This window comes from Sebastes fasciatus, chromosome 12 (assembly GCF_043250625.1).
Source record: "Sebastes fasciatus isolate fSebFas1 chromosome 12, fSebFas1.pri, whole genome shotgun sequence".
In the NCBI taxonomy this organism is placed as follows: Eukaryota; Metazoa; Chordata; class Actinopteri; order Perciformes; family Sebastidae; genus Sebastes; species Sebastes fasciatus.
The window spans coordinates 23,951,286-24,239,643 of NC_133806.1; the positions used below are offsets into that span (position 1 = coordinate 23,951,286).

At 40.2% G+C, this 288,358-nt stretch overlaps 3 protein-coding genes across 12 annotated transcripts in view; 2 read left to right on the top strand and 1 right to left on the bottom strand.

The window, feature by feature from the left end:
• The first annotated feature begins 19,519 nt into the window (after positions 1–19,519).
• On the top strand, positions 19,520–85,292 carry adcy2a (adenylate cyclase 2a). Of its 5 annotated transcripts, none has more exons than XM_074654226.1 (26): positions 19,523–19,931; positions 27,279–27,952; positions 31,089–31,286; positions 47,580–47,741; positions 60,622–60,771; positions 63,512–63,660; positions 63,882–63,993; positions 64,638–64,765; positions 65,532–65,690; positions 66,411–66,543; positions 66,635–66,811; positions 66,911–66,954; positions 67,149–67,229; positions 67,513–67,582; positions 67,842–67,939; positions 68,181–68,265; positions 71,594–71,731; positions 72,839–72,958; positions 73,053–73,237; positions 75,553–75,637; positions 77,919–78,077; positions 79,072–79,218; positions 79,557–79,667; positions 79,781–79,895; positions 82,004–82,128; positions 84,121–85,292. In XM_074654226.1, exons 2-26 carry the CDS (start codon positions 27,404–27,406, stop codon positions 84,271–84,273), a joined length of 3,633 nt encoding a protein of 1,210 aa, XP_074510327.1. In that variant the 5' UTR covers positions 19,523–19,931; positions 27,279–27,403; the 3' UTR covers positions 84,274–85,292. The 5 variants fall into 5 exon arrangements, with proteins under 5 accessions (XP_074510330.1, XP_074510327.1, XP_074510328.1 ...); XM_074654227.1 differs by having other exon boundaries at positions 27,337–27,952; XM_074654228.1 differs by lacking the exon at positions 75,553–75,637 and having other exon boundaries at positions 77,936–78,077.
• Positions 85,293–86,257: 965 nt separating this feature from the next.
• dnah5 (dynein, axonemal, heavy chain 5) lies at positions 86,258–188,016 on the bottom strand. The gene is given in 88 exon segments (XM_074654231.1): positions 86,258–86,807; positions 87,991–88,222; positions 90,514–90,666; positions 91,552–91,764; positions 93,187–93,402; positions 97,180–97,383; positions 99,021–99,226; positions 101,405–101,624; positions 101,862–102,107; positions 102,633–102,782; positions 105,495–105,616; positions 107,292–107,482; positions 109,224–109,338; positions 109,710–109,848; positions 110,176–110,280; positions 112,131–112,313; positions 114,560–114,715; positions 115,692–115,826; positions 116,301–116,482; positions 116,866–117,001; positions 119,804–119,941; positions 122,484–122,663; positions 124,104–124,307; positions 127,732–127,908; positions 128,071–128,185; positions 128,914–129,021; positions 129,425–129,548; positions 130,378–130,645; positions 135,051–135,204; positions 136,128–136,258; positions 137,166–137,278; positions 137,281–137,337; positions 137,437–137,635; positions 139,396–139,619; positions 139,891–140,104; positions 140,327–140,449; positions 140,793–140,927; positions 141,870–142,012; positions 142,276–142,480; positions 143,195–143,371; positions 143,872–144,113; positions 146,124–146,270; positions 146,555–146,708; positions 147,308–147,415; positions 147,674–147,808; positions 148,376–148,570; positions 150,193–150,380; positions 150,622–150,729; positions 151,556–151,626; positions 154,022–154,194; positions 155,094–155,318; positions 155,639–155,851; positions 156,063–156,219; positions 156,415–156,578; positions 156,727–156,880; positions 157,093–157,292; positions 158,014–158,106; positions 158,271–158,418; positions 159,736–159,974; positions 160,340–160,402; positions 160,847–161,065; positions 161,434–161,669; positions 161,791–161,915; positions 162,059–162,135; positions 162,460–162,602; positions 163,352–163,445; positions 163,618–163,814; positions 165,500–165,754; positions 166,105–166,282; positions 166,891–167,036; positions 167,349–167,439; positions 167,854–167,934; positions 168,208–168,414; positions 168,631–168,744; positions 168,855–169,062; positions 169,634–169,719; positions 169,904–170,011; positions 171,403–171,618; positions 171,977–172,099; positions 172,589–172,696; positions 172,868–172,981; positions 173,175–173,351; positions 174,356–174,493; positions 174,908–175,126; positions 176,937–177,118; positions 177,385–177,469; positions 177,668–177,802; positions 187,752–188,016. Coding segments are annotated over 88 exon segments (13,974 nt in total). The 5' UTR covers positions 187,842–188,016; the 3' UTR covers positions 86,258–86,655.
• Positions 188,017–199,128: 11,112 nt separating this feature from the next.
• The window catches only part of triob (trio Rho guanine nucleotide exchange factor b), a 128,765-nt gene continuing 39,535 nt past the window's right edge, over positions 199,129–288,358 (top strand). The window contains exons 1-22 of one of the 6 annotated variants that reach the window (XM_074654237.1): positions 199,129–199,437; positions 212,732–212,785; positions 248,025–248,099; positions 249,307–249,421; positions 252,201–252,393; positions 253,498–253,602; positions 254,860–255,330; positions 256,279–256,401; positions 266,024–266,215; positions 267,856–267,987; positions 268,495–268,725; positions 270,108–270,230; positions 270,539–270,730; positions 273,627–273,796; positions 274,196–274,370; positions 280,756–280,951; positions 282,120–282,286; positions 285,736–285,855; positions 286,907–287,005; positions 287,121–287,213; positions 287,333–287,482; positions 288,350–288,358. The exon at positions 288,350–288,358 is cut by the window's right edge and continues 106 nt beyond it. In XM_074654237.1, coding sequence (XP_074510338.1) covers positions 199,362–199,437; positions 212,732–212,785; positions 248,025–248,099; positions 249,307–249,421; positions 252,201–252,393; positions 253,498–253,602; positions 254,860–255,330; positions 256,279–256,401; positions 266,024–266,215; positions 267,856–267,987; positions 268,495–268,725; positions 270,108–270,230; positions 270,539–270,730; positions 273,627–273,796; positions 274,196–274,370; positions 280,756–280,951; positions 282,120–282,286; positions 285,736–285,855; positions 286,907–287,005; positions 287,121–287,213; positions 287,333–287,482; positions 288,350–288,358 — 3,261 coding nt within the window. In that variant the 5' untranslated portion in view covers positions 199,129–199,361. Of the gene's footprint in view, positions 199,438–212,731; positions 212,786–232,740; positions 232,823–248,024; positions 248,100–249,306; positions 249,422–251,711; positions 251,855–252,200; positions 252,394–253,497; positions 253,603–254,859; positions 255,331–256,278; positions 256,402–266,023; positions 266,216–267,855; positions 267,988–268,494; positions 268,726–270,107; positions 270,231–270,538; positions 270,731–273,626; positions 273,797–274,195; positions 274,371–280,755; positions 280,952–282,119; positions 282,287–285,735; positions 285,856–286,906; positions 287,006–287,120; positions 287,214–287,332; positions 287,483–288,349 lie in introns of those variants that run through there. The other 5 variants (XM_074654232.1, XM_074654233.1, XM_074654235.1 and 2 more) reach the window with 5 other exon arrangements.

Below are 288,358 nucleotides of genomic sequence, written 5' to 3' on the forward strand. Positions count from 1 at the left end.
TACTTTTTATTTTTTACTTTCTGTGTATATTGCATATTCTTTTTATTCTTGATACTGTGAACCTTTGCACCGGCTTGATACAAAACCACGGTTACATAACTTTAACGCGGTTTCCGTCAGATAGAGAGAAGTTCGTCCCAAAGCTTGCCACTGTATTTACCTACACCTTAAAGAAGGGTGCTTCATTCAGCTGTGAGTGTGACTACAAACGGAGTTCACTCTAGGAGTGGGCGATACATCGAATATAGTCGCTTGTCCTACGCGCGTTGTATAAAATGACTATCGCTAACGTAATGTTTTTAAGCCACCCCGCCGGCATTTCCTTCTCTCCCTCACGGCCTATGGAAAGGAGGCTAGAGCGAGAAAGCCCGGAGAAAGCGAAAGAACTGAAGCAGCAAAGCGAGTACGGTATCGAGAACACGACCAAAGCAACCAGAACCAGCCAGGAGGCAAATGACTCTGGCTTCCTGGCTTTCCAAAGCAATCCCATATGACAAAAAAAAGTGCAAAATGGAAAGAAATCACGGCTGCTGTAAACACTTACATCACAACGCCGGTAAGCGTAGTTGAAAAGCCCGGATTCAAAAGACTCATTAAGACACTTGATCCAAAATATGAACTGCCTGGTTGCAAATTTTTTGCAGAGAAAGCTCTACCAGAGTTATACATTTTGATTTCAGTGAGAGAAAAGTTGGCCAACCAGCAAACAGAGGTGACCCACTTCTCCACAACTACCGATCTGAACGTCCAGCTAACAGAACCAAAGCTGTGAGCCTGAATAAGTGGACAAGACTGCAGTTTTGGCCACAGGCTGCACCTCGCAATTGGTGAGTCTTTCTACACCGCTGGGAAAAATTATATTTTTTATTATCAGCAATGTTACAACTGATTACTGGTAAACATAACAATAAGTTACTTTACACCTATTACACGCCATTAAAAACTGTGTGTGTGTGTGTTATGTATTTATCAAAATATATAAAGCATTTATTGCCAGATAACTATTTGGTTAAAGTGAAAACTGTTGGATACTGTTTTGTTAAATTTAACTTGTGATTAAAATTGTTCCAACAGAAACCACTAATGAATATAAACAAGAAGGTTTTAATGCAGACATACAGTATGCTGCAGGGACTACAAGAATCATCATACTGGTGTGATTGTATGTATCAAAGGGTTAAATTGAGCATTTATGAAGTGCTTAGAGGATATTTGAAAATATCGCGATATATATCACAATATTATTTCTAGGCCATATCGCCAAGCCCTAGTTCACTCCATCATGGAGTGGGAGTGGGGAGGGTCTAGTTCAGGGGTCAGCAACCTGCGGCTCTGGAGCCACATGCGGCTCTTTAGCCCCTCTCTAGTGGCTCCCTGCGGATTTTTAAAAAGGGAAATGAATAACTGTTTTTTGTTTTCATTTTTATTTATCATTGTTGTAGGTCTATGGTACGACTATATTCTCGTAATATTGACTTTTTTCTTGTTAAGTTATGACTTTATTCTCATAATAATACGACTTTTTTCTCGTAAAATTATGACTTTTCTTGTAAAGTTATGACTTTATTCTCGTAATATTACGTATTTTTTTCTTGTAATATTACTTTATTCTCGTAATATTACAAAGTTTTTTCTCGTAAAGTTATGACTTTATTCTCGTAATATTACGTCTTTTTTCTTGTAATATTATGACTTTATTCTCGGAATATTACGTCTTTTTTCTTGTAATATTATGACTTTATTCTCGGAATATTACAATGTTTTTTCTCGTTAAGTTATGACTTTATTCTCATAATAATACGACTTTTTTCTCGTAAAATTATGACTTTTCTTGTAAAGTTATGACTTTATTCTCGTAATATTACGTATTTTTTTCTTGTAATATTATTACTTTATTCTCGTAATATTACAAAGTTTTTTCTCGTAAAGTTATGACTTTATTCTCGTAATATTACGTCTTTTTTCTTGTAATATTATGACTTTATTCTCGGAATATTACGTCTTTTTTCTTGTAATATTATGACTTTATTCTCGGAATATTACAATGTTTTTTCTCGTTAAGTTATGACTTTATTCTCGTAATATTACGACTTTTTTCCCTAAAGTTATTACTTTATTCTGGAAATCTCAGATGTTTTTTCCCTCAATGTGGCCCTAACACTCCGTAGTACATTTGCACTTGGGCCCTCACTGCATTAGACTTATATACTATATACTTAGACTATAAACTGTGTTACCTTCATCACAATGATCAAATGTTTTGCGGCTCCAGACAGATTTTTTTTTTTTGGCAAATGGCTCTTTTGATAGTAAAGGTTGCTGACCCTTGGTCTAGTTTGAGAAAGGCCCCTAGAGGGACACTGAGGAGCACCATCACTCATCTGGTGTGTTGTAATTCCTCCTGGCCTCTGATGGGGGCACTGGTGGATCATAGCTCGGTTTAGCCGCTTCCAATCCATCACCTTTCAGATTGTCATCAGGTTGCAGGGAAGTAGAACGTGACAGAGGAGGAGAGCTTCAACAAAATCACTCCTGAAAGTTCAATCATGGGAGGGTTAGTGGCTGGAACGGCTGTCATTTTATTCCAATTAAAACCGATGGAGGGGGGGTGGAAAGTGTCCCTATACCGAGACCCCTTTTAGCCTTTCTTGACTAAAACTAGCTGACTAAGGCTCTGGGAAATTAGATCCAGCCTCCATGTCGTCATCCACTTTTCTTGGATCTGTCTTCATTGATGATTAAATAGAAGTGATACTTTGGCACAGGCTATAGTTCATAATGTTGTTAAAAGATGGCTCTTTGTTCCTGAGGGATATATTAACCAGATTAGACTGGCAGGCAGGCATTGATCCTGGATTGAAAATCTGCAGACACAAATGCACACGTGACATGCGGAAACACACACAGTTGTCAACCTGAGGAGCAGTCAGGGTTCACATGAGAAATCCAGTTGCCACCACATGGTGTGTGTGTGTGTGTGTGTATACTTATATGCATGTCCATCTCCACTGGATGAAACACACACAGTCCTCAGGGAAACATGAAGCAGCCTGTTGCTGAGATCTGTAGTTATTAAAGAGGACACGCTCTCACGAGGGATTGTTTTGTAAGACACAAAATCACAATCAAGTGATACCAAGTGTTAAAAATCAGAACTTTATTGTGTAGTTCTATTGTTTTATTGTGTAATAAACTTTTCAGAACTTTCTCCTTCCCAATCAATACAGTATAAATGTGAGAAACCCAGACGAACTGAAGTAAACAGACTCAGCTCTTTAAAAGACCTTTCTTTCAAATCCCTCCGGCATGAAAAAAATAATGTTCTCCTTAGAAAAGGTCAGTAGTTATACCTTCAGGCTGTTTGTGTGGCTGTCAGTGTCTTGACAGTAGAACATTTACATCTGTACCTATTCAAAGTCCCACGTACGGGCTCTCCACAGCGCGATGTGAATCAGTTATGTGGATGTAATTAGTGTTTGCAAACAACATTGTTCAAATGACAGTCAGTGAATGCCAGGACAAAGGAGATGTCAGTTAAGTTTGAAGTGTTATGTTTGAGACTGACAGACACTTGTAAATACATGTCATGTCTCAGTGTCCTCGGTTTCTTCCTCAGGCCATGACGGAATTGAATGTTTTGGCACATAATTGTCATAATAACTTATGGATGAGAACTTAGAGTTCTGTATGAGTGGGGTATTATGGAAAGTGGGACACCTTATGATTTAAGATATTGCATCCAAATTACATTTTTTTTTTTTTTTGGAGACATTTCATCACCACATAGTGGTAAGTTGATATGGCAAACTTGTTGCTTATTTATACATCTAGCAGACGTGGAGCAGCGTCAGCATTCATAGATATGTGTTACAGGCCTCCTGGCGTATGTAAGTTCATTATTCACCTCTTATTTTAGCTATATTTCAGTCTTTAGTTTCTGAGTATGACTTTTTAGCAGCTAAATGTTCCACTGAAATATATATATATATATATATATATATATATATATATATATATATACTGTATATGAAGCCGCAAAGCGAGTATGGTAGTGAGAACATGACCATAGCAACCAGAACCAGCCAAGAAGCAAATGACTCTGACTTCCTCGCTTTCCAAAGCGATCCCATATGACAGAAAAAGTGCAAAATGGAAAGAAATCACAGCCGCTGTAAACACCTACATCACAATGCCGGTAAGCATAGTTGAAAAGCCCGGATTCAAAAGACTCATTAAGACACTTGATCCAAAATATGAACTGCTTGGTCGCAATGTTTTGCAGAAAAAGCTCTACCGGAGTTATACATTTCGATTTCAGTGAGAGAAAAGTTGGCCAACCAGCTAATAGAGGTGACCCACTTCACCAACTACTACGTCTTGTGGGATGTTCCCGGTCTGCAGTGGTCAGGACCTACCAAAGGTGGTCCAAGGAATGAAAACCGGTGAACCGGCGACAGGGTCAGACCCGAGGCTCATTGATGCACGTGGCGAGCGAAGGCTGGCCCGTGTTGTCCGATCCAATAAAAGAGCTACTGTAGCTCAAATTGCTGAAAAAGGTTAATGCTGCATCACAGTTTGTTGCGTATGGGGCTGCGTAGCCGCGGACCGGTCAGGGTGCCCATGCTGTCCTAATGTTATGGCTGATCGGTGTACATACTGTACATACTGCATACTCTGGGTTGATGAGAGCGGTGAAATGAATCAAAACAGACCATCTGACATCAGACTGTTGGAGGGTTATGCCACAATTTTGAAAGACTCTATTGATCAGAAGTCATTATGGATGAGTCCAAGTCATGTCTAATATTAACAGAAATGTGTTAAGTCTGAAGTCTATTTAGGTGCATGCCAAGTGCTCCTCAGGTAGCCTACTCCCAAGTGCACATCCCACTCTCTAAGACAATAATGTATGCAAGACAAGGCACATATAATATCCCTTTTCAAACCCCCAGAATCCAAAAATGTATTATTATGTGTTTTTGTTGTTGTTGTTGTTGTTGTTGTTTTACACGGCACATTTGTTATGCGGCCTTTATCATAAGTGGTATATGGTTCCTCTCAGCATTACCATAAAGCAGCTCAGACCGGATTTAGGAAAAAGTGTTGTTTTCTTGTTGATTCTTTTTCAAAATATAAAACTGACAAGCCTTAAATCTTTCTTTCTTTCTTCCAATTACTCTTCAGGTCGTCATGTCTCTCTTCCTCTCCCTTTGTATCTTTCTCAAATACACAGAGAGAGAGAAATGTGATCAAAGCCTCTGCCTTAAACTACTGTCAGGTTCAATGTGTTGTGCTCTCAGGATGTATGGAAGACATATTTCTACTATTATGCTATTTACAGCACAGAGCCACCCGAGATCACAAAGTGTACAAAATGGAGGTGGTAATGACAGGACAGATGTGCTTTTTTCCTTTTCAATAGACTGAAGAAGAAAGAAGAAATGTTATAAAAGAAATGGAAGTGGAAAAAAAGTCAATATATGGAAGAAAAATACCTCTTTCACACTGATCTCATGGACTCATGGATTTTTTCATCATCTTTTATTCGTACAATGCGTGGAGGAGTGTGTTCATTATTCTCATATAAAAGTAGATAGAAAAGCATGTCCTTCCAGTTCTCTGATCACCGGTAACTTCTAGCCCTGTCTGCAACATCTGTCACGCTTTACTCATTATTGTGTCTTTCTTGGTGACTGGTGACTCATAAGAACACGCCTGTCGCGCTAATGATGTGTGGTATCTGTCACATATCATATTCCCCCCTTATTTTGCGTGATAGGAGTAAATATCTGAGCTTATGCTGAGAATGTTATGCTGAGATATCAACATTATCTCTAATTTGCTATGTGTCCATCAGTCTATGAATAACACCTACAGGGGTGCACTCCTCAGAAGGCATGTCGACACATTATGCAACATCCATTCCTGACACAGATACTGTAAATAGGATATTTCACATAGGCCTATAACAAGGGTAATTTTTTAATAAACAGTGTTTTGATTGGCCTGTACGTGTCATTAGATTAGATTAGATTTTGTTCCACTTTAACTCTCCTGTTGTTTTTGGGTCAAATTTGACCCGTTTTCAAACTTCATTAAATCATAAATATGGATGTCTTTTACCTAATTGCCCCAAAATGACATGGATGGTTCCCTTATATGGTCTTTGCAACAACAAAAAAATGACTACGACTTTTGTTGCATTATGGGTATTTTATTCAAAATTATAGCACCTGTGGTGTTCCCGGGTCAATTTTGACCCCGGTGGTGCAATGTGTCACGCTGTCATTAAACATTTTTTTTTTACATTATAATATTTATAATATTCTGACTAAACTTTGACATATACCGGTCTGTGATAATCCATCAACATTATTCCTCAAATTTTGAGTATAGTCCAAAATAATTCATAATTTCTGCATTTTTACCTAAAAAAAATGAGGTTTAATTTCATATAAATTAGGTTTATTGACCATGAATTCCATAAAAAAAAAGTGTAAAACTTGTGGTAATGAGTTGGAATGAAGTTGACCAAAAAGGTGTAAGACAGAATTGGGTGATAATTTATAATGTATGCTTTAAAAACAGTCAAACCAGACCGGGTAAATTTTGACCCGGGAAGAAAAAGGTTGCATGGTTGACGGGAAGACAACAGGAGGGTTAATATACTTTTACATCTAAATTGCCTTGACATGTGGACAGTAGTGCAAGCCTGCGTTTTGATATTGGTGTAGTGCAGACCATCGATGTGTTTTTGGGACACCAGAGCGTAATACTGAGCCTCCTGGATATAAAATGTGTCTAAAACCAGAGCCCATTAAATACAGGCCTGTGTGTCCTAACCATGTTTTATTCATGTTTCATCCACGTTGCAATCATCATGAGGCTCGCCTCCCTTATTTGTTTCTGAAGTCAAAGCATATCACTCTGTTTGCTAAAATCCAAAGCCTCTTGGCCTAGATATCTTCACTTACCTTGATTTCATGCTCGTTCACAGTTCAATTCACAGCGTGTTCACTTGAGATGTCCTTTCTTCTCTGACTCAAAAAGGCCTGATGGATTCTGTGTCCTGTATTCTGCCTGGTAAAATAGCTCTATTCAGCCCTCTACATCTAGTGTAAAGATCACTAATGACCTGTACAATGCCAGTATTCAGGTACTTCACACAAAAACCTCTCTTTCTGTGAAAATGGACCCTCTTCTTTTCCGCGGCTTTAAGAAAGATGCTTTGCCTCTAAAGACCCTTACAGCAGAGTAGAGCGGACCCTAGTTACATCTCTATTTGCAGCTCATTACTTTTTTTTTATATTTCTTCCTGTAGCTTGGTGGTAAGCAGTGTTCACTTTTCATCTTTCACAGGGAAAACAGGGATGGCTTGAGTGTCAACAAACATTGCATTAACAGCAGGTTAGTATGAGAAATAGGCTACATGTATTTAATTCACAATTTGAGCCTCATTTCTATATTAGATGTCTTTTGGCTGGCACCGATCTGGTGGGATTTGATTTTAAAAAATATATTTGGTAGCATCGTGAGTTTAGCTGAGTTTTTTTTGTTGTTTTTTTTTGCTGAAAACAAGGCTGATGAGAGCCGTGAGACTCAACCAAAACAGTCTCTGGTCGGAAAACCAAAACAATTAGCCGAAGAGCTGAAGAAAAGTCTGATAATTCTTTGAAGTTCATCCCGATACAAGCGTCACCTATCACAATACACGCAGTCATTTTTATCTATTGTTAATTCAAAAAAAATTGATTGATGCAGTTTTAAAGATTTCATTTGTGAGTGGACTATATTATGAAAAATATAAACTGATATCAACAACTTTATCATACATAACATCATGAAGACAGCTGCAAGACAAATAAGGAAAAATATTTATTGAAGATTTTTCATTTTATTTCCAGCTCTCCTCGTGACGTTTTTTTCTTGATCTATTTAAAAGCACTACATTTGATGTTTCTATCATTGCTACGCATAACGTTAGCGCCTGATAAAGCCAACACATTACATGCCGCTATGCATGTGTGATGTATTTGTGTTCGTGGGCCATTCGTTTCAGAGAGTCCTTGTACACACACACAAACACACGCACACAATTCACATCTCACCAAGGCTCCGCAGCAGCAGTCTCCGGTGCCTGTCAGAACAAATAAACTGCAGGGAGCTCAGTTTGTATGAATAAAACTTTTAAATATATTGATCTTTTATTCACACAGAAAAAAAATATGTTTTCCCAAAGTGGGGTTCTTTAAAAGTTAATGCTAAAAATAAACATAGAGAGCAAGTGCATGTCTCAGGTAAGATTAAATGATGATAAGTGCATCCTTGGCGTATTCAGTACTTTAGTTTAAGGCTGTATTTAAACAGTAGTGCAGATTTACAAACCAAATCGCTATATTTCCATTGTAGCTTGTACGCTGCAGTAGCTTTGGACTGGAATTGTTCCTTTTTCAAATTCTTCAACATCACTCAGCCTGTTATTGCACTGTATGTATGTCTTCAAACGGCGGAACCTTGGTAGCTTGTCTATTCAGTTTCATACGGTGGAGCAGAATAGAATATAACTCTATTCACGCCCATTTCAATACTATTATATTAACTATATGTGTGAATAGGTCACAGAATAGTATGACGTCCAGCAAGACTCTTTCCTTGACTTTGACAATAGGCTGAGAGAGTAATGGAGAGCTCTCTTGTTTTGTCTGGTAATTAATGTCAAATGTGAAATAGTTTTTTGAATTGTGGGTTTGCACTTGTGTTTTTATAGCGCTTATACTTTTACATTTACGTTTACCTTTGCAGTCTTCCATAAACAATCAATCCCTCAGCTTTCCCATGAACTTTTGGTATCAGGAAGGATGAGTTTAAGTGCCCCAAAGATGCAAAAATCCACATGTATTAAGCCTACCATTTCACAGAGCTACAATCCTGCTGTCTCTTTCACTCGAATCCACCCAATTCAACAGTCTAATCAGCTGTCGAATCTCAGTACACAGCTCTCAGCTGTCTGGAGGTTACAGGTGTTACTTGGAATAAGACAACAGCATGAAGACCTTGATCATTAGACTGTGTGTGTGTGTGTGTGTGTGTGTGTGTGTGTGTGTGTGTGTGTGTGTGTGTGTGTGTGTGTGTGTGTGTGTGTGTGTGTGTGCGTGTGTGTGTGGGGAGGGGGGGGGGACTTGCACAGCTATCTTTCTGAGGAGCAACTTGAGTTGTAGACAGACTTTCAAGAATTAAGTCAGGGTAAGGGGCTTGGACTGCATTATGTCAATGAGTGTCCTCACAAAGACAGAAGTACAAGGTTGTGTGTATGCATATGTTTGTGTATCTGCTTATATCGCTCTCTGGTCCTCTTCGAAACACATTGTACGTTTGTTGGAATGAAAATGTGCTGCATAAATAAATCTGTCACAAGGCAGGAGTGAGAAAAAAACACATCCTAAAATCACACTATGGTGACTGTAGCAGCCTAGCAAGTGCAAGGATGCACAAACCCACGAAATTGAGCAAACATGGCAGACATGCTAACATTGGCTGGCATCTGCATCAAGTGACAGCTTTATACTGTCAACAAATGGAAAATGGCAGAGTGAATTAACAAGCCGCTCATTATTCATGATTAAAACAACAAAGCCATCAGATCAGCAGCTAAATGACAGACATGTGGCATCCATCAAGTCATGTATAGCAACAAACTGGTCATACCAGGTACTACAGGGAGTTGTCAACATTTATGAATTAAGCTGTGATCGATGCTCTGGAACGGACTTGCATTGACACGCCACTTGTCAATGTCCACTCGCAGTCGTAGTAACCAAGACTAAAGAGGTTTCTCTGGACAGCCACGCTGAAAGTCAACAGTTTGAACTTATGAAACAAATGAAAAGATTGAAAGGAATTAAATATAGTGGTTTCTTTGAGCAAGAATCAACATAAATATCATACTCTTATCTAATTGTGTCTATTGTGCTCATTTTCAGGTGCATACTTGTATTTTGGGTTTCCACCAGAACATGTTTACGTGCTTTAATGTTTAAAAAACACTTTATTTTTCTCATACTGGCTGTGCTACAGCACCTTTTTTCACCCTCTGTCTGAAATGCTGTTTGAGCTCCTAACCCCGCCCTCTCGAAAGCACAAAGCACAGATTGGTCAGCTGGCCCACTCTGTTTTGATTGGTCAACCGAACCAAACACTTCGGACTCCTCTCCAGCTCAGCTCTAACTAGCTTTGTTTGAAGGCATGCCAAACTAGCCGCTAGGCAGGTGTTGTGCAAATGTATTACTTGGTGACATCACCCCGTTACGGAAGAAAAGGTGGGACTTCAAGCGAAGCGTTTCAGGCAGTTCAGGAGCAGAGTTTCTGTGGGGGAGAGTAACTCCCTTTGGCGAGGACTTTGTACGAAGTAACTTTGCAGACCTTTAACATGCACAAAAAACTAAACACACACTAAAGGAAAGAGAAAAAGCACAAAAGCATAATAGGTCCCCTTTAAAGCTGCTTTAGTCAATATTTTTATATTAACAATGGATCAAATGACTTTGTGTATATGAAAGGGGTCGCTCATTGTAACAAGGCTACAGAGAAATATCACTCAACTTTGCAGCTCCCTCAGCTCTACAGAGGATTTCAGCATCTTTGGACTCATTTTTTTTGGTTTAACGGCACAGTTACTATTTGTATTCACTCTAATCAGCATCATTTCCAGCAGGAGCAGGCAGGTGTTTTAAAAATAAATAAATAAATAAATGCCCAGCATCAAATGGCTCACAAAATTAGCAAATAGCTGGTAAACACAGTGGAGCATTTAGCAGCTAAAGGGGCACAGATTTTCCTCAGGAATGATTGGAGACCAAAACAAACCTATTTTTGGACTTATATCCGTCAGGTGGGCAGAAACATGACTCTAAATGTATTCTAATGTTGCTCTGTAGCTGCTGGATGTGAACATAAATCCCTGTTTGCTAACACATTCAGAAAATCAACTCACTTACTATAAGGTAATAATATGCCAATGGTGTGTTTACAGCTTATTGACCTGCCTCCAAGTGGCCAATAAATCAATAAATTCAGATTTAAATGATGTCATAAAACTGGGATTTACATTATGCACCCTATAATGTGTCATGGAGTGCTGGTTCATTTTCATTTCTTCACACAGAAGCAATCTGGATTCCTACACTTAGTGGAGGATATATACAGCATACACAGTGTTATACCATTCTAACAGGATGTATTAGGACTTTAATGGTCTTGCGGGCCCATACCAGTGTTGTGCACATCAGCAGTAAAATATATAAACAGGTCTGGGGTTAGATTAAAGGCATCATAGTGTGAAATAGACGCAGTTCTGAGACGATATTTCAGTTTGACAACTGGGTTGAATATAGCCCGCAGGGTCGGGATACTGGAGAAGAGTGACAGGTAAATTGACTGTTGAATGATTAATTTTCCCCGGCAAAGATCCAGATCTTCCTCAAGTGTCACTGGAAAGGAGTTTTTATGACAGCAGTGGATGACTTTTAATTGCTTAATTTTCGTCTCCGCCTCACTCACTGCAAGGCAACAGATTAAAAGATAAAATGAGTATATGGAAACGCTCATCAAACTTCTGGCTGCGGAGGATAAGAGATGGCAGCTTTTAATATCTGGCGGATAGCAGGGAAACAGTCATTAGGACTTTGTATCTCTGCTACACATTTATGCACCAATATTATGGTACAATAGCTGCAATTTTGTTGAAGTGTGTCACGCAGACCGGGGGTAACTGCAAAATTATATGTATTTGTTATTACTTGTAAGGCAATAAATTAGACACAGATAGTGCTTACATTGAATGTGTTACATGAGCTAATGAACTGTTATGGATAATTAGTGTTCAGCTTTTGGCTCATTAAATACCTGTTTTTTAAAAAAGCAGATTCAGTTAACCCCAAAAAAAGAACAGATTGAAACAAAAGGTAAACATAGTTCTCTTATTCAATTAAAAAATTGTGTTATTTGACTTTTGAAAGTCTTTTGAAAAGTAGGATTAGATGGATGGATGCATGAAAAGTTGGACGAACAGATGACTCACCTAAACTGAACTTGTTCCCCCACTTCACCTACTGTTTAAGGCCGTGATGACGGCTCGAGGCTAATTCTGAACACTGCCTAACATCTCAGCCTGCGGTTGTCATGTCTATCACCATAACCCAAGCCTCTTCAATGACGACGAGGCTTTAATTACAGACCTCGTTCATTAACACATTCTGCTCCACATGCTAGACAGTCAGCTGTGTGCTGTGTATTTTAGGATATATCACACTGTGTGTGTGTGTGTGTGTGTGTGTGTGAGTGTGTCAGCGTTCGGTCACACTCTCTTTATTGCTGTGATCCACGTGGCATGGGCAGGTACACTGTTTGCAGTCATACCACTCACTGAGTTGAAGTTGAAGTGTGCCTTTCGTTATATTTAGGGCTATACCCCACTGTAACCGTACTATGAATCTATCCATATGATATATTATCTCATTCCTTTGTCTATTTAAATATGTTTCATTTCATTTCATTAAATTTTCATTTGGTATATTCCTATTCATTTATTTTTTAAGTTGCATTAATAGACTTTTATATCTTATTTTTCCTATGTTTAAAAAGAGTCATAAATAAACATGACCTTGCATGCCTATAGTATTATCATTGATCTGCTGCTGTGTGTTATAGAAGATCATTTCATATTAAGACTGTATTCAAGAGTCAATTTACATTAGACTCAATATTAATTGAGAAGTGCATAGGCCATGGTTGATTTTTCTGAAAGGCACTTCCAGTCCTCCTGACATCAGGTTTATACGGAAAAAATAATAACCTTTACTTCGGCATAGATGTTGCTTATTACCGGTTTCACAATTTGATGTTCTACAGTAAATATTTTCTATATATTTCAATTGGCTTGCACCATATACCACATTATAACTCACAAAGCCTGATTTTGATGAAACAATCTTGCGTCTGAATGCATTTAATGTCTGCACCCTTTCCTTGAAATGGTAACAATGGGCAACACAGTGTACTACATCTCATCGATTAATACTTGCACTGAACATCACTCAACTGTAAAAAGCAAAGAAAAAGCTTGCAGCATGGCACTAGTTCACGTATCTGAGCTTGGACTGGCAGAGTAATGGTTCATCTTGTTGAACAGTGCTTGTCTGAGCAGTGTCCTCCTACAGAGGGCTGATAAGAATGAAGGCTGGCACAAAAAGAAGTGAGCCTTATGCGACTGAACGGAGCCGAGCTCGCCCGCTAATATGTATCATTCAAGTTGATTCTCCTTGCAGAGGACATCTGGACAATGAAGCTCAGAGGCTTAGCGAGATTACTGTACCGAGTGTTTGCTCTTCTGTGGGTTAGTGCGTCATTTTCGAGGTTATTCTCTCTACTAATGTAAAAACGCCATGAAAAATGTTTCATAAATACCCTTGTTCAATGTTTTCTTTTCTACTGTAATACCCTTGTTGATGAACTGATCCGTGGCTGTCAGTTTATAGCAAATAAAAAAAATGTTTTTTGCTGCTGATACATTGGGTCCCAACTGTCAAACTAACATTGTGCTTTGAGCCGACGGTGGGAAAACAGTGATGTCAGATGTTGCCATAGTGCTGCCTGCACCAGTCCTCAGAAATGTCTTTCATTATCTATTGTCTTTTCTTTTCATTATGGGATACAATACAGCAATATGTAACTGTCACATTTCTGGGAAATGTGAGAAATAGGAATAAATCTTAGTGACAAGCAATTTATTGCCCTGTCTGTGAGACTTGGCATGCAGCCACAGCAGGTGGTTGTAATATTTATCACCCATTTAAAGCTGCTCTAATCAATATAGTTATATTAACAATGGATCAAATGGCTATGAGTAATGTGAAAGAGGTTGTTCGTAGTGAGGAACAGCTCCCCTCAGCTCTGCGGAGCACCTTAGCGTCTTTCAACTCATTGTTTTGTTTTTTTGAGTCCACATTACTGTTTTGATTCACTCTCATAGCTCTCATCGACCTTTAAAATGCCTCGATAAACCTATGCTACCTGCCCAGCACCAAACGATAGATAGACGAAGTTAGTAACTAGCTAAAGCTGGTGAATATAATAGAACATTTAGCAGATAAAGTGCCATTTATTTAACAGGTGTTGGTAGAGAACAAACACAGAAAGGAGAGTGAATATTGGACTTAGATTTGCCAGGTGACCAGAAACATGATACCATAAATAATTGATATTGTTGCTCCCTACCTGCTGGAAGTGTTAATGGCCAACTGTTCACCATGTGAACTTTATGAGATGATGAAATGTCAATATAGTATTCACAGCTTGTTGCACTTCCCCATAGTGGCCAAGAAATCTATCAGTACAGGTTTAGATATAACAAAAGGAAATGGTAGTTAGGGTACTGATGAGGGAGACATGAGGAATGTATTAATTAACACTCAATTTGTCTTGTGATTTTCAAACTAGACTTACTGAATGACGCTGAAGGCATTACACATGACATTTTTCTTCAACCTCCGGAGCAGATTTAATGTGGAAAATATTGCTAATGGAAGACTGTTTTGATTTACCGTTCCCTATTATCCACTCTAATGGTTTTGATGTTGAAACTGATTTACAATTCAAACAAGGCAGTAATGTAACTCAGTGAAAGAACATTGCGTGATTTCAGAATACTCTGTAGGGACGTGTAGTTCAGGTATACATTTAAATAGACCCTAAAATACAACATACTCTAATTGGTAGAGAAACGTAAAAAGCCTTTATTATTCCTGGCTAATTCTGCTATGTAAATGTCTAAAAGCACACATTGCGTTGGGGCCTTTCTCAGGCAAGGTGTGGGTGCAAATTGCATTGAACCGTGCAGATATTGCACAGACACGGGCCACTGTAGTCTCCAGTCTATAAGCAAGCTGTTAAGGCGGGTTCTGTCTAATTAGCTACTCAATTAAATCCATCTGCGTTCCTATCATGCAGGAAGCTCCTTTATCCATCCCTACATTTATCTTGCTCTAACAATAATATGTTTTTAAATGGTAAGTTTAAATGATTTTTTGTTTGTTTTTTATCTTTATTTGCTATTCAGACTTTTCAGTTCTACCTCCTTGTGTGCAGCATCTCACATGTGCAGTAACAAGCAGATATACTCAAGAGGATACATTTATGTGAGAAGATGGCTCCTTGAGAGGAGTATTTCCTCTCATGCCAGAGGGCACAAGAAGGATATTTTGATAACTTGATAACCTTTCTTTAATGGAAAACAGGCCCTTTTAACATAGCATTTCTGACCTAATGGGTCTGATTGGCCTTTGTTTAAAAAGAAATATGTGCTTTCTATGCTGATGGGACTCTCATGATGTTTGTCCACTCCACAAGTGTTACTTTGCTCAGATTTAAACACCTGACATTTGATTTCCTACAACAATTGTTTGACGTTTTTTTGCCATCCAAGATGGTCACGTTGCAACAACATCAAATACTATAAATACACGTTGCCAAGGTAACTAGCAGGGGTGAGAGGTATATTGTATGTGTGCACTGATAAGCATCTCCTATACAATGTCTTTAGAGAAAGAATCCAACCCTCTAACAACCATTACTAACTATGGGAAAAGCAGGCATTCACAGAAAATAACCTAATGACCCTCCGTCATTGAATAGGTGACGTAACTGTAGACACACCTACAGCACGTATATGCATGCAGAGTACATGGATGCATGTGTATACATTTTTTATGGCCACTGGCCTGAGCCTTGGCACCCAAAAGTAGAAACAATTAGTGCTATGTTATTGAAATCACTCAGTGGAAAGGAGGTGTGTGTGCAGTGTATATTTTTTTATAAAGAAGCTTTCTACTTTGAGTATTGTTCCCATTTTTAATTAAGCTTTGTTTAATTTAAAGATGATGAAAAACGTGTTGCCTGAACCTGAGCATTTGCTGTCCTTTCCACACAATGATTGGAAACAACCTACAAATAATTTGTGTCCAAAATATGCCATCTTGGAGTTGTTCCACACTGATCACCTGCATTTTACCTCATTGTGACCAGAAGGAATAATGCTAAGTAATCAATAATTATTCAATCTCAGTGTGTGTCAACAGTCTGCAGAGTCATTGATCCAATCCCAAAGTGTAGTGTGGATTTACGGAAAGTAAAGGGGTCAAAAGGTCTGCGAGAGAGCCCTCATGCACTTGACGATTTGACCTTGGGACAGCCCTAAACCCTCACAGACTTTGCGGGAACGCGCCCCAAAGTCTGTGAGTCTGTGAGTGTGGACATTATGTGGGCCATAATGTACTTTGGTTCTCATGTCCACAGACACAAGCAGACTATGCAGCTATGTGCAGCTCCACTGATAAACACATTCAAAATTGCTGCAAACAGAAATGTATTAACATGTTAAAAAAAGCGACTTCAACATTTTAGCATGCTCCAATCTGGTTTAATTAAAAATAGGCAGTATTACCAACCCAAAAATTATACAACACCGCCATTGGAGTTGCCCTCCCCCCTTGTGCATGGGACTCCTTTTCATGCAACAAGGTGGGTGGATCCACCTGCATTTCCCTGGCAGCCTGTGGCCAAAGGGGGTCACCTAAAATTAGAAGAGGAGAAGGACAGCGAGAGTTATGAAATTGAGAGGTAGTGACAGAAAAGCAAGAAGAGGGGGGTGTCAAGAGAAAGAGGACAGACACTAGAAGAGAAAGAAGAGTTGACAATGGAGGAGGAGAAGGAGAGAGATAATACTGTAAAGGGCATTAGCTGATTGCTTATCCCTTTGTGCAATGTAATGCAGGAAAAAGAAGATGGGAGTGAAAGAGAAAGATAAGTCCCATGACCACACTCCAGCTGTTCTCATTCTGTCAAGGCACACACACACATATGCATACACACACACACACAGTGGAGCAGGTACTTCAGGCTGTCATCCTCTTCCCCATTTCAAAGAGTGACAAAGACAATGAAGCGCGTCCATTCCCTCGCTCATTTATTTCAAATGTCACACATTTTACTCTTTATTTTTATTCATTAACATTTGATTTTGTGTTTTTATGATTAATGTCAATACTAAGGTTCATTTTCCCACAGGGTAGTTTAATCGAAAATTCACAGAGGGGACAGCATTGGAAGAAAATTGAGCCCCTGATTAGTCGTTAAGAGAATTAGAGAATAAAAGGTGCACCAGGGTTAAGGCAGAATGTGTCACACTTTCTCAATGAAGGTCATTTTCCTCCTTTGACGCCACGGAGAAGCTGTTAATAATTGAAGTCATTTTCAAAGAAAAGCAGTGTGAAAATTATGGCAGCAGGAAAAGAAATCTCCACCCCTAATGTGCCACTTCTTTGATTCTTTACTCCTCCTGCTCTATATTCAAATACTCACACCTCGCATATCATAGTAAATGTACTGTATATTATAATTGAGATGCAAATTGGAGCTCTTCTCTTCTCTTCTCTTCTCTTCTCTTCTCTTCTCTTCTCTTCTCTTCTCTTCTCTTCTCTTCTCTTCTCTTCTCCTCTCTTCTCTTCTCTTGTTCAGGGACCTTTCCCTGATGAGAGACAAATCAAGAAACCTAATTGGTTTGATTCTATCAGGATACCACCAGCTTGGTTGTCTAGAAGGTCAATGAGTCCCTTGTCAGGTTTACGGCTCCTGCCGCACAAATTCAGTGCTGCCTGTCACATCAAGGAAATAGGAAAGAAGAAGAATGCAGAACTGTATGTAAATAAAATATGTAAAGTTTAATCAAATAATAATATATAAGCCACCTTGCTAAAGTAAGCTATATAAATGAATAGTGAGAGAAAGCAGGACAAAATTTGCTAACTTTATTGCTTGTCTGTTTCTCTTCTCGACAGGGTGGATCCGTGTTGCAAATGTTGCATTTGAATGAAAATACCTTTAGACCTGGTGTGAGGATATTTTTTGGAAAGTAATGACATTTTGTCAGGTCTTCACTTCTTCAAATGTTAGTCAAGAGGTAAGTGTTAGGTTAAGATAATGGTATGGGTTAGGCATGTAGTTGTGATGGTTTGTGAAGTACATACTGTATGTGTGTGTGCAGAGCAACATGAGTTGGCCCTGTCTTTGAAGGAAGGATGCAGGGGCAGCCCTGTTGATATGGGTATATGTGTGCACAAATGTACAGTATGTGTTAGTGTTTGTGCATGTGAAAATACACTATGGGCTATAGTCACAACCTGAATCCAAAGGACCAGTAAAACGTTTTGATTAAAGGTCATTTGAATAATATCCATTGTAGCCTTTCACTCAATTCATCCTCGCAGATATTTGTAATTTTTCACTGATTATGGTGTTTTAAAGAGTTAATCATGCATCAAAAAATAATAGGTTTGAATACAGTAATCAATATAATTACTACCCAGAGACAAAGAAGGTTAAACAAACTGTGAAAATAGTTCTCAGTCAGAAACACTGACAGGTTAAAACGGTCCACTTCTATGCAAAGATAATGAGGGGTTAAAATGATATACTATAGTGACTGAAAATGGCCATGTCTATTTTAAGATCGAGGTTATAGACTACCAGATTAGATCGATGAGATGAGACGTCAGAAAAAAGAGAATTAAATAAGGCTCTGTAGACCATATGTGTTGTGGAACACAATGGAGATACATCAAATTGAGTGAATAAAATGATTATGACAACAAGTGAAATGATCCAAAATATATATTTTTTTCTCTTCAAAATACTATTTTATGGAATTTCTGCTTGTATAAGTTGTGTCAACGTGTGCAGGATAGAGGATAGGATGGCAAAATCTGCTTTACTGAATATTACAGGACAATGCACAATAGTTGATAAATCCCCCTTAACCTATAACTCCAGGTTTGTTCCACCAAAATCTGAGACTGCAGATGAGCCAGCAACATGAGGTCACCATTTCGGCTGTCGTCAGAAAATGTGACCCCACAGCACCTATATTTTGCTTTTCTTTTAGAGTTTTGTGAATATATAAAAAATAAATAATAATAATTGAAAAAAAATAAAATGATTTTGTGTGTTTTCTGTCACGTATATATATTCATTCATTTCATTTCAAAATGTATTTCGAACATGTAGAATACAAAAATAAAGAAAAGAAAAAATAAAGAAAAAGAATGATCATACCAGCAAGTGGGCAGTCAGAAACAAGTAGTATTTACATACAATGAAAAGCATAAGAAAAATAAATTATCAAACACTTGATGCCTTGATTAAAAGGAGTGAGAAGAAGTATAAACTTATTTAATCCCACCCCTTCTCCATAAATTAATTATTAATTATTAACCAGCTTCCTTATTGAGCCATACATATACTATAATTACATTGTCCTAAATTTGTCTAACTATAATTATTATTATTTATAATTATTCTAACTATATGACATATTACACAGGCAACAGTAGGGTCACTGCAGTAACAGATTTAGATGGTCACAGATTTGGGTGTAACACCTATTTATACTGTTTTACGTAGCCCTGTCACGTGCTTAGGCCAGCCAATCACAGCCTTTTGTTTGGGGTCACGCACCTGGCACGCATGCCGACCAGGAGAGAAAAATAAGATGATTTGTGTGCTGAAGGCGGATTTTACGCGTTCTAATGTACATTTACTTATTTTCCAAGTTGTCAAGACAATAGTTTAGTTTATCATATCCAAATGCATTCGCCAAAAAAAACCCGAATTGTTCAACAAAGTTTGTGTCGGTCATTGTTGTGGCACAGAGAAGCTAATTAACCCAACTAGCTAGCCAATTAACCCAATTAACTAGCTGCAGGAGTTTTAGCCGGTTTTAGCCCTTAGCATGTGTTGCACTGTGACTTTGGAGAGGGACCCCGCGGTACGGATGATGACGGGAAAGCTACACGGGGTTGGCTTTGGCATCTCCCTTTGTCGAGGTAAGACGGTTTACAATTTATGACATTTTTGACCTTAAGAAGAATTATCTTTCTTCACTGAACAGCCCAAGGTGTGGAGTTTTGTTTTGACATGGAGGAAATCGTTCCTGGTCTGGGGGTCTGCAACCTGCAGCTCTGGAGCCAAATGAGGCTCTTCAGCCCCTCTCCAGTGGCTCCCTGTGGATTTATAAAAATGGAAATGAATAACCATTTTTTTGTTTATATTTTCGTTTTTATTTATCATTGTTGTAGGTCTAATGTATGATGATAAGACAGAGTATTAGGGCCACATTGAGGAAAAAACATACAAACAAACAAGTCATAATATTATAAAGTAGTAATTTTACGTGTTATTTTCTTTTTTTCTCGTAAAGTTATGACTTTATTCTCATATTACGACTTTTCTCGTAATATTGCGATTTTTTTCTCATCGAGTTCTGACTTTATTCTCGTAATATTACAATTTTTTTCTCGTAAAGTTATGAATTTATTCTTGTAATATTACGACTTTTTTTCTCGTAATATTGTGATTTTTTTTCTCAAAAGGTTATGATTTTTTTCTCGTTATATTACAACTTTTTTTCTCGTAAAGTTATGACTATTCTCGTAATATTACGAGAAAAGTCATAACTTGTTTTTCGTTATATCACAACTTTTTTCTCGTAAAGCTATGACTTCATTCTTGAAATCTCAGATGTTTTCTCCCTCAATGTGGCTCTAATACTCCGTAATACATTTACACTTTGGCTCTCAATGCATTAGCCTTATATACTATATACTTAGACTATAAACTGTGTTACCAAATGTTTTGCAGCTCCAGACCGATTTATTTATTTTTCTTTGCCTAAAAAGGCTCTTTTGATAGTAAAGGTTGCTGACCCCTGCACTAAACGCTCACGAATATTGTATGTATTTATGTGTTCTTGTGATGGACCTGTGACTGTGAGAATATGCTCATAACTGTCTTGGCTGATAAAGTGAGTGGCTGTTGACATAACAATGCTAACGCTGGTTGTTAATTGAAATTGATTCAGAGCTTGAGGCTTGGAGAAGTCAGGGAGGTGAACACACAGAGTTTTTAATGTTGATCGAGTGTTGGACTCATTTGAATACTACAATACATATAATGAAATTTAGTCTTCTAAATTTGGACCCTCAAATGTCTCGCAGCTCCCAAGAGATATCTAGCTAACCTAGATAGCTTGACACAAGTTGTGAGTCTTAATTATTTAAAGATGTAACCTAGTTGGGTTTGTACTTTAAGCACTCCTTTCAGTCGGTACAAGGCTACCTCTGCAGTCATTCAGTGGAGTAACTGAATTTGGCAACATTTTTGCTAGGTGTACTTGGATAGTTAATTACAACGGTCTAAATAAAAGTGCTGAAGCTACAGTATGTCCATTCATCACTTTGAAAACTCTGTTGCAGTTGAAACACAAACGGCATTATTGCTGCACACTCCTTCATGAGCAAAGAAAAAACCCCAAGTAGACCAAATAAGACATTACAATTACAAGTCTTTGTAGCTTTCTCTTCATAACATACCTGAAAATGTGAATTTCAAATTTCAAATACATACTACTAATAATAAAAACAGTTCAATCTGTGTGTTTAACCATAGACTGCAACATGGGAAATACTGTGTGAATGAGATATACTTTAAATCTCTAGAGTTGTATATCTCCACTGTTATGGTTAGCTGAACTTATGAGCTGGCTCTGTAAACTTTAAGTCAGTTTGAGGCTCAATGCTGGATTCAGAATATTGGCATCAGTTTAAATCGTAAAATTGAATTGAGTCAAGCATCTGGATTCTTACAATTCTTCGAAACCTGTCCTGCTCTCAGGCGGCAATAGCATCAAAGAGATTTATTGATAAATAACAAAAGACATAAAAACCAACTGACTTAATTTGGTCCCTGATTGATTGCAAAAGCATGCAGTAAAGCAACTAGAAAACATGTTCAGCTGGCATGCTCAGAAAACACCAGGCTAACTGCCATAGCTTCAGGTGGTCTGTCTCCTTTCATGGTAGAAGCGGATCCTCACTAATTTGGTGACAGACTTTGTTTGTGATGTGCCTTTTGTTTTTAAGCAAAGGCTCCCCAAGGAACCAATGTTAGTTTAAACGACGGGTGTGTTTGACATCAGATAAGACAAGACTTGCGTTTGAACCCCTAGTCGGTTAATAAATTCCCTGTGATGCCTCAATTCATTCATTAATTTTCCCGGTGAAGGGGCTGACTATACAATAATGCTTTACAGGAAGAAATAACATGCAAATTGTTGGAAAATCGCAGTCATTTCTAACCTGATTCTTACTGATACAGTTTTGGCTAATCTAGTTTTGCATAACATTGCAATTATCTTTTGCAGAGACGGCTAACATTAATGCTGCACAATGGCTCTGTTCAGACCTGGTATTAACATGCGTCCTCAGTGATCCAATCATAAGCGGACATCTCTAAGTACAGGTGTGAACGCACTCAAGACGCATTAAGGATGCATTGAGATCCAATCACTTAGACCACATATGGTAGTGTGTAGTGTGTACGCAAATGTGTCCTATGCCACATTGAAGGACCGCCTACTCAACTGATGTCCCGCTGGGATCCGCGGGTCTCTGCGCTCCTCATGTGAATAGACAGGCAGACGCGAGCGCCTGTCTGCCTCACAGCATGGAAACGGCCTCTGTGCTGTATTCTGTCGGTAAAATTGTATTTTTACTAAAATATATCTTATCTATAGGCTACATAATCTACGGACTAGTCACGTGAAGTGCATTATTGTCATACTGTATGTGATGTCTTGGTGTTTTTTTCTCCGTTGCTTTGCACAAATTCACGAATATGTAGAATATAACTACTGACATTCATGTAATATTACGTCACAACGTCTGCTGTATTAGCCGTGTGTTTACTACGTGTTTATTTGCATATAGAGCGGGGAAGTGAGATCGGATCACAAGTGGCCACTCAAGACACATGTGGAGACGCATTCTAATGCCAGGTCTGAACAGGGCCAATGACAAGGTTGCCGTTTATTCATCAACAACACATGCCACTGTAAGCGTATAACTAGCAGTGCCAGAAAGTGTGTGTCCCAGGTAAAGGAGTTAAAGCAATGACTGAACAACCACCTCTACCAGCTCTTATTGTGGCTAGCACAACTAATTCAGGTAGAAAACTCCCCAATCATCTTGACTGCACCCCGTCCATAAACAACTGCTGACTTGGGAGGTCTTTCCTAGTAGGGGAAGTATCCCCCTCAGCTTCTTGGTAATGAGAGAACCATTAGAACTGTATCACATGTTGTTGCTGAAGGGGTTTCCTTGAAGTGGAGAGTCCCCTGCAGCGAAAGCAGACAAATTGTCCTGACAGTGAAGAAAACAACTGTTAAAGAGAGAAATACAGTGACCATGCTCACTATCCTGTCTCTAATCTGAATTTCTCTGCAATGCAAATACCACCATAGCATCTTCTTTTTCCCATTTTGAGAGCATGAAGTGAGGTGAACAAGCACTGCAAACAGGACCAAGTGGTACTTTAGTAATGGGCACATTTGTGATGATGGCAACTGAATGTTCTGCATCTTTGTATTCTCTCATTAGCTTACCTTACCTGCTGATTTCTTAGAAAGCAGAGGGATAGTGATCAGCTTTGGGGGATGTATTGACAGCTGCAAGCTGTTTGGCAATAAGTCAGGATTAATCACTGTCAGAGCTACTGGAATATGTGTGCTTGTGTATATGCATATGTGTGGGTGGTGCACATAGGCACACAGACTCTCTCTATAGGAAGAAAGAGTGTGTCTTTTCTTCTTGACCTTCTCTTAACCCTGAATAGGTCAATATCTGCCAGCTGCTTCACTTCCTCTTGTACTTGCAAATGTGTTTGCGTTCATTTCACTGGCTTCTGCTGCCCTCGCAGTCTATTTTGGACCCACTTGTCACCTTAGCACAGAAGTGAACAAACAACACCACATACTTTTATTTCAATATCACGCTCCACGAGTAATGAGTATTTAGTGATCATGAGAGACAAATGTGATGTCATAATTGTCAAAACCGTATATACATACAGTATTTATCAATGTATATTATATTTCATATTGTGTGTTAGCGGAATATCTCGATCCAATGTGATAAATCTCTTATACTGTAATATACTGAAGCCTCCCTTAAAAACAAAGAAACAAACATGCGCCAGTCTACAACAGTCCATGTGACAGTCTAACAGACATTGGCGTGCCTGTTTCTAGGGTTGAACACCTTGAGGAAAGCATATCATTTTGAGTTTTCTTAACAATATAGTGATTTTCATTTAAAATCTGATTATTTGTTTTTATAAATTAACCCTTATGGCTGTTTTTGTGGTCTAGTTTTAAAAAAAAAAATATCTGTGTAATAATTGTAATCACAAATCTAGCTTGTTTCAACATGAAAACAACCAGAAATAATTTGCTATTAGCTACAGAGTCAATTTGCTGGTGATGGTAGACCTTTTTCACAGAAGACGTTTTGATTTGGTGATAGTAGGAAAAGCACAGGTGTTACTAATAACATTAACGACGGCTCGAGGGACCGTGAGCCAGCCAGCATAATACCAAGATGCTTAAAAAGCACAGCGAAATGGAATTCAGTCATCGTTAATTTTATTGTTTACACCTGTGGTTTTCCTACTGTGACATGTCAAAGTGGCTTCTGTGAAAAAGGCTTCTTATTATACAAGTTCTAATTAAAACTGCAGCTCTCATGCGAATTGAAAATTGCTCTTCTTTCAAAATGTGATTTTTAAACAAGTAATCATTCAGCCCTACCTGTTTCTTTTATGTAAAGGTATATTCCACCCTATTAAATGGATACATAATAGCTCATGAAGTGTAATTTTCCAAACAAATTGCTGGATTTGACAATAAGAGCCGGTAGAATGAGTATACAAATGTATCGTGTCATATTTCCCCAATTTTGTTTAATGGCTAGGACATTAAATCAGTCACAGCAGCTTGCTTTATGTCTGACAAGAAAGCAGATTATGTTGGCTTCAAGAGACAGAAGAGAAAGAAGAAAGAAGAGAAGGGGCGTATAGAGAGAGCAAAGGTAGTAGGATGTAGGTCGAGATGGAATGAGCTTGCCAATATGGAGAATGAGAGGAGGAGGAGGGGGAGGAAGGGAAAATGAAAGGCATGTGAACATGTGAAAAAGGAACCTTAGGGCCTGAGGTGGAAAATATTGGATGAGTAAAGGAATAAAGTAGTTGAGGTTCAGGCAATGGAGGCAGATGTTGAAGGCCTGAGTGTAGAAGAGGACTGAAGGAGAGAAGGTTGAAGGTTGGATTTTAGAGAGGATGGACAGGAAGGACAGAGTGATGGGTGTAAGGATCAGAGGGAGGGAAGATGAGGATCGTAATGCAAGAGCAGAGGAAGGATACTGGTGGAAAATCACAAGGAAAATGTGTGAGGATAAAATAAGAGGTGAAGGTGGGGAGAAAGATGAGAGAAAGAAGGTGAAAGTAATGACACACTGATGCACAGGGAGAGATGAAGATAAGGAAAGAGAGAAAACAATGTGGTGCAGGAAAGCGTAGGTACATTTCCTTTCTTTTTATTCAACCGCTGCCCACTATTGCTTGTAATAAAACCATCACTACCACTCCCATTATTTCCAACATCGACTGCACTATAGGAGGGAATCAATCTAATGTTTTCAAAGATATTTGCTCTTTCATGCTATGGCATTTGCCTTCAGTTCTAAATTGGTAATACAATCTACAAAATAAATGCCCATACTAATTAAATCAGATTAGATGAAGCTGTAATGATCGCCGTGGGGAAATTGGGTCTTTGTAGGAGCAGAGAAAAGGATATAGATAAGACCAGAAACAATGCAGAGTATGAAAGATAACAAAATAATTACAGCAGGATGCATTGAGATAACAATGCATTGATTGAATGTGTGTTTGCTGCAGGCTAGTAGGGCTTTACAGATCTGCAGTGAACAGAATATGTTTCACTTCTCATACAAAAGGCTCTATTAGTCCTACTAACTGGTGGGTGTCCCAGTTTTCTCTGGAGTTTCTCTCTTGTTGCTGGACACGTGTTTTATTTGCAGAGGTTTTCAGGGCTCTGTCTGGTGGACTTCGGCTACTACTCAAATTAATTAATTTTAAATTCAATGAATCTGCACAAATTAAAACTGTGGAATTGTGAAAAAAGAGATGCAAGCTCTGTGAACATTTTTAAGTGACAATTGAAAACGTATTTATTCAGCATTACCTTTAACTAGCTGCCGCTCTTCCTTTTGTTTTATACTTATCTTTTACATGTTTTATTGTTCTTATGCCTTCCTTTGTTTTATTGCTTGAGTTAATCATGTAATATTTGCACGTTTTATTCTGTTTAAATTTATTTTCTTGTTTCTTCACCTTCTTGTGAAACACTATGAACTACTTCTCCTGTATGAAAAGTCCTATATAAATAAAGTTTATTATTATTATTAATTATGATTTATTGCTTTTTGCAGTAATAGTTAGGCAATTTAACCTCAAATTAGGTAGTTCATGTTGTTCACGTTTTAAGGGGATTAGCGGAATCTGGAAATCATCATTTATTAATTTTTTATAAAAGCCATATTTTGGCCGGCACCACTTTCATCATGTTTTGGCCGACCCCTGTGCGTGTAGAGTCTCTTCTCGTGCGTCACTGATTGTGTGGGCATGCAATATTTGAGCATATGTCTTCTGTGTGTGTGTTAGTCCATTTTTATTTTTATTTTTAGTACCCTGCTCTCTGAGCTGCTTATTCGATGACCGATGAAGTTAAGATTCATCTGTTAGAAACCACTCAGTTATGACACACAATTGAGCCAGCCAAATGAAATCAGATCAAGTAGTTTTGATCGGACTTCGTTGATTTTTTTTTTTCAAACTGACCTCGACTGGTGGATAATACCTTTTTCCTCTTTTTGTGCATCTGCCACACGTTCCCCTTTGACTAGTGAGAGCTGCTTCAACAAATCTGGCTGGCTGTATAGAGAGAGAGAGAGAGAGAGAGAGAGCAGGATAGAGGGAAAGGGATGAATGAAAAACAAAGGGTGTGATAGTGTGGGTTGAAAATCATCATCACCTCCGGGATTGAACTGTGAAATTGAGCTCTGGGATTGAGTTCAATTAGATTTTTTTAAATGGTTGTTTCCAAGTTTCTCTATTCAAATTATTACATTGCATATACTACACAATGCTTTCTGCATAAATGTCATGGGCGTAATCTCTCCTTTTCTTTTATTCTCTTTCACTCACTGACTTCTCCCTGCTGCTGCACCCTCTTTTTCTTCCTCTCCCCTCCCCCTTAGCCCTCTCTCCCTCCCCTTTCCCTTTACTTCCCTCCCACTTCTCTCTCTCACTCTAAAGAGCACTCAGTCTCTGCGCTCCCCTTCATTTCCCGCTCCAACATGTTGGCAGGAGGAGAAAGAGGAGGATGCTGCGCTCTACCCTCGGTGCGTTCTTGCCACCTCTCCGGCCAGCGCGCACTGCCTCTGACTCAGACTCAGCTTTCACTTGTCTCCGCCTGAGGGACTTAAGACAGGAGGTGGAGGTGGAGGAGGAACCGAAGGATACGCTGGAGATCAGGAACTCTCACACCAGGGTCCCCAACAGGAACAACAACAGCAGGAGAGCAGAACAGAGCAACTGCTCCTCATCCGTGGTGGAAACTATTAATACCTCAGCAGTGACCACCTCTTCTGCCTCCTCTAGTTTCCCTCCCTCCTCTTCCTCCTTCTCGGCTCCAAGATCCATGTGGCAAGAGGCAATAAGGAGGAAGCGGTATCTCCTGGACCGGGCACGGGAGTCTGGTGAAGGGGATAAAGGACGAGGAAGAGGTCAGAAGAAGAGGAACAGGTCTCCGGATTGGCTGTATGAGTCCTACCACTGTATGAGCCAGCAGCATCCTCTGATTGTGTTTCTGCTGCTCATAGTGATGGGAGCCTGCCTGGCTCTGCTGACTGTGTTCTTTGCTTCAGGACTGGTAAGCTTTTCTTTTGCAACATGAAGAAACATGCACACAGATGCATTTTTGCAAAATTAAAAAAGTACAAATAAACAAACAACCCAGGACCATACAAACATATGAATGGAATTATGTGCAGGAAATTCCTAGCTCTGTAAACAGTGTGGCCAGGTACATCTAGGCACATGTGGTGCACACACACACACATATTGTGAACTCTCACATTTTCTATTAGCATGCATAGAAATAGGGTCACACAAACTAGCTTGCCAATCATGTGCACACAAACACTCATGCTCACACGCACTCAGAACGTCTGCTGGCTTGTCAAACACATTACATGAGCCCCACTCCTTCATACACACACACACACACACAAGTGTGCACACACATACAAGTGTGCTTGTGCAACACCTACAGTACATGCACACACGCTCTCGCAGCATGCGGTCTTCATCGCAGCACTAATGTGAAGAGAAGGGTGAGATAAAACTGAGGGGCGAATAAAGGACTTTGTTATTGTCTGAGCTCATGGTTGACTGAACTACAGAAAGGAGCTCTGTTTCCCTCTGTCACTATTTTGACGGGGTTATCTGCTCTCTAAAACCCTGAAATATTCAATGCGGTGAAGGCAAGAAAATACATTCTGAACTGAAGTATGCATCAAAAAATAATGTTTAAAACATAATGATATACAACAACAACACAATCTAATGAATGATTTTAGAGGATGTACTTGTGTCATAACCTTATTATAGCTTATAAAATTTTTTTGCATTAGGAGAGTGCCTCTCCCATTCCCTGTCTCTGCTGAGTCTGCTATTAAGAAGGGATTAGTCTAAAACGCACTGAGAGAGAGACAGAGAGAGCACTGACACACATCACCCCACAAATCACGAAAATCTCCGGAACTGAAACTGAATGAAAACAGAATTAAAAGTTTTGCATGGTAAAGTTGTTTTCATGCACTGTAACATAACAACCAACAGATGGTGAGGTCAGTAATATCAGTGGTTGGATAGCCAGCCATTGGATTTACATGCAATCAAGACAATTAAAATTAGCGTTTAACCTCTTACACACTGCCGTAATTGTCATAATAGTGATTTTATTATGGTCTTTCACATGGTTAGATATAATCATCATTCATCAATATTTTGACTCGTTACCTTAGCCACAACTGGTGTTTGTGCCAGTGAATTACCTAATTGATAATCTCACTTTGGATTTATTATTTGATTCAGCTGGCAGTATTTGTGTTAAAGCTGTGGTAAAGTGTGACAGTACAAGCAGCTAAAGCATTAAACATTAATGTAGAGTTAGAAACATGGGTGCTCCAGTACTGTAAAGAAGGCTTTTGAAATCTCCAGTTTTAAGGAATATATATTATATATATATATATTTCCCTACAATCTGACACTAAGATTATATTCAGTTTTTTTGGGCTCAAAACAAACAAGCATCTCAGTAAATGCCTTTTCCTGTCAGGTCACCGCTCTGTCTATCTGTCCTACATCCTCTTTTCTGTTAGCTCTGTCCCTGTGCTGGATAGGCATGGCTTTTGCTACTCCCTTTGATTTTTTTTTCTTTCTTTTTTTCCACTCCATCATCCCATATTTCTCTACATTCTTGTGTCTGTGTCATCTCTCACCTCCTCATATTTCTGTCACTCTCTTTTATTTGTATCCTATCATCCCTCCATCCTGCTGGCTGGCTGACCTAAATCCTGTGCTGTTTTGGAGCTCTGCTCTGGGCGAGACAAACTCTCTGTGGCTCTCTGCAGCCACACATATCCCCTCCTGTCCCAGTGCATTGACTGTGAGCATGAGAAAGAGACAGAGGGAAGGTGGGGGCGGGGGGGCTAAAGAAGGAGAAAGAGAGAGAGATGGAGAGGAGGAGGACAAATGCAAAGAGCACTGTGAGATAGACTGGCCTAAAAACATTTTGATGGTTAGGTCGCTTCTGAAAACAATGATGGATTGAGTGACTGCACTGAATAAAAAACAACATATTATTCCATTTTAATATAACAGAATGCTTGTTAATATTTAAAACACTAGTTTAAAAGAAATTATTCCATTCATTAATTTGGATTATGCAGTGTAATTTACATGAATGGGAGACCAAACAAAGCTGTCTTCATGGATGGGGATACAGTGTCACTGAGCAGCTTTTTACTGACCCTGATGGTAAAGAGTTGGACTCAGCATTCACCCAATAACAATATGACACACAAGGCTACTTGGGGTTGAATATGAATTGAAGTTTGATTGATAGATATCAGTGAATTTCACAGATTTCCTTACCTACACAGCCTAACGTGCCAACCTACATATCCATATCCTGACCTTTTTCCATCCCCCGTCACAGTACTGGAAAAGCAATGATGGGATGAGACTTGTCAAAGGCAGGCAGCACAAACGACTCCCTTCACTGTGCTATTCCCCTACATCCACTTTTAAGAAACCCCTGAAATTTTTATTAGAACTTTCAGATCTAAGTGTGTTTCAGAAAAGCAGCCGCAAATCCATTATGGATGTGGCTTCAACTTTGCTACTGCGTAACACTGGCGGCTTTTTAGCGATTTTCTTCACTCCATAGGATGCTCTCTCAGTTTAAATGTTGTTTTACTTTTAGGGATGGGAATTTATAAGTTCTCTTATCGATCCAATTCTGCCCATTCATTTCTGAGTCTTGTCACAATTCCTTGTGGCTCAAACAGAAAGTTAAAGCTACTGAAGTTTCATCTCGTCACTGATTCCTTTCTCAGATTACTTCTAGCAAAGATGGTTGTTTTAGTAGTGATACCTTGTTGTGCTTAAAAAAGCAGAAAAAAGAGGTCTGTTTTATTGTTTTTATTGCTTCTCTGGGTGAATCACATGTCTGCCTTGGTTGTTTGTGTTTTCAGGACACTAAAGAGGAAAGACGGGGCTAGAGGAGTGGCTTTTTATATCACAGTTAGGCAGTTTCATGCCCCCTCGATAAGTCTTAATTTTTCGTTATCTCTCTCTGGCAAGCCTAGTTTTCCCTTTAATTAATTATTCCTCCTTTCTCTGATAAATTACACATCTCTTCCCCTCTCTATTAAATTGTGTCTACGTGTCTCACTGTCTCTCTCTTATGTTCCCTAATTTCTAATTTTGTCCTTTTTCAGAACATTGAGGACCACGTGGCCTTTGTAATCACTGTGCCCACGGCGCTGGCTATCTTCCTGGCTGTTTTTGTACTTGTCTGCATTGAGTCCATCTTCAAGAAGCTTCTACGTGTTTTCTCCCTGGTCATCTGGGCCTGCTTGGTTGCCATGGGTTACCTTTTTATGTTTTCTGGCGGGATCATCTGTCCGTGGGATCAGGTAAGACACAGAGATGTAATCTGTAGTGAATTTATTTGTTGTAGAGGAACATGTGGTACATTCTGTGATCTATTTGTTTTTCCTGTTTTATTTGGTACTTTTAGGAGAGATTTTGTGGCTTAAAGAAAAGCCAATACAACAGATTGTAAATGACAACTTTGAATTTAATATTCAGTACAGTACATGGTTCACTCCCAAGACTCCGAAGATCTTTTGAAAAGGAATTAATGCTTTATAGTATCTCAACAAACCGAACATGGGTCAAATGTAAGCGCATAAGGGATAAGATAGAAATCTAGGCCATTGGATTTTGGATGTTGCTAATGCATAATTTCTTTTCATTCCTCTTGCTCTTTTTTTCTTTTAAACTGAGTTCTCCTTTGGTGAATGACGAGCATCTGTGGAGATTTTGTTGGCTTTAGAAATACACATTTTGTGAAAGTTAACCCCAGCCATATGCATAGCTTGATCATTTCCACTTGACTGGACATATTTATCTACAAATATGACTTTTTGGCCAAAACGATTCCCCTGATTACCAGAAAACAGCATGGAATCTGGTAGCAAGAGGAGCTAGAGGTTTGACATGGATTTTATTCACTCATTTTCTGTTCTGCTTGAGTTGGCTTCTGCTTAATACCTAAATATATACAGTTGTTTTCCAGACCAGTCTATGATGTGAGCGTATGGAGTGTAGATTCTCTCATGTCTGCAGCGTAGAGTGTAGTTACAAACATGGATAAATGTGAAACAAGACTTAGGGATTCAGAAGCCTTGGGAAAAAAAACTCCTTAAAGGCATACTATGCAGGAATTGTAGCTTACTGTTTGCAAACACAACATTCAGCCGAGCGTACCACCTGAAGCATCAAAAACAGCAGCGAAAGTGAAAGCCAGCCAGATTACTCTCGTTTTGGAACGAGCTTTGTCCGCTATATTTGCATTTTTTCGGCGCTCTGTCCACCATTTTCGTAGCTTCCTCTTGGATACATACTTGAGCATGTGTGGGCTACACACCCAGTGCCCAAAGGCTGACACCCAAAAGCATCCCGAACACAGCAATATAAGAAGAAAGTAAGAAAATACTAGCAGAAGGCACAGCCACACACTTCTAGTGGGTTATAAGTGATGATTGAGAGGGATTATTTTTTGTATGAGTCTATACATTGTATTTAAGGAAAATCCTGCATAGTATACAGTACATTTTTTAAGCTTTTATTTAATCTCTTGTGATTTCTTTGAGGTTAGGTTATTTGCAAGATTTAGTGCGACGTTTCTCAATGGCTTACTGTTGAACTGCTTCTTTTGCTGCAATATGTTTTGTCACATTGCATGGATGTATACATTATGGTGGCTACTTTGGCATTTTATGCCCTTGGTCTCTGTTTGTGTAATGCCACATACTTTTTTTGTATTTTTGTACAGGAATACAACTGATGGTAGATAGCGAAGAAAAGAGAGTTTGACAAACTGTATGTCAAAGGTCATGAGTGTTGTGTTGCCACCACAGCACATTTCATACATTATTTTTTTTCACGCTTTCTGCTAGAAAAGCTGAATTGAAATTACAGAATTTGACTTGATTGCTACACACAGCATGTGACAGACAGCTGATTACATCAACATAATGCACACATGCAGCCACATGGAATATTATTACTGTTTGATTAGAAAGCCGATCATATATCGGAGTCCAACTGGTGGAAAAAAGTGCAGTCAGCTGGTATGAAGGAATCCTGACAGATGTGTTGTGTAAAACTGTTGTAAATCAACTCGTATAAATCAATACATATTTTTTGTCCATGCATTTATCAAGCTTTGAGGGCACCACTGCAGACTCGTTGAAATTATATATATATATTATATTATATATATATTATATATATATATATATATATAAAGGCCAGCTTTTTACACAGTATTATTATACTATATTACTTTTATGCTATGTATATTACATTCTGTAGCACATTACATCTGCAGGTAAATGTGGCGTGACAAACACACAGCAGCATCTTCATTGCCACAGCCATATGCGTCCTGCAACAGGGCTCATTGAAAGCAGCACAGTACATTAGGTCTTCATTGTTTGAAAGCTGTACTCATTCAACATTATTTGGTAAGAGAGTTGCCTAGCGTTGCCTTATCTATCACAAAGAGGTAGCTGAAGATGCACTGATTCACACCATTCATTTCTTTCTTCTGCTTACTAGAACATTTCAGGCCATTATGCCATTACTGCTCTCTGACTGCTGCGTCTTAGCCATGTTAGTTAACACTTATCTGAAGAGACATTATTGTTGATTGGCATTGCTCTATATGTGTTTTTAGGGGCTTGCTGACACATTATAGATTAAGGAAATGACTCATTATTGTTCTTACATTGCTCCACCTTAGTATAGTGTATATTCAGTATACTTTAATCTCATCAACAGAGAACCTGCTTCCGGTACCTGTGAAATGATATGATCTAGTTGAGTGTGAGTCACACCCTTTCATGCAGTCAGTAATGAAAAAGCATTGAATAATATATTATATATATGCTATTTGCCAATAACCCAGGATAAATGAAAAAGGGTATTAGCATTCTATTAGCATACATGGGGATTTTTAGGCCTAGACACACTAGTCACCATACTAAAATGAATATTTTAGAAAGGACAGGGCCCATCCACTGAATAATATCATATAATTACACTTTAATGTGACTTTCCTTTATTCAGTTATTTTGATGTTCAGCTTTATAGCCCCCAGGCACCAAATTATATTTGAATTGACAAATGCAGTGCTCAACCTATGAGGTGGACCTAATCGGTTTAAATATATTGACTGACCTGTAAACCATCAAAGCTCAATAAGAAGCCAACATACCAATGAGCTGCCAGTCACTTTAAACGCGTCGTTGTCACTTCAGATTTGAACTTTTTGAAACTGACAGAAAATGTCAGATGAGTTATTGATGATGAGGTTGACTACAAATATCAGGGACATGCCATTGGGTCAGCACTTTCATGCATAGAGTATTTTGATTGTTGGGCAGAGTGCCATGACTTTCAGATGATACAAATTGGCATTACAATATGATGCTGGATTTAATCTGTGAATCTGCAGGAGGGACAGCAAAGAATAATTTTAATCTACGATGAATTTGTAGAAATAAAATGCCATTGATTTCTCAGTCCATTACTGCAAGAGATACCATCGGTGTCAGTTAACAACAGTTTGCCCATGCCAATAACACTTAGTGCTGCAGCCCTCAAGCAAGAAGAAGTAAAGATTAGAACCCGTGTTGCGGTGCTCTTTAAATAATAATACAAATAAAACAAAGGAAACTGCAACAAGGTTTTTCCATTTTCTGTATCTTATTGTATTTGCAATATACCGTTCTATGTTTACTGTCTACCATTTTATTTGAGAGCCATCAAAAATTCCCACATTGTAACAGAATTAGTGTCCGTTCCATGTATAATATTGTTTGATAACAATGCCACAATGCAATGCTTCATACTCATTCTCTACACCTGTCAGTGGTGCTGCAAAATTATGATTTATAAAAATCTAAATTTACTGCATAGTATAGAGTAAACTATTGTTTCTATCATGTAGGGAATAGTGAATGAGGGGGTGATTTTTGGACACTGCTAGTCATCCCTCAGAAAACACGATTATCAAGCATCAGAAAATTCATTTTTTCAAGCAGAAATGCCAAACGTTTGCTCGTTCTGCTTCACAAATATAAGGATTTGCTGCTTTTCCTTGTCATATATGATAGTGAATACATATTTTGAGATTTTCTCTTTTGTTCAGACTAAACAATACATTTCCTTCAGCTCCGGGAAATTATGAAGGGCAATTTGTCACAATGTTGACATTTAGCAGACCAAACAATGAATCAGTTAATTGAGAAAATAATCTTAAAATGCGTTGATAATGAAAACCATAGTTAGTTGCAGCGCTACATTCAGTAAATGCTTTGATTTGCTTGGATCCTAATATTATTTTAAGATCACCATGATTATTTTTGCATATGTAGTCTGAGTAAGTCTTTAACATGTGGAGATTCAACAGAATTAAACCCATAAATCATTTTGGACCTGGGTTTTACAGTAAGATTTGAAGACATTACCCTCCTTGCTGCTTAGGTTCTTCCTCATGTAATCCCAGACTTGGAGCATGCTGAGCTTTGCTTATCAGCCAATTATATTAATAACCAAGTCTTTGAATCTGTGGTCACCCTGGTGTTACTGTGCAGTTGCTAAGTGGATGTCTGCTCCAGAAAAGAAACGGAGGGAGGCGAAGTAAAAGTCAGAGTTAATTAAATGCTCTCTGTGCTGTAGCGAGGAGGTAGCCATGAGAAGTAGGGGAATGAAAGAGTGATTAGAGGGAGGGCCTCATTCTCTCCCACCGCCTCACCTGCCATCTATAGCCCTAAGCTCATTAAGGATGATGGCTTTTGTCCCATGTCATTCACACAATGTTGCTGTTGCTAGTCAGTGGATGAAAATGCTGCTGCCCATAGTCGCAATTACAAATTCCATATTTAACAAGAGAAAAAAAGAAATCAAATTGGTGAAAACACTTGTAGTTAAGTTGCTAAGATACCAGCATGTACAGTAATGTGCTTTAAATAACTGACTTAAATGTCTGAATAATTAACAATGTTGCCATATGGTGATTGCAGATATGAATGCATACAGTATATACTGTATATATATATATATTTTTAAATCTAAAGATCTCTCTGTATCTGAGCAATCCTTTCTTAAAGGTTCTTTGCTGATATACAGTGGTGGGTTTGTGGTTAAGTTGTAGTGTACCATTTTGGGATACACTGTAAACATTATGTATGAATTTTCCTGCTCTCCCGTTCGTGGTTTTTGCCTCGTTTGACTTTTGTATTCTAACACACAAACATACACATTTACTAGATATAGTAAATAAGTGCCATAACACTTCAAGCCTCAAGCAGAGTTCTGTCTTGCTTGCCACCTGCTGAATAAAGTCAAAGTTAACGAGCTTTAAGGTGGACCATCTGTTCTCATTTTAGTGACAAACTGCTAGTCAGCAAAACATCCGCCTCTTCAAATGAACTATTTCTCCCAAACTGGCAGTAGTGTCTATGTAGGGTTTCTGCAGGACACAAAGAGCATGAAGAAATTATAAAAACATACTTACCAGAAGAAAATGAGCAGAGGAAAAATTATGAGATTCTTAAAATTTCTTAAAAGCTTCATCTTTAATTTATGATAGTGGTTTGTTATGCAGGATGTGATCACCATGCTTCTCCCACACTAAATCTACATATCTGTTATTTGAGGACATGCTCTCTTCCCTCACTGATTATCAAGCCTTTTAAGATAAGCTGACGCTTCTTCTGTGCAAGTCTAAGTCACCTGACGGTCCACAGAAAAGAGTTACATCAAACATTTGACAGACTTGCCTGTAGACTCTACACTGTATACAGTTTTGTTATTTGATTATCATAGAACAACAATTTTGCAATTACTGCACAAAGAAAATACAGCCAGCTAATGGAATTGAACAATTCAGTGTTACTTGTAAATCTCATTCAGTATTTGTGCAGTGATCATTTAAGATAGAAAATGTGGTAAAGGATGATTACTTTTCAGTTTCTCCATTTTGCATATCTGAAACATCTTTCTATTCATAGCATTGACGGCATTTTTTCATCTTTTAATTAGCCTTTGCTGTTAACAGGGACTTCTGACTGTCACTGTCAATTAATGCCATTTAATATGGTCCCCAAAAACACACAAAGCATGTATTTAGATACAGTCCCCTCCAAAACCATGGGAACAGCGAGGCCAATTCCTTTTATTTTTTCTCTACGCTGAAAACATTTGGGTTTGACATCAAAAGATGACTATGAGACAAGATATCAATATTTCAGCTTCTATTTCCAGGTATTTTCATCTAGATCTGTTACACAACTTAGAACATAACATCGATTGTAATGGAGCACCACATTTTTAGGTGAGCCAAAATATAGGAACAGATAAACTTAAAATAGATTAAAGTGAATAATACTTAATATTTAGTTGCAAATCCTTTGCTTGCAATAACTGCATCGAGCCTGCGACCCATTGACATCACCAAACTTTTTGCATTCTTCTTTTGTGATGCTTTTCCAGGCTTTCACCTGGAAAGCCTCTTTCAGTTGTTGTTTGTTTCGGGGGTTTCTCCCAGCAGTCTCCTCTTTAGCAGGTAAAATGCATGCTCAATAGGGTTTAAGTCTGGAGATTGACTTGGCCAGTCTAAAACCTTCCACTTCTTTCCCCTGATGAACTCTTTGGTTTGTTTTGGCAGTGTGTTTTTGGTCGTTGTCTTGGTGCATGATGAAGGATCTCCCGATCAGTTTGGTTGCATTTCTCTTTAAATTGGCAGACAAAATGTTTCTGTAGACTTCTGCGTTCATTTTTTGCTGCTGCCATCATGTGTTACATCATCAATGAAGATCAATGAGCCCGTGCCCACCGTGTTTCACAGATGAGCTTGTGTGTTTGGGATCATAAGAAGATCCTTTCTTTCTCCACACATTAGCCTTTCCATCACTTTGGTAAAGGTTAATCTTTGTCTCATCAGTCCATAAAACTTTGTCCCACAACTTTTGAGCCTCGTCTCTGTACTTTTTGGCAAATTCCAATCTGGCCTTCCTATTCTTATTGCTAATGAGTGGTTTGCATCTTCTGGTGTAGCCTCTGTACTTTTGTTCCTGAAGTCTTCCGCGAACGGTGGATTGTGATACCTTCACTCCTGCCCTCTGGAGGTTGTTGGTGATGTCACTGACAGTTGTTTTAGGGTTTTCCTTTACAGCTCTCACAATGTTTCTGTCATCAACTGCTGATGGTTTCTTTCTTTCTTCAGGACATTTCAAATGGTTGCACTGGCTATGCCCAATGTTTGTGCAATGGCTCTGATTGATTTTCCATCTTCTCTCAGCTTCAAAATTGCTTGCTTTTCCCCCATAAACAGCTGTCTGGTCTTCATGTTGGTTACACCTTTTGCACAGGCAAAACCCAAAGCTGAAACTGAGAGTAGACATTCAGCGCAATTAAATAGTTTGAGTAATCAATGTAATAGGACACACCTGGGCAACCAAAAACACCTGTCAGTCACATGTTCCAATAATTTTGCTCACTTGAAAAATGGGTGCGTTCAAGAAAAGGTGCTATCTTCTACGTTTTTTAACATATCTAGATGTAAATACCTGGAAATTGAAGCTGAAATACTGATCTCTTGTCTCATATTCATCTTTTGATGTCAAACCCAAATGTTTTCAGTGTACAGCAAAAATAAAAGAATTGGCCTTGCTGTTCCAATGGTTTTGGAGGGGACTGTATATTGCTTCCCTTCTTTGAAATGCAACACATCAGTATGCAGTAAAATATAACATGTGTTTAATAGTAAATGTGGAAATTATCCTGCAAAATATAACAACATATGTCTGTGATGTGTCAAGTGAAAGTTACCATATCATAAATCTGAGGAAGAGAATAGGCTGGAAGAGGAGCTGCGGCAGTGATATAGAAGAGGATTAACACTGAAGCACCGTGACAAGAGACAGTGCCACAGTTGGGAAAACAACTGTAGGAAATAACATGACTTATGTAGCTTAAACTACTTGAGTCTACTCACAATTTAATATTATTCGAGTTACATTTCTGCTATGCTTTAGACAAAACTAGTTGATTTTCCCTACTGTCCTCCTTATGTTTTTTTTTACTCCAGTGGCATGAAGTCAGCTGTCAAAATAACTATATTATTTGTGTTGACATCCTCACAGATAAACAACAAGACAGTAAGAGAACAAGAGATGGTTACATTACAAACTGTGCTGTACACTGTCAAGTAAAAGAAACAGCACCGAGGCTCCAAATATTCCCTCAGCTGTGTAGCGCTCACCATCCACACTCTCTCAGAGTTGTATACACTACACTTTCCGTTTTCAAACCTGAAATCAATTGGATGCTTATCCTCTCCCCACAAAGCCCTCTGTGTTTGCTGACGTTGGGGAGATGGGCTTATCTGTGTGGTCCAGCCTCTACCCCTCACTGAGAGATGTCTGGACCCTGCCTCGCCTCCTCCTTTCCTTCTCTCTGTGTCCCTCCCTGTCCATCACACACATGCACAGACGCACGCACACACACACTCCTTTGTGAGTATACAGCCAGCCTAATTAGGCTTTAGGACAGAGGAGGTGCGGAAAGCAGAGTCGGGGTGAGAGAAGAAGCCTGCCAGGTTGGCATAGTAAAGAAGAGGGTCGATGGTGAAACTAGGACAGGAAATACTGAAAGAAAAGACGAGGGGGTTATACAAGGGAGGGAGGCAAGAGAGAGACATGGAGAGATGCAAGATAACACGTAAAGAGGATGAGTAACTAAGCAATTTTCCTAGATCAGGTTTGAGTTTTGATTCTAGGACAATGGAAAAGAATATATTGTTTGTGCTTAACACTTTAATTTATCTCAGGCATGAAAGTCGACATGGCCAGACTGATTGTGTAAATTACAAACCAAGCACTTTGGCTTAATGTTTCTTATCTACTGCATTTATATCTGTATCTTAACTATAAATCAACCAGTCTGTCTTTTTTTGCTCAGATTTAGTGAAAATAGCTAGAAATAAAAGATAAATGTCTTTTTCTAGGGTTATATAGCAGACACACACACACAGCACATGCTCACACAGACACACACAATAAAAAAAACACATACACACACTCCACATTGTAAATCAAGCCTGTAAACTAATCTCTGCCACAGACTGTAGACTAAAAGCCTGATGTAATCTGACACTCCATCTCTATAATTTGTTTTATGAACCCTCCTCAGTGTCATTATCAAGGAATGATTCATGGGACAGAAGCAGAGTTGACTGAACCACAAAAAAAGCCTTGTCCACTTAATTGTCAGAGAGAGGGTCCTTATGTGCTTGCCTTAACCATACTGTAGGAAGCTCCTCACTGTTTTATTACTGCATCAAGTATCAATTATGCAGGGGAACTCAGCAGGTGTCTCTCCCCCTGCAGCCAGCCTCTCCATTATCCTCGGTACATTCACGATTCACTAGCTGCATTGGATTTCAGAGCGTTAATTCAGAAAAAAGGCTTGATGGACTCTAAGCAAATTATGTTGCTGTGCTTGATGATATTTGTCAGCAATTAGCAGCACTCTCTTGTAGTAGGAAGTAAGTTAATACTATGGAAGCAAATAAGAGACATATTTATTTTGTATTTATTTTTTTATTTAAGGTTAAAGGAATACATACACATACTTGTAAAGGGACATACAGGGACAGCAGCAACAACATATATAAACAAAAAAAAGACACATAAGAAAAAGAAAAAGAAAAGGTACTACCGTTGTAATGTCAAGAGATAAGTTCATATTCATATACATACAACCAACCTCATATATAGATATAGATATATGTATATACATATACATATGTCTATATATCTACACGCGCATTCATATACATATCCACTTAGACACATTCGCTTACACAATTATCTATTCCATTATACAGACAAAAAAAAGGACATATTTACATCTCTTTAGTTGACCTTTATTGACATTATTTATTTATTAATTTTGTTTAACTCCAATCCTCACCCTGACTCAAAGTATCCCACCCACGCTCAAAAATGATATACTGTTCTTTATTTCTATTAAAATCCTTCTCCAGAACCCACTGATGTTTCAAAAACATTTTGCAACGTTCAGTGTTTAATTGCTGTCTTTTTATAGCTTTAAATATAAATGCTTTCCCCATCACAATGATGATGTTGTTCAGGTCTTTTCCTTTTTCATCATCCCTTAAATCACCAAACATAATAGATAAAGGACCACTATAGAAATTTGATTTATATGACATATGTATTTGAATTCTAGCAGCCACTTAATACTACATATTGCAATTTAAACACCACTGAATTCATAGCATTGAAATATTTTACTTTGAAAACCATGTAGCTCAATGTATTTGTTCTGAATTCACCTCTTTGAATTTAAATGTGATTTCTTGCACTTGATTGTTTAGTTTTTCCTCAAACACATAGTGTTTCAATTAGTTCCACCTTGCCTATATTTAAACATACAAAGCACCCAAACATCTGTCATTCCAGTGGTCGGCACATCTGGGTGATGCTTTCGAATGTGTTTTAACATCTTGGATGTGCTTCCATTCACATCCCTTACAATGGTGGAGCAACGCTGACATACCTCCTTATCTTATACACAACTCTCTGTTGCTGTTGTAGCTGACCGGGAACCCACAGGCGAGTCTTCCAGCTCCGGTGTTTCATTCGTGCTCTCTTTAGTGTGACTGACTCGCACGCCAATCCGCTTGTTGGGCTAACCTCAGCATATGCAGCTAACGGTGTACAGCTAAAAGTTTTCGGATGGAACTCACGCTTGTGACATACCGTGTATTCTGTGTGCGGCTGCGTGCACCTGAACGTGACCCCCGGGCTGTGACAGGCCAACTAGCTATTCTTGTAGGTGCAAAGCTGGCAAGATGCACGAAGGCAAGAGCTGTGTAAATGTTGTTGGGCTCAAATATTTTGCACTATCCCTGCTTGGTTAAAAAACAAAAACAGAACAGACTCTTTTCTCTGGATACTCAACATGATATTTTGGGTCATGCAGAAGGGATTACAGGGAGCTATTGGTTTATGCAGTCATGTAAACAGCTTAAATAGTAGTGAAATGGAAATGCCAGACTGCAGATGAAAAAAAAGACAGTTGCTGCAAAGGTTGGTTGGGCTGAGGGGCTGTACAGTTTGGTGGCCATAGTTCTGCCATGATCCAATAAGAGAAATTGGTGGCACAATGCCAAAGCAGCAGTGACCCGTGCCAGCCCAGAGAGGCAAATCATTACAGACTTTCGTAAGAAATGGTCAGATATTCAGGTTGACACCAAGAAGCGGGATCCTGTGTGCTGGCTAATCATTGGGTGCTTTTGCACAGGGTTAGGACACTGATGGAAAGGTAAAGCAGCTGTGGATGGGAGCAGCAGCAAAATTTATTTTAACCACTTTAAATAGGTCCATCTAAAGATATCAGTTTAAGTGTATGCTATATTTAGAATATTTTCACCGCTCTAGCTTGCCATCAGACAGCACGTTCTGATGGGGAACTAAAACTGTTATATTGCTTTCTTCAAAGCCGCCAGCTTTCATTGACAAAAACAGTAATTTCACCTCGCAGAACACGGGAGTTGCTGCTCTACCTCTGCCTCGATCGGTTAGTTTGTGTTATTGTGTGACTTTCGGATCCGAACTAATGTGGCGTCCACAGCAGTACATTGCTTAGCTTCCGTGCTGGTACTCTTGTCTGCTTCTCCAAACTTGGAGCATGCTGATCGCCATCTAAGTTACTGTAACGTTCAGTAATACACTGACTATGGATAAGTATATATGTATATATATATGTAGCAATGTCATCATGCAGAAACCTACGTCAGGTCACGTTGGAAAACATTTTTAGAAGGGCTTGGGAAAATAGCAATTGGATGCTAAAACATCCATACGTACAAAATTTGAATGTTCAGATTTGTATACAGAAGGAACACCACTGGGAAGCTACAGAATGGTATAAAAACCTAAAAATAATCATAATAATGGACCCACCCTTTAAGTCAATTCAGCGGCATGTAGATATGTTTTGCTTATGTGGTCTGTTTTAGATGTACAATGTGCCTACTACACATAGTCCTAGATCATGCGTGATTGTATCTATCATGCAGTATAATAATACCTCCAAGCAAATCCCATTATGTATAGAAATATGTTTCTAGCGATTATTTGCAACCTTTTATGATTGACAGATAGAATTCTCACAAGAAATAGCAAAGAAAAAAAGAGGTCACTTCAGGGTGTTGCTGCTTGTCAGTTCTCGATAAGATAATAGACTGCAGACTATATATAGAATGTATTTCTATTATATTCATGAATCATATTAAAAAACCCGCACAGCAGCTTTAAACATGGACTGCCATGTGTGTTACCACAAGGTCTTAGTTTATAATAAGCCATTTGACATTGTTTCCTGCTCTGTAAAGACCACAGGAAATAAAAGCAGCAACCAGCAGTACACCTGCTGCTCATTTAGGCATGACAGTTTGTCACACAGGTAGGACATAATCATAAAAACCTTTCATTGTCAATGTGATGATGTGTCGAACAGCATTTTCAAGGCTCTTGACATTCAGTACAGTATTATTGTGTTGGTGTTTGGAATAGACTTGAGGGGCATGCTTTATTCGAAAATATGATGCACTACTGTGATAATCGGCTTCTTTTTTTTATAGCTGTTGACAAACACTAAGAAACGCTGCATCATTCCTGCAGAATAGCCTTCAGAATTTATGTTTGAGGAGACAGTCCAACACTTCAACAGTCATATAAAAAGAGGAAATATACTGGATGGATCATTAAACATGGTGTATACCGTATATGTTAATGTTTTCTAATATAAAAATCAATGTTACTTTATTTCAAATCTTTATTATTGACGCTGTGGAACAAAATATACACCAAACATGTACCCTCCACAGTAGATTCAGAGCCCTATGCTGTTGTTAATACAAGTGTCAAGTATTAATATATATATAGATTTTGCTCAACGTCTGTAACAATTGATATGGTGACAATTTCAAAGAAATGTCTGTTACCATCTTCTACATTTCAGCTAAACTACACTTTATGTAATCTTAAAAATAATGGCTTGTTTTGAGTGGCCTTCTGTTGTTTGTTCAGAAAAAAAGATGGACCAACTGAAGGTATGAGCGTAACATAATCTTTATTGAAAGTGATTCTTTTTGCTCTGATTCCTTCTTCATCCCCATAGTGTGGTAAATTACTGGCAAAGGATTGCAGCCGTCATGCAGGGAATTATGGTTAGAGTGATATATCAGGTTGTCAATAATATCAAGGTGCTACTGGTATTTTATGAAAAGATCCTACTACACTGGCCAGTGAGTGACATCCACCTTCAGCTTGAATGATGCCATATATAAAGTGTGTAGTGATCAATAAAACATTGAATGTACAGTATGTACAGTATTACTTCATTTAATTGTCTAAATTCACAATCAGTAGTTTTAAACCTTTTTATTTTTATATAATGAACACATTCATTTTGATGTGGCACAATTTTTAAAGCCAAGGTAAAATGTATACTTGTACTGTAGGTACGTAGGTGAACTTCTATAATTATCTGTTAAAACCCTTGAGCTCTGCAGCGAGACCCTCGCCTTAAAACAAGTTCTGTTGTATTGATAATTATTTATTTGGTTGGGGCTACAGGCCAGGCAGGGCTTCTGCTTACACACTAGCAATTTTGTTTTTCTAGCTTGATGCACTGAGCTTTGACTCTATAGAAGATTGTTACATTTACTCAACAGCTAAATCAGGGTTTCCGCCAGGGGTGCAGAGTAAACTCTGGACAACGGCTTGTCACTAAAATGAGAATAAGCTTGTCCACCTTAAAGGTCAGCCTGAGCCCATTTTAAAGATGGAGTCGACGATGTTGGAAAGCTAGCATCATTTGAATGTAGCATCGAGTTCAGGCTGGTGCGCGCCAAGGGTAGAGAACGAGCAGGGAGGCAGGGAGGCATCTGATTGGTTCTTTCCAAGCGGACCTCGAGGCAGTGATTGGTAGACGTTTTTTCCAAGATTACAGCAGCTACATATGACGGCTCTTCATTATGCTTGCTGACTAAGCTTTGTGGCTGGTGTGGGGTGTTGCAGGTGCGTCCTCTATTGACCGGCCGCTGGTACACGCACTGCTTTGGTATTTAAATAGCAAATCGTGCCTGTTTGCTAAAGGTTACTAAATAACATTTGTTTTACCTGAGAAAATGACTCGCGGAGTCAGCAGTTTTAACTTTCAGTTTGAAGTGTTAACTTTTCTGGTGCATCATGCTGACCTCCACGTGTTGCTTTCACTTGACTTCTTACCCTCTGTTTTTGGAAGATTAGCGGTCACAATCTCTTTCCTTGCTGATCACACTGTCATGTAGCAACCAAAAGCAGAACATGAGAAAGCTTTGAAATTTAATCAGCAAACACATTTTGCAGCAAATATCAGTTTTCCATTTTGGCCCACTTTGGCAATTGCCAGCAACTATCTATGCAGGAAAAACATTGATTTCCTTTTTTTTTTTTTAAATGGGCATTGTAAGTTGAATATCATCTATTATGTTTTGCACTAATACTACAGTTTGTTTTCAAATTGTTGCTGGTGAACAGAAAAACAGTGTGTCAACTGCACAGTAGATCTATAAGATGGTTGTAATATTACTGTAAAGCATTTTGTTTTATCATGTCTTCCATTATTATTTACAATTTGAGAAAAAAAAAGAATCCGCATTGAAGATTATGATTAGACTAATTAGTAAATATGTCCTACTTTTGTCTGCAGTGAAGCGACAGGAGGTCTACAAATGCAGAAGATATATCACTCATTTGAGCACAATTTTAACTTAAACATGAATAAAGCATTGTCTTAAAGGGAACAAATGATGCCTTGATATGTGCTACCATTTGCATTTACCACCATAGTTGGCCATTAAGAAAGTAGCAGTGTGGAACTGTGTTAGTCACCCAAGCCTAAACAGAGGAGGTTCTGTTTCTCAATTGCACTCCCTCTCTCTTGCTTCCTTTCCTCTTCCCATCTCACCACCCCCCCGCCCCCCCCGCCCCCATATCCTAACCTCGCTTTCCAACTGGCCCAGCAAATAACCCAAGAAAGGTTAACTGGCACCTGGCTGTGTGTCTGTGAGAACACTAGCCTCTTTCTATCCATTCACCACAGCAGATGAGCTGCTTTAACCCTGGAGCAGAAGTGTGTGTGTGTGTGGAGCTTGGGTGAAAAGGGAAGCACTCTACATGCTACTTTAGAGGTGTCAGGTTTGAAGTGTGAGAGCTGATTGTCCCATTTTCTGCTTCTTGCAATCAAGGAAGCTTAGGTAAGCCGAAGACACTAAGAATAGCCGCTTTTTCGACCGCAGGAACTTTCCCCCGATACTGGGGAACCTTTTGAGGAAAACATTGCATTTCGACCGCAGCGACCAGGGTCTTAATTAAGATCCGGGGACATTTTCCGGGTACTTCTTACCCCAAAAAAGGCCGTGGTTGGATGACCGTTGCTGATCGGTGAAACACACACAGCACCGCTGCTTCAATGGCTTCAACTTGTGTAGTATTTCATTCATAGACAAGGAAGTACTCTAGTGTCTATTAAGGACCATTTTAGGATGTAGGGAAATAATTTCTCTTTGTTTGATAACATTAAAAGTAAAGTTAGGCTTTGCTGTCGTCTTCCTCATTTAAAAAAAATAAAGACAGAAAAAGAGGACGAGCGGTAGAAGAAACAGACAGCGCGATGGTGCTGTGAATGAGAGAACAGTTATTTTCTGATAGTTTCACGGGGATTACATTCTAAAGCACAAATAAATAATTAAACACTCAACAGATCATTTACTGTGGAGACAGACGCTCTTAGTTTAATTTTCCTCCTCTGTATTTCATTCATTACATCCAGTGTGTATCAGTAAATACTATGCAGCAGTAAATGTCATCACAGGTTTATTTTTCTTTCTATTTTTTTTAATTGTTTTTAGAAGAAACAGGCGGTCACACTGAACTATAGGCTGTAGGAGTGTGTTTACCACTGCGACCGCTATCAGGCCTCGTCCCATGTCATTGCATTTTCATATGTCAGGGGATTAATTTGCCTAATCTTTGCTGGTCTTAAGACCAATATGGAAACACAGACAACAATGGGCTGAAGGAACCTTTTAGTTCCTTAAAAAGTAGTCCCAGGACTAAAATTACCAGGAACTTCTTGATGGAAACGGGGCTAATGTTACACTGGATTGACAGTTTAGTGCACAACACTGCAATAAGTTTAATGGCACAAATATATGTTCCTTCCTTTTCTCTTTTTTAATTTAGTCTCTAGCTTGACATCGAATACCTCCCCGAGCCGACCTGATTTTTATATTCTTTATTTATATATTTTTGATGCTTCCTGATGCAGCTGTACATAAATAAACTTCACTTTAGCAAGCAGTGTTGGCGGTGATCAGATTTGGGTCACGCTCTTTCATTCCCCACAGGACTGTCAACAGTGATATTTTATTCCTGTCTGTATTTTCTTTTCTTGTGCATCCATCTCTCTTGCTCTCTTTCTCATTCTCTCTTTTCCGCTTTCCTCTGCAGGTGTGTCATAAATGTGTCTCTCTCTCTCTCTCTCTCTCTCCGCAGGTGTCATTCTTCCTGTTCATTGTGTTTGTGGTTTACACCATGCTGCCGTTTTCTATGCGGGACGCCATCATCGCCAGCGTCCTGACCTCCGCCTCCCACACCATTGTGTTGAGTGTCTGCCTGTCCACCACAGCTGATCACATGGAACCAGTCGTGTGGCAGGTAAGCTGATCAAACACAAGTGTTTGTTAATTAGGAGCATGTATATGACAAATAAAGGTTTCTTCTTCTTCTTCTCTCACATTGATAGACAATAGAACAGAGACTATCCTCGAAATATGCACACACCACAATTTATTTATTCATTAATCTTTATTAATTAGTGTCTTGACTAGTGTATAATTGTGTGTCACAACAGAAATATTTACTTTCCTGCTGAGAGTTTTATGTGGGGCTTATGTGCTGGACTATTTCCTTGCCGGGACCAATAACTTCCTGGAGTTGGTAACTGGTCCCAGCCAAGAAAAGATAGGAATTGTTTTCTTTGATTCATTCACTAACATTCAGTGGACCTGTATTGTCATGTACTAGTCATTAACCTTTAACCATTAAGAAAACAACATATTGATAAAGAACGCTTGAAGACTCCTTTTGGATATTTTCAACCTGGGTTTAAGTTTTTGCTGTGTATTGTATTCCCTGTAGAGGTTTACGTACCTCCAGTTCCCAGGGAGCGCTGCTTTCTAATAGACACTGAAGGGGCTCCCTGTACTTGAAGCAAACAAACATACATGAAGTGGTTTACACTCTGCAAACAGGCATCCTGCTGCCAACAACAGAGATCCAAGTTTAGTTTTCTGTCAGGGGTCTTATGAAACATCATAAACATACACTGTACGGCACTGTAAATATTAAATATTGTCCGAGTTAGAAATAGCTGCACTATATTCTGCCTCATCTATACTTCATGAGAAGTGTAACTGCTCTTGTTGTTCATTTGTTTTGTTTTATTATCCAGATTGAATCTTAATGGGATTGTTTTTCCTTCCTTTCCCATTCTGCTCATTTCTGCTCATTTTAATCATGCAGTCTGTATTTTTAGCAAACAAACAAATGTGACCTTTAAACTAAAACGGATTTAGCACAGCAGGTGAGTGATGGAAATTCTAATGTGTTTTTTATACTTTATTAAAAGGTCACCCTATTTCCAGCAGTGTTACTGTTTCAAGCGCAAAATGTTCAGGCAGATGGCATATGCTGGAAGAAATAGCAATATCAGGAAACCAATTATCTGGCTAATGCCGACTTTTAATTAATTTGAGCTCAGTCAAACCAGATTCCAAAAGTCAATAATGCCAATACACCTATGGCTAAATCCATCTAATGCATAAAAGAAACATTAGTTTTAACAAACATGTGTCAGAATCCACACCTCACTGATCATCATAGATTTCAGTCCAGGATGCAATATAATGTTTCAGAGCCACAAAGGGCATTGTTTAGCATACAAAAAGGTTTAGTAATTATTATTATTATATCATGTTCTCATCTCAGCGACCTCCTACGTGTAAATTGCTCTTCTCTACGCCTTTTCTGTGTGAATTGCTGTTTGTCAGTCCGGTTGCTCAATCACAGTCTGACTAAATTGTTTCTATACATATAATTTATCATAAATTGTTATTCATCTTCATGGTACAATTTTCTATACTAAGATTATTTGCAGGCTTAAAGGATTGATAACCTGTATTCAGCAGTCCAGCTTTTGGGTAACAATTGCTGGTTGAGTGAGCTTTAAAAGCCTCTCCAAGCATGAGGACAACACTAACCTATCTCTCTTCAAGAATAAATCAAAAGTTCCATTTATAGTCTCGTATTCAAAAGACATACTGTCCTTCAGATAACAGGAAAACATCTCTTGTGTTACATAGACTTACAAAATGATGAACATAATGACAATAAATAGAGTGCTTGTGCAGCTAGAGCTCTATCCTGGTACTTGAATATGGTTCTCTTGTGCCTGTATCTTCATGTCTCTCTCTATTCTCTACTCTTAAACCTTCACAAACATTCTCTATTGCCTCTGTGAACTCGGCCGTGATGGCCTGTTATTTGGTCTATTTTTCTTTCATGTGTAACTGTAGCATGGGCATACTGGCATCTGGGCAGCCTGTGGCTGTATGCTACATGGTCACTATCTGCCAGCTCCTCTTGTGCATCAGGTCAGTTTGCCTGTCAGCATAATTCCAGTGGAAAATCTGCCAGAGAGGAGTGTCCTCTGAGAGAATCTCCCTTGTAGAAATATTGGATAGTATCAGTTAAGTGTGAAAGCATAAAAAAGGATGTTGGAAATATGAATTACTTATTACTTTAATTGTAGAGCAATTCATTATTTATGTTATTTCCATCATTACAATATGTTTTTAGCAAAACAAAATACCAGGATGCATGTTTTAGAATTTCTTCCCACTAAGGAAGTAAAAGTGAAACAGTCTGTTTTTTTCCCAATTAAAAGATCTTCACATATCAAAACTCCCCCTTGTTCATTTTTATGGGTTCAAATGGTTAATGGTAAAATGTGCTCCTCAAATAGTTTACTCTTGTATATAGTTTTTTTTATAGTTTGATTTATATGTGACATTTTATACTTTAATTATATATGTTTGCACTATACTGCATATACTAAAGAACGGTAGTCTTTAATTAGAAAATAACACGTGACAGCAGCTGAATTAAAATATAGTATTTAATTTCTGTGCCATGAATTTGAGAGAGGATAATGTTGACAATAAATAGACTACTTGGCCAGTGTTGTTGTCAATGTCAAGTGTGACAGACAAAGACACCGAAATCGAAGACAGAATTAAAGTCAAGACAATGGAAATGACATAAAACAAATGACAGTGATGACCAGCGTTAATGAACAGACAACATGCATGGTGAGAAGGGAAAAAGTATCTTATTCAGATCATTTTTGTAGAAGTATGCCAAAAAGTACATTGATAGAGCTGTTGTAGAGTTGTGCAAATGCTATGATAGGTAGTATTTACACTGTAATGTTTGAAGTGGGAATTGTTGATCAAGAATTTGGAGGACTTTGAATGAATGACAGGCAGAGAAGAGGAGAAAACAAAACACTTCAAATCGGACTGAATTAAAATAAAGGATGTGACTCCTTTTGAAGATATTTTATTGTTAGTGGCTATTTTATTTTACCTGATGATTGTGACAGACACATTAGGAAAGCATTTATAATATTTCGTACAGTCCGCGTGTGTCAAGTTACAAAGGCATTGTTGGAAGGAGACAGATTGCTGCTCAATCGGCAGTCAAGATGGCATGCTGGGCAAGACGTGACATTGCCAAGAAACGAAATGCCCACTAGTAAACACAGACGCCGCCAAATCCTGGCTGCTCTATGTTTCGTTATCCGCATTTTGTTTGTTGTCAATGACGGTCATGTTGTTTTTCATCAGTTTGTTGACTCTGCTTAGTGCCAAGTCTGTATTTGTGGTTATGACGATGACCGGGGATGAATAAGGCATGATGTATTGTGGTACAAATCCAGTATGTGTGTAGCTAGTATGTGGAGTCAAGAGCAACCCTGCCTTCACGTGTTCACATGTTCACATGTTATGTTTAAAATATATATAAAAGTGAAAAAAATCACCATGAAAAATACATTTTTATAAATGATTACATTTTTATTTGATTGTGTATATTTTGTAGGTGTCAATAGTTTAAGACCAGCTGGCACAGAGTTTCAAAAATGCCCCCTTTTTATAGGAAGAAAAAATGGGACCCCATACCGTTGTATATTTCTCAAAATAAAACTGAAAATAATAAACCCCATGAACTCAATAATAGTAGAGAGACATTGGAGGTCGGATGTGTTGTCCCTGCAATCCTGACTGTAGCTACACTGTGTTTTTTATTCCTGGTCTTAAAACAAGCCACTCACTTACAGCACCATGGGGAATTAAAAGCCCTCATTCTTTTTCTCCAGTAACCAGTATCTATGTTTGTATAGTAGTTTAAAACAGCTCCTGACCGGGCAGTGTTTCTACAACACATCGTAACACTGTGTTCATTTATATTATTGTAATAGATGCCAATTATTATGGCGTAAGAGCACTTCAGACAGATGCAGTAACATTTACAATTTTATTTAGCTCCAGCCAGATTGGCTTGTTACTTTGCCCATTAGAATTATTTATCAGTTAACTGTAATCTACTTACTGTAATGTATCTTTTATAAGTGTCTCTCGCCCATGCTAAACACTAGTAATATTAGACCAACTGAAATGCAATAGCCTGTGTGAGGTAACGATCCTTATGAAACAGCGATGTGTCTTGTAATTGGACAAATTTGCAATCTGTCTTTCTGAACAGCAAACACTAATAAATCAACTGTTATCTGAAAGCTTATCGCAGATATCCAAATGCATAATGGACTGTATGTTTTTGTGTGTTGACATGAAGTAGTGTCTCTCTATTGTGTGCAGCTTTGAGTGAGTGAGTGAGTGAGATACAGTGCATAGAAACAAAAATACATCGACACGTATCTGCGGTCCATACGTACCTCTTTCCATTATAACATTTTTTGGGTATCATTATGAATTCTTGTAGTAAGGCACAGCATGTACATTATGTGTGTTAGATGCCTGTGTACAGTAGCGCAGGGCAATATGACAACATATATAGTGACACTATCAATTTGTATAGTTTTTCTACCGTACCAACGATGTCTTTAATATCAGTGGTTGTATCGGGTCATTATGGGCAATGTTGAAAAACAAGGAGCAGGACTGCTTTATGGCAGTATTGGATTTTTATATTAATTTTGCATCAATGTGATGATGTACTTAAAATTGTTAATTATTTAATTTGCTGGATTAACAAATTGTTTTTGTCCATTAACAGCTACTTAGTTCCAGAAAATGAACTATATTGTGACACGTCTCAATGTTATTTGTCAGAGAGGATTTTATCCATATTTCCAACTCCTTTGTGTTCAGCATGTGTGTGTCTGTGTGTGCCTACTGTATATTTGTGCTTTTGTGTGCGTCAGACGGAGAGAGTGCATGCATGCATTTTCCTCTTCTGTGTGTCGCTGGCAAAACGCCAGTGTCTCTTCAACCCTTTGTGTCGGGACAGGCTCAGGCTTACATGCTCCTTTTTTAGATAAGAGCGGTCAGGTTGGGTGACAGGATGCTCTAAGGCGTATTTGTCAGAGGGTAACCACTGGACAGCAGCTATGAAAACCTCTCCAGCTTTCAGTGAAGCATTTGCCAAGGCGAGGCTGATGGATTTGTGGCACTACAACTTGCTGTTCAATCAGATGGCAAATTGGATAACACGCTTTTTGACTTTATTACATTATCTGACTGAATAATTACCTCTGGTTGGACATTGAATGGAAGACTTTTTCTGACACTGTAATTTGTCCAGAGATTAAATTGCTTTAGCCAGTAGCAATGTCAATTTAAATGACTATGCTAAAGATATGCAGTTAATTATGTTTTTTCTACAGCCAGATACTTATAGGAGCACTCCAAATTGGTCCCCTCCTTGATGTTTCTAAATCAAAAATCTAAATAATTTAGTCCACAAATGTCTATCCCATGTTACCAGAGCCCGAGCTGCCATCAAATTGCTTATTTTGTCTGACCAACAACTCAGAAACCCAAAGGCAAATCCTTACATGTGTTATTTTGAGTACACTCCAACTTGAATTGTGAACAAAATATCTCTCTGAATGCATTTTTCATTAGTTGCTTACAGAGTTGGGGATGTTAAGGTCACTGGTTCAGGTACTGTAATCTTTTGGGAAGAAGTTGGTGAAGTAGATTAATGAGAAATCCTGGGCTCTCCCTGAAACGGCTGCTGTTGTTAAGAGGCACTAACATCTTCAAGATCTTGCAGCCAGCTGGTTTTATCTTAATTCTTCTAGTTATCCTACAAACTGTTGTTGATGTGCTCCATTTAGCCCGTAACTGTTTCAGTGATGATTCCCTGTCTAACATTTTACAGCCTAAGACTTTATTTGTATCAGGCAGCTTTAGATTATCTTTAACCACGCCAATGGCAACAAAGAATGTTGTCTTTCTCTGCCTACTTGGCTAAAGACGGATAACAGCTGAATCCTGAAACCCCTTGTGGACATCAATTAGTATCTACTTTGTTGCTCAAGGCCCTTTTAAAGGAACAGTTTGACATTTCGGGAAATACGCTTCTTTGCTTTCTTGCCGAGAGTTAGATAAGGAAATCCACCGAAGCTAGCGCCAGCATCCATTGTCCACGCTGGTTGCCTGGCAACCTCACGGTGATGGCAAGACTCCAGGAGGTAACTGTGCCTGGCCAAGAAACACCCAAACTCTCCGTAAAAAACACAACATATCGTTTGTTACGCTTTGGGTGTTAAGCAGATGAGACTAGCTGTTTCCAGTGTTAAACTGAGCTCAGCTAACTGACTGCTGGCTACATATTTACCATGAAGGTGTGTGAGTGTTAATCTCATCTTTTCTCCGCAAGAAAGGGAATCGGCTTATTTCCCAAAATGTCAAACTATTCCCTTGAAAGCCCACACGTGCATGCAAACAGGCACATAGACTGACACACATTCAGTATGCATGCATTCGTGGTATGTTGGGAGTTTTAATTGACTTTAGTTCAGCTCAGCAATATGCAGAAAAAAAACCCACCAGTTTATCCTACCAAAGATTTGTAAATGTCACCCATTAAATGTCGACAGTCTTGCGCATTGCTCCAGTGTGCATACAAACTGCCCAGGGGGTATTAAGTGAGAGGGAACCATGCTGACATCTCCACTTTGTCAAGTCCATTAAACTTTACAGTGCTGGCTCATTGGAGTCTTAATGAACCGGCTCATTTGTTGAAGAGGTGAATGCTCCCTGTTGGGTCCAGATTTACTATGTGCATGTTGTCATATTTAGAAATATTTAATTACACTTTTTTTTTTGCATGGAGTGTGTACAACAGTGATGTTTTTTCCCAAAACTATATTCTTATCTTTTACTAAAATGTGGGAAGAACAATCTGGCTACTTGATGTAAATATATACTTAGTCTTTTAGTATTTTTTACAGAGCTCTGCTTTACAGCAGATGAATGCTCTTTATGGATAAAACATATCATGGTCTCATTTTCAATTCAATAACTTCTTTTAATGAATGTATGTCTAGAACTTTGGAATAATCAGATTTTATCCAAACTGAATTAAACTCAGAGCAGTGATTAGTTTCACAGAAGTAGAAATTCTTCCACCAGGTGTGTATATCACAACCTCCCCTCTCAGACCCAAAACAACCTTCATTCGCATTCTTTGTGATTAATTGCTGAGTGTTCACCAATAATTCATCACAGCACTCACACTCGATTTAAGCTTTATCTGATAGAATTTCACATCTGCACATTACTCTTATTACCTGCTTGAGGGGAAGTAGGGCTTCATTTGAATCCAAATGAAAGTTTTTGCTGACTTGATATTTAACTTTCATTGGTTTCTCATTTCTCCTCTTTTATTTGAAAATCAAGCTTCAAGCAATGAGAGACCACACATTTTCATAGTATAGTCACCCTGGATTTAGGTTTCCCACTATTCTTCTCTCTTGAGAATTGTTGAAGTTTATTTTCTGTTGAGTCATAGTCAGTTGTACTTGTCCTGTAATTTCTGTTGGAAGAGATCCTGAAAGCACATCTGCTGGATGTCTGTTGCCAACAGGTCATTAAAACAAGAACCTTCACAGTGATCTTAGATAGTTGTCTTGCTTTACACATGGTAGTATAATAACAGCCGTAATAGCCCACATAGGGGCTTAGCTCTCTGATTTAGATAATCCCAGAATCACCAGTGGGGCTCAAAGCCCTTTAGAGGCCATCCTCACCTAACCCCGCTGTTATCTGTAATTGGGTACCAGTGAGGTACGGATGATTCACACAGCCAGCCGATTCACACAGCTGACCTTTGAGATGGCCTGGATCGCTGTCAGTGTCTTGTCTAACAGATGTCAGCTAATAGAGCAGCACCACCTCCACCCCCACCAGCCACAAAGAAGTAATAATTTACATCTTGCATCACATGTAACTTATGAGGACTACAAAATTGTACTTCTTGCTGATGTTTTTGGGTTGTCTGGTGCAACTATTTTTTAATTGACAGACTCACAAAGAGAGCATGGATGGGTAGTTGAATGGATTTTCAATAAAATATGAGGATGCTTGAAGGTTATTTAAAGTGACATTATAAAATATTGCATACAATATATGTGCCGCTGAAAGCCCTTTTTATAATGCAGCGTACAAAGGGCCCCAGTCCATCTTCTTGTGCCTGCTTTCAGTCATTCAGTGTACGTGAACACTGTGCTCTGAACACTGTTCTGTATAGCACAAAGTTCAGACTGTTTTGTCAGACTTTCTATGGAAAATAAACAGTCATGAACTAAGCCAGGCTTGTAAATGTAATGCCTTTAATTTGGAGAAAATAACTTTCAGTGTTTGGAAATGTGCAGAGAGGAGATAATAAATCCAGTGGACAGCGAGAGCGACGTCTGTCCCAAATACAGTGAATAGATGTGAAAATAAACCCAGCCAGCAGACCTCCCATGCACGTAGCCTCTTTCCCTGATGTTTGCTTTTGTCAAATATAAAAGGAGAGACAGGCACATTCACAGTGATTAATACATTCATCTGGTATATATTTAGAAAAGCACGAGTGTTTGAACATACAAATCAGATTCTGTTTTCTCAGTAGGGGCATTGTATACATCTGTTATTGGTTATTCTTATTGGTTGTTCATTGTTTTATAGATGTTATGAAACGGTTATTGAACTGTGCTGATGAGTAATCATTGTCTTATTATTCAGGATGGAACAGCAGGAAGCGTCATGTTTTTACCGTTAGCAAAAGGAAACCGTGATAGCACTGACGCTGCTGGTAGAATTGGAAGACAAAGGCTCTGTTCAGACCTGGCATTAACATGCGTCTTGGTTGATATGACCTCAAGCCTCAAGTGGACAGCTCTAAGGATGTCTGTTTACACCTGGCATTAGAATGCGTCTCCACATGCGTCTTGAGTGACCACTTGTGATCCAATCTCACTTTCCTGCTCTATATGCAAATAAACTTGTAGTAAGCTTATGATACACCAGACCTTTCTAGCTAATATTACAGGAATGTCAGTAATGATATCCTACATATTCATGAATTCGGATCAATTTTATTTATGACAAATATAAGGTCATTGTCTACCGAAGGTCCCCGGGGACCTCCGTGCCACCGACACCACCGCCTTTGCAAGACAACAGTAGGGTACAGAGCTTCAGAGCCGGGGATGAGAGCGGGCGGGCGGGTGTCAGCTCTGTGCAGAGCACCGGAACAAAAACACCGACACATCACAGACAGTATGATAATAATGCACTTTGTGTGCCTAGGCTGATATATATATATATATATATATATGTAGTCAAGTACAGATAAAATGTATTTTAATGAAATACAGTTGTATCGACAGGATAGAGTAGTTCACAGAAGCCATTTCCATGCTGCGAGGCTGTGGAAGGTACTCGTAACTATACATGTATGTGTAGACTAAATAGATTTACAGTGTAAAAAAAAAGATTCACTGATATATAAATCGTTTAATGCAGTTTACACATACCCTGGTTGTCTACTGGCAGTTGACTGATAGGAGTACATAAACTACATAAACAATTCCCATAAACTATCGTGAGCTGAAAATATACGACGGGGGCAGTTTCATACTTGAGCTTTTTTTACGCTGAGTATTAGTACTGAAATAAACTGTTTGTTCTTTGTGCAAAAAGGTCACCGGCTTATTCTCCTGGTGCTGTAATGTAAATCTGTTGGGCACAGAGAGAGAGAGAGAGAGAGAGAGAGAGAATTGCCAGTGGTCAGTGTGACAAGAAGGTCACCATTATGCTGGAAAGAAAGACAGAGACTGCAAGTGAAAGGGAAAATTGGTGAGAATGAGACAAGGCAGGGAAACGAGAGAGAGCATGGGGCAGAGTATGAAAGACGCTGAAGGAGCAGGAGAAAATGTTCTTTTTTTAAGATAGGATGGGAGAGAACCATTAAATTGTCCATTTTGCTTTAAATTGCAAAATAATGTTCTCAAGGATATTAGGGCTCCTGGGTCTTTATACATTCACCTGTCATCACTGGGCCACCTCCTATCATAATAGTTTCTCTAAGGGAGCTTCCTGTGTAGTGCTGCCGTCAGAGATGCATGAAATGTGAATGAAAGTGAAGCACTGTTTTGAAATGAAAAACAGAATAGACCGCACTTCTCACAGATCACAATTTGCACTCTGTGGGTATAGTGAAGAGCTTTGTTTGGAGTAAGCATTTATCCTTTGTGTCATATTTAACACAACAATTTGTTGTTTTGTATTCTCTGCTGTAAGGGTGGGATATTGACTGAAAAAAGGGGACAGTGGAAGCGATGAGTTTCACACATGCAGGGGGCGATACGCTTGCTGTTATCTTTATAATTGTCCTTGGACGTCACAGCTCTTTCTATTTATCTGTTCCTGGTAAACCACTGAATACAATACAGCATGACTTATTTGTAAGCGTCACGTACAGTATGTGCCATGGATACATCATAGATTTCTCCTTTTATCTGTTGAATGAAGAGTTAGGCATCACAATTGTGTATGCAAGACTGAAAGCACAGTATACTGCAATGCCTGTGGCCCCGTGAGGCTGTAATGCTATGCACACAGCGGAAAGCAAAATTGTTGAATGGATGAAAAATGGAGACGTCTTTGCTAATATTCTAGTTCCTCAAAACTAGTGGGGGGGAAAAATGTTGGCCTGGGGATGATGTTGAAGAAAAAACCCAAGTCAGCAAAATGAGTGATCTCCCCCTGTTCAATTTTGGTCTCAGGACATATTGGGCTGAGCTAACCTATCCAATACATGGTGCACAAATGAGCGAGTGAGCAAGGAAATATGTATAAGAGAGTATGTTTATGTAATGTAGTTGTGTATAATTCTGTGTTGTGTGTAAACATAATAACATTAACAGGTTAGCATGTTATGTGAGTGTTGAGCTCAAATACAGCTGAGATAGTACCAAATGTGGAGATATCATTGTCTTGTTAATAGACAGTTGTTTAGTTACGGCTATCAATAATTAGAGAACTACAAATGTACCTTTGTTTCTATGGAGTGCCTTTTCATTCAATATCATATAAGTGGCTGTCAAAATTAATGCAATACTAATGCATTAAGCAAATTCATTTTAACGCCGCTTATTTCTTTCGGAGGTCGTAGCGGGCTTAGTTTTAAAGCTAGAGTGAAGATATGGCATCATATGAAACTACAAAACCTAAGGAATCCATGTCCATGTCATACGTGCGCTAAATTTTGGCAAGGAAAAACTGTCATGGCCATTTTCAAAGAGGTCCCTTGACCTCTGACCTCAAGATATGTGAATGAAAATGGGTTCTATGGGTACCCACGAGTCTCCCCTTTACAGACATGCCCACTTTCTGATAATCACATGCAATTTGGGGCAAGTCATAGTCAAGTCAGCACACTGACACACTGACAGCTGTTGTTACCTGTTGGGCTTGCGTTTGCCATGTTATGATTTGAGCACATTTTTTATGCTAATTGCAGTACCTGTGAGGGTTTCTGAACAATATTTGTCATTGTTTTGTGCCGTTAATTGATTTCCAATGATAATTCTATACATACATTTGCATAAAGCAAGCATATTTGCCCACTCCCATGTTCAGAAGAGTATTAAATACTTGATAAATATCCTTTTAAAGTACATTTTGAACAAATAAAAAAATGTGCGATTAATTTGTGATTAATCATGGACAATCATGCGATTAATTGTTGATGAAATATTTTTATCGATTGACAGCCCTAGAATGAATAAATATGACTATGAAATAAATAGATGTGGCTATAAAATAAATCCTGAAATAAATAAATAAATGAGGCAATAAATATATAAATAAATGTAAACATGAATATTTAAATGAGTCAGTATAGTTCAATAAATAAATATTTTTATTTAAAAAAAAGTTACTATTATTTTCAGTTTCAAGGGACTTTTATTTCATAAGTCCACATTTATTTATTTCAGGGGACATATATATCTATATCTATATCTATATAGATATAGATATATATCGTGACAGCCCTACTCTAAATACTCTTTACTAAACTGAGTTTGGATGTATTAACAAAGATGTAGTACAGTGGGTCAAGAAATGTTAGCTACTCATTAGGAAAACTACTTCTTACAATAAATACCGGGTGGGTATGTTTTTTTTTTTGTCGTAATAACACTGAGAAACAGACAGGCCTCTTTGTGTACGATGAACCTGAATGGAAAGTCTATTTATATATATAGACAAGAGGTGCCGACATCATTAGGCAGTGAAGCTGATGCGGAGAATACATGACACTATTTTTACACAATAAACAACTGAGCAGGGGTAGCATAGAGGTCACACACATCTAATTCCCCTATCTTACCATTGTACTGTATTTCTCTATCTCTGAGGTGCCATGGAAACGGTTTCCTTTAAATAACTGATTCACAAGAAAATGAATTGAGCTGTGTTATATATGAATTCCACATTGCCCTTAAATACAGTGTGCAGTGCTGGATGTTGACATCACAGCAGGATCTCAGTGGCCTAGTGGCCTTAAGGAAAAGCTTTTGTCCTATTTCTGACTTAAGAGGTTTTACTTAAGCCTTGGTTCCATGTCATACAATCTCATTGCCTCCCCAGGACTTGTAAGCATTGTACTGTTTTCATATTGAAACATGAGAAAAAGGCTATTTCATGACTTGATCCTTGATCCTAAGGTGTGTAATTGTCTTTTAACTGTGGCAACGGGATAAAATGGCTTTTCTGGTACTGCCATTATTCAATAATGTACAATAGGTAACACACCAACAGATGGTAATGTTGAATGTATGCTTTTTCAAATAAATGCCGGATTATTTGTCACCCATTAATATATTTTACTTGAAGATGATTTTTGTCTGATATTTATCTAACACCAGCTTTGTCTCTGCTCTCTTCCCGTACAGATTCTGGCCAATATTATCATTTTCCTGTGTGGCAACATGGCGGGGGCGTACCACAAGCATCTGATGGAGTTGGCACTTAAACAGACTTATCAGGACACCTGCAACTGCATCAAGTCCCCAATTAAACTGGAGTTTGAGAAGAGACAACAGGTAAAGTGGTCAATAAGTCTTAATGACCAGCGAGCCGGTGAAAGTCAGGCAGACAGTGAGTGATTGAGTACATGTAGTCGTGATGATGGCCTTGATTACAGTAATGATGGAAGTGATGGGGAATGAAAATGTATACAAATGAGGAATGGATTATGTCAGATGAATGAGAGTGTGGCAGTAATGATGATGATGATGATGATGATGATGATGGCAATGTCTGTGTAAGGCAACAAATGAGAGAGTAGATAAATTAAAACATTATGGCACACCCAGGACTTGAAAATGTATATTTAATCCAGAGCAAAATAACTGATTTTGGTTTTTCATGGAACAATCCTCACTGCAACTTCATTCATCTTAACGTTAATGTTTTTTTAGATGTGTGTCTCATCCACCTGCACTGTGTCCTAGAGGTGTTAAACATTCCCTCTGCAGGCATTTACCATTTATCTTCTTGCTGTGCTTGCAGAATTTTACCTAAAATTTGTGAGTCATCCGATCCATTAGTCTCTGCATATAGCTGTCAGTGCTCGATTGCTGTGTGGTTTAGGAAGAGAAGGACTCCACAGAGGTTTCTTGTCAGGACACAGGAGTTGTGTTTTACCGAATGTGGTAATTGTTAATGACCTCAGTTAGTGTGATGATTATGTTGAGTCCCTGGAGGCTCCTGCATGTGTTCAATTCTCTGTAGTAAAAGCTCTTTAGCGTCCTGTGGCTGCTGGCTGAAGTCTTTGCAGTTGATTAACAAGATATAAGAACATCTGCAACTACATTTTCAATTGCAGTAAATGAGTCTATGAACATCCAATCCTCGTAATTTTTTTTGGATGATAGTGATTGGATATTGATACAGCTTTAGGCAGTTATATGTGATGCATCCATTACATCGTTTTCAGAGCTACGTTGTTTAACGTAAGGGGACCCTACAGCATTTGTTAAATGTGCCGTTGGTCACATACAATATCTCAAATACCGGAGATATGATTTTCGTGAAACCTATGATAGTGAGTGACCTCATTCGTTACTTGACTATTTTCTTTTTCCTACTGCACACAATTGAGAGTAATTGTAATTCAGTAACATATTTTGTAGTTATTGTCTCACTGAATCTGTCTTTCTACATAAATATTTGTTGGATTGCTTTGTAAAAGAGATTTCTTTGCCACATCATTTTTAAACCCCTTTGAAATTCTAAAAGCTTGTTTGGATGCTGTTTGTGTGCAGATGCCATCATTTGCCAATAATACTTTCTTCTATTCGTGATATGTAGCCATCCAGCAACATTGTATGTACAGTATGCCTTTATGCTTTTCTCCACGTGCTGTGTGTAAAGTTGGAACCGGTTAGTACAATGAATGCAGGTGAACACAGGTGGTGGTGCTGCTGCTTACGAGCAGCATGGCTTCCTGCAAGAAACTAGCAAGGTGTTGATTAAAGCTTACTACTGTGCGAGCCTGGGATGTAGCCATCTCTTTACCACAGCTGCTATAGTTGAAGCTCTTAGGTTCAGTCAGATGAGGGTGAATCCAGCTGTTGTTGTGAAAGACCAGGCTTGGGGTGGAGCTGGTTGTCCCTATGGTGAATCCAGCTTGTGTTGCTACAACTGCCATGAGTGGCGCTGAAAATGCCTTCGGGTGGAGCATTTTGCAGTAGCCCTGGAGTGCTACTGCTGCCTGCGACAGATGGTAGTAACTGTGCATTTTCTCTCGGGTGCTCATCATATATGCTGTTTGCTGCATGCTTTTATCCAAAGTGCCCTGCAGTACAGTGAGTGCATACATTTTTGGTGTGAGTGGTCCAAGGGGGGACTATGTGAATTCATAAACCCGAAGCCCTGGCAGCGTTTGTTAGCAGCCACCATGGACCTCTCCTTCACGTACAGTAGAACCCTGTGAGCCTCAGCAGCGGTGCAGGGAGCTGATCAATGGTGCAGAAAACTTGTTGGAGTTGACTTTGGCTTAATTAAGTGTTTTCTCACCCTAAGAGGAGTTTTATTTGCTAATTACTGGGCAGATTGGCTTAAAGTAATACCAACAGTATAGCCTCAGAGGAAAAACAGAGAGAGATGGTTAAGCTACCACTAAATAAAACCAAAGTTGTGAGGTGAGTAACAGTTGAGCATGTCTTCAGGTGGCTGTCAGTAAAATAATGTGCACTGTAAGAGTTTTTTTTCTACGTTGATCATTAATTTGAGTTACAGGAAGTCAACCTGACACGATGAAGTGCCCAATTAACCTTCACACTTGAAGCTTTCATGGAGGCTGGCCACATAATGGTGTCAACTTTTTGTCTCCCGTCATCAAAGATTGATGCTTCAGAATTAAATTAGGACTGAATTTAATTAAATAACAATTTGCTGAAAATGTAAAAACCTTTTCAGTGACAAGTCAAGGTCCCTGGGGATTATACTTTGATTACATAAATATCCAAACTTTGGATCTTAAAGCTTTTTTGTTACAAAAGTTAAAGCTTAGTTCTTTGCATTTACATTACTTCTAATCACACTTATGTTGCGTCATGCCACTGACAAACAGTGAGTGATTCTTCGGGGCAATGAAGCAGTGAATCTCTGTGAGAAAATACTCTGAAGGTAAAACGAATGAGCTTTTGGGCGTCTTTTTGCATTGTTGGATTGTTATTACACTGTTGTGTGATTACAACACAGAGATGATTTCTTATATGAAACTTCCTGACCATCCCTGTACTACTTCTTCTTCTCTCTTTGTGTTGCTGCCATTAGGAGCGTCTCCTGTTGTCTCTGCTGCCGGCACACATTGCCCGTGTGATGAAAGCTGAGATCATCCAGAGACTGAAGGGCCCAAACTTTGGCCAGATTGAGAACACAAACAATTTTCACAACCTCTATGTCCAGAGACACACTAATGTCAGGCATGTATTATTTATTTGGATTACAACTTACATGACGAAGCAGTACTGTACTGAACTACTGTAGACACATATGTGACACATACTGTGTTTAAGAGTACACATTTACAAATAGTGCAGCCCAAATGTGGTTTTGTGGTTTTAAATAAAACTACAGGTTTTCCTGGAAAAAATACAAGACCATTAAATAATAGTGTATTGATTTTTTCCCCCCACATCTCTAGTATACTGTATGCTGATATAGTGGGATTCACACGGCTGGCCAGTGACTGCTCACCTGGAGAGCTGGTGCACATGCTGAATGAGCTGTTTGGCAAATTTGATCAAATTGCCAAGGTAAACATTTCATTATTGGACTTTGTCACTAATTAACACATCCAAACAACACTTTTGCTTCTTCACTGGGGGCTAAACGATACATCTCTAAAACATCCTACACCATGTGAAGGGTAAAATCCACCCTTTACACTGTCGTAAACCAGCGTTTGGTGATGTACCTTGCATTTATGGTCACGTTTTATTGCTTCATGATGAATTTGTCTTATTCCTGAAAATACCTGGTCAAGTACAGATGATGTAAGTCCACATTGATATATTTGCAGATTTGTATTTGTAATAATAATAATTCATTCTGCAAATATCTTGACAAAAAAACCTTTTTATTCAATCTTAACTATAACTGGTTAACATACTGTTATCAGGTTTTGATAGCAGCTTCTCCAAATATAAGAGCTTATTTCTGTTCAGTCATACATGGACAGACTGATCATAGACAATATAGAGACTTCTATTTTCCCCACTCACAAAACACAGTGTAGCTAATGTATAGGGCATGTTGGATGTAAAAAATCTGAGGGTGGATTTTCCCTCAAAGGGTTATTATGTGATTAAATTAAAAAGCTGCCTTTACTCTCCGTCAATGGGACCTTTATCTGACCCTGTGTGTCTGAGCCTGTGTTCCACCTTTTTTTTATATGCAGGAAAATGAATGTATGCGGATCAAAATCCTTGGCGACTGTTACTACTGTGTGTCTGGCCTGCCGGAGTCTCTGCCGAACCATGCTAAGAACTGTGTGAAAATGGGTCTGGACATGTGTGAGGCCATCAAGTAAGTGCTGGTTACATAACAGTGCTGCTAAAGAATGATTTCTGAAGATGCTTGCTTCTCTTTTACTGTACAGTATGTCTTAGTTAATCATACAAACATCTCCCAACTCTGAAGTACTAATGTTGGGTAGACCTTTGGTGTCAGTGATGTTAAAATAATATATAAAATATCTGACTAGAAATTAAAATGGATGTAAATAAATGACAAAAAAACAAAAAAAGCACAGCAGTGGCTGAAAACTGAATGCAGAAATGAAATACAAAAAAAAAATTGCCTCATGCTGATTCTTGTGTGTGTTAACTCAGCTACGGCCTGAAGACTCTCAAGAGTCTCATTACACTTCTGGAAATTTTAGGTACTACTTTTGACTACCTGCATTTTAAAGATTGTGCGGATATGCCTTCAAACACAGTGCTTTTTGAACTACATGTATTGAAACATTCCCACTCGTAATGATGATAAGTACTTGCTAACCATTAGCTCAGATGTAGAGACTTTTTCTTGATTGCCAATTTAGCTGCGTCAAATGTGTGGTGGTAAGTATGAGATTCTATCTCACCTCTAGGCATCAGTGTGAGACAATGGGGAGGGGGCTGCGACAGAATTAATGGAGAGAGAAAGACCTCAAATGACAGAGATTAAGTGAGAAAAAAAGTCGGCTCCATAAAGGTCACAGAGAGAGGCATTTCTTCTCTTAGGTATATGGTATGGGTGATGATCTTCTGGTACTCACCATTAGTAACACTTTGTTTTTGGTGCATGACAGGAAAGTGCGAGATGCCACTGGGGTTGACATCAACATGCGTGTCGGCGTGCATTCTGGGAATGTCCTGTGTGGTGTGATTGGACTTCAGAAATGGCAATATGATGTTTGGTCACATGATGTCACGCTGGCCAATCATATGGAAGCAGGAGGTGTACCAGGGTGAGTGAACTGGAAGTAAGACAGAAGCACTTGTTCACATTTGCATTAGGGGCTGCACGGTTAATCAAATAGCGATCAAAATGTTGGCTTCCCACAATTAAATGAAGATGATCGACTGCGATATTGACATTTAAAATGTGTGCTCCACTCATAGAAAACTCAGCTGCATATCAAATTCAAATCAATTGCTTCCCAAACTAACAGCCAGCTACCAGTGGGCGATCGAGGTGTTTTGGCTTCACTTTTGGGGAGCTGTGATGCCGTTGTGCACGCACCGTACATTGGCAGCCTATGAAAAAAACGTTTCTGAATGTTGCGGCTGCAGTCCAAAGTAGAAGAGTAATAACAGAGAGCAGACGGGCAAAACAAAGATGCTCTGAATTCAGGTGAAGAAGAACCTTATTTTAAGTCTTATGTTGATGTAAAAGTTTGTTTATTTAAATGTGAAATTACAAAAAATATTTTTTCCCATCTCAATATTGATTAAATTAGTAGTGATTAGCATTTTGACTATGATCGTGCAGCCCTAATTTGCATAAGGTAACATTGCGGTGCAATTTTCAGATATTCTTTGTGATACCTTTCCTTTATTACACTTTATCTGCATCAGTTGTGTCTGGTTGGTTACTGTCGATGTTTGCTGAAAGATCCTAGAAGAATACCAGATCCACTCTTAATATTCATAAAAAGCCATTAATTGATAGATCTCTTCATTTCCAGGCGAGTCCACATCACCTCAGAGACACTGGAGCACCTGAATGATTCCTATAAGGTGGAAGATGGTGATGGGCAAGAAAGAGACCCATACCTGAAGTTACATGGAGTCATCACTCATCTGGTCATCAACCCAAAGGTGCCGTATCACATCCATCACATTCGGTGAAATGAATATCGGACATTGAATAAAATGCAATAAAATGACAGTATTTCCATGTTTGTTTCAGGTGGAGCGTCGGAGCCCACAGCATCATTACCGCTCCAGACACACTGTAGATGGAGCGAAGATGAGAGCCTCCGTCAGGATGACCCGCTACCTGGAGTCCTGGGGAGCAGCCAAGCCCTTCGCCAACCTGCACCACAGAGACAGCATGACTAACGAGAACGGGAAGATCAACACTGCCGTGTGTAATTTTTTTTGCTACACCTATGTTGAGATTTAGTTGATGAGGAAGTTCAGCTGTAGCTTGTAACCCATCTCTCTCCTCTTGTTCCGTGTCTAGGATGTGCCAATGGGGCAGTATCACTTCCAGAGGAGATCAGAAAGGCAAGCTGCTCATTTTACAGCTCCGGCACAATTTTCTTTGGCAGGATTATCCTCATCCCTTAACAGTACAGAGACAGACGACAAGATGTTTAATAAGACTAGACTTCTGCTAGAGGCTTTGATGTGTGTGACTAATATTATGTGAACCTTAAGAAGATATCCTGTCTCTGTTTTCTTCTTGTTATCCATTAAAGAACGAAGTCTCAGAAGAAACGGTTTGAGGAGGAACTTAACGAGAGAATGATCAGGACCTTTGATGGGATAAATTCCCAAAAGTAAGCACTCATTTAAAAAAAGCAAACTAATATTGACAAAAAAGCTAAGTATATGCAACAAGTCTTCTAAACTGTAACTGATGAAACATGGCAAGATGGCACATTAAAGCAAACTATGTGATGTAGTGTATTGAATACCTGCCTCTCCATATCCCTGTTGAACATTCTGAACAAATACATCTTCATGTTTTTATTGTATAAACACATCTAATTTACTTTTAACAGTGCCTGTATTCTCATTTTTTTTATCTGGTCTATAATAATTATGTCTTTATGCTTCTAGACAGTGGCTCAAGTCCGAGGACATCCAAAGGATATCGTTATTCTTTCACAACAAATCCTTGGAGAAGGAGGTACAGTAAGAGGCAGTACAACTAAATTGTCATCATCCACCCCTCTCTGGTTTTATCGGAGTTGTTGTTTCAAAGATAATTGCAACACATACAGTTACTGCTTGTTCCTTTACCTACACTTAACTTGAAAGCCTGAAATCTTGTAAATTACAGGGAGACTTGAGGTATCTGAGTGCACAGTTGAGACGCTTTTGAAGTAGCGTTGAGATCAGCTTTAAAAGCCTTTTGTTGAATCTTGACCTTCTTTCTATCCTTTTAGTACAGAGCAACAACTTTGCCGGCCTTCAAATACTACGTCACCTGCGCCTGTTTGATCTTCTTCTGCATTTTTATTGTGCAGATTCTCGTCCTTCCAAAGTACGTGTGCTTTATTTCAAAGTATTAAAGAAAGTAAAATTACTGTTCACACAATGTTTCACTCTGTCAGTGTGGAAAAGAGTATATTTATCATTATGCAATATATTTAACTTCTAAACTACACTTTGCTTATGTTTCTGTGCCTTGATAAGTCATTTGGAGCTAAGGGAAGTGCTAATGACATTTTACATAATGACATTAAACTTTCAGTGAACTAATCTTGATGACGTTTTTATTTTAGGACACCTGTCTTGGGGATATCCTTTGGAATGGCTTTTCTTATCCTTTCCTTGATCCTCTTCATATGTTTTATTGGACACTTCCTGGTGAGTAAATCTGTTTACTGCCACCAACATTGTTTTAGTAGTGCCCTTTTTTGTTAGTGTTCTTTACTGTAAGTGCCCTTTTATATTAAAAGCTGTATTTAACCAGTATATGCCTGCTCTCTAATGGTACACTTCTGTGCTTAATGTTTGTCCTAATGTCATACCAAAGGCACATGAGTGGTCCGAGTGGTCCAAGTGCCCCCTCTGGTCAGCTTAACGGTCCATTAAGTGCCTTTGTTGTTGTTGGCCTAAGTACCCCTCAGGTTAACACAAATGCCACTCTGCTGTGACCTTGGGGCAAAAATTAATCCTGACCCTGTGCATGAAACAGGTGCTCTTCATCTTTGTGGCGGAGTCATTTGTTTCCCCACGTAGTAAACACACCAGTCTCAACTGGATCTTGTAATTCTTGGATTTACAGCATACTTAATGTGTTTGCATTGTAAATAATTTAGCAAAGGCTGAATTAATTTTTAGGTGGTCTATGATACATTTAATGAGGGTTGAATAGTTCTGACAAAGGAATTGCTAACGATTCTCTTACACCTTTTGAAATAGAAGTCTGTAGATATTGCAACTGTGGCTGTATCTAGTAGCCACTGGGGCTTCAAATGCTACTTCATCTCTCTTCTGTAATACTCGCTGTCTAAAAATAAATAAAAGACCAGAAAAAGGAAAGAGAATAAGGGGGGAAAAGAAAGAACAAACATGCCTGTTAAAACATTAAAGGTGCAATACAATTCCACAAGCCACAGGGAGGCCTATATAACCCATTGCACCCAATGCTTGATCTTTAGTTCTTTACAAGTGAGAATCTGCTGCTTGGCTCTGAACTGTGCTCCCCGTGGATGTTGCCCAAGGCTAAAAAACAACACACAACACGCGATAGCTGATGTTGAGAAGCCTCCCGCTGGCTTTTTTTTAACTTTATTTGGCATTGCTGAGTCTTTGCTTTAGTTCATGCCGTCATTGTCGACTATTACTACTACTACTACTGTGGAATATGCAGACACCCATCACAGCTTGTTCTAGGGCTCCTTTGTAATAAACCAGAGTCAGCCTGCGGTTCATGGATCCTTTGTGAATAGGAACATTAGACAACATAATCAATATGCATGTATTTTCCTTGGCACAGTGTTGCAGCAGAGTGTCTTTCAGTTTCAGGAGCACATTCAGTTCCTTTGTCCCAGCCTCATGTCACAACAGATCAACAATGAAATGATTCCTTAATGTCCAATATGGCAGTTTAAAACATTGAAAAATGTCTCTTTTTTTTATTAAATTTCAAAATCAGTCATAGGGTCCTGTTGGATTTGATGATTATAGGCTGAAGATGGTACGATTTAAAATCCAAATGATTCTTATTCATACATGTTTTTCTCTCCTCATATAACTTTGGATGGCATTTGAAAATCAGTCCGTGTGACCAGCCAGTCAGCCTAATTTTCACAGTTGCAGCAAAACGACACCAACGTGCTTCACTATGAATGTACTTTACTTAGTTTTTCCATTAACAATCACAAAGCGAGGTATTGACCTACATAGCATTTCTTCGAGAAACCTTGTTACTGTTTAGCAGGGAATGATTACGGGTACTTTAGAAAGGTCAAAATGTGCCTATTTGATGAACTGACTTGCATATTCTGCTGGTTCTGTGTAACTTGAAATGTTCTACTTAAATCAACCCAAGCAGATTCTCTTACTTTGTCTTTTAATTCCCATTCACATGTTTTATTTAAGTTATTATGATTTGAACTGCTGGACCAGTGGTGAAAATTGTGTGCAAATGCACATGTAATTAGCTCTATATGTCCAGTAATCCTGCTGGTACATAATACAGTCTGCCATTCGTACTTTATTGTATTGTAATGCATATCCCTGAGCTATTCAAATGTCACATCCACTCAGCCCCAGCGATGCACAGATATTGCTCTGAGATGACCGAGCAAATGATTTGGGCTTCCACTGTCATTGTCTCGCAATGAAACACATTCAGCTGAAGGCAGCGCTGCAAAGAGGAAAAGTAATTGACTGTAACAGGGCCTATAGCCAGCATTTGCTGAAGCATGGGAAGATTTCATTTATGCACCAATGATAACTCAGTAATAAACATTGTATAAATATATTAAAATCATAATGCTATATAGTGTGTTGCCTGGCAGGTAATATTGCTGGGTTCAAATGAAAAGCATGATTGCACAGTGTGTACTGCTCTTAAATACATACACACTTTGCCCTCAGTTATAATGATTTGATTAGTGAAGCAGGAGGTGGAAGTTAGTTAACAACCCTTCAGCTTTGCTTTGGTTCTAATGAGAGTTAGAAAAGTATTGTTGCAGTCAAACTGAATGATTTGTTGGAAGCTGCACATACTAGGGTTGGGTGATATATTCAAATATGTCAACCGGCTATGGTCAACCAGCAATTGCTGATATATTCAAGCAGGTGTGCCTTTGCGCGTCGCATACTCCCCCTCCACCGCCGCCGTAGTTTCAGCTGGGAGATCAGCCCCTCTAGCAACGGAGCATCGTAAAATCCACTTCATTCAAACCCGACAGAAACAAAATAAAACTCACCAAAACCGTCTAGGTTAGTCTTTCCAACAATCACAAACTCTGGTTTGGTTGAAATAAACCCTTATTTCACCGATATGAAATATGCCGTATCTACACGTTGATTTCCCCGGCTGTATCGCTCTGCCCGCTGAGCAGCGGAAGAGCGGCTCTCGTTCTTTGGAGGCAGACCATTAAATTATCAAAATAAAATGACAAACATGACCCAAACAATTACCAAAAAAAAAAACAGCTGGCATAGTACTCGGCCAATCACCGATGGCCAATATATTAGTCCAATAGCCCAACCCTAATCTATACGGTTTGCTTACATCATTTAATACATGATGGAATCACTTGTAGTGATCATTTTGTTGAGCTGTTGTTGCATGTGGTTTGACATAAATTGTAGCGTGCACCATTAAGTTGATAGGACCCCTCTTTTCATAATTGTGTGCCTCATGAACTTGTACATTGGCACTGCTGAGGCAATTTAGAGTTAATCACTGTGTGAACTTGTTACAGCATCGTGTGTTTCATTTATTTCCCAGTAATTATCCTGACTCAACAGAAATAATTAATTTCTTATTGCACATGTCTGCTCATACGCCACATTTATTTTAATTAGTCCGCTTGTGCCTGTGTTCCTTGGTGCATCTTCTGTGTGTGTTTGAATGTGTCCGCGACCTTTAATATCTCATCTCCCGAGTCCTCTTTTGTACTTGGACTCATACATTCTTGTGTTTGTGTGCTGTTGTGTGTACGTGTCCCTTCAGCACTGCAGTAAAAGCGCCTCCAGTTCTTGGATGTGGCTGCTGAGGTCATCCGTTATTATAGCCAACAAGCCATGGCCCCGCATCACTCTCACCATGACAACCACAGCTCTAATACTCATAATGGCAGTCTTCAACATGGTAAGCTTTTATATGAAGGTACTGCAGTAAGGGAGGGGTAACACCAATTAGGCTTCACTGAGGAATAAAGTATCACAACCTCTCAGATGACACCCCCTTATTAGTAACTGCAGGGTAATGAGAAGGAATGCAATGCAACATGTTGTCACACATGTAAAATAAATAAATTGGCCTCTAGTAAACAAATAGGAACCAGGGATGTTTCGATTTTTTTGCAAAATCATATTCATCAAACAAATTTAAATTAATACTGCTGTCTTACTGAGAACTAAAAACAACTCAAATCTTTTTTGCAACAGTAAAAAATAATGCGGTGCCACAGCAGTAAATATGTCTGTCATGATGGTTGGAGGCTGCGGATGCACTAGCATTTTAATGTAGTACTTATCTCTATGCTTTGCATTTCTTTTGTTTATTATGCCTCGAAACTAACTGGATATTTCACCACATAATCAACTACAGAAAAATATCTTCTTTGTTTTCTTTTGCCAAGCAATATATCATTTGGCTTTTTCAAATATAAACATTATGGTTCCTCTGCATAATAGTGCCATTTGCATGCAGTGATAAGGGAATATTGCATATAAAAAAATGTATTGTTATTTTACTCTTCTCCATCACTTTATCCGATTCAGGTTTTTAGTTCAAAATAAAAGGGCTCGGATAAAGGTGAAATAGTAGCCTGAGGCTTGTGGGAAAGGTGCGTGATAAAGCACGGTGTCAGGACCCTGGTTTAGACCTTCACACAAATCGATTCCAGAGATTATAATCTTGTTTTGCGCCTGACGTGGGTCAGTAGCTCAGGGCGGATGAGCCAAATTAACTTGGCTTTGCTCAGTGTGGCAGCCAATCCTCATCTTATCCTGCAGGTTCACTTTAGAGGACCTTATTGAATGGTTGTCACTATTGGCCTCTTATCTAACAAGACTCTATTTTCCTGCTGCAAGTACAATGTAGACGAGTGCAAGGAAAGCAGACAGGGAAAGTGTGTTTGTAATTTGCATGTGAATTGTGTCGTTTTTTTTAGATAGAAAGCCTTTTCTTTTCAGCACAGACTAAAAATATAATAAACCCTTAATTTCTGTTGACCTTGTGTTCTCTTTCTAGTTCTTTCTGGAGGACAATTTGTTACCTCCTGTTCCTGTTTACAATTCATCCAATGAAACACTGTTTTACCCTAATGGACAACTAATCGCCTTCACAGGCAAAAACAATTTCTACCTTCCCGTAAGTGAAGATCGTCATTCTCTATAAATTCATTATTATCTTTGATAACTTGACTAAACCAACCAGTCTGACTCTCTTCTGTCTGTCTGTCCAGTATTTAATCTACAGTTGCATACTGGGCCTCATCTCTTGCTCTGTGTTCCTGAGGATAAACTACGAGCTGAAGATGATTATCATGTTGACAGCTGTGGTGGTTTACAACGTCATTATTCTACAAACACATGCCTCTCTGCTGGATGAATATAGCAGATTTTTGTACAAGACTGAAAGCCTGGACAGGTAGGTGCACCGTGACAAACCGATACTGTTCAAGAGAGCGTCAGAGAAGGTAGAGTGGAGAGAGTGGGTGAAGAGAGAGTGTTGAGGTAGTAGAGAAACTGAAGTCATGTTGAGACAATGGCCATCTGCTATTAAACCTGTGGGATTCTGAGTAAATGGAAAGCCATGATATGAAGAGAAAGAAGGTCCACCACAAGGTCCTATTCCGGTTAGTCAGGTCAAGAATAGCTCTAAATGGAGGCACCTCGGGGGGATCCTTTGCAGGTGCCAGAACCACTTAAACTGGCTTCTCTCAATGCCAATAGTTTCTCCACAACCTTATTTCTTTTTCTTTCTACCACTTTTACTCAAAGCCTCTATGGATGGGGGTGGAAACTAGAGAAAGCCTGCAGCATACATCAGCAACCTATTGATCACTTGGTGCATCTGAATGCTTACTAGCTTCGGGTGCTTTTAACTTCTGTATTCAAGCTTTTTCCTGTAGTATTGATCTAGAGTGGGCAGTGTATTGAAGGTGTTGTGCTACAGTACAACAAGTAGGTGTTAATGTTCAGGGTTCTGGATTGTGGCATGTGAACAAACATGAAAGGAGATAAAGATAAGTAACATTTACCATCATAAATGGAAGACTATTGATTTACACCAAAGCATATTATACATCACACTTCTGTTTAACTGTTGCTCTTCTATTGTATTTGATAAGTGAGGAGACTCCCAATCTGACTACTATCTGAATTTACATCCATCAGTTATATTAAAGGTGCTAAACATTGCACCCTTAAATATTAGTGGTGTTGCTTTTAGTAACAGCACATCATGACAATATCTAGTAACACCTGATTAGACTGATTTAAACCAAAAAGCAAACCATTCATAATTACATAAATGCAACTAGTCTGATCTCTCTCTGCGCTGAGGTCCAATCACGCTGCATCAAGTCAGTGTTTTCCCTACAGCTTTGGTGGAAAGCGAGAGCACTTGTTTTCTATAAGGTCAATGTGAAATGTCAGTGTCATGTCAGTCTGCACTGAATGATGATAAGGTTTGTGTAGCTGAAATAATTGAGTTACAAAATGCAAGTCATGTACAAGTCTCCATTAGGATTCACATTTAACAATAGTATGGCTGTTTCTAGGAAATTGCACTGCAGATTTATTATAACGTTGGTAAGTAGCTATTTCGGGTAAAGAGAAACCACAGTACTCCTTGGTGAATGAACAGAAATCAACAACCTTCATATTTTAAAGTCAAATTGAAATGAAATTGCATATTTTTGTCTGCTACAGCATACATATTTGTTCTGTGTTCTCTTTTGACAAAAAAAAAAACAGAAACCAAAAAGGGAGAAATTCATATTTTTTGGTTTTATTATGGCGCCCCCTAGTTTTACATTAATTTGACGGAATACCGCTCTGCTATCCGTCTAGATGGATACCTTATTTTGATACAGCCAATCAACTCTTGCATAAAGCAGTGACGTCAAGGTTCTGTCATAGGCAGAGCAATAGACTATATAAAGATGGACGACGCGTCTCTACGTCCTCCCTATGTACACAAAGGAAGACAAAATATCCTGGATACGGGTGCTGCCATCATGCGCTGGTGACGTCATTTAGAGCCAGAGTCTGTGCGGTAGTGAGTCTGCTATAAAGAAAAAAAAAAGTTTAGTTGTAGATTTAAATGATATATGTGCTTTGTTAATCTCTTTTTAACATCACCTCTGATATTGTGTTTAGGGCTTTGAGTGTGTGCAACTCATGTACAGATTAGTACGTTTGCATGCACAGGACAATTCATTGACACAATAGCTTTAGCTTGGTCGGTAGCCCTATTCTGCCTTGGACAGGTGTCCTATTTTTATGGTTATAATGGTCGAAACTCGAGAGCTTGAAGTGTATTCATAGTGCCGTATCTTCGCAGATGGTGAACTCTATTTCGTTGATTATTGCCTCTTGAAATCTGTTTCTCGTGAACGCCCCCCGTCCAGGAGGCTCAGTCACTGGAATGCAAATAGTAAACAAGCTCTTGTCACAGCAAAGCAGAAGTGACAGTCTTAACCGAGTGACAGCTTGGAATAAAACGGTCTGCTAACCAATCATGTGACACATGTCACAGGCTACTGATTGTAATCTGAATTTTTAATGAACTGTTCTTACTCTCATCTCCCTGTCTTTTAATGTTGCACCCATCACTTTTTGGCTTTTATCTTTTGTCACTTTTCACTTTTTAATCTCTGTCTTTATCTTCTTGCCTTCACTCTCTTTCTCCACGCACAAACACATCTTCTCTTTTTTTTTTTTTTTCTGCCCTTCAAGACCAGGAGTTCTCAAAGACCTGAAGACTATGGGCTCTATCTCCCTCTTTATCTTCTTCATCACTCTGCTTGTGCTCGCCAGACAGGTAAGTCCACATTTGAATAGTTTGAATGATGTTATCGTATTTTCACCTTCACAGCTCTGAAAGAATGTTTTAGTTTTCAGCATTGCTCTTACATCACCATTGCTACTCTTTATTTTTGTCACTGTGTATTTGCTGTTTTTTATTACCTACTGTACCTTTCAAAGGTTTTTATTTTCTCCCATTTTCTCACTATTTCCCCATGTACTATGGTCTTTATCGCCACACTTGTGAGAAGCTCATGCTATAACTTTTACATACCGGTCACATACCTCCTGTTGAGGGATTCCACAATATCATGATCTCTTTAACCCTTTAATAGTCTCCCACGCGTGAACATAATTGAGTTTGATGTACGGCTCGGCTACGCGAGAAGCAGTGCAGCTGGAGATCGCACCCGGGTCAGTGGGGTCATTGGCGAGTGCTCTGTGTTACTAGAGCTAGCTGATGAAACTACTGTTTATAACGCTCTCTCTCTATACTGTATGCACCTTTATTACCTCGGAGCTTGGGGGAAAAATAGCTACTCTGCACAGCTGATAAACTGAATAAAGTAAAGACGATAAAGCTTTCCGGCTGCTGTGCCGCACTGTACAAGAGAGGCATCATGAGACCAGTTTGTCTAGCCTCCCTTCAGCCACTCTGGGTTAATGATGAATGAAGTTACACAGGTGGACTTTGAGATTTACTAGCCAGGAGATGCAGGGAACAGAGACAGGTCATTTTGTGTAGTGTGCTTTGTAGTCCAGCTATTTTGGGGTTGTGCTACACTGCAGGGTTATTACTGCACTTGACTGTGATCCAGGACTCGGGCACTGCTGTTCTCTTGAGCTACAGTCCGATCTTGGCTACTAACATCGGCTGCATGTATTTAAAGTAACAGTAATGAACCCACTGTAAGACTCTTTACATTTTGATTGCTCCAAGCTAGTGGTGACATACAGTAAATAACACAGTACATGTAGGCAGCGTGTGACTCTGTGCACATGTGAATGTGTATACTTTATTTGTATGGTTTGGAATAGACTTGAATGCAGGCTGAAATCCCAGCACTGTGTCAGTGTGAGAGAAAACACGGGCAGAGTAATATTTCTGTTTCGTATCACAGCTTATCATTGAATGGGATGCGGCTGACCCCCTGGGCTCTACAGTGGACTGAAATAACAGCACGGCTGCTACACTTTTTCAATCCCCGTGGGGTCTGAACTGTGTCCCCAAAAAGCATACTGACTAAATGAGCGGATATACAGGTGTAAGCAAAAGCACCACCTTTTGCTAGATGCATCCTGTGCCACTGCTAAACTGAAACCCACGAATAAATTGGATATTTCAAGTGTGCCAACATCACAGGGACACTTGTTTGGCATCACACATTCAACGTATCGCTACTATGTATGCATCATTTAGTGTGATTTAAATTGGTTGCGTTCCACAACTGTTGACACATCTTGAATTCACATCGGGAACTTCTGTTTCTGCGAGCGCTTAAGGCTTCTGTCTCACAAAATGGGATGATAGTGCTGCTTGATTTTGATATAGAGCCACGCATCTAAACATGAATATTAGGCAGATTGAGTTTGAGCAGACAAAACACTGATGTCCTCAGCTCAATGAAAAGGCGCCAGAGCAACCGTCTGTACAGCAAAAATAACAGATGCCATTTATTAATATCTGCTCAGTCTCGCACACATTGCTCTGATGCATACACACACTCCGTCTTTGTACTTCCGCCCTTTCCTTTTCTCTGCGACTGTAACAAGTTATTGTATTTCTAATATCGTTGGTTGACGCATCCTCTTAATGAAATCAGATGAAACCGTGTACTGCTCAGGAACAGTCTTAAATAGAGTCATCACCATAGAGCACCTGAGCTGTGAGCACTTCATCCAATATGGAAGAAAATTAAATGTCACGTTACAAATTGTACCGACAATATTCTCACTAGAGGAAGTCATTCCTTACCTGTGCTGAAACATTTTACCCCGTCTTTCCTCTTAAACTTCATTGAAACATCTTGTTGATGTAGTGCTCATCTCTAATCATGTAGCTTTTTCATTTGTGATTTCACCAAAACCACATAAATCGCCGTGTTTCTGTCTGTCTTGGCGGAAGTTGTGAGTTTTTTTGCAAATGTGACAAATTTGTAGCCCGTTCTTTTCAGTGTTACATTTTTCTTTTCTGTCTTTAAGCCTTGTAGCTGTTTCTATTTTTCTCTGTGACTTGATGGAAGCAAGCTGTACAGCTGTACCTTCAGTCTCTTCACCTCTGTGTCCTCTTGTAACAGAATGAATATTACTGTAGGTTAGACTTTCTGTGGAAGAACAAGTTCAAGAAGGAGTGCGAGGAGATTGAAACGATGGAGAACCTCAACCGGGTTTTGTTGGAGAACGTCCTGCCCGCACACGTCGCAGAACATTTCCTGGCACGTAACTGGAAGAATGAGGTAGGCCGTTGTTATGTTTCCATTTCATCATGTAAATCGTGTTTGGACAAACGGCTGCAGGACAGATGTATTGTGGTCTTGCAGTAAAAGTGGCTGTATGCCAAGATCCATTATATTCATTCACTGCATTGCAAAAACCGCTTACCAATAGATCTGAAATATGTACATATTTTTATTTCTTTGTTGCTAATTATGTTGATTTTTTTAATCCACTCAAAAACCAGTATGGGTATTATAAGACATGCATTTTTTATATTTAGGCAATGAGATTTATAATTCAAGAGTTTATGCAGAAAATGGGAGGCATTCAGAACCAGAGTGTGCAATAGAGAATTGAAGTTGTAAAAAGTTAAAGTAAATTAAGTCATTGGTTGTTTTCCAGGTAGTAATTAGTTCATTATTTAAACTTTTTAAATGGAACTGGCACTTACAATGTAGTATTAGAATGATTCATTACCTATAACGATGACAAAACATTTGGGGAGACGGAGGTGGATTTGCTGACTTGCTTCTGAAAACTGTCTCATTCATCATTTCTGAATCCTGTTCTATCCCCTGAGTGCTTCTCACAGAGTGAACTGTGAAAAGTAAAGTTTTACATCTCAGGAAGTTTAGAGGACGTGATACCCTGGAGGTCATGGGAGTTTTAATAGGAATGATGATTCTGCTGCAGAAATTCTGAATGAAGAGTCAGCAAATGACTCTACTGAACAGGATCCAGGAGCAAGTCTGTTATTTGAGTGATTTGCCTTCTTTCATTTGTCTGATTTGTCACTTGTGTTGTGTCTGCCTCTCCGGTCCCACTGATGTTTTAATTTTAAGAATACTGTCAATGTACACAGAAAAATTGCACGTGATCCGAATCTGACATTCATTGAAAAACATCAGAATCTTGTCATCTGTTTTTCATCCATGTTAAGAAGTCTGTGGCTTATCAATTTTTATAACATGGTTTTACAGCTGTCCGAGCTAACGTCTGTATTTTGTCGTGCAGGATCTGTACCACCAGTCCTATGACCTGGTGTGTGTCATGTTCGCCTCCATCCCAGACTTTAAAGAGTTCTACACCGAGTCTGACGTCAACAAAGAAGGATTAGAGTGCCTCAGGCTCCTCAATGAAATCATTGCTGATTTTGACGAGGTAAATAACCCTCACTCATCTCTTGCAACCGTCACAACATCCTACACGTGCACCACGAATGCTAGAAACAAACCTGGATACCCTTTCCAGTAGGTTTCCGTGATTTTCTAGTAGTATGTGATTGGAAACTATGAACTATGTACAAACTACAGCATCCTGTAATGGTGTCTTTTTTGAGAGGCTTTCACCAACAGGAAGGAAAAAAAGCTGCTTTTTACAAATTCATACACTGCATAAATAATGAAATCTATATATGCATATGGATGCAGATGCATCCTCTAAAAATATCTCATTTGTTTTAGCTGTTGTGTGGCTTGTGTTTGTATTTGTGTGTGTAGCTGCTGTCCAAACCTAAATTCAGTGGTGTGGAAAAGATCAAGACTATTGGCAGTACTTACATGGCCGCTACTGGGCTGAACGCATCACCTGGGCCCGAGTACACATCACAGGTAGGCTCATCACACAAACATTCATATCATGCTCAACCGTTTTTGTCTTCACCTCTCAACTTTTTATAACTAGAAGTGAATGTTTTACTGGTTGTTTCCTCACTGTTTCCCAGGAGCATGACAGGCAGTACATGCACTTAGGGACCATGTTAGAGTTTGCGTTTGCTTTGGTGGGGAAGCTGGATGTTATCAACAAACACTCCTTCAATGACTTCAAGCTCAGAGTTGGTGAGTTACACACGAAAGCTACATTTCAATATTATTTTAGAAAAAGTGAACAACTGTGAATTCACCATCAGTTAACCTGTCAATGATAATGACCACACAGTGAGAATGGAAAATATTACGTGCTCTAAATATTCTTTGTTGTAGTCCGTCTCAAAATTGACTCAAAATGCAGCAGATATAACAGTCCAACAATATTCCTGCTGTTGCAACCAGTGGGCAACATCTGGGTCTGAAAAGTGAAGCCAGTGCCTTAAACTTGCATTCTTTCTAATAGCCAGAAGGGGGCGACTCCTCTGGTTGCAAAAAACAGAAATGAGCCTACCTATCACATGGTTTATTACCTCAGTAAACATTGTAAACATACGAGTTTATGGTCTCAATCGCTAGTTTCAAGTCTTCAATACAGCATGATGTTCATTCAGTAAATTATGGTCCCATTTAGAGTCAAATAGACCATGAAGCAGGGATGCTTTAGGACGTGGCTACATTGTGATCGACAGGTCGCTGCCACGGCGTTACCCGGTCTGGGAGTTGTCCGTGTTTTTGTCTTACAACTTTAACCCTTTCACAGTGTGTTTTCAGTTCATGAAAGTTAATTATAACCTTTTTGGTCACCTTAAAATGCCTCATTCAGCATTTGGTTGTACTTACAGTAGCTTCACCCTCTCTGGTTGCAAAAAAACTAAATGGTGACGGCCGGAATGCCAAACTCGAGGCTTCAAAACGGTTGCAACCATTTAAATAAAATAATTGTATTTCTATGGTTACAACCCTTACTGGCTTATTCTTCTAATGGCAGAAATCATATCTTATCATTATTCTGTTTAAAAACACACAACTGGAGTTTTGGTACATAGAATAGGGTTTACTTAAAACAATGAGCTTGAATGTAGACTAACTGTATGCTCCATTGATATCTTATACACTGACATGGACATGTAGGCTTTGTGCATCCATTTCTCTATTTTTAGAGCCCCGGTACGCTGTGGGGGTCATTTCATGACCTTGATAGACAGAGAGAGAGAGAGATGGGTAGATGTCTAAATAACAAGAAAATAACATGTTAGCAGCAAGACATGGGTATAGCCATGGCAACATAACAGCAGAGTGAGAGAGGCAGAGTGACGAAAGCATAGAGGGAGAATTGAAGAGGAAAGCATTGCGGGCAGGTCCCTGCTCCCTGCATGCGGTAATAGTCGAGTTCGATACCTTCAACCTGTCCGCAAAGATCGCAGCATGGGACGCTCCATTAACTCAGCAGTGTGCGTGTGTGTGACTGCACATCCCCGCTGCTTCCAGGCCGGGCATAAAACGCATCCGAGAGAGATAGAAGTCCTCACCCACTGGGACTGGACAAAACCACTGGCCGTGTGCCTGTGTGTGCTGCATGCGCACTTGTGCAGATGGCAATTTCCAGCAATCTGGAAATTGACTCAGAAGCCGGAGTGAAGAGGGGCCCAGTGTCATCTGAGTGCTGTGAAAAGCTCCGGCGTCTGCTTAGCAGAGGTGCTGGGAGTGTTGGGGGGAGAAAGCTGCATTTAGCTTCCACTTCATCTCATGTTCTGATGAAATCTTGTGAAAAGCTTTTGTTGTTTTTTCTGATTCTCGCTGAAGGCCATTTGGAGCTGCACTCTGGCTGCACTCAATAATTAATCAGTAATATCAAAAATACATCTTAATATTGTTCTTGTATGACATCAGAAATAGAAACAAAGTAATTATAATGTGCATGGTGTTTTCTGGATGGATGTCCAGTCAGTGCTGATGGAAATAAATTTGACGATGTACCAGGATGCATTGCGCGAGTCTGAGTTTGCTTCGTCTGATAAACAAAATAAACTCACAAAATGCCAATGAAGGATATATTCTTACACCTAAACAGAAAAATACAGCGGTATACCTTCTGAGTTTCTCTCTTACATCGAACTAAAGCCTCGGTTAAGGACGTCACACGACCGTAGCTTTAGATGTGCCCCAACTACTACTATGTCCTATGAGCTGTAATTTCCCATTCAGATCGGAAAAAACAAGAATCTGAAAATGTAACTGAGTAAATATGGTACAGATACATCTGAAATGTTGACTGATTGCTTGGTTTCCTCCGTCAGGTATCAACCACGGTCCAGTGATAGCTGGAGTCATTGGAGCCCAGAAACCACAGTATGATATCTGGGGGAATACGGTGAATGTAGCCAGTAGAATGGACAGCACTGGAGTCCTGGGAAAAATACAGGTAACTAATGGATATGTCTGGTGATATTCTCTATTTTTCTTCTCGTCAACACAACCCATGAAAAGCCCAAAAACCAACAATTGAATTGAACCTAACAAGTATCGTCTGTGTAGCCAAAGCCTGATGTAGCGTTTTGCTCTGTGCCAAAGAGCATATTGCAAACATCAACTACTTTAGCCACACTGCAGCGCTCGGTGACATGTTCATTACCATTGGGCCATATACACATACACTGTCCTGATGCTGTTTACACTCAATAGTATCTATTAATCCACAGCTGAAAATAGTTTCCAACAATAATACAAATTAATAATATTTGCTAAATAATAGGAAATTAATTAAAACCACAACTATACATTTGTGACCCATTTCTTAAGATTCACATCTTCATAAGGAATGAATGGACTTGAGGCTGAGAGCCACAGACAGGGCAGGAAAGTCGGCCGTATTAGACTAACACTTGTTGGTTTGGTTTCATGGGACTTGTTGAAAATGACAACACTTTCTGTGACGCATTGAAGAACAAACCGGTTTCTAGAAGTCTCTGCATCTGTCAGACATCACATTGTGTTTGAAGTTGACGGTTCCTTTCAAAGCTGTAACGCTGCTCCATTTCCATATAAAGACACTTTAAATGTCAGTACAGATGTTTTAACAGATAAAACTCTTCTTCACTCTGCTCGTGCTATTTATAGCAGCAAGGACATCACATCATCGCAACATCACGTGACATCTTCAAATGTTACATTTTCACCCAGTCTGGGGCACTGATAAGATATAATGGGTTTTCACCTGCAAGGCTTGTGGCTGAGGGAATCATTCAGTCTTCAGAGGGCTGTATTACACTTCACAGCCTGCACACATTTGACGGAGCCATCTGCTGTGCAGTGTAGCGCAACTGCAGTGCTTTCGATTGCATTCCTAGATTGCCTGTTGATATTTTAAGATGTGCAGAGGCAACAATAACACATGATGAGTTATTCCAGGTAGCACATAGATATTTCCCTTCCTGTGTGATGGGACTACAGACTGTATATATATAGATGGACGACGCGTCTCCACTTCCTCTCACTGTACAAAAGTGAAGCCAAAATATCCCGGATACGGGAGTTGCCATCTTGAGATTTTGACTTAATTTGGAGCCAGAGACTGCGCGGTAGTGATCGGGGGGGCTGGAGCCGCGGTATCGAGGTTCCACCCACACACCCGCCTGAGCCAATCACGGCTGCCGCTTGTTAGCGTGAGCCACCTAGTTGCTACGTTAGCACCACGGTAGCTATTTGGCTAGAAAGACGCAACAACAACTAACCATAATATCTCTACAACTATATTTATAATCAAATTGACACATGTTCTATTACGCAGACTCGTGAAGGTTATGGAAAGTTAAAGTTACGTCTCCTCTCTCGTACAATTCCTGAGCCTCCGGCTGCGCGACTACTTCACTCAGAGCAGCTGTCAATCATGACGTCTGACCTCCTTTTTATAGCATCAAAAAACTAATGAAAACCAAACTTATCAGAAAAATGAACACTTGAGCATCCATCAGCGTGATAAGAACTACCTAAAATGACAAAACCATCCTTGGGAAAAATGTATTTGGCCCATGTCCCATTCTGCTAACATGGAGGGGGGGGATTTATGACCTATACTGCAGCCAGCCACCAGGAGGCGATCAAGATGTTTTGGCTTCACTTTTGGAGAGCTGTCATATCATCCATCTTTATATACAGTCTATGGACGGGACGCACCTGTGATTGCAGCTCTACCTAACACATATTTTTTGCAATCTTGTATGAAATGAATGTAAAGTTTAGGATTTAGAAAACACTTTATATCTCTTTATATTTTGTCTGCTAACGTACAATAGAGGTCTGGTGATGCAGAGTGAAATGTATTCCTTTGGAGAGCTGAGTATTTCAGCCTGCAGGAATTGAATTCAGTTGTGTACGATAAGCAAAGTGGACGTTACCCATCTGGTTCTCCCTGTAGGTGACGGAGGAGACGAGTCGCATCCTCCTGACCCTGGGCTACATGTGCTCTTGTAGAGGCATCATCAACGTCAAGGGCAAAGGAGAGCTCAAGACATACTTTGTGCACACAGAGATGACCCGCTCACTGTCTCAAGGGAATGTAATGCCGTAAGACTGGTTCGGATCAGAATATGCTGAATTAGCACGGGCAAAAAGAACAGATGTTCACTACAGATGGAGGAGATTTGATCTTCTCAATGCTGTTGTAACAGAAACAAAGTGTGAAACACAAAGGAATCAGGTCTGCACTGCAAGGAGGAGAGAAATCGGATTTTAATGTTGCATTGCAAGTTACCTTTGCCACAGCTATAGTATACATTTAGTCACTTACTGTATGTAACTGTAAGAGTAGCATGTACAGCAAGTAGGCAATAACCCCCCTGAAATATATTAGAATTTGAATGTTGGATCCAGAAAAGCCACAGTGACACAAGTCAGTCAGAGAAGAGTCTGATATGGTCTAAATTAGTATTCTGACTCAGTTCTGGGGAGGCTTGTGGCTGTCACTTTGCCATGAAAGCCTCTTTTTCAGCCAGGTACATCAAAAACAATCTATATTCTGTTCACTTTACAGGACACGGTACATTTAGGACGTCAAACGATGTACAGTAAGAAGTAGAGAAACAAAGAACGTGGCTACAATTCTCACATCAGGTCTCTTGAAGAGCATTCAAAAAACAAGACTCTCAGAGTATTAACACAGAGAAGATGTACTGGTGTAACGGATATAAAGATGTTTGCGTGCCCCCAACTTAAATGTTTTATACAAAAGGCCACAGATGGAGTAAAGTAGAGGACAAATGTTACAAGGGAAAACTGCATGAGCACTGCTGCAAAGGAGGAAGCTGGTCCCGTTTCCAAAACAACCAGCCAACAAGGAGACACACATATGTGTACATAACTCCATCAACCTTGTTAGAAGCACGAAGTCTTGGATGTATTTTACAGGCGGTCCATAAAAGGGAAAAGCAGAAAAAAAGATTCTATGAATATATTGTGATATTCATGCAGGGCCAAGTTTCCCAAATCTCGTTTTAGCACTTGAATCATCTCGTCTTCACTGACTGTTTACACAAGTATTTATGGCACAGGTCAGACGCCTGCTGAAGTGTTAGTTGCTGTTCAGACAACGCCGACAACAAAAAGGGATGAAGATGATTTTAGTGAGATGATTTTAATTTGGGAAACCCGAGCCTGGTCCGTGTACAGGGTAGCTTTAGAGTGAATATGGTATGGTGGTTTTGTAACAAAAGAAAATACTACCAAAAAAGTGTTTTGATGTTTTGATGATGCTATTGTTTTTTGTAAAAACGTAATTAAAATTTCTATGTATTTCAGTTTTACTGAGTGTTATTACTTGCCTTTATCAAAGAAAAAAATTATTCCCGCACAAACTTCTCACCTCTGCATTGATACATTTAAAACGAGTCGACGTTTTGGTCACAGGGACGTTTCTCAAGATGGGAATGCACTTGGGGGAATTTATTCCCTGTAATGCAGGGAGACAAAGCAAGTGGTGTGTGTGCTGCCTTCTACTCATCTTATTATTATTTGCCTGCCAGGTTCTTTAAAATTGACCAGCTCCCAGCATATTAACATGACAGGAGTGTGCACTTGATTTACAATAAACAGCAGGATGATGAAAATATCCCTGCACACTGGATTGTGGATAACATCAATCTGTTTTCTGACTAGACTCAGTCCTCTTTGGTTCAACAGGTTTTTGCCTCTAGAGAGCGTGGTACAAACATGACATTGGGCTCCTGGTGAGCAGATGGACAGACGCAGTATGTCTAGACACATCAGGGCCAAAGTTGAATCATGCTGTTTCCAATTTAAGAGACTCCAATTTCAATCAAATCTCAGTTTAAAAATCAAAAGTACAAATAGATACAATTTGGGTGACTCACTGAAAATGGTGATTAGATTGATTAGTGGGTCAGTAATCATCTGATTACTGACCCACATGATGAATCTTTAACATTTATGCTCTTATCTTTGTGATTTCAGTTATTGTAGGTACACTGCAGCCACAGCTAGTTGAAGACCCAATACTAAAAGCACACGAGACATTTATTGCTGACCTTCAGTCGTTACACCACAGCCGTCTTTGTCCCCTTTAGACCTCAAGCAAAACAGATAACACTGACATGTTTTAAAGTTGTTCCTGTTTTGACCTTCTGTTGACTGAAGTAAATACATTATTTGATCTCAACTCCTGACATTTTGCTGCACAGTAATAAGACCGATTGTCTTTCTGTCACTTTAAGATGGATTATACTGTAGGAGGGACAGTGATGGACTAATGTTATTGTAAGAAGTCCTCCTAAACTGATGTTTCGGGAGGCGTTTTTTCCCCATTGTCTGGAAGCGCATGTTTAACCACTGGTGCCCCTATTGTCACAAGATATAGATATAGTGGTAGCCATGGTAACAGCTGGGAAGTTAATCATGTCTAACCTCCTCTCAAGATGTGTTTCTCAACATGAAGCGATCATTTGACGTCACAGAGGAGTGCCACGCCCCGTAGGATCCAGTATTCTGGAGGAGGTGAAGTCTTCAGGTCTACAGCTGCGATGTAATTCATGTCGGTCCTAACTGGCTTCTTGTAGATTGGACAGGAGTAGAGGCGGGAATCTTTCACACCTGCGAAACAGATGAACAACAAACGAGTGTCACTTGCTACGCACCGCTGGAGTGCGAAAATCAAATACAGCAACTTTAACATATTTGATGAAAAGTGATGGAAAACCGAGCAGCAGCTGGCGGAATTCTCTCTTAATTAAGGTCATAATTAACCATCTTTATACCGAGAAGTAATTCAAGTCGATGAAATATTTAAATCAGGGAGGAGATGCCGTTGGGACACCCAGCTGTGTTCAACTAAACATCTGTTTTTTATGAAGTCATAAATCTGCTCAAATCAGGCAAATAGCTCAGATTAGGAGAACATGTTTCCCCATTACTCCCACAGCACCACTTGTTATTTGTTTTTTAGGCAGTCAGCTTGGTAGCTGGTTAGTTGGTAGCCCGTCGTCGGTGACAACAAGCTGGAGTGCTAAATGCGTGCTTTAGGCACGTTTTAGCGGTCCAATCAAATGCAAAGGATTTGATTGAAATCCCTCTTGTAACTGTACACCGCTCAAATATTGCGTTTCACTGGAGAATACTCACAGTGCAGAAGCTAAAGACGCTTTAACTTCCGTTTCACTGGGAAGTAGAGGGGTTTCAGAGGCGTTCTGAAGACACACACGTCTCATAGATGCTCTTGCAACCACTTGTCTACAGAAACATCCCTCACCAGTCTCCTTTGCACTGGCACACACACACACTCAAACCCAGCAGGCAGCCTTCTAGTGGGAAAAGCTGGGAGGGGACACGGTGTAAACAAACCGCATTACGCGTATCATTGGATCATTAATTCATTTCCCAGTCTGCCTCGTTCGCAGGCGTCCGCCGGGGCCTGTCTCTCTGCTGCCTGCCTGAATATAGTCTGCTCTTATCCAGAACAAACACTGTGCTACATACTGCCAGTAATCTATTCCCAGACAAAATAAATAGCACTTAGTCTGCTTGACATTTAAATGTTACATCCATCCGTTCTGAATGACTGCGTGGGATGCAAATGTTGGGGAGGAGAGAAGAGGGATAGACTGAGACTGACAAAGACTAAAGAGACTGATCCTGTATATAAAAGACAGGATTAAAAGATTTTGCAGATTAGAGTTTTCAATTCAGACACATCGTCAAAATATAAGTTTTTTTTACTTAAACTACGAAATGAAAAACGATCTCTCCATCTAAATGTTCTCAGATAATCAAACCTCACCGTTATTCTCGGCGTACATCCTGATCACGGGCATCATCTCGAAGAGGACTTTGGGTTTGGAGTCGATGAGTTTGCAGCTGCGGCGGTCCCAGCCGGCTCCCTCCAGGTAGAGGCCGTAGACGTACACTCCCTCTGCGGGGGGCTGGGTGACGTCGTCCTTCATCCACCTCGTCACCTCGTTGCACAGCACCATGCGGTCCAGGGCCCAGCCCTTGTTGGCTCGAGTGATCTCCTATAAGTGCAGGGACAAATCCACAGGTTAAGGCAGTGATGTGGGCAGTATAATATGGCAGTGTGACAGCTGACATTTGGCGACTGTTTCTCTACAAAAACAAAAAATCAATTTTGAGGACATGGCTGTAATGAGGTACAATATTAAAAAAAAGCAGTGTAGGGAAGGTGCACTCCATCGATGGCGTTGTTTTGCGAGATGCTGTGCCAACGGAAAGTAAATAAATCCCATACGACTCAAAAAGAGCGAGGGCAGAGTGCACAAATTAAATGTGAGTATTGTATCCTCTGTCATTTTATCCTCATTTTGAAAGAGGAAAAAAACCCAGACAAAATTGATTGAACAGAAAGGGACAGTGTCTCTCCTGAGAAGGCGGTATAAAAGCTCAGTGAGAGGAAATGACAGCTTTATTGAGGAACTAACACAGTAGTCCAACAAATCCCTGCTCCGGAAAATACAGATATCTGCATCCACACTATTTGCTCTTAATGCAACTGGGACCTTTCCACCGACTGGAATAAATAATACAAGAAGTCAGATAAAGCTGACGCCAATGCTAAATGGTTTCCTTATACTACTACTTAAATTGCAAAGTAAATTGATTTGTTGGCCCTGAAGACATTCCTCAACCCTCGGGTCTCTACCTCGGCTCATTTTCATAGATATTGTATACGATAACCAGACCTCAGATCTGGATCGCCCCCACATTCAGTTAAAAAATACCAATAACCCAAGGCCACCAATCATCATGGAAATCTGTTGCTGCCAAACAAAAAGACTAGCAGGAGTAAAAAGGTAGATAACCGGCCCAGTGGAGGCAGCAACATAAGTGCAAAACACAGATTTATTTCAAACTGAAAGGCGTTAACAAATACTGAAAGAATAGACACACTCCTGTGTGAAATAGATGTTGTAGGTCTCCGCTGTAGTATAAAAGCAAGGCCTCCCCAATAAGAGTCACAATACAAAGTGTTTAAGGTGCAAATATGGACACCTGCCATGTATGAAATGCTTAAAATTCTCTTTATTTATGAAACTTAGTTCATGATCTAAAGTTAATTAGATGCTATTTTAGGAACATAATCCGCTCACCCTCATTTTCAATAAAAATACTGATATTTTAGACCTTTAGACTTTCTATAATACTTCATCAAAAGCTCCTCTGCTTCTATTTTTACTTTTGTTCACCAAAACCTCATGTATAAAAAGTCACCGTTCACTGTAGTTTAGTCAATAATGTCCTCTTGTAGCAAGGACAGCTCGGAAAATGCTTCAAAAAATGGTGAATAGAAAAAGTGAGCGCTAGCTGACTCTCCAGTTAAAAGAAAAATACATTATAAACATATTACAACATATAAATTGTTAACGACAGGGAGCTTGCTTTGAAGTGCATATTATCGTCCAATATTCACTTGTTTTTTGATTGTTCAATAGAAATCTAGTCAAGTTAATTTTATTTATCTAGTCCAATATTGCAAATCTAGATACATTTCTGGAATTTAAAGGTCCCATATTGTAAAAAGTGAGATTTTCATTTCTTTTATATTATAAAGCAGGTTTGAGTGATGTGTGAATACTGTGAAAGTATCAAAACAATCCACAGATAAACACACACAGCCCGTATTCAGAAACTGTGCGTTTGAAACAAGTCGTCAGGATTTCTGTACATTTGTGATGTCACAAATATACAATATTTAGACAATTTCACAGTTTTAAACGTTAACATTCTAAACGTGTCCCAGTTTATTTCCTGTTGCAGTGTATGTGAATTACAGCCGACAGGAAGTAAACATGGACCCAAGCTGTTTCCTAGCAAACGCAATTCCGTTGCCATTCCGTTGAAATGCGCTAAAACGGAGCGTTTCTGATAGAGGGTGAATGCAGGTATATTCAGACAGACAGTATGAGAAAAATAATGTGTTGTTTGAACATTAAAGCATGTAAACATGTTCTAGTAGAAACCCCAAATACAAGTATGAACCTGAAAATGAGCACGACATGTCCCCTTTAAAACATATAATAATGAATAATAATATAGATAGATGAAAAACAGGGGCGTGACTTGAGATCTGGATTAATTAGGGTTAAACATTCAGATTACATCTCTCTGTAGTATTCACTCCTCACACATTAATATAAATTGGAATTCATTAGAAAACTGTGTGTGTGTGTGTGTGTGTGTACATGCGCGTGTTTATGAATGTGGCTGTGTGCCTGCTCTCCCTCAGCGTGCCATCTGGTGTCCTCCACGGCGGTGGGTAAGTAGGTAGGTAGCCTGATGCCGTGTGTACCTGTCTCATGGCTGTCAAGAAGCCCTGCGGGTTGAAGAAGCCTGTCATCCAGAAGCAGTTGGGCCGCCCTTCAAAGATCCAAGCCTGGAACTGCCGGTTCCGCTCAAGCAACTCCGTGAACCAGAACCCCAGGGTGCTGGAGGCCCACGATGCCTGGAAAAACAAAGACGAACAACAACAACAACACGGACTTTACAACATTACAGCGAAACACAGAAAACTGTCATCCAGACGGATCAGAGAAGAAGACAACGGGGAGACGTGAAGAACTGGATTGTGAATCACCGCAAGGGGAGAGAAAAAGAAAAGAAGAAGAAATAAGATTAGAATGCAACAAAACACAGTCGAGTGGAGGCGAATGGGCCAACAGCGGATAGCACACCGCAGGTAGAGAAGTTCTGAATCGCAGCCAGGAAGCCATTCAACGTCTACATTATTCTAATGATGAATGTAATGTTTGTGAGAGCACGACTTGAATGCCAACAGAGTGATTCCAATATAAGAGACGGGGAACAGTCATGCCAAGTCATACTTCTTTGTTGTTCTCTCTACTGTAGCTCCCCCTTTCTTTATATTAATATTGTAGCAATGTCATCTACTAAGTTTGTTACAAACATTTTCATTCATCACCGAAATGGATTTCAATTTTAAAATAAAGAACATAAATAAAAGGTAAGGAGCATCAGTGTGGGCTGAAGAGAACTTAGAAGTTGACTGATGATGATGAGCTCCCTTTTAGCTCGCAAGACATATCGGATGTTGTCGGAAACAAACAAGTAAACCTTTGATTTACTTGAGGACAATAATAACATTAGAGAAATTATACCTGCACAGTAATAAAAAAAAAAAAACTTTGAGAGATTAATTTGTGCCTCGAGGCTCCCTAAAGTGGTTTGTTAGTTTTTTTTTTATTGAAAAAATGTTAAGTCTACAGATGAATTTATCCAGCGTGAGAGAAAAAGTGAATTGCTGTGAGTAATATCACGTTAAGGGCACAATGGGCAGTTTTTTTAATCCAAGGCAATTCTCTCAACCAACCTTCTTCCAGCGGGCAGGAATGCGTGCGTCGTACATGCAATCCAGGGCGTCCCGCAGATTCTCGCTCATGATGATGGTTCCATCGATGGCCAGCTTGAGGTCCGTCAGGGTGTTTCGGACGAGAACTATGACCCTCTGCATGCGATCGATCTCCTGACGCAGGAAGATGTTCATGGGCTGGAAAGGACCCATCTTCTGGAGGCGCTCTCTCACCTGGTTACATTTAAATCGAATCAGAAGATGAAACTTTAATGAGTCTCCTGAAGGATTTGTAATGCATGGAGTGAAGACGCATGAGCGCACACACACACAGGCTGGCTAAGTCGATACAGAAAGACGTGTTCACGAGCTGGAAATGGACCACAATTCTGTTGACCTCCACTCTCCACATATCTTGGGCCTCATTCACCAACCATTTCTTAACAAGAAATTCATTTTTTAAAACCCACTTACATAGTTTTCCTGAAGAATTTGGCATTCACCGATGTTTTTCTTATGTGGGATTTGTTCTTAAGTAAGAACAGAATCAATGCACACTCGAGAGCACACTTACGCAGATTTATGGGGCGGCTGTGTGCTCAGAGATAGAGCTCAGACATCGGAGAGGTCGGCGGTTTCGATCGCCAGCTCCTCCGGTAACATGTCGAAGTATCCTTGAACAAGTTAACCCCAATTGCTCCCGAAGGTGTGTGAATGAGTATTTAGATTAGATCCAGATGGGGTAGGTTAGCACTTTGCATGGCAGCCTCTGCCAGAATGGGTGAATGCTGAGATGTAATGTAAAGTGCTTTGAGTGGTTGGAAGACTAGAAAAGCGCTATATAAATAAATGCAAGTCAATTTATTCTTCTTAAAATAAAGATTTGTTTTATCCTTTTTCAACTTAGGAAGTGTTGCATAAGCTTTTCTCTTTCTTACCTGGATAATGCATACAAACTGTTCACTTGCTTCAGGTACAAACTGAGCACAGGATGTGAGGTTTCTATAGTTACTAGTATTTGTAAGGAACAGAAAAGAAGAGAAGAAGAGAGATGGATTGTCGTTTCCCCGTTTACTTTTCTGTATTTCCCTACATTCGTTCGGGCATTTCAATTCTGTACAATTGTCCCTCATTTTTTTTAAAAAATTTTTGGGGCTAATCTAGTTTTCACTGCTTTCATATGCTATACAGACAGGCAGACAGACGGACAGACAGCCGGCAGATAGATGGAAGTGAGAGTGGTAGAGAGACAGGGTGTGACAAGTTTTCCGTGACGAGCTTTGCGCCTCGCCTCACAAAAAGTCACATTCTCGTCGCACTTTCTCTTATGTGACAAAAAAAGGAGAGAAAATCCCAAAATAACACAAAAGCTAGCAAAAGTCAGCTATATTCACAACCCCTCTATTTCTAGTCGTCTTTTCTCTCTCATGTCTAACACACACACACACACACAACCCTCCATCACCTCACCAGCACGCATCCCACCTCTCTTGACAGCAACACACCGGCCACTTTGCACAGCACACATGGTGAGTGGGGGAGCACATTGCACATGTTGCTTCACTCAACCTAAAACACTCACCTCGGGCTGTTCATGGTGTGCACACATGCACACACACACACACACACACACACATCGCATACATGCAGGCTTACTTCAAAAGGCACGTAGTCAGGAGGCAGTTTCTCCAGCATGTCGTCAGCCAGCCTCGACACCACGGCCTCTCTGGTTTCCCCTCCGCCCGACGAGCTGTCTTTAGGCTGAATGCTGAGTATGGTGTCCAGTACGTCCTTAGCCAGCTTACTCTGGTAGGTTATGTCTGCGTTCGGGTGCAGACCGAACACCTCTGGGGTGTCATAGGCTGGCAGACACTGTAAAAGAGAACACAGCAATCGTTATTGAACCCGAGGTCATTTCGGCTTTCAGAGCATTCGTGAAAAATATATTTTTCAGAAAGAAAAAGCCTGAGATGCATCATCCTTCTCCTCTCACAACAAGTGCTGTGAGAAGTCCTTAGTGCCCCCATGAAGCAGCTTAGCACCTCACACTGAGCTGGCAGAAACAGGCTGGCGGAGCTTATGGGTGAAACAGTCACCAATGTGGAATAGATTTTTATGTATTGCCTTTTTTTGAGGGTTGGGAACCTCTTTTTTTACTTCAGTTTCAAATACATATTCGCACTACACTGCAGTTTTGGTCACTGCTAAGCCACTGTCGGACAGGGTTAAGTGTCGACAGCCAAGTGTCTCTTCTGATACACACAGCGTCACCAGCTGCTTCTTTTCAGACCCCCACCCTCCTCCAGTGAAGCGCTTCACTGTGAGGGTGTAACACGTGGGAGATCCATGATATTCCTCCCAGTCCAATGGTGCACGCATCTAGAAAGGTGGTGACCTCAAATAGAATCTAAGAAGCCTGATTCAACTGCCAATCTCACAGTCGATTCGTCGCATTGGCGTAAAAATGTGGAAACAAAAGGATCACTCCGCAAGGGCTATACAGGGGTGCTGAATGTCTGATTTTACACAGAATACAGATATATATAGCCTATTTTGGTATGAATATCAGCCTATTAATAATAGTGGTAATAAAGATTTTAAAATAATTGCTTCCAATTAATCTCCTCCACTGTGCATGAATAAATCACCATGCAGATGAAATTCCACTATCGCAAGTTTGCGGGACCATTGATTCAGCATCTTGGCGATAAAAAGCGAAATAACTTTTGAATAAAGCTCTAAAATCAGCACATAGAAACAGCTGTTTATGGTGCGTGTAACAGCTGTTTTGCGACTTGAGTCTCTCTCTCGCTCTCTCGTTGACTGTCCCTTCACTTCTCTGTCATTTCCCTTCTGTCTGTGGATTACTACAACGGGGGAAAATGTAATTAGGGACAAAAGTTCTCTATACAACCACGAAAACCGTGTTCTGTCTGTCCATCGATCTCTGTTTGCACCAACACACAGTACACACAACAAAAGGCGCTGTCCATCATTCTGAAACAGCTAGGCGATAGTCACATGTATCTCGGCCAGTCATTTTGTTGTTTTTACTTTTTTATCTATAGATATATGAAACATAAACAGAGGGTTATCAATGAGCAAAACAAAAACATGATTCGACAATCAAGTGACGACAAGCAAGACATGACTAATCAGATTTGACTATGTAAATCGTTAGTTGGGGACGCCCCTACCAACTAGTATGAAATGCTATTTGCAGTGACAAAATCACCCCCCCCCCACTTCTCACCCACAAACACAGCCAGCTGAACTGTCCCAAGTCCCGCCCCTTTTCGAACTTTGCTCCAATAACAGTTGAGCAAGCTTGAAAACCCGGCAGAACCTCAGTACACTTTCCCCTATCCTGTTGGGTTGTACACGTAATGCTACATCTGTTCAAAGGTAACATTACTATGTAAGTCACATTACATTGGTGTCACATTCTTCACAGACACATTACATTGTATATACATATAGTCACAGTTACTGCGAGGAACTTTCATTTTATGTTGGCGGTCCCTGTGGACAAAAAGCGGTAGTATTTCCGAGCACCAGAGTCCCTTCAGAAAACCTCTCATTTCACTGCAGCAGCAGGGCTCCTGTCTCTATGGTGATGGGTAGCTGTGCCACCTATGCGGCTGTATGAGATGTTTGTGATGTAGAAGCGTTAAGACAAGACACCGATACTTTGTTGTGCTGCACCAATTACCGGGGAACTGTGCTGCATCTTTCTCTGCCTCGTTTTCTGTAATCTTTTCATTATATCTATCCAATAAAAGGAATAAAAAGCAGCAAACAACTTGACATCACCGTTAAGTTTTTCTCTACTGAGGAAATGAGTTCAAATAGTGACTCTGTAGCAGTCAATACCAAGTTTCCAGCTGGTCTCATAGGATAAATAACTTGACAATGTGGTCTCACTGATGTCATGGTTGATTATGGTTGATTATTTCTTCACATGGTCAGGTGGCATAAAGATTTCAACAGAATAAACCTGAATACAAACTGGCTCACTAATATGGTTTATTTATACTGAACTGCTGGTCTAGTAGGGGTTAAACATCTGTCATTGATGACATTTTAATTGGACTAAAATGAGAGCCAAAGTTATTCTAGTAAGGATGTTTTAAATTGTAAAAAAGTAACTCAAGAAGTGAGCTGATGTCAAATCAAAGGCAGCGAGTTGAAACCGCTCTTTTAATTGGTTCAAAGACATCTCGCAGTTAGTGTCTCTAAATGATGACAGGAAGATGGACCATCTGATACTGCAGTGAGACTAATGAGGTTCCTTCTAAAAACTATATTCCAACAAACTTACTTTGTAATGGCTGTACAACGCTTTATTCTCATCAACAATGTCATGTAAGCAAAGCCGCTCGAAACTATATATATATGATGTAAGCTTTGTCTTATTTTTAGGGAGACCTGTCTTCACTTCCAACACATCAAGAATGGTGTAATGGCATGAGACTGCAATTAGCGCACAGAAAATAAGAGCAGCATCTGTGCATGTTAGCACGTTTTCGCAAACACCCTTTTATGCCAGCGGCTCAGAGTTTGCATTGGGGAAATAAAAGACCCTTGTGATGTATGCCGTCATCAGCTAGTCTAACCCTCAAACATCCATCACGCTGTGCAATCAAATACAGTGAAACATCAGGAGAGCGCCTGACTAATACACAGAGAGAAACGGGAGGTGAGGAAGAGAGAGTCACTGGGTGCTGGACAGAATAGCCTTTGTCCCTCGCTGTGGTCATTTATTTCCTCTTAGGGAATTTTAGCTTTGTTCCTGTCTGTCTGCATTTAATTTAAATGCACAGAAGTGTAGACACACACACACACAAACACACACATTGTGTTCTGTTGTGTGTTTTCTTTTTCTCTCTGTAGACAAAGTGTGAACATGTGTGTGTGCATTTGCGTGTACACGCTATGTGTGTTTGAACATTGTGACTGTGTGCGTTTATGCGTGTGTGTGTGTGTGTGTGTGTGTTTGTTCTCCAAGGCTGTGTTTGTCGTTCTCTATTTGAGAGGCGGTGCGGAGGAATAAGCTTGCTGAGCCTGGCAGCCCTGAGCATCCATCATAATGAAACTAGCTTTAATGAAACTAGCTCAGGAACTGCCCCCAGACATACACACACACACACACACAGACACACACACACACACACACACACACACAGACACACACACACAGGCACACATGCAGCACACACGCAAACCCACCAGTTAAGCACACAAGCACATTAATAAATCATACGTAATCTGTAATAAAATGAGCATGCTTGCATTTTTATCTTAAAAATCACACATGGCAGCCTGTATCTTGATGTGACAACAGCGCAGTGTGTCAGCGTCCTGCAGAAACATCATTGCTTCAATGTTGCTCGTTTGTGATGTCGGTGAGAGCTGACAGCAGAGGAAAAAAAAACTGAAGCAAACGGCAACGCCACATGACAGGTGCAGAATTTTAACAAAAATGTAGAAAGATAGGGCGTGAATGTGGAAACATGAAATCCCCGAGACAGCAGCTCTTATCAGAGACGGACGGTGACATTTTCACAGCCACGTGTTCAGTCATACAAATGATCTGTTGTAATATTTGTAGAAGCCAGATACTGAGTGTGTACAGTGAGTGTGACTCACCTGAATGTATGTCAGATACTGGTCGACACTGGAGCATTTCGGGATGCTGTAGCCTTTGTAGAAGTTGAAGGCGGGTCCAAACATGTCCTCGCTGAACCACACCTTGGCAAAGGTGTTGAGGAGGCGCTTGTCGTAGTCGTCGGTCACACGGCCGCCGTATTGAATCTCTCCGATCATGTATCGCACTGTGGTCCATGACACACCCTGAGGAGATATGAAATAGTGATATACAAGATGACGATGATGAAATGGGTGTAGTTGTTGAAGAGGCAAAAGGAGTTGATGATTATGTCATTTGATTTGTGAACTTATGACTTGAAATACATGGAGAAGGTAGACTGTACTCTCTCGTGTTAGGCACATCTCTGACAGTGTGGTTATTATTTCTGGTTGGCATGTTCGTGAAAGATAGATGTGACACTAATTTCCTAAAACAAATTTCTTTCATATCAGGCGACGACGTTAATCAACTTCTCAGAGAAGAATTCACTTTTTTGTATGACAAACTGTGAAGATAAGGGGTAAGATTATTTTGTTAACTTTAGCGGTAGAAATGGGCCCAGAGCGGCATTTTCAGTTTTGAAACAAATGCAATCTCAAATACATAATGCATTCTTATGTCAGTACGGACATGGTGAGAGCTCTTACCCTTGTAATGATGGATTGATTCCATTTTTGCATAAGGTGCATCAGGCATACAAAGTCATCAGCGGTGAAAAAAGGTGACAAAGATGCAAACCGTTAATCGTGCAATTTGGTGCATTCTAGCCGTAACTTGTATTCCTGCAAAGGCACCAATTTATGCATGAAAAGTATTAAACATTTTTACCTTCAAAAAGTATGCTACTAATGATTGAGTCTTATTTCTCTCCTTAGTGACAAAAACTTCTACTTATTTAACTATCAAACTATCTTTTAGAATAAAAATAACATATTTCTGTACTTATTATCTTTATCTACTTTAAAGGCAAGCAGAATCTACATCGGTCAAAAGAAAAAAAAAGTTACAATTCTTTCATTGGTATACTGTCTCCACCGTACACTGACACTCTTTACTAATTACTTATTAATAATACTAATCCTCCTGCTGGGGACGGAGGCAGCATTTTGCCCACTGGTTACTTTGGTAAACTATTTTCATTATAAAAATAAGGAACATTTCCAACACTTCTGCATTACTCTGTACAAACAAACACTTTCCCAAAAAGGCAACAGGTCACTCACAATAGGTTATAAAACTGAAAAGTATCTATTACTGCTATGAAATGGAGAACTAAATAAATAAATAAAAAAATTAAAAAAAACTTTAAGAGTGTTTTAATTTTCTCCACATTGGCTATATAGGATTAGGAGTTGGGCTGAACAACTCTCTCTCTCTGTTGCTGTTGTAGCTGACCGGGAACCTGCAGGTGGTCTTCCAGCTCCAGCGTTTCATCTGCACTCGCACTGACTCGCCTTTTGTTGTGCTAACATCTGCAGATTCTACACGAATACACGAATGACCTAATTTGGATTCAAAACGGCGAATTTTGCCGAAAGGTGACAAGTTTGCATGCCTGTGCATATTTCCTGAATCTGGTGCAGTACACTACACTATATCAGACTATTTGCTAATTTAGTACAGTATATGATTTATTAGACAACAACCACAACCTGCTGCACATATATTCCACCAGTATAAGGCTGTCACACAGCATTTTAAACCATCCTCACTCTGAAAGTCTGCACTAAGAACTATTTCTACTGAATTGTACTGTTGTTGGTAGCTGTTAAAGATGTGTTTGTTCATGTAGAGTTGCACACTGTTGTTTGCTCAGCACTTGAGACGCGTCACCTCCTACCTTTTTAATGTCCATGTCATCGAGGTGGTTTTGAACGAACTGGACGGTGGCGTTGAAGTCGGCCTGGTTGAACTCATAGGGGATGTTCCATCCCAGAGGCCCGTACTTCCTCCTCTCCTGTACTGTGCTGTGGAGAAATGCCACTCCATACAGCATTGGCTTCCACTGCACCATGTTACTGACATCCAAAAGGTCCTGGTTTAAACCTGGCGAGGGATAAATTGATGAATACATGAGCAAATCATCGAGGTTCCGTCAGCTTTTGAGGTCTGCGATCCAAAGCCTCCCAGGTACAGAAAGTTTGTTACTTCTATAGCAGATTTGGAAGGAATAAATACATTATGAACAAATACTAGTGTAGATTCCCCTTTCAAAGACGAAATAAAAAAGCAATAAAAGACTAAAAAATGCTTTCAGATGGTGACTTTTGATCTGAAGGTACAAATGTTATTTATATATTTGCTGAGTGAAATGGTTTTATTAAATTGGTTAAACATTTTAAGATATAGTATAGTAGTAGTTGTAATAAAGTAGTATTTCCGTAACTCCAGATATGACACACATACAGTACAGTAAGCACACTTTAAACTTAGCATAATGTGAGTTGCTAATTCTCATTCCTCTGACAGGCAACGTCTCAAAGGGCTTCCCTGAGCTCTAATGAAGTTTGGGAAATCTTGCCAGGCTCAGGAGAATAACAGTGTGGTGAAGGGATTTCAAACTCCGTCTGAAAAACTGCGGCTGAAATTCCCACGTTTAATTTACAAAATAATCAGCGGCAATTATCATCTAAATCCTCATATTGGATTTCCAAAATGACTGAAAAATATTTCTGCGATATCCACCTAATAGGCAGTCCCATGTGTGAGGTTTGTTTGGTAAAAATGAACGCTTTGAGGGAATATAGTTAAAATCTGTACACACTAAAAAAAAATTGATTTCTTCTAATCTAATGAAGAAATGCAATTTTTAATTTAGCTGAAGACAAGAATGTACCCAGACTCACAACTGCCCTCTAGGAAACTCCCATATCCCTTTTCCATATGAGCCAGGCAAAGAGACGGCTGGTTTATACATATTAATATTCTTCTCTTGCTCCCTCTTTGAATAAAAACACCAACCACATGTTTCAACTTGTTTAAATATTCACGATCCTTACAGGCTTTTGTTACTTCGGTGTAAAATACGCTGAATCAAGCAGCAGTTGCTTATCATCTTTTTCTCCTGCTGACTTTCCCCTCGAATACATACACATTCCTAAAGTTATTGATTATGTGACGTAATGAAGGTCTGTATGCGTGTCTGTGTGCATCCACAAATGAGTTGTTTACACATGTACACATCAAGAATAATAAGACTCCCTATTCTTAATGCTCATCGTTGTGCTACTTTTTTTATCTCGCTCACACAGACACACGTCCGCAGGGCTGGACTGGCCATCTGGCATACCGGGTACTTTCCCGGTGGGCCGACGGGCCTTTTGGGCCGAGACAACTATCTTTTTTTTTGTCTAACCGGCCCAAAGCACAGGTGGATTGGCGCATTGTTTTGTTTTTTCTAAATTAACACTGGGCTAATGAAGATTGAGATCTGTCTGTATCATCCCTGCCTCCACATGCTATATGTGTGTGTGTGTGTGAGCGTGCTCAGCTGAGAGGTTGTATCCCAGCCAGTGCTCAAAGTGAGCCGGTACGTAGTCCAAGCACTTCTACATTTCAATCTTTGGCGTACCGTGATATTTTCTTGCACACCGGCACTTCTCACAGGCTGCCGGTATAGCTACTCTTCTCTGCCCTCTCCATATCAGGTTCTCTGGGCGAGTCATAATTGCGATTAACAGCTAATTGTGATTCATAATGGTGCATCGCCAGCGTTTTTGTGCTGCGCCTGCCACTGGCTGGCTACTCCATATCCTTGTGGAAAGCCCTGTTCATGACAGTGGAATATACAATTTTGCAACGGCAGTTGTCGAAGGTCGCCTGTTAATCATGTATCCTCTCTCTTAAACCTTCCTTGATTCCTTCTTACTCATTACACAGCTTTAGTGTGTTTAGGGAGTGGCTCTGTTGGTATACATCGGGGAGCGCAAAGATGGGTGGTGCGTGTGGGCCGGTCTGGACCGAAATGCTAAGGGCGATTTTTTGTCCCAGTCCAGCTCTGCACGTCTGTAATGATAAACTAAGGATCAATCTGTTGACATTTGACTTTATTTCCACCATATTTATTGCCTAGCAATACCCTGTATTGATTCAGGACAGGTAGTGTGCATCTTAACTCTCAATACAGCCTCACCACTCTCACCTCGCCCAGTAAAATGATAGATTAAGAATTCTGGACCTTCGATTAATTCTGTTTTACTTTAAGCTGAACTGAACTGAACCCACCTCCATAGGTCCTCTTAAGCCCCGCCTTGAGGCCCTGTGGTGGTTCGTTGGTGAACTTGATTGACATCTGCAGAAGGGTGATGGGGAAGAGTCTGTGGACCTCTGTCGTCATCCAAAGGCGGAAGCCGTCGTGGACAAAGTCGGTCTCTGTCACCGTGTCCATTAGCTCGTCCATGAAGTCCAGACCCAGGTGGCAGTTCTGGAGTAAGGCCCAGCCACCCTGGGGACAAATAATACGAGTAATGGTTATCCTCCATATCAAGGACTGCAAAATGATGATGCAGTCAAGATCTTTAAAAAAAAAAAAGGTCTTTGTAAGCAACCAAGTGAAAAGGTTGATATGTCCGTCAGGGATCGGAGAGCTTAAAGACATTTTAGAAACACATTTTTCAGAGACAGAGCACCTCCTACATTGAATGATGCCAAAAATAGCAGTGAGCTCATACCACCGACTCACATTAGCCATGGTCTGCTGCAGAAGCTTGCGAGCGTGGACCTCTTGTCCTTGTCCCATGGAGACATATCGGGTCTCAATCTTCAGCCTCTTCCCCAGCGCGATGATGGAGTCGGTTGGGTCGGAGCCCATCGACAGGAAGCAGATGAGAGGCGTCCGCGGGTCCGATTCCTCCCACGTCCTCTCCAAGTCAAGAATCACCCCTTCGGTGTACTTCTCCCCCATTGCGTCCATTATGTATTTACGGGCCTAGAGGAGAAAGGGAAAGTAAAGTAGACATGTTTGTTTACTGCTTCATAATGCCGGCCGAGTTAAAACGAAATATTGGAATATGTTTACTTTCTGGGAGGCGAGGAACTGAGTGAATAGTTCAAAGGATTTTTTTTTAACTGGCTTACTGTTTTTCAGTCAACAGTAAAGACTCACTGCCGGAGGTCAGACAAGGACAACAACTGCTGGACTGTTTGTGAGTGCGACAAAACATATTCCACTCCAGGCTCGTCTGCAGCCGACCAAAAAGCTACCCATCAGTAAGAAGTGAATGTCCATTAGCCATAGTAGATATTTAGGCTCAGTAAGCTTCAGAGAGAAAGCCGTTTCACTAAATGCATTCCACTTTTCCTGTCGAGGGAAGACTTGGCCAAGGGAGATATTACTGTAGCTGAAGAGTCTCATTAATTCAAGTCAATCAGAATCTTTTTTCCAGCCCCGACCCATCAATTGATTAAATATATGCTGCTTAAGACAACTCTGCTGTGTTATTTCTTATCTAACCTGTGCGATGGTCCTGTCGGGACACCAGCAGCGTATGAGTAGCAGCCGTCTAAAACAGTCGAGAGCCTGGTCGTAGGAGTTTGGGACCACCTCCTCCTCTGGGGCCTCTTTATCAAACCATGACTTCCACTGTTTCTCGTTACGACTTATCTGAAAGAAAATGTGTAAACAGTTCAGACGCAGAGACACACAGAGAGGTCGTCTCGCTGGGCAACCTTTCATTGCTTCCTATTACATCAAATCTGGACAGAAGGAGAAAAAAAATCAATACATACTGCAGGCAAACACTTTCACACACACACACACACTGATGGTCAAAAGCAGCACCAGAATTAAATCTGTCACAAGCAAAAAGAAAGAAAAAAGCAAAGATCAAATGTGCCCTACGTTTCTGTTAAATATCTAAATGTATTCACTCCGCACTCTCCTAGATGCACAACACAAATTGTCCAAATTGTCCTAATATCCTCAAGGACCATGATGAACATGTGGCTTTCTGCACCTTTCAGTACCTGCACAGCATGTTTGGGTGCTGATTGCTTGCTACCATTTTTGTCCCTTCTTCTTTTCTCAAAAAACGTACACAACAAGATAAAAAAAGGTTGCAAAAAAAAATGAGTTCGTAGCCAAAAACAAACAGAATTGAACATAAAGAACCACACTTTACATACTTTACTGTATAGACAATGTCTTATATGGAAATGCATTGTCATACGGTATGTGTCTATATATGGAAAATGCATAATCATTTCACAACAAACAGACACATCACATCATGACGCATAACATCATAACGCATCATGTAACTCAGATGATTATAAACATGAGGTCCTGAATTCTGCTTGTCTCACTGTACTAAGCACAAGTTGCCTGGGAAGCAGTTTGTATTGAATCCATGTAAACATAATGTGCTTTCAAGAAGCGATATATATTAATGATATGTTAATGCCTGATCGCACAACATATGCAAATATACTGTGACGTCACATAGCCCGCTAATCATTGTGTTTACATGCATGCAGGAAAACCAGGTTACTAAGAAAAATTAGGTTAGAGCAGGAAATCAGTCATGGCGTTTACAGTACATGTAACACAATGACCTGGTAATTGTATAACCGCTATTTGCATGCAGCTGGTCAGTGATCAGATTTAACCTTGTGCATGCGTTTGAATTTTACAAATCTACTGTTCAGCTGTGGAACCAACTTATTGGATATTCGGCTTCCGTTTTAGTAAGTTAGTTATTTGGGATTTAAGAACCGCCTTTCAACTCTCCGCTGATGTCACAGCTGTCCTTTCCCTGTTTGAATTTCTCTGTCATGAATATGTGCATATTTTAAAACCCTGTTAGAAACCCAGTCAAATCAGATACATGGGCAATAAATCAGGTTTCTCCAACAGAAATATAGCTGTGTGAACCATGTTGTAATCCTCCACCTATAGAGCTGGGCGATTTGATCAATTAATTGAAATGAATGGTTCAGGACGAGGTTTAGAAATGAAAATTGATTTTCTCTTTAACTTGAATAATTACAGAACTGCCACCACTTGTATGATGTCATAGGCTACAATCCATTGATTTGTTCATTTGTTTACAGATCTACATATGTCGTCTCCCCCCCGCCTCCCCCGTTCTAATTCACAGGTTTACCACGGCTCAAGCCCGATGGCTGCACCGGGATGCTTCGTGCCTCGTATCTGACTGAGACTGGTTTCTCTAACTGACTGACTGAGTGAAGGGCGAGAGGAGCAGGAGGTTCTCTCCCTGTCTCTCTCTCTTTTCCTCTGTGTGTGTGTCTGTGTGTGTGTGGGTGGGTGTGAAAGCGTGCATATGCATGCATTATGTGAGAGAGAGAAAAAATTGTCATCCTATATCTAGAGAACATTATATCTACTTTATTTAAAGCGTGAAGTTATATTATAACGAGGTTGAATGGCTCTGTGGGTCATTTTGAAATGGAGTGCGTCTCCTTTAATGAGTATTTATTTAGGAAAGTGAAGCGACCACCTGCTTTACATTCATATAGTGGAACACATTTACGACTGAGAGCTGCTTGTCTTTTGACCATTAGCCACTGAGCAGCTCCACTTAAATTCAAGGGGGTTCAGTGCTTTTCTGAAGAGCAAATTAACAACTGCTGTTGTTGATAGAGGAGAGTGTGTTATTTCCCACACACATTTCTGAGCCAGTCTAGGGATTTGAGCTAAAATAGTTGCCTGAACATGAGGTTTGTGTGTTTTATGTGTGAAGAGTGACACAGAAGGGGGGCTCAGATGGTTTTGTCTCTCTACTCTGGGTGGTCTGACATCACAATCCTGTCCCCGCCTTGTTCTTCTGGGAAGAAGTACACGTGTATTTGTGCATGTGAAGGAATACAAGGGTGCACACATACACATTTGTGTGTGTGTGTGTGTGTGTGTGGGCACATATGCTCAGCCAAAAGTAATTGACTGGAAGTTTCTCCAAACTAAGCTCATTTCACAGAGCGCTGAGCTTTTACCTCCATGGGAGCCATCAGGCCGTCAGTCACCCATAAGGGTGTGTGTACTAGTGCGTGAGTGACAGTCCATCGTGGTGAATGTGTGTGTGTGTCTGTGTGGATGTGTATAAAAGAGAGACGAAGCGAGACATGATGAGACTGATATTGACATGCTTACTAGAGCAAGGAGGAGAGCTGCGAAAAATATTTAATAAGCACCTAGAGAACAGATGACAGACGAGCAACTGTTATCTGCACACTTACTAGATAAAAGTCCTTGTGGGTAAAAAAAACAACCTCTCAGCTAAAGAAAGGTATCATACACCTGTCAGGGCTCATCTAAATGTATCAAGTTGATCAATGTTTGTGTGTGTTGCTGTACCTGATCCAGTATATCAGAGAACTGCCACAGTTTGCTGAGCTCTACGAGATTGAGCCAGGTCATGTCAAGGATCCATTTAGCTGGTTTCTGAGGACAGGCCTTTAGGTCCAGAGATGCACCTCCTGGATCACACACACACACACACACAAACAGGAAGACCCAAAGAGAAAAACATATGTTTGTACAGAATAAATATTAAAATTCAAAAAATATATAATGATTAATACTTTAATAAACACATGCAAATGTGAAAACACAACCTCCAAAAATCTACATAAAAGTCCTACTGAGTCAATGTTCAGCAGGTCGGAGCTGACAGATGGTGGAGCTGCATGCGTGCAGCAGACTGTCTGTTCTGGCCTTGCCAGTTGCTGTAGCTGGCTTTTATCCCTGCGGTGACGAGCACTCTATGTTTCTGAATCAGTGAACTGCTACAATACCAATATGTTTGAAAAGTGTGTGAACCTTGAGATGAGCTTTAAAAAAAAAATCTATCTCCGCTAAATAAATAATGAATTAAGAACGGGAAATAGATGGCAATTTGAGTCTGACGTTATCAAAGGTCTGGAGGCTGTGATAGCTGTACAACAACACTTGTAGCTTCTCTCCTCTGTATGTTGAGATATGAATGCAGTCTCAGTGGAGACTTATCTGGTATGCCAGTGTACGTACTGTCTTTCTTTGGGCTGAAATCATATTCAAATATATCCAATATCTATTCTAGGTACTGACACAACAAATCAGTCTCAGAAGATGAGGCATAACAGACTGAATGTGAATGAAATATTTTCTCCCTGGAATCTTTTCTAAATAGTATACTGCTGACTTTACGGCAGCTCAACTCTTCAGTAAATACTTAAGTCTGAAATAAACAGTACCTGATTTTGTTTCAGCATCTAATATCTTCTTAAAATTATGAAATTTCTCAGCTTAGATATTTTCAAACTCTTCAACCACTTCACACCACTGCAATTGGAGAAGATTTCAGGATTTGAGGGCACTCTTTAACCTGACCCACCAGAGATCTTTTGTTACACAGAACCATCTGAGAAGCTCTCATTTGAATCCGTTTGTTTAAAAAAAAATACTTGGCAGGTGATTGGATGAACCATCTGTCAATCAAACTCTTGCCGAAGCCGGTTGGGAGAAGAGCAAAAACGCCATTAGAACGAACCATCACCTCTCAGTGTCATCACACACACCTAAACCATGCCCAGACTGTAACTCCTCACAGGGGTCTGGCTTTGTCGGACAGTATTTACTTTACTTTAAGCCTGAATTTCCGTGTGATATGTGATACTGGGTTCCAACATGTCGGTGTAGCAGACAGTACACATTGCTGAGCTCTGCACCACAGCATTGATAGTTTCAGTTATTTTCACCCGCAAATTAGTATCTCTCGTGTTTCTGCATCGGAGAGAATAATTAGAGCATGGATAAGTTTATAACTTTCTAAGCCATCGAGAAATACCAAGAAATCAAGCAAGAGCAACTCCACAGAGTGATTCAGCGAAACTAAACCTTCAGGGGTTAGCCAAATACATTCCCTTTGTAATGCAAGAAGCTGTTAAATTCATACTATCCTTTTCACGTATTTGTATGTTTTCTGACAACGTAGTTTATGAATGTAATAGAGCTCAGAAGCCAGCTTCCATGTTTCCAAGGTTGGAGCTTCCTGCACATGCAAAGCCTCCAACTAGCAAAACTTCAAGAATCAATCTTTCACCTGCATAAATAAATTATAAAAACAGAACTTTTAGAAATAATACCTGCACGTTGTTCACATTCACCTCTTACCTTTAATGAGTGTGAGAAACTCCTCGTGTTTGACCCTGTTGCTCTGCATGTCGATCTTCAGCGTCAGCAGCAAAGTGAAGAGGAACTTGTGCTCTTCGTACAGGCCCCGGGCTGCAGACTTGTGCACCTCGAAGGTCATAAACTCGATGATGTTGGCGATGCGTTTGCTGGTGATGGGGCTTTTGGAGGACCTGTTTCAGAAGAATTTCATAGCAGATACCACATATAAAGTTTCATTCAATTCACAGCTTGTAAGCCCCTTTAGAGTTCCTATTATAATGTCACAGTTTAAATCTAACAGGACTCTTACAAATCAAATATAGACTTAGTGATCACAGCATGGTCCGACTGGTTAACCTAATGATCAATGCTAACGTCTGTGATGCCTAGGCAACAGTGAATTATGTGAAAGCTTATTCTAGCCATCAAGGATATTGGAAATATTGACATAATTAGTTCCATGGTTTGAAGAGAAATCATTCAAGCTGGCAAATCAATAGTAGCCGGTTCAAATGGACTGTCACTGTATTGAAGTTTGCCTCAGGCGCTCCAAACACTTTGCATTAACAGCAAAAATGCTCTCAAAAACCAAACTTCACAGTTAAAGTATCAACAATGATTCAGTAGCTTCTACCTTCATAACAAACTGGAAATAAGTCCCTTTAGTTTTCAGCTGCATGTCTTGTAGATGCTACACTACATCTCTCCATCCCACTACATATATATCTCACATACTGTGTGAACTGTAGACAATTACAAACTATGACAAAAGCAAGTAAGGAGCAATAGTGAAATATGAGATATATTGACAGGATAACAAGATATCATTAAAACAAAACTCACATTCAAGGAGAACCTGATTTATATACAAGAGGTGGAGACAGTAAATTGAACACCAGTTAAATCTGAAGCAATTGCCCTGCAACGAAAACTACCTTTGTGAAGCTAATCTTATTCAATATTTGTTGCATGTGTGTAAGAGATTTGATGATACGACTCTATGGTGATGCTTCAGGTTGTCTTGTAGCATTGTTCTATTGAATTACAATTGATTGTTTGGTGTTGTTTGGAAACTAATGAAGTCTCTGTTTCTCGCTTCATCTCTTAGATTTTCGACCACATATAGCTCTACTTGTGCTACAGAGATCTAGTACAAAGAGTCACCTTCTCAACAACACAATGCTGCCATCACAACCTTCACATTATGTAGATCAAATAAACCCTGTAACAAAGGTATCTTTATTTTCTAATCAGGAAGCAAATGACACAAAGCTTCTTTGTGTTATGAAGGTCTAATGAAGAGGAGTTTATTGTAATTCATGGCTAGAAGTTGGAGCAAACAGAGACTAAGAATATAGCTTGGCAATTTTGTGCAATTTGACTTTTTCTTTTGCATTCACCAATTTCATCATGCTGTTCAACTGTGCTCAACGTACAATTATAACATTCCTGACAACATATGGCAGCATCTCTTTCGTGCTATAGTTACTGTGTGTAAATGTGGAACTAGTAGAAGGATAGTGGAGAGATAATGAGATGAGCCACAGATTGGAACTGTCTGGCTTTTAAGACACTTGAATTATACAGTATGAGGTGTCTGAAGTAAATTTAATATTGTTTTGCCCTTTTTGAAAATCAATTTTATGGGAAAAGCTGATATAACATCACAGACGTCTGAATTCTACTCGGTATCAGTTGCCTAGAAAGTGCTCCAGCAGCACCAACACACAATGCCAATAACCCAAACAAGTCCCCCACTGAGACTTTACAAATCACAATGAGAGGGAAAAAAAATTGCGTGCCAGCTTTTTAAGACAAAGGCTGACATGGAGTTGCACAGGATCGCTTGCTATTTATTGGTAAACTCCATGCTTAGAAAAAAACCCAATAACAATTAACTACAGAGAGCAGCAAATGCCAGAGTATTCTCACCTAGCCAGAGAAAGGTCAAAAAGTCCCAGGAACTGTCTCAGAGAGGTCTGATACATGACGTTCACCATGCTCATCTCTGTGATCAGGAAGTACAGGATACTGCCCCTGGTGGCCACTGAAAACACACACAAACACACAGAAATTACAATAGCAATCGCAAAATAAGTGTGGTTGTTGAAGCACACGTTTGTAACGGAGAGTTCTTGAACGAGTTGCTCAAAATGTCTGTTAACTTTAGGACACGTAGCACAGATTGACACAGACTTTTTATTATGAGCTGAATCTGTTTCAAAGGGTGTGGTGAGGGTGTGGTGAGCAAATGTTCTCTTGGATAGTTTCCATTTCGTCATCGCTTGAGCTGAATTATAAACTGATGAAATGAATCAGTTTTGTGAACTCGGCTGGCACGCTGTAAACCAACCAGAGTAAATTACCCCCCCAAAAAAGTGGGTAAATTCTGTCTTTGAGCCAGTTGTCATGACCTACCGGGTCGGTACTCCTCTCTGGCAGCGTTGATCTGGATCTCGGTCTCGGCAGCAATCTGTAGTTTCTGATTGACCTCTTCAGCGGTGCGCTTGGTGTTGCCAAGGACAATAATCAGACTCTCATCATCCACCAGTGAACCCTACAAAGAAACATATTAATAAGAACAAGTCAGAAAATGAATGAAAAAAGCGAAACATATCCTGATCTTCTTCCATGGGATGACCTCATTTATGCAACTTTCTTCCCTAGAAACAATAGCCAATGCTTTAATGTAACTCCAGATGAGCACATTTGCATCACCAACAGTCTGCTTCATAAAAAAAACAGTGTGAAAAATGAAGACATACCAGGAATCAGATAAACTGGTTTTAAGAAGTTGCTCCAGACACTATGATTTAGTTGGAGGCAATGTTGTTCATCACTTCAAAATGTTTCCTGATACATCACAGTTTCAGTATTTCCTTGCCTGTGTGCTGGTCAGTCGGTAGAGGAGGTTGTCCTCTAGTTCCTTCATCTTTCTCTTGTTAGATGTCACGTCTTCCAAGAGGTCTGTCCTCTCCTTCTCCAGTTCCTGGTGTCACAACGTACATATAGATTACACAGCTGTAGCGTGGTGCTAGAGGAAAGGCCATGGGATCATTCAAATCAAAAGGGTTTACCTCCTGGGGGGGAATGAATTTAGATTATGAGATACTGGAAGTTGACATTTTGGCCTTAGAGAAGACAAGATGAAAGAAGAGTACATGTAGGATTTATCTTGTTATTCAGAGCTAGAAGCCACTGAATACCAGTGGTATTCACTCTCGGATGAAAGCATGAACGTCATTCTGTCATTCATATTGCTGCAAGTGAAGTACTTTGAACACTCGGGAGCTGTGACATAAAGTGAAAGCAAATAACTGAACAATGGTGTTGGGCTTCTAAATGCTGCATGAACTGTGAAGACGCAGGTTTTATAGCTGAGATTGTAGCTTCACCTCCCGTTATGATTAAATCCATATTTAGTACACAGATAATGAGGCAGTTTTCTCAATTAGCATAAATCCTTCAACTCATGATCAGCCATTACTAGCGGGACCTTGGCCTTTCCACAGTCGCAATCAATGCGTTCTCTGCATTGGGTGTATTTATATTGCCCTGAATGAATGCATCAAGTCCCCGACACTTAAGATGTGTGTGTCTTTGTGTTTATATTTGGCATTGGTGCATATGTATACTCTTTTTTTTCTTGTGTGGTTGTTTCTTCACACTGTCTCTGTCTCAGGGTCGTAATGATTGCCGTCCTCTATATTCAAAGGGTGATGATACCCTCCAAGTTATATTGTGTCACATTTTGTGCTTGATAGAGGGAGAAAATGAGGTACACAGCAGGGGGAAGTGTTGGGAGCAGGGTTTACGTTAGCCAGCATATGCCAGTTTTTTGCTGATAATTTGTAGTTTTCCAGCAGATTAAATGATCAACAGCCAAAATGTCTGTTGGGAAATATGCCAAATAAATAGATACATTAATTAATAGCATATTAAGTAGCCTAATATTGTAGGCTAGTTGATAAGACAACTTAAATATAAACTTAAAATGTACAAAAGTGTAAATGCCTCTGCTCCGCTGTGATTCTAATTCAATACACTTTTTGTCAAATTCTGCAAATATCTCCTCACGGTCCGCTGGCTGTCCGTTCTGTGTGTGCGCTGAAAAGCCGGTTTTTAATACACGGCCAGCTGACTGTGTAAATGCAAAACAAATAAATGATGATTATAAATTATAATCACGTCTGTTTCTTTAATACATTTTTACTTTTGGACTGAGAAAATTACAGAGACGAGGAATGTGGTGCAACACTCGCTGTGGGCGTGTGCGTGCCTGACAGAGAGACAGAGAGGGGAAAGAGAAGGTGAAGTGCATGCAATGTTTTGGTAAGGTATTAATAATAATTTGAATGTCAACATCATGAATGAAGCTTCAAACTGTTCGGGAGGCTACGGCCCTACGAGCATCACAACACTGTTTTGAATTTGTCAAACGCGGAAATCGGACTGACCGGCCTATTTTATTTTTTTAAGACAGCTTCTTTGTTTAACTTATTTTCAAGTTATGTCTAATGTAGGCTATTATATGGCCATTTAAAACATATTTCCGGTAGTTGTTCTATATGGTTGGAGCTCTGGAATATTAACGGCCATATTGGTTGTCAAAAAAGGTTGGAAGCCTGCATCTAAATGGTCTCTGAGGGCTTTTCAAGTAATTATAAAGATCTAAGCAGTTTGCATCAAGCCGGAGGAACATCCTTTCTGTGGAAACATACTGAAATTTAAACAAACTAATAGGCAATGATGTAATAGTGCAGAATAAATTAATTGAAATATGCAGCTAATTAAACTGTACATACAGTAGCTACTGTAAACTCTAAAGAGCAACTGTACCTGTTTTTCTGTGAGGATGACTCTGCCCAGCAGCTGGTCCTCCAGTCCTCTCATGGTGACGGTGAAGTCGATGATGGAGGTGCGGGCGCTGATCTCCGGGGTATAAGCCGGGTTAGGCAGCTTGGTGGTCACATACAGCCGGAAGCCCTTCATCACGTCCACCTCTTTGTCACCCACTTTCACCTGCGAGGTGAGAGAAGGAAAGATAAAGAGCGCAAAGTCAGCGTCACAAAATACCTATTCACATGCAGAAGTATCAAAAGGCACAGGAAAAATGTGCTGATTATTATTCAGCCGAATTCGCCCTACACCGCCTCAAGACAATAATGTAAGATATAGTCACACATTTGTCATGACAGTAATATAAGCAGGTGTCTCAAAAAGCCATACTGACAAACATGATGAAGGTATCCTGGTGTCAGCGAACAAACCCTTTGCAGATATAACTGCATTTCCTGTGTGCGTATGTTTGTGTAAGTGTGTACACGTGCATGGGTGTGTGCATCTTGTGTTTGCTCTGATCAGCATTAAATTACTCATGGCAGTATAACTTCTAATTATCCATCTGGTGGTTTGTCCCTGGAGCAGTCGGCCGCAGACACCTTCACTTCCTCCTCACACCAGGATATTAATAGAAATTAAAGCTTTTCAGAAGAGGTTGGGAGGGAGAGCTAGACACCTCTAATTGGGCCTCTCAATAGGTAGCCGAGAGACATTAGTGTGTTGTCTGCATGTAACACGTGCTCACTTGCAATCCCCATACCGTAGTGTGTGTGCATGTTTTCCTGCAGTTATATGGTATGGTTGATGTGTGTGTTTGTGAGTGCGTGCATGTGTGAGATAGAGGGAGGCAGCTGCAGTGTCAGCTGCTGAATAACCAGCATCAGCTGGAGCCAGGAGTTGAGAGGCGATAATGAGAGAGAGAGAAATGCCTACAAGCAGACTTTCACTCTGCCTCGTTCTCTTACATTCTGTGTGATTTAGTTTTTCTGTGTGCGTATGTGTGTGTGAGAAAGAGAGAGGGATCGCAATGACAAATTAAAAGATTCATTGTTGTTGTGACGTACAGCACAATGACGTAAGTTCATGCTTATCAGGATGAGAAAAGTTCACATGCAAAATGCATTTCCTCTCAATGAGTTTTGTGGAAGTTATTTTTCAAATCTTTACAAGCAACACAGAAAAGACACATTTATGTGTGCAATAAAACATTTTTTTCGAAAGTTCAAACCAATTTCTTTGGCAGAGAGACCAATTTAGAGTGCTTCCTTGTCATGTACAGTACTATATTTACTGTAAAACCGAGGATTCACATCCTCAACGCTTGCTTCTGGGCAATTTTCCAAATTAAAAATGTCTAACTCCAACACGCATTACAGGAAATTAGGATGCTGACACAGAGAGTGGTCCATTTCTCACGGTCCAGCCACAAATGAAAAGAGCAAAAGATATCTAGCAGGGTGGGGGCACAATATTGGATTTCACTTCCCATCAACAGGAAATGTACTACTATACTGTAATTGTGTTTAATGGGCCACACTCTCATTATGAACTCATTCATTAGACTTGCCATGGTAGAAATCAGTCTGAGTGTGGGTAGATATTAGATGCAAGATTATCATGTTTGTCTATTAAGATTTAATTTTAAATGACTTTAAGTGTTAATTAAATGACCTCACTAATGGATATTCAAACGTTCTTCTCATCTCGCACGAAGCTGCTAAAAAAAAATACACACAGCTACTTGAACAAAGCACAGAAACAAGATCACTTCTCTCCAAACAAACGAGACAGATGCAAAAGAGAAGCCATTTTTGGTTTAATATGCAGTCAAAAAAACGTGTTTCTGCACTTGACCTTGATGTAAGATATGTTTGTTGGCTACTGGTAGGTTTTAAAAAGGACTGAAGTAGTGCATTTTTTGTCGATACAGCTCCATTATGCATACCTTTAGTATAAGAGTCAAAAGAGGTCACAAGTTGCTATAATCTAATACCTTTTTAAAAGAGTTGGAAATGAAACTACAAGTGGAAATCCATCGTGCCACCGACGAAGAGAAACAGGAATAAATTACCTCTGCGCAGTCAGTCACTCTGCACACAATAAAACACTCTGACTGTGAGTGACCATGCCACTGAGCAAACTTGAATCTGTCCCAAGACAATTAGCATGATTTGGGTGCTCCAGGTGGCCAAACCAGCCAGCACTATACCCATGTTGTGCAGTGTCAGTGACTGAGTGGGCTAATCAACCTGTGTCAGTACAGGTGTGACAGTTGGCATGGCAAGGGGGACCTGGCCAAGTCCCATCATGCCTTTCTACCAGCGCGTGAAACACACCTACAAATTTCACAGTCTTCTAGCCAAGGTAAAAAAAATATATATATCTGGTACATGAGGGTGTCAGGAGGTTTATTTCTGTAACGTTACCTTGTAAGTGGAGCCAGTTTTGAAGAAGTTTTTTTCAAGGATGTTGTCGAGTGCAGGGTCCAACTCCTCACCTACATCCTCAATCAAAAGGGGGCGCCCGAGAGACAAACTGTCCTCCAGATGGTTCTTGAAGTACCTATGGTTCAGTGAGGTGATCTGTGATCAGAAAATGAGATCTCTTATTAATATATAGATATAAAAAAAAAATGCTAATTGTGTGACTTTAACATGTAATGCAATAGACAGCTGGAAGCATTAGTCAGCAGCAATCACATTGTTTCCAACAGGCTGATGAGCAAATGTATTCGACAGACAGTGAAAAGCATCTGATTCAGTCAAATGAAGGAGACGCACATTTAACTTCTCTCTCGTTCCTCCTATAAGACACAAAGGCCAACCTCTGTCTGGGGAATGTGACTCGTCAAACTAATAACACATCGCTTTGTAAGGTGAGACATTTTTAGAATACCTTATACAAAAACATAAATACAGTTGTTTTGATGAGGTCACTAGTGGAAAGGGTTTAAACCCTCTCTGCTTGGGGAAATGCGTCTCATAATACGATTGCAAAATGCATTCACTCGGCTCAGAGATTGCCCCTAACAGGGCCAGTGACCTTGGCTGGTCTTATTACGTCTGCAGTACTTTTTCAAGGCGCTGTACAAAAGACGAAATAATGTTGGACAATGAAAAAGATTTGGGGGTAATCTAGACATATTATTACAAGCAATGTGAAGATATTAGAAGCTGCTAAAAATCTAGATCTTGCATTACAAAAACTGGCACAGGAGATGAGTAAGGGGAAAAAAATATTAAATTGTTAAATGCATGGATAAAAAGTAATGACATTGAAATAGTGGTTGTAGTTGAAGTTAATATTTTATTAATGAATCACGGTTTTGTTTTAATTTTAAATTATTAGATTAGATAACAGAAAATGACAGGAAAAATATGAAAACAGAGGAACAATAACTTTGTTTTATATTACAAAAGTGATCCCTGATTGACCCAAAATGTTGTTGCTGTTCTTGTATAATGTTAATAAATGGTAGGCCCCTCATTGTGTATTAAAAAATCTGGCAGCCAACACAGGTCACATATGTTAAAGCAGCAGATGACAAAAATCCCAAACCTGCAGCTCATTCCTGGCCTCTTTGTTCTTGATCCAGATTTTTCCCTGCGTCTGGGGGTCAATAAGGAGAGGAAAGCGGGCGGCTTTGGTGATAATGATGCCATTCTGAGTAGACAGGTCATCATTGGGGAGCCCCTGCAAGATGGAAAAACAAATGACTGGTTCAGGCTCATTGTTGATGTTAATTAATGCCAGCTAATTTATGTTTATATTTCAAGAATTCTACTTCATTTAACTATTTCTGTTTCGCTGTCCAGTATTTGATTTAGTAGCACCAAACATGTAAATGATCCATACATGTATTCTACAAAGAAAGAGGTTAATGTTGAAGCGTAACTATGACAGTCAGGCAACTGCAACATGAAGTGAAAATAGACAAACCTTGAAGGTAAACTATGTTTCATAGACAAAAGGTCACTTTTCATTTAATTTTGTGAAATTGTCCAGTTGTGCAAAACAACATGCAATTCTTATCTACTTAACCTATCAAAAACCTCTAAACCTATCCTTGAAACTAAATATAGAATTATCACATACTGTATGTACTGCATTAATATGCACTAAAACAGTTGATTCGGTTGGCAGTAGTTACCACAGTAGATCACTCACCTGTAGGTTCCACTCGCCGACCGTGGGCGCGTCAATGAGCAGCTCTGTCAGATTGAGGTTGTTGCCAAATGGGATGCGACGCTGCTTCAACTCCCGCTGCCAGTCACTCAGCAGAAGATTACGAAACTCCTGATTGAAGGGGCCGGAGTAAGAGAGGAACGCTGTGGCCAGAAGAATGTCACCTGGAAGACAAAGGTGTTAGATTCTTTAGGTGTTATTAAATATAAAAAAAGGTCTGGAAGAGTAAAGCCAGCACAATCAGGTTATGAAAATGTGTACTATGTTAGCAGTACATTGGGAATTAAATGTCTGTCTAAAATGTAATTAGAAGTATTAGTATGCATTAATGACATTATGCATTTAGGCTAGTAATCCAAGACTAAACTGTTGTTTATTTGCTTAGTCATCCATCATAAATGGTATAAATTCATGTCTAATTAATTCAAGCGCCATTACACAAATCACTCATTCATGACAGAGCATCATTGTTAAACTGCAGAGACATCTCTTGATGCCACAGTTTTCTGAATACTGGTTACGTTTTGAAGCCTGCTTTTTGACCCACCAACAAGGCGTTTGGTTTGGGCAGCGAACTCTTTGCTCTGCTCAGTCCATCTCTCCTTCTCGCCAGCGAGGCCACTGATGAGACTGGACGCCGTCTGCATCTTGTGTCTACAGCGCTCAGCATCCTCTAGCAGGGTCTGATGGGAAGGGAAGGCAGATAAACAAGTCAGTAGGTTGATGTGTCTGTCCCTCCAACCGTCTCCTCATCCATCCAACTCTCATTCAACCGTTTATTCTCTGTACACCTTTATACCAATCTCAAGTATGTTTATGTGGACAAAGAGAGCATGTTCATATCAGTATTGAAATAATCAAGTCCTTGATGCTCTCTAATGGCAGTATAATAGGACTCAGTTTAGGATTGCTGGTACAAAGCTGATGACAAATGTACTTTCATTATCTCTTTATCACTATGTGGGTTTCCTCCAGGTGCTACAGTCCAAAGATATGCAGATTAGGTTAATTTAAATCAGCCCAGTTGCCGAGAAAAAATTGTTGGCATTGGACGTCTCTGCAAACCAGGGATATGTTGAACGGTAACATTTTTTTTTTCATTCGCTTAGAGTAAGTGAAGTAGTTTAAAGACTGAAAAGAGACACACCGGGCGGGCGGGGGAGATGGGTGGGTTCAATAAACGCAAGGCTTTCACCCAGGAGACCCGTGATTGTGTCACGTTACAATCAGCTGTTCGTTTGTGTCCCGTGTTCACAACATCCAGTGTCATGTTCACTGTACAAAACATAGTTCTTTCCTAAACCTAACTATAGTGGCATTTGTTGCGTTGTTACAGTTGTTACGTTACGCTGTTACGTTACGCGGTTACGTTACGCGGTTACGTTACCCTGTTAAGTTATGCTGTGACGTTAAGTTACGCTGTGACGTTGTTAAGTTACGCTGTTACGTTGTTACGTTACGTTGCTACATTGTTACGTTGTTACTTTTTTACATCGTTACGCTGTTACGTTGTTACGTTACGTTGCTACATTGTTACGTTGTTACTTTTTTACATCGTTACGCTGTTACGTTGTTACGTTTTTACGTTGTTACGTTACGCTGTTACATTACGCTGTTACGTTACGCTGTTACATTACGCTGTTACGTTACGCTGTTACGTTACGCTGTTATGTTACGCTGTTATGTTGTTACATTATTATTTGAACACAAACCATTATCTTTTTTCTAACCTTAACCAAGTAGATCTGTTGCCTACATGTAAGCCTGACCAATCGTTTCACAATGTTAACCACGTGGCATTGTGTTTCTGCAAGTATGATACAAGGCTGATATGAAACGTATTTATGAAACAGATTTTTGGTTCAGAAACGTCGCCATTCAATGTATCCCTGGTTTGCAGAAACGTCCTATGCCAACTTTTTTTCTGGCGACTGTGTTGATTAAATTGCAGTAGGTGTAGTACTGTATGTGTTAGTCAAGTGATAGGCACATGGCATTCACCTAGTGCATGCTGGGTTAGGCTTGCATAGGCTCAAGACCCGTGCAACCCTGCAATGGATGAGCAAATTTGTATTTTCTTTTGTCAGTCTATCCTATCTGACTCTCCTAATTTGTATAGTCTTTTTGTAAAAACATAGTAGGTCAACAGCACTTTTAAGCCATTTATCCCAATTGTATTTTTATCAGCTGCTCACAGGCAATTAAGAGGTTGTTTGCTCATTAGCAATAATGTCTGTTTCATCTGGTATAGGCTTCTGCAGCGAGCCCTTCAATCTCGCTTTTGGCCCCCGGAGATGAACAGCTCTGCGTCTTAATCACAAAATTATAAAAAGAGTCAACTTAGGCCGTCCAGATTTCCTAATCAGCGAGTGTTGACGCACATACTGTTCCATTTACATGCTGTTATTTCTCACAGAACAGAGAGTACGGACGATGAAAAACACACACAGCAAGCAGACAGACTCACAAACCTGCACACACAATCAACAGTGTATCGCTTGACTACGTTACATTCATTTAAAGTGACACTTGCTTAACTCAGGTTGAGTCATTTTCAGTTTTTGTTGAAGATTATCACAAGCTGCGTTTATAAAGACAGTCCTCCTTTGTGATGCCAGTTTAAAGGCCCATCATCTATTTAAAAAAAAAGGGTGGCTCATTCGATAAAATGCTGAAAAATACTGTATTATGATAATAATGATGTTAAAATAGGATCACCATCAATAGGAAGTTAAAGCACTGTGAAACTATTTTCAAGAAATCCAACCTGGTTATAAATAGCACAATAAGTGGCACAACATAAGCGTTAACAAATATGTACAGGTAAAGATACTAATTATAGACTTAATTTATCCCCACATATTTCAACGATCACTTTTTTCAATATTTATTTCATTCATGGACAAATAGTTTTATAAAAGACTGTCCTTGAAGAAATGTACTGTCCCTGTGAAAGGACGGAAGTGAGCTGCGATAGGGAATGAAATCTCATTGTTCCAGGAAATTAGTGTATGAACTGAATCAATAAAGCACAAAGACAGCTGTGCCAGCTATATGAATTCAAACAATCATACGGAACAGAAAGTTAATTAACAAGGACTGGATCCAAACGGGTGATCCCATTTTCTGAGTGTCATGTGCTATTTAAACTCTACTAAGCAGAATAGAATAAATATTGTAATTACCCATTATATTATAGGCTTCAGTGGAAGAGACTAATAACTAGATGTTCAATTGTATGTTATCTGATGTTCATTAATTAATCTTAAAAGAGGAAAAGTCACAAAAATGTCAGCCGTTTGTGCAAAGTAGAAGTAGAAGTAGAAGCATCAGCACACCATAAAGCATTCACCTCACATCTGCTTTATATCACATGATCCAGTTGTTGTTTCAGAAGTCTTTTGAGCACACGCTGCTCCTATTTTTGTGTGTGGCAAACTGATAGATAGATTTTTTGTTTTGAGGAAGTAAGTAAAGCTGTTGACCTGTTTCTCCATCATGGCCTTCTCATACTCCGCCTGCACCACATCCAGCTCTGCTTGCTTGGCATCCAGCTCAGCCTGAGCCTTCTGAAGGTCCACATTAGCTATGGCCAGACGGTTCTGCTGCACTGCCAAGTTAGCCTAAAAAAGAAAGGAGAGAGAGAGAGAGAGAGAGAGAGAGAGAGAGAGAGAGAGAGAGAGAGAGAGAGAGAGAGAGAGAGAGAGACAGAGAGATCTGTGATGCCTTTATTGCACATAAAACGCCTAAAGGGGTCACAGTCAGTGCTCTAGGGAGAGGGCTCAGAAAGAGAGACGGACAGGAATGAGACAGACCAGATGAGATGACAGAAAAAAAGGCAGAGGAAAGGCGGCAGGAGTGAGTGTTTTATTGGCAAGAAGAATGGAGACAGTTTTCCCTATTTGGAGAGCAAAAAAAAAACAGAAGAAATTAAATAATCTAAAAATGGTTAGGGATATGTTTTGGCTCAGGTCATGCATAAAATAAGTAAGTATGGAGGTGAAATGGTAGGACATAAATCTTTTTAGTTTAATGTCACAGGTGCAAATGCAGGGGCTCAAAGCTTCGAGAGTCCAACTGGCGGTGCAAGAATAGATATTTGCAAGAGGAAATTAGGGAGATAGAGAGAAACTGGAAATATATAGTGATGCAGGGGTGATGAAAAGGGCAAGAGAGGAAGAAAGGGAGTCTGAGGCCAACAGACGAAAAGCAGAAACGACATTTTCTGGCTAGAGTTGGGGCTGTGGAGAAAAGCATCGCAAGAGGTTTAGAGACAGATTTAGAGGAAGGTTGTGAGTATGTCTAAGTCTGCTTGGGTGGCCTGGGGAAGAGGATGTCTCGGGCATTCATTTAATATTAATTGACATCTGAGAGGACTATCCCTGTCTGTCTGTCTGTCCGTCAGTCCGACTGTATCTCTGTCTGGCAGTCTGGCTGGCCAGCTTAAAGGGAAGCCACCACTGAGCTGGAAACCAGAAAATCAATTTGCAAGGCTGTGTTCCACGCTAAAGCAAAAGATCAGGATCAAAGAGGATACGAGGCAGGGAGTTCTCATGGAGGTTGTAGAGAATAAGAGAAAAAGACAGTCAGTGAGAGAGGGGATAAGGGAAACTGGGAAAGATGGGTGATTTGAAAAAGAAACCCGGGGTGAGCAGGGAACATAAAGGTGCAGACAAGAAAGAGAAAAGGAGATGTGGCAGAGGGCAAAAAAAGTAGGAAAATGAGACCTGGTAACAAGGGGGGGAAGAAACTCGGGTACAAAAGAACAACAGTCACAGAAAGGAAAGCAGAGGTGATCATCGGGAAAGTTTTAGTGAACACAATCCAAAAGTATAACTGCATTCTGCACGTTGAAGCATTTAAATGCTCGTCATGCATCAGACAGACACAGACTGCAGTGGCAGGAAGACAAACTAGAATAAGGATTTGGGACATTTGCATGAAATCAGAGGGTTTAGAGAGCAGACGCGTATGTGTGTGTGTGTGTGTGTGTGTGTGTGTGTGTGTGTGTGTGTGTGGTGCCGTGCCTTATTAATCAAGGATTTTGTGTACAGAGTATTCTGCTCTGCTCCCTTCTGCTGCGTGTGGAATTAATAGTTCCTTGGAAAAAAGAAATAATCACTGACCGAAACACTGCCGGTGCAAAGAAGCAATTAATTAGTGCAGCTTGAATTTAAAAAAAAAAAACACAGGTCAGTCACTTAGATAGTAAACACAGCCCTTACTGTAGATGAAATCAGTATATCTCATTTCATTTTGTTGTACAAGGGCAGAAGAGTTTTAAAATTCCATCTTTACGTTGGTGTAACTTTTGCTGATGCAAGAAAAAGATTAGCAAATAATATGTTTGTAATGAACGTACAAAACACAGACCAAAGTATGGGAGTTATGATCTTAAAAAATAGGTTTTCAAATGTTATCTTACACATAGCAACTAAACTCTTCTACCACCCTATAGGGGGAGATCTAAATTGTCTGATAATAATGAATAGGTTCTTTCTGATTTGATCTTTATCCCACTCAGGACTTTGCATGGTGACTCTGGAACAATGACTTTCATGACCAAGCTGTCTGTCTGGGGATGATCCATTTTTGGGGTTTCTACTAACATGATTAAATTCAAATAGGCTCTGGGAACTTGACTTGAGATGCACCCAAATTTACCATTTTTATTTTTGTATGCTCACGATCAATGGATAGAAACCCATATCTCTCTCTGTCTGGAGCACTTCTATTGCCTACACCATCAGCAAATTGTTGCTGCCAAAATGTGTGAATATGAATAAATCCTTTTCATATCAGAGACAGTCTGTGCTGTTCCTGAAGCCTGGGGCTTTCCTGCAGAAAAAAAACAAGCGCTCTCCTCTACTCTAAGTGTTCCTTATTCATCAAAGTAGAAAACCATGGATTTTGCCCACGTAGTGTGTGTGTGCAAGTGTATGTATGCTGCTGTTATTATGTATTTTTTTGAGGTGATGATGACAGGTGCATCGCAATGTGTGTGGAAATTTCAGTGGCAGACATTTGTATGTTTGTGGACTTCATTTCAATTGAACTTCACTTGACTTTTAGCGTCTCATACTGTCTACAAAGTACAAACAGAACTGTTTCACCTTTCTGCTGCACCAAGGAAATTTCGATCTATCACACTGTGCTGTAGATTACCTTCAAGGGTAAGACCTCCTTGTTGATGGAGAAGAAAGAGGCCATAGCTTTTGTCCAGGACGCAAGGCCGGCCACATTGCCGCACACCCTCTTGGCTGTTTCAATGTTGTAGTCGGACATGTCAAAATAGGGCAGCAGCAGCTCCACCATTTCCTCATTAATGGAGTCTTTGGGGAATTGCTGCAAGGCAGGGAGAAAGAGAGGTGATGGGTTGTGTGTGTGTGTATGGGGAGGAAAAAAAAAACAAGACTTATTTCAGTCGGTACATAAAGACTATAACCACACAACTAAGTCATAAAAAAGCAGTGTAATAACAGCCTCTGTTACTTAAAAACAAAGAATGTAAAACTATATGAAATTAGAGAAAAATTATAAATGGAGCAGTGGTGATTGGGTAAAGACAGTAAGCAGAGCAGGTAGTGAAAGCTGCAGAGGAAATGACAAGGAGAAAAGGAAAAACAAGTGGGGTGGGTGACCGAGACGAAAAGGAAAAAGACAAGGCAGATATGAGGGAGAGATAAATCTAAGAGGAAAACAGCACAGAAGAGAGAAAAGCAGATGAAAAAGAAAGAGACAGACAGAAAAAGGCAAGGAAGCAAAAAAGATAAAAGATAACATACACAGATGCACAAGGTAAGATAAAAGACCTGGTGTAGTTGGGTGACGAGAGAGATGATATAAAAAGAAAAGAGAAGAAAGTGAGACGGATGCGTAGACGGAAAAAAATGTAACACAGAGGGGAGTAAAAGTGGAACAAGTTGAGGCAAATCTAACAAAGATGTGGATTCAAATTTGAGGAGTGAAATAACACCTCTTCAAAGTCACTGATTGTACCTATTTTACACATTATCCTGATTTAATCATTCCACCTTGGCGTTGAATTACTGCTAATTGTAATGATCAAACATAAAGCTTTAAATTGATCAAACCTGCTCGAACCTGTATTTCTGAACTTTTAAGCTCATATGTTGAAGAGCATACACGTCACCTTAAAAAATGTAATGTGTAGTGTCTTGTTCTTCTTATTATTATTACTGTTACAAACATTAAAATAACTAATATCATGGTTATGAAGTTGTTGCCTGCAAGATTGAGAATACATGGAGACCAGGTAACTATAAAAATAAAAGCTAATTTGATCCATTAAATAGTATAATGTAAGTGAGTATAAAAAAGTATGCAATTCACTGATTAGTTGAGTTGCAGGCCGTGATTCTGTTGCATACTGAAACACACCTAAGAAGCACTTCAGGATAAGAACAGGATACTTTACACTAGGATGTTATTGAAGAGTCTATAACATATATTTTTGCTGCTTTTATTATGATAAATACCCAACATCATAATATTGTAGTTGCCGTATGTTTTCTGACTTAATTCTACAACAAAAAAGACTAACTTATTTTCATGGAAGAGCAGGAAAAAGTTTTTTTTTATGATCCTTGGAGCTGGTTCTGGTCCTTCAGTAATGCATGCATGCAATAATTTTACCTTTTTTTCATTTTGTAAATAACTCTGTAGGCTACCAAGGATATCTCATCTCATATGTGAGCAGGCTTTCTGCAGCATCTATACCTTACTTCAGTCCAAACTGTACAAATGTGATATTAGCGAGTATACCTGCAGGCTGCCCAGGAAGTTTCCAGCTGTCATGAGTTTTAGGGACTCCTGCCAGGACGGCGTATGGCAGTTCTTCTCTGGGTCGATCTTCACCGTGTTGACCCGCCTCTGGAAGAGCAGCAGCACGCAGTCCATGATCCGCATGATGAGGTGAGGGGGACGACCGAGTGTTCGTACGGTGGCGATGTCTGATGGCTTGATTGTCTGAGTGGGTACAAAAGGAAAGATACATAGGGGATTTTAGTGGGCAAACATAATGGATGTACACAGGACAAGCTATAAGGTGAAACAATTAAGATGAGCGCGAAGGATAAAGTAATTTGTTCTTCATTACATCTTTCTATGGCAATAGAAAACAGAGGAGCTGTACAGTACAGAGGAAATACAACTAGGGCACTGAAGATGAGAGACATGTTGAAGGCTAAGTATAAACGGAACAGAGAATTACTTCAAGGGACTGATTAAAATGAGAGCGGCAGCAGGAGAGTAAAGAAAATGTTCCAGTGAGAGTTGTTTGGCTGCTTCATCAGGCCCTCTGCCCGCTCGCCTCATCTCTTCTCTTTCTTGCACTTTCCTTGTTTCTGCCCTCTCTTCCCTTCTCCATTTCCACTCTGTTTCATCCGTCCAAGTGTAGCGAGGATCTCCCACCAGAGAGTCAGCCAGACACAATTTTACATAAGGATTTTTTTTCATTTGGCATACTGTAAGTACAGTAATGACAAAATACTGTAACCCTTTTTCATCACTACCTTGTTTTTCTCCTTGCAAACTAGTCACTCATGCAACAGCATTGGTCTTTGGTCTCGGAGCTCAGTTAACTAATATCATGGTATTACTATTCTAGACATATATTCTATCTGGTCCTTTACACAAGTCATAACTAGACCTGCAGTGTGTAAAGCTAATGGCTTTTTCATACAATCAATAAATGGATAATCTTGTCCTACTCTTTATATAATCATAATCAAACAAATACAGTAAGAGCAAACCAAACTGCACTATGTTCATCCTGAATCTATCGAGACTAGGCAGGCTAAACTGAGCTGCAGTCTTTGACTTGAATGCTTCAGGAAAATATTTTATTAATATTATTGCTATGAACTCGCATCATACGCTTGTGTTGATTAAGAGCTAAATCAAAGAAACATATACTAAGTAGAGCAAGTATAATTTTTCAAGGGAAACTTGAAATGTAAATAATTATAATATATATACAGTACACCTCTGCACAGACCAGCTGTAACCAGCAGTAAGAAAGTCAACTATAGAAAATGCAGTACTAAACAAAACTGTATACGCTGTCTGTGTAGCTTCATATCAACCATCCAGGTATGTCAAGTTAATGTCTAGTTGAAAGTGTCCTTAATGATTCTCATGTTACATCGTGGTGTGAATGACCCACCGAGGAAGAGGTAGACCTATTAATCAGCGCAATAGCATACCAATTTGGTGTGCTCTCTTCCAAATAATCCAGTCACGTATAATCATCCATTCATGAAATGAAATCGCACACTTTAGGATCCTACTTACTCTGGGAATACTCACAAACATCAATGGTTTGTAAGGGTGGCATTTAACAATTTAACGGGAAGCACAACGGTAATAATCCTGGCCAGTCATAAGCCACAGAACAACGCATCGCCCATTGTAAATAAATAAAACATATTCCAACAATGTAATCCACCAAATCATACTTATATTCTCTTATGAATGATTAAATGTGGGATGACAAAAAATATTTATTAAAAACAGTGTATGCAAAAGTAGTCGACTAGTCTGCTGCAGAAGTAAGGAAGATATCAGCCAATGAATCGTCTATCAGCTTTTTCTTGCTCCAAACTATCGTTATTATATCAGCCTTTAAAAATCCACTATCGTCCACCTCTACACTGAGGTTCATAGTAAATACCTCAATCTGTCAACTTTAATCTGTAGAAGTAAAGAAACCTCTTGAATGAGGCAAAAAAAAATCAAGTTCTACAACAACAGTCCAGTCGTGTGCAGCTCTATTTAAAACCCACGGCGTATATACTGTACAGTACATGATCAAAATGCTTGATCATCAATCCAGACAGATTGCCCAATGTTTGGAAATGTAAGGTTTCCATCAAACAGCAGTGAGATGAACATTTTTTAGTCAGGGACCTCCCATAGGAGATCTGTATGCAACCGTCTACCCAGGAGGACAGCTTTAATTACAACGCAGTTCCAGGCTCCAGAGCACCGTGCTAACTTTAGAAACACCCGCTGTTACACACACATACACTCACAGGATGGGAAAGCTGTAGGCAAAAAAACCTGCATGCAGCTACAAACAGCAAGTCACAAGGTGCTCTAAGTGGCACCCTGAAGCAACACAAAGTGGGAGCAAGAGAAATATTGGTGGGGGAGACATTAAGCCACACAGAGGGGCACAGTAGGCTGCTCCAACACGCAGTTTACTGACAATTTCTAACCCTCAGGCTATCTTGTACGGCAAACTTACGCTTGGACGAACAGTATGCGGTACAGGGGCAAAAGAGAACGTCATGCGGAGTGGCACTGCATGATACAGTAGGCTTGTAAGAAGAAGAGGAACATGAAAATACAACCATATACTATATTCAGAGTGTACAGTATTACTGCTGTTCAGGGATTTATCAATACTCTGGACTGTTTTAAATAAAAAATTACATTAACTATCTCAATTATGCAGCTCATAAATAGAATTACAGAGCATGTCCTAAAAAATGAATTTGTATTTCCTTTGATTAAGGAAATTTCCCTGTGGAGACATTATTTTTAGATCCAGTTATAGTTAATGTAAATACCACCCCCACATTAAGGAGCCCATACATATTTAAAGTATTACGTACTTTGTGGAGAACACTGTCATGTATTTCCTTCAAAAACTAGCACTGCTGGGCTTTTTGGGATCTGGACTTGTAATCATGCATCTGTCTCTCAACTCAAGTAAAATGTAATCACGGCTAATCCAAAGTGTTTTACATGAAAGTGGTGGACAGTGATAAAAAATATATGACAGAAAGAGAATATATGAAGCAGAAAACCAAGAAAAGATGCATAGAACCGAAAGTCACACTCCCACCGGCTAGCACGCAGTTAGGACAAGAAATCAAATAAAGTTAAAAGTCAGTGCCTCAAAGTGTGTTTTAAATTGCTTCTTAAAGATAGCAAAGGACTGGAATAATCAATAAGATGGAGAGAGCGAGCACCATCGTTTTGGTGAAGCTACTGACAAACCTCTGGGTGTTAATTTGTATATATTGGAATAGGAGATCATGCAGCCAGAGTATGCAGTGCTTTGTAGACTAATAGTGGTATTTTAAATTCAACTCTAAAAGTGACTGGGAACTACTTAAGTGATGCAGTAACTAAGGTGACGTTCTTTTAACAGTTAACAGTAAAAGTCTTGTTAATAGCAGCATTTTTGGACCAGCTGAAGGCAAGAAAAAGACACATCGGTTACAGTTACAGCAGTCGAGATGTGAGATAACTTGATATCATTCCAGTCCATCATTCTTTGACTCATGTTTTTACTTACAAAACAAGTTTGGAAATCACAAATCTGTCCACCTGAGGGAGATAGAAATGTGGACTATATGGCTCCCAGGTGTTTTCCTCATACCTGCAGTGCAGCCTCTGCTTCCTGAAGAGCTGGCCGGGCAGCTTCAAGTTTCTCCTCGGCGATGGCCTTGTCGGCTGAGATGCTGTCTACAATGGCCTGGGCCTTGTCCTTCACTTTCTGCACCTCCACCTTCACTCGCTCTGCTGCCTGGGCTTTTACTGTCACCTCCTTCAACACCTGGGTGCATGTTCAAGACACAAACATGAGGTCACATGTGTCAATGCAATCTCAATTTCCATCTTCTCCTTTAATATCAACGAAACAAAAACAACTGCTAACCTCATGTTTAATTTGTTTATTTTACTATTCTCTAGAGACACTCTCCTGCCTGATACCTACCATATCAGCCTTGTCATTGGCAACCTGTAGCTCCTTTTCTTTCACCTCCAGCTCCTTGCTGAGTGCTGCTACAGACTCCGATGCCTCCTTCAGCTTCTGGAGACCAGTGTTCATCCTAAACGGGAGAAATATTAAACATAATCAAGTAAGCCACATTCATTTCAAGCATATACTGTTATATCTTGGAAGTTGCTATTATGTGCTAGACTATTTGAGAGGCATCTGCACATCTACACCTGGGATTCTGTTTGTTGTAAATATCCACAAACGTTCAGGACAGACTACATGACATTCGGACAGAACTGTTGGTCCACTGGGCACCATGTGGTGGAAAATACTTGTACGTCCTTTAACAAGAAAGCAGCTTTTCATCCTCGCTTCAACACCTGCCAATACATCTTTGGAGGCTGTATTTTAATGCTGTACTCTCAAAAAAAAATTACTCCTGACTGATGATTCTGGACTGGCCCCTTTGACGTCAGCGACGTCCTGTTCATCATTCACTGTCGGTGCCATTAGGGAGTCGATAACTATTGACGATTGGGTTCAGTCTCCCTTTGAAAACAACTGTGATTTTTCAGGAAAATGCACTAATCATGCCTAATTATTGATTGACTCACTTATGACTGGCCCCTTTGTGACTAAGTGGACGCAAGCCTTATACAAACCAACCCTCGCTAATAGTATGAGATGTAGACAATATGCAGCAGTTGAGGTACGATTCTAAGGTGGACTGAAAGTCATCTTAAATTCTACAAAGGCTAAAAAAAGTGTGACAGTATATGTCAACAATGTAATTACAAGCATAACAAATAGCCAACTTAATCCTGTAAGTGTGTTTACCTGTTGGCCAGAGTCTGGACTTCAGACCTCTTCTCCTTATAGACGGCCTTGTAGCCCTGAATGAAGGACAGGTAGGACTTAGGTGTGACGTGGGTGGAGCGTCGGTATCTAGAGTTAAATTAGATTACAGTAGGTTCATTTCATGTCATATTAGAATGCAGGAGAATCATTTGCACAATATGTTATGCTTGAACTTTAATCCACATTTAGTAGAATTTGTATTCTATAAAATTACTTTTAACCACAAACAGCAACATCCCAAGTTTGTGTCCAGCTGCTGCATGGCATTCCCAATCTCTGTCTCCCCCTAACTTCATGTCTTCTTTCTACTATCCGCTCTCTAATAAACTCAGAAAAAGTCCTTAAAATACATTTCAAAAGGACATCTTCTTGTATTAATAATGATATTTATCAAACTGTCGAAGATAACTATAGAATAACATGTTGATTTGGTTCAAAAGTAGATTGCTAGCAGACACAGAGAGGCAGTCTGTTTAACAAAATACTGTACCTCTGGAAGTAGTCCACACATTTCTCTGCCACGCCATCCTGGAAAGAACCCATGCACTGGACTACCTCACATTTAACCTGGGGTGAGCAGTCGATGTCATAGACTGACAGGAAGTGCTCAGAAACTGAAGGACAGACAGGTGGAGGACGAAGAAGAGAGAGAATTAAGTGGAGAAAAATACAGAGAACGCAGTGTGGAAATTGGTTACTGGAACCAGATTGGCAAATGTAAACATAAATATAGCAGACTTCTTTACTGCTCAATACTCTGACATGCTGCAAGAAATTCAAATTGATTGTTTTCCAAGCAAGAGTGTAATTGCATGGGACATTATGGATTACTGGTAACATGTATGACTGCAACATCTGTGTCATTCTTCTGAGTGATTTAACAAAATATGGAAAGGACATTCGGAGACAGAAGGAAACAACAGGGGAGATTGGAAAATGTGCTGCAAGATATTGTTTTTCGGGACAAAATGAGCTGCACAGAAATAACTGAAAGAATTAAGACTTGTTGTATTTGTTTGTGAATGAAAAATGTAATTACGATCTATATCAGTATCGGTTGAAAGCTGATGTCTAAGGAAAGTTCTGAAGCAACAGCAGTAAGATTAATAATAGACATTAAAAATTGACAAATGATAGATGAGGAAATGAGAAAAGTAAATCCCAGCAGCATGACTACGGTTGTCTAACAAAGACAATTTGAAAAGTTATAATTTTGTTCTGACTTTTAGTAATTACAAAGCACAAGGGAGACACTCAGAAAGCTGACTACTGTGTTGTGATAAATGAATTGTAATATCCCTGTTTAATCTGATTTTGAGGCACTGAGAAAAACAACAGCATCCACTCTAAATAGAGTACAGGGTTATATACATATTGGGGAAACAAATGCTACCATTAGATCATATATAGATATAAAATAAGAAATATGTCTGTGAAACATACCTGCAACAAGAGCATCTTTTGGCCACCGGCTGAACCAGTCCATGGTGCAACCAGATATCAATGCAGGAAACTTTAACGCCCGGTTTCTGAACTTTTCCCCAACAGGCGAGAAGCACAGAACAACGTGGAGATTATGTCGGACTCGTGACATGAAGTACTCGTACAGGTTTTCATTGGTCGGCGGTCGCCTGGGAAACTCCCGCTTCATGACAGGGATGAGATCACTTAAGATCTCGTCAATCTCATCACGAGCGAATAAATTGGACACCTGAGGATAGAAATACACACACGCACACACATTAATGTCAAATTAGATGATCTATCCATCTTATATCTGTGTTCAGGTTGTTAGTCCTGAAAATACTGGTTGGACTGCGTCTGTGGGTTTGGTATCAGGGCAGGTTTAGGGGTAAATCTTTTTGTTTTAAAAATGTTGTTTGTGTACAAAAATTTGATATGCAATTTCATCTTTTAAGCATTTTAGGACGTCTCCTTTGTTTCTAATTTATGCAGCATTAGAAAATACAGAGATGAGGAACACACCGTGATACGATTTCAGGGGTTTTCTCTCAGCACTCTAATCTAACAAAGGACATTCATGTTAAGGATGCCAAATGAGTGCTTAATTTGATCTGGGATTTCTCATGCAAAACCTTTTCAGCCCAGATTATCAAATATCAATCTGTATCTGTACTTGAGGCACATGGAAACAGTTGGTGACAAATATAAATTCAGAGAAGCACAATCTGAAAAAAAGCCTTCCAAAAGTATATTCAGTACTATGACAAGGTAAACCATCTGAAGTCCAGCAAGATTTAGTATTGATTGCTTATCAATTCAAAGGCAAGATTTCCCCAGTATAACATAATTAGAATTAAACCTTTAGTTTAATAGTGCTGTGATTTTCATTTTTTATTTTGATTATATGTCATGACTTCCCAACTTCTCCCTCTAACTTCTGTCACTTCTGATATTTGTCCCAACCTCTTTATTTCCTCTGACCCTTTACCGTATTAGTACATGGTTGATTAAAAAGAAAAAACAAATGAATTGCTAAGCCGCTGGTGAATAAGCCTAATCATGGTGACAGTAAAACAGTGTATCTAATGTATATTAACTTACAGTAGCTTAGGATAGTTAGATTTGAACTGACATTGGAAGTTGATTTTAATTTACTTTTGGACATTTTGGACATTTTCTTTTTAATTGGGTCGGCACAGAGCTGCAGACACTTGTTAAAAAACCCTGCTCATCCACCATATAAACTGCCTTATAGCCTGGTGCTGAAGAATGAAAAAAAAATCTTCATTATGGAATAACACACCCGCTTTGTCCAGGTTTGACGTAGGGGATAGTGGCAATGCATCCTTTCACATTGCTTTTTGCACCTTTTCACTAAATCCCTAGTTACCCAGAGAGAGAGAGAAAGATAGAAAGTAACATAGCGGAGAGAGCACAGGAGAGAGTCTTGGCGGGGCATGTGGTGTTGTGGTTAGAAGCACCATGTCTCTAACCATCTGCTGGCTTCCTCTCACATAAACAACAGCCTCACACTAACAGCTCGCCCTTCCTCTTTATTTCTCATCTCTTGTCACCGTCTCTCACAAACTTCTCTCACACACAAACATGACACACAAACCTCTCACCTGCACACAAGCAATACCCAGACACAAAGTCTGGTCCCTACTTCTGTTTACCTCCCTGGTAAAGCAGTGCTGCTTAAATTGTAATGTAGGAAGGGAGGTAGAGGAGCAGGGGGAGGAATGTGGAACAGAGGGTGGATAGGGATGCTTTCATGATGAAGCAGAGAGAGCAACAGGAAACAAAGGGAGATTAGATAAGAGAACGAGCAGATGGAAAATGAGGATAGAAGAATGAAAGAGGTAATTAAGAAGAAGTAAACAAAAGCGCAAGGAGGGAAAATTGGTTAAAAATTTAAAAGTGAAGGAAAAGTAAGAGTGGAAAAAATCACTTAAAAAGCAATTGCACACCCAGGGCTGTTACCATCGGCTGCTCACAGTGCCAAAATGTTGATAAACAGATTTTCTGTTTCAGGGCCATGTTGTATATTCAAAAAAAACTAAGCATAATGAAATGACGGAGAGAAAAAAAAGTTCTTAAAACTTGAAGCTGTCGCACTTAGATGATTAAATTGTAGCTAATTTTGCTGCGCATCACATCACACGTATTAGATCCTACAAAAAGTCCAGTCTTTACACGTCTCTCCGTTAAAGTGCCGGGTGACTCATCGCTGTGATGGCTATGCTGCACATCATTGCGGTTGAAGGGGAAGAGGATGGTGATGTGTAATGGCAGGTGTAAATCAACCAATGAGTGCACGGTTAGGGGAAAAAAAAAATCTTTTTAAGAAAATAGTTTCGTCCCCTGTAGCATGCCCCGTCCTGATCTTATCAAATGAACCAATGTAGGAATAATTGCAAATGGTTCCTTGTTAGTGGTATCTTAAAATTTAACAAACATCACTCATCAAAAAGTATAATGTATGTAAGACTAAAAGATAAAATGTATGTAAAAGATAAATCAATGAAAAAACAAAAAGATTTCACCATCACACATGTAGATGTTGAGATGTAGACCTTCAATGCATGCATAATAAATATAAGTTTATCTGTGATCAGAGTCTTTGATTTAGAAGATGTACAAGATGGGGGGGCTTTATGCTTAGCATTAATATGCCGTTATAAGACGGGGTCTTCACAGCTTGCTAATGCTTGATTAGAACTACATAACGTAAAGATCACAGAACATACACATCCAAGCAGTGAGAGCTGGGTAAAAAGCAGCAAGGCTCTTATGTCAGCACAAAGGAGTAGCAGCCTGATGAGAGCGAGATACTGTATATCATTTAAATATCTTGACACTAAGCGTGTGTAAAATAATAATGAGTTCACTTATTCATGTAAAAACAAAGTTAGTTCGAGTACAGCACCTGACATAATGCAGTACTAGCATGAGCTTACATTCATTTGTGGCTTGTAAATGCGTACAGCCGACTGGTCCAATCATCTTATACCAGGCAGAGTTTCCTGAATGATCTTCCACTGCTCAGTCATCCTTCAACTTTTCCATCTTTAAAGTTGCCATTCACATAACCCTTTTTTCTTTTATTGTGATGGCATGTTTGATGATATTGCCAAATATGAATCAAGACAGTTAGGAGGAAGGAGGAGGAGGAAAAAAGGAGGTAAAGAAGACGAAGAAAATGAAGGCAGGAGGAGAATAAATTGGAAGAGCCCCCAAGGAGGAGAACGGATTATCTGAAGAGGGGGTGTAAAGGAAAATATGGATGAAGAGGAAGGAGCTTAGAGGCACATGAATAACCCGGAGAAAAAGGAAGGGTGGACTTGAGAGTATACGAATTGAGGAGGAGGAGGAAGGGAAAGACAGGGTAACAAGGGAAAATGGAGACAGAACAGGAGGAAAACCGGAGGGGGAAGGAACAGGAAGGGACTGCACAAAAGAGGGAAGTAGGTGTGGAGGGAAAGATGTAGGAGTTAAGAGGAGAAGGGGGAGCTAAAGAGGATTGTAAGTTAGAGAGCAGAGAAAAGTGCTTTGGAAATGCTTTATTTGCCCCAGTTACACACAACTACTGGATCCAGAACAACGGGTGACTCTGGGACTCCGTTCTGCAGCTGTAATGTAGAACGATGCAAGTACAGAAAAGATCTAGCTGTATCCGTCCCTTCTGTCAGTTACAGCTTCAATTCATTACATCCAAATCGATGAGAAAATAATTGTGAAATGCTATCGTATTGACAGGGAAAATGCAATTTGATTGAATTGAGATAAACTGCAGTGCTCATAAACCAGATACAAGGCAACGTGGTTTTCTCTTCTCTAGGTCTTTTTGCTGTCGCTGCCTTGAAATGTTTGTTTCACTCAAGGGTGAATGACAGCATAGCTATTGTGTATCCCCGGTAGGCTTTCCTTATAATAAAGTGATTGCTGCTGTAAAAACATGTGTGCTTGTGCATTCATCAAAAGATAATAAATCCATATTTTTTTTCTTCTGAGCACCACTCTTAATAATGAATTCAACCAAAGAGAGGAGCTGTTTTTCATCCACTCAACACTCTCTGGTAAATTACACTGATAAGTATGAATTAAATATAAAACATATAGGGGAACCCTGCCTTCGCCCAATGTCGGCTGGGATCGGCTCCAGCCCCCCCGCGACCCCTAACGGGATAAGCGGTTGCAGATGGATGGATGGATGGATGGATGGACATATAGGGGAATGTAATTGTATAAATCATGCACTGGGGGAAATTTCTTTGAATACACCATTCTCATAATAATATTCATAATAGCAGTGCAAAAGGTCTATTCTACGAGTTGCTCTCTCTCTGTGCTTATTCTTCCATTTGGCCCACCTGATGCATTTTGAAACATTTGACTGTTATCATTTGAGACAATGCATGGCACCAATGCTGACCTACACTATATTTCTGGTATGTCGCCTATGATCCAGATGTATTTCCTGCGTTTGTTCCTAGTTCACAGCACCAAACCTATTACTGAGGGCTCTTCAGTAATTTATTGGAGAATTATTTCACACATTTAACGAGTTCACATTAAATATGAGTTTATCTTAATATAAAACAGTCATGCGTGTGTGTTTTTGTGTCTTTTTCCATGTGTGTGCTCCTGACCTCTCCAGATGACAGGACGTTGTTCATGTACTCGAGGAAGGCCTCGTCTTTGATTTCGTTGTCCGTAAAGAGGAAGCTGATGCCTTTGCCATGTTGGCCAGCTGTTCTGTACAACCCCTTCAAGTCGTCCATTAGGTTGGCTGTGTTGTATGAGCTGGAAAATAACAGATGAAAAATGAGTGTGAAATGAGTGTGAAGTGGAAGATTAATGGGTGGAATTAATTGCATAGAAATATGGGTGAGAAACTAAACGCATGAAAAGCAACAGAGTTAGGATGATATATGTGTTTAAAAGGGATAGTTTACATCAAGGCAATGAAAAAGTTAGTGAGAGACGAATTGAGTCTTCATGAGAAATAGAGACATACTATGTGTACTGGATGTGCATGGAAAAGGTCACTGTCTGTCTGTGTGTGTAAAAAGGGAAGAAAAAGACAAAAATCAAGGTGCCTGTTTTTTCCAAAAGAGTCCAGAGGCTCAATCATATTAATACCAAACACTAAAATCTGTCAGGAAAAGAGCAGCCGGGAAATATGACGGCGATAAATACACATGGGGACTGAGGGAGAAAAAACATTTGACAGGTTTGGGAGAGCGAGGGAGAGGCCACAGTGAGACACAGAACAATAAGGCAGACAAAGTGTAGGACAGAACAAGCAGATAAAAATGACAGTTAAATCGCAAGAGAGTTGTTCTTATTCTGATCAATCCACTGCACTGAAAAGACAATCATATCGTCTCACGGAGAAGACTCATTTGACGAGGGGCCAGAGCAAAGATATTATACAATAAATATGTTTCAGAATGTGTCCTGTCCCGGCAAATTACTTCATCCTGAATACAGCTCCTGAAAGATGAATCTTTCTCAAATGTCAGAACTGAGACAGAATGTTCAGACTCTGTAAAAGAGAGTACAGTGCTTTTGATTTCATATCTAAAACTATTTAGAGTTTAACCTAATTCAAAACGAAATGACATTGTGCATGCAACATAGCAGGCTAAGTTACAGGGTACTTATAGAAAATAACTGGTCATATTGTGTGTGCACACTATATGCCTATTGTATGTGAGCATTACCGTGTGAGAGTGATTTGGAAGATCTTGTATCCAGCTATGAATGAAGCCAGTCTGGTCAGGCTCTGTTTGCCCGAACCCCCGACACCCACCAACAAGGCATTACCTCCAGGTGTCCGGATTATCCTCGACACCTACACACACAAAACCAAACATACACATAAAAACTAGGATTAATAACGGGAGCCGCAAGTGCGAAAAGGAGAAAGGAAAAAAAACAAGCAAAGGAGACAGAGAGGGAGATTTTGTGTGAGTACATGTGAGAAGCAAGCGAGGATTAAAAAAGCTCCACAAATGAAGTTGAGCTTAAATATGACTGGCAGGATATTTTGGGGCTTGAAGGCTGTCTGAACACATCTGAGGGCTTTGAAAATGCAAGAAGCTTGACCGTTCAATAAGAAACATTTGTTGGGTGGCCAGAGACATGACTCCGATGGGATGCCCGTGTCTCAAGGCTCTGAGTTTGTTTTGAGTTTGGCTGCGTGTGCAATATTTTGCTTTAAGTTAAAAAGATAAACTGGGAAAAAAAAGTTCGGAAACTTGTGTTTGGTGGATTATTTTCTCTGTTGTTACAATGCTAATGGTCATTGTATTTTACATCGTTGGAAAGCCTGTTTATTTACCTTCACAATGATGTCCAGCTTGTAAGGATCATGCATTTGTGGGATGAGCAGCACAGCTGATTATGTGGGTAGCGCCCAAGAAAAATTTGCCAAAATTCTCTGCCAATGGTAAACAGTGTATTCTCCTGTTGGTATTGACTCTTGTTTTGAGGTGTTTGGTGGATGATTGAACTTTCTACCAGTAACAAGGAACAAACAAGACATATTGGCTATTTTACACTTTATTCATTCAATACACTGTCTGGAGCCTCAGTAGCAGGGGGGAAGATCCATACGCAGCCACAACAGCAGCAACAACAGAGAAATAATCGACCAAACACAAGTTTCCGAACTTTTTTTTCCCAGTTTATACTTCTCTCTCACAGTACTAAAACTAACACTAATGTGGCTAAATCATAAAAAAAAATCTTTAGAGTACCTTGACCAGATGCATCATAGCATCCTGAAAGAAGACCATGTCCATGCCAGTACCCCTGATGCTCTCATTGTAATGGCTCAGAAACCATGTTCAGGCGGTCCTTAAACTCTCAACGATTCGATAGGCTCGTACACTTTGGGCAAATCAAAGTCTGATTCTTCTGGCTCTTCCCCTGTGAGGAAAGACATCTTACATTAAAATGATCATAATACAAAAGCAAATAATTCCAGCTTAAATGTTCCAGTGCTTTGTCTGTTTGATCGATCGGTACCTGTAGCCTCAGGTGCGTCTCGTAGAAAGTCGACAAAGTATCTGTCCAGTCCATGGTCCCCTGTGTTCTTGTTCTCCTCGACAAGCTCCTCCTCTACCAGCTTTGCCAAAGCCTGGTCAAACCACTCTACGTCCTCAGGCATGGTAAATCTGTCAGCTATCACACGACTGCACTCGTGCTTCCACAACGCCAGCAGCACCTGGAAATGATGTTGTGGGGTTATTGCTCTCATTCAAGCTAGTAAGGTAAAAAATCTTTTGTTGGGGGAAAGTCTCTCTTCAATCTGTCAACCAATACAAGCCAGCAGGACAGCTACTGAATTAGCTAATTCACTTCAGCTCTATTGCATATGACAAATAGTATTGATTGGGAGGGAAACGTTTTATTCTTTAATGGAATTGAATGAGTTTGATGAATTGGGTAAAAATAAAAGATTCACATGAGCAAAGAAAAGCATTGAGCGGAGACACACGGGCTCAATCGCCTGCGCTGAAATTCATTAGCCAGACATTGATTAGATGTATTGATTGTAGGAATTCTGCACAAACAGCAACCTTATCATGAAATAAAATACTGGGAAAGTTGCATTTATTAATACCCGATGCTCTTGTATTCTACCGACTGGTTTAGTTTATTCTACTCTTGCCTATACGCTGGGTTCAAAGTTATACTGGATGCGTCCTTTGTAAACCAATCGGGCTGTACACACTCGGAGCTCCGTGTCTGACTTGCGATCTCCAGCATTAGCTTCGGCGTCTGGTTTCGAATCTGACAAGAACACACTCTGATAATCTTCTATAAACGGCATCAATTCTATATTATATATGATATAAATGATCTGATCTAATAAATGATAAAATATGCATCCCAGGCTTGCCAACACTTTTGATTTTCCTCCCCCTCTCCCTGCTGTTCTCCTAGAGTTTCAATTCCCCCGATTTATAGCCCCTACATGATCAAATTCTAAAACCTGCCCATCCACTATATTTATTAGAAATAGCCTTGTGTCACTGCTGTTTGTGGTTGTGTTTTTCTAAATTACGTAGGCTACTTATTCCTCATATTTGTCAGTTGTGTCTAAAACAGAGAGCGAGAGAGACGAGCAGACACACAAACACACACACACACACACACACACACACACGGAGCGGGGTATTGCACTTCTAATGTGAAAAGCCAGGCTACTGTGTGAACCCAGCGTAAGTCTTCTGAGTTAAGTTGTCAGCCTCAGCAGGGATGTCGAGCATGTTTGCCTTGACTCCCGGTAGCCTATGGTAGAAGATATATTTCATTGTATTCTATTATTCAGTGAGGCTACAAACCAAGAGGGAGTTGGCCACCTCAGCAAGATTTGAGCTTACAATGCTAGAATTTTCAATTCTTCCCTACCAACAAACACTCCCGTCTCTCTCTAATACTATAAGTATGAAGTCATACATTAGCTCTACCACATAAGTAAGGGTTTGATCATTCTGTCAGGGTCTCTGCACTACTCTAATCTATCATACATTGCTCTGCAACACACTTTAAACATACACACACCCACACAAGAAAACAGACTGCTGGGAGAAATAATGTTACAGCATTGCAGTAACACTGGAAAACCTGCATTTACATGCAGTCGTGTTTATTTTAACTAAGGCTGGAATATCTGAAGTATATATATACAGATTCAGCATTTGGATTGATGGTGCAATGGGAAACTTGTTTAGGCTTATTTGTAGTAGTGTTATTTTCAGTTGAACTTTTGTTTGAATTATTTTAGATAGCAATAATTTCCCTGTCTGCATTCTTTGTCATATACATGCATTCTTGTAAAAACCCTGTATACATGGTCAAGACATATGTTTCAAACAGTATAAATCTAGCCATGTTAACCATCTTTCTTAATTATGTGACTTTTTAGAAATCAGTTCAGTAAAAAAACAGTTAATTAAGTGCACATTTAAATCTTTTTACCTGCACAGAGTTGACCACCTCAGCGTTGGTATTGAGCATGCCTTGCCAAATCCTGGAGAGATCCCTCAGGTTGAAGATATAGTGGAACTTGGCAGGAGTTGGAAGCATCTTGACCTTGGTCAACTGCCAGATGTGGCGGGTCAGAGACACCAAACGTTGTACGGTGCTCCGAACCTCATCGGCAAAACCGCGACGTGCACAGAAGTGGCCCTCGCCAATCACACCTACAGTATATAATAGTGTCGATGACGGGGTAGTTGAAGGTGGGAAAGTGACCAAAGAATATACTTTTAATCAAAGGTACAGTATGCGACACAGAACATACTGTATGGGTCATAAAGTTTTGTATATTTTCAGTCACTTGAATATTAGTAGTATTTTAGTAACATGGCACTGTAGTAACATCAATATCAGCTTTGATTCTTTAACATTGATGAAATGTTTTGATTCAATATATACACCAATAATGATTCCACTGCACTCCTTTTTACTCACCAAATATCTTGTCAATGGAAGCATTGGAGGGCAGAGTACAGTTAAAGATGGAGAACTGCCTTTTCAGTCTCTGTGGGATGTCATTACGGCCTCCTCCTGGATGGATCATAGCTGCTAGAAACTGAACGTCCACGATATTGGTGAACTCTCCCGGTTTCTCCAGATTGAAGAACCCGTTTTGCTCCATCAGTTGCCTGACAATCTCATTAGTCACCTATGATGAAAGGCAAAAAAGCAAGCTTAAATCAAGAGGGGGTTTATTTGTTATTTGTTTATGTTGTTATTCTTATTTGCTGTTCATCATCAGTTCATTTAATTTGATCATTTAATTAAGTCGTCAAATGTTGACATAACAAGAAATGTACAATTAATTGAGGTAGACAGTGAGAGGATATTCTTAGTATTTGAATTAATTGATGTTAAAATGACCCCTAACCTGGTCTCCCCATTCATTGATGACAGGCATGTTGATGTCATCTATAAAAATTGACATTTTCTTCCCAGCAGGAGGTCCATAAGTGGTCCCCATCCGCTTATCCACATAGCTCTCTACTGTCCTCTAAAAGCAAAAACAGGGGGAACAAAGAAAAAAAATAAGACATCACATATGGTGACAAAAAAGACAGATGAAGGACAGCTCTGGTAAATTCCACTGAGACGTAATCCATAGCAACAGCTCGATCAATGTGCAGCTTAGCCGTGTAAAGGAAAAAGAAAATGATCCTTTCTCCAGCCTGCACATTATTCGCCAATCAATAGCACTTCACAAAGCCATGATAATCTACGACAAGTTAACACAGATGTACAGCATCCATCTTCAGATGAACTGCAAAGAATGAGACAGTCAGCTGTTAAACCTGAACTAAATTAAGAGGACAGTAAACAGACGGTTCTGCTTTTACCTGGAACATGAGTGGTGTGGTGGCGGAGGAGAAGTTGAGGCTCTTCCCCTTGTGGGTCTCAGGATCATACTTTGACATGTAGCCCTTGATGATAACAGTCTTGGCTGTTCCTTGCTCTCCAATCAGCAAAACAGCCTAGGAAAATGTATACAATTTATATCATTTATACAAATCTCTATATGCACAGATAATATCATGATGAAATTGCAAACCTGAAATGGCAGTTCATTATTCTGTTGAGCATGATATTTAAACTGTTGCACAAATCTATATTTGTTGTTTCCTGATCTCCAATTTTACCAAACATTGAAAAACTATAATTTTTCATGGCTGCGGCATAAAAAAGGACATACAGTATATCAATAGTCAAAAACAGACACCACAAGAAAGCAGATAAGACAGAGACCGAAATAGGATTTAAAAAAAGAGAAAAAGAAAGAAACAGTTGTCTTTGTACCTGCCATATAATATTATTGATATTGTAGACCTCACAGCTTATCATAATTCAATGAATTTTTTTTTTTTTAAATCAGTACATTTTTGTTCACAATTTAGATCCATCAGCCTCTGGAAAAAAATCAATATTACCCAGTAAAGAGCTTCCAAAATGAAACATCAGCCCCACACAAACCCCCTCTTTACAAACCACCAAGACACAGAAGCTCCCCACTCTCCTCTCGTGGCATTATGAATCTGAATGACTCTCACACACGTGCATAAAAAATACACACAAACGCTATTGATGAATGCCACGTGGTGGAGCATTTGATGAGCTCTCAAGTAGAGTATCGACCCAAAATATTTCAATAACGTCTTTTTAGTAGATCTCTGCTGCATCCGGCCATGCTGCCATGATATTGATCTGAAGTGTGCGCATGTGTGTCTACTCAGCTGTATCCAGGAATAAATGAAGCATTATACACTGAATAGAGAAGAGATCAAATGGCCTCTCTAAAACCCTTACCATAAGTCTTAAAGGCTCTAAGATGAGGGACGTGTATAAACTAAATGTTCCTGTTCACCATGTCTGCAGTATACAGATATTCACTACTTGAGTTTTCTTTCAGCAAACCTCACCTTGCCCTGCTTAGCAATGGTCTGAATTAGGAAGTCTGTTCTAACGTTGTCCACATTGGGGACCAAGATGGAGCTGTACTCTGGGGTGAAGTCGGATGGATAAACGTACTCCTCCACTCTGGTGCTCCAGTGCACCCACTGACCTGGAAGAAGAATAAATGTGCATGCATTAAAAAGTTATATATTACCACGAAATATGACAGTGACGCTGTCATATTTCCAAGTTGTCTCTTCCAATTGAAAAAAATATTTTCATATTTCACTGTACAGTTTGAAAAACGTACACCTGCTGCAAAAATTTAGTGCAACCTGAGGCATAATGCTTCTGCTTGTCAAGGAGCAGCTTCGATATTCGCTGGCATCTAATCCACAGGTGATAACATCTGTTTATCAATTGCATGCATACCATCTGCTGTGACATGGTAGTCAAACATGGTGTCGTCACTTTCGAGAGGAATGTCTGGCAAATTTAGACGGATGCTGTCGTTCTCTCTGAGCCAGATCTCCATCTTCCTCCGGTCATCCGGTTCAAGTAAGGCTCCAGTGCTCCACATTAGGGCAAAGACATACAGCCGCTCCAAGTGCACTCTGGATAGCTCACCACACTGGTCCTGTAGAGAAATATACATACAGTATATCACAGATCTCACTTTTTTACCGAGGTTTATTGTCTTAAACACAAAGACTAACACTGATGTGTTCCAGCTTATACAGCATGTAACAAAGTGTATAAAACATCTGACATAGTCACAATAGAGGCTGAATCTCAAAAGGTGACCGCTAAGTTTTACGTACCCCTCAAAAAATGAACCAGTACTGCTATGGTTACAACCCCAATGATCTTAAATAGGAGCAAGAAAAACAAATCCATTGTTTCTGGTTTTACGCTCCAATTACACAAAGTGGGCATAATTTGGACTTTTATACAGTAGCTCTGCTGGTGGAGTCAATTTGGCTATAAAGAGTTACAGTTGGATTGGATTGAAAACTGGGCAAAAGAGGTGCATTTCTTTCACTTATCTTACCTATGCAGTACCAAGCTTACATCTGTTTCAGTTTCACAACCTAAAGTAATACTAAGTATTTGATGGATTACAGATCGCCTGTACTCAAGTCTGTCCAATAGCCTCAAACAGTTTGGGCCTTTTCTTAGAACAGCAAATGATTAAAAAAGGCCTTAAATCTACATGAATTTCCCCTTTTACTCCAGCAGTCACTTTGATTTGGCAGAAGGAATTAACCTCTTCATCATTAAAACATGCAGTAAGTGCTGTCTGAGTGCAGTCTGTGCAGTGGATGGAAATTCAGAGCAGTTACAACCTTACCTTTGGTGGTATGAGTCCCTGCAGCATGTTGATGCACTGCATGATGACAAAGGCCTCGAGCATGTCTATCTTGAACTCTAGTGACTGCACGCCGAAGCGGTAGAGCTCAGAGAAGGAGGTAGAGAAGAGTTCCCTCAATACCTCTGCTTCCTGGGGAGAGCGTTTCTTCAACCAGCCCTGAGGAGAACAGCCACCATCATTGTAGTTAAGATTACATTAACTAGTCTCAAACAACACAGTGTGTCTGTGCTGTTAACAAAAATATAACCCAGTTGTGTGAAGTTCAGAAAGTTCTCTGAACCAAGACAACTGACTTCTATTGATCTTGCAGAATGACTAGTCATATCCGAATCTGGGTTAAACAGAGATTTTAATACGGAGATATTGATATTTATTGCTTTTTTTCTTCAGATTTGATATGTCTGAAAACGTAAATTAAAACGTAAATGGCGCCAGTTTTCTAATGTGGTGAACCCTTATTAAAAACACACAATAAATAACAATAATATGATAAATCTTGGCCTGTCCTCAAGGAGCCCCAGGTTGCCGCAGATCTAGATTTTGATCATCATTGTTATTCATCATAGATTCTGTAATATACCGTGTACCATAAGCAGTACAATTTTCAATGTCTGTGTAGGGAAACAATAATATATATAATCAGTTAGTAAATTTACCTCCAGTATAGGGCTCCAGGTGAGCACGGAAGAGCTCATGAACACCATGCCATTGCGTGACACGGTGGCTGGAGAGGCATTGTCTATGTTATGTGGCTCAAAAACCACTTTACAGTTGGGAGCCATGGGAATACGGTCTCCGTTTGCCAGCGTAAGAGTCCTGTTGTCGTCCAAAACTGAGTTCAGGTTCTCGATCCAGATGGCATCGACAGGTCCATCCAAGACTATCCAGATGTGCTCTCCTGAAATAGAAAACATTGTTTGGTTTGTCTAAATGGATATGAATATTATAAGATGCATGTTATAGTGCTTTCACAAATAATTTGATCGTCGGCAGGATGAAAAGGCTTCTTGATGCATTTAGTGCACAGAAAAGGTGGCAGCACAACTCTTACTAAAATACATATGTGTAGGTGAACAGCTGTGTCTGCTCAGTAGGGAGTTCAAAATACAACTTTGATCATTTGGTCTACAATATAACTAGAATTGCCACCTCACTGTTGTATGCCTCCGCCAACCAGTCAAGTTCAGTTTACATCCATGTCTGTCCAAAATGTCATCACTTCCTCATTTGATCCTGTTAGAAATTCCGTGTGAAATTGTCACAGTGACCTTGACCTTTGACCGCCAAAATCTAATCAGTTCATCCTTGAGTTCAAGTGGACTTGTGACAAATTTGAAGAAATTCACTCAAGGCGTTTGTGAGATCTCACGAGAATGGACGAACGTAATGTCCCAGTGACCTTGACCTTTGACCACCAAACTGTAATGAGGTCATCCTTGAGTCCAAGTGGACATTTTACAAAATTGGAAGAAATTTGCTCAAGGCGTTCCTGAGATATCGCTTTCACGGGTTGGAACGGACATGAGGTCAGAGTGACCTTGACCTTTGACCACCAACTTCTAACCAGGTCATCCTTGAATCCAAGTGTTTCAAGGCGTTCCATGAGAATGAACCCGAAAACATAATGCCTTAGGCCACGGCTGTCGTTTTCATAAAAACAACCCCATGAGTTTGATATGATGACAATAATAGAAAAACTTCAGAAACAAACACAACAGAGTGTTTTTTGGCTGTCTGGAAAATCCAGTATCGCTTCTGATCATTAATGAATGTCAGGCATACCCCTGTGAGATAAGTAAGCTTGTTTATTCCAAATCAGATGTTTAGTGTTGCTCTGTGAGCACTGACCCGAAGTCTTAAACCAGAGGACTCACAGTTTGTCAATATAATTAATTACTAATGTGGCTGCTTTTCAAGCACATGAGCCACCAGCTGCATTTCTACACGTAGGTGCTTAAAATAGATCAGGCTTGGGATGCTGTTGCTGCATCTGTTGAATCACAATGTCCATACAGCCTGTTTTCACAAGGCATTTCATTTCCTTGTAAAATAATTCACTCAGGACTCTGGATTACTGTCACAACTCCACATCCCCTACATTTCTCTACTGGATTCCTGTTTGTTCAAAGCAACAAGCTGCACAAGTCAACAGTTTGAGCAGAAAGCAGCGTTGCAAAGGCAATCTACAAACATGTGAAATGCATCCTGATATGATATGCATAACAGCACGATAACTTGTACTGTGTAAATAAGATGCAAATTTTGACACATAAAAGCAAACACACATAATGTATACGCATACCGATGCACACATGCATTTTTAATGAAGTGTGTAGGATTAGCACTGAGCAGAAAGATAAAACGGCTGTCGGTGCTGCTTTGAACTATGGATGCCAGGATGTCCCAAGGTACCTAAACTTCTCTGCAACGTAATAACATACCAGTTTCCCAAAGGTTCCCAAAGAAAAGAAAATCCTAGATTACCAGGAGTGCTAATCACTTGAGGAATCATTTTTTATCTCAGCAGGACTCATTCTCATGTTTTCTCTCTTCATCTTCAGAGAGGATGCTGTTATGAAACCATTTGCCCTTATTTGACCATTAAACATTTATTACAGCTTGTGCTAAGCTTTCTAGACCACACCTGTTGTATCTGAAGCTATTCAGGTCAACCCTAAAGCCTAACAGGCAACCTTTTTCAGTATTAGGTTTTGGCAAATAAAATGTATCTGCTCACCGAACATTTGTAGAGATGAAATATTCTCTAATTTACACAAAATATGATTTTATTTACATGAGTTAAATCTCTCTGCAACAAATGCTCATTTATAATCACTTATATTTTATATTCTTTATTAATGTCAACTCAACTCCAAGTATGAAAACAATGTTGAGTAAGCAACCTGACCTTTCTTTGCTCTCAGTGTTTTCCTCCAAAGTGTAGAGAAGATGCCGTCAGTCCAGTCATTTGTGGCCACATCCAATCGACCGAACATCTGAGGTGCTGTGATGGCTTTCGGGTTCATGCGCATCTCTTTGTGAAGCTGACCGCACTCTGAGAGAAGAATGACATTGACGGAAACATGAACTCCTACATTTGTAAGGTCTAACACCAAATTTATTCAAATAAAAATATGCACCCAAAAAAACAGATTTGTGAGGTGTCTAAAGTTTAAAGGAGGTTAAAGGCAGAAAAGATGATTCTTGAACTGTCTGTCTTCATCTTTCACACACACACACACACACACACACAGACACACGTTTCAACATCAGCCAGTGTATCACAAGTTTGTGTCTCTTTTCCTGAACATACGTCCTAAAACATGCGCAAACTCCTACCTGTCATAGCTTTCATCAGCGTGTGTATGCAAGTTGTCTTTCCGGCCCCACTGGGTCCCAGGGCCATCATGCCATGTCGGACCCTCTGAGTCTCAAACAGCTGGATGACCTTCAGCTTCCAGGGAGGGTGAATGATCAGACCTGCGTCCTCAACCTGAGGGAGCACAATTACAGTATACAAATATTTACCATGCTAAGCATATAAGTACACAAAATACGATGACATGTTCAGGATGATGCTGTTAGGAGAGTATATTGTAATGCACTGACATAATCACATGCTGGTTCACACACATTTGAATAAGATACATGCAGAGGTATAACGAGAAGCATACATCACTGCAGGGATGAAGGCACATAATGCACCAAAGACACACACACACACATATACTCACAGTCATTTTCAAGACTTAACATTTCACTCTCTATTTTCTCTGCACTGTGTTTGCCACAGTTACCTAGGTTAGGTCCTTGACAAATGGTAAATGACACCATTTGTATCCCTCTGGGTGCTATATCTGGAGGCGTTTAAGAGTGACATGAAAGATACAGCGGTCTCACACTCCATTAGTCTTTTGCCGGATTTTACTCAGCTTCCTCATTGCTCTCTCTCGCCCTCTGTTTACTTTTTTTCTCTGTCCTCCTTCACTCTCTCCCTCTGTTCCTCCATCCCTCTATTCTACTGTATTTCTCTGCCATTTCTCTCTTCCTTGCAAACGTAGACAAACTCATCCCTCACTCCCTCCCCTATACCTGTAAGTCGATGGCAGCCTCTAGTTCAGGGTAGCCCGCTTTATCAAGCTGGATGCCTGGGAAGAGGTCCTCAATCAAGCTCAGGAAGAGCGGCTCATCCTCATCGATCTAACAAACACAAACACGCGTATACATAAACATAATTTAGCAAAAAACAAAACACTTGAATGATTCAACTGTCTTTGTGTTGTGATTATTCAGTATTTTTGCTACAGCATACTATTCGATTTGTATTCATCACATTAAGTTTCCTCTTTATTCAAATTCTCTGCTGATGAAAATGTATCAAAATAAATCTTGATTATTCCATTCTTCAATTTCAAGATTATCTATTAGATGATCTATTCTATTCTATTGTAGACTGACCAGCTTAGATAGGTTCATGTCCCTGAGAACCCTCATGACGATGGTGGACTCTGTGTCACTGGGGTTGGCTCGCTTGGCTGCTCCCAGGGTTCGCAGCACTGACAGGATGTTCCGTAGGCCAAAGTCGTAGTGAACCTGAACAATCACAAATAGCAATTTAGATGTCACTCATCATGTTATGTTTGCAGACCGCTGTGTAAAACTACCTCTTTATCTATTCATTCTATTTGTAAAAAGATAATCATCCTGTGTGTTGATTTATCTTTAGTCTTTGTAGATGTTGTATTCCTGTGTTTTGGATCTTGGGAACTGTAATTGTGAACTACATTTCCCATATATACCTGCTCATGACAAAGCCCAGGTGTGCTCTATTTAATGCCATTATAAGCCGTGGGATTCCCTTGAAGGCTTAGTGACTTGTTTTGGGTGCAAGTGGGCAGGCCTTTGTTTTCTCTGTATTCAATATTGTTGGTATTCTTTGCATTGTGTGTGCTGTGATCCACCCACTAATATAAATTTACTTTAAATACCGTATATAGAAAAAAAAAAGAGGGGTGATAAGAAGCTAGCAAAGCCTAAAGTCTATATATAAAAGTATATATTTTGTATATATTTTGTATATATTTTGTAATGATGTTAAACAAGAAGAGAAAGTGTCACATTTCATCACATTTTGCACTCAGATCTCATCCATTGTTTTACCTGTTTGGAGAGCTGCTCCTCACACAGCTTGTAAAGAGTGAAGAACTTGCGGGCCAGCTCCATGTTGTCTATAAACCCACAACTGGCCAGTTTTACCCTAATGATGATTTGACGGTCAGGAACCATCATGGCCACGGAGCGGAAGTTGATCTTCAGGTTCTCCGGAAGCTCCTGGCGACCTGCATAGCCTGGGTTCTGATTATATAGGAAAAGAAGAGTTTTATATGGGGTGAAAAACTTGATTGATAATTATGAGGAAATGTAATATTGCATATTGTATTACATAAAACATTTCAATCTCAGATTAAACTGTCAAATAATACATCAAATAAATACAACATCTGGACAACACGAGAGACAGAAAATCATACAGCAGGTTGATAAATCGATTTACAGGTAAACAGATTAAGCAATTTTTACATTTTACAACATATACCGTATGTGCAAACCCTCTGCAGAGTCTCTTTATATTTACTCATGATGGCTATACACTAAAAAACTACAGAAAATCTTAAGTTAATACTGGAACATCATTAAAGTTCATAGCAAGCACTATCCTTCAGCTAGTTTAATCCCTATGGCCACAGCTCAGACCCTCCTCTACACAGAATCTGCCTTTGATCACTGTCTCTATACACTCACATACACACACACACGCACACACACACACACACACACACACACGCGCACACACACACACACACACACACACACACACACACACACACACACACACGCTGAGAGTAGAAACAGAAGACAGAATGATCTCTGATCCCCCCCCCCACATGGGACAATTATTCACTGCTCTCTGTTTAATCACTTGCCTTGGGATAGTAAATATGCCAAGAAGATAAAGTGATCTAACTACTGTATCAAGAGTATAATAATGAACTGGCTAATAGTATTAATAAGAAGCAGACCCTGGTGTTTAATATTGTACAAACTTGACTTGTGAAATAAGACATGGTTCAGGTTGATTCCAATTATCTACACTCATTAAAGGTAGGGTTAGTAAAGATCTTAGAAACATGTTTTGTTATATTAGATGAAATCTCATTACATCCTGACAGCAATCAATACAATCAAATGCTCTGACAAAAAAAAGAAACAAATCTGGTATCTGGTATCTGTCGCAGGACTGTAATTAACCCGTTCAATCATTTAATTCAGCCCGAATGTAATGATTGGACTGGCTACCTGCCTCCCTACTTATCTTCCTGCTTGTGTGCACCGGAGTCTTCCACAAGCTGCAAGCTTGACAGCTGTGAGTACTAACAATAGCCATGCTCGCCGTTCACATTCATTATGATATGTTTATGTTTGTAATGATAATTGTGGGGGAGCGGCTTTGGAGGGAGGCCTGAAACGATGGACTGTGTTGCCTACTTGGCGACTTTCTCGCTAGATTTAGTGACTTTTGGAGCGAGTTAGTGGCTGGTGCTGCTATAGCTACTTTCATTGGAAAAGAGTTGGCAACACTGGTCTCGGTTTTTCTGTTGGATGATTTTTTTTAAATCTGGTGTACTCTTGTTAGTTTCTCAAGATCACTGACCCCACCTTTAATTCTTATGAAAGTGTATTATCTGTGATTTATTGCCTGGTCTCTAAATAACAAGAATACTTTTTTTGCTTGGAATAAAATGTATTTTCATGCTGTCATTTCAGCAGCTAAAATGAGAGGTTCTTGTGATGCCTGAGTAGCTCCATGCACACAGGTGCTTCAGCCAGTTTCTATCATACCTGTAACTTTCCACAACAGAACATGAATAGCAGTTTCTATCTACATTTTTAAATAATAGCACTGTTGTGTCACTCACCATAGTAAGGAAGATGCCAAACTCTGGGCTCATATCCACATTGTCTCCATCAGTGAAGATAAAGTTTTTGCGACGTTCCTTCTTGCAGGTGAGAACTATCGCGATCTGCTGCGCTGCCACCGACAAAACTGGGAGGTCAATGCGGTTGAACTCGTCAAAACAACCCCACGAACCGGACTGAGCCAGACCTGGAAATCAGACACATGCACCTTTATGGTCACTCTGTTGCAAATGAATTAAACATACAACTCCAAAATATTCAATATATACCCAACGGTCTTTTCTGTGGTCCTCATCACTCATTCCAAACCCTTCAAGCTTTGCACAAAGCTTTTAGCCTTTTTAGGGTTCAATCCCTACACTTTTTTTTTTCTGGTGTTGCTTTATTTGCAATAACATAATAGCACCAATTTGCCTTGTGGCTATTACCTTTGAATATTCTTCCCAAACCTCTGAAGTCCATCTGGTCAGAACAGTTGAAGACCACAACATACTTTCCCAGACAGCGGCCCATGTCTTTTGTGGTTTCCGTCTTACCTAATAACAAAAGGCAGATTTTGTCACAGCCTAAAATGAGATGCAACAACTGTTATGCTAACAGAAAAAAGACAAATGAATTCTCCAACCAAAACACCTACTAAAAATATTTCGAATATCGTTTTTTGTTTGAAATCCCTCTAAAATGAAAAAGTGTCAACTTGTAACCCCGCCTCACAGGCTGCATATAGTATGTCTATGAGTTACACAAAAGACTGTTCTGATTGTTCATTTGGATAATTGTCTGAATTATCTGATCCAAGTCTGAAAAGGTAAAACCATTTAATTAAGTTTAAAAATAATAATAATAATAACATTAGATTGTGTACCAGGGCAATATTTCTTCTTTTTTCCTATCCCATTAATCATTTCACATCCCTTTTAATTTAATTTGGGGCCCCTTGGAGAGGAATCACTGCCGTAATCTAACAAGGGACCGGACCAAAAAGATAAAGAGATGCAGTCAATGTATTTTTTGTCGCTATTCCATATTTGTGATGCCATTTTACTAAAGTTTACTACCGACACATTATTGACATGTTTTTTTTTTACTGTATTTAGAACAAATAATTACAATACAGTTATTCGTTGGAATATTAATTTGCATTCCTCAACAACAAAATATATAAAAAAATTAAATAATAAAAGATTATATTACATGAATGACATGTTGTGTATTCAAGACCCAAGTGTCCCATAATCTATTAACCAGTATACTACTATATACTGTCTGCACTCCTGCCTGAGAAAGTTTTCTAATTGGATAAAATCTGTATTTAATAGACACATTGTTCATCAAGGTAACACATTTATGCCTCAGTCTTACCTGTTCCTGCAGGACCAGCAGGGGCTCCACCCATACTCATACCTAGAGCCTGGGCTAGGGTGATGTAGCACCTGATCAAAGCATAGACAGGAAGATGGTTAAATTCCATCATCATAAGGTTGAGAATTTGCTTCCTCACGATGCAGTCCTCATTTCCCCTCACATTCAATTCATCACACAATGAAACTAATATGATACGAGTCTCCACAGGGAGGTTGGAGGTCAGCCGCAGCTGAAGCTGGTGGGGATTCAGTGTCTTGCTCAAGGACACCTCAGCAGAGAGGATGACTGACACCTGACCTGACCCAGGCCCTCTAGCCAAACACTGTTCTCCCTTTTCACTGCATGGCTGGCCTCTAGTCAAAAATGATGGTAAAACTGCACTTGCAACACATTTTGTGTCCTTCAGAGAATGTATCTGCTGCTATGAAAAAATTATTTCAAAAATGTATTATTTTCTAATCACCTTTGTCCCTTTTTTCTTTCATATGATACCACTTCCACCTTTACTCATTTTGTCTTTTCACATTATCCATCCTGCATGCTCTCTGCCACTGCATCCGGTTTGGAAGAGTAAAGATGGAAGTGAGTGATAGAGAGGAAAGCAGCACAGCACATACTAACCGCAGAGAAGGAATCAGAGAGTGTTTCAGGCAGGGAAAGAAGGCAGTGAGAGAAGCTGGGTGTTCTTGGTGCCTTCGGCCACAAGGCCAGCATGCCACTTCTCTAGAGAGCTGCTGTCTGCTGGTAGCCCCCTCCCTGCTGCTGTCTCCTCTCATCTCTTTTCTCTCTGTCTCTTCTCATATCTCCCTCTGTGTCTGTTAGTCTAACACTGGCTGTTGGTGGGATTCTGCCTACCTCCCACTGTCTGATTCTCTTCCTCTCTCTCTGTCAGTCACATCATCTGTCGGTGACAGAGGTGATGACCACTGTGCAAGAGTGCCTCCTACTCCTCTCTAATTTCTTCTCTTCCCAATTCCACTGCTCTCTCTCTCTCTCTGTCTCTCTTCTCCTTAACTCCAGTCAGTCAGCAATAGAAACTGTAACCCATTAAATATGAATTGATGATATAGCGAACATTTTGACTGTGTCACAGATAAAACTGCTACAAGTTCGCATCTTAGGGAAGTTGTCCCTTGATTGGTGCTGAGGGCATTTCAGATGACAGGGAGGCCAAAGTGAAAGGTTCAAGTAGAAGCAAGTTCGTGCTCTGCCTTTGCAGTTATTAGAGGTGGGGAAAGTGAAAAGCAGTGATTGACCCTCCCTCATTACCACCACTGAGGTACCTTTGAGCAAGGCCCTTAATCCCAACTGCTCCAGTGGCCCTGCTCAGTGGCCAGCAGATCAGACTGGGGTTGTACTGGACAGCTGTGAATGTGTAACTGTGGGAATGTGATCAGGGTATTCCTGAAAAAGAGAGCATTGCTCATAGTGAAAACTCCCCCTGAATAAATAAAGGTGAACAAAAAAAGTTGCCACATACAGAGAAAGTAATGAAAGTAATAGTTCTGGACATTCTCTCCTTGCTGGCATTCTTGATGTAGGTTTCATACCTCCCCACAACTGGACAGTTGCTTTATTTTTTCCTTATCCTACTTTATTACCTCCGCCAAGGCCGAAGGCCTAGGAAGGAGGTTATGTTTTCACCGGTGTTGGTTTGTTGGTTTGTTGGTTTGTCCGTTTGCAGGATTACTCCAAAAGTCCGTAATGGATTTGAATGAAATTATTTGGAGGGGTGGGGTGTGACACAATGAACAATCCATTAGATTTTGGTGGCGATCCGGATCATGATCCAGATTCAGGAATTATTTGAAGCATTACCATAACATTAAGACCTATGTATAACACATGCGCAATGTAACAGATGACGCGTTGATGACGCATGACTCCGCCTTCTTCCTTCAGAGAGAGAGACGGAGAGAGAGCGGGGTGTGGGGGGAAACAACTGTAGAATCCGCGTTTTTTCACATTAAACTCTGTGAAATTACAGTTGAGTTCGACCAAAGCACACTTGGTGATTGTTGGAAAGAGTAACGACGACGGTTTAGGTGAGTTTTATTTTGTTTCTGCCCAGTTTGAAAGAAGTGTTTTACGATGCTCCGCTACGCACAGCTGATCTCAACATAAACAAAAATACACGTAGATGATGGAGCAAGCTGAACGGAGAGGGGGGCGGAGGTCTGCGCTCTCCGAGTGCCATGCTAGTTGTATATATGTGTACTGAACGCATACTGAAGCCTTAGTTGGAACTAATACTACCATGATAAAACATTGATAGATAAAACTGTCTGAGAGTGTTTAGGTGTGTTGGCTACTTTTAAAAATGTGAAAAATATTAGTGTGTGTGTGCTTTTATCAATTGACAGTAATTGTGGGTCAGTACAAGTTAAAATGCATTCTTACCATTTTAATTATGCCTTGATGAGAGTGTGTATGTGTGTGTGAACTTCATGGTTGGCCCTCTACCTGTCTGTCAACGGAGTAATGACAAGCCTTTCAGTGCAGCCCAAGAATTCATTCTGGTAGACAAAGCCCACGTCTGTGATGTTGATGATCATCTTGTCTGAGTCCTCGTTGAAGTAGAAACGGCACTGCTTCAGCCACTCAAAGTCGTTGGGGCTTTTGACATGGAGCCGGCACTGGAGGAAGAGAGAGTAAGGGTAAGAGTAAGGAGGAGAGGCCGGTCATCAAAGGATGGAGAGACAAGATGACAAGTGAAGAATTGGAAATCGAAGGGCACCATTCAGGAGGTGATGAGAGGTGAGAGATAAAAGTGGGAAGAAGGAGGGAAGGAGGGTAGAAGGGCAGGATGCATGAGGGGGCATGAGGTGACAGTAAGGTCACATTAAAAAGGTGGAAAGAAAGAGAGAGGCAGGTAGGGAGAGTATGAAAGAAAAGAGGTGAAGGGTCATGAGATGATAATGAGGTCAAAGTAAGGTAAAGGAGAGGGGAGAAGGATGGCAGGAAAGAGGTAAGTCAAGGAGGCGGGAGGATGAGTATATGGAGTACAGTGAAAAGAGGCGGCAGAATAAGGAGGGTGATGAGTCGAGAGATGAAATACAAAGAGATAAAACGCGTAAGGAGAAGGGAAAAGATGATAGAAGAGGGTCAACAGTTTGGATTTATTAGGGAAGTTAGGTGAAGAAGGCAGCAAAAAGATGTTTATGAAAAATTGTGCAAGACAAGGGCCAAATCTGTGGGGGAGAGAGAAGACGGGCCTGTGCCTTGAGGGGAGACTTCAAAGACAGTCCTTTCTCTAGTTCTAAATATCACTTGGCTGCCAATGAAAACCCTTTGAAGACTTTCGTCAGATAGAACTGACTCCATTCGGTGTTCTGACACCCCGACCCCAGGGTAGCTGAATATCAAATGCAATTTCACAAAAGGATAGCTATCTTGAGCAGAGGATTCTGATTAGATACGCTGTAACAGAAATTGTAAAGAGCTTGTTTTTAGGGTTCAATGTACTTCTTCAGTAAACAGAGCCATCATATAAAAAGTTAAGTACCACAAAATGATCAACAAAATACTCATATACCAGGTCATCAAATATGTCCCTCTGGTGGACATGGATGGTGATGAGGGTCTCGTACTTGGTCCTCTCCACAGCCCCTAGGTCTCTTGTGGTCATGTCAATCAGTGTGTTGAGCAGATCCAGGAAGAGCTGGTTGGTTTTGGCCATAATGCGGCGATCATATCGAGCATTGGTCAGAGCCTCCTCAGAGTCCCTGGTCCATATCATCTGAATACCTAGCAAGCCCACCTAGATCAAGGACAAGGATATGTGGTAATCACATCATTGTGTGATGTCAAACGTACTGACCATCAACTTCAAAATTGTAATCATTGCTTTGTTAAGCAAGCACTGTTACTTGTATTACTTCGCTGAATAGAGAATCAAAGCTGAGAATTACAGGAATTGAGTTAAGGAAGACGACCGGTCTTGGATAGTTCACAGAATGTCTCAGAAATCCAATTAAGTACAAAGTACAAGATTGAGGTTTATCACAGATATCTTCTATAAATTCTGTCCATGTTTTGAAATATAAGTGAATGAGTTTGTTGAATCCAGCTATGATCTACCTGAGAAGGGAAGGAGTTGAGGAAGTCGATGAGCTGGAAGCCAGAGTCCTGGATGGTCAGGGCAGCCTGTCGGATCACCAGGTGCAAAGACCTCTGGGATTCCTTCAGCAGAGCGTTGAGCCAAACCTCTACGTTCCCCTCTGCGGTGACAGGCCGCTCCAGCTCCACAGTCTCCCCTTCTCGTGATGACACAGCCAGAATACGGTCGTATACCTGAGAAAGATGACACGTTTTACTGATTAGAATATGTATGTATAGATTCATTCAATTTTATGGCCTTGTATTGTATTTGATCCTGTTTGTTGCAATAATTTTTTCCCTGACTTTTCAGTTCTGCAAATATCTCTTGTCAGATGGTTTGAAGGATGCAATTTTTCTTAGACTGTGATCTGTCACGCTCTAAGGAGCTGCATGATAAATTCACCTTGTCATGGAATCGGACACATTTGATGTTGTCAAAGACGTTGAGTAGGTGGGCCTGGATGGTGTGGGAGTCAGAGGCCTGGCCCAGGATCTCCAGCAGAGCAGGGTCAGAGACAAAGAAGAAACGAGGAAACAGCAGACGCTTCTTCTCTAAATAGCTGTTTGACGGCATGAAAAAAAAAAGAAAATGTTACTTGCAATAGTCAGTCTCAAAGCACCCGACAAACCAGACACATGGTCAAACAGTTTCAGAAAGTGCTCTCTCCTCCCTTTGAATAATGTTTGAACTACTCACTAACCTTCATATTGTTTTGAAGTGCAAGTTGATTAAGATTTAAGTCCTTTGTACCCACCCAGTAAGTGACTTCTGGCAGATCTCCAGCTGTTCGAGGAGGTGAGGAAGCAGCTGTCCCATAGTCTCATCTCCCACACATGACTGTACTACATTGGGCATCTCGTGGGCTCGCATCATGATCTTCACCCATGATTTGTCGATGTTAGAGAAACGCTTTGCTTCCTAAAAAAGGGGCGAGACAAATATCCATCTAATTATCAGGGGTTGTGATTATTTTGTTTTTTTTCTTGTTGCTAAAAGTCAAGTTGCAATTTAAAAAAAACACACTAATATACAGTATATGACAAATATTCACTGTGACATAATTTACCTTAGGCAGCTGTTTAGCGATGTCTCCACCCACGAACACAGCCTCCAGGTAGATCCAGAGGTTCTGGACGGTCATCCAGTTTTCTATGATATCAGTGGTGTTGGAAAGATTCTGAACCCACTTCTGAATCTGGGCTTTGAATGGGGTGTTGTACCTGGGAAACACATTACATGCATGCAGGCCCTTACATTATACAGTGACAGCTTGTATGATTGCTGTGAAGTCTACAAGGCATTCAAATACATTCCCACACCCACGGGGGGCAGAACAAGCCCCCCTAACAGAACGTGTCTGGATACATTTTAATTTAAAGGTCCTCATCAAAATCCTAACACTGATGATTAATGAGAATCAACATAAACATACCTGTTGCTCATTAGAGACCCCAACATCATCAGGCTGTCCTCCATGCTGGTAATGATCTCTGATGTGCTGTCTCCTCTCAGTAGCAGTTCTCCGCGGGTTTTAAAGTTGGCAAACGTAAAAGTCTTGTTGTCCCACTCGGCGATCACCTGCTTCAGCTTCTGCTCAATATCACGCTCTTTCACCGCACTGATACAGATGTCCTGCGTAAAGACACCCCAAATGTGTTTAAACAGTAGCAATACAAATGATAGTCAAAATAAATAAATAAATAAATAAATAAGCATTTTAAATTATCCCCACCAGGATTTTATTACATTAGTATATACTGTATAAAAAAAAATTGTACTTCAGGATTAAATGTAGGTGATGACAAATTTCAATCAGAAAGGGAATTGATGAATTACTATATATTATTATAAGTATTAAACCTTTTTATCAACATAATCAATTAGCATCAATTATCACTTACATATGATATATTATTATCACTAAACATCCTTTTTTCCATTACATCACCATTATCGTCAACAATATTTTGAAGTGCCAAATACTTAAGTTGATGAAAAATACAAGCAAGATCTCCATAAATACAAGAGAAAACAATTTTTTTTTAGTGTTAACACCTTATATAATGGCCTGTATGAAAATAATGCTAGAGCTTTAAAACATCTCTTTGGTGCCAAGATTAATGCTCATTGCATTATGCGAATGATATTAAGGCCTATTGCAGCTCTGTTACACTGTATGTTAATCCCATGCATTACATACATTGCATCAAAAACAACTGAAAAGAACATTTTAGGAATATTTCTAAAATAATATAAGTTTTGCATTAGTCACTATATGCTATAAAAAAAAAGAATAAAAGGCACTTTTTATATTTCTCTTGACCTGCATAGGAAGCCCACTATTCATTCTTACCTCAATCTCCTCTTTATACTTGAGCAGAGGAGCCTCCATAATGTTGCGTAGCTTGAATGTCTCACTTTCCACCTCAAAGGTATGCCCAGTCACCTTGACACAAACCAGGTCAGAGTGTGGAGATTAGTGTCTCTTCATTCCAAATGCTAAGACAACAGCTATTATTATTATTATTATTGTTATTACATAAGTATAAGAGCAGGTGTTGATGATTGCTGGTAACTGCAGTGACATGTTGGTGACCTTGTTTCACTGACCTCAGTAATTCTCTTCCAATGGCGAGTCATCATAGCCTTGTTAGTCATGAGTTCCAGCAGGGGGCAGCACTCACTGAATTCATCAATTGTTTTCTTCAGGTCCATGAAGGCCTGCCACTCCTTTAGAGCACGAGGCAGCTTGCGACACCTGGCAGTTCAAGAATCCAATCATCAACAAACTCATGGTTAATACTTGTCTTCCAAACTACAGATTAATTATGCACGAACGTCCTTTCGAGACACAAATGCACCAGCACAGTTGCACAGTGTACCCAGCCCAATGTAACACGTCTAAAACTGATAGACAGCGTTTCTGCCAGAGGAAGGAATTGTCCTCTCCTCTTCGACTGTTACATCAGCACATATATTCCCATTATGACTAACTGCTTACAACCTTCAACTAGTTTCACACTGTGAGGTGAACACAAAAGCGGAGACATATTAAAAGCTATTTTTTTTCTTCCTCTAGATGGAACGCCTTTAACTCGTATTCTCCGAGCCTCTTTCCCCCTTTCAATTTCCCTTTGACAATAAATGAACTCTTGTAGAGGACAGAGTGCAAAGAAAAACTTGGATGGAAATGGTGAAATTGAAATCCTTCGGAGCATTCATGCAGTGCTTTTTGTGAAAAACATTTTGCAGGATAATTCCAGTGGGAAGGACTTTGTATCAGGCCAAAGGAAAGAGCTGATGCTGTGGGGGAGGACAGACTAATAAAATCATTTCATTTTCCTTCTTTTTCATCTTACTTGGTTATGATATTATTTTTCTTTATATGGTAGTCTGATGGTCACTCAGCTGGCCTCATTGCTACGTGTGAAAGCTACTTTTTCAGTTTAATCAGTAAAACACCTTAACAGCTGAGTTCTGTTTTGTTAAGTTTCATTTGTTCCAGTTCAGTAGAAGATGCATGATATTTCCTGGAAGTGTCTCGCTGTCCCTTTCACTTCCAGTTTAGCTCAGGTCAGCACAACCTAGGCTAAAATGCTTAATACTGATCAGTTAAATTTACTTAAAGGGGCCCTGTGGTGTTTTCTAAAAACATGTAAAAAGTAATGTTTACGTTCAGTGTTTCGCACCAAAACACATTGTGTTTACCGTTGAGGTCTAACAAAACGCATATAGTGTATTTCCTTCCACATAAAACATTTGCAAAGCCGATTTTTGAAGTATTTTAAATCAAGCATTGTTTACATCTTGTTTACTACTTCTTCTTCCATGTCTTTTCTGGGGCATTCAGCATATCTTTGCCTGTTACCACCACCTGTTGATCAGTTGAATAGTGTGACACCATTGGTAGTGTAACACGTCACCCATGTGCATGCGCAAGCCAGCACAAGATGAACAAAACGGAGACCAACCGACAGAAAAAACAGCTCCACAGCGCTGCTAGGTGTCTAAAATCCCACTGGGAACCTTTAAATGTAGTATAAATATTAATGTCACAATAAATAACCTGTCTAACCTCGTCTGAAAGTCCAGTAGCTCGTTATTGATCTTCTCAATGTGGATGTCAGCCCAGAGGATATCATAGTAACCATTGACTGTTTCGATGACGTTGTTGTAAAGGCCGTACAACTTCTGCAGCAGAGCCAGCTGCTTCCTAATCTCCAACAGCTGGGGATGCTGGGTAACAGGGAGTCCAAACAGCTCCTCTCCACCTGTGTAAGTGATGTACTTCCTGAACAGGTTGTCAAATCGATTCTAAAGAGGAGAGAGAAGAATAGCAAACAACATATTCCAAATCAGTACAGTACTCAAATTTTAAATCATTTATCTAATTTAGCTGCCACGTTTTTCAGCCATTGTACGTTTGGAGTAAAATATATGCGATTCCCCATTTATACTTTTTAAAAAACAAAATACTAGCAAGTACAGTTCTGTCATTTGCAATGAATGAAAAAGATGACAAAACATAAAATTACAAAAAAAAGTCATCCCTCTTTGAACATAATTATCATGTAACTGGCTTTATAGGGAACCAGGTTGATTTCCAGGCCCAAATTACAAACACACTAACTGACAGAATAAATAATGAACTTAATTAGCTCAGATCTTCAGCAACAAACCTGAAACATGATGAGTCTATCACTGGCATCCTGAGGAGCTAGCCCCACCACCATGGGGCCATCCTGAAGCAGAGAGGAAAAAGTAAGTCAATGGGAAACAACCCAAATTCCTTGAGTATCCACGCTTCCCTCCTGTGCTCTTCCTTGCATCTTAGTCCCTCCCACCGAAGATGTGATATGAGATGCAAGGAAAAGATGTGAGGAGAGAGGAGTCAAGGAAACACGTTTTTATAAAAATGAAATGTGAACCAAAAAATGAACCATTTCTTAATTATTTGTGTCTGCATTTGTTTGCTATTCTGTTTATACATTTCTTATTTAATAATCCGCTGATTGTATACTGTAGTCTTATAAATTGTAGAATTTGTATTCGCCCTAATGTAATGTAAAATAAATAGCTTGAAGGGAAGTTGGCACAATACTGTTGTTTTGTGGCGAGGGCTGTCTCAATGTTTCTACAGACAAGTGCATTTGTATCTTGAATTTTCTGTCTCCTTTCTCCTTTACCTTGTCATATTCCTGGTAAAAGTGTTGACAGTCTTCCAGGAAGGTCTGCACATTGCTGACCAGCTCTCCTCTGAAGTTGGGCTGCAGGGACACCAGCTCGTTCTGTACCTCTGTGCTCCGAGACAGCAGCTTCTCCCAGCTGTAACGCAGCGTATCCACCTTATCGGCCTCCTCTTTTGCCACTGACAGCTCATATTTATGAAGCATGGCATAGGACTCCTGTGGGGACAAAACAATATGCAAGCATTGGCAAATCATAAATACATCATCACAAACATTTACATAAAACATGTAAAGGATTAATTTCCTGCATTTCCACTGCACTGCCATTGAGCTTTTGATACGGGACTCGACCTCAATGCTCCCATAAACATTATTCAAATGGTTTATGTTAATATACGTTACCGTGACCTTCCTGTATACACTTTGCTATTGAAAACCATTCGCACTATACACTCAAACACTGCTGAAATGCTCTCATGTACACTACTGAGAACATCTAGTCCTATTCCCACTGTGTGCATTTGCATGTATGGAAATGAGTCAGCAACTGCTGTGCTGTATGAAAGACCTAATGCTGTGTTTACCTCTACGGGCCCAACTTGAAAATCAATAGATATCTGGTGCTCTCGGATCTCCTTGAGTGATGCCATGGCGATGCGAATGTCATCCAGGTCTTTGATCTGCCGATTCAGTTTCTTTCCTGCTTCGTCAACGAAAGCAAAGATCTGCTCCATGTCTGAGCGATATTTCCTGTTACAGTACAGTCCGTAGTCCACCATCCAGTTCTTGGTTTCAGCAGTGAGGGACATCTTCAAGTCCACTGGTACAAAGAAATACATGCAGAGACCTTAGACGCCTTATCAGTAATGAAGACATGTTGTTTTAAAAGAACCAAAGACAGCAAGTAACAGTTTCAGCAAAGTAGTGCAACTTAATCTAACCTGTGAACAGAGCCAAAGCTCCTACGGTAATGTACTCTGGTTCAGAGTTTATTTCCAGCTCCAGATCTCGATAGAAAAGAATCTGGCTCTCAAACTCTGATAGCAAGGGGCTGCCCTGAATGAATCTGTAAAAAAAACACAAACCAAAAAAGGCGTTGACATAATGCTGTTTTCACTGGCAGTAACTTGATGCACAGAAAATAAAACCGTTAGTTCTCAGTGGTAAGAGTCAGATATAAATATCAGTCAGTCGTTCAGTTAATCATACTTTTGCATGGTGTCTTCACGGTCCTTTCTCCAGATGTGATGGTAACGGCTAAAACGGTCCAGAGCAGTCATCAGTTCCTGTACAAGAATATAAAACAGGAGTTACGTAAGAAATGGGAGGCATTAAAAATGTAACCTTTAGATTGTGGATCATTTTGTGTCATTTTACTTTATGGGAGGTCATTAAAAAATAATAATAAAAAAATACAGTTGTTTCCTTAGTCCATTTTTAAAATATAAAAAACATAAAATAGAGATTTAAAAAACAGATTCGACATATAGTTTAGACTGATCAATTTGGAAAATTGTTGTAGGGGTCTTTAATTTGTTTCTCCTTTTTCTGTACAGGTTAGGCCAATTCTATACATATTATGCTTAACTGAAATGTTCTTCTGAATGTACCTTTTTGGTTGAGCTGATGGAGGTGCTAAGAACAGACACTAGTTTGACAATCTCCTTGTTCTCAGACACACTCTTGTGGTAGTTTCTAGCTTGGAATGGGATAGCCTGGATCACAGATGCGGAAGTATCTGAGGTGCTGCCATCTGTAAAAGTAAAGAGTTTGAAGGACAGAGTCTATGTTGTGAATGTACAGAGAGAAGGTGGACAGGACAGAGTGGGACATTATTAACAGCTAGGCTTTTGCTTGGAATCCTTCATTTATAATTATACATCGATACAGGATTGTCCAGAGAGTTGGAATCTTAATCGTAATAAGTGTTGATGATGAAGTTGAGTCTTGCAGCTACAGGTTTGGACACTTGGGGGAACGATTCCTCAAACATAAAATACCTGTTTTAACGTTTCTCATGTCAGTGGATGCTTTAAATATCATACGTTATTAAGGACATTACCACTTTAACTTCTGGGTCTTCATTGAATTGATCACTGTAAAAGCTTTATATAATATTTTCTGATTCTAAGGTGCATGTAGAACATATTCTATCCAACTTTGAAATTAAAATCAATCACCCTGCAACTTTACCATCCAGTATCATCACACCGAAAGGGCTGCTCTACTCGAATTACATTTCAAAATGTCTTTTGCTTAAACGTCTTCTTTCCAAAGCCATTGACATATTCATGTCATTCCCATTAAATGTGTCTCTATCTGCTCCTAGTCAGATGTGACTTTGCTCTGCTGAGCTGTGAAATAAGGAGTATCAAGTGACTGTGGTGTAGTAGGTAATGATCAATGTTCTGGTCTGCATGTTAGAAAACAATATAGATAAATCACTCTGAAGTCAGTGTTGAACTGCTGAGTATAAGGGTAAGGTCTCGTGTCCTGTCATACCAGCCAGGCTCCTGTACGTTGTTGCTCCATCCTCTGATTCACTCTCAGAACTGTCCTGCTTCAGAGCCGCCATCCGTCTTTCAATCATTTTTCTCTGCAAGGGGGAAACAGATGTAAAGAAAGGCTGCAGGATTTGCGTGGTGGACTGCATGACCATAAAACTATCAGTCCAGAAAGATTAGTTATTAGTTACAATGATGGTAGTATGGAAGTATAAATCTGGTACTTGTCACAAATTATTGCTTCCCTCAGCAGATCAAACCGACCTTGGAGATCCTTTCTTTGCTCCACTGGCTGACTCCTTTGCTGACACTGACGACACACTCAACAGCCCGGTTTAGAGCCTGTTGGACCTCCTCCAGAGCTGGAACCATGGCGATGTTAGGGATGGAGAGGGTCACATTGACTCTGAAGATTGCCTGCTGACCGCTGCTTTTGCCACGACTGGGTGAGTCAGCATCAGCTACAGGGGGAGAGAAGAGTAGCTCTGATACAATATGATGTGATTCAAAGATAGACATTTTATAACCTCAGTGGCCAGAACAGGCAACAATCAACCTCACAAACCAGAATGTATGGTAGCTGACGTAGAGCAACAACTTGCTTTTAACGGGAGAAGGACAATTGTTTCAATATTTGTTACTTTTGTGCCTCCCAAAAATGCTTTTACACCCCTTAACAAGTCATGGTTCATGATTAAATAAAAATAATATATATTTTTTTATATATATATATTTTTTGTGTTTTATATTAAAGGGACTATTTGTAACTTTCAGAAATGCTTGTTAACAGTGACACCCGTGGCCGTTAAATCAACGAAAGTCAGCGTCGGGTTCGCGCATGTGCTCGCTCTAAATAGGCATGAACGAGCATCGCTCAACACAGTGAGACGACACACGTCAGCTAAAACCTTAATATCACTCTATATTTCACCTGCTTGGCAGTAATGTTAGCTGACCAGACGGAGGTCTCTCCTTGAATCACTGCTGATACTGTGTTTGCTTCTCCTGCCTCAGCGCAGGCTGAGGCACCGGGGCTCCGCAGCGAGAAACTCGTCTCCCTCCGCCCGCAGCCGGAGTGAACAGGAAGACACCGGCACCCGGTCGGTAACGAGCCGGTAAGGTTTCTCTCTGCAGAGCCTCGTCACTTCACAAGACACGGAAAACCTCTGTTGGTCTGGTGAAGCTGCAGCAGTTATTTCTGCACAAACATCCACTGAACATTCACTAGATATTCTCAGCGCTAAACTAACTCTTTTGCAGTGTGGAGTATGCGCGCGTTCATGTCTAGAGGTGGAGCGAGACAGCGAGAACGCGCTCGCTGTCTGAGTGAAGGCAAGCAGGCAGAGGAGACGAGACAGAGGCCACACGCGAGCGCGCATATGCGAGCGCGCATATGCGAGCGCGCATATGCGAGCGCGCATATGCGAGCGCGCATATGCGAGCGCGCATGTGTCCCGACCCAGTACATTTATACGCTTAGAAAGTTACAAACAGTCCCTTTAAGTAGGGCTGTCAAAGTTAACATGATAATAACACGTTAACACAAATTCGTTTTAACGCCACCAATTTCTTTCACCCATTAACGCAATCTTTCGGAGGTTGTAGCGGGGTCAGTTTTAAAGCTAGAACGAAGATTCTGGCATCATATGAAACTAAACAAACTAAGGAATCCAATGGTACCAACAATGTCATGGTAGATAATGCTCCAAACGTCCCTTGACCTCTGACCTCAAAATATGTGAATGAAAAGGGGTTCTCTGGGTAACCACAAGTCTCCCCTTTACAGACATGCCCATTTAAGTCATAGTCAAGTCAGCACACTGAAACACTGACAGCTGTTGTTGCCTGTTGGGCTTGAGTTTGCTTATGGTTTTGAGCATATTTTATACTGCATTTTAAGCTAAATGCAGTACCTGTGAGGGTTTCTGGACAATATTTGTCATTGTTTTGTGTTGTTAATTTCCAATAATAAATATATACATACATTTGTATAAAGCAACATATTTGCCCTCTCCCATGTTGATAAGAGCATTAAATACTTGACAAATCTCCCTTTAAGGTTAATTTGCGATTAATTGCGATTCAATATTTTAATCGATTGATAGCCAAAGTACTGAGAGTACCAACATGGTTACACAAGACCCACCCAAGAAATGCATGAGCGAGGAGGTGTGGATGCGCTTGCGCAGCATCTCCAGGGTGTTACGTGTCAATCTGAGCAAAGCATCCACGTTGCGGTGGTTGAAGTAGGAGAGCAGCTCCTGGGCTTCCTCCTCCATCACTTCCATCAAGTCCCTCTTCTTCTTCCTCCTCACCAAGGGAGAGGAAGGGCCAACGCTGGCAGGAGGGAGCAAGGTGTTTCTCGAGAAGAGACGGCCCTCTGAGCGGCCTTCGTCTTCACCTGACATGCAAGAGGTGACACATTTACAGTGAACATGAACCCCTTTAGCTACAGCTCTAACACAGCAAATACAGAAACAGAAACTTAAAAATATATACACAGTATATACAGTATAAACTGTTTTATCAGTATATGGGTTTCTAATTGCCTTGCACATCATCTTTAAAGAGGCAAGACATCAATGAAAGTTAAACTAATAAAGTCATAACAAAGTGTGGCCTTATTAGTTTTGCCCTTTCTATTCTTTCATGCATCTGTTCTGATGTGCTATTTGACATTAAGCTTCTTTCTTCCATTGTTCCTTATCATGTCCCATTCTATTTGATCTCAAAAGGAAAACATTAGCATACCTTCACTGTCAATGTGGTCTATGGTCTTGCTCTCAGCGCAGCTTTCTTCCTCAACCTTCTCCACCTCCTCTCTCTGATTGTGGTCAAACTCCAGCAGCATGTTGATCAGTTCATTCGCAGCCTCCTCCACTAGTGAGCTCTTAGTGTGGAGATTCTGGGCTTGTCTTATGCACAGGTCCTATACAAATGTGTATATATGACATGTACATTAAATATGCCATGCAAGGGGTCGTGCACTGCAGTAAACTCAACGACAATAAAACTCTTTGTATAATTTTTTTTTCTGGTTCCAAGGGCACATGATTCACAGCGAAAAACATGAAAAATATATGAACAATTGTCATTGCTTTTCATTCAACTCTACATACAGAATTGTAATGAAGTTATCTGTGCACAACATCAAATAATGTCAGCTTCAATTACTGTCAGTGATTTCTACATAGCAGTGGACATCCCATGGCTTTGTGCTCATCTACAAGTAGTGCCACAGGAAGTATATAGCCTTAATGGAGAGTACATTAATCTATATATGTTGTACAAAATTCACATTTAATGTAATTGATAATTCAATGAATGCCTTTGGAGAATAAAAAACTATTGTTTGAGAAGAAAATACTTTTTAAGTACTTTAAAGGCATTGGTAAGTGGTAAGTTTTAAAGCTCCTTTGCATGTAATTACACTTTTTATGTAAACATGTAAACATAAATTAGAAGGTGGGCTTAGTGAAACTAGAACTACAGACTAATACTGCTATTTCATTTGAAACAGTCTATGTATTCATTTACCCTGGTAGTCTGAACAAACTCCTCGCAGGTGACCGGTTCATCCTCTGGTAAAACACACAGCGTGGATCCGCTCATCTCCTGCAGTACCGCATCTATCCTGAACTCCACCAAGTCGTTCACCCTGTCCATCAACAGCTCCAGGTCAACTGGAGAGACGAGAGAAAGAGAGGGACACAGACCGACAGAAGAGGAGAGAGAGAAGTTGGCAAGCATTGGAGGAAGGGAAGGGTAAAAAGAGAGGTGGAAGAGGGAGCAAATAAAAGGATAGAGAGAAAATGTGGAGCATAGAGAGGGACAGCATACTGTATGTGAGAGTTACTCATGAGAACACACACACACACGAACGGCAACGTACACACAATGAATCAATTAATGTAAATCTCATCAGATGCTGCCAGTGCTGAGTTGCAGGATGTGCCAGCATGGGGGTCATTGATCTCGCTGGATTTTTTGCTTACCCAAAGCCTTGTCGATGCGGCCGAGGTACTTGTCTATGTTCAGAGATGTCCAGTTGATGGAGGTCAAACCTGGCTGTATAGCCTCATCCACCTGTCAAATCAGTGATGATGCATGATGACGTACTTTGTACAGTAGCTCATGTATAAAGTCAGTTTAATTTTGTCATACATTCATGTGTCACATGTTAAATGTTAGTAAGCACATCACATAATTATCATTAATAGAAATCCCTTCTGATACAAATCTAAAATCATATTTGATTCATGAATAACTTAGTTAATAACTATTAGACATTGAATATATACTCATATTATATGCAAAACTATAAATGAACCAATAATTGATTATTTCAGCATTTATTACAATCTAAAATCCTGGGCAGTTAAAATGATATTAATCATAAATGTATGAATCCGACTATCCAATAAATAAATAAACCAATAACATGCAGGATATGGGATATGGTTTAAATGCGACTTGAATTATATCAGAACCACAGCTTACCTTAGCTACATGGGGCATGGCCAGCTGTTCAAAAGCACTCTGAATCTTAGCCCGCACTCTGGTGTTCTCACTCAACATTAACTGGAAGGGGAAAGATATTAATACCGTTTTTATATTCACTCAGTGTTGAACTGATTTGCACAGTGGAGAATGCTGCAAGTACAATTGAAATGACCTTTATATAATGTAGGCCTATGTACCTTTAGGCTCTACAGTATGTGTGGGGCTTTCTAACACAAACATGACAAAGGATATGGTCTTTTATACTTCTTCATAAATGCATAATCAACTGTGGTCCCTCATATTGCTTCCTTAAGCTGTATGTATTTGCAGCAGTGTGTGTAATATATCCACCTGTAATTTGTTGTAGTTCTTTTTCAGGGTATCCTGTTTCTGCTGCAACATAGCAGCGAATGGTGGGATCTCCAAATTCATCCTTGTCATGCAGTTCGCTTCCCTGATCTGTGTCAGAATCTCTGGGTCAAAGTTCACAAACAGCTCCCCTGTCTCTGGAGACCTGACCAGCAGAGAGGCCTGCAGGCCCACCCGGGCATCTTCCATCTGAGCAGGAGGTATCAAGGTGGGTTGGGTTGTTTAGGGAGGGGTTGTGAGAGGAGGAGGAGAGAAAATGAAGCAGAGAAAGAGTAAAAAGAAAGGAAAATTGGTGAGGGACCGAAGGCATTGGGTGTGGATAAGAGGGAAGAAAACACACTCACATGTATGTGCATCTTGTATATGATACGACTATAAATATCCATATTATGTGCATCCCCGTACCTTTTTCATCCAGCTGTGATGGTAGAGCATCTCAAACTCCAACAGGACCCTCGCTACCCTGTTAAAGTTCCTGATGATCCTCTTGGCCTCTGGTGTGGAAAGAACACCAGCATGCTACACAGGGATAGAATTGTACTGTAAGAAAAATGCATTGACAATTCATCTGTAACTCAGCCAAAAACAAAGCCAAATGTCATTGTAGAGAGGCAGAGATTCAATATTACCTGTTGAAAGAGATCCATGGGACCCTGGATCCTGCTGGACAGCTGCCGAACCCACATGATACGGCCCGCCACGAGGGGCAAGTCCCGGCCAATGGGGGGCTCCAGTTTCTGCTTCATGTAGATACGGGAGACCATTTCAATGTCCCGGCCGTAGTTCTGCAGAATGCGCTGGTACTTCTCGTCAATGCCGAGGTCCGGGATGCCCAGTCTGTTTTTAGGGAGAATAAAAGTAGTTCAAAAGTATAGACAACCAATATTAGAAGAATTAAACAAATAAGATGTGTATAGAATGAACTGTAATAGGGTATTCCAGTGATAACATCTTATTGTTTTAGGTCAAGGTCTATTTCAATCACTTGGAAAGACCTTTCTCATGTTGCAGGAAAACACAAAGGTGTAACTTAGATGGGACCGTTCCTTTAGATGTGCCAGTAAATCCTGTCACTGAGCCAATATGCACAAAAAAAGGACCCTGGAACTGGCAAACCTTTGGCATGCGTCGATTATGTTATTAGTTACACCTCTGTTTAATGTGATGAAATATCCACAGTGAGAAAGGTCTATTCAGAGTCCTGCTGTTTTTTATTTCAGCCATTTGATTAGGTGCTCGTTTAAACCCGAGATGCCATGCGAATGCAATTAACTATTATTAATCAGCTGGCAGGATAGAAAATTAGCAGTTTTCTGTGCAGAGGACCAGACTGAGAAATACTGAGAGTACTTGCTTAGATGAACATGCATTGGATGAAACAAAATGCAAAAAAAAAAAAATGGGTTACCTTTCGAATTTCTTCAGCACATTTAGAGCTCTCTCTGTATTTTGAATTTTTTCAAAGGTGCTATCCATAAAACTCTTCAGCTGATTCTGGAAGCACAAAGACCAATGACAAAAAAAGGTTTACAAAAGAGACCTTGGAGTGGAACTTTTAAATACAAATGCACACCATTTAACAATCATACATACTTAATAGGCGTTGTTTTTGTTACATTAATACTGTGCAATATAGAGGAAACAAACTAATTCATTGTGTCTGTAATATTTAACTTACATGAAGCTCAGAGGTGCTTTTGCAGAATTCTTCATAGTCAACATCAAAGTCAGTTCTTCTCTGGTCGAGGAAACTGTAATGTTTTTTCTTCATGTTCAGCACAATAGCCTGTCACACACACAATAAACACATATATGTACAATAAGTTTTCTGTTTTTAAACATTCATCAAAACTAAAAAAAAAAATAGCTTCATTTTTCTGCTGCAAAACCTGAGCTGGGAAATATTGCTATTCTGTTTTGAATTATTATTAAATCCTTGACCAGCTGTATGTCATCACACTGATGTTAGCAATGTATCATCTTAGTTAATAGTTATAGAAGTTAATCTATGTTTTGAAATAGCAAAGGACAAACAGAGTGCATAGTGGAAATGCAACACCAAATCTAAAAGCTTACCATAAATTATGTATAAAACTGAAGCGTTAACTGTCAACTTCTATTTTAATCCAGCTCTGTCTGGTTACTTGGGCCATGGAAGGACTGATTGAATTGCAGTAGATAAACGAACGGATGACGTGCAAAACATCTGCTAATAAATTGCTGGAGAAAATAATTGAACAACACAAAACAATGGAGCAACTCATATAACGTTGGAGTCGATTCTCTCTTCATGCTCCATACAGTTAGTATCCTCATAATGTCTTTGAATTTTACCACTGCATGCTGTCAACTATGAAATTGGGCCATGCATTACTGAAAGTTGAAGACTGCGGTGAGACATTACCTCCCATTTTCCCTGCATTTCTGCAGTCTGTACATCCAAGGAAGCAGAAACAAACAAACAGCTCACATCAATACTGTATACTCTCAAGGGAAAACATCTAAACACCAATTAGACAGTGTGATGCAATTCAAGAAATTCAAGAAGTGTTATTTTCTATGACTTGAGGCAGTGCAATCTGATTTTGTAAACATAAATATTGTCAACTATTTCCCACAACAAGAAACCAAGGAAGAATGCAGTAATGTGGCGAGGTCAAGCTAATGTACAACCTGAAGCTCTTTGTTAACAAAATCAAACTCACCTGTTTTGGAAAAATACTCTCCTGAGCTGCACTGACGTTTTTACAATGAATGTCTCAAATATCTCAAACTTTGAAAACACTTCAACGTATTTCTTCTTTATTTCTTCTGATCTATATATCCCCATTCATTAAATTATATGCATTTAAGAAATTAAATGTTTTTTTTTCTATTAATAAAATCATTATTTTTTTAAATACTGTCATAACCACTTTCCAAAATTTTCCAAGTCATTCTCAGTGCAATATATTAACATTGCACATTCCATGTATTTATTATAATTATACAAGAACTGTAAAACTTGCTCTCTTCAGCCTTGCATTTGCCATCCACTGACATATTCCAACATCATTGAAATCCAGAAGAAATACAGTCTCAGCTGGCTAGCAGCAGCTGCATTTCATCAGCTAATGGCATGCCTTTCTGTGTTATCAAAAATGTCCTGACAACAATCTGATCTAACAATATACCCACTTGAAACCTGGTGGCCATGGTCTCCAGTCCTTCTATCTTAGAGTCCTGCAGCGCGGAGTAGGTGGAAATGGTGCTGAACATTTCCAGGATCTTGTTGAGTCGTCGCTGGAACGTGTCAAACTTCCCGAAAATGTACATCTCACTGAAGTCAAACTGTCTCTCTGAGGGAGTCTGCTCCAGCTTCTCCTTGGTTTTATGGAAATACCGCTGATACTCCTGGAGGACACAATTTGACACGTAACAAAACTGCATACATCCATCATGTCAAGGTGGTAACGATTGTTGGTTGAAAAGGAACTTCCATTCTTAACATTTCTTATGTCATGGCGATGGCATTGTCTCCATTTATTACTGTATCCTCATGCATTCTTTGGGACAACTCACATGTGCTTTGTGTAGAAGACAAACATTTTTTTTTGTCAAACAATACTCACAAATGTTAACATGGACAAAAGAATAATACAGCTACACTGTGCTGCAAAGTAACCACATTTGATAAGGATGTAAACACAGAAAAACTAGGAGAGATAAATGATCGACATTATAAATTATGTTTTCTACCAATAAGCAGTACCTGGTTTAGGTGGATTGCAGCTTTGATTTTGTCAGCTACAACTTGCTGAGGCTGGTCCCATATGGAATTAGAGCCATTATTAGTAATGTAGGCCTTGCAGGCTGTGATCATCTGGTTTGTCACCTGAAGAATGAAGAAATGCATTTGAATTCTTTGTGGATCTGAACAACTTGAGACTATACATGAAGTAGCTAAATATTAGTGCAGATGTTAATCATAAGAAAAGATGTAAAAAAGTCAAAGGCAATTGGTGCAATAGTGCTGTGATATGGTCCATGAAACATGGTGATGTTTATAATTCTGTTCAAATCCAATCTTTCATAAATCGAGACAGCAATTTGTTTTGGATGTTAGAAATGGAAATGTTACGAATCCTTTTGGTCATAATTCTTGTTTTTCACTCTGGGTTAATGTAACAACGCCCTTAATAGGCAAACATTGAATGGTTCATTTTATTCATCCATAAAAACATGGAAATCACGGATCTCGGGGTTAATTGAAAACAATATCTAGACTGTAGGCAGCCAGCTTTGCTGAATCCCATTGTTGATTACAATACAGACACAAACACTTCATCATTGTTGCATTGTGCAGAATAGCTGCCACCCCTACCTTGACAAAAAGCGATGTAATCTTTTCTGATGTGTTGTAATAGCGAGAAATACTGTGAATCATCCTGATGGCATTGATCAGACCTGGGATTGCATCCACCATCGAAACCTGGGGTGAAACAGAAATTAAACGCTGTAATTACTTGCACACGTGGACATAGAACAGTATTTGTGTAACACACCATTTCCGCAACTTGTTCAACGTGGATACAGTACATTTGGTTTGCTTTTAACGCAGCAGAACGCTTCATCTTTAAAGAGATTGAAGTATTTTTCTTACAGGGTCACTGTTGTAGAGAGGGTCACAAAACTTCTCCAGGCTGTAGAGGTACTTGACATTGTCTTTGGCCTCGTTGGCTGCATCAGTGATCCTGGTGTCCAGTTCCCGCCACGACTACACAAACAAACTCTTATTGCATTTAATGTCAGACTGTGTCACACTGAACATTACAGTCTTTTGTCAAAACATTATATTGAAGAAAAACAAGAATCAGAAGATATTTTGGCAGAATCTAAATAGTGTTCTATGAAGCAGCAAAATCAAAGAAATGTGTACATATAGTCACTAAAACCCAGCAGTGACGGACCTTTATGAGTTTAGATTTGGCCATCAGGAGCACACCCAGTACAGCCTTGACATCAGGGCTCTTGAGTTGGTCCAGAAGGTAGTTGAAACGTGACATTCGTTTCTTCCAGTGGTCCAGCTCAGCCCGCGGGCCGAGGTCATCGGCCTCTTTTCTCAGCTGGTCACTCTCAGCTAGAACCTGGAGAACAGAGATAACTTTAGATCTACTCACTGTTTAAGCATCATTTCTGCATTTTTCCATTTGCATTCCCTTTGGTGGTTTTATCGTGGTAGTTTTGCATCCCTCCCCAATGCACCTTGAATTAATTTGGATCATTAAATGTCTGAGTTGTGAGAAACAACGATTAAAAACATTAAATATGTCAAAGTTAACATTACAAAAAATCACATTGAAAACATTCTTGAATATTGTGTGCTGCAAAAATACTCAATTCAGAAATACTTAAGGGTCTTACTGATAAAATTTTTATGTAGACAGATATTTAAAAAATATATAATACATCCACAGAGCTTGTAGAAAGGTGCAGAATAAAAGTATGGCTTTTCCTAAAAAGAAATTATTATGTTTGTGAATTAATCATTTAAAACATTTTGACGGGTCCAAAATGAATGTTTGGTTTATCTCTTTGGAAGATATCTGAAGTTTGGTTCCCACTTCTAACAAGGCTTGTGAGCCTATAGTATAACAACGATGGTATCACGTGGTATCTCTGTGTCGCCAGCGATCAAGTTGCCAGTTAGTGTGGAAAAAAACTGTCAGAGTTTGACAGTAAGTGCCTGGCAACCACTTGTTGTGAAGTAAATGCAATGGCTCAGGGAGGGAGAATATGACTACTAGTGGCTGAATGTTATTTATGTTATCAATAGCTCCTTTAAATAAAATAAACTTTGCATCTAGCCTTCCAGATAGCTTTGCTGATTTCAAGGATGAACATGCATTTTAAGCATTTTGTTGCTCCAGCTTCATGAAATATTTAGCACATATCCAGTCAAATATTTGTCAAACCTGCTCAGGTTGGTGAGATACAAAGTGCATTCAAAGACAGTTCAAGCACACTTGGATCTGATAATAAATTCTGTTTCAAAATCTGCCCACAAGATACTCTGCACGGCATAGAGGAGTACAACATTACATCAAGTTCAATAAGGATAACATCTTACCTGTTACCTAACACGTCTCACCTGTTCTATCTGTTTGATCCAGATTTTCATGCAGGCCTCTATCTTTTCTGTGGTCTCTGTGCTGTTGGCTGCTGCCATGTAGTCTGATGGGCCTTTCAGCACCCGCAGGTCAAACGTGTCACACTCTTTCAAGGTAACCTGGAGGCAAGTCATGACATGGTTTATTCCTGCTGCGGTGTCTTGAATTTATATTGTTTGTGGATGTGCCTGTGTTTGCTCACACAAGTTTCTCCATAAAATGTATTTAAAAGAAGAGGCTGTTTAAAGCAGGCTGTTTACAGCTATTTTACAGTTTCACGACTTGCTCTGTGTCTTACTGTGATTAAAAAGGTTCGCAAATGTTCAAACAGCCTTTATTTGTCTATATTAATCCAAATAATTATGTGTTTTTCTGTGTTTTTGCTAAGCAACATAGGTTCACAAGTACTGGCATGAGTGTGATATCTGGTTAGTGCACATTTGAATTAGCTTGATCAAAGGCCTTTCTTCATTTTTATAGCTGTTCTGAATGAACGCATTAACTATCAAACTTATCCTTGTTATGTTCCTTACCTTTTCTTGCAGGCTTTCCTGTGCTCCAGCCAAAACAGACACAAAGCTTTCCAGTGATGATATGAAGTCATGTTTGACAGCCTGGGCCTGGGGACTGGCCAGCTCCCCCCAGCCGTGGTTCATCTTCCTCAGTGTGGGGATGAAGATCTCTGAGAGCAACTGCTCCACACTTTTCAACAGACCCACCTCTGTTGTGTCCAACATATTGAAATTGACATCCTAGAAAGAGATAAAAAAAAAAAGCACACACATCCAAACATCATTGCAAAAAAAAACAATGCTGAATCCAAAAACTTAAGCATGCGACCGTAACCCTGCTTCTGTGACAGCATGAGTGAGGTACCTCACTATGGGGTATGCCCAACTGCATGTGTCAACATATATTCTGGAGAGAAATGCCCTTGATGCTGCCATGCCCCTAGTGGAGTGAGCACGCAGCCCAGATGGGGTCTGGAGGCCCTCACTATTGGAGGACATAGCAACACCCTCTACCAACTAGTGGGAAATGCCTGTACAGTATGTGGCTTGAATGAACAAACATTCCCAAATCCCCTAGTCCATATGGACATAACATATGGAGCCGTTGATCCTTCGATGAGGCAAATGGTGCAGGATGGAAAGCCATCAGCTCGATTTGGGAACCCAACAGCATTGAGTTCTTTGGGACCAAAAGCTGGGTTTGGTTGCATAGAGACCTTTAAGTTCCCAACAGCAAACTGAGTACCTTCCTGATGAACTGAGAGTGCGTAGATATCACTAACCCAAATCTGTTTGGACACCGTCCACAGCCATCAAGCACTTTTCATTAAGCAACAGACAAGGGGGGTGTTGCCCCACTGTCAAGTTGCCAAATCCAACGTGACAGGCAGAAATAGCTGCCAGATAAAACTCAACGGTAGAAAATGCCTTCCCTTTATCCAGAAGATCCTGCAGAAATGACAGGATAACTGCCAAAAGGGCAATTGAATGATATGGTCAGGCACCAACACTTACCATTTGCAAGTGTAAAGTGACCTTGTAGAAGGAGCCCTGTTGCTTTAAATGGTTGCAATGACATTCTGAGGGAGGCCTGCTGAGCTCAGCCCAGAGAGCTAGGTTCTGCTGGATGAAGATGAAAAATCTCATCCTCATGACACTGCAGGCGGGTCGAACATTGGGAGGCTGGGTGGCCATAGCCATATGCTGAGAAAAATATTTGAATAGGTGCCAAATCCTGAAGAACTTGCTTGCTAAGCTAGCCAGTAAGCAAACTGTTGTTTGCAACACCAAATAATGTATTGCCTTGTGAGTTTCTCTTCTGTTTTAGTGTAATTACATTCCCGATTTGTGATGCCTACATGTTAATATACACTATCCATGACACCATATAGCAATACCTGACATGATCGCCATTACATTTCTCACAGCAACTCTTGAATTTACTTATTTATTTATTTATTTTAATGCTATGGTTACTAATTGTATTCATTTATTTTATTATTATTATTTTTAATACAGTGGTACTTTTACACTGCTCTTCGGCATGGCAGGTACATATACATGTAGCTGTCATCAAGCTCTCTCTCTCTCTCTCACGCAAACACACACACCAACGTTATCCTTCCTCCCCCTCTTGCCGTGGGCGTCTTGTAGCAAACATGCCCGTATATCAGTGGTGGTGATTAGCTTTGCTGCTGACAGCAGGTGATCAGCAAGAATCAATAACCAGAACTGCCCGTGCTATCAGAGTGCTATTGTCCTCCTACTGTCTCGCTAGCTCTGGATGAGAAGAAGCTGTCTTAGTTAAAGGAAACCATTTATCACACGAATAGGCTCAAAGAGAAATCACTGCCAAACGAAAAGAAATCAAATGTTCTTTTGTTATCAAATCTTTCATCTTTTGTTACATCAGTCTGCTTGCATTTGTCTTTCATGTGAACTACATAACAGAAGGCCCTACAGTAAAAAAAAAAAAAAAAAAAAAAAAAAAGTTCACCCTGAAAGTCATGACTTCATGCTTACATTTCCAAAACGGTACAAAGTGACTCACTCTGTGTATGTTCTCAGAGGTGATTGCCTTAGAAGTGTTGGCCCTGGTGAAGAAAACACACAATCCGGTCAGCGCCACATCCTTCCCATCTGTCACAAACACTTTAGACTTCTTGCTGCAACCAGGCTGCTGCTGGGCAACAAGCTGGGAGGGCGCAGAGGCTGCTGATGCTGCTGCTGCTGCTGAAACAAATAATTGGACATGGAAACAACACAAGGTATCATCACAACTAGCTTGTGATCTCACTGTAATCCTGACACTGGGGAATTTGCATTTGAATAGAATTATTATTGATTTTGAAGACCGTCTCAATTACAGTGCTGCTGTGATTGCGGTTTGCCGACAGGTTGATTCATACAGGGACAGAACCTCAACTTCATCTGCTGCCAACAATTAGGTATAGTCTACACATTTCATTCATTTTTGACATGGTGAGTGTACACGTTACCTGCTTCAATTGGCTCGGTATCCTGATAGTAGAACATGAGGTGTGGAAGACCCTCTGCCACAAAGAACTGCTCCATGCGGTCAATCTGAGAAAGATGACAAGAAAACTTTCAGCCAATCAGACACTTCCAAACTGTTGCTGTTTGATCGCTTACTGTAGATGCACAGTATAAAATAAATAATATCATAATGTCTTGCAAATGCTGCCACACCTATTTTTCATTTTTATTTTAAGGCTACTGTGGTTTTCTACAAAAAATTGTCTGTGTGAAAATACAGGATACCTGATTCCCCTCCAGTGTGGCATCTTCCACATCAGATTTCTCCAGTCCCAGGCATGATGCCACAATGCTGAGGATGTAGTCATGTCTTCCATCCAGCTGGGCCCGCTTAGCTTCACGTTCCTCTTTCAACTTTTGCTAAACAAAACACACAGACAACTTTAATTCATATTAAATTACAATTAAATATTATTAGATGCTTTTTAAAGAAAATTGACATTTTCACTGATGTTAAAAAAAGACACATAAGTTAAGCCATCACATGGCCAAGTGCACAATGCCATTAAATCGTATTCCACATACTTGGTATGTAGTCATGAGACTGTTGGTAATGACAGATGATTGAAGCTCTCCTGTGGTCCTACACTTTTCTCTCAGACATCATTTAAATAAAAAGTCCACTCAAAGAAAAAACCTTTTGTACAGTTTCAAGGAATGAGCAGTAGCTAGAATATGTCAAAAACAGTTAAATAAATAAGCCTCAGTATGCTGTTAATGCACTGTATCCATCCATCCATCCGTACTTTGTGTGTAGCTCCACACAAGAATGACAGAAAATGTCCATAACAGATGTCAGTATTCCTTCAAATCACAATTTTCATCCTTTGAGAAGTACTTCCATTTATCTCCTGATCACCCATCCAAAGTCTGCAACATTCGGGTTTCTTTGAATGGAACGAAAAAAACAACACAGCCAACAGACCGTGGCTTGTATTTAGGATGGTGGGACATTAACATCAGCCACAATGGGTTGCCAGGTTACGCTGCTCAGTAACACAGGAGCAAGGTCTGCCAATAAACTACATGAAACCTGGTGTTGTGTGGTGTGTCAGCTGCAGGGTGCTTTTCAATTCTCTCATTTACCTTTGCTTTTGTCTGTCTTGTTTTGAAACAGGGGATGACAGGAATAGTACTTTCTGGCTTAAAATACTTCTTGCATTGACGTCACCATCTTTTAAAAGGGCCCTCTTCTACAACAAAGCAGGAAACATCCTGCTGTGACTGGCCATGCTAAAAATAGAACACTGGAGAGCTAGCTCTTTTATACACCAATCAGTTTAGACAATTGTTAACAACTGGATCAAACTTTAACATTGAGAATAACTTATTAACTGATCTCTCATTATGTTCTCCCTTCTTGTTCTTCCTTGTGTTTTAAGTACACATGTGGTTGTATGTACTTCATAGAACAGTGATTTCACTGATGGGAAGCCTTATCCTTATCAGTTTTATTTTGCTAAAGTCTGCAGTATACACTGGAGCGCAGGACCTATACTGTACATGCAGGCACCCTGGTTGAGTCCTCATGCATTGAATCATTTTGGAGAGAATAGATGTGACAGATTTTGAAGGATGGATCAGATAGAATCCTGAATAAAGCCTTAAAAGGAAAGTTATAGAGGAAAGATGCCAAATCCAATAGATGGAAAGGATGACAGACATGAAGCGATGGAGGAAGAAAGAGCTGAATACATCAAAAACAGATACAAGAGATGTAAAGAGCCAAGGAAACTGATGAGAAAGACAAAAAAGACAAAGAGAGAGATTGAAGTATAGGATTGGTAGTTGTGCACAGCTTGTAAGGAAGAAAAATGATTACAAAAAAAAGGCAAGAGGGGTGGGAAAATGGAAAGATATGAGAAATGAAAGGAAGAGGAAATAGAGGGAGGAAGAAATAATGTAACAGGATATTGTAACAGGTAAGGACCTGAGAGAGCAGGAGGCAGGGGGCATGGACTCGGATATAAAGACAGAAGAATTCTACTACAAGTCAGGGTGGTTTAGAGTATGATGCACCGATACCGGATCGGATCGGGCCGATATTGACTCAAATAGCTGGATCGGGTATCGTGACAATGGGGCCGATCTATTCAAATCAATTCTATGTTTATATACTATATACATTTTATACTGGAATTTTAATTTGTGTTTAAGAAAAAGTTTTACATTTTAATTACAATTGCTGTTGATTTTGAAGATTTTTTACCATGTTGCTGGTGTACAATTTATTATTTTTAACAATAAACAGCAATTCAGTAAATGGAAATCTTTGTATTTATTTGTTAAGAAAGCAATGTTTAAGTCAAGCCTGATGTGTCCTTACACATAAAATAATGATCCCAGTCATTTCCACACAGTGAACCAGACAGCTTATTAATCAAACACTTGTAACCGATCGGTACTCGGTATCGGCCGATAGCCAAAGCCCAGGTATCGCTATCGGTATCGGGACTGAAAAAGTTGCATCGGTGCATCCCTAGTTTAGAATCAAAGTATTAATTCTTGTTAGTTAGAGCCTGGGAATTTGGTCGCGTGAAGCGAGAGTGAGGTGGAGCATGCCAACAACCTCACAAGCTGTCTGTGTGTGTGTGTGTGTGTGTCAACAAGGTTAGTGAAAGCAGCAACACATTAGCCTGTTTAAAAGAGATCACACAATAACCACAGTGACATTCAAGTTAGTATAGTGAAACAAGGCAAATAAGAAATTGTGTCCACCTGCAGTTTACCTACAAAATCTGCAGAATTATTAACTTTCTCAAAAACCATGGTAATATTTGCCAAGCGCCAACAAACTTCTCTCAGGACCAGTGGCTGCAAATCACAGGTCACTTTAACAGATAACTAGACGGTTGCTGAGCACAACAAAAACTGCAGGCTTGAAATTTACTCTCACTGCGCACAGTTCAGTCGATTCACACATGGACATGTTTTACTTAATGTAACCACCCATGTGGAACACAGGGTGTCAGACCTGTGCTGCACTAACTGCACAATTTTCATTCCAGTCTGGTGAGCTCATTTCAAGATCAGTGATCTTCATATTTCACTTTGCAAATGAGAAATATTCTGCAATGCTGAGCAGGTGTACCACAAACAAATGTTGCTTCCAAACATATCATAGTTACATTTTAGACATTTAAAAAGAAATCATCCAATCTTACATTACGAAATAGACATTTAATCACATCAAATGAGTTCAAATAAACCACTGCAGAACTCTGACAATGAATCACACCAACCTCGTTAATGTCTCTGTAGAAACACACACATTATATAGCCTATACACACAAACACTCACATCACAGGTCAACCAGAAAAAACGCATGCCAAGGCATCAGTTGCTGGGCGACCAGCCGTTTCACACCTTGTGTCTGCTGCCTTTATTTCAAAGTGTGCGAACAGTCATCTCAGTCTTCAGCCCAGAGACTAACAATAGAGACCCAATGCAGTGTGGTGATGATTATTCAAACAAGCAGAATTAAGTCACTGCTGAATGCAATACACAAACACACACCAGCAAACAATAACACACACAACCACATAGTTATTCCCACAACACAGACACAGAGGCCAGCACTGACAGACCCATGTAATAACATCTACAACATTAATAGCTTTCAGAAGCAAACAAAGCCCCGTCCTGAGATAAGCTATAGCGAGACTGACAATCCCTATAATAAACAAACTCTGGCTTTTGGAATTAAAGAGAAAACCGCATCACAGGACAGTTTGGCAGGAATATAATAATAATTTATCTAATATTTAAATAAAAAAAAAATAAAAAAATGTTTTCAGCGCTCAGTGCCAAACCTCAAATATATACAGATAATTTAGTCAATTTTAATCCAAATCTTCTTTCTGGGGAATAGAAATGACACACACCGTCAAAGTCAACACAGCTGAAGATAACGTTTTTTTCAGCTAGTTTTTGTCCTTGTGGTAAATGAAAGATGCCAGTTCTTCGTATAACACATGAGAATTCTGTGGATGGGTAAACGAAAACGAGGGAGAACCTTCAAATGACACCACAACAAAAACAACAGCAGTGCTATTTCTCTTACCTGAATGAGCTTGGAAACCGTTTGTTTCCACAGCTGCTTTCTAAACACCTGCGACATGACAGCCTCTCGCCTCTGCGACTCAAACCCTTCCATATCTTCTCTATAACCTGCCATCACGTTCTCATCTACATCTCCATCTACACAGGGGAGCTGTATACTCTCACCCTCAAAGACAGTTGCCCTATCAAGTTGTCAGTGGTGACCGATCGGCCAGCTGAGCTGAAGCTATGCCTGCTTTATGTTTAATGGCCTTTTCCTGTCTGTCAATAGTGTATGAGCTTCCACAGCCAGCTGTGGTCACGATAGAACTGTGCAAACAAACTGACAGACATCCTGCAGTTTGTGAGCCATACGCTCAATTGTGAATCAACACTCTTATACAGTATACACTGACAGCTCTGTATGCAAAAACGTACACATCCACAAACAAACAAGCAGGAATGCACACTCATGCAGACACAATGAGCACACACCTCAGGTATCACTACTCTAGCTGTCAATTTTCACTATAATGTAACTGCACGAGGGGAAAATAAGTGCAAATAAGAGGTTGAAGGTGGGTTCTGTGTTGAGCTCATGAATACCCACCATGTCACCTGATCACATAGATCTCATGAATCTAGTTAAATGTTCATTCAAGATCAGTCGCTATGGACTAAACTTTGCAAATACGGTTTTAGTCAAACTTCGGGGATATTTCACACATTGCCATTTACATTTATTACAAAACTAAGTTATAGAAGAATTGGCTATAACAACAACACAATAGGCCGATATTAGTCTATAAGACCAAAGGTTTTCCATTTTGAAACAATATAAAAAAATATAAAATTCACATTTCATTTCATGACAAACTTGTGATTTGTTCTACAATATATTTTGTAAATGATTTATAAACTTGGCCCTCATTTTAGTAAATGTGAAGTCAATACCTATTACAGTAAATTTCCCATCATTTAGATCTGCATTAGCAGCAGTCACACAGCTTTTCTGTCTATCTTTCTGTATTGTCTGACATTTGATGATACAGTATGACAAGAACAAAACACACAAAATTCCAGAAAGGCACGAAAGAAACTGATCTGACCTAAAATTGTCATCTCTATCTACTACAAATTCTCAGTTTAGATGGTAACAGAGATGTTAAAATATAAATTTAACCTAGCAAAAACATGATTTACGATTAAATTAAGTGTTCTAATATTGGTCAAATTTATAACCCGTGGAGGTGTTTTTTTTCAGAGCTGCACCAAAACTTGCACTTTAATTATCTATATAAACATATAACGGGTGTTTCAAATAATTTCTGTTTGGTTTATTGCATGAAGTACATTCAGGAAAAAGTGGAACTTCTTCTCTGGTTGCCGTATCGTTCTCCGATAAATATGCCAGACTGAGGCTGTTTTCAGATCAAATCGGTCGTTATTGCTCCTTGTGGGAAGCCTGCATAACCTGCAGCACGCTGAAACCTTTTCAAATAGGCCTCCATGCATAAATAAGAACCTGTTTTTCTAAGCTTTTCCCTATAGCTTCGGCCTTGAACTTCTCTACCAGACGCATTTTGATACAAGCACATTGGCTGTTTACTGAATCCTGACACATTAATGATGAATTGCATTCGGCCAAAGCAGATAGCCCGTGGAAGCCAAGTTGCTTGTAACTTCAGAACTCTTGGGTCACCTTACCTTGTTTTGATAGTCTGGTTTAAAATGCAGCATTGTCGCCCTTTCAGTCTGACACTCCTTTTTCAGGTCATTCCAACCTCTTAATTGGCTTTGCTTTCCAAGACATTACAGAATTACAGCTTCCAAACAAAGGAGACAAGTCAGAGAACAAGTGGCGTTGCTACAGTATGTGAGCAATCCGCCTTCTTATTTGCCACGTGAGAAAGGTTACTGCCCTGAAATTATGAGTGTGTTGGTCCTAAAAGGGGACTGCTATCTAGATAATGTGGTGTTGGATGACCATCTGTCTGTAAGCTAATTATCAAGGTCCTGCTCTCACCTTACAAGTCTATTACAACAATGGGATGGAGAGGAAGAGGGGGGGTGGAAAGGTTAATGTATCAGAATACAGTGTGGGTATAGGTAACACTTTCAGACACACACCTCTTTGGATATTGTTATGCATTACCATTGTATGTTAACTTACAGATACTAGTCATGTAGAGACTGTAGTAACAGCTACACAGAGTAAGAATATAATATAATTGTGACATTTGACAGGCGTCAGCATTGTGCTTATGTTTTGGTATTCCTTTCTTTAATAATGAGTGCAGGTTTTACAGACAAGGCATATTCACATTTCCCTGTTTTTGACATTTTGAAGGGTTCCTCATATTACAGGAAAAATGTGATCCTAATGCTGACCCTCATTTGTTGCAGCCCCCACCACCACTTTACCCATCTTTACCAGAACTGGAATATTGCTCAGAGCATTGTGCTTTTTTTCTTATTCTAACATGGTCTGCGTAAAGATAATAAATTCAATATGAAAAAAAATAATAACTTTAACATAATCAACAACTATTTTGACAATCAATTAATTATTTAAGTTGTTTATCAAGCAGAAATACGAAACATTTGCTAGCTCTAGCTTCTCAGATGGGAGAATGTTCTGCTTGTCTTTATTGTATATCATTGCAAAATGAATACCATTTGGATTTGCACAAAACAAGCAATCTGAGAATGCCAGCTTTTTTTTTTTTTTTTTTTTACATTTTATTGATTAAATGGATGATCAGGAAAAGAATTATTGATATATTAATTATTAAGTATAATTAATATAATCATTAGCTGTAGTGAAAATACACAAGCATACACACACAAAACTCCCACCAATTATTTTTTTTAAATCCCATTAGCTTTTACTGTGTCGTCCAGCAGATGAGGAGCACAGCGCTCTCCACAAGGATCTGACTGATGGTTTAATAGTGAAGAAATGATTGCAAAGCTTTGCATTTAAAAGCAGTTGGGTCATCAATTTTTCAATATGCCATGACTGATTTTCTAAGTTGAACTGTCTGGTTTTGAGCTGCCATGAAACAGGAGAGTGACTGTAAATTATAAATGAGAGGGCTGGTGAGATCTGAAAGAGAAAGACATAGAGAGGGAGCAAGACAGAGAAAGGTCCGCTATTCTCCCAGAGGATGCTCACGCTGACACAAACACGGAGAGCTTTAAACAAATCTGTTTCAAAACTACACCAGGTTGTAGCACAAAGTGTCTCTGCGGCCGAGGACTCTGCATTTTGACTTGAACTGTTTCTCCTTTAATGGACTTTGTTGGTTCTAAGCATTCCTGGGTGCAATTACAAAATAAAATCCAATTATCCAATAATGATCATTGTTTTTTATATTTCCATTATTTTACTTTAACTACAGTCTATTACTAGACTAAAACAAAATGGACATAAGGACGACAAGCATATACTGTAGAAATTGTCTAATATCCACATAGAGCAGGATTAGCTGTGCTAATCTGGCTCCTTCCCATGTGGAAGTCTTGTTTTGTTATCAAAAGCAGGGCTGTACTGTAATCAACAGAGAAGATGGCACAATTCTCCAGGTACAAAACGGCACCAGTCGCTGTAAAACACAAAACTTCCACAGCAAGTCTAGAGTCGTTTAGTTAGTCAGTTCAAGAATATCAATGATTATTTTTCCAGTTCATGATAGACCAGGATTCTAGTTATTTTTTCTTTAAACTTTTCACGTTCTCCTTTAATACTGACTGAAATACATAAATAATGGGCAGGCGTTAACTCTTGTCGCTATATCACTAGTCATTTATTTTTAAATATGTGGGCACAAAATGACCTGCATGAGCAACTACAAGGAATTTACATATGGATACATATTTTCTCTTTCATTGTGGTCAGCGTTGCATTAAAATGAAAGTGAACTAAATCAATGTGAAGAAAAGAAAAATCTATTATTCCACATATGAAGTCAATGGAGCAGATTGGTAGAGTCAAAGTGCTGTGGCTTATAGTTACTGCAGAGTTGTTGTATCATAGTAGCCTATAGTGCAGCATGTATATTTAAGATTATGTTTGGCCTAGAGTTATAATGAAGCAATGCAATTTAACCAATGAACATTTCTTTTTTTAACCTGTGTGAAAATTGTAATGCAAAATGTTACAAGCTGTAAATAGGCATTACCAAATTTACACTTAGATTACAAAACTCACAAACACAAACCTTCAAAGGGTCAAAGTTCGAGGCGTCCAAATGTATGCATACTGCATGCAATATTACGTACTTTGTAAGGGCAGCTGCAGTATGTACTAAAAGTAAAAAGAAAAAGTATGCAATTTGGGATGTAGCATAAATCCGCCCACCACAGATAAGAACAAAGTCTTACTGATAACAGTGACTATTTTGATAATGACATTAATAAAGCACTATGTAAAACACATCATTGTGGAACATCATCCAGCCTTTTGAGGCTCCTCTAATATTACAGCAACCATACGCTACCATCTAGTGGACCGAGGCTCATAATACAACCAGCATATACTATATAGTACAGCAGGTTGAGCTCCAGCTGTTTCTGACTACTGCTGGGAGGCCAGTGAGTCTAATCGTGTGGTGGATCTCAGAGCAATTATCAGAGCGCAGGGGGTTCTTGAGTTGAAAATAAAGTGCAGATTAATTCCATCACTCTTTTTTTCCAATAAGAGAGAAGGGGAATTTGATGTAAGGTTTAACTCTCCCAACTCATATAATCCTTTTTCCTTTTAAGTTAACTGCATGGAGCCGTGCTGAATAAATGGTAGTGGAGACCAATGTTAAATTATTTAATACAAAAATATTGAGGAAGTGACAGCAGAAAGAGTGCTATATATTAGTATTGTTTTGTGCAAAGGCTTGTTTTGAGGTGCACTAAGATAAAAAGGAACAATCTGAAGACATATATGTGGTATTTTATATTACAATTTGACAAAATTCGAATCAATGATAAAACAAGTCCATTCTTACTCAACCCGTCAATCTCTAGATCTTCATCCTCCTTAATTCCTCACTAGTAGAGGTCAATTTTCGATAGATTTAGGGGAACCAAACTTTGGAGTAGCTTTTCACATCTATCAATAAACTGTTCATCTATCAAATGTTTCAAAAGTCGCTTAAAGGGTCATTTAATTGCTGTCTTGTAATTGCTTTTCCCCATGTTGTCCAGGTATCTGTTTTTATGTTTTTTATTTTTTCCCACTCACAATGTTTGGTTATGATTGCCCAGAAGTCTTTATAGATATTTAAATCAATATCCTCCTCACAAACACTAACAATACACTTCCACACAACACACACACACACACACACACACACACACTTGTCTTTTTTGATATATTTACTGTATTGTTATTGTTGTTATTATATATATCTTGTCCTAATTGTTTTGTTATCACTATTATGTAGTCATATTATTTCTATATATTAATCTTGTCTCTAGGTGGAGGCTTCAGATAAGCCCAGTGGTTTTTTTGCCTCTTCCTGCACTATATATTCTTCTTTTCTTTTTTTGTTATGTTGTATAGTCTTAAATTGTGCAAAACAAATAAACAAATAAACAAAAGACAAAAACATATACCTGAGTTTGACAGAGGGAAGAGAGGAAGATTTGTTTTTGCATGTATGACTGCAAATGTGAACCCCTGAATGAATACAACACTGTAAGTTGGGCAACTGTACACAACTAAATTAATAAAAACAATCAGTGATATTAGAGTGATATTTTACATATGTCGATGTAAAAGATGACTATTAGGGTACCTAAAAGCAGTTTTAAAAAATATATTTTTTAATAGTCCTGTATCACAGCTGTTACTCTGCACTATATTCAGTTTTAACAGTTTTCTTCATCTCCTTGTACTTTTTTATCTGGTAAATTTGTTTGTACTTTGTACTTTGCACTACTAACTTTTTTACTGCCTTTTTACTAAAATGTTTTGCACTATGGAACTGTGATGCTGGAAACTTTAATTTCCCTCTGTATCAATAAAGTTACTATATATCTATCTATGTATCTATCTATAGATGTTATCTATCAATCTATCTATCTATCTATCTAGACTACCACACACAGAGCTGTCTGCCACATGCACAAGAATGGTCTGTTATAATGATTCTTACAGGCCTAATATTTAGGGTCTACATTCCCTCTGGATGTGAGGACACTGGGAACATTTTCCTCATAGACTCACATTTCAAAACAGTGATGATCATATTCAGATTAGGCCCTTACCTGCATCTCCTTGAGTGACTCCACTGGAGCAGGAGGCTGGTTGGGTCTGTTCCTGTAGCTGACTTTGGTGAGTCGACAGCTGGAGGACATGGCTACAGCATTCCTTCACAAAAACACCTCCTCTATTAAACAGACTTTAAAGCTCTAGCTTCAAGTAGCCTGTACGTTGATTATTTATTCAGAGTAGCAGCTGTTTTCTGAGATTTGTTGTCTGTCTCTCCTTCAACACGTTGTCCCAGCGGTGTTGGTATGTTAGTGGTTTCCAAGGTAACGAGGCAAGTTGTGAAGGGGTCGTGGTGGGCTGGTAGAGGAGGGAGGAATGTGGACTATCTTTTCATTGGCTATTTTTTTTTTTTTTACACAGATGTCTTTCAAAATACAAAAAAAATATACCGTAATTGCATGAATAGTTGAAAGTTACCTATGGACAGAAAGAAGACGGTAAATATTCTTGCCTTTTTTGTTTGGCTACTTTCTCTGAAAAACAAACTAACTGCTCATTCTTATAATTTTATTTGGTCGTCATGCAAGGCTTATTTCTAAGAGGTTGGGACTAGTGATGGGAATTTTGGCTCTTTTTAGTGATCCAGATCATTTGGCTCAGCTCACCAAGAAGATCCGGCTCTTTCGGCTCCCAAACAGCTCTTCATTTTTACCACTTCTGCCTTTTATAATTCAGCCAAATTTAGCGCTGTTTTAACCTGTGATTAGTATGTGTGCACATATATCATTTAAATTATTCAATATAATTATACTAAACTTTGTAATTTCCAGAATACCATAATTTTACATGCTGCTTCGTTTCCGACTGTCACTCATCTTGTCTGCTATTCGCGCACCGCACTCCTCTCTCTTTCTCTCCTCCTCTCCCTCCTGCTCTGTACCTGTAGACCATCAGCACGCCGCCCCTCCCTGCTTGAAGGTACGATCTTTGTCTGTCATCACCTGATTGGTCGCACGGACGTCATTAACAGAACATTCAGTCAGTGATGGTACGTGTCCACAGGGGCGTTTTTTATCGCGAGGGGACGCAACGCTTCCAAACATCGGACGCTTGGTGGGCTGTCCTAGACACAGGGCTGTCCTCACCTGATTGGACGAACGCTTTCAATTGCTAAATCTATCTTTATTTTCGATCAACAACTTTTATTTTAAAAGATTCTCTGGAGTTTCGAGAGGCGGCGAGTCGCATCGGACGCCCGTGATTTACATAAAATAGACTAGCCCTCAATTTTATGCAAATGAGGAGCGGGCGTCGTGACGCTCCGTTTCTCGAATCGCGCCGCCACGCTACCAGAATGCATTGCATAGCTGCTTACATAGACAATGAATGGGGAGCGTGGAAATGACGGAGCCTGTGGACACGTACCATCAGTGCATGGTGTGCCCGTGGCGTGGAGAAGATTGTCCTATCATTCTGCCTTGAATTAATTAAAAAAGAAAGAAAAAAAAAACGCTCTCGGACGGGAGTCGGCTCTTATCGTTCACTTAAAAGAGCCGGCTCGTTCGCGACCAACACATCACTAGTTGGGACACGGGTCTAGGGATATTTTACACATGCGCAGTGTAACTGGAGCTGCGGTCTTTGGACGTATTAATTGGCTCAATTTGGGTGAGTGTAGACCAGATTTTACTGCGCATGTGTTGTACCCCAAAACATTTAGCTTGTTTTAAGTTCTTGTCCACTATAATAGTTTAACAGATAGGTCTACAGGTTAGTCAATTACGCTAGTTTTACAGGCTAGACAGTCAAATATGCTAGTTTTTACAAAGTTCAAGAGATAGCTATAGCTAGTGTGACAGGCAAGAATAATGCAAGAATAATTAATTTTTCAGGCATAATTCATTTATTTAGAGAAAAGCTAATTTCTTTGTTGTCTCAGTTATTACTGTATCGGTTTCAGGACATGTCATTTAATTTTTGGATGTAAATATGCATAAAAATTGGTCACTGTAGAGACTATGCAGCACATATGCAGTGAAACAGAAAGAGGAATAATGCAGATAGGTGATGCAGATCCTTGTGTGTGTGGGTTGATTGTGCGTTGATCTGTTGGTAATGCCTCGGGGTTCCAGTAGGGGGATCGCGCTCCTCTTCCTCACTCAATACAGAGACGAGTGAAGGGAAGAGCTGCGTGTGTGATTCATTCATCCTTCTCTCTCACTATTTCCCCTGTTTAAGGGGCACAACATTTGGAGGCACCGCTGAGATGTTTAGCTTGAGGACCATCACTGAGCTACAAGTGGAATCCTCTGGTTGATCATCTCCTCAAACAACCCAGGCATCGGAGAAAGGAGTTGGCAAGGCGGTCGAGGTGATCTTCAGACAAACATCGGCGACTTGTATCCTGAAGTGAGCAAAGTGACCACTAGGGAGCAGCAAAGGGCCAATTGAGTCAGATAAACCCTCGTTTCACTACTTCTGCCCGCTCCTTTGATAAAATGGAGTCTGAATTCGAGAAGCTAGAGCTGGAGATTAAAGGAGCATTATACAAACTGACTGTTGAACAACTGATTAAAGTGTGCAATGGACTTCAGATTTCTGGACCAGGAAAGGAACATGTGACTGGTAAAACACGCAGTCAATTAATTTCACACGTCATGAGGTACCTTGAACGGGTGCAATTGGATGATCGAGAGGATGAAGGTTTGTCAGAACTTCTTAACATTCAAGACATAATAGACAAAATCCAAATGGCAACAAACCTAACTGAGATTGAGATTTTGCATCAAACAGACTGTCAGGAAAACCTCCAGAAAGAGGTAGAGGAGCTAAAACTGTCATTACAAGAAAAAGAGAATGAAATGCATGACCTCATGAACATAAGCATGAACCTCCCTGCCAGTTCCAGCACTCCAGCAAAGAACATGGCGCTAGCACCCCCTAACAGCTCTATGTGGTGCAAAGATTTTAAGATGGCAGGCCAAATAGGAGAGCCAGGACAAAAAGATAAGTTAACCTTTTCCAGTCTAGCCAGACAAATTGAAAATGGGCTCAATAAGGGCTACCCAGAGTCAGAGATTATTGATGCTGTAATCCGCGCCATCACACCAGGCCTGATGTTAAGGAGTTACCTTGAGGGGAAGGAAAAACTTACGCTGCCCGCCCTCCGCAGAATTCTCAGGTCTCATTACCAGGAGAGAGGTGCCACTGAGTTATATAAACAACTCACCTCTGAGGTCCAGAGCAGTAAAGAGACACCTCAAAATTTCCTGATAAGGGCAATGGACATGAGACAGAAAATTCTGTTTGCTTCTCAGGAAGATGAGTCAAACTTAAAATTTGACCCTGCACTAGTCCAGAGTCTATTCATGCATACTGTCCTGACTGGCCTACAGAATGACAATATCAAAAGTGACCTGCAGCCTTACCTCCTGCAGACAAACACCTCAGATGAGCTGCTGCTGGAGAAACTGAACATTGCATGCACCAATGAAAAGGAGAGACAAGACAAAAAGAAACATGCTGCCCCATCACGAGCAACAAATGTGAATACAGTCCAGGCCAGTGAAGTTCCAGTGGAAAAGAAAAGCACCACCCAGCAAAACACAGCCACGTCACTTCCTCCTGGTCTGCTGTCTGAAATCAAAGAAATTCGCTCTGACATGGTGCTGTTGAAAGATCTGAGAGCTGAAATCTCCCAAATCAGGGAAACCATCCAAAGGTCCACACCTGTGCCCCCACAGTATCCCCCACCAAGCAGAGAACCAGCTAATATGTCTGCCCCATATCCAGTGTTTTCACCCCCACAACCCTCACCTTATAAAGCTGAGTCAAATGCCATGCCAGTGTACCACCAGCAGCCACCAGCAGCAGCGCAGGAGTACCGACCAGCATTCAGACCTGCGCAGATGAGGGAAACAGCTCAGTTCCAACAAAGGTTTGCACCACAGCGGAATTACCAAGCACCACGCCCCCGTCCTAGATGTTATGCTTGTATTCAAGCAGGCGAAGATTACTGTCAGCATTGCTTTAGATGTGGAAGCAGTGAACATTTCAGGGCAGGTTGCAAGGCACAGAGGGTAGTGGAACCCACTAGAAGGAGCCCTTTAAACTAAGGGAGGTTGCTTCCACGGGACATGGAGCAACCGGCAACATGGATAAGTCCCAACGTTGTGCAAGTTGCAAAGAAGAAAAAGACAGTGAGGAGCTAAAATGTTGCTCAATTTGTAAAACCACACTGTACTGCTCAAAAGACTGTCAGGAAACCCACTGGCCTGCACACAAAAGACATTGTAAGCCATATACATGTTCAAGTATTAAGAAACAGGCAACACTGTCATCTGAGAAACCCAAGGGCAAGGAAAATAGTGCTCCAGAGAAAATACCTACTGTAAGGGAGTTAGTAGGGAAGAAGTGCCTCATCAGGTGTTTCCTGCACAAACTGAAAACTCAGGCACTTTGGGATACAGGTTCACAAGTTTGTGCTATAGATGAGGTATTTAAAGGGAGACACTTACCTGATGTGCCGCTAAGGGATGTAGCTGAACTTGTTGACCCTCTTGACCCTTTACAACTTGAAGCAGCCAACGGGACAGACATGCCATACAGTGGTTGGCTCGAAGTGTCCTTTAAACTTGCTGCCAATGATGATGAGTTGCTAATACCCATGCTAGTGCTAAAAGGCAGCCAACAACAATGTCCTATTATTGGCTTTAATGTCATTGAACGTCTTGTGCTGGACAGTCTGCAAAACCAGACAACACATGGAGTCAAAGAGAAGCTTGTGAAGGCAGTAAAAATGGCTTTTCCTCATCTAAAGAAAAACAAAGCAAAGACCTTTATTAATGCTGTGAGTGTAGGACAGATGTGTGACCATAATGTAAGAACAGCAAATGAGAGGGTGAGTGTGCCTAAACGTAGCTCCGTTCAAATTGAGTGTCGAGTACAGGCCCCAGCTTTCAAAGAGGATAAGACTCTAATTTTCGAGCCTCATGAAAACCCACAGTGGCCTGAAGGATTAGAGTTTTGTGATACTCTTGTGTCAGTGAAGGCAGGCATGGCCCCAAAAATCATTGTTAGTGTGCAAAACCCTACGAGTCATGACATTACACTGTCAGGAAGGACTGTTATTGGGACTGTACAATCAGTCAGCTCAGTATATCCTGCAAATATATTTAAAACAGACCACCTACCTACTGCGTCCATTCACCATGTCAAAGCCCAGAGCTCCAGTGAAAGTGCCCCTGTCCACGAACAGTGGGATCCTCCTGTTGATTTGGCTCACCTTGATGAACACCAGAGACCAATAGTCAGCCAGATGTTAAGAGAAGAGTCAGAGTCATTCTCCAGGTCTGATGACGAGATAGGCTGTGTGAAAAACCTGCAAATGAACATTTCGCTAAAAGATGCTGAGCCAGTGTCAAGAAAATATCTCTCTGTTCCAAAACCCTTATACAAAGAGATGAAAGACTACTTACAGGACTTGATAGCACAAGGGTGGGTTGAAAAGTCTACATCTTCCTACTCCTCTCCAGTCGTCTGTGTGAGAAAAAAGGATGGCACTCTCCGCTTATGTATCGACTACAGGGAGCTTAACAGGAAAACTCACCCAGATCGCCACCCCATCCCCAGAGTACAGGACATTATGGACAACCTGGGAGGGAACACCCTCTTCTCACTGCTGGACCAGGGCAAGGCATACCACCAGGGGTTCATGACCGAGGACAGTAAGCATCTCACAGCTTTTGTGACCCCCTGGGGCCTGTATGAGTGGGTCCGAATTCCGTTTGGGCTTATGAATGCACCTGCAGCATTCCAGCGCTGCATGGAAGAGTGCTTGGACGGCTTAAGGGATGAAATATGTGTGCCATATCTTGATGATGTTCTTGTGTTTAGCAGAACATTTGAGGATCATGTCAGTGATGTCAGAAGGGTGCTGCAACGACTGAGAGGGCACGGGATAAAACTGAAGCCCGGAAAGTGTGACCTGTTTAAAGCAGAAGTACGGTACCTTGGAAGAATTGTGTCTGCTGAAGGGAACCGAGTGGACCCGGCCGATACTGCTGCTGTCAGGGCCCTGAAAAACAAACATCCAGGTACTGTTGGTGAGATAAGAGCAATCTTGGGACTATTAAGTTATTACCGGCAGTATATCAAAGATTTTTCACGTATTGCCAGCCCCTTGTATGACCTGTTTAAAGCACCTGTAGAAACCGAAACACTGAACAACAAAAAGAGGAAGTGGCAAACAAAACGAAACAGCAGAGGAGTTCCATCCAACACACCCATTAAGTGGACTGACATGCACCAGTCAATCTTGGAACAGTTGATAGACTGTCTCACTCAGCCTCCTGTTCTAGGCTTCCCAGAGTTTTCACAGCCATTCATCATCCATACTGATGCTTCCAACCAGGGACTAGGTGCTGTATTGTACCAAAGGCAGAATGAAAAGCTTCGTGTGATTGCTTATGGCTCCCGAACTTTAACTACAGCGGAGAAAAACTACCATCTACATTCAGGAAAGTTGGAGTTCCTAGCCCTCAAGTGGGCGGTCACAGAAAAATTCCGTGATTACCTGTACTATGCACCATTCTTCACCGTCTACAGTGACAACAACCCACTTACCTATGTACTGTCCACTGCCAAACTGAATGCAACAGGGCGTCGATGGGTAGCAGAACTGGCAGATTTCCACTTCACAATCAAATACCGTCCGGGTAAGGAAAACATTGACGCAGACAGTCTGTCCAGAATGCCTTTAGATATGGAAATATTCATGAAAGAGTGTTCAGAGGAAATATCACAGGATGTGATTGGAGCAGCTACACAGGCAGTGGAAAGTCAGGATGAATCCAGTGCATCATGGTCCATGGGTGTCTCAGTACAATGTGCAGCAATAGCTACAGACACGCCCCTCATTCCACTAACAGCAGGACAAATCAAACATGACCAAAGGAATGACCCCACTGTTGGACCAGTGATTCAGTTCAAACTTGCAGAAAAACGACCATCGGGTCCAGAACTCAAACAACTCAGTTCACAGATCTTATGTCTCCTTAGAGAGTGGGATAAGTTGGAGATTTCTGAGGGTGGAGTGTTGTTCAGGAAAACTGCAAGCAGAAAACAACTGGTGCTTCCAGAAGCACACAAAACTACAGTGTTAAAAGAACTTCACGATGAAATGGGTCATCAGGGTGTAGAAAGGACTACATCCCTGGTACGGGACCGGTTTTACTGGCCGTATATGCAACGGGAGATCGAGGATTATGTCATGAGAAGATGTGTGTGCCTCAAGCACAAGAAGCCAAGCCATGGGACAAGAGCACCACTGACGAACATTGTAACCACTCAACCGTTTGAACTTGTTTCAGTTGATTTCTTGCACCTTGACAAGTGTAAGGGTGGTTATGAGTATATTCTTGTAATCATTGACCATTTTACACGTTTTGCCCAGGCTTACGCCACAACTTCCAAATCAGGCAAAACAGCTGCAGACAAGATCTTTAACGACTATGCACTGAAATTTGGCTTCCCAACAAGAATACACCATGATCAGGGTGGCGAATTTGAAAACCAACTGTTCGCTCAACTGAAAAAGTACTGTGGAGTTGCTGGGTCGAGAACCACTCCCTACCACCCCCAAGGGAACGGACAGGTAGAGCGGTTTAACCGAACACTGCTCCAGATGTTAAAGACCCTCACAGAGAGACAAAAGACTAACTGGAAAGACTCACTAAACAAACTGATTTACGCGTACAATTGTACTCGCAGTGAAGTGACTGGTTTTTCACCTTTTAACTTGTTGTATGGGCGCTCTCCACGGTTGCCAGTTGATATGTTGTTCAACTTGACCTCAGAACAAGGAGACAGTAATCATCATAACTACATGGAAAAGTGGAAGCAGGGCATGGAAGAAGCGTACGAGATCACAAGACAAAATGCTCACAAAGCTGCCATGAGAAGCAAGAGACACTATGACAGTAAGGTGAAAAGCTCAGTGCTACAGCCTGGTGATCGTGTTTTAATCAGGAACATGACACCCCGTGGTGGTCCAGGAAAACTGAGAAACCACTGGGAGGATACTATCCACACAGTTGTGCGTCAAGTGAGTGAAGATATCCCTGTTTATGAACTCAGACCTGAGAAAGGAAAAGGGAGATCAAGGATTTTACATCGTAATCTTCTCCTCCCATGTGACCACTTGCCACTGGAAACCCCAGTACAGCCACGCACAAAGAAGAAAAGTGTGGAGAGAAATGAGGAAGCGGAGCAGTCAGAGGAAGAGGAAGATGATGAGTATCATCTTGTGACACTTGAGCAGCAATCCAAGACATGCACACCTGAGACAGTGAATCCTGTGTGCACTAGTACACCTGTGGAGATTGAATGCAGACACCCTGAAGAACACACAGCACCTGAACCAGAGAAAGAACAAGAAACAACAAACCAAATGGAGCACTTATTGGCGAGAGAGAACAGTTATGTGGAGGACCTACCTGTTGAGGATGCTGTTCCAAGTGATCCCAGCAGTGAGGAGCGTCAGCGGCCTAGACGACAACACAGACGGCCCAAGGTCTTCACATATGATAGGCTTGGCTCACCTGCATGCTACAACCTGAGGACAACACCTTGGCATACAAACTTTAAAGTGCCATGGACACTCACTGTGCCGCCATACCACTTCCAGCAGTGCTATTGACATGGAAGGTAGAAACATTGCACACCACTGGACTGAGTAAATGCACATACATTACACTCAAAGAAGAAAAAAAGGGACTGTTCAACACATAATTCACATTCAAATGGACTGTTGAACATAAGGAACTTTTTGACAGTGGATACACTCAATATACACATTTACATGACACTGTTGCAGTCTATCATATCACACTCATGGACCTGTATTAAAGGAGAGTGTAGTTGACTTGGACATGCTGCATAAATAGAACTGTTAACAAGGCAGCAATGGACTGTGTCGAAACAATGCGTAATGAAGGAGGTCAAACAAATGACCAAAAGAGAAAAAATGGACACTGAACGACACTGGGTATTTACCCATGTCTGAAGGAATGTATGAAAAGAGTTCCAGTCTGTAAAACTGCACTATACAAGATAAAATGTAGCAGGATTGTTAGTCTGAAGTTGTGCTAAGGATATATTTTGATGGTATTCACTTTAACCCTGTATTTGCACTAAAGGTCAAAAGTTAGCATGTTGAGGACAACATCTGTTTTGAGGGGGAGTATGTGACAGGCAAGAATAATGCAAGAATAATAAATTTTTCAGGCATAATTCATTTATTTAGAGAAAAGCTAATTTCTTTGTTGTCTCAGTTATTACTGTATCGGTTTCAGGACATGTCATTTAATTTTTGGATGTAAATATGCATAAAAACTGGTCACTGTAGAGACTATGCAGCACATATGCAGTGAAACAGAAAGAGGAATAATGCAGATAGGTGATGCAGATCCTTGTGTGTGTGGGTTGATTTTGCGTTGATCTGTTGGTAATGCCTCGGGGTTCCAGTAGGGGGATCGCGCTCCTCTTCCTCACTCAATACAGAGACGAGTGAAGGGAAGAGCTGCGTGTGTGATTCATTCATCCTTCTCTCTCACTATTTCCCCTGTTTAAGGGGCACAACACTAGCTAATGAAGTTGTCAGTCGTTATACGGCTACAGTATATCCAAACTTAAGAAGAAGAAGAAGAAGAAGAACTCAACACAAACATCTAGTGAATGTACAGTGGATGTTTGTGCAGAAATAAATGCTGCAGCTCCTCCAGGCCAACAGAGGTTTCCCGTGTCTTGTGAAGTGACGGGGCTCCGCAACGAGAAACATTATCGTCTCCGACCAAAACTCTGGTGTCTCCCCTGTTCCCTCCGTCTGAAAAGCCAACACTAGGATCAGCATTGATTCATGGAGAGACCTTCGTCTGGTCAGCTAACATTACTGCCAAGCAGGTGAAATATAGAGTGATATTGTGGTTTTAGCTGACGTGTGTCGCCTCACTGTTTTGACGGATGCTCGCTCACATTCAGGTAGCGCGTGCACAGAGGAGAGCGCAAGCAATTGGACACTGACTTTCGTTGACTTAACGGCCACAGGTATCACTGTTACAACCAATTTCTGATTCTTACAAACAGTCCCTTTAATGGAGAGATGGCAGAGCGAGGAGGCTGCCCCTGACAGGCACCCCGAGCAGTTGGAGGTTTGGTGCCTTGCTCAAGGGCACCTCGGCAGTGCCCAAGAGGCAAACTGGCATCTCTCCAGCTACCAGTTCACACTCAGTACTTGGTCCATGCGGGGACTTGAACCGGCGACCCTCCGGTTCCCAAGCCAAGTCCCTATGGACTGAACTACTACCGCCCCATTTATTAAAAAAAACAAAAAACATTATTACAATTTATTAAAACCCCATTCAATTTGTGAATGCAGCCCCTAGATGGCAGCAGTGCACTATCCCTATAGTTAAAGGCGCTGTGCTGCAGCTGTCTGCAGGGAGAGAACTGGGTTAGATTTGTGGGGCAAATGACCTCATACTGTAGCATCATCTTCATCACTAGGAGATGAAGAGAGAATTAAACAATCCTTCCCCCTTCGTCGTCATTGTCCTCCTCTTATCAGCTAAAACGCGATTGATTAGTCACCACGTGCAAAAATATTATTAGATTGTGAACGACACCAATCATCACTTTGCACACCGGCTATATTTGCACTATCTGTTTATATCATGTTTATAGCTTATTTTGTATATTGTATATTGGTAGAATTTAAATATTTTTTTATTCTTATTTTATTCTAACGTTTTTATCTATTCTTGTTATTATTATACTGTTTAACTTGCACCAACAAAACCAAAGCAAATTCCCAGTGTATACCTCTTACACCTAGCAATAAACACAACTCTGATTCATCTTCTGATTCTGATACAGTACAGGCCATAACTGTTAGGTAACTAAATAATGCAACACCAGGTCTCAATGACCTCATGGTAATACTGAAGAATTCAGCTAAAGGCCTATAATAATAAGGTTAAATATGAAAACTGCTACTACTGGGATATTTACACATAGCCTTTAATAAAAAATAAAAAAAAGCATAATGTTTGTCGATATGACATCACCCATAACATCTGGGCTTCAGCTATTAAAGCATAATCAATCCCTAGGAATGACTCCCACGCAGCCCGCATCAGCACCGCAGTGAGTGAAGCTGCTGCTGCTGCTGATGTTTCTGTGGCGCACACACTAAATTTGGGTGGCGCACAATGCACCAAAAACCCCCCGAAACGGAGAATCCCAGGATATCCCACCCCCCACCCACCACTCGACACGGAATAGCCCTCCTCCTCCCCTCAGTCCTCCTCCCCTCCTCCTCTTGTTTTACCTCCGCCTCTTCTCTCTCTCTCACTATCAGCCCCATTCCTCCTCCTCCTCCTCTCCTTCACGTCCCAACTCGGGAGCGCCGCCGATCGGTCGCCAGGATTTTCCCTTCTCGGCCAAAATGGAGGAGGAGGTTTCTCTCGCTTAATGAAGGGAGCAGCGCAGATTGTATGACTGCTTCAATGATCAGGATTTGCTGATCAATAAATATTGCAAAAAGCTTTTTTTTTTGGAGGATAGCTATCGCTGTTTTCCTTCCGCTCAAGCTATAAACCCAGAGAGCCATGAGCGCAGCAGCAGGAGACGGACTGGATGAGGCTGCGAAGGACGCGGCAGACATAGCGGCGTTTTTCAAATCCGGTAAGTCGAGATAAGGGGCGAGTCTCTGGGAGAGCTACAGTAAAGAGCTGTCGGTGTGATATCACTGGTTTTCTGCACACATTGTAGCCAAAAAATGACCAAAAAAAGCGCACTGACTGAGGGTTTTCATGGTGGAGATGCGTTTACTGCGCGTCGGATGGATGTGCTGGAGAGATGATGCGCACAGCTTGTGGTTATTTACCACATTTTAAGTCCACTGACTTGTCATCTCGCAGCCTTTTGATGACAGCCTGTTTCCTGAAATATGTGCGTTTGATTATTAGGCAGTGACCCCCATTTTGGGTTGGACCCAAGTAGGTGTGGATGGTTATATAGCACGACCACATCTCTCTCAGGGCTTTACGAGTATCTCGACGTTACAGGCTGTATCTATCACTGGGTCGAACATTTGGTAATTGATTTTCATTCTTCAGAGTCGTGCAGATTGAACAATCTTGTAAACGAACATGCATCACTCTTAACCCAGGTCTCTCACACATCTGATGCACGGATATAGAGGCTAGGCCATTGGATGCACAGTGTATGGGCAATAGGTTGCACTCAACGCACTGGGCCTGTCTGATATGATGGCATCATGCTAACAAAATATGGATAGGCCTGCCTACCTTATCGCTCTGCATCCAAAAACATAAACACCTGGTATATATAGGGGGGCTGCACTGCTGCCTGATGTCAGCTGAATAATAATAACACATGGGGGACTTTTGTCCTACTTTGTTGTGATAGTTCTTGTGCCAAACAGCAAAGGTGTAATTTACTTCAGCATTCTTACTCCAATGATAATAATCATTTACCAAGTATATAGTCACATACTGACTTTGTAGTGTTTATATCCCATTCCTATGCTTTTGCTGTGATATTGGCACATCTTTCTAAGGTGTAGCATAACATGTTTTCCCATCATCATGCTGGTTTATCTTGGCTTTTTTTTTCAAACCTGTATAAACAAGCATTTTCTAAGTGTGAAAACAGCACGTTTTAGAGCCGAGACTTTTCAACATTATGTATTTAGATTATTGTTTTCTTAGCCAACACCCTCCTGGATATTAAGCCACCATCCAGCCCCCACACTTGTTATAAAATACCTCTTTAACCCAACCTGACACAGGTATTAAGAGACGTTGTTGTAGCTTTTGGAAGGTACATTTTAAAGCAAAAGTCCAGTGTTTGGAAATATGTCGCCACCATTAGAAAGGGACCACCTCTGATACACACCAGAAGAAGCAGCTGTCTCTCTCTCTCTCTCTCAGCTGTTTCTCTCTGTGACACCTGGTGCCTGGGGGTCTGCTGTTCACTATCTATCGCTGCAGATTGCACACTTGCAGGAACCCACACACACACACACACACACACTCAGACATCATTTGCACACGTCCACCTAAGTACGTATGAATCAATAAATATAGCCGACATGCTTGCATCCACACATACACTTCATGTTTTTTTTAAACAGCCTTTTAAATCACATACTTTCTCCTAGAAATTGCCTCTGCCAGTCAGACTGTTAGGAATGTTGTCAAAGTGGATTGTATTCAAATGTTGCAGTCTCTCTTACGGTTGGTTGGATGCCTGCCAATGTATTTTCCTATAGCTGTGTTGTATCAGGCTGGAAAGTTGGCTCACAGTGAAGTTGGGACTGCTTGGATGTTTATATAGCGGCAAACGCAGTTCATACAGTATTCATGATGGAGACAGAAATAGGTTATGGCCTCAGGAAACTTTTATAAGATACTATTATGAAGAGAAAGCATGGAAACAGTTTCTGGGCTGTTAAAATGGAGAATAGCACTAAATGCAGAGTGAATAATGTTAAATAGCTGAATGTCTCAAGCTCAGATTAGAGATGATTAGAGCTTTGTTTGATTAATGTGGTATAATTTATTTGTAATAGCACACTAAGATGAATATATTGGATAGATGAACAAAATACAAGTCAATACATGTCAATGAATCCATTCACTTAACCACACTTAATGTGCTTTTAATTGGACAATAACCTAATTTAGCAAACTTTTATATTTCATTTATTCAGTTAATTCAAATATATTATTGATCTCATTCATTATCACACATTGAAAACATTTTATCTGTCATTTATTTCTTACTTTTACTCTGTTTTAAGTATTATCAATCTGCAATTTGTTCAAACATGGTATGATATTTCATTAATTTGTTCATATGTATATTATTTATCCCAGTCGTTCCTATAGCCTCACTGTGAAGGACCAGTAGTAATGGCCACCCCGCTCCCTGTAGCCTCTCCAGCAGGCTCCCTAATTGCTGCCAGCTTGTTGCATGTTGAAATCTTGGCACAGAGCTGCTCATCCTAGTTGATCCCAAGCACTTTATTTCTGGGGCTCTGTGTGTGTGTGAGTGTGTTTTGTTTTGCTGGGGCTCTGGATGCACTTTGGTGCCCTAGTTAGTCAGTGAAGGCTAGAATATGTCAGATTCTTCTACTGAACAAGACCTCAAGTCACTGACTGGCTGTGTGAGCTGCTTTGATCACTGGCTAAGAGTCTCACTTAGCGAGACACTAACTTACTGACAGGCTGGATAACCGAATGTGAGTTTAGCTGCAGAGCTGGCTGACTGTTTGGATGATTAAACTGAGATTTCCATCAAAGTATCACCTTTCAAAGTCCTAGTTTTTCTTCACCTAAATCAATGCTATTCTCATCGGCCCTTAAAAATTGATGTCCGTCTTTGCTCGATTATTTTCAGTGAGCAGATGGAGCTCCATCTCTGAGTCCCACACTGATGCTGTGGATCACAGCTCAGCTGCTGAGTCACTGTCCCAGGTTGCTCATGCCGTGACTTAAAGTCCAATCCCAAAATATTGCAACTGGTTAAAGATGAGAAATATTAAGCTGCTATCTTTGAACATTTTGAAGACAGAAACTAAAACAAATCTTGGAGCGTGGAAATACAATAACACCCTCTGTAACTATATTTAGCTGTTTATAAATAGCATCATCGGCTGACTGTTAGACCAATAATATCTGATTCTGGTTGATGATAGCATCCCTTTGTTACCTGTTTGGATTGCGGATTTGGGCTTTAATGAAGAATTCTTGAACGTGAGGCATCACAGCCCAATAACATACTGCTGATTACTCTCAGCCCACGCAAGTCAGCAGCATGTCCCCAACTTGAAATATTGGGTAATTTGTTATCAAGGCAAGTAGCTCATAACTAAATGTTTGCCAAATTATGGAACAGTCACGAATTTTAATAAAATGAGTCTGGAAGTTGTGGTATATTGTTGTCAAATATCTGACAGCAGCACTGACAGCCAGCAACCATGAACCGAGTAAATTAAAGGGGCTTTCTGGAATATTTGGGTGCTGTGTTAATATTGTATGTCTGGGTTTGATTCACTGTCTATTAGGGGTGGGAATCACAAGAGACCCCTTGATACAATATTATCACGATACTTAAGTCACGATACAATCTTATTGCGATTTTAAACATATTGCGGTGAGATATAATGCAATTTATTACCTTTTTTCAACTGCAAATTATGCAGTTTGTCAACATCTGTTTTATCTAATAAGATACCGTTTTCACTCTGTTCATCTCAAAGTTTTCATTCTCATAATTTGAGGTTAGAGTTAGTTAGTTGCCAGTTTTTCCTCGCTAAAATTAAATGGAACTTTGCAGTGTTATTTACCGTTCTTCCAGACAAGCCAACATGACATGGTTGGTACCAATCGAGCATGATACCAGTATCTTCACTCTAGCTTTAAGATTGAGTCCGTTACAAGCTCTGAAAGACAGAATAGCGTCCGTCGGATTATGAAAAGTTTGTGACCCGGTCGCCATGTTGAAAACAGTTGAGCCAAAACCAAGCACCGCCCACCAGCCTGGAGCAAACATTCTCATTTTACAGCTAAAGAGTACACTAAAATAAGTTTCTGAAAACATTTGAGGCGAGAAATAGGCATTACAGTAACAGTCTTGATTCATATTTGATCAGCGCTGCACAGTTTAATCGTTGCGAGTTTCGAGAACAGTGATTTACAGCTGCATTACAGACAGCTCAACTCTGATTGGCTTTGTTTTTGTTGGAACATGATTTTTTTCAGATTATCTGTCTCATGCACTATGTCAGGATAAAGTGACCGTCAAATCATATTTGCTCAAAGTGACCGACTTCAGCTTTAATGTGCAGTAAACTTTTGCAATGCAGAGCTATACTGTCTCTTGCTGATCATATCTTCATGCCAGAGCCATTAGCTCCACTTGAACTAAAATCCTGTGGACACCCAAGTGATGCATTACATCAATATATTGGAGCATTATGGACAGAGCCATCTTGGCAAAACCCAAAATAACATTTGTACGCACGATAGTATATTTTTTACAAGGTATTAATTCATAGATAGTCTCTTGAGTGGCGTGTAATGAAGTTACCGGACCTCTGCAATAGCATTATTGTGCAGAACTGCACTGTGAAACTCAATTGACATAAAAGCAGCCCGATGTACTGTATGCTGGAACAAGATTAAATAACTGTCCAAACAACTTGCATACAGCCGTATCCCCAGTCATAACTACGCTGGTCATAAGACAGTGGTCATCAGTCATGGAGTATGGGGCATAGGGTTGTTGCAAAGATCTACTGTGCAAGTAAACTGTGAAACACACACACACACAGTACTGTAAGAAACTGGCTTCTAGTCGACTCATTACTAATGCAGACAGGCTTTCAACTCTACATGTATGAGTGTCTTTGCACTGCAGTCTGCAGCGTTAAATAATAGATTTTTTATACCAGTAGAATAATTGATAGGCTGGAGCATAAGTGATTACCTATGCTTTGTCATTTAACTTCTGTTGGAAGTAATCATGAAAGACCTGTATTGCAGGTTGTAAAACCCCTAAGCTTTTTAAAATTTGACTTTAACAGTTGGCCTGAAAGTGCAAGCTCAATTTAGACTGACAGCAAATTGAAGCAAAAACAAACAACTAAATAAACCCCAATAATGTTGTACTTCTTCATGTATGTTTTATTTATAATAGCTTGTCGTTCAGTGAATCTTGCATTGAGGATAGAAATAAGACATTAGCATTAATAATGGCAGTGTCAGTATCGACAACGCAGTGAGGCATTTCGCTCTGAGCCCAAAGAGAACCCACTGACCTGTGCCAGAGCAGTCTGTAATGAAAGCCAAATCACTGAGCAGTGATTCTTCAATTTCTTCTTGTCATAGTCGATGAAAGCATAATGACCTAATGTTATCCTGCATACTCAAGCAGAAATCTTATATAATCATGTAGATGAGGAAGAGGACTTCAACAGGCCATGCAGTATGCATCTTATAATGTATGGTAGACAGTACTGATAGAGAGAGAGTGGGAGGGGGGGGTGAATGGGAAGGCGAATGTGTACTGAGAGGAAGAGTATAGACAGAGAAGTAAAGTCAAGAAAGTAAATGAAAATATAGAGGGAAAAGAGAGTGAGTTTCAGAAAGAGAGGATATGACATACTTAGAGGGACAAACAAGCCTTCACTCATCAAATTATAGAGCTGAGGCTTGGGTGGAGCACGCCCTGCAAAATGTAGGCTACTCTGCTCTCCATGAGGCTGAAACCTTTCGCTTGCATCCACGGGCAGCCTAATTGGCAGTTGGTCAGAGTTAAAGACTATAAGCTTAGATTGGCATTGCCTGCACTGCTAAATCGCCTCGGCCCACATGCACAGTCGGCTATCTCACATATTCAACTCAAGGAGAAAGGGAGGACAAGCGTGAAAGACATATAAATCAATATAGTTATTGTAAAATAAAATTACAACATAAATGTTATTATAAAGCAATACCTGCATTGGCAACCAAGCTAAGCTGAATGTAACACAACTATCAGGCTGATAGGTTTGATTGTATTGGTCAGTATTTTAGTTCACCAGCAGGATTGTAAGCACATTCTTTTGCGATCATCTTGGTAATACTTCAATCCAATACATCAATAATTCTCAATATGACAAAGAAAACGAATGGCATTGTTTGCACGTGTGAAAAGTTACTCTAAATCAAATGGTTCCAAAATTGTGCAAATCCAACAAAAATAACTAGATGTCATCATGATAATCATGTGCTACGAGTGGTTTGCCTTCAAAATAAGAGTTCTTGCTGCAGGAGCGCCTCGGTAGCCGAGTGGTTACAGCGAGCGTAGGCCATATAACCGCAACGTCCCGGGTTCAATTCCTGCCTTGGGACCTTTGTTGCATGTCATACTCTCTGTACCCAATTTCTACACTGTCATCTGCCAAATAAAGGCAAAATACAGGGACATAGCAAAAAGGACTGTTGCATACTGTAAATCGTTGTAGCTGTGACCCATGGCACCGCACAGTAAGATGTTTTCATTTAGTAAATAACGGCTATATATAAAATGTCTAGGTTTAATCTAACCTGAATATTTCAAACCACATTGAATACACAACTCAATCAACATAAGCAATAGCATTTTCTATATCTAAATATATGAAAGCCAGTTAAATGTGCTAATAAACAAATCAGGGTTCTGGTGCGGACGTGCCTGAACTTCTCTTACAAAAGAAATCAATGTTGGTCTTAAAATCATGAAATACAAATGGCACATCATGGCTATAGCAGCATACAAAAAATTTATTCCATGCCAGTGTATAAACTCATGTGAGTGAGTTTATATAAAAAGCCTACTGTATGCTCCCAATAAGGACCAGATGTTGGGATGCTTGCTGCTCTTCTCTTGGTGTTTATTGCAGAGTTTTATGGAGAAGACGATCAAGAAGGTAGCACGGCGAGGCAATTACCTATTTTACAGCCAGACCGTGCTGATCGATCTCATCAGAGACTCTCGACCTTTTCGAGAGACTCGTAATACACTTTACCGACATGTAACCCCCCTCCATCTCACCAAACTATTGATTGTTGTAAAATGTCATGCACATCTATACCAGGGGTCACTTTGAAGACACACAGACAGACAAAGACCAGGGGTTTCTTTTAACACAGAGGAAATGTGCAGACATTTTCCAGTTAGATTGAACTCTAATGAAGCTGGTCAAATATTTGAGCTTGTCATCATTTTCTGGACAGTTTGAACTAAATATCAAGACATACCTGAGCTTAACTTATACAGTATATGCTACATTTATTCTGCATTGTGCATATGCTAAGAGAGATCTTTCCCATCATTTAATGTAAAGCGATAACTAACATACTATTATGCATGGCCCTTAACTTTATCGCCTAAAACTAACCAAAGTAGTAAAATCGTCACTGCTGATAAAGATTTTTTTTTTCCAGACATCATGTTTAGGATCAGTTCATAACACACGATATACCTGAAAGATATTGGCCGGTAGCCTTATGTCGATTATCAGGAATTCCAATACGTTGGTAATGTGTTTGTAGGATGGGAAATGTAGCCTGTGGGACACCCTCATTACTTCACATACACAACGCACACACATGCACAGAGGTATAAATCACTACATCCCACCCATGTCGCCTGGGGCTCTGGAAGCAGGGAAGAGGGGGATGGAAGAAATGGGAGTGAATGAACGAGGGATGGAAGCATAGGAGGATTGCGGGGTCGTAAAAATCGGCTGTGGGCTGGTCTGTGTGTCTCCTGCAAATCCCCCATCTGATAAGAGAGAACCCTCTTGTCAGTCAACTGCAGACTCCCTCTCATTCTATCCTTTTTCATTCCTTTCATCGCCTCCTCCACTCCTCTCCCACACAGCCCTCCATCATTACCTCATACCTTGCCTCTGCTCAGGGCTGTCATATATTCAAATAATGATCTTGTTTTGTAATATCTGCTCTCCTGTTTGCGATTCTCACCGCAGTGAATGCCTTCCTTCTCTTGTGCATTTAGTAAATGAGACATCCAAACACAGGTTATTCAATTTACTCAGTGGCTGCTTTGACATGGATTCTAAAAGGAGAGTGCCAAGTTCACTATCATCCAAAAAAAAAAGCATTTTCACAGTATTATGTCAGTTTTGGGAACCTAAAGAGTTTTTAACATTGCTGGAGACCATCAACATATATTAATTCACTTCCTCAACATTTCTCCTCTCTCCTATGTGCCCCTTCAGCAGATGTTTCAGTCCTCCCCGTCTGTCACAGTTCCTCCCCAATCTCCTCTCCCTTTCCCTACAACTTAAACCAAGAAAGCATCTGGATCTGGTATATGAAGTTGTAAGCCTCCCACAATGCTTTGTGCCTCCTTTGAAAAAGCACATTAAAAAAAGCAGCCACGGACTCATGAGGCCTGCCCCCCTGGAGCTCTGAGACACACACAGTTTTTTAAGAACTTCTTAAGTCAAGTGTCAGGATGTGTATCACTTTTTCATTCATGAAGTCGGCTAGTGAGTGAGCCAGTTCCTCTCCTTGTGTAGACTGAATGTTTTTTCCTCTAGTTTTAGAGTGTTTTGCTATAGATGTTGTGTGATGTTGATAGTTTGTCTATTCGTTTCACACATATAAAAAGACAGTAAAATACAATTCACATGAAAGGAATGTAAAAATATGTGTGAGGGTGTGGTAGAAACCTATAATGGCTTATATAAAAACCATACCCAAAGGACATACAATAGGTGAAACTATTAAAGAAAAAAATTACCAGTACATTTTAAAAATTACCGTTTAAAAAATTTCATATATAAATATATAGAGTGTAAAGGGTAGGCGTAAAGTTAAAAAACAACAACAACAACAACAACAACAACAAAGAAGCAGGAATAATTGCCATATTTACAGTTTCTAAGAGTCATCAGTTTTTTCCAAATCAAATGTTTTTTTGTCAGCAGAGCATTTCTAAGTCTCTTTTTATAAATAGACAATGACACAGAGAAATCCATTAAATGGACAGTTTCATTCCATAAGATAACTCCACGAAATCTGACCACGGGATGTTTTATACAAAGGAAGATGACGATTCTCAGCCTGTCTGGTAATTATGGAATTGAGAGTTGTTAACAAAATAATATCTAAAACAATGAGGTAAATATGCATCTTTATATCTCGCATTAAAGACAAATATACAGGTTTGAAGAATATTGATGTCAAATATAGTCAATAACTGCAAGTGGTGTATTTTGTATAACAGCATCCAAAACAGTTGACAATCTAATAAACTGTTTCTGTAGCAGCAATGGTTTGTTCCGATAAGTTGGGAAAGTACTTGCCCATACAATGTTACAGTATGTTAAATATGGATAAATTAAACTATAATATACTGTAATGTTAACAGACATTGTGTACAAAACCTCTTATTTTTCTCAGAATCTCAAGAGACTTGGTGACCTTATTGCAACCAAAAACAACCTGATTTCTTCAAGAGAGTTTGTCATCTATCAGAATACCTAAGAAACATGTTGATAGAACTTCAATTATTTCTTCATTATGAATATGGAGTTTAATTTACTCACTATCATATTTGTCATTTCCTGAAAATAACATGAACTTAGACTTTTTGACATTCAATTACAACTTATTTGTTTGAAACCATATTGAGTACTTGTGATTTAGTTCACTAATGAGAGTTGTCAAATTTCCTTTTGAGGCAAAAAGGTTGGTGTCATCTGCAAAGAGCAATGGGCAATAACGTTCAATAACTCATGCTCAGAAGCACACTTTCTTGCAGATGTCCATCTGCATCCTTGCAACTTCAGACACCAGACCCATGCGCTTCACTGTACTTCTCTGCATTAATGACATGTTTTACTTTTTTTAGCAGACAAGCCAAGGTCTTACTTCAGTCAGTATGAAAACAAAAAAATGGAATAAAGCAGAACATGGACTAAAATCAAAGCACAGCCTGCAGTGTGTTTGCATACATGTGTGAGCTTGTGTGCTGCCTGAGACTGCTTGTCTTCTGTCAACAGCTGTGCTCAGTCTGTCCAACAGGAATTGTGTAGTCTCTCTTTCTCTCACAAACACACACACACACACACACACACACACACACACACACACACACACACACACACACACACACACACACACACACACACACTCTGTAACATTCCCTCTTGCTTTGAAGACAGCAGCAGGCTCTGATCCCTGTCGCGTGAACAGTGCCAACCCAGTGCTCCTCTGGCTTAGGAGGGCTAAACTGCTCCTTGGCCTCTCAGGCTTCGGATAAGATAGGTTGAGGATTGAACTTCACATCCCATCCTACTGTACTGGCTACCGTTAACATTGCTAATGTTTTAGGAGAAATACTGCCAGTTGCGTTGAACTGTAGTGTTGCTGCTAAATGTTGTTTATTTTGTTGTTTTCTGGCAAAAATGTGTCACCAATAAAACACTGAATGTTTGCACATCAAAGAAAATACAATTTATTTGATATTTCACACTTCACTACTGTAAGATGAACCCGTGAAACAAAGTTCACATTTATTTTCACTTTGAAGAAACGGGCCCTTAACTTATTTTGACCCCAGGTTTTCAGCTTGCGAAATCATCCTCCCTAGGAAGGAAGTTACAGATTTTATTGTTGTAGTCTGAATAATGTGACGTCATATCCGTTCCGTATCCGTCAACCAAAACAAACTGCAGCGAGGAAGTACAAAACAGCGGAAGGTCCACCTTGATATGACTTGAACCCTCACATATTTGGGTTGCTGGACATGTTTTATAAATAATGTCTGACAATGACTGATATAAATTTGACTTCAGGACATCTCTGACTACATACATGCTGAAAATCAAACATTTTACTGTAGTAATTTGGATATTTTTCAAATTAAAAGTCCCCAGAAGTGTATGATTCAACTTTTTCCCATGACCTAGTGTTAAAAAAGTTAACAAAAATAGCAATAAATCGTAATATCAAATCGCAATACATATTGAATTGGCACCCAAGTATCGTGATAGTATCGAATCAGGAGATAAGTGTCCCAGCCCTACTGTTTTCCACCTATGAATATTACATTCCTCATGTTGACCCTGTGTTGAAACTGCAGGAACAATTGTCATGTTTTTATCAGTAGTTAAATAAAATAGAAATCTGAGTTAGTTAGTTACCCTCACAAGGTAGATTGAGTTCAGATGAGGAGATTTTTGGAGAATGCTTAGTAGTTATTGTCCTTTATTGTACTTTATCACAGCTTGATCTTGATCATGACTACAAGGGAAAGCTCCATCACTTGTCTTTGACCCTGTGAGTTCTTTCTGTCGCCCTATTTGGTAGAAGATTACTTCTGCCTTCCCTCCTTTAGTAGTATCTAAACATTCACTATAGTGAAATTTGTAACTTCCCTCATGCACTTTTCCTTAGATTCAAACACATCTTGCAAACAACGAATAGACGCCAAACACATGTAAAGCCTCAAAACTTCTGTAAGAGGATGAGCACTCTTCACCGGACCAAACACTTTATCTGTACTACACTGTATGTAACACGAAATGTACAGTGTGTGAACAGGTGCTCTTTGTAATCCTCGTTAGGCAGCAGCATATGCCAACCTGTTCTTTTCAGAACGGCAGCCAGGAGAAGTCAGAGCGAAGAAGCGCTAAGCTGCCCCTGTTCCTCATTCCCTGCCTCTCCTCTCTGTTATCTCGTGCCACTATAGCGTCCTACTGATCAGTGACGCGCACAGAAGGTTCATCAGTCCGCTGCCAGATACAAGATGCATGTCAGTCCATATTTAGAATCCTTTTGAGTCAGGATATAATTAGGGCTGTGTATTGGCAAGAATCTGGCGATACGATACGTATCATGATACAGTGTTAACGATTCAATATATTGTGAAATATTGCGATACTGTAAACAAGGCGATATATTGCGATCTAATTTTAGGAAAACGGTCACAGTATAAAGAGCACACCACCATAAAATCTGAGTAGAAGAAAGTCACTATGTGAAATGGCTACTATGGGAACTAACATCATTACACATGAATACATTTGGACTCATTGGATCCACAAGAGTCTCAGCTTTCCAGTGATACCCAATTTATGCAATTCTAAAAGTGTTTAGGGACCCCAGTATGCAGAAATATTCGAAAACACAATTTTAGAATCGGCAAATTCTTGTTTTTTGCCCCAAACTGCATGTGATTATCATAAAGTGGGCATGTCTGTGAAGGGGAGACTCGTGGGTACCCATAGAACCCATTTTCACTCACATATCTTGAGGTCAGAGGTCAAGGGACCCCTTTGAAAATGGCCATACCAGTTTTTCCTCGCCAAAATGTAGCGTAACTTTGGAGAGTTATTTAGCCTCCTTCGCAACATGCATGTATGGCATGGTTACCAGTTGGTACCGATGGATGCCTTAGGATTCTACGTATTTTCAAAAGTTTAATTAAAAATCAATCCAGCGTTTTGGAGAATCGATACAGTTTCACAAAACATAATGTCGTGATGCTCATGTGTATCAATATTTTCTTCCATATAATTATTATTTATTGTCAGGTTTAATGTCATTTGCACACAACACTTCTCATATCAGTTCTCTATTTCAAGAAAAAGAAAGTCATAATGCCTTCCTTATTTATGTATGAATTCAGCTGAAAAGAAGATTTGAGTGGTGAATGCTGTGGATTAGCAGAACGTCCGCAATGAGTCAGTCGTCATTAATTAATCAATCCTGAATTGATTGTGATGCCGAAACTGACGTCACTGATCCCAGCACTGCAGCTCAGGCAGGATCCAGTTTTGCCTCTAATGTTGCAGGCTTAGACTCTCAAGCAGCAGACACACCGCTCTGCTTTTTCACAGCGCTGGTTGAATATTCTTAACATTTCATCTCCCTGAAGATGATTCCTCAGGCATTAGAGATACAGATATCTACTGTACTTGGTGTCTTTAAATGATTCATTCGCTTATCGGCTGGTGTGCCGAGAGTCATGCACGAGTCTGTTTGTGTTTATCTGATGGTGTGTGTGTGTGAGAGCAGAAGGTAAAGAAGATAAAGAGCACAAGCACCTATAGTCTCGACATTTTGAATATACAGTACAGCATGCAATATATGTGCATTTTTACATGTATGTGAGTGCACATTTACACTATGTGTGTGTGTGTTTGTGTGTGCATCTGTGTGCATCATGTCAAATGGTGTTTAATCTCAGTGAGGGACTATCCAGATACTCCGATCAAAGAGCTGCTCCACAATTGCTCACTCTCTTATGTGTACTCTGTAATCACAAACTTCTGACACTAAAACGTGGTGAAGGTTGTGGTACTGCTCTAGTAGGTCACAGGGAAGTCTTTTTTACTCTTTATTTCCTCTATTAAACTTCTTTCCTCTATTTTCTTTGTGTCTCTTTTTAGATTGCTCTCTTCCAAAATGTGACTCCAAACTGGATGGCCCAGGTCAAACCTCAGGTAAGTCTGATTGTCACACAGTCATGGGGAACCAATCAGGAATCTCCTTCCAGAGCAGGACGTATGCACATGATCTGTTTATTGCCCGTGCTTAACATCCCTGTTTGTGTGTCTTGTCGGTCATGTCAGGGATTGATTAGGAAAAGGGTTGCACTTAATCTTATTTGTCCAGTATCCAAATAGAATTTCAGTTGAATTTGGGAACCAAGGATTTTCATGTTAAGGGAAGCTTAACAGAAGAGGAGAACGGCTGTTGCAGCAAAAGCAAGGCTGGAATGCTCTCCAGTACAGCAGTGTCACTCACATACTGTATGTATTTATGTGAGTTAGAGTGAGACTGAGCTGTAACATGAAGAACACCATGTACCATGCCCACTTTAAGTAAAATAGCGTGTTCCATCAAAGCTCTACTGCGTTGAATCCCATTAGACTCAAGCTCTTCTGTGGCATCAGCTAGCAACCATGACCTTGTGGGTTCAAATCCCTAATACCCCCTAGGACCTACATACTAAAAATACACCAAGTCACTCTCTCCAGGGTGAGATGTTTTTGGGTATAAACAGGGCAGTTAAGTGGCCCTTATACACAAATGAATGTGGGCCTGGTACCCTGGGCATAGATTATTCAGTTTAAAGCTGAAGTAGGCGAGATTGGAGCAAATATGATTAAAAAAAGTTATTTTTATAAAACGGTCGCTTTATCGTGACAGTAGTACATGAGACAGGTAACCTGAAAAAAATCATGTGCCTCTGTGTCCTCCGGTGCTCCTAACGGCATCTGCAAGATTTCACAGACCGGAGGAAAACAAGCAGTAAGAGCTGATCTGAGGTCTGCTATCTATCTGCTGTCTATGAGAGCCGGCTGTCAATCACTCGCAAACTCCGACCAAACGGTCAAAGTAGGCCGCGATGATCAAATATGAATCAATATTATGTTACGTTAATGCCTATTTCCCCCCTTTAGATGTTCTCAGAATCATCTTGTAGTGCGCGGTTTAGCTGTAAAATGAGAAAGTTTGTGACGCGGTAAAATCTGGTGAAGGAACGTCAAGTTCCGGTCACATGACCGGAGCACGGCCAATAGGAACGCTCTCTCAATGAAATGACCTGTGATTGGTCAAAGTCTCCCGTCACGGGCTAGATTTTTAAAGCCTGAAAACAGAGCCATGAGGAGATGCAGAAGTCTAGTTTTATCTCAGAACACTTGAATTACAATATGCTGAAAGGTTATTATGGAATTTTTGCCCAATGATGCCAAAAAATATACTGCGTACTGCAGGTTTAATCTCCCTTGGACTAAAATGCATCGTACGTGTTTGGAAATTTTGATTTAAATTGAAAGGCTTGGTGTAATCTGTGCCAGGAAAGCTGGCATACAGTGGCAGAAAGTATGTTTGAGTTGTCATACCAAGAGTGAACACAAAAAACTATTTTAAAGATTCTCTTTCTGCATGTCATGTGAGTGTTGCAGTATTTAAGCCAGAGGAGAGTGTCAGGGATGGATGGGACACACATCAATTGTTGTGATCTCTCAGCAAACATCAGTAGATAGTGTTCTATTTAGCTCTGCGAGCCCCATGTGGTTGACACAGTTTTGACCTGATGTTTTCCAATTGGGTCATTCAGGGATGAAGATTTTACAAGACTGTTTTCAATTGACAGCTTGGCTTATTATTCCTACTTGCCAAATTTTGAATGGGCGTCAATGGGAAATGATTGGGACATGCCAGCCAAATCCTGTGCACAGGCTTTTTGCCCAAAAAGCCTTGGAAGTTCATCCCTGAAATCCCCAAAAAATGAAAGCTTCAGTGGTGTCTTTGTATATTTTTCTGTTGGAATCGGGCAGACATTCACAAGCTGCTCACAGTGAATCAGAGTAATCAGGTTGTACTTGCCACTTATGGCTGATTTCAGACCCGTTCTTTTCCTGTCCATTGTTCATTTTCAATTACCCCACAAAATTAACTTTCTGAATTAACTGTCGATTTAGCAAATTGCCTGAAGCATTCCGTTGCACTGTAACGTGAAATTGCAGGTGTGCAAAGTCCTCTTGGAAAAAAATGAAGACTAATGCATCTTTCACTTACTTATTAGCTGATCTGGCACATTCTAAACATGAAGTGTGCTGTAGGCCAAAACAGAACATTTATTGTTTGTCCTTGTGTGAATGAAGGACATGTGTGGTTTGTCTGAGTGTGTGTGTATCTGGGATAGTGGATGAGTGTACCCCCTCAGCAAGGCTGACTAAATATTAAAATATATACACAGATTTTCGGGCTATTTTTGAAAGTATTTATTATGTGTTTCCCTGCTCCCGACCATCCTGTATGCCTTTTCAGAGTTTTCCTCTCCTTTTTCTACAATAGCTGCATGTGCTCGTCCATATTGTTGTGAATTTTTGGTCTTGCTTCCATGAGATGTGCTGATTTTAGATTCGTTGTTGCTTCCTTTCAAAGGATTTGACATAACCTCAACTGGGTATTTCCTGTTTTTTAAGCTAAACTTGGCTTGTTTGGCCAACATGTTTTGAGAAACATTGGACTTTTCAGGGCTTAGATTTGTTTTGTTCACAACTCTGTGTGCTGGTGGGAACTCAAAGCTGTGTGTGTATAGAGAGACTGACTTGTCTATGCGGGTTGATGAGTTAGCAATATTGTATGACAAGGTATCCTGATATAGAAAATAATGGTTGAAGCGAGGTGAAGAATGCCAGAGAGTTGGCATTTCCTTACCAAGTCACCAAGTCAAATCAGTTAGTTTAACCTGTTTCTATGGTTACTTGCAGCCCTATATACGTAGGCTGAGCAATGGCTTAGTGAATCTGCAATTACACTGTTAGAATCTGTTGGCCAAAACAAAGCTACAGTAGGCAGTACTAGATAACTTGCCCAGAATTAAGACAATACATAGAGCCATTTCTGATACAACTGCAACAAGTCTTGATGTGCAGGTTTTTTCATTATACATATGGCAAAAAAAAAAAAGAAGGAAAGAAGCTGAGTGAATCATAACGATCGGTGGTCCCAGACTAATGATGTAGGTTTATAGTGTTAGGTGAAAGTACAAATAGAATTCATGCTCAGAGCTGGTAGCCTGTAGGCCTTACTGTACAGTGCTGAGTGATGTCTAGATTCAGCCCTGTACCAACTTCAACCTTTCTACCCACATCAACCTGCCTCTCTTGCTGATGTGTCAGCACTCATCTGTTCTGCTCATGTCACATAGTGCCACAGGGGCCTTGCATCTAAATATGGACGCTTTCATTTTACACACATACACACTTACAACACAATGTATTAATAATGATAAATATGCATTAATTTGAAGTTGCACTACACTACCATATCTAAAACTGGATGACCTCTGGACATGCAATCAGACTATAGCTCGCACACATTTTAATAAGTACATATGATTGATAGAGGAGAAAATGAAAAAAGCCTATAATCTGGATGTGTTTTGTAGAATACACTTAACCACCAAAATCACAAGTGTCCCAAAAAACACTGTTGGCCTGCATATGGATTTACAGACTAAGCATGCTTAGAGTAAATAGTTGGACAGCTCCCCAGATATGCTCTCGCTCTCAGTCCAAGATAATCTGCAACAGTAGCCAACTGCCTGATCAGTTAGGATGATTCTGATCTCTTGCTGTACTGATAATGCTTAGCATGCAAAGTATGGTGAATTAGATGAGAGCAATTTGCAGTCCTTGTCTTACTGGCGGAAAATAGATGAATATTTGAACATGGGCAGAGAGAGAGATAGATAGATGGGGAGCCTTCTCCTCTCATCTCCTCTCCTCTCCTCTCCTCTCCTCTCCTCTCCTCTCCTCTCCTCTCGTCTCCTCTCGTCTCCTCTCGTCTCCTCTCCTCTCCTCTCCTCTCCTCCCCTCTCCTCTCCTCTCCTCTCCTCTCCTCTCCTCTCCTCTCCTCTCCTCTCCTCTCCTCTCCTCCATATGTTTCTGTTCAGTTTAATTCAGCTGTGAACTCAGTCTCTCATCTCTGCCCATACTGAGCTCGCTGTGTGGTTCCTATTGAATTGGGCTTTGAATGCTAACCATGTGCACTGCGGGTAGACAAGCAGGCAGGCATGCTCACTCAGTCATACTCACACACACATACACACACACTTCTAAGCAGTGGAGGAAGTGGTTTTCTCTGGAGTTCATTGGATTTTGTTTTTTTTATTCTCCCCTGCAGAGGCCCGGTGGGGAAGACTAAACTCTATATGGTGATTGTGGATGTGGTTGTGTGTGTTTGAGTGAACTTTGTTTACTCACTCTCTCTTTCTTTCCCTCTTTTCTCTCTTGTTCCAGATCTTTTTTTCTCTCCTTCAGGTGCTTTCTTTATTTTTCACCTCTGTATTGTGATTTTTTTTACGTCTTTGAAATACATTTTTTAATGCCAGAATCAATATATTTGCTTCATTTGAGGTCCATGCGGAGTTAGAAAGAAGTTACCACTTTTATTGTTATATAGTATAGTCTGAGTAACGTGATATCATATCCGTTCCGTATCCGTCACCAAAACAAACCACAGCGAGCCGAAACGAGAAAATACAAAAACGGCGGAGAATCTGCGCGGATACGACCTGCACCCTCACATGTTAAATCCAAAGTGGTTAACACTACACATCCAGTAAAGAATGGAAACACTTTTGGTTTCACACTTTGCCAGTAAAAGCAGAGCTAGACATCACGGCTAAAGCTGCATGCTAACTCTGTCATGGACAGGAAACGTTGCGGTCAAGACAGCCGTCACTCGCATGTTCGTGGTCAAATCAGCCGACGCTACAACTGTAGAGCACCCATATACTGACATTTATGTGAAATGCATTCAAAAGGCCCTGATGGAGCTGACCATGGATGTATAGAGAGAACGGAGCTGACAGGAGAGCTAGAAAAGGACTTGGCGAAGTTATCGGAAGTATGCACGTGTGACTATGTCTGGTTTTCAAAATAAGGTGTTAACAAAGGGAACTGTATATACAAAATATATGGAAATAAGATTGATTGGATTATATTCACCAGAAGTATAACACATTAATGTCCCTTATTAATTAAAAAGAAAATGTCAATAATTTGTGAAGGAAACATCTTTATTCTTTGATTTTTGGATTGCTGGAAAAAAAAAATCCCTGACAATGACTGATATATCTGACTTCAGGACATCTCAGACTATATACATGCTGAAAATCAAACATTTTTACTGTATCAATTTAGATATTTTCCACAGTAAACATATTCCCATGGTCTAGTGTTAAAAAAGTTAACAAAAATCGCAATAAATCTTAATATTGAATCGCAATATCTGTAGAATCGCAATACTTAAAAATCGCATAATACATATTGAAACGGCACTAGGTGTATCATCCCAGCCCTAATCATTTGTGACATGTATGCAGAGAAATATAAAATGGGAGCAACAAAAGCTCATAACAATGGTGAAAACAGGCAGATGATGGAGGAAAGAAATAAGTTGAAACATATACTGTACAATATATAGCTATAATTGAGTTTACAGTTCCATATCCTTTCCTCTACAGCACATGAGGTGCGTGTTTTTAAGATCACAGCTTAACCAAGAGGTTGGCTGAACTTCATTTGAACTTTGCTTGCGTAAAAGCACACGGTTAGACAAGGTGCTGTCGCCTACTTTGCATGCATGCACACCGACCATAATTTACATAGAGGAGGCATGTATTATGTACAAGCTCTGACCATCCACCTTGTGTCTACAAAAGAGTGTGTGATCACAGTTTACAACTGAGAGCTCTCAGTGAAGCTTGTACTGTAGCACTGTGGGAAAAGGAGAGTTTGCATAGTAGTCTGAGGTTGGCAGCAGGTCTTGTACTGTAACAGGACAACTTACGGCATGGTTAAGCTTGGCAGGTAAATTGTGAGACTTCATTATGTATTTACTTCTTTGGGAAAGGGACATTGCAAAGTGTCCAATTACATAACAAGTTGTCAATATTATCTTGTTTTGATGTTTTTCTTTTCTTTTCTTTATAATTGGATTGCAACATTTCCAATAAGTCTGGAAAGTTGTTTCAAAGTGTTAAAAAGACAAAATTCTTCATGACAGCTGCAATTTTGGAAATCTCCCTCTCACACACACACACAGAGGAGATGGGATGAAAGAGAGGGAAGCAAGTTGGACGCCCTGTGGTGTCTTACACGGAGACAGCTGGACTCGGTGCCGAGTGTGTTCGTGTGCACCTTTGTGTGTCTCTGTGCAGGCAGTTCATTCCGTTGTGTTGTGCACGTGGATGTATGCATCCTGACCTCTGTGTGTGTGCCTTTTGCCTGTTTGTGTGTATGTACGTATATGTGTGTGTGTTCGCGCAAACGTCCTTAATTGGATCATGCTGTGGAACACTGGCTGTGTTGGTTTTAGAAAGAGCACAGCTTGCATCCTCCTGTCACAGGATATCAACATAATGATATCTGTTTAGCCAAGTAATATTTCCTGTGGCTGCAAATAACAAGGAGATCAAATCCAAAAAAGGGTTGGTGGAGAAAAATCTGCAAACTTTCTTTGTCCAAACACCACGTCAGTTCATTTAACTGGAGTTTTTTTTTTTTTATATATTAATTACATCAATTTACTTATTAAATTGCACATTGTTTGCTTTTATGTCACTGAATAATGGTGTTTGGACACAGCTTGAAATTTCTAAATAACTGCATATAAAAAGGGTGGGACTATTTTATTGGAGTATTAAATTTAATTACTGAATCAAAAACTGTGTCATGTAATCAGAATTTTCTGATTAACGTCATACTGATTAAAAAATGATGTGAAATGGGTTTCCTGGCTAATAGGCTTTGACTCACAGCCCCAAATTCCACAATGCATGCCATTGTTTATCTCTGCAATGCAAAAACGTAAAAGAAAGCATCCACTGGTCAAAGAATAAATATTAATATTGTTTTAATTATCCCAACTTGATTATTCAAAGGCATCAAATAACTACACACATTGCAAAATATATAATATATGACACATGACAGACAGAGTAATACACACAATATACTTACTTGCACAGTCAAACACCTTCAGTGATGCCAACCAAGCAGCAACACCACTAATCAGGTTCACCAATAATGATTTTCCTCATCACCATGCACAGCTGATCCCGGCCTCCCATATACAAACACACGCATTAAGTACATAAATACACCACCATGCTGTATGCTAATGGGCTCCATCTGTTGTAAACTGCATTTTCCCTGAAGTCAAGACAATGTGTTCCTCTGCACCGTCGACATCAGATTCACCGTATCACAATCTCGTCTCGCTGCAAGACTTGATGTTAATAGTAGTAATAAAAGTGATAATATCTTATGGCTGTTACATATGAGTTTGGATAAAATATAGGTGAGCAGCGTAATTTAAATCTCCCTCTTTCCATCTTTTTCCTCTCCTCCTTACCTCTCTCTCTCTCTCTCTCTCCCTCCTCTCTTCTTCATTTACCTTCCTCCCCCTCCAACCCTCATATCATTCCTATTTCCTACATCATCATCTTTGTCCTCTCTCTCTCTCTCTCTCTCTCTCCGACCCCGGTCTTTTCCTGGAGAGCACTGATGCATAGGAAAGCGAGGTTCCGCTCCATCACCCGTCCAATCGCCGTCAACCTCTCCCCCCGCACACCAGCCAATCGCTGGCTAGAGATGGCCAACGGGGGAGGGGCTAAGCATGAAGGGAGGGGGGCGTTGTGTGTGCGTGCTGGTCGCTCCTTGACTCGAGGGATATAAAGGATGCTTTGCTGCTCTAGGGACAAGGGGAATATCACCATAACGATGGATGTATCCGCTGTTTTCAGATGGTTGTGCTGCTGCAGGAGCGATGCTAATTTATACTAAAGAAATGATACCAGAATGATTTCCATTCATTCATTCAAAAGATGAAATGGGGCATGATGTTGGTTCGTGTGATAGGATTGTCACATCTGTGCAAATACAGTAAAGTGATTTGGATCATTTTCATGCTAAAATACTATAGGTAAATGTTTGATCCAGAGCTGCAGTGTGGCAGTTTGACACTATCCATGCACATGGAGTGGAACTAATACTGACTTTTTTACTTGGATTGATTAACACCCTATGTGTAACACGCAATGACGGTGTTTACTTGCAGTGTTGATGATGGAGAAGAACCCAGGGGGTAAAGGCTGTGATTCCTACAAGCATTTTGGAAGCTCGTATGTAGATGGAAACGCTGCTGTGCTCTCATGTCGCTTAGCTTTATTGGTCAGTTGACTGTTTTTTTTAGTGCAGAAGGAGCAGACACAAGCTGAAGACATGTCCATCCAGATCCTGTCTGCTGATGCTTGTAAGTATTATATGATTTACAAGGCAAATCTGAATTATTTAACATTAGACAGTGGACAAAGTCACACAGCAACAGTGAGGCAAGGCCACTTTTTCTTTTACTTTGAAATGTTGTATATGTTTCTGTGTGTGTGAGTGTGTTTCCTTGTGTGTATATGTGTGTGTGTGTGTGTGTGTGTGTGTGTGTGTGTGTGTGTATGTTCACAACCACATACTTAATGTGCATTTTAAAATGCAGTTAAAGCTGCAGTAGGCAAAAAAAATCCATAATAACCTTTCAGCATATTGTAATTCAAGTGTTCTGAGAAATAAATATACTTCTCGGATTGGTTGTTTTCCTCCAGCCCGTGAAATCTTGCAGATGCCATTAGGAGCACCGGAGGACACCAGAGGAACATGATTTTTTTTTTTCAGATTACCTGTCTCATGCACGACTCTCAGGATATAGTGAGTTTTATGAAAAATAACTTTTTTTTTAATCCTATTTGCTCCATTTCTACCCACTGCAGCTTTAATGTGCATTAATGTGTGTTGTATTACCCGCAACATGATAATGCATTCATCATATTGTTGGTGAAACTTGTATATAGTCGAATGACAGCGTTTGGCTTGCCGTAAACTCTCCTCTATACTTAGAGCTATTTCTCAACAGCATCACAACTCTCTATTTTTGGTCTGCAAGCTAACTAATGAATGCATGCGAGTCATGTGGTCTCACTTCTCCTCCTGCAAAGGTTTGTGTTTACATGGAGGGGGGTGTAACCACCAGAGGAGCTATCATTGGCTTGGGTAGCATCATACTGCCAGTGGTTCTGCAGCATAAAAGACAAATACATATGTTGCTGTATTCTTGAAGTGAAAGACCTCCCAGAACCATAGATCACAGAGTGAAGACATGGATCTTTGAAATCGACAACATTGTGCCTATGTAACGTTTGCTGAGCTGTGGCCACTATGGCCATTAGTGACACTTATGGCCTTGGTGTCTTGAGGAGTTGTAGCGTTTATTTACCCACAGCCTAAACTGTACACATACTGCACTGCTACACTCACAGCTAGTTACGGCTGACTTCATCTCACCGTCACTCCGTCACACACACACACACACTCCCTCGCTCTCTCTGTCTGTCTCTCTTGACCGCAAACACCGACGCACTTGCTAAGTTAAGAACACAACCTACACATTTAGTTATTCCTTAAAGGAGTTTGCTACTTGTATAACACATTTTAGTTTAAAAACCATCTTAAAAATACATAATTCCCCGATGCTTTGGCCTAGCGGGGAGTCATCTTAGGCCTGGCGGAAACCCTAGTATCGGATCGGTGCATAGACTGGCGTACTCGCTGATACCCAGTCCTGAATTTTGGGCAGTATCAGACACATTTCCGATATTGACTCATCGGCTTCCCTGCACTTTTTTTGTTCTTCTTTCTCTACTGTTATATATTTAATAAGGTTCAATGATTAAAGGACAACACCTTGTACCTGATTTACAAACAAGTAAACACGTCTGCGTTAGTGTAGAACACACAGTTTCCCTTCATCTCTGAAATAGCTCCAGATTTACTACTTGAGACTACAGTTTGATATCTTAAATTCTCTGGTTCTGCATCTTGGGAAACGGTAGTTCATTTTCATAAATCATGATGAACATGTTTTAGAATGTAGAATCTAAAATAACTCTCAAATCCAGTGTTATTGTTCTTCATGTAATACAATTCAGATGCACATTTAATCTGATCACACAGGGATTGAAGAATGAATTGAGTCTAAGATTTCACCCATTCTCTCCCCTTATCCCTGATTATCTCAGATGACATGTGAGCAATGAGTCATTTTGGTGCGTTTTATAATCAATGTTGATGTACTGTGATAATGTTGTACTGATGAGTAATCTTGTGGCCGATATTGGCCATTGAATTGGTTAAAGTTATTTTATGAATCTTGCTTAAAATTGAGAGATTAACAGACAGAAGTTGGAGAGTTTGGGATTATGAAGCAATGTGTGTTCGTTAGCTGACTGGAGAGAAAATTAATGAAAATAATTAACTGAAGCAGTTTGAAGTGACGCATTCTCTGTAAAGAATCACCACTTGTTCCAGAGCCTCTTTTCTCTAGCACTTCATAACCTTCACTTCATCCTGAGATTGAATGAGAAGTTGGCTTGTTGTCCTCTGTTGGTCAATTAGGTGTTAATTTGAGTGTTGGAGCTGACATGGCCTTACTCATAGCATGACGTTTGCTTTGGCCCGCTCTCCAGGTGTGTGGCTTGTAAATTGTGGTCAAATTGGGCCTATTTAACCTCCTAAACCCTAGGGGTGCTGGAAGGTGTGGTTCGCCTAGAAAGACATACCCAAAATAAATCAAGAATAGCTCCACAACTACCAGGTCTATATGCATGATCTTGGTCTCTATGGATAGGTACGACCTCAGAGAATTCTTCCCCAGTGTAAGTAACATTGTGACTGTTACTATAACGGAGTGAATTGTGATGAACCAAAGAAAAAAATATATTTTTATTCTCGCCTAAAATGTTTTCTAGATTAGACAGTGAATAACACCATTATAGCAATGATGCCACAACAGAGATGCCACTGAATTCATTCAGCAACTCCTTGACTACAACTGTGGCCAAAGCAGATATAAATAACACAAAGCACATAGATTCTGCAAAGGTTCTAGTCAGGATAGGACCAGGCGGACTCTCCATTTGGCCACTTGGATACCCAAAGTGTGCCAAATGTTTTTTTTACCTCTTGAACGGGAATCTGGCTATAAAATACTACTGATATCCACTACAGGAGGCTATGTGCACACAATGTAGCCTTTGGCCATGACATTTACACTGTGCATCATCAGATTTGACTATTGTGTACAGTATAAAATCAATAATAAGCAACTAAATTGTATAATTTTGACTCCAAATGGAGTAGTTTTATTATAATAATGAAAAATGATCAAGTAAAACTTAGATAATAACAAATAAGATCAATAACAATGTAACTAAGATAACAAAAAAGAATCCAAAGTCAAATATGTACATTCAATATAAAAACAATAAAAATATTATAAAGTAAAAATACAATTTCTCAAGCGTTGATTTTGTAACTAAAATATTGAAATCATTGCCAAACAAACATTGTTTGGACAAAATACACTTGGAGTGTTGTTTTAGTAACATTAAGGCCTCGTCTTTTAGAAACAATTCAGAAAAAAGACCACCACAGCATTTTATTGAGTTTTTAAAGGCAGTGTTTTAACACACACCGGTACCAGGTTCGTCGGGTAAAAGACGCTAAATCAGGGTAAAAGCTCAATATATAAAAATCTGTTTAAACTGTGTGATTAAAACTGTAGTCGGCTGATAATTTTATAGAGAAGAAGATATGAAGACGCGAAGAAAATATTGTGTCAGAGAGAGAATATTTGCTGCTATGGACTGTTCTATCTGTCTGGCCCTGCGTCACCTTGTAGTGGAAACCATTGAATTCACTTGTTATTCTCTCAAGGCATGAGTAGCTTCATCCGTCAGGCTAAGCAGTTCATACTTTATAAGATTAGCAGCAGATGTCATGATCCCTAAATAAGATGTTTTTAAGAAGTTTATTAGAATATCCCACATCACTGCAAATGCCAGCACTGTTTTAAGCTATACATTGTACAAACTGTTTGTTAGTCTAGCACTCAAACACTAGAACTGCATCCTGAGGTGAATAAATGAGAGAATAATCCTTTTTCTCTCCTTCCCATTGACACCCTGAACCCTTCTCTCCAGTGAGAGATGAGCTTCTTGGCCGTGAAAACAATGTGTAGTGACCCATAAGCATTTAATATGTAAGTAGCCTGTCAATATGGATACATCTGCAGCTGGATGATGGGGATATCACGGGTCAGGAACGTTGGGAATGCTTCCTTCCTTTGGATTCTTATTGCTTGTCTCTTGTTCTGCTATTTGGGATGAAGAGGTTTAAGATAATGTCGGTGTAACTGCACTGATTCTCAAAGCAGATGCTCTGTTAATAATGGTCAGCCACATAATTAAATGATTTTTCCCTCCTTTATTTTCCCTCTCAGGTGTTTGACATGGCTGTTGATGCCAGTGGGATGTGGCGGATTAATGAGCCGTCAGTGTTCCCAACCAGATAGGAAAAGCTGACAGGATTTAATTTATGAATGAATTATTTTGTGTGTCCATGAAACTGTTTTACTGATGAGAGTATTTAGTGACCCCTACTGTGTGAGACAAAGAGTGCAGGGAGTTAGTACCTAAACACAGTCCTCTCTCTATCCTCAGAGTAATGTTGCCACTCGGTGCTGTTTGTGATTTATTGGCATTTTATTTACAGTGCATATAGCTATCACATTTATTCGTAATTCCCATAGAAAGATCATGCAGATAAAAACAGAAAGTAAAACATAACTATGTATGGTATCCTATCTATATGCAGTCGGGGTGGAGTCTGGATTCAGATGTGGTTCTTTGTTGTTTGCTCGGAGTTCAGGCCCCGAAGTCATAAAAAGACCTACAATTAAATGGCTTGGAGAGAGCATCCTAAATTGGGAGCAGACACAAACCAGTCTGAAGTATGTTTGCTCCTCTCTTTTTCTCCATTCCTGTCTTTACTTCTCATTTTCCTCACCTCTATGTGTATTCCCTGTCTCTCTCAGCCTCCCTTTTCCTCTTGGAGGATGTTAAGAAAGTAAGACACTTGGGAGCCTCAACTAAATATGAAAGTAACTACGAGATTAGATTTGGAACTGCTCAGCAGTCTAAATTGGTGTAAAATATTTCCCTCTGTAAAAGCACTGTTGTAAATCAAATGGCAAGTTGCACGCAAACACACTCCCACGAGTAAGCACAGCTTATTTACTTCTTTATGTTGTTATTTTGGCACTGCAGCACATACTTTTGTGCACATGGAATTGAGTGTTTTACATTAGGCACAGTAAGGCTTCTGTGGCGTAATGATTGGAGCAGAGAGCAAACACGTAACCTGTTTTATCCCTTTAGTGACCGCTGGCCACTCTATCGGGGTGTTTGTGCACGCATGCATGTGTGTATCCATGCATGTAAGTCAGATGTTCCATTCGAGAGAGAGAGTCCCGTGGCTCGCTGTTTGCATAAGCCAGTTGTTTTCAGGTCCGTAATAACAATGGATAGCCATGGGATCCACTAGCCGCCTCCTGGCTGTGGAGCCACAGCCTGTAGTTCCCTGTCTGCTGTGGATGTACTCAACGGGACATTGTCTTTGTCGAGGTCAAGTCTAGTGAAAAATCTATTCACAGAGGAATGGAGTGACGGAGAGACAGTCAGTGGGGGGAGATGAGGAGAGGAAGGGTCGGGTTGGAAATGACTGGAGAAGCAGTCAAGTTGCACAGCAGCTCATGATATAGTCACAAAATTGAATATATTGATTGGTGTGCATACCATAGATATGCAGAGGAGGTCAAGGTGGATGGGTGGGTCAAAAAACACCAGACTTTTGACCAGGAGACCGGTGTTCGTGTCCCGTGTGAAACCACGCGTCGAAGTTGGTTTATTTGTCACGTAACTTCCGCACTTAAGTTATGGCACTTCCAGAATTATTTTGACCTAAACCACAATCTTTTCCTTAAGCTAACTAAGTCGTCTTTGTCACGTAACTTCCGTACTTAAGTTGCGTCACTTCCGGTGTTATTAAAACCCAAACCACAGTATTTTCCTAAACCTTACTAAGTAGTATTTTTGCATAAGCCTAACCAAGTCGATCTATTTCCTAAACCTAACTAAGTAGTTTTATTTTGAAAAGACTCGACCTGAAAGTGACACACGCATCACGTGTTGCTGAAAGTCTATGTACACGAATCAAATAGATTCAATTTTGTGACTATTTCACGAACTGCCGTGAGACTGTATTGGGAGAAGAGCATCGGAGAGGGCAAGAAGGGGTAAGAAACAAAGGAATAGAGCGGAAGGCACGGATGAGGAGAATGTGAGAAAGAGGGAGGGAGGATGATAACAGAGAATAGATGGAGAGGAGCAGAGGGTGACAGGAGAGGAGAAAGTGATGCATATGTACACCAGCAGCAACAATCCATCCACACAAACTCTCTCTGGACACACATATACACCCACACACACACAGACGTCATAAAACAGTAATGTCCAGTACTACCAAAGGTCTGTGCATGTGTGTGTGTCTCCCTCTGGGGACTGGCTCTGACTGCTGAGCTTGTAAACAGGAACTCTCCTGCTTTTGGCAAAGCTGGAAGCCCTGCAGGTGCACACAAACGCACATGCACACTGTCACACTAAAGACAATTGGATTCAGTAAGTTATTCTAGTTTTGGTCTGTTTGTTGGATTTGTTGAGATAGAAAACCACAGAGTTTGATTCCTTGTTTATCATTCAACACTCTGATAGAGGCATTCATTACAGATACTGTTCAGACATTTTTTTTTTTACAGTTCTGAGTGAGTTTGTGCTCATGCACTTTGGTTTTGTTTGTCTTTCCTTTTTATTCCAACAGCAACTGACACAGAAAAGAACACATCACTGCTGGATTATTTTTCTGTTGTTTACCATAGACAAGCTCTACTCCTCCTCCTGTTTGTACTCTCTCTCCACGAAGTCACACATTTCTGAAGTGCAGATTCCAGCGTCATCACAACACTTGTGTTAATGACTGCTTTTGAAGTTAATCATGTGTTCATTTTAAGTATCTTCCCTGAGGGTTGTAGGAGTAAATAATCCTATTATCAGAGCTCAGCTGTTGCTGCTGTCAGCTGAGGTCATGGTTTGGCTGACCTGACAGTTATGCTGTGAAATGGGGTGATGGTTCTTTATGTTTTGTCCCACGCAGGAACACACTTTTTAGATACTGTGTGTATGCGTCATTTTCTCCTTTTGTGGTGTACGGTATTTGGTAAAAAAAAAGTTGGGTGCATTCGATTTCTCTCCAGCATTATCTGTTCATTTTGTATTGTGAGCTATCCGTCTTTCTCTCTCTCTGATCAATGCTTCCAAATGTTGCACAAGTTTGAAGTTAATTTGTGAAATTCGGGCAAAAACAAAATGTGAATCAGTTAGGGCTGTCAAAGTTAACGCAATAATAACGCGTTAATGAAAATTTGTTTTAACACCTCTAATTTCTTTAACTCATTTACGCAACTTGCGATTTTTTATGTTGTAGCGGGCTCAGTTTTAAAGCTAGAGTGAAGATACTGGCATCATATGAACGCTAAATTTTGGCAGGGAAAAACTGGCATGGCCATTTTCAAAGGGGTCCCTTGACCTTTGACCTCAAGATATGCGAATGAAAATGGGTTCTCTGGGTACCCACGAGTCTCCCCTTTACAGACATGCCCACTTTATGATAATCACATGCAGTTTGGGGCAAGTCATAGTCAAGTCAGCACACTGACACACTGACAGCTGTTGTTGCCTGTTGAGTTTGCCATGTTATGATTTTAGCATATGTTTTATGCTAAATGCAGTACCTGTGAGGGTTTCTGGACAATATTTGTCATTGTTTTGTGTTGTTAATTGACTTCCAATATTAAATATATACATACTGTATGTTTGCATAAAGCAAGCATATTTGCCCACTCCCATGTTGATAAGAGTATTCAATACTTTGCAAATCTTCCTTTAAAGTACATTTTGAACAGATAAAAAAACGTGTGATCAATCGCGATTAACTATGGACAATCATGCGATTAATCGCAATGAAATATTTTAATGGATTGACAGCCCTAGAATCAGTGCATGTTCTCACCAACTATGTGACAAAAAAATAGTTGGTGTGATAAGATTACTTATTCAGTTGAGCTCCAGTAAGTCTTCAGTAACATCTTGGCTTTTTATTGCTGCTTTCCACATAAGATGACTTGTGGTTGCTTTGAATGAATGGTTGCTTCCGTCACACATGTATCCCGAGAGAGAGGGCGGTGACTCCTCGACACCTCTGTTCTTCTTGTTCTTTACTTTTTGTGGTTTTCTGGTGGCACAGAGGCGAGTGATGTTTGAGGGGCAGCATGACATGAATGCTTCGTCTACCTTGTAAGCAGACTCTACAATGTCAACATGTACTTGAAAAATGTGTTTACTTCAATGCGACTTCTCTTTTGTTGATATGCCCACTTTTTTGACGTGCAAAATTGAAAGTGCTCAGAAACACAGGAGGACGGAGACATATCTTCCCTCTCTCTGTTCTCTCGTCATCTCTCTCCCACTCTCTGACATCATCAGTTCAAGTCCCATCTGCTTTGGGCCATAACTGTCTAAAATGAATGAAGGACAGCTGACATGGTTTTGTCTCAAGCACTTTCTCTCCTTCCTCTTTCCTTCTCTGCCCTCTTTTCTTCTGAGGCAGTCAGTAACACAGGCGGACCACAGAGGCACGCACTCTCCTTACTCTGCTCTCCCTTCTGCACCCTGCCTGTCAAGTGTAATTTGGTGCACTGTGGTTTATTGGCTTGGTTTTGTTGTGCGGCGGGACAATCGGAGCACGGTTTGGATGGAGGAAGCTGATGAATGGTGTTCCCTGAGCCGTACAAAGCGTCCTCCTCTCTACTTCATTGATGTGTTGATGCGACTCAGCTGGCTGCCCAGTGAGTTTGTACTGTATACTGTTGTGGGCTTACAAGCAGACAGATGCACATGGACGCTCAGCCCTGAAAAGGGCTTTTATGCTTTTTTATAGTGTCGATCCCTCTCACACTCACCACTTCTCTCAAGGTCTTTCTACTCTTTCTACTTTCTTCTATCTCTCTCTCTCTCTGCTACAGTAACTGGGCAACATGCAACAGTTAGACAGTGTATGACAGGCTTCTCTGAAGGCCACTGTGTTTTAGTGAAAAGAATATTACAGTCATCTTGATGGATTCATATTCTATTAGAAGTTAATAAAAGATGACATAAAGCAAATAAAGGTTAGCATGCCTGGTTAACAAGGGGATAAAGAGGTAATGAGAGATGCTGAAGATTATAGACAGAAACACACTGTTTAAAGTTAACTTCCGATGGAGACTTTGTGATATGGTGAGGCTATAAGGCTTGCCGAGGTAGTAGGTGTTACCGGTGTTACACGACGTTCGGGCATACACTGATTACATTACTTGAGCACCGCGGCCACCGTTGTTTTGCTACTTTTTATAGAAATAAAACCCATTTAGTTCATTTCCACGTATCAGCGCCGTGTTATCAATACATAGTCGGACAAGTGAAAGCGTCTGCTCCGTACGGAGTCTTAGTACAGAGCAGCAGGAGTCAGATTTCACACAAGGGGATGAGAGAGAGTTCACAGACAAGGCGATGGCGGAGGATTTGGTGTCAAAGCGAAAAGCAAAAGCGCCTATTTGGCAATACTTCGGATTCAAACCAAATGCTATAAGGGAACCATAACGTTGATGAGGCAATCGCCGTGAGAAGGACGGAGCGTTCACAGCCTGGTGTGCACAGCGAAAGCAGGACCGGAGAGGCCAGACACACATCCACCCGACGTTTCAGACCATAGTAAGCGCTGTACAGATATTGAGCATCATCCTTTTCTTGTAAAATGTCCGGTGTAATCGGTAAAACACCTGTGTTGTCAGTGGGAAAATGTCCTCACCGTGACATCCCTAGAGGCTATATGTATAGAGGTTATTATAACACAGATGTTACATGTTATGCCGTTGCAAAATAAACAAACAAGTCATCTCCAGCTGCAAAGACATGACCAATACTGCACAGTCACTCATCTGTTTGCATACCCCTGTCATCACAGCTGACTCCCCCCACCCCAACCCATGCCTCTTTCTCAGAGGTGACAATCCCCCTTAGTTATTTATTCCAACAGGATCAGTCAGACATGTGACCCGGCCCGCTTGCATACACATACAGCAGGACAACTTTCAACTCACAGGGACGAGAGAGGGCTGTCAACTCTCACACACTGAGACAGGACATGAACTCAAAGTAACGCAGTTAGCTTTCAGCTTCTTTGTGCTTGAATAATAACAATTCAATCCACTTTTCAAAACCAGAGAACTTATTTGACACCTGGGGGATCTAGATTATTTACGAGTCGCAGTGTATAACACACAGGATCACCGCTTTTGGAAGCAAGTCGGTCACGTCAGTGCCCTTTGGATTGTTATCTGTGACACAGAACATGGCTAGTCTGACCATGTTGTTGGGCTTTCTCAGGGACAGGAAGGGTCGACTGACTATGGAACCATGTCAGACAGCTAACAAAGTTGGTAGGTGGTCCCAGAAAAGTGCTGTAGCGGGAATACTCTATAAAATGTGAATTCAAATATGCATCTTAATTGTTTTTTAGTCATTTTTTGATTGAGTGTTTGTGAAAAATGTCGGCACAATGTATTGCGGCCTTCCTATTATGTCAACACTTTTATATCAAGCTGAAGCTTGAGTGCTGATGCATGTTAATCAAGGGAGTTTTTAGTTGCTGGATCATGACTTTTTCTGCCCTTGCTTTTGAGCTCCGTGTCTCGTAAAGCCACTTTTAGAGCTTATCGGAGCTTTCCTCACAATTTGGAAAAAAAATAATGGTAATCCCCCTTGACTTTTCCTTTGAGGGACAACAAAGACGCTTAATTTCCCTCTAGGAGTAAACAGTGAATGAGCTCTTTTGTTTGGTTCCCTCAGTTCAAAAGATGTTGGCTCCCAGTCAAGCAACTGTTTTTTATGAAAGTGGATATGCATGAGGATTTGAATCAAATTTAGCCATGCTCACAAAAGGGGGAAACACTACGATAATTTGGTCTCAGTGGACTTACGCACGGATGAAGATGTTGTTTGAGTGTTTTTTAGGTTTTATTGACGTCAAGATGGCGAAAAGGTTCAAATATAAAAGCTTCACACATGATTATAAATGAATGAACTAATAGTCAGCTTCAATAAATGTATTCTTTTGCAGCGCAGAGACCACATTTTTTTTTTTTTTAAACAGTTCTAAAAATACTGTCAGAAGACTTATAATTCAAGGTTTATAATTCAAGACAAAACAAGCTTCTGTTACATATTTGAAGAAAACAAGATGAATTTATTTGAGAATTGACATTTTTTTCAGTACATGTCTCATAATGTAGGTGAATATATTCGCTGTGCTCTTGATAGACACATGTGTAAAGATGATAAGGAGGACATTATTTACATTAAGGGTCCTTTAAGTGCAAAAGCTCACAGGGACCAACAGATTTTAAGTATTAGTCAGAGAGAAGATTACAACCAATCATTATTAAAGCCTATTTCAACCGCAAATCCACCAGCGACAACTGTTTGGCTGGCTTAACTTTTTTCCCTGTGAGTAGCTAGCCAGACACACAGGGGAGAAACTGTTTAATGCAAAGCAGCACTTGTTACTAAATCTTGTTTTGGGGAGGGGTTTGTGACATGGAGGGGACACAGCAAAGAAAAGCCGGTTGGTGAAGGCAAAAAAGGAGCTGGCAGTGCCTTTGGCTTTCTGCAGCTCACTGGGTGGCAGGGCGTTGGCCAATATATGGCAAGTTCGGTTGCCTACTCACCATACAACAATGGTCCGGTTAGAAAGCTGGAACTGGTAGGGTGATAGCCGCTATAGAGCTGTGTAGGGTGTAGTGTAGGCCTAGATTGTTTGGGATAGTTCGGTGCTGGTTTTGGTTTACAATGGCAGTGCTGGATAACCACAGCTGGCAGTTCGCCCAGGCTGGAAAAACCCTCATCAGACTCTCAGGTGGAGTATTCTCTATCATAAATATATTCTGTTGTTTTTATCAGAATCCTGATTTGATTTCTAACAGTAGCAGTAATAAAACCGGGCGACCTAATGCGTACAACTGAAATGTCTGCAGTCAAAAAACATGATCATGTTAACAACTTTAGAAGGATATTTAATATATGTGTTTTATTTACTGTAAACGTAATGCTAATATGATCAAGAACCTTATACCTCGTAATATTTTGTTTGTGCTGATATTTTAGATATTTCCGTGTTGCATTTTTTTTTTTTTTTTAAATCAATGTGACCTCAGCACTCTTGACAAACAGGACCTTAAGCAATAATTGCAGATTTCATATACTAAAATACAGTGGTATCTTCGTCAGCTTGTACTGTATTTTGTTTCAAATATGTGATAGTGATTAAAAACATTATGAGGCAAATTAGAAAAGTCTCCCCTTTATTTGCTGTAGAATTTAGAGAGAGAGGAGAGTCATCCCCCTATAATAAAACAGACTAAATCACAGCCTGCAGCTTTCTAAACTCACTGCACTATGACCTCCTGGTTCCTACCTATTTTGTTTTCACAAACTAGCGTGGTCACAATATTGATACCGTTGAAATCAGTGGAAGATTTTGTATTTTTTCCATATTTAATATCCAATAACTGCCTTTATCATGTGTGTGCTAAAAAAAACTGTATAACAGTGAAGATTAAAATTCTTATTACCTCATTTTTGCGTTATAGTAAGTTATGACTGTAATTTGATAAGCATTTGAACTTGTTTATGCATGTGTAGAAACCACAACTCAGTGATGGATTCTTGCTTATTTTAAGGGAAATTATACAACCTTTATTTTTAGTTTTTTTCATTTGTGATCTCTTTGGCTAGTTTATTAGTAATCCATGGGCCAACAAACCTGGTACTGAAGTTAATAACAATAGTATGTCCCCTATAGTCTCCATCTGAGAAGACATAGGGGAGTGTATGATTTGATGACTGAATAACAGACTGCACCTACGCCTCTGCATGTGCTCATTTTGTGTCCTGGATACAAAATAGTATGGTTTCAAACATGCTGTTAGAAAAAGTCCTACTTTTAAAATGCCTGGTGCAATGCAGCAGCATTATAGCAATTCCCAGGGGGACAAAATAACAGGAACACCTCATAATATAGTGCAAACCATATGCATTGCAGCAAATAATACTGTTACTAAGCATATAATGTTCATTTTTCCTTGAGGCTATGTCGGTGAGATTGTTGTTTTTATTTAAATTTGCAATTGGAGTTACACAAAATCCTGTAAAGTTGCTTTCAGTCAATGTTGCTGAGGCTGAGCTGTGACTTCTGCTCTTCTGTGATAGTGAAGTCTCCCTGAATAATATTAGCCTGTTTTATGTATGTGAGTTATTTTATATTGGGCTTACTGTAAAAGCTAAAAGCTGTATATTTGTGGTATGTTTGAGAGAATTTAGATGATGTTTCTAGGAAGTAACGGGGACACAGACTGACACTATTATGCGTAACTGCCATAACTCATGCTTAGGGTGTCCTGTTTTCAGTTTATATGGGTCATTGTGCTCAGATTGTGCTGCACTGCGCAGACACAAAACTAATTTAGTTGCAATGGGATATAAATAGGAAAAAAGTTATTTGTGGGGCATACTGTACAGCTTATGTTTACTGAATGTCGTCTAGCTAAAAGCAAACAGTTTGTAAGCCTGCTAGCCATGGTAGATCTATGCCAGGTGGAGAAACAGGTCAACTAGGACAGCTGGAAACATCAGACCTGGCTTTTACTTCCCTAAATACTCTGATCAGGTAGCTAGAATATACTCCAGCCATCACTCTCAATAAAAATGGAAGTGCTCTTTTCCATCCTCTCTTCCTCAATCACCAAAGACTTGGTGCCTGCAGGGGTAATGAATGCAAATGTCTGAGGAGTAGCTCTGAGGCGATTACGAGAAATAGTGCTATTTATCATGGTGACAGCACTGCAGAATGAGATCACAACAAGGCAAGCTGAGGGAGGATTTTTAAAGCCTCTGGCATGGTTTAATTTAGAATATGTATCACAAGACCTGGGACAAAACGTGAAGTCATGGGTCTTGCTTGTGATGATGACTATGCAATTAAATTGATCAATCCTTTCACTTAGGATAAGTGAACATTTTGTCCATATACAAGACCCTTTTCATTTTTATAGTATGATCAATAGAGAAGTTGTTTGTTAAACCCTGTAGAAGCGTTATGCTTTCATATGGTATCCCAGTAGTCACTGTTCAGGGAATGAAAACTTGCCATCCAGTAAATGTCCATCAAACTCTGTTGCGGACTTTTAAAACGACTCCATACACATGAAGACGGAGGTAGTTGTTCGTTTTTTATGCACCCCAGGAGGAATTGTTCTGGCAGTCCCTCTGTTTAAATGCTGGATAGATACAGAATGGATTTGCAGCGAGTCAATAATGACAAGACAACTGCTTCCAATCAAAGAGTGGTTGCTTCAATCCTCTGTTTCTGACACCGCCAAAGAGGGCTTGTGCCTGTCAAAAGTGCCTACTGTTGGTGTACATTGACTCACATTTTCTTATCCTTTCAAATTTTCCCCCGATTCGACTGTTATCAGATCATTAAATAGGCGTCATCAGTCACTATAAGCACCATAGATGTGGGTCATTAGGGGCCTACTACGCCTACTATGTTGTAAAAGTAAAAGTGAAACTTAAGAGTAACACATTCTAACAAGTAAAACTGAATGAAAAATCACATTTTGAACACAAACAAAAAGGATTCTTTAGGTTTAACCAACAAAACTACAACTTATTTAGGTTTAGGCAAAAAAAACTAGAACTTCTTTAGGTTTAGGCACAAAAGAAAACACTTGTTTAAGACAACTACACATTGTTTGTTTAACATGCAAACTCCGGTCTCCTGGGTGAAAACCCTGTGTTTTGAGTCCCATCCATCTTCACCAACCTCCACCCCCCCTTATGGAGTTTCATACTGTCTATACTACAGCGCCTGACTTCCGCTTCTGCTCCTGTCATAATTACTACAGTCGCTAGAGGTCGCTGTTGTTTTCTTTTACACCTTCTTTTGGTGATATACCATGCGAATAGATGATAAAACCTACTAGTGGGTAGTAGGCCCCTATTAACCCACATCTATGGGGCTTATAGCGACTGATAACGCCTATTTAATAGCCTGACAACGATGTAATCGGCTGTGTGTGAACACCTCCATAAAAAAGACAGCATGAAGCACTGGCAAGTGACACAGAGGGTTGCCAATAGTGAGGCCTAGAGGGACACTAAGTATGTCAGAAGTCAATAGAGTCGACAGAGAGAGGGGAGAACACAGAGAGAGACAGACAGGGCGGTATGACGTCGCATGAGATGGGAAACAAAGGGAAAAAAAGAGAAAAGAGGAGATTTGTAAATTGTACACGGAGGTGAGGTTGTTATTCAGGCTCACTGAGGTGTGAAAGGAATAGAGAAACAGCTGTAGCACTATAATAAGAACACATACAATACTTATATTCTGTCAAGGTTTATTACAACCTTAAGCAGATTACAAATCAAACAACGGCACACACAGACAGTCGCACGCATTTTCTTGTTTGTACAGCATGCATTCATCCTTGGGCTGTCTCCAGGTAGTGTTTTTATGTGTGCATTCCATCTACTACAGTATATTATTGTTTCTGCTTTTACTGCACACGCATGTTGAAGCACTAAAAGTGTAATTTCAGAAATGTGTGTGGTGTGATGTGTAGCAGTGCAGTATTGTGAGAGCACAGATGTGTGCAGAGGACAGTAGTCCAGTATACAGCATTGAAACTGCTTTGATTGTGTCCTTTACTGGTCTCACAAACAACATGCACACTCACTGGGCTTGCATGCTAGTGCTGTTTGTCTTGCGCCTTCGCTGCTCCCACACTGTACTAAATAAGAGTCATGTTTAGGGGGGGTTAGATTTGTTGCACTGAATGGTGTCGACATGATTTACAGAGCTTTCTGTTCTCTCTGCTCTCTGCATGATGAGTTGTTAATCTAAAATACATATTTAAGTGTCATCCCTGAGGTTTTGTTGTGTCATGCTCATTTATGACTTTATTTATACGCATCACATTGTGTTCAAGAGTTAAAATTGAGGTTTGAGTCTATGGAAATATTGGTAGTAATGTGCTGAAAGATGAAAAATAAAAGCACTCATTGTGCTTTAACAGTGAAAATATTCAATACATAATTCATTTCACAGTTACTTTGTAGTAGCACGGTGCTTGTCGAGCCGTCTCCAGTGCTCACATGTGTGTTTGAGCAGGAGAAGTTTGTGTTTTAGAAGAAGGGATCATGGCTAGTGTTGAAATGATTAGTTGATTAACAAAATAGTCTATAAATATAAAATTAATCAACAATTTTGATTCGCAAATAATCATTTAAGTCAAGCAATAATACTAAACATTCTTTATATCTGGCTTTTCTCTGTTTTTATAGCTTTGTAAATTGTATGTTTTTGAGTATGGGACTGTTGGTCAGACAAAACAGCTGATGACATCAGCTTGTGCCTTGGGAACTTGTGATGGGCATTGTTCACTATTTTTGTACATTTTATTGACTAAATGAGTGATTAATAAGACAGATTAATGAAGTTATGAAAGTAATCATTTGTTGCACACATTATCATGGCCTTAACTTATAAAAAAAGTAGCCTACTTGAAGCTGGTAAAGTGACTCCATAAATTGCTGCTTCGGTTAAACAAATTGCAGGAACATATAATAACAGTTCTTCAGAGGCGGGACGGCATTGTTTTGTCTGAAGGCGCCACACTGCACAGTGCACCATGAGATTAGTTTTTGTTTCCTACCCTTCCCATTTGTTATGACTTATTCATACCCTTTTTTTCGCTGTGCTTAGGGGTTATATCCAGGTCGAGGGGTTGCGGTAGGAGCAAAGTGTTATTTTTACTGTAAGCCACACTGTAACAACAATATGAGAAACCCGATGAAAGTTGAGCTCACCACAGTCCCCAGGCCCCCTGCCAGCTCCGGCTGAAGGTCACATAGCTGGAGTCGAGTACAGACTGCTAGATGTGGCTTTATATCTGAGGGGAGGGATAAAACCACTGAGTGTTTGTATGTAAAAGATAGGGAAATAAATAAATGAAAAGGATGTACAGTGGAAGAGAAAGAAAAATGGAGCGAGAGGCAGAACGAGAGAGAGAAGTGAGAGAGAGAGCTCTAAGTTGTTTATCTTATCGCCCTGTTGCACCGGGGCAACGTACGCTTGCTGTTATTCTAGTCGGGGTTGTCACACAGGGGATGTGACAAACAACCTGCTTGTAACAACAGCCCATCATATAGACTAGGCTAAACACTTGTATTGCCCACAACAATATGCAGGGCAATGACAGCCTGAGATGCCTTCACACTAGGGGGTTCACAACATGGCATCTTTGCATGGCAGATACATGATGAGAGTAGATAGTGTAAGCAGATAAAAAACAATCTATGGCTATAGAGCTAAAAGATGAATTGCTCATTTGAGTCTCTTGGGTGAAATAGCCAAATAATCCTAATTTTAGATTAACATTAAACTCTGAGTAGTTTAGTAAAGGTTGAGTGTTCTAGACTGCTCAGTATTTTATGTTTTTAAGTGCAACTCAAAGAGCTGCAATTTGAAACAAACTCCCAGGTGATTTAGATATTTGTGATTTTGTAAGAGTCTCAAACCCAAAAGACTGGGTGTGTCTTCTCTGTTAAACAAAGTTGGTTCAAGATCAAAACACAAACTTGTAACAACACCACAAAACAGAAGAGCCTGTTGGTATTACTGCAAACGCCGGCTGTAGACCCCTAAGGCTTTGTTTATGCTATAGCACGAGACACCGTGGCATGGGCCTCCGTAGATGGCGCACGCGCTACGAGCATGCACAGAGGTGTTTATGCACTGTCCGTTGCAATATGCTCCAAAATACCAGGACGGCATACAAACAAAATATTGTGTGGAAAGCAAGAAGTCAACGAGTGATACCGGAAAGGAAAGTATAGGCTGCCTGGCAACAGTAGTAAACACTAGACGCCGATGTACGTACCGCAAACATTGCATTTGTGTACTGTAATTATTACTGTTGTTTATCTCCGAGTCAAATTTATTTTCTGTCTCTCGGTGCTTCCCCTCGGGTCGCCACTCTTTCCATTAGACCTTTTTTTTTAGCTTTTACAAAACAATCTCTCATATTCTTTCACAGGCTGCGGCAAAAAGCCTCTTCTTTCCCAAGTATTTAATGACATTTGACTGTCACTGTGGTCTCCAACAGTTGTCGAAAAGTCTGTACAGGCCAGTCTTCCCTTAAAGGCATCCAGTAATCCAGCGCGTAGTTACAAAAATTCAGAGGTGCATGACCAAGCGCCGCGAAATCCGCGATGACATAATTTTCTGACACGCACACATCGCGCCAGCTTCACTTCGTGAGCATAAACCAAGCTTAAGCCATTACTGGTAGACATTCAGGGCTAGAGGTTTTCCTGGAAGACACTGATGTTACTTTTCTCAGAGTGAGATATCGGTCCTGTGTTGTGCTGAATTGAATCCACTAGAGGATCTGCAATAATCTGTGCCCTGCTTTCTGTCCGGGTTCTGTTAAGTTTCACCAAAAAGCTGATAAAGTGGCACATCCCTCTCTCCAAAGGGAGCACTATTCTTAGTGCCCTGCAAAGGGTGTCAGTCAGACTGCTACACAGTGAAACACAGGTCAGAACACAGGCACACATCTTAAAACACAAAGTCACAAATGTATGCCTGCATAGACTCCCACAGGGATACACACACACACACACACACACACACACATGGCTAACGCACACGCCCTCTAACTCGAGCACAGTGATGACTAAACCAATCCACGTTCACACTTCCTCTGTTTCTGCACTGTTCCCAAAAGCTCCCCGCATTCCAAGCCGGTCCAAGTCGGGCCAAACTGAGCCAAACCAGGCTGAGCAGTGTGACAAATGCCTCCCAGTTCTCTCTTTTCACCCAAACTCATAGTGAGGTTCACATACTGGGCTCTGACCCAGAACTGAAGTATGAAAGAGCCATCTGAAAGCCATCACAGTCACATGCACTGTAAATCTCCGTCTTTAGCGGACACTAAAATCTAAAAGGGCTTACATTTATACAGCTGTGATTACAAATATATAATAAGCATGCATTTGTTGCATCTGTATAATGAAAGATTGCTGGGTGCACATCATTGCTATAAAATGCATTTCATACTGCTCTGAATCTTTGGATCTTACAGTATCTTATCCTTGCTTGCTGCTGGAATGCATGTTATTAGGTTCGTGCTGAGCCGGTCAGCACAACAGCCAAGGGAATTGTAGTATTTCTGCAGTATTTTGTAGCAGTCTTGCTCCGCTCTGCCATACAGCCTAGCTTGTAATTGCTCTGGGTTTGAGGTTACGAGGTTATGAGCCAGAGGATTGGCATCATGCGGCGTGCCAGGCTGTGCAGATGCACCATGTACAGTCTAGCCTGTGGTCGAAAGGATTGGAAGCAAAGGGATTGGCACAATGCACTGAGGCCGTCTGTTCAGTCGCACTGCGGAGAGACGACACAAATATGCAGTTGTGTTCATTTTGGGGGTTATGAGTTGTAGGTGAAGAAGTTGGTTGTGTTTATCCTCGCACATGCTACAATTTTGGTCGGGGGTTTATGAACTTTTTCCATTCTGATCTAAACTTAGTGCATTCATTCCCTCTTGCATCTCATTAAAGGCCTCTAGAAACAACTCTGTAAACCAGTTTGGGTCCTAAAGGACGCCGGATGTTTTCAGTCTGTGGTGTGAAGAATTGGTACAAGGCACGAACACAATCTGTTCTGCATTCAGATCAGCATGTGAGTGTTTTCAGTCTGGAGTTAGGAGGGCAAAAGGAAATGGATTGGCACACTTTCTGTGTTGTCGTGTGGTACTGCCTCTGTAACGTAGCGACGTGAATTTAAGGATTTAGGGCACAATTCTTTTGGAGAGTCCAGAAGAGGGGCCGAGTGAATCCGCCTCTTGCTCTCTGTCTGTTTTGCTTTCCAAATTCACACAGAGCAACAGGAGTGAAAATGTACTCACTGCTCCAGCTGCATGTGGAATATTTCCACAATGACTTTGGACTCAAGCTTTGTAAAAACAGAATGAGAACTGATTTTAAAACAGAGCTTACAGCTGTTCAGTCCCACGTCATTCTGTGTCTTCAAGTTCAATCCAAGCTACAATTTTGTCTTCACCTCTGTATTCTGTGGTTGTGTGTTTTGACCAGAATATCACTGCTAAACCAAAAGAGTTGACTGATGCTTGAGCTGCATGAAAGCACACAATTGACCCTTCCTAAGTCCAGCCTCTTTTCGCTCTGTGCTCCAATAACAGTTGAGCAGGCTTGGAACCCGGCAGAACCTCGGTCAACTTTCCCTTTTCCTGTTGGGTTATACATGTACTTAGATGCTACGTCTGTTTAGAGGTAACATTACTATGTAAGTCACATTACATTGGTGTCATACAGATGTCAACAACATAAAGTAAATAGATTGTATTTAGGATCAAATATACCCTTGTCCAGTCTAGAAAACGATAGATATGTTCATTAGATTGTAAATTGTTGTGTATATATATACAATGTATTTATATATATATACTGTATATATATACACATACAACATATATTTATTTTTACAGGAGCTATAACCCCATAATTTATTATATCTTCAACTGTGCAATACTGACTTAACAGTGCAATAATTTAGTGCAATAATTCAGCTGTGCAATAATCTGGTTTACTCTAGCATTAACACTGCATTTATTTATACAGAACATTTGAACTATATTCTTAATTTTACACTATTCTTGAATTTTTATAAATGCATGCATTTATATTATTTGCTTATATCGTATTTTTCAGCATTATTATTTGCACTGTTGTTACCTCCGCCAAGGCCGAAGGCCTAGGGAGGAGGTGATGTTTTCACCGGCGTTGCTTTGTTGGTTTGTTTGTTTGATGTCTGTGGCCAGGATTACTCCAAAAGTTTGCTATGGATTTCTATGGAATTTGTTGGAGGGGTGGAGTGTGGCACAATGAACAATCCATCAGATTTTGGTGGCGATCTTGATCATGATCCAGACGCGTTGATGACGCGTGACCCCGCCCCCTTCCTTCTGAGAGCAGAGAGATACGTGTGTGGATGTGTGGCGAGACTCCGAGGTGCGGGAGCGGCTGGCCGTCCGCGGTGACAAAGAAAAAAGTGGTAGATGACGGGATGACAGATAACTTAGTGTAATATTATACAGACATAACAAGGCTGCTGAATGAGAGAGGCATCCGCCGATACGTTACACGGAAACACACCGTGTTAATAACAAGCCGACCACCTCACGGTACCGTCAGCTGTGAGCTGTGAGCTGTGAGCTGTGATCTGTTTTTTAAAGTCACGCACCTTGGCGGAGGTATGCGCTTTCCGAGTTCCATTCTAGTTATATATATTTCTTATTTATATTTTCTCATGATTTCTCTATTTTTATATATTTAGATTTATATTCTAGAACAGGAGCAAAACGTAACTAAATCCCACCCCCCCCCCCCGTATTGATACCCTACACCTTAAAGAAGGATGCTTCATTGAGCTGTGAGTGTGACTAGGGTGTAGGTGCCGGATTGGAATTGGGCCAGAGAGTATAAGTGCACATGTGAATGCCCAGGGTTGTTGTCATGAATGATAGACTGTCATCCGCCACTCCTGCATTGTTGCCTAAATGATCCACGACCTGTCATGTGTGCAGTTGATCTCCTCATCTCGCAGCCATCACCTTGTATTTCCTGTTACTATGTAGATATGGAAGGACAGATGCGTCACAGTGAGCACTGGAAATAAATTACTTTCTACTTTTCCTCATCATATCCCTGCTTTGAATTCTAGCTTTAAAAAAAAATAATGATTACTCACCTTATTTCTTGGACGAACGCTATGCATTTCGCCTCATTTTACAGGGCACTGAGTGCAGGCTGCCAGTAAAATGGATTGCTCTCATTATGAGTGTGTTATGAACAAGCAGTCTGTGATTGAAAAGCTTTATTTCATGCTCGGCAGACTTGTAAATGAGGGGTCGGGTGTAGTGAAGAGAGGAGATTGTCGTGTGCATGCGCGTGTGTTCTGGTGTGTTGGTGTGTGTAGCGAGAGGCGATGATGGGATTTCATGAATCACAGTGTGTAGGGTGATACTTTATCTCTGTTGGATATTGTATACTTTATTGCTGCATATAAACATGACGAAAATTAGGAAAGGCTCCGTGGTCGTATGTGTATTGTGCTTTTTTTACTGTGTTGACATCATAAGTAATGGGCCAAGCAACTTACTCTTCACCGGCAGCTGTTTATATGCTGCTGCTTTTTTATGATCATAAACTACAGCGCTGTATGTGGAATTCTCCAACCTGATTTTCAACATCCAGCTTTCCAGCATTAAGATGTGCAGCTTGTATGACAGATACATATGTTTCTAGCTTGCTGCAGCCTTCCACATAAAACCCAAAGTACATGTATGGCCAGCTTTTCTGCCCGACTCTCTAATGTGGTACCGACTGCAGTTCTAGCAGGGCTGCAGCATTATAATAGAGGTCAGTGTTGGCTCTGTGCCAGTGCCAGTATCTTACATAAACCACCACAGTGAGGAATGTGTCTGGGCACACTTCACAGGAAACACACGTGCTAACACACAAAGTGCAAAAGGAGTATTGTTTCTTGCTGCTCGGGGCGCTGTAGCACTGATGTTCAATGCACACAGTGAAACACTCTTTGAAGTCTGTGGCTGCGGTTAAAAAGTGAAAAAAAATCACGTCCTAATGTCTTTTCTTAACCGCTTTACCTTAACCTCGATGCAAAACGTCATGAGGTGAAGGAAAGATGTGAAGGAGAATTCAGAAGGACTTAGGAAAAGACGACCGCGGTGTTGAAAGAATCTGACTGCACTTACACTAGGATCCGTTATGATGATGCGATGGCGGCGGTGGTGTTATTGACGTGGTTCTGCCGTGGTGAAACTACAATGTTATGAAGATGGACTACAAAAGCCTCTACATCCCCCCCATGCATTTTTAAATAGCTCCTTCAGTGACAGGCTGCCTCACCCACAGTGTGTGAAAGAGAGATACCGCAGCTCCTTCCCACATCAACATATAATAAAGGATTATCTAACGTCGACAACCGGTGAAAAATATCACTTCATTACCAAGGTTGGAATTGACATAAAATAAGAATAACCTATAGGCTACCACAAAAGTTTATATGATAAATATTGAGTTATTTTTTGAGTTATGGTGAAGGAGTAGAACCATTAAACATCTATTTCTTCCTACTCCTTATCTTGCGTAGCATTTATTTACGTTGATTATTTGCTTATTGACAGTTTGCTATATGTTCACTGTTCATTTTATTTCTTATTCTTTTCTTTTTTTTCTTTTTTTGGCATTTTTCAAGCCTTTATTTATAGGACAGAGGAAAGTCTAAAAATAGATGTCACTGTCCACTCATATTTATCTACATGAACCCCAATAATATGCAAGATAAGCATATCGTTTGTTTTCATGAACGGCAGAATGGTGCGTCGCTTTAAATGTTGCGGCCGCAATGAATTGTGGAGCAGCATTATCTCCTTTCCTTTCGTAAAGGATGGTCCAGTGTATCCTATGCTAAAGGAGATAGGAAAGGAAGCATTGAAGCACCTTTCCTTAGCATTTAGAGAATTCCAACAACTCCTATCCGGGTCATTTCACTCAGTTAAGAACCTTCCTAAGCAAAAAAAGGCTTTTCGACCACAGCCTATGTCTCTGTTTTCAACATCTTACCATCCTCAGTCCTCTTACCTTGCTGGATATGGAGGGATGAGAAACAGGTGCAGCAGGTTATAAAGAGACAGTCAGCCACAAGAGAGGGAGATCATATGAGTGTGGATTGCGAGGGACTCACTCAGCTGTTTAGTGTCTCTCTCTACCGTCGGATGAAACCATTATTGCTACCTCAGTGCCCTCTCGTCTCAGCAGGTTGCGACATTATCCGTGAGTCAGTTTGTGTTCAGTCCGGCCACTTCCCACAGTGAGCTAATGCGCTGTCATCCAGGCCTGACCGCTATACTCCTAACTCCCTCAGACCGTGGATGAAATCGATATTACAGGAGCCATTAAAACCTGTAGGAGTTATTTAGCCGTCTCTCTCTGTCTCTCTGCAGTCTCCTCTGTCTTCTGTGTTATTATCTGCAGTTTTTATCTGTCCCCATATTCTTCCCTTCTTCGCTGTCTCGCTTGACTCATTATCAGGCCGTGCTTCTCTGTTCCTGTCGTTTCGTACCACACACTTTGTCTTTGTCCCTCTCCATTTCAGTCTGCCTTTCATCCATTCATCTTTTTTCATCTATCATCTCTCTGTCTTTACTTTGCATTCTGTCACATCTCGTTTTCTGCTCCTTCGTATCCTCAGGTTGTAACTCATTGGGGACCTGGAAGGAGCAGTCATAGGTTTAATGATGCTCATTTTGAAAAATGTCTTCATTTTACAGTTTTGCTCCGTGCTTCTATCAAGCTGTGAGCTGAGAAATATTCTAATTTTGAGAGCAAATACTCGACTTTGACAAATCACTGGCTCCTGCTGCAGATTACGGCTTTACTGTAGTTTAAAATGAATTTAGAATCATGAGTGACTTTTATTTGAGGGCATTGGGTTTGTGTATGTGTGTGTGTGTGTGTATGAGTGCATGATTAAGCACTCGGTCTAGCCACTATCTAATTAGCTCATTTCCATTCGTAGTCGGTGTGATTAAATGTTTATATTATAACTGTCAAAGCAGCACAGTGTTTATGTAAAGTTGTTGCTGTTTCCTCTACAGTATTTGTCTTTCTTTTTGAATCCTAAGCTGTGTTTACCAAAACAGAGCTTGAAAATATGTCTCATATTTTTATGTTTTTTTCCCCCGGACGACATTCTTTATGATTATGATTTCCTGTTCCTTTATGTTGCTCGTGTGCTTTTGTAAGGGAGTATATTGTGTGTGTGTGTGTGTGTGTAAATGTGAGAGATGACTCACAGCTAGAATGAACGATATCTGATGACATCACCAGCTAACTGCATCTGCAGAGGCACTGCCCCCCCACACACACACACCTCCTCACTCACATGCTCTCATATATTCAGTGGCCATAGCTGTCAGTATCATGGCTGGTGTGTACAGTATTTGTTACTAACTGCTGCAGCATTACAGCTTTCAGCTGAGAGATTATTGTGCTTTCCAGTGCTTTGGTTTCTTTCTGCATTTCCATTTTGCTGCGTTATTATAATAAAATTATCCTGAATACTATTTTTATTTATTTTATTTGCCAATCATAAAGTTAGCTATTGTTGCATTGATAGAGATTTTGTAATGTTAACCTAATAAGAATACATTGTATTTGAATAAAAACCCTTTAACAGTCATTATCAGATATGTTATTCTGTGGAAATTATGAAAATATGATATGATATTTGACTGTATCATACATCTCTACATTATGCTGTTCAGTGGACCATTTAAGTCAGTTGTCTTCATGACTGACTGCTCTCACACACCGATGAAATACAGTCAGTGTGTGTGTGTGTGTGTGTGTGTGTGTGTGTGTGTGTGTGTGTGTGTGTGTGTGTGTGTGTGTGTGTGTGTGTGTGTGTGTGTGTGTTAAATTGCTCCATCTTGCTTCCTGGTATTAACCAGTGTGCCATCTGTTGCGGTGGTGAGGCAAAAGAGTTGACATTTGAAGAACATACCATAACAGACCAGACAAGACCATGGTGGAAAGTATAGCAGGTTAGGCTTTAGGGCTGCAACAATAACTAATTATCGTGATCAAAAAGGATCAGTATGTCTACAGAATTTTAAAAAACAATGCAAATTATGTTGCTTTTGTGAAGCTATAAAAAGACAGATAATTGAAACATAAAACATTTTATTTTTAAGTTTTTACTTTAATGTGCAGACAGTCTAATTGCATATGAACTAATGACAATACCATTGCTAGACTTGCCATAATGTTTCAGTAGTAACCAAACACTTAAAGTCACTCATACATGTTCCTCATTTTGGTCCATTGATGCCCACACACTAATTGAATTTACTACATAATGAGTAAGTGCCATTTTTATGAAATGCAGCTGAACAGAATGGTATTGTCCAAGGTTAACGTCCATGCTTAGAGAGAGGCGAAATCTTTCGCGAAAATATGCAGCAGCGAAAGACAAATTCTTTTTTGATCTCGTTTGAATTGTGCCATGAATTACACATATGGTGTTTGTCAATTTCAATTTTACAAGTCAAGAAAGTCACAGTTTGTTGTAGTAACATTTAGTTTTGTGTGGAACCGCTCTTCCACGACGAGGGTAAAAGTAATAAAAGAGGTGAAAATCACTACAGGCCATGTTGAGAGCTGCAGCTATGCGAAAGGAGAGTCAGTTTTGTAAGAATTATCATGCAGGACTGGCTCTACAAGGTTTCATTGAGCGTTAAATGAGTGTAATGTCAGCTAGCTAATGGTCCGTTTCATGACTTTTGGGTGTGTAGTCTTTCTAGTTATGTATTTTCACAGCCTTGTATTTCAACAGTTTTAAGACAAACTGCGACTTTCTTGACTTGCAAAATTATGTTTTGAATTGACAACAAACGTATGTGTAAATCATGGTACAATTCAAACGGGATCAAGAAAATGATGTCTCTTGCCGTTGACTAGCGTACATATTTGTTCTGAAGTAAGGTCCCATGGTGGTCCACCGGAAGGGCAGAGACTTTGCCTCTATTATATAATGATGTTGTCTTTTATACAGTATTTCAAATGAAGTTGATTGCTTTGTTAAAGCTTTCTTTTCCCTCACTGGCTGCAGACAACGATATGTTTGAGAGACTTGATTGAGGTCATCTGGATTAAAACAAGCAGTTTGCCGGGTCAATGACACTTGAAGCATTATCAGCAAACACTGACCAACTCAGCACCTATTATACTGTATATATCACATGCTGCTGGCCACATTGGTGTGAAAATAAAAACAAAGATTAAGATTGGTGTACCTGTTGTTACTCGTTGCGTTGCATTTGTCTTACTGTTTGGATTTTGGAAGCAATCCTCCTGCCTCGCTGACCTCTCTGTTTTTCTCTGTGTTTCAGGGTTTCATCGCAATGAGGATATGAAGGCCATCGATGTGCTTCCCATCCTCAAGGAGAAGGTCGCCTTTCTCTCAGGTCAGATATAGACCATACTCATAAAACTGACATTCATACTTTTTTTTAATGAAGAGGAGTCATTGCTGTATATATTGCTGTAGAGACCTTGCATGGTTGTTGTTGTGTTTGCACGCTGCTGCATATATGAATATATCAGAAGCGACAAATGCATCGAGTGAGGTGAAGTCATCAAGATCATTTAGACAAAAACTGAGAATTCCATCTCATACAGTAGAAAGACACCTTTTTGCTTCAGCATGAATAACATCTTTAGTTTTTAATGAAGGACTTCTGAGAGTTCCAAAGTCATACTCTAAAAGACTTTGTGGCTCTGGGGCTTCAAAGACCTGATTGTTTCAAATGGGAAGACATACTATATGTCCCTTAAATGTCACAGCACGGCAGTTTGGGTATGAAAATTCAAGCTTATCTTTCTATCATTCCTACTTGTTCGTTAATTAAGTGCACCCACTTATTTCTCTGAACTGCGTCTGACTTCTCATGGTGTTGACCTGACCTTTACCCCATTAGTGGTGACTGCATGGGTGACTGCCATGATTGTGAGTGAGACTGAGTGTTTTTCTCTGTTCATTTAGAGTCAGTGTTGTTTGTTTCTGCAGTCTGACTGAAAGGTTATTACTAGTCTTGTCATCATGAGACTCATTTGACCCCTGACTCTTCAATTTGACTCAGTACAGCCATGACTTATTCCCAGATGGTAGCTGCTGTCATCTCTGAGAACTACTGCACTCACTTTACAGCTTTTTTTTGGGGTGGTATCCTGTAGGTTATATAGTCCTATGTGGACTTAGTATACTCAGATCACACTAAGCAGCTGAAGGTAAAAAATATTATATTAAATTAAATTAAATTAAATTAAATTAAATTAAATTAAATTAAATTAAGATAAAATTTCAGTCTGTTAATTTATTCAGCTTAATATAATAGTTCAATGTTCTGTGTGGAGTCCTGACTTTATGTGTTTCCTGATGCTCGAGCCTATCACCTGATTCATGTGTGCAAAGCAGGGCAGGACTAGTTGCTTGTCAATCACATTGGTGATACAGCAACAACGAATTTAACACCTGGAGAAAAAAATTTATTGACGCCACTCTTCTCTCACCTTTTGCATTTTGAGTTAGCTCTGCTACAGCCGTGCTACAGTATATGAGCTTTATCTACATATGAAGTAGCTGTTATTTAATGACTTTTTTTTTATCCAAAGGTGGCAGAGACAGACGCGGAGGTCCCGTTCTCACCTTCCCAGCACGGAGCAACCACGACAGAATACGACCCGAAGACCTGCGCAGGCTCATAGCCTACCTGGCTACTATTCCCAGGTAGGAAACATTTACTTACAAACACAAAAGATTTCAGTGGAGGATTCATGCTTCATGCACACACACACACACACACACACTCTCATGCACATGCACTGACTTACAGACCCTATTCTCGATCGTGGGTTAATTTGAACCAGACTCGTCCTCTTGGCCTCTCATGCTGTCACACTCACACACATCTCATTGCTTTCTTTGTGGCAGACTTTCCCACCTTGCTTTGATTTAAAACGCTGAAGCATAACCTGAGGCTACAAAGAGCCGGGATGGTTTTATTTTGGATTCTCTGTGAAGATTCAACCCCCCCTCCCTTCCTCTTTTTCTGCCTCTCATTTCCTCCCAACTCTCTAGAAAAAGCTACTACTCCTTTTATGTAGGTTACCACTCGTTCCTTTTGAGTAGCTCTCCTCTCTCTCACTCTGCTATTGATGATGTCTACAGTAGTTAGAGTGTCAGATCTAATTAAACAATGTACATTGCAGCTTCTTTCTTCCCTTTAAGTCTTAAAAATATGTTGGCTTTTCTTCCCTGTTTCCCTGTTTGCAGAAAGCATGCAGCCACAGGATGTTCTTGCAGGGTTGAACTGCATTGCGCTCTGTAGTTGTGTGCATGCTGACATTCAAGTCTAGAAGCACCTTTCCTTCACATTTAACTCTTAGCTCCAGGCTCTTCTCTTTGGAGTCAGTTGTGATTAGCTTGGAGGGGAAGCTTCACTCTTCTGTTCTCCTGCTTCTGATCCTTCCCTGCACTGCCATACACTTTCTAGTGCTTTACAGGTTGAATGTTTTAAGTCTTTTTCACAGAAGAGTATGGAGATTTGTCTTGAGGCGAGAGGTGGTCCAGATCAGTTACTGCGAAAAATGGGTCCAGGTTTCTTCAGGGCTTTCTGGGATGTGCGAGGCAAAGTTAAAAGTAGTCAGCAGTTGTCAGTGTGACGCAGATGTTCATGTAGTGTAGATAGTTTGCAATTCTGTGTTGAAGCTGCAGAAATGGAGAAAATATTATTAAAAAAAGTTATTTTTATAAAATGGTCACTGACTATATCCTGACAGTAGTGCATGAGACAGGTAATCTGAAAAAAATATCATGTGCCTCTGTGTCCTCCAGTGCTCCTAATGGCATCTGCAAGATTTCACAGACTGGAGGAAAACAACCAATCAGAGCCAAGCTGGAGTCTGCCGTCTTTAAGCAGCTGTCAATCACTCGCAAAATCCGACCAAACGGTCAAACTAGGCAGCGCTGATCAAATATGAATCAATATTCTGTTACTGTAATGCCTATTTCTCGCCTCAAATTGTTTCAGAAACATCTTGTAGTGTACCGTTTAGCTGTAAAATTAGAAAGTTTGTGACCCGGCAGCCATGTTGAGATCTGTTGAAGAAATACCAAGCACTGCCCACCAGCCAGAGCACAGCCAATAGGAACGCTCTTTGTCTCTGAAATGACCTGTGATTGGCCAAAGTCTCCCATCGCTGGCTTTTTTTAAAACCTGAAAACAGAGCCATGAGGAGGTGCAGAAGTCTAGTTTTCTCTGAATTACAATATGCTGAAAGGTTATTATGGAATTTTTGCTCAGTGATGCCAAAAATGTTCTGCCTACTGAAGCTTTCACGTTCAAGAACAAGCTATTGATCAGGTACAAAATCTTTTCACATCTTTTCAAAGGTGCATAAAAACTCAAAAGATGGGTCGGATCAAGTCTAAATAATGTAACTGAAGGGTCACAAGTTCAGTTTGGAGTGCACACTAAGCTGAATAAAACAATTTCATGTTAAAAATGTATTCTGTATGTCCCATACTAATAGAATGTATTAAAACCGTATTCAAAAGTTATATTTTTAGTGCTTTCTCTCTGAAAATATTTTGTGGCGTAGTAGCAGTAAATGACAAGTAGCTTGCTCTGAATCAGGGCATACTGGTTTCAGTTGTTGTATTTATACTCCCAGGCCTCCAAAAGGCTCAGCTCTTTAGGAACTGTGTTAAGAGCTGAGACTAGAGCGGAGAAAACATCTGTCTGTCTGCATCTGTCAGTTTGAGGCTCAGAAGGAACCAAGTGTCAGTAACTCAGAAGGAGGTCAGCTTGATTTCTCCTTCTCCTGTCTAAATATTTCTTCTGTCTTTCCCCTTTTTCTGTTACATCAGCTTCTCTCTCTCTCTCTCTCTCTCTCTCTCTCTCTCTCTCTCTCTCTCTCTCTCTCTGTCTCTCTCTCTCTCTCTCTCTCTCTCTCTCTCTCTCTCCTCTCCTCTCCCTCCTCTACGCTCTGTTTTTCTCTACCCATTTGGCCGTCGATCTGTTTTCAGAGAGTGAGGTCAGAGTGAGTTAGAGCAGGAGGGCCTGCGTCTGTTTCTGTCTCCTAGCTAGACACATTCAGATTAAAGCCTTTAACACTGAGAAACAACCTTTTATGGACTTATACAGCAGCAAGACTCCTGGTAAGCAGCAGTGGAAATTTCAACGCTTGAATGTTTTAACTATTTTTTTCCCTCTGCAGATGCTCTGGAGAGTCGAATGGGATCTTTTGACTTTAAATGTTTTTTGGCAGTTAGATTTTTGTTGTGTGGCTTTATAGTGTTTCTATTTCTGTGACATGGGCAGTGACAATGGTGTGACTCAATAGGTTTGTTCAGTCTCAAATCGATCACATCTGATTGTCCTTTTGTTGTCACTTGTTGACACTCTCTCCTAAGCTGCCCTAATGGTTTCATGTCCGTGTAATAACATCATTATATCTTCTCATGTGTTCATTTGCTAACCTCTTTCTTTATGCTTTTTTTGCAGTGAGGAGGTGGCCCGACATGGCTTCACAGTCATTGTGGACATGCGTGGTTCTAAGTGGGACAGCATCAAGCCTCTGCTGAAGATCCTCCAGGAGTCTTTCCCATCTTGTATCCACGTCGCCCTCATCATCAAACCAGATAACTTCTGGCAGAAGCAGAGAACCAACTTTGGCAGCTCCAAGTTTGAATTTGAGGTCGGTGACACTCTTTATCTACTTCTAATACAGAAAACTAATTATTTTAACATGTCTAGCCTGGTTTTGTTGTTGTGGATGTTGTACCATTATATAGTATCTTTTGAGCGTACAGGTAAATGATTGTTTCTTGTTTTCTACAGGAGATGGAGATATTGGTAGTGCTCATTATATCAAAATATTATTTTATTAAGATTAACAATGTAGGCTTTTAGAGTTAGTTTAGAATAGCCATCCGTCTTAATTTATCAGCTCTAATTGGACTGCTGCTCGGTGACAGTGGCACTGTTCTGTCCCGTGTGGGCATGTGGTGGTGGTATATTTAGTCCTGACCCAGTTACTATGGGAACAGGATATATAGGACATGGCCAAGCATTTCATCCCAACAGTAGTGAGTTGGGTTTGGACAAGCTACTAGTTGTTTTTTTAATGATGTCAAACTTGTATTGTCTGTGAGTGGCACAATACTAACCAGGAGGTCTTAGTCTCTGGCTGCAAAGTACTAGATGAGGAAAGTGATCAAGATCTCCTCTTCCTCAAGTACTGTTGAGTTTTCACAACTGTTGCTCATTATCCAAAAGTACAAGAGGGTGTTTTTATTGCACAGCTCCCTGCTGCTAACTTGTGTGTAGCTTCACCCCTCCAACTACAACTCCTGTTAGTGTGTCTTAGTTTGCTTGCAGTTTAAAAGAAGCTAAAAAGAAAATGCATTCCAGTTATTATAGCACGTATACCGCAGACTCCAACCCCAAACCTGATCCCTTGCTCTAGTGAAGCTCAGCAGAGTCTGTTTTTTTACTTCCTAAGAGTTTATATCCGTGTATTTCCATCTTATTAACGATAACATGAAAGCTGCTTAAAATGTCTGGAATGTTGTTTTCTTTCCGTTCACCCCACCTATCTAAACAGTAGACATGTGGAGCCACTGACTCTGCACATTCCTGTCATTATCTAAGTTAACATTTGATTAGTTTGAAGTGTTGAGATGATGATGATGACTGTGATGATGATTAAATTGTGATGGTCTTTGCCTGCATTCACCCCTCTTTCGCTTCTTCTGTCTCTTATTTTGTCATTTCCGACTTCTTTTGTTCCGTCCCCCAGACGGTGATGGTCTCCTTAGATGGTTTATCCAAGATTGTGGACTCATCCCAGCTGACAGCTGACTTTGAGGGCAGCTTAGAGTACAACCATGATGACTGGATTGAGGTTTGGACACTTTCTCTTATTGTTCTAGACATCTGTGCTTTAAAAGTCACACAGAAAGACACCGGCCTTTGACTTAAGACTTTTTGTGCTGAATTAACCCTCTGAGACGATCCCGACCGACTTTACTGTCTTTCAGAGGTTGTAACTGGTTCAGTTTTGGAGCTAGAGTGAAGGTACTGATATCATATAAAACTAGAAAACCTACAGGAATCCATCGATACCAATCATGTCATACTAGGTTGTCCGGAAGGAGGCTAAATAACGCTACAAATTTGAGAAAAACTGGCATGGCCATTTTCAAAGGGGTCCCTTGACCTCTGACCTCAAGATATGTGAATGAAAATGGGTTCTATGGGTACCCGCGAGTCTCCCCTTTACAGACATGCCCACTTTATGGTAATCACATGCAGTTTTGTTAGTCCCCACAGTAGCTATTTCATTGTAGTGAAACCATTATTTGAAATTTGACCTCACTGTTTAAAATGACCTGTGGTGACCTCTAGGATAATCACAGCCTCATGAAACTTTCCAACCACAAACTAGAGACCTAGGGGATTCAGAGGGTTGCTGGCTTTCCTAGCTAGATTGACAATAAGGGGGTTTCTGAGCAGTTTACACAACAGAAGTGTTCGGCATCTAATCACCGAAAAATGCGATTCTTGCAGAAATCTCCAAATGTCAAAAGTTGTTGATGCCAAATTATTCTATGGTGTTCCTCAAGGACTTGGTGTCTTAATGTGGTATTTTGGAGGCATTATTTATAATTTTTTAGCAATTCCCGATTGGTAAAGAGTGGTTAAATTTAGCACCAAATCTGTGTAACAAATGGTGTCAACCCAAAAATTGCTGCTACAACTTATGAGACATAGCAGAGTATGGGGATGGCCATCATATACTCCCATCATAATGTTCTAAGCCCTTATACACTTTTACTATTTATTTTAAATAATTAATTAATTCATGTTTATTTCAGATTTATGACTTGAACATCTAAAATTATTCTTCAGGTTCCCAGCTTTCAAATGATGTTCATCAATTATGTGTGACATATAATGCAGACCTGCTATCTCCCCCCAAAAACCCCTGTACCCCCCTAAAAAATACCAAAATGTGTGCCTCAGAGGGTTAAGAAAACAGCGCTGCTCTTCTCAGCAGGACTTTTTAAGCAAGTCTTGTCTTTTACCAAGACTTAACTAGTTGAAATTCAGTAATATTTGCATTTTGGGAAATGCAGGTGACATTTACCTTTCATTCCAGGTGCGGCTGTCGTTCGAGACCTTCGCCAGCGATGCAGCGCGGGCACTGGCACGCCTCGAGGAGCTCCAGGAAACCTTGTCCCTGCGTGATCTCCCGCGGGACCTGGAGGGGGCTCGGCGGCTCATGGAAGAACATGCGGGGCTGAAGAAAAGGGCCACCAAGGCGTCGGTGGAGGAGTTGGATGCGCAGGGACGAAGGCTACTACAAAGGCTACAGTTACAAAATACAGGAGGTGGAAGTAGCAGTGAGAGCGGGTACGGTAACCGCAGTGGCGGAGCTAGCGGGGATTCCAACGACCATCATCACGGCTTCCACGTGCATGCGGACGCACACAACCTAGTGGCTAAAGTGACGGGTACGTTGGATAAGCTGCATGGGACGCGCCAGAATCTGCAGCAGCTGTGGCACATGAGGAAACTGAAGCTGGACCAGTGTTTCCAGTTGCGTCTGTTCGAACAGGACGCAGAGAAGGTCAGAGTACTATTCTAATCTATTCTCCTTGCTATTTACATGATGGTTGAAATATGAAGATTTGAATTGGTTCCTCACTGCCTCCTCATATTCTTATTATTAATTAATTGTCTTATTAATCTGATGCGTGAGCATGCATGCATGTCAGTCTTAGCCAGGTATTTGAAAACATCCAATCCAGACATTTAAGTCCTAAGATCAACTTTCATCCTCATGTATCCCAGATTAGCGATGCTGTGAATGTATATGGTATCGGTGCACTGAATCTACTGGCCAATGTGATATACAATATCTTAATAATATAAATTCTTATGATTTGGACCTGTGGATTTAGTATTTAAAAAGCTTTTTGGTAATATAAGATTGAGTTCTGTATGGTTTTTTTTTGTGTACTCAAGCCCTATTTTATTTCCTGGTCAAATATTATCTGAGCTGTGCGTTGGTGTGCATGGAAACAGAGAGGGAATGAATGTGTGCCTGCATGTAGTCAGTGTTTTGGAGAGTGTAAAGTTGGGCTGAGTAATGTAACAATATGAATCTGTGCAGAGCTGGAGGCAAATGCAGAGGTCTGCTATGGAAAGTGTCAGAGCTGTAATTAAACACACCTTTTCCATACTCCAAACACGTAGCGAGAGGAACATAGAAAGAACACACATAAATGAAGGGTAAAGCACGGTTGACACTACACTTACACACACACACACACACACACACACACACAGAGCTTGTTCTTTTGTTCTTACTTATTACAGAGGAGCTTTGAGATGACTTCCCTGTAGAAGTCAGTGCAGTGATGAAAGGTTTTGGTTAATTACAAACACCAAACAACAGGCCCTCTCTTATTCTCACTGCTGTTGCTGTGAGTCAACACGAGACGGAAAGACCCTTTTCATCCGTAGTGCGTTCTGTTAAACTAACTGCAACATTCTCCTCCTCTTCATTGTGTAGATGTTCGACTGGATCATGCACAACAAGGGGCTTTTTCTCACCAGTTACACGGAGATCGGGGGGAACCACCAGCATGCCGTGGAGCTGCAGACCCAGCACAACCACTTTGCCATGAACTGCATGGTAAGACGTTGTCTTTGTCTCTGTCGCACACGTGCACACAAACACACTGAGACACAAGCGATGCAGTCACAAACTATCATCATTACTGTCATTCACAGTAACAAGCTAAGGCCTCCCACCTCTGTATGACCACCACACACACACAAACCTGCACCTCTTCTTTTATCCCAAACCATCCTCTCCCTTGGGCTGTGACTCGCCGTAGACTGATTCTTTCTGTCCTGCCACTGTGTCCCTCATATTATTCAGCTGTTTTCCACTCCGCCTCAAGTCTGCCCCCTCTGTCATGTCTTGTCACAGTGCTGTTCCCATAATTGACCCATATTACCTCCCTGCCCCTCCCATAGCTGTGTGCTGCCCTCTGCTGCTCTGCTTCACAAGCCTCCCTGCCCTCCCGTACCGTACTGTAGTCTGTGGAGCTCTGCTGCGGACTAATGTCGCTGAGGACATTAGATTGTATCGACTCTGCAGTCTTACAGTGCTCTGCACTGCTAGTTCTAATCAAACCCCTCGTGGTTTTGCTCACTAAAAAAATACATCATCAATAACTGACCCTTCATGTTTGTGTTTGTCTACCCACAAACCATGCACTGCCCTAATTCCCTGATAGTGTCACATTTCATCAGTGACAGTCCCATTGCATCATAATGCTGTACAGTGTGATCCCTGACTGGCAGATATAACTAAACCAAGCTTGAACCAGTTGATGTCTATACGGATGTACAGGATGGACTGGAATCAGCTTCAAATCTATCTAAACTAAAAATTAAAAATTAAAAAAAGTTATTTTTATAAAACGGTCACAATATCCTGACAGTAGTGCATGAGACAGGTAATCTGAAAACAATCATGTGCCTCTGTGTCCTCTGGTGCTCCTAATGGCATCTGCAAGATTTCACAGACCGGACGAAAACAACCAATCAGAGCCGATCAGGAGCCTGCCGTCTCTGAGCAGCTGTCAATCACTTGTGAACTCTGGTCAAACGGTCAAACTAGGCAGCGCTGATCATATATGAATCAATATTCTGTTACTCTAATGTCTATTTCTCGCCTCAAATGTTTTCAGAAAGTTGTGTACTGTTTAGCTGTAAAATGAGAAAGTTTGTGACCCGGCAGCCATGTTGAGACCAGTTGAGGAAATGCCAAGCACCGCCCACCAGCCGGAGCACAGCCAATAGGAACGCTCAATAGGAACGCTCTCTCTCTCTGAAATGACCTGTGATTGGCCAAAGTCTCCCGTTACGGGCTAGATTTTTAAAGCCTGAAAACAGAGCCATGAGGAGGTGCAGAAGTCTAGTTTTCTCTCAGAACACTTGAATTACAATATGCTGAAAGGTTATTGTGGAATTTCTGCCCAATGATGCCAAAAACATTCTGCCCTACTGCAGGTTTAAATCACAGAAATTTCACTTTGTTGGTGTGACAAAAGTGTAGCCAAGAGGAAAGGGCCCCATGGCCTAAATCCTCCCACTCCCAGTGTCACTGGTGTTAGGAACCGTGCACAACAAGTGGTGTCAACATCAGGTCCCAGAGGCAGCTTTAGTGACCACCCAAAGCCAGTTGTGTCAACACTATGGGTAGAGATGAACCAATAACCCCTAACACAACAGTAGTAGAAAAGACAGATGGAACTGCAGTATGAACACACACATATTCACAATACACTGGAAACACACACACACACACACTGTCGGGTACACTCAGAGTGACCACCGCCCCCTCCACCCATTCTTCCACAGGAAGCAGCGTTTCCTCTTCCTGTTGCCTGCATGGCTGAATGGAAATACATAGTGTCGGTGCGTGTGTGTGTTCGTGTAGAGATTCTGCCTGTGTCCTCTTGTTTTTGTGTGTGTTTTCAGTATATGTGAAAATGGGAGAAAAAAAACAAGATGAAACAACACAATTACCTGCACTCATGTGGGCCAGTTTCCACTGATGTCTAAACATCGGCGTTACTGGTTTTAAAAGACGCGTTGCTACATCAACATTGCTTTCACGATACTGTATTAGTGATCATTGCTTTCGGCATGGAAATTCATGTTAAACCAAAATGCTTACAATGAATGTAAGCGATAATGTGTCATGCACAATACAATAGATGGAGTTATGTTACTGTTATGCCCCCTATGGGAGGCACTTTACTAATGCAGTTTGGGAATGAAGGAGTTTCTCAACCCTGTTAAAGATCAGTTAAAGATCTATAAGTTTATACCACTACCATTTTACACTTTGTGGGGGGGGGCTTCTGTGTCACAGCTGTGCCAGTGAACCGGTAGAATATAGAGAAAAATTCAAAAGTAGATTTTCTTGGCTTTGCAAAAACAGGAAACATTCTTTGACACTTTTGTTTTTTTTTAAATAGAGTTTATTTCTGAATTTTGTTAATACAACTGACAATCCACTGCACAAATATGTTTGGACTGATAGATAAAAAGAAAAACTGGCATGGCCATTTTCAAAGGGGTCCCTTGACCTCTGACCTCCAGATATGTGAATGAAAATGGGTTCTAAGGGTACCCACGAGTCTCCCCTTTACAGACATGCCCACTTTATGATAATCACATGCAGTTTTTTGCATCCAGTATTAATGTGTTATTTTTGCCGATTCTTTATACGAGTACGGTTTCCTAAAATTGAATTTAAAAATCACATTATATCATTTAAACTTACATATCTTATTGCCAGTTTCTTACCAATACACAGCCCTAATGTCAATACATTGATTAGAATTAGTCAAATACAACAAATACATATTAACAATACAATACAAATACACATTAGCATAGATATATAAAAAATAGCAAGATAAATAAAACCTCAGCATAAACACTACTTACTAAAATACATACAGAGTGAATACAAGTTTTCCTGAAGAAAGGGGGGACAGAAAATGCTTTGGCTGGTTGAGCGGGGTCTCTGATAATATACATTTTTCAATCATAAATAGATTTATAAACAGATGCTTGCCATATCTTGACCATTGATTTTTACCTTATTAAGCTCCTTCCTGTCATTGACTGAGGCTGAACAGTTTCTATACCACACCGGGATGTGCTCTGTAAAAATCACACATCCTCACCTTAAACTTCTGAGTTGTTGCAGAAGTAACAATCATTGGTGGGCTTTCTGCAAAACATGGCTAACATTGACATTGCATTTAAGAGAAGAAGAAATGGTGGTCCCTATGTATTTGAAGCTTTCTATAATCTCAACATTGATCATTGATTACTAACGGCTGAAGCTCATCTGTGTTTTTGGGGAAGTCCACAACCATCTCTTTGGTTTTGGAGATGCTTAATTGAGGTTAAGTTGTTATGAGCACACCACTCAACCAGTGAGGAGACTTCTGCTCTGTAAGCTGTTTCATCATTACAAGAGATCAGACTTGTCACAGTGTGTCATCCACAAACTTGTAGATTTTTACTAAGTCAGAGTGAGAAATACAATCGTTAGTATACAATGAATATATATATATTATTAAAGGGAGAACTAAAATCAATAAACAGGACCCATGCGTCGGTAGCATTGGCCTCTGGTGCTGTAGGATGGAGTGATTGCAAAGGGACACAGTGTTCTCTACAGACCTATTTTCCCTGTAGGCAAATTGAAACGGGTCAAGCATCACACAGATAGATAGTTGGTTACTAATTTCTCAAAACACCTTCATAATAACAGCAGTCAGACAGCTGACATTTGTCTTTTTAGGTACTGAAACAATTATAGCAGATTTAAAGCAAGCCGGTACTTTACATAGGTTGAGAGACCAGTTAACGTAAATTTGTTTTAACCCCACTAATTTTCTTTAACGCGTTAACGCAATCAATATTTTGGAGGTTGTCGCGGGCTCAGTTTTAAAGCTAGAGTGAAGATCCTGGCATCGTATGAAACTACAAAACCTAAATAATCCATCGGTACCAACCATGTCATACTAGCTTGTCGGGAAGGAGGCTCCAAACTAACGCTAAATTTTGGCGAGGAAAAACTGTCATGGCCCCATGACCTCTGACCTCAAGATATGTGGATGAAAATAAAATGGTTCTATGGGTACCCACGAGTCTCCCCTTTACAGACATGCCCACTTTATGGTAATCACATGCAGTTTTGGGCCAAGTCATAGTCAAGTCAGCACAAGACAGCTGACCCATAAAATGTACTCTAAGACATAATAAACAAATTATAACATGGTTATGGATACTATCTGATCTGAACAAGTGGTTGTCCCTTTACATTGTAGATGTTATCCCAACTTGGCTGTTTCATCCCCGGTCATTTCTGCCCCCACTGAGAGTAATTACTTGTGCTATTCCAGGAGATTGGGATGCTACTGGCTCCCAGATGGTGTGATTCCACTTCTGTCAGCTGCTGTGAAGGCAAATAAAGTTGTTAATTAAGATTATGTTATACCCTCAACTTTTTCATACTGTATTTATATGTGTTCACACATGCACACACACATACAGACACACAAATTCGAAAATGTATTCCTCAAATCATTTGAGTATTTAGTGTAACAATTAGGGACATTTAGGGAACTGTGGCACGACGCATTCTGTAGAGATGAACAACAGTTTAGTTCAACAAAACTTGTTGCCTTTGTTGGGAATGGTATTTATAATATATATTATATATATATATATATATATATATATATATATATATATATATATATATTTGTTTTTTTTTATTTTATTATCATTTTATTTTTATTTTTACACACTTTGTTAAAGAGCAATCATTATGAATTTCTAGCTGCTAACATGAATCATATGTTCAATGACAACTCACCCATTTCTTTCAAGCACTGGATTTCCTTAATTACTCTTTGTATCTGAAGCTCATCTGAACGGAAATCTGTTATGAAAGAAGTGTAAATGTTTCTCCCTTCGATCTCTGACAGAGGCCAATTCACATTCACAATTCATGCACATACATTGTTTAACCTTTTATCACCCACTGTTCAGCCCGCTGGACATTAGCATTAAGCAGTGCTTCCACAGACCGCTACTGAAGTACTATGAGAAGTTACAGGAACATGAGCAAGTAATACATGTACTGTAAGACTCATGGTCAAAGGTTTGGTCACCGTGGTCATTTTTAAAAAAGAATTGGAATCTCCCTTTTTCTAAAGCAGTCCGGCATTCCTACAATATACGTAATAAATCCTTGAAAAGTTTACGTCCAAATTTCAAAGAGTCTATTGAATAAAAATGATCCATTTGTCATAAATTAGGTGAATCTACCCCGAAAGGTGGCTGGGTGTTAAAGGGTTTTTATTTCAATAGACATTACAAGATTACCAGTGCTATACATTAATACAGTGTAAAATGCATGCAGTACAGTACTTCTTTTTTACTTCTGGGGAAACATATGCTGCATCTTAAAGGTTGTGATTTCATAAAAGAAAGTTCAGACTCACGCCAGATGGTCAGAAGGAACAGCCCTCCGAGTAACAGAAAACACAGCAATACCAGATACACTGTAACACGCCTGAGGAAAACTAATCAGAAGATAATATAACGTTATTGTTATATTCTAGTGTGAAATGCTTGTGTTTTGTATGTCTGCAATTTTTGTATTTATATTATTTGGATTTGAGTATGTAACTTACCTAATTGGGGTGTTTCTTTTGCTCCGTTTGAGTTCATTCGAGGACGTTGGATAGTGATGTATCTGTTGGGTGGAAGGATGGGAGGCTGTGCGGTGGTTGGGTTTTGGGTGTTTACCAGTGGTCTGTCAGCTGCAACACTCTCTATTTTCAACTTTTCTTCCTTCTGTCCTCTTGAATCGGGAGTTGCAACTTTCCTTATTTTCAACTCTTCTTTCTTCTGCCCTCTTGAATCGGGAGTTGCAACTTTCCTTATTTTCAACTCTTCTTTCTTCTGCCCTCTTGAATCGGGAGTTGCAGCTTTCTCTATTTCCAACTCTTCTTTCTTCTGTCCTCTTGAATCGGGGCCTGATTCGCGCTCGCTTGAATCCGCTTCTCCTCTTGAACTAAGACCAGGGGTATCTCCGTTTTCATAAGTGTCGTCATGTTCCGACCAATTTTCGGCATCCATTGTCATGTATTCATGATCATCACCGTCTGCTGCTACAGGCCCCTCCATTGTTGGATTGTGTCTCTATCCATTTGTGACTGTGTGTTATGTATGCATGGTATTCCATGCTGTTGATGCCAATGATATTTTTCGTGGGAGGGACTTCATGATACCAATCTTAAATTTGGTTCATTGGAAGTATCGGACAGAATAGTCACCCGCCTAAGGCAGAAGCTCTCTTACATCTTGCATATGTAACCAGACATTAAATCTTAAAAAGACCAGATCACTAGGGGACAAAATAGAGATGCAGATTCAACTCCTGGCAATGATGTAAATAGAAGGCTTCATTATGATCTCTAAAGGCTGAAGTCCCTGGCAGGTGTTGTTATAATGACTTATAGAACTATTATATAAAACCTACAAAAGAAATCATGAAACTTAAATGATCGTTGTGGGGGAACTGGGCAATTTCAGTAGCAAATTGTAATAGATCACAAAAACAAAAATGCTACATTTGTGCACATACAGGTTATTCAAGCGAAACAAATGATAATTTTAGCACGCCAACATGTTAAGTAGAAAGAAAGGGAAAACACCGGAACATTCCTGAGGGCATGGAGATAATTTGCCTTTAATTTGTATAGTATTGGTGTATTAGAACTAGATGTTCTGAGATATGAATGCTACCAGTGAGCAGTGGCATTTATTCAAAGCTGTGGTTTACATTGTTTGGGTGGCTTGTCCTTGTTAAGCAAGAGAATTGGACTTTTTGGACTTTACAAATAGACGGATCTGGCAAAAGCTTAGTGTCAAACTTAAGTTCAAAACCTTGTGGCAGCCCGGTATCTCACCTGGTAGAGCAGGCGTCCCGTGTACCAAGGCGGATGCTGCGTTCACGACAAAAAATCCCGACCTCCTACGAGAAAAAGTTCAATGGAGCGCCACTAAAAGTGAGAGTTCCTACTTGTGAATCATCTACCCCGACTTCATAAAGAAGCAGTTGTCTGTCTCACACATTGTAAATGGTAAACAATGAACTAAAAGGCAACGTTAAGTATATTTGCCTGTATTTAATTAAAATAATACCTACTATCATATAGTAGAACCTGTTCTGCATATAAATTGATTCAAAATAAGTCGCCAATGTTATTTGGTAGCTGGCAACGGTAAACAATCTGAACAACACCTCTGAATGTTATCTTCTCTGCACAAAAGTTACAGAATGCACAGAATAATGTGGAAGCTGCACTGCTGAGAATTGTGTGTACACAGTTGCCAAAGAGGGTGACCAGGTGTCCCACGTTACGAGGGACTGCATGGCATTTTTATCCCGTTTCCCACGTTGCACATATTGAGACGATGTCCAACATTTTCATTGACTCTAGTTTTCAAAAGTCAAACCAATGCAGGACAGACGCTTTTTTTAAAATCTGTCTTTTATCTAGTGGCTGTGAAGAAAGCAGGGAAGGCCGTCATCACAGCGCTCCTCCTGTGTTTGCGGTCAAGCTGCGCACACGTGGTTCAAGTGCAGGTTAACATTTCACCGTCTTTGCTACTCTATGCCCAACGGAGAAAATTGCAGGTCTCCGCAAAGTCACAAGTTATGCAGGTTTAGGCGGAATGTGATGGGAAGTACCACAAAGAAAAGGAAGAGCAGCCACAACAAAGACTGTGAAAAATGGTATTTGGGACAGATCTAGAATTTAGACACTCATGTCTCGAAGTAAATACAGAGCACTAGGTAACACATACAGAGGGATTTGGGACCAGCCTGGGTCTTTCCATCGCCATCCATATGCAAAACAGGTTGTATGTTCTGCTTTTGTGGACAGTTGTTCATCTTGTTCTGTAGTTCATTCGCAAAGCAAATTCTGTGGCCTTATTTGTTTTCCTACTCTGTGGACGAATTAATCTCTGGGTCAAAAGTGTTGTTCTCCTTTCCTCCCATCTCCTTCCCTCTCTCTCTCTCTCTCTCTCTCTCACACACACTCTTTCACTTGCCCCATACCCTCATCAGGTTTGAGTTAGGAATACCTTCCCCCTATCTCTGCCCTCCCCCCATCCTTCCATCAGTTTGGCATTAAGGCTTTACCACCCAGTGTGTTCGAGTAGTCCAGCCAGCCTCTGTTATTTAATCTAATTCATAATGTCCTACAGATGGCTCGAAGGCCTTCAGGCTTTATTGGTTGTGACTCTGGAACTCTGTTCTCCCTTTCTACCCCAGTCCCCTCGTCCTCTGTATGTGTGTATGTACATGCATGTGTGCTTATGGCTGGAAGTGAGCTCTCCTTGAGGTCTTTTTCGGCATTTGTCCTTTCCAAAAATCACCATAGTTCCTTAATACCCCATAAGATCTATATTAGCTTAGAGATCATTTTCCTGTTATATTTGTGTCTTTGTAAAATGTATAGTAGGATTACAGTAGTTCTACTGTGCACCACTGTTCTTTTGTGTATTAACAACTTACCTACTGCTTTGTACTCAAGCGCAGTTGGACTCCCTTTATTTCTCACGTGAGCCATACTTAGCACACCACTGTCTCTATTATCCTCGAGCCAACATCACACTTAATCTAGTGCTTTTATGTCCCAGTGGCAAGATTTTCCTGGATTTTGGACGGTGGGGAATGGCTTAACTAGGTTTGCATGCAAAAACTCCTACAAGTAAAATGAAAGCTATTCAAAACCATTTATAAACCCTAATTTCAGGGGGGGAAAAAAAGAGGTCATCAGAAATCATCTCAAAGCCTTATAGGTTAAACAAAACACCAGTACGGTGTCTGCAACTTTGATGAAAACTCATAATTTGTCTCTGTCTGAGGGGCTGTAGCTGGTGTTTGGTTCATCTGTCCTCCCCGTTGTGATTGAAACAAACAAACTAAGAGCCATAATAGGCTCCAGGAGCAGTAATTGAATAGAATAATAACAGGCTGTTAACACAGTTGTTAATTAGCGTTTGCTGATCCGTGCCTATCTACACAAAACAGCTTGGAGCCCATATATTAAAAAAAGACTGAAAGATAAGAGGCAAATGAGTTTCTTTTCATTATTCACATGGGGTATGGCTCCCAAGTGAATGATGTTTTAATGTCCACATGGGTGTGTGTGTGTGGGGGGGGGGGGGTTTATGACGAGGGTGCATGTATTGACTTCTATTCTCTCTGATATATATGACTCACTGTGTATGTTAATGTGATTGTGGCTACTATATTTCACAAACACACTTTGATTGCTTTGCAGAAATACTGCCAATCTAGCTAGTTTCAGCTTCATGCACCATGGCACCGGGGCCCCCAAAATGAAAACGCAACAATACTTTAACTGTCAGTCTGTTAATTTACCTGGGCAGAATGCCCAAATATTAACATTACACAGAAAAACATTGATTATATGAGTCAGTGGTGCCTCAGGTCAGATGTCTTTAGATGTAAACCACTGCAGATTGTTTGTAACAACACGCATTAATCTGTCTGCCCATCTAATTAAATAACAAATTATATCCAGTATTTTATTGAATTAAAACCAATTGATTTTGTATTTTAATCTGCGCCTTCTTGCTTCTCTACCTCTCTGCTTTGAACGCAGAATGTGTACGTTAACATCAATCGGATCATGTCAGTCGGGAACCGGCTCCTGGAGTCAGGCCACTACGCCTCCCAGCAGATCCAGCAGATCTCAGGACAGCTGGAGCAGGAGTGGAAGGCCTTCGCAGCAGCACTGGACGAACGCAGCACCCTGCTGGAGATGTCGGCCAGCTTCCACCAGAAAGCAGACCAGGTACGGACACGCAACACTGAAAGACACTGAAAATCAAGTACAGGCACACAAATCACTTCCATGCATGTGTTACAGTAACTGTGTATTCTTTGTTTAACAATATGCACAGAAACACATCTGCATATCCACATATAATCATCTTGCACACATGCAAACACTTTTGGCTGAACGCATTTTTTTTAGTGTTTACATGCATACAGCACATAAGAGGTAGACGGGAGCATATTAGATTTATTACAGAATGTTAGAGGCCTTTGTGCTTTACTGAATAGTTTAGTATCCATGCTAGTTTATATACTTTTGAAGAAAAGTACATTTAAAGAGAAACAGAAGTAGGAAAAGAAATATTTGGCTCCACTACAATTTACAAGCACTATGGTTGCTTTATGCCTAATAGACCTAAAGGACCATTTAAATGATCAATACCGCTTTCCATTGTATTGCTTACGGTTGCAGTAACAATGCATTAGTTAGTTGTTGACACCTATTGTTTGCTGAGTGGCCTCTTTTCTGTACAGTCTTTAATGCTCAAGACTTCCTTGTAGACTATTGATATTTTGATGTCGATATTAATGGACAGAGCAGCGTTACAGACATGATGCTGTTTGGTTTCATGACCATCATTCGTAATCATTTTATCCAGCGGTTAATTATTTAAACCGTCTGCCTCGCAGTCTGCCATCGGACAGTCTGATAGTATGTTAGTATGCATTTTCAAACAGACCCATACACTTTTCCATTCTCCCCTTCCTAAAACAGAATAATAACGCTTTAATAATTATTTTATCAAAGCTTTCTCTCTGCTCTGCTGTTGCTTTTTTTCTCTGTCGAACTTTCCCTCTCTCTTACTTCAATCTCTCTCATTCTCTATCCTTGTCAGCCTTCCTGTTTCCAACCATAACAGTTGGGATGCCAAACCTTTATGTAGAGCTGGTTTAGCTGACGGCCGATCATTCGCTATCCTGATGCGGAGTCTTTGTTTTTATTGGCTTATGGTGTTCAATGGGGAGCAAAACTGTGTCTGAACTCTGCATACAGTACATACTAATAGCATGAACTGCGTTAGTAATGGGCATTGTTAGTATGTGGAAAACTACAAGCATACATACTATTTGAATGGAGATATTAAATATGGAGTCAGTTGTCAACACAATATCAAAACTGTTTCATACTTATTTTCATTATCTTAGTTATCTCATAGAAACAACCTGATCACTGGACACATCAGAAGGAAAAATAGAGGCTTGATAAGAATTTCAAATTCTGACCTGTAAATTCAATAATGTCATTATAATGTCAATTTTATAATGTCAACTAAATGACAAAGTTGCTGTGGTTTTGTTGAGGGTCACTACTGCTTGTATATAAAAGCCCCATCATTGCATACACAGTGGATACTGCATTTTACATACCGAATAGTGTGCAGTAGTGTGTAATGTCGTATGTTGTACAATAACAGTTTCAACAGAGATAGGTAAAGTTTGAGAACAGGTAAATCAAAAATTGAACTGGCTTGTGGTATGAGATAATAACATACATGATAGAATGCTTAAGTCTTTATGTTACTGTATGCCTATATATACAGTATATGTATGTAGGTGTGTGCTATACAATGTTTATATGGTGTGTTTACTCCCCAGTACATGAGTAAAGTGGAGCCCTGGTGTAAGGCATGTGGTGAAGGAGAGCTGCCCTCTGAACTCCAGGATCTGGAAGACACAATCCACCATCACCAGGGACTATATGAGCACATCACAACCGCATACTCTGAAGTCAGTATCACACACCCACCCACACAAAACACAAACGTACATGCAAATATGTATTTTGTAGTTCCGGGACCGATAATTATCCAAATCATGTATTCAAAATATACTCACCCGCCTTTGTTACAATACAGTACAAACTCCAGAATAACTCTCTCACTGATCCATCCGTTTGAGTTTCAGTTTTATTTATTTACACAATTTAAAATCTAAAAAAACATATAAAACTAACATTGGAAATTGATGTATAGGGAAAGGGAAAACAATCCCAAAGGGGCAGATTCATTGTTTCTAGGTAAATAATATAAAACAACACTACATACAATACAAAGATATACATGGCGTTAAAATATATATAAAAACAGAGGTTATAGCCCTTTTTAAGAGATGTTTGGGAAAATAAAGAAAATGTGAAAATGTGTTTTTCTGAAAGTTTACTCAAGCTGACAGTAATGAGTCACATGCTTGAGGATTTTTTTTGTATCATGTTAAAATACACGTCACCTTTTACAGGTGAGCCAGGATGGGAAGTCTCTTTTGGACAAACTACAGCGACCTTTGACCCCAGGAAGTGCTGATTCATTGATGGCATCGGCTAACTACTCCAAGGCCGTGCACCACGTCCTAGACATCATCCACGAGGTGCTGCATCACCAGAGGCAGCTGGAAAACATCTGGCAGCATCGCAAAGTCCGCCTGCACCAACGGCTGCAGCTGTGCGTCTTTCAGCAGGATGTACAGCAAGTAAGAGACGCATATCGACATGCGGAGACGACTACGAGACCTGCAGCTCTCTTGGCTTCAGCGGGTTTTGTTGTGCACACATGGGCAGACATGCACACACACACATGCTTGTACAGAGGCTACAGTAAAGAGACTGGAGAAAGTGCTGTCTCATCTTGTCCCTCTGTTTCGATTAACTACCCTGCCCATTAAAGCTGTCCATAGCTAGCCCGTTAAGTAATGTAAAGCACTATCAATGTAAACACATATCCTTCCAAACATTTTAACTGATTGAGTTTGTCACAAGGCTTGTCATTACGTGGCAGTTTTACTAAAACTAACCTTTGTGTTTTTCAGTAGTTGAGTACAGCTGGTATTGCTGTAACAAGACATGTTTACTAGCAACAGTACACGTGTATACTGTATCAATAGTGAATAAATAAAAAATAAGAAACTGTTCAGACATTAGGCTAATTGGATAGCGACACACACGTTAAGTGTCGCTGTCTTACTGTTTTTGAATGGTTATAAAGGTCCAAGAAATGTTTGTTGACTGTGTGATATTAAGATAAAGGCCAATATAATCAGCTCCGGCTTCTTCAAAGCCTTTTTTCTCACTTCCTCCTGGGTTTTCAGAGGGAGATTTTCTATCTCTCTGTGTGACTAAATGGTTGGCAGAGCTCTTAGATCAAAACTCCTGAGTTGGTGTATAGTGTCATCTCTGTATTTCTACCCTTTGGGCATGAACTCCTCTCTGCCTCTCTGCCCCCTTCTCTCTCTCTCTCTCTCTCTCTCTCTTTCTCCATCTTGCTGTATCGCTGCGCTTCTGTCTTTCCCCTCTTCCATCCACTCTTTCGTCACCCTTTTCTCTTGGTAGTGGTTTCCATGGTGATGCAATTTACTGTCACATAAAGTGTCGAGGGCATTGCGCACGTGCTCAAATGCGTTTGTCCCGTCAAAAATATTCTCACAGAGACCTTGAACGCATCATGAAAATCCCTTTCATTACCCCACATAGAAAGAGATGAAGTATAGCCATCTGTTTAATAGATAATAAGGTAATTATGTACAAAGATTTATAGCTAATCTCATCCACAGTGGAAATGTTGACACTTTGCACTGCTCTGGATTTCCTATTAGGCAAAACCTAATTGTCCACACTTGTAATTTAAACGTGACAGACTGCATTTGGAGGAGAAAGAGTAAAGAAAGGGGGATGAGGGGCGAGCTGGAGAGAGATGACATCTATTGACTACACTAATGTTAATGTGATGTGAATACAGTCACGCCAGTCAATTGCACCCCCTACTGCTCGGAAAAGTATACCGCACCCTCAGTATACTGTAGTTGTGCATATTTAAACTGCGTGCATGTTCTGTATTTGTGTGTGCGTGTGTTTCAAGGTGCTGGACTGGATAGAAAACCATGGCGAGGCCTTCCTCAGCAAACACACTGGTGTTGGGAAGTCTTTACACAGAGCCAGGGCTCTGCAGAAGAGACATGAAGACTTTGAAGAGGTTGCACAGGTGAGTTTTTAGTCCAAAGAAAAAGCGAATCTTCATCTTGTGACATACTTTTTCCTAGAGGCATCAAATGCAAATTTTTATGAAAAAGCCTGCATGTCTGAAACTTAACAATTGTCAAGTAACGTCATATTTAAGAGGACAGAGATGCTGAATAAAATGATCTAGATTTGACGTTGCTGTATTTTCATAGAATAAAAATAACAAAATTACAGCACAGCTCTTAGAGACTGAAGAGCAGTTTGCCGTAACAGTCAGGTGTCTGAGATACTGTACTCTCATTTTAAATACACTGAATGTTAATGTTTCAGAACACCTACACCAATGCTGACAAGCTGCTAGAGGCAGCAGAGCAGCTGGCCCAGACCGGAGAATGTGACCCAGAGGAAATCTACCAGGCTGCCCACCAGCTAGAAGATCGCATCCAGGACTTTGTGCGACGCGTCGAGCAGCGTAAAGTCCTGCTGGATATGTCTGTTGCCTTCCACACGCACGTCAAAGAGGTGTGTATTTTCTCTCCTCTCCTCACCCCTAATGAGCCCTATTTACCTCATCGATTTGACTCCTCTGTTTTGCCCAAAGCTAAAGCTTATGCTACTAATACTTTACGAGGACAGAAGCAGAGAAGGTAGAGGCTTATCCATTTATTGATCACACTCCAGCTTCGTATCGTATGCAGGAATGACAGTAAAAATATATATACAACTGACTCATGTAGTCATTTTTTGCTGTTGCCTCTCACACTCCATGGTAATACGGCAAAACGATGGGAAACTCCTCTATAATGGTCACCATTTTATATCAGGTTTAACAATGACAATGGCAATATAAGGGTAATTTTTGCTTTGTATATTTTGTACACAAGTAACCTGTACAATCAGAGTTGCAGTTGCAGGCAGCTATCACTTTGAAATAAAGGATGATTAACTAAAACGCCCCCAGAGAGTGCATACCTTCACCAGGGCACAACCCTTTAAATTTGTTATTTTGATAATAAAAGATACTTATAAATGTTTAATCTGCATCAAGATCTGTGTCAAAATCATCACATTGGGATATTAATTCTAGCAATTAGCCACTACCATCTATGTTAGGACTTTAACACAGAAAGTCACGTCCACAATTAATTCATCGTATTCCTGTAGCTATAGCTGAAATGCCATCAAATTTGCAGTATTGATCACAATTTATTTTTGCATTTGTCATTATAATTTTGCCACAATTGCTAGCTGTCTTCTATTGTTATTGCAGCTTATGTCAACACATACAAATAGTGCTGCTTATATAAATATATCACACACTTTAAGACTTATGACCAAAAGTTCTTTATACATCTGCACTAAAAATTAATTTACTTTTTAAGTTATTGCCTTCATAGTGAGAATGAAATGTGTGTTTGTGTGTGTGTTCCTTCAAGTCATTATGTTCTCCCTGTGGAACATCTGTGCTTAGCCTTCCTTCTGAAGTGCACTAGTGTTTACACAAATTAAAGGCAATCTGCCTCAATCTGCCTTCTCCTTCACTGTGATGATGACAATCGTGCCTCTAATTTCCCTTATTATTATTTACCTTATTCCTTAAAAAAAACGAAATAAATGAAGAACACACAAGCCCCACATGACAGGGCAGTAATCTGTACATGCTGTGTAGCTGCGCTGCTAATCACTGCACCACTCCGTTAATTCCTCTCACAGTGTTGAAAGTCACACACTGCACATCTTTGACTGTCAAAATGAACCTCTCCACGCTGTCATAGCACTGTGCTCTGCATTTGTTAACACTACATCCTGTTTACACAGACTCATAGAGACAGTCAGAGCCGTGGTGTTATTAATGAAGCTAGTCTTTAATGTCCATATGGACTAATCTCCTTCCTCCCATCTGTCAGCTCACACTAGTGCAGGTTACTGTGTGTGTGTGTGTGTGTGTGTGTGTGTGTGTGTGTGTGTGAGCCTTCGGGTGTGTGTGTGTGTGTGTGTGTGTGTGTGTTTCTGTACGTGCATGTCCTCCCGTGTGTGTGCGTGTGCCTGCGTGAATGTTTCCAACTCTCCTGCCCATCACCTCTTCTAGTTCTGTAGAAGCCTTTGGATGCAGTCCAGCATGTTGAAAGGCAACAAACAGTGACTGTGGAGATGGAGCATGAACTACATTGCAAGAGAGGGGATTCATCTGCACTGATATTCACGAAGTACACAGAGGAAGTCACTCCAAAAGACATTATCTTGTAGTCATTTCTAATATTGTTAATAAATCTACATTAGTGACAAAAAGGGACTACTGGGATGCCCAAAAGGTTTCTATGCCTCACTATTAGAAAAATGTCCCTCATATTTTGTATTGAGTGTATACTTCCACCAAACACTGACAATGCTAGTCTAGTCTAGCCTGATCTAAAATAAACCGCCACTAGGCTTTAACACTAGGGATGCACCGGTACCGGATTGGATATCGGGCCGATACTGACTCAAATAGCTGGATTGGATATCGGTGATAATGGGGCCGATCTATTAAATTCAATTCTATGTTTATATACTATATACATTATATACTGGATTTTTAATACCTGCTTAAGTTTTGACCAATTTGTTCCTGCATTAAAAAAGTTTACACCTGAATTTTGAAGATTTTTTATGCCAAATTGTTGGTGTACAATTTATCATTCTAATAATAAATAACAATTCACTAAATTTGTATCTATTTGTTGCCTTACACATAAAGGAATAATCCCAGTCACTTCCACACAGTGAGGCATACAGCTTATTAATTAAACACTGGTATCGGATATGGGATTGGGATTGAAGAAGTTAGATTGGTGCATTCCTATTTAATACCAAAAACATTTTTTGTTTGTACCACTCAGTCATCTCACTCAGTTATTTGTATGTATTTGGTTGCCAAACAACAGTGTCTATGTCTATATAGATGTCAGGTATAACGTGACATAATGTATGTTACTAAGTGGATGATGGTAACAAAACCAAAAGATGTTTTTGAGTAGGCAGTGTGGGTGTTAGACAAACCGTGGGTGCCAGGGTCTCTCTCCTGCAGCCTGGGTGGTGTGCCAGGGCTTTAGTACACTGAGCCAATTCACCCAGATGGCTAATCTGTTACAAAGATGACCATTCACAAAACACCAGCTTTGAGCAGAACTGCTCGGGTTTCATTTTCTCTCTCCCATCTTCTGTGTGTCTGTTTGGTAGCTCGTCTATTGATTCCTGCATCTGTGGTAAACTCACAGCGCTCTGTGTATGTGCCCCACCCCACCCCTTCAGCATGTGTTCTCCGTTCACAACAGGACTGTTCAGTTCGCTTCCTGTTTTTTTTTTCTCTTTCCCTGGAGGTGTACGCTACATGATGCTGTATTTTAACTGGCTTGCCTTTTCTGTCACTCACTGTTAGCTGTGGACGTGGTTGGAGGAGCTTCAGAAGGAGCTGCTGGATGATGTTTATGCGGAGTCGGTGGAAGCGGTGCAGGACCTGATCAAGCGTTTCGGCCAGCAGCAGCAGACCACCCTGCAGGCTACTGTCAATGTCATCAAGGAGGGAGAGGACCTCATTCAACAGCTCAGGTGACAACATGCTACACTAATGTCTGCATGTGGTGACATGTAAGCCACACTCATGCGCGTACAAACACACTCTCTTAACACAAGTTTAATCCAGAATAGTTTAGGGGGAACATTACAACAACATTCCTGCATCACTGAAAATAACAACTTAGTGAATACCAAAACTAAGAAATGCAAAGCCCAAGGCCTGATTTGACATTTTGTGTGTGATCATTAGACAATCATGTGGTAGTGAAGGGAAAGGAAAATAAATAGCTAAGAAGAAATCAAGAAGAGATTTCCTTTAACAGACTAAGTAAACTGAGCAAAGGAGAGGAGAAATGATATAAAAAAAAGGGATGCCTCCACAGAAACAAATGCATTGTATCTCTAAATTCTAAATCTGACCTCTCTCCACAGAGACTCGGCCATCTCAAGCAACAAGACCCCCCACAACAGCTCCATGGCCCACATCGAGAGTGTGCTGCAGCAGCTGGACGAGGCCCAGGGCCAGATGGAGGAGCTGTTCCAAGAAAGGAAGATCAAACTGGAGCTCTTCCTCCAGCTCCGCATCTTTGAGAGGGACGCCATTGACGTGAGTAGGCGGGAGATGGAGGCGTGGTGCATGATGCATATTTATTTTTGCTTTATTCTGCAATGTTCAGGCAAAAGTGAGAGTGAGCAGATGGAGAAGAGGAGTAGGAGATGGGGTTTGAGGGTTGCAGAGGGATAGTGGATGAAGCGTATGGACTTGCACGTATAATATTTATATAATAAGGGAAAATAATTGTGTAAAGCAATATAAGAAATTAAGACAAAGAGTGGAAGTGGAATGAAAATTGAAGAGAATTTGAAGTTGAGAAAAAGGGAATGAATATATCACCATTTGTTTTTTTGTCTTATTGGCTTAGTTGTTGTTTTTTCTTAAAGGGACTGTATGTAAAAATCAGAAATTGCTTGTTAACAGTGACACCTGTGGTTGGTAAGTCAACGACAGTCAGCGTCCTGTTCTGCACGCTTATGCTCGTAAACGAAGGTCCCACCATGAATCGAAGGCCCGGCCAATGTTGATCCTAGTTTTTTCCCGACATCGGTCACATTCCTGTTTTGCAAGACCGGCTTCACCAGATATAACCTTGTTGTTTTTGTGCTTCCGTGGAGTTTGTGTTGGAGTCTGAGTTGTGGTGGGGGCTGGTCGTTTGTTGGCGTTAATGGACTCCATTTCTAACCAAAAGTTAGCTATGGTTGCACACTGTCAGCCCTGTAAGCGGAGCTGAAAATAAAGGCACTCGCGAGCGCGCATGACGTCACATCCGTTGTATTTTCCCAGTATAAACGGCCTGGGTTCTTCACATTAAAAGCAGTCTATAGGCTGATAGAGGAAACCCAGAAAGTTGCAGAAGGTCTCATTTTTAGGTTAGGTTACAACCTGTTCACACACTGGCAATGAAAAATTATTTATGTGTGTAAAAAGTTAAATACAGTTCCTTTTAAATGCAAAAAGATCAGTTACATGTAGCATGGGACACACTGGAAATCCCAAATGACTGTGACTCTGAGCTGATGGACCGTTACACAGTGAAAGGGAGGTTCAGTCCCGTAGTGAGGATTCCTGCTGCTTCAAAGCTCGGTTGAATTCACAGCGATACTCTCACATGTGCTACATTAAAAAAAGTATTTAGTTCCACTTGACGCATCTCATCCACTGACTCATTCTAATTTCGTTTCCCCCTCCCCAACCAGCAATCGACTGCATTGTATCCGCTAATTCCTTAACGTCCCACTGAGAGAGTGAATGCTTTTCTCAGCTGGTGCTCAGATATGATAACTGCTCTTTTAGAATATATTTTTTTTTATGTTACTCGTGATGTTTGGCATGGCTGTCATATCAGATTTGTTATGTTGACAGATGAATTACACTCAGTCACTCTGGAAGAAAAGGCTCATAGCAGAAATACAGGGTTTGTTTTTATTCATGAGGATAGTGTAAGTAAAGGGAGGCTGGGATTGGCTCCAGCCCCCCCGCGACCCCTAACGGGTTGCAGATGGATGGATGGATCTGTACCAAACAAAGATGTTTTCTTAAGCCTGTATGATGTGTAGGCCGGGACATCTCTGCAGCACAACAATATTTCATTTAAAATCGTATTTTGACACACATTTCACCTTTAATAAATATTGAGATTTCCTCCTCATGCTACAACTTGAAAAATTGTAGTAGGTCATGTTGCGATTTTTATAAAATTCTGATTAATTGTGCAGCCCTATGCTGGACGGCACATCATTTTATAAGATTCTCGGTTACCAGAGGACTAATTCTAATGAGTAAGTGATTCCCTGACTTTGCCACTAGCGCCACCATGACGTTCACGTTTGTGGTTTTGAGGGAAATGTCTCAACAACTATTGGATGGATGGCCTTGAAAGTTGCTACAGACATTCACGTCCCCCTCAGGATGAATTGTATTCAGTTTGATGAACCCCTGACTTTCCCTTTAGCGCCATTATCAGGTAAAAAAATTGATTTGTCTAATACATTGGTTTATACTTGCAAAACTAATGACACTCCCATCAGGCTCAGCTGTAGTTTGTGTTTAGCAAACGTTAGCATGTTAACATGCTAAACTAAAATGTGTAAGCATTTAGCAAAAAGCACTACTGAGGTTTTACTGCCTGTGTTTGCATGGCTTTAGACTCACGATATGAAGTTAAATGCACAAAATCCATGTCACAATTTTCAGTTAAATGTTGTGTAATACCTGCCAAACCTGATTTTACGGACGCAATTTTAGGCCAAGCACCTTTTGTTTGAGATGATTATGTAATACTAATAATTACTGTGGGTTTTTTTTAATACCCAGAAGAACATTTGCTTCTCCTTTCCTGCTATTGTCAGCAGAACTTTCCAGACACAAAAAAATACATCATCTGCACAAAATTGTGCATGGTGTAGAAGTATATGTTTTATTACATGTCTGCTCATATATTAATTCCCCTCCAGTGTGCTGATAAAAGTTCTGTGGTTGGTTTCAAGTTTTTTGCATCTGCATTGCAAAGCCCAAAAGAACAGACGAGTCTCACATTAGCTCTGCGTGTCGAGTCAGGGAATGGTGGTGAATCTGCTAATCTCTCATGTTGAACACTGAAGAACGCCCACACGTAGACAAAGGATTAATATGACACAGTGCTCGAGCATGAAGACGGGTGGAGGAGGCATTTGTCTCCCTCCACTCCCTGCCCACACACACACACACACATGCACTGTGACACTCCCTCCTGTCTTGAATGGGGGTGTGTGTTCGAGGTGAGGGCACGGGTTGAGGTGAGACGTACACTTGTCTCACGGTTCTTTCTTCTCTGATGATAAGCTCTGTATCAGTGCACACCACAGAGGGAAAAAAATATCTGTGGTCAAAGAGGAGACTTATCTCCTCTGTTAGTTAGTTAGTTTCCACAGCGTTGGTAGCTGAGGGAGATGGTCTTTTTGCACACAGAGGGCATTTTACTCAACTGTAGGAGGAGAGGAGAGCAGAGTGCAAATGAGTGCTTGGTAAGTTTCTACTTTGTTGCCAGATTTTTAAAATTTCAATAGCGGTTAGAGAGGCTATTATATTATTCTGCTATAGAAATACTTGATAAGATTACTCTGTGTGCTAGACAAGAAAGGCTTGTTTCTATAAAGAAGAGACTTTATAGCAGGGGAATTTGTGTGAATCCCAATTCCTGGAGTATCTTGTCATGAAGTATAGCACGCTTTTTCTGCGTGAACAGAGAATAGTGCTCTTTATTGCAAAAGAGGTTTACCTTCCTTTTTGTATAAACATTAAATTATAGAAAACCAAATAACATCAATGACGCCTTGTTCCTTTTGACATTTGTGGTTTAATTGAATTTGTCTTTGAGGAAAGTTTTAAGCCCACTGGTGCACACTGGGACTTTCTCTGTGTTAGCAGCACCAACGACAGGATCCAAAATAATAATTGCTCTTAGTGACTGCTGGTGTTTTTGAAAGGTAAACTTGGGAATAATTGCTGATAGCTCCTTGGTTCGCTGTGACTCAGACTTCAATGTGCGTTTCATTAGAGTTAGAGAGAAGCACAGTACTCAAAAGAAACCAAGTGGAAGAGCGAAATTATAGACAGCAAAGAGAAGATTTTGTTTTGTTTGGATCAATGTATAGCATTTTTACTGTTCCGACAGTAATTGTAGAAATGTATTTACTGAGTACAATTTTCACTTTACACTTAAAACTGTTTGCATTTAATTTGTCGTAAGTCTGTTAAGAGCAGCTACTCCCTGGTTTTCCCTAAATGTTGCTTATGACAAATAGCATATCCATACGCTCAGCCTGCTGTAAATAGTTATTGCTAAACTGCAGCACCATCCTTGGCCAAGTTTTACATTGTATATACTTTTGCTGCACTATGTATCAAACCTCTATCTGTAGCACTCGTGTTGTTCTAACATGCGTCAGCAGGATTGTGTTAGTTTTAAGATAGAGGAAATTAAAAATAGCATGGCCAGAGAGGATCGTGTTCTCATACAGATATTCTGTTTCATGTTAGGAATTTCTTACTTCTAAATAACCTTTTTCTATCTGATCTTAGTTACGATTACAGACATGCAAACACTGATGCTCCTCTGTCCCTCTTCACATCACTGTTTCCCCTTCTTCCTTTTCTAAGTCCATGCACTTCTCATTGTTGGGAGATCTTTTAAGCCACAAAGATAGCAGTGTCTGAATTGAAGAGGACAGCTGCCAAAGCATCTCATTTTCATTTATGCATACAGATCAAATTTTACCACTGTCATGAGCTGCTGCATGACATATTCCCATTACTTACATCCAACGTCCAGTTGTCAGGGCACGGTAACTCCACACGTTTCAAATTGACACATTTTTTACATTCGTTTATAAGGTTACAGAACAGCTGAATGTAGGACGGACACTTGATTCAAACTGTTCAAAAACATGTCACTAAAGAAGCTGAGAGCATGTTTGTTGAAATTTGACCAGTTTTGTCTTTTGCGAATCATGTTATGGCCAATGTATACTGTAAATGTCAATCTCAAGAAAAAGCCAACGGTTTAGTCTATTTGAACACAAAGAGTCCAGTCCTAAATAAAGCCTTGGAAAAAAGGGGAAATAATTAAATTACCAGTACCTGTACAATAGGCTCACATAATATAGTCACGCCATACAATTTTCTACTCTTGACTGTCTCACTTTTTACCAGACATAATGCTCTCACTCCCAAATGAACACTGACTGAATTAATGTTACTTCTTCTTCATTCTCGATGGTGCTTTTGATAACACTTCCTGCAGATGTTACACAGCAAATGCTTTCCAGGAAAGGGAGTTCTATGTCAATCAGCAAATCAGGAAATAGGGATTATTCAATTTACAGGACGACTATAATAAAACATACTTACACAAAAGTGGAAATAGTAATCAAAACATGTTTCTACTAATAGTCTTGTCTTATATAAAGACCTCATTCTCTCTTCAGGTACAGTAAATAAAGCCTCTGCCACTATTTGACAATTTATGGTAGCTCCATATGCCCCAGAGCAAGAGGTGGGTAGATTCTGAAATTAAGTGTAGACTAGACCTCCTGAGTTAGTTTTAAAAAATGAAAAAGAAAAACATTGACAGACAGAGCTGGATGGTGCCAGGATCAAGGTGCCCCTGGTATCATGATTCAGCTTGCATGGGCAGTCAGAGACAAGCACTGACATCTCAGTACATCTGCTTTACCAGCCATGCATCACCAGTGTAATATGTTATTCCTTATTACGGCAGTAAGCTTAATGTGTGTAATGTGGGTTACAGTGATTAAACCGTCTGACTTGGTATTCAAAAGTTATCTTAATCATATAATTAGTGGGATAATTAAATTAAATGTCTGTGCTGGTGAGTTTATAATGAGTCGAAGTGTCTCAGCAGTGTAGTATTTGCACCGTGAAACCTTCTACTGGGTTTGAAATCAGACAGGGACCTTTGTCACACATTATTTTATGCAATTTTTCTCTCATTTCATTTTACCCTTTGACTGTCAAATGAAGTCAAAAATGCAAGCAAAATAATTTGTCAATAGAATTTTTTTTTTTTTTAAAGGGACTGTTTGTAACTTTTTGAGCGTGTGGCCGGAGTCACTGCTCCGCTGCCTGCTTGCCTTCACTCACACAGCACGCGCGTTCTCGCTGTCTCGCTCCACCTCTAGACGTGAATGCGCGCACACTCCACACTGCAGAAGACTTAGTTTAGCTCTAAGAATATCTAGTGAACGTTTGTGCAGAAATAAATGCTGCAGCTCCTCCAGGCCAACAGAGGTTTCCCGTGTCTTGTGAAGTGACGGGGCTCCGCAGCGAGAAACGTTATCGTCTCCGACCGGGTGCCGGTGTCTCACTGCGGGCGCAGTTGGGAGGCGATAACGTTTCTCTTCCTGCTCCAGCCCCGGCACCAACCCGCTGCCGAAGCAGGAAAAGCCAACACTAGGATCAGCAGCGATTCATGGAGAGACCTTCATCTGGTCAGCTAACATTACTGCCAAGCAGCTGAAATATAGAGTGATATTGTGGTTTTAGCTGAAGTGTGTCGCCTCACTGTTTTGAGTGATGCTCGTTCAGGTATATTTAGAGCGAGCAAGCGCGAGCCCGACGCTGACTTTCGTTGACTTAACGGCCACAGGTGTCGCTGTTAACAAGCAATTCTGAAAGTTACAAATAGTCCCTTTGATTGTGTTCATCGCCTCTCAGTCATTTTGGTGAGTGAGTAAAAAGTCATTTTTTTCTCCAATTATATCTGAGTGATAGTCTGTATCTCGCCTTCGTCCAATGTCAGCTGGGATTGGCTCCAGCCTCCCCGCAACCATGAATAGGATAAACGGTTACAGAAAATGTATTGATGGATATCTGAGTTAACCCTTTCTTCCTTTCTCACTCTCCCTGCCCCCCCTGTCCACTTTCCCCCTCTCAGATCATCTCAGACCTGGAGTCATGGAACGAGGAACTGTCCCAGCAGATGAGTGAATTCGACACAGAGGACCTGACGCTGGCTGAGCAGAGGCTGCAGCATCATGCCGACAAGGCGCTCACTATGAACAACCTCACCTTTGACGTCATCCACCAGGGACAAGAGCTGCTGCAGTATGTCACAGAGGTCCAGGCGTCTGGTGAGTGAGGGAACGGAAACACAGATGCACAGATGGCCAAATGGTCTATGTGAGAAAGAGTACAAATCTAGCTGACCTTATGCGAAAATCTGGCTCAGTAGTCAGCCAGCTACACTGCTACTGCTAGAGACACGGCTGCCTTAAGACTAGACTTTAGACTTTATTGTCTCCAAGGGGAAATTCCTCTCCACAGTACTGTACACGTCAGACAATAATACATATAACAGCTCAATAGTACCAGTATACAATGACAGACAACAGTTTGTTTAGGGCAGCTATTGCTGCAGGGATCCGGCTTTTCCCAAAGCGAGCCCTTCTGCACCTCAGTGCTCTGTAGAGTACGTGCACCCAGAATGCAGTAGGGTGAGGTGGTGGTTGAGTGGGTGCGTGATGTCCTGTCCTATTGAGGTTTCAATGCGTGCAATGGCCTCATTGTTTAGCTCTGCGAGGTTGGGTGTTGGGAGACCAATTATCCTGGCAGCTGTGTTGGTTATGCGTGCAAGTTTGGCCTGATTAGTAAAGGCATTTTAAAGAAGCAGGTGAAACAGTACAGTAGGACGTGCTGAATAATGCTCTGATACAACAACAGGAGGAGATGGGGGGACAACATTGAGTCCTTTAAGCTTACGGATGACTGATTGACTGAGTCTTTGGTGGCTAGAGCTTCCTCTGTAGCTTGCCTCAGGACAATGATTATTTACCAGCCCCAGCCTCGTAGCTAGCATCACGACTGGCACACAATGCAGGACTAAAATGTGAGTACAGATTATGCCGATGCTAAATTTGTCATAAAAGATCTGTGCTGAAATGGCGTTGTTTAGTCAGCTTTCACAAGATCAGCATTTCACAGTCTGCATGGCTTTATGTTATTAAAAATAAGCTGTCAATGCCATCTATGAATACTTTTTGAAGTGTCAAGCTATCCGGCTGTTGCTATTCTACAGATGCAGGTAACACAGAGTACATCAATGAAAAATACATATTTTATACCTGTCCTTGTAATTCAGCACATGGCAGAGATGTGTGCAAAACTGCTAAATACCCCTTTAATCAATACACATGTAACCTCGTTAACAGCAAGAGATTATCGAGTGAAAGAAAAAAAAAGGACATTATAAAAAAGTTGATTGTTATCGGTAACATAATAAAATGTCTGTTGTCTGTGCAGGTGTGGAGCTGCTATGCGACAGAGACGTGGACATGGCCACACGGGTCCAGGACCTGCTGGAGTTTCTCCACGAGAAGCAGCAGGAGTTGGACCTGGCAGCAGAACAGCACAGGAGACATCTGGAGCAGTGTGTCCAATTAAGGCATCTGCAGGCTGAAGTCAAACAGGTACGTACTTGAAGACGAAAAAGGACAAGCGAGTTTAACAAGGATAGACAATGACACAGCCTAGGTAGGTAGGTGGGTTGGAGTTTGAAAGCACTCTGAAAGCTCAAGCTATAAAAGAGACAGGCTTTTTACTAATGAAAGAATAATCCCTGTATTAGAGTCTGGTTTTTAAACCGCTAAATCGTGCTTACGGAATATTTTATTCATGATAAAAAAATGTTGTGTTAAGAAATTGGAGGTGGAAATAGAGCTTATACATGTCCTCAGATTGCTCACACGTGCTGTATTTCATAAATAAACACACCTATTACATATCTGTAATGCTGAGGTCAAACTGACATGTGGAAAGCCAGTCTGACGATTCATTGCCACAGCGTACCATGATGTTACAGCAGAGCGTGTTGAAGTGCTAAAAGGCTACAGTATGTTCTGTCTGTACATGACCGCGGGTAGATGAGTCATCCTGTGTCAACAATCTCCCCCCCTCCTCTCTCTCTCTCTCTCTGTATCTCTATCTGTCTGTATATCTCTCTGACTTTGGGGAATAGTCTGAGCGATACAGTTTGGTTGGATGCTCAGCCAAGGTTTAAAGAGAGACGGAGATGAATGGAAATTCACGGGGAAAGAAGACAAATGAGCCAGAGAGAATGTGACTTGAATGAGGGGAAAGAGATGGTTTAGCGTTGTGTCAGTGAAGAGCACGTTGGCTGGTGATTCTTTCCCCATATTCATTCAGTAGCTGAATACAATCACAGCAAGAACAAACTGTGAGTTTTCAATGTAGCCTACTGATGTTTCAAAACAAAACAAACATAGAGCCAATTTTCACAACTGCGCCTGTTATCATAGCGGTGCAGCCGAATAACAAACGGCTTTATGTTTCAGCTCGCACTAGAATTAATGAACAATTGAACAAAAGTGGTGGCAGATAGGACATTGAGACTAAAATAACCAAAATGACACCCAGAGAGAGCTGCAGCGAAACATTTCAGAAGATGCGCTGCCGTTTCTTTGAGTGAACAGATCTGACAGTAAGATGATGCCAGTATGATGCTGGTGTTATTTTTACTCCTCTACCCACAGAGAGGGGGTGCTATATATGCAGCTAAGGACTGTTACACACACCTGTGCATGTATGTGCAGCTAATAGGGATTTATAATCAGAATTGGCTTCTGGTTTTTATAAATACTAGCGCTGTCATAGTTAATGTGATAATAACACGTTAACGCAAATTCCTTTTAACGCCACTAATTTCTTTAACACATTAACGCAATTTGCGATTTTTAGATTGTAGCGGACTCAGTTTTAAAACTCTTTAAAGAGTGAAGATACTGGCATCATATGAAACTAGAAAACCAAAGGAACCCATTAGTACCAACCATGTCATACGAGCTTGTTGCGAAGGAGACTAAATAGCGCCCCAAACTTGTGCTACATTTTTGAGAGGAAAAACAGGCATGGCCATTTTCAAAGGGGTCCCTTGACCTCTGACCTCCAGATATGTGAATGAAAATGGGTTCTATGGGTACCCACGAGTCTCCCCTTTACAGACATGCTCACTTTATGACAATCACATGCTTTGTTTTGGGCAAGTCATAGTCAAGTCAGCACACTGACACACTGACAGCTGTTGTTGCCTGTTGGGCTGCAGTTTGCCATGTTATGATTTGAGCATATTTTTTATGCTAAATGCAGTACCTGTGAGGGTTTCTGGACAATATCTGTCATTGTTTTGTGTTGTTCATTGATTTTCAATAATAAATATATACATACATTTGCATAAAGCAGCATATTTGCCCACTCCTATGTTGATAAGAGTATTAAATACTTGACAAATCTCCCTTTAAAGTACATTTTGAACTGATAAAAAATGTGCGATGGACAATCATGCGATTAATCACGATTAAATATTTGAATCGATTGACTTACAAAGCCTGACTATTAAAACCCCTGCACTACATCCTAGGAAATTACTGCAGCCCTGTTAGACTAAAGTCAGACACAACCATAATAATAAATAATTGTAACCTATATCTTTCTGCTGCTGATTTATGTATATATTATTAATGCACTACAGTTGCTAAAGTAGAGTGTGTTTTATTTATTTTTTGCCTTTAAATATCCCAAACTGAGAGGTTATTACTTGTTAGAACCGCTTTCTGTATGCCATTATGAAATGGCACAGTTTAAGCACAGGGATTATGGATAGAGCAAAGATAAAGCACTTTAAGTAAAGTGGTGTCAGTGATGACATATTGGAATATATTATGTAAATCCAATGGTATGCCATACCATACTAATGAATCACATATGTACTCATTATGGCTGATGCTGCAGCTGTTTTTTTCATGCGTCATGTAATGTGTACATACCACTCCTCTGATATTCAGCAGCTCACACTCATACCTGTCCTGCCTCGGGACATCGCCAGTGCAATGGAAACATAGGCTCTGTAGGAAACAGGAGTCAGAGTTGTGTTGCATCATCACTTTTATAGCCAAGCTTGAGTCGCAGTTCTGCCCATCACCCACACAGCAGGTGTGCATGCTGAGTCAGAGGGAGAGAGAGAAAGGTGTCTTTGACAGACTGTATTTAACATGCCCTTTGGCTAGAACTAGCCCAGCAAAACTATGAGCAAATGGGATTTTGTGTGCATCTAGGAGCGTGTGTGTGAGGCAGGGTGTGTGTTAGCTGAAGAGATCATGTACAAAGGGGAGAAAGGATAAAGTAAGATGTAATATGTAGTAGGGGTGTAAGAAAATGTCGAAAATATCAAGTATGGGGATGTTCCGTTTTGTGATACTGTATTGATTCTCAGTAACACTGTGTGCAAAGATTAACTTAAAGGCAATACTTTATGCGTATGTGTACAGTATGTGCCCTCTCGGTGTATATGCCCTGTCAAAGTAGTGCCATTATGCTGGATGTTACAGGGACTGTGATAAATGCAAATGCAGATCCCACTGTTCTGATTGCATAAAAAAGTACACTTATTTACTCAGATTTTATGCATAAGTTGGTGTGCTCTTTGTACTACGGTTTTCTTTAAATTAAAAAAATTTCAATATATTGCCTTGCTTACAGTATCGCAATAAATTACGATATATTGAATCGTAGTCCCTCTATCATGATACGTAGGGGAGGTAGGGGAAATGTGTGAAAGGTGAAGCGAGTCAACAGAGCGAGGATGCAAGGAAATATATATGAGAAGTGACAGATAAAAGTCGGCACACATGGAGAGTTGTAGAGCTGATGGGATGGAGAGAAGGAAAAAAAAAAAAAAAACAGGACAGAGAAGATTGAGGAATTTGGGGAACAGCTTACACCTTTCTGAAGTGATTGGTCCATTTTTCAAGATGTTTTCATAGCATAAGTTGTATAACTAATTCTAGCCTGTTCAAAAATAAAGTATAAATAATAAAACTCTGTGTATCTGTGTGTGTTTTAGGTGCTGGGTTGGATCCGTAATGGTGAGTCCATGCTGAACGCTGGTCTGATCACAGCCAGTTCGTTACAGGAAGCCGAACAACTGCAGAAGGAACATGAACAATTCCAACATGCAATAGAGGTAAAGTAAATAAAAAGTATTTGTATGATTTTCCTCTTCTTGCTCTATTGATGGAGAATCTAGAAGCAAAGTGTGTCTACGTGCTTTGTACTTTCAGTTGCATCTTTCTTTTTACTCACCTTTTTCCCCCTCTTCTTCCCTTTCATCATGTTTGTCTTGATTCATCTCCACATGCTCCATTTTTCATCTCCCTTTTGCCCTCATCTTTTACCACTTCTGCACCTCCTCTGCTCCGTCACCCTTCCTCCTTCAACCTTTTGCCTTTCTAAAACTCATCACAGTGTCGTTTGTGTCTCCACCGCTTCCCCTTCTCATCACAAGTCGCACATGAAATGGAATTATAAATAACGAATATATCTCTACCTCTCTCTTTCTTCTCTCTCCTCTTACCTTTCTCTCCTTACTACTGATTATGCCGGGTGTCTTTCCTTTGAACTCTGTGTCGAGCCTGGCTCATTTTAATGCGGGCCTGAACCTGACCTACTTCTGCAGAGCTCACACACACAAAGATGCACACTCAGAAGAAAGCTGTGTTTATGATTATTGCTTATGTGAGACTTGAAATTTGAACACGCATGCCATAACTGTAGACACAATCGTTCCTGCGTGGTGAGAAAAGAGCAAATGATGTCTGAATGTCCTCCTTGACAGTACCCAGCAGGTGCTGCAGACATTATTCTTCCTTTATCTCCTTCTGTTTCCCTCTTCAGCTCTTCCCTCTAGTGCTCTGAGTCCAGCAAGGAGAAAACGCCTTATTCTCAGGCTAACCGCTATGACACAAACATCACCAGATACTGTCCTTTAATACCTCCCTATCTCATTTCCTCTCCAGAACGCTCGCTCCAGGACAATCTTTATGACACAGCGATAATCAGACGCTACTTTTATTTATTTAGCCTTTCTTCTGCTGCTCCCCAGTCCTCCACCAAACTGCCCTGCAGGCTCCAACAGGGAGCTGGGACTTTATTTTCCAAGCAATCATTGTGATATAGAGATTCATATAACTCTTGAATTTCATTATTTTTCTATCTCGCCCTTATCCCCCATGCAGAAAACCCATCAGAGTGCGCTGCAGGTACAGCAGAAGGCCGAGGCCTTACTCCAGGCAAACCACTACGACATGGATATGATAAGAGACTGTGCAGAAAAGGTATTGCTCTCTTACAATTTTTCTCGAAAAGAAAACATGAGCAATAATGTAGGTAACGTGGTTGCTATTTTAAAGCTGCAAAAGGATAAACTGAGTTGTTTTCTTTGACTTGAAGGTGGCAGACCACTGGCAGCAGCTGATGCTGAAGATGGAGGATCGACTGAAGCTGGTTAATGCTTCTGTGGCCTTCTACAAGACCTCTGAACAGGTACTTAAAAATTGCTCCCAAAGATGTGCAGTTTCACGGGTTGCATGTACGTCTGGAGCAGGAGAAGGTCAGTGTTGCATTTCACAGTGGTTTTATGTGCTGCCTCATCTATGTTTCAGGTGTGCAGTGTGTTAGAAAGCCTGGAGCAGGAGTATAAGAGAGAGGAAGACTGGTGTGGTGGTGCTGATAAACTGGGTCCGAACAGTGAGTCGGACCACGTCACCCCCATGATCAGCAAACATCTGGAGCAGAAAGAGGCCTTCCTCAAGGTGAGAAAGAAGATGTTATTGCAATTTATATTTTGAAATGACACGTATGATCACTAGGGCTGTCAAAGTTAGCGCGATAATAACGTGTCAACGCAAATTTGTTTTAACGCCACTAATTTCTTTAACGCATTAACGCAACTTGTGATTCTTAGGTTGTGGCGGACTCAAGCTAGATGAAGATACTGGTATCATATGAAACTAGAAAACCTAAGGAATCCATTGGTACAAACCATGTCATACTGGCTTGTTGCGAAGGAGGCTAAATAATGCTCTAATCTTACACTAAATTTTGGCAAGGAAAAACTGGCATGGTTATTTTCAAAGGGATCCTTTGACCTCTGACCTCAAGATATGTGAATGGAAATGGGTTCTATGGGTATCCTCTCCTTTACTGACATGCCCACTTTATGATAATCACATGCAGTTTTGGGCAAGTCATAGTGAAGTCAGCACACTGACACACTGACAGCTGTTGCTGACTGTTGGGCTGCAGTTTGCCATGTAATGATTTGAGTATATTTTTTATGCTAAACGCAGTACCTGTGAGGGTTTCTGGACAATATCTGTCATTGTTTTGTGTTGTTAATTGATTTCCAGTAATAAATAAATGCAAACATTTGCATAAAGCAAGCATATTTGCCCACTCCCATGTTGATAAGAGTATTAAATACTTGACAAATCTCCCTTTAAGGTACATTGTGAACAGATAAAAAATGTGTGATAATTTGAGATTAATCACAATTAATCAATCGTTTGACAGCCCTGATAATCACTTGTTAAAGTGTGATTCTAAGCTATTTTATTAGTCAGAAGGATATTATCATTGACCCTGTAAGTGACATCTGCTCTCCTTGTGCACACTTACAGGCCTGCACG

Coding starts and splice junctions, on each gene's coding strand:
- adcy2a (XM_074654226.1), top strand. CDS start 27,404: ATGCTGCGCTCTACCCTCGGTGCGTTCTTGCCACCTCTCCGGCCAGCG. Junction 79,219..79,556: donor TCATTGCTGATTTTGACGAG/GTAAATAACCCT, acceptor TTGTGTGTGTAG/CTGCTGTCCAAACCTAAATT. Junction 79,896..82,003: donor TGACTTCAAGCTCAGAGTTG/GTGAGTTACACA, acceptor TTCCTCCGTCAG/GTATCAACCACGGTCCAGTG.